Consider the following 288,358-nt stretch of genomic DNA (forward strand, 5'->3'; position numbering starts at 1 on the left):
CAAAGCACCAGAAAGGTGTGTGTGTGGGTATTTTCATTTAACATGGTAGAACGCAAAAAATCCCTACTGGGTATAGTATACAGCCACTCTTGTGGCTGTATAATTAGTATAGAGAATCAAGTACATGAGATGTGAAATAACACCAGTTTTCTATTAATCATATACAAGATAGCTATCTATGTTGTTCATAGTTCAGAGTGACAGAATATTAGTGTTTTTTTTTACTTAGGCTATAGCCCTATTCATGGGGTACATGTGTAAGACATAACCATGTATAGCACATGGCTGGTGCAAGAAGAAATCACAGCAGTGGAGCTAAAAAGTCCTACTCCATGTCTATCTGCAGAGAAATTACGAAGGATGAGCACCTGTCTATGTGTAGGGGGCTCTGTGCGAATTGGTCCCCTATACAACAGTGTGCTGAATGTGTAGAGCTCCTACAATTGAGAAGGTGCTCCTGTGTTGATATTTCTCTGCAGATAGCACAGGGCTGTTGCAAGAAAAAATTACATCAGCAGCAGGGGTTAAAAGTGGGTCCCTGCTCTGGCATCAATATGTCTATGTTTTACATATTAGTTGGGCTAATAGGGTTTCAGTATTAAATTATAGTGTGATACTTTAAAACAAGATTCCTTCCCACCACCTTTAAATGCATTGTTTTTGTGATTTAATGACTCTTAAATACATTTGAATGCTTTGCTTGGGAATAGGTACCTAAATATCTTAAAACTGTTACATTTTCTCCATGCTTTGCTCTATGTGCATACTGTATATCAAAGTAAAAAATTCACAAAATCATAAATCCAGAAAGATTACAGAGTCTAATCCTTTTTATTCTCAGGAAAACAATACAATTCAAGATATTCTTCACTATATTGAAGTTGGAAGCTTATTTGTTTTTCAATAATTCACAACAGCAATTTTAATAATAGTACTGAATACCAAAGATATTTATTACCCAAATAGCTTTTAGGTCTTTCTCAGATTGTGTGTGCATATGTGTATGCATGTTTTCAGTCAAAAGTATACAGGATGACATTTTGCTAGTGATCTACATTAAGACCCTCTTTGGTTCAACATTGTCACAATATTTTTTTATTTCAGCTTTGTCCCTTACTGTGCTGTGCAGCATTTCATTTCAGAACAGGGGATTTTGTAGTTTTTTAAAAAAACTTTCTTCCCTTAATAAATGCTGAATTTGATTAATTGCATCCATGTGCTCTAATAACTTTGATCCTAATTGCTAGAGACAGTAAACCTTGAGCTGGAACCATGGAGCCAGATATAAGCTACTTAAAAAAAGTTATCACCTATCAATGTGAATAAATGCAGGAATGCCAAGATATAAATTCAACATTTGCAAAAGAGAAAAGAATTCATGGAGGAGAAACAAGACACTGGCCATAAATGGCTTCTTGCAACTATATGTTTTACAACTAAATGAGTAACCTATACATTTCACTTAATCTCATGTCATACTGAAATGCTTTTAGCATCCAAATGACAAACAGAAGACAGGTATTGCCGCTGGACAAAAATACTAAACTAAAATGCAAGATGCATGTTTATTTTAAATTCAATTTGTAAAGGTCCCTTTAGAAACAAAAAGTTACAAACACAAGTTAACAGTTTGCTTTTAGTTCAACACTTTCTTCATCCATCAATTTTACCCAAAATCATAAAAGTAATATTACAAAGCTTTTGCAGTGCACACGTACATATTCTGCATATAAAATCTATTCACCCTTCGAACAATATATTTCTATTGAATTTTGGTTAAAACAACAACACAGCCCCTACTTTAGGCTGAAAATATGTAACATTTCAAAGCAGTATTTTCCCCCTCTTAAAAAAAGAGAAAATATGTCCATGTTAAACATGTAACAAAACGTGAAGCTGAAATATATTGACCAGACATTTCAACGAGTAACAGTTTTTGTCATTCACATACACAGTAAAACAGTGCCAACATGCCATTCTGTGAGCTATGGTAAGATAGCATGCATGTCTGTAGCAAAGCAAAAGTAACAAAGTACCCCACAGTTTCTGCTTTCAGTTGTATACTAGGAATTTATTTTCCCAATTTTATAATACAAAACAAATTATAACTGTATGAAATAAAGCATGTCAAGAATTATCCAATCACTATTGTGTTTTAAGTAGCTAATTTATTAACTTATTAAAAGAAAATCAACTTCTTGTGAGAAATAAGCAAATAGGTTACATCATTTTTTTTTACTGTCACCACCCACTCCTTGCATAGTCATAGCTGGCACTGATATTGCTTACCATAGTCTTAACAGAGTATCTTAAAGCAGAGAATTTGTACTTTGCTAATATCAAAAATGAACTTCTTCCCTCAATGTTTAGTTTTAAAAGTGAAAAGAAAATTTCTAAAGTAGCATTTATACCTTAGAAATAAAAAAGTACAAAACTAGAACTTGTCATAAAAAAGACCAAACATTCTATTGAAAAAGCACCTATTCATATAACTAATGCATCCTGTGCATGCAAAACTAGAAGCATAAGGCTATGAAGTGTAAAAACTGTTACTTGCTGCATCCTTCAGATGATACCTCCCCCCCCCCCAAATTACATTGTTTAGTAGTATTTTTTTCCAAAACATGTTTAACATCCACAAAATGTGGTGCTGGCAACTTAGGAACCATGATAAAGATACATTGTACCCAAGACAGTATCATCATATTTCTGTGCAACTTTAACAGAATTGGAATGCTCAACAACACTGTTAAGTTCAGGAATACTTTCAGCAGTATCCCCAAAACCATGGTAATGTCCATAGTGCAATGTATCTCCAAGATCATCCACCCATGACGGCCTGTTTGACACAAGGCTACTTGGGCTTCCATTCAGATGCAAAGAACCGCACATATCAGAAGCAGTGTTTATAACCATTTGTGGTTCCTCAACACCAACATTGACTGTATGTTTGTTAGCAGAAGCTAGTGCATTAGGTACTATCAATGTTAGGCATTCTTCATGCCTGGCACTCATTCCATTGAGCTGAGGTGAGGAAGTGAAGTCCACATGTCCATTGACGATATGTCCATTTGTCAATGCATTCAATATGGAGTTACTGCAATTCATATCTGCATTAAGAAATAGACCTGTCACCACAAATTGACTTAAACAGAATAAAAGCTATCTCCACTCTACTACACTTTTAATAAGAGTTTTCCAAATTAATGTCGAAACAAACCTGTCCCAGTAAAGACTCATGTTTTAAGCCTGAAATAAGTCGCTTGCTTATATACTTTAAAAAGAGCCTTCTGGAAAATACATTTTAAAAATAAAATTGCAATATAAATGTGTAATTAAAATTTGTATATAGCAATACCTCAGTTAACAAATCCTCCAGGAACCATCTCATTCAACAAAGACTTTTTTAAAGGTGAAACTGACCAGCTTTGCTTTACTATGGATAAACTTTCAAGCCTGTGCCTTTGCTGTAAGGCAAAACTGATCAGTATGTGTCTTTGCTTTGCTATCAATGAGCTGCCAAACCTATATCTTTGCTTTGAAACTAACCAAACTGTGTCTTTGCTTTGCTAAGATAAACTTTCAAGATTGTGCCTTTGCTTTGCATTAAAGAGATCTCTTGCTTCCTCCCAGGCCTGGGGAGGGAAAGATCCAATATGATTCAGAAGAGGAAAAGGGGAGGGAGAAGCAGGGGGTGTGGGTGGGTGCCAGGTAGGCACCCCTTAAAGCCTCTGTTGAAGCTGTCCCACCATCTATGAGCTGGTGTAGGAGCCTATCCCTATTCTTCCCATGTTATTACTACCTCTGGTACCAACGTTTCTGTTAAAGAAGTAATGTCCAGGAACACATCTAATTTGTTTACTGAGGTATTACTATACTGCTTTTCCAGCTAACATATGCTCAAAATGTTAATTCATTCAGGCCAGAGTCCTATACACATACTTCCTTGAAAATAAATTCCACTGAACACAATGGAAATTTATTTTAAGAAAAGATGCACAGAAATTGTCACTAAGTCTATTTCTAACAGTTACAACTAATATGAAGGGATCATATAAAATTGCAAGCAATATTTTGGACAATGGGATAAAGAAAATGTTAGACGTACTTCTAAACTAGAATATAAAACTCCATACTACGGAACAGAAACTAAACTTGTAAGTAGTCTGGAATTTGAAGCAGTAAAGGTTACTTCAATATTAATTCTACCTTGTTAGATTTGAGCACACAGTAAAGCAGGCATTATAAAAAGCCTTATGCAAATGCAAGAATGATTATGCAACATGTCTTAAGATCAGTAGTTATTTTAGATCAACTTTATTTAAGACACAACGCAGAATAAATCTGTGTTCTTCATTAGAGTGGAATTTCAAGCATCTGTACAATCTATTTGCAAAAATGCCATAAAAACCCATTGCAAAATGTACAGAGAACTATTTTTAAAAAAATCTTATAACAGGGCAATGGTCTCTTCTTTACATTTACTAATTAGTGCAAAAAGGTAAAGTTTTTCCACAAATATTATTTCATTAGTTGTATTCTTTTAAGTAAACGTTTACATGCAGTGGACAACAAGCAACAGCAGGATATAAAAATATTAAAAAATACTAAAAAACAAAACCCTAACCACCTATTTGGTTAAATATGCTATGTTCTCTCACACACGTAAGAAAAGGCAAATCTGTGCTTGGCAAGTCAATGCGTCAGTGGAATGGAGGGAGACAATATTTGGCGATTCCTCAGTCCTCTGCAGCAAGGTGGTTTTTTCTTTGGGGAGGGCTGCATTGGATACCACCCAAAATCATTGGGCAATATCAAATTGTGTCTGGCAGCTAGCAAAAATGCTCCTCTCCCTTGCAGCCCTCCAAATCTGCTTTGGAGGGCTGGGTGACACTCTGGAATAGATTTGGGCGGGGCAAGGGGAAGAGATGAAAGGAAAGTCTCTTTATGCAATGTTGGGCATCATACATTAATTCAAATATAATGGAAACAACTCAGTTGGACTTAACTTAATACCCTTACTTGACTAGAACTGCATCTTTATTAAACTTTGTGTAAGATTCTTGTTTATGTAGGAGTGTTTCCAGTGACGATATAAACACTTATATTGATGTTACTTAGACAAAACAATATAGTTACAATTAGCTTGCTGTTTAAAAAGTAGTATCAAGGGTTATTAAATTCCCCCTGCCCGATAATTTTATACAGCAATGACTATAATCAAATCCATATTATGTTCCTGTATACAACAGATCAGAAATATTCCCTTAAGTATGAATATATACATTAATAGATGCAACACTGCATCAATAAGTCCTTTAAAATATGTATGCTACCAGCTTGAGGCAAGATAAATCTGTGCTGATCCAGAATCCTGTGTGTAGGGTGAAAGGCATTCTTTGTTGAAGAGAACAGTGTGTGCAGTCACCCGCATTCTTTCCAGTGGAGGTTGAGGGAACTCTGTGCACATGAAACATTTTGCATGCACCAAGCTGCTTTCTCCACTGAAGTGATGAAGAGCAAGGATGTATCTCCAGCTGCCCTTAAAACCCCTCTTCCTTGCAGCAGCCTCCCCAGCCCCCTTCAAATGCTCCAAGGGCAAGGGGACCCTGCTGAATGAGATTGGCTGTGGTATGCCCCCACCTCCAGATGTGCAATCTTTGAAAATCAGATAGAAGCACTAAATTTTTGGGGGCCCTTTTCTCCCTGCTCCACATCCCACCTCATTCTGTAGGGTCTCCGACCCCTAGCAGAGCATTTTCAGGGGACTGCTTGAGGAAGGGGTGGAGAAGTCAACTTCCACACATCTGATTCTGGATCCATCCCATTGCTTTAATGCACAGGCTAACTGCAAAGCAAAACTGGTAGCGTTTGCTGAGCTAAATTTACAATACTATACACCGATCAGATTAAGGCAGTGCAATCAACTTTATCTTTTAATTACAATAAATAATTCTTGCATTACTCAAATTATAAATTTCAAGAAGCAAATATGACCACCAATGGACAAGGCACATGGCATGCAGGCCTTTAATTGAACTGGAACAACCACTAGTAATCTATCTAGATGTGTAATCAATATCTTCCTGCAAGTGTTACATCTTCTACAAAACTGATAATCTTGCTAGTTAAAGAAGCCTTATAATGTATTTTAGCAATACAAATAGCTTTAAGACTTTGGGATATGTGCAATAAGATTAAGTTAGAGATAAAATGCATATTGATTCTTGCAACGACAAGGAGTCTGCATTGCAGAAACTGTGTATATTTCAATCTCTTTGGGTCCAACAGAACCACTCTTCTGTTTGGCATCTTCAATCATTTGAATGTTGTTGGGGTTAACAGGAAACTCTCCACTCCCACCTGATATAACAGGAAACTCTCTATCAACATGCATATTATCCACGTCATCTTCAGTTCCTCCATTTGTCATGGACATTAATCCACCAAAACTTTGACCTGTTTGGAAAAAAATATTTAGATTTGTGAATATTTCTTATTTAACCACAATAAAATGTTATTGGTTAGATCCAGACTTAATTTAGTGTAAACCCATTGAAATTAATGGGTCTTTAGTCATGATTAACTTACATCCCATTGATTTCAACCATATCTTTAATAACTGCCTAGTTAGTATATTTAAGATAACAAGGAAGGAGGAGGAAAAGTTAATTGTGATGGGCAAGAGCATTTTGGGGCAGTTGCATGGGACATAGTTAAAAATCTTCAATTTCATATGAGTTGCTTTGCATTCTCTGCAGCAACTGTATCATAGCACACAGAACTTGGTTTTAGCTTTTCAAGAGAAGAGGAAAAGAGTCAGGAAAATAAAGCTCTGGACACAGAAGGTCTTGGGTTGTATTCCAATGCTATGACTGTGAGGTTCCACTGGCACAAAGGGCTTCAAGTACCACATCTGTAAAGCCTTATTTGGGTGCTCAAACACTGTGGTGACAATTACATGAGGAAGTAAACCAGGGGTCATGCATGGTTGCCCCTCACCAAGCGGGTCCATAGCAACCTGTTCCTTGTTGTTTCTGTGCAGTCACATATATTAACAGAATAGCAAACTTATCTACTGGAGGCAGGGCAGGCGCTATGAAGCTAAGGAGGTGAGCATGGCCCTTCCAGGCTCTTGCATCAAGTTGGTAATGGCAGACAAATAGTGAAGGGTTGTGACCAAGTAATGGTCTGACATCAAAACTCTTCAGAATAATACCACTGAGGCTGACACTGCCCTCCTGAAGCAAAATCCAATTCACTCCTGAACAAGGAGCTCTACTGAGGTAAACTGCCAACAAAACCCACCAAGTAGAAAGTTGGGTCAAGAGATACCACTTTCTGAGCATCTTTGTCCTATCCAAGTAAAAAGAGAGGGCCTGATGGACATCCAAAACATGCAAAGCCCATTCTGTGTCAAATACTGGATTTGGAAAAATACAGGCAGGTTAATGGGTTGGGTGAGGTGAAAAGAGGACAAAACCTTTAGGATGAAAGATTAAGTCTCAACACCATATCCATACATAGAGCCAGGTACAGAGGGATCAGATCTCAGCACGTAGATTTCACTTCCTTTGTGAGTGGACATTATTGCTACTAGAAATGCCGACATCAGAGATAACAGAAGGTTGCCAACTGCTTTGGATTAAAACGACATTGTTGCCTGAGAGAACTACCAACAAGCTCCAAGTAAGTGTAGGGGAAGCCTTTGGCAAGCTGAAATTTCAAAGTCCTTTTAGGAATTGTTTTATCAAAGGGTGTAAAGAAAAGAGAAAAATTATCAACTAAACAGTGTTGGGAAGAAACAGATTCAAAACAAAGAAACTCAGATGTGGTCCCTGGTGAATTTCAGGAATGTAATGTATTTGGCTGCATGGGATGCCCTCATTAACAGCCATCAAGATACTTAAAGGACCTCCTTAATGAAGCATAGAAGCATAGAATAGTAGAGTTGGAAGGGGCCTATAAGGCCATCGTGTCCAACCCCCTGCTCAATGCAGGAATCCAAATCAAAGCATTCCTGACAGATGGCTGTCCAGCTGCCTCTTGAATGTCTCCAGTGTCGGAGAGCCCGCTACCTCTCTAGGTCATTGGTTCCATTGTCCTATGGCTCTAACAGTTAGGAAGTTTTTCCTGATGTCCAGTCGAAATCCGACTTCCTGCTACTTGAGCCCGCTATTCCGTGTCCTGCACTCTGGAACAATCGAGAAGAGATCCCAGCCCTCCTCTATGTGACAACCTTTCATGTACTTGAAGAGTGCTATCATATCTCCCCTCAGTCTTCTCTTCTCCAGGCTAAACATGCCCAGCTCTTTCAGTCTCTCCTCATAGGGCTTGGTTTCCAGTCCCGATCATCCTTGTTGCAATCCTCTGAACCTGTTCCAGTTTGTCTGCATCCTTCTTGAAGTGCGGAGACCAGAACTGGATGCAGTATTCAAGATGAGGCATAACCAGTGCTGAATAGAGGGGAACTAGTACTTCAAGCGATTTGGAAACTATACTTCTGTTAATACAGCCTAATATAGCATTTGTCTTTTCTGCAGCCACATCACACTGTTGGCTCATATTCAGCTTGTGATCAATGACAATTCCATGATCCTTCTCACGTCGTATTGCAGAGCCAAGTATCCCCCATCTTGTAACTGTGCATTTGGTTTTTTTCCCTAAGTGTAGGACTTTGCATTTATCCCTGTTGAATTTCATTCTGTTGTTTTCAGCCCAATGCTCCAAACATCAAGGTCCCTTTGAATTTTGTTTCTGTCTTCCACGGTATTAGCTATGCCCCCCCCAATTTTGTATCAACTGCAAATTTGATACTCTGTACCTCCTCATCCAAGTTGTTAATAAAAATGTTGAAGAACACTGGGCCCAGGACCAAGCTCTGTGGTACCCCACTCGTTACGTCTGCCCAGTTTGAGAAGGAACCATTGATAAGCACTCTTTGAGTACGATTCTGGAGCCAACTGTGGATCGACCTGATAGTTGTTCCATCCAGCCGACATTTAGATAGCTTGCTAATCAGAATATCATAGGGTACTTTGTTAGAAGCTTTGCTGAAGTTAAGATATATTATGTCCACAGCATCTCCACAGTCTACAAGGGAGGTTACCCGATCAAACAATAAGATAAGATTAGTTTGGCAGGATTTGTTCTTCATAAATCCATGTTGGCTCCTAGTAATTACTGCATTGCTTTCAAGGTGCTTACAGATTGACTGCAGTTCCCCAGTTCCTCCTTCTTGCCCTTTTTGAAGACAGGGACAACATTATCTTTCCTCCAGTCATCCGGCACTTCACCAGACCTCCATGATTTCACAAAGATAATAGACAGCGGTTCTGAGAGTTCAAACCTGAGTTGCAGAAGTCCAAATGTGGGGATTTTCCTCAGTCCCAAGACAAGAAAGTCCATCCACTGCACTGCAACAACTGGTAAAAATGGTGATGCAAGATCATTTATAGTATCGCAAACCAAGATAGATGAGACCACCGAGAGGTCACCAGAATGTAGTGTTTTTGATCCCAAGTGATCCTGACCACAATGCATATCAATAGAGATAGGGGGAGGCAAAAGAAATGGTTGCAACCATAAGTAAAGGAATGTATTCTTTAGAGCAGAGGTGGGTGTCCAGAGAGCCACGTGAAGCCTGAGGAAGATTTCCGTGTGATCTGCAGGAGCGAGAAAACTGTCTGCCCTCGGCTGAATTCTCCACTGCTAGAGCTGTGCTTCCCATGCAAGGAAAGATGAATGCTGGGTCCACCTTGCAAATGATGTCAGAAAGGAAAGTGTCTTTTAAGCATGAGTTCCACTAGATTGGCAGTTGTAAAGAGCGTCCCTAATAGAGTAGGGAAGAGGTTGCCCCCTTCCTGTTGGGAGCAAGTAGAAAAAAGTGGTTTGCAAGCACAGGATCCAAGCTTGCAAAAAGGTGTCCCTGTTTTACCCAGCTTTACCACCATTATACAGAGAATGGCTGGTAGTGTACCTACTTGGTGCTCTACCAGACATACTCCTACCCTCTCTGGGGAAGGCTTGCCGAGAAAACACACTGGATACTGACTCTCAGAACAAAGGAAAAATGGGGCATCTGCTGCACCATGCAGGCAGAGAGGCAAGAAATGGGTAATTTCCATGGGGAAACACTTCCACCCTCCTTATATAAGGAGTTATTCTATGCAAGGGTCCTATTCTCCCTCAGCCTGATCTCTCCTTTTCCTCTCTCTATTCTCCCTATCTACTTGCGCACATGTGTGTGAATGAGAGAGAGGTGACCCCATCTACCACCTGTATGTGACTGGCCACTTTCCCCTGAAGAAATGTGATCTTTTCCTCTGAAAAGGTTACCCATCTCTATCCTACAGAGTTCTCTAAAATCCCTTGCCTACTGCAAAATAGCTTGCATTTCTTGTTGTCCAGGGGAGCAAGGCCATCTATGTCCACTGTCCAGCCATAAAAGATTGCCTTAACATTGTGAAGGACTGTTCACATGAGCAATTCTCTGCCCTGCTGAACCAGTCCTCAAAGGTGTTATCCCCTGCTAGATTGATCACCACCTGAGTTACACTTTGTTGCACACAACAGATTCAGAGAGATGGAAAGCAAAATACCTAATGTGTTCTTGTTTACTCACTCAGTAAACCGTAGTAATGTTGTCCATGGCCACAGGCACCACCCTGTTACAGAAAAATAGGTAGAAAGCATACAGTGCTTGCAAGTTGTGATGGTGATTCCATCAAAGAACCCCAAGGTGGACCAAGAAAGATAAGGCCAACATTTTGGATTACTGGTCCCTGTAAGGAACAAGCACGTGAGCAAAACTTGTCAGAGGCCTCATACAAAGCAGAGCATGAGAGAATGGCTGCAGTGGCTACTATGCAAGTAAGAGGTGCAGTACTGTATGCGTTGTGATGGTATTTGTTTGAACCATTCTGGTGGCAAAACACATAATAGTGTCTGCATTGTCCTTTGGTAGGAATGCATGACTCTGCATGGAGTCAAGGACATAACAAATGAACTACAGATAACGAGAAGGATCCAGGCACAACTTTGACATTTTCTCAAAGACCCAGTTTAATGCTAATCTGGCTCTGCTAGACCAAAGGAACAACCAACTTCAACAAACAGCGGAACAACCACTATGGATCAAAATGAACTACAAGGCAAGAATGTAAAAACTTCAACTCTGCGCCCTTTTGTGCGGGCTTCTTGGCTTCTTGCGGAATTTCAATGACAGACTTTGGCATTTTCAATTATGAAAACCTAACTATAAAGCTTAAAGGCATCATAACATCAGAGTAAGATGTTAAAGAACCCAAAGAACACAACAATGGCACCTCAGCAACATGGAATCATAACATTTTGAACTGCATAAGAATGGCCAAGAAATGAGGGTCCAGGTTACATTTTCCCCCACACGGACTATGGACATCCATAGTCTACATCTTACATGAGCCCACCTACATTAATGAAGTAATAGCTGGGAATTTTCATCCTTTTGGTCTAGTTCCAGATCAATATAAAAAAGGGTGTTCAAATAATTGTCTCTCCCTGTTTCTGCTCCAACTCTTCTTCATGTGCTCTTTCCTACCTGAAGTTATCAGGATCCTGGCCCACAGCTCTGGCTAAGTCCTATGAACTTTATCGCAAAAACTAAGATGCTAGAAGTTACATCATGTTAATGAACTCAGAACTTTTTGTTTAGCAACTAGACTGGAGGCCAAATCTTCAATAACAAATTCTGGTTGCTTTGCCAGTGTAATTATAGTTTGTATGCATTTCTTAATCCATTTTGTTTTCTAAGTATTATATTGCTATATTTCTGTTGGGAAGTCACTCTCCTTTCGCCAGCCCAACCTGAATCAGTCTGTTGGGCTAGAAATGGGAGACAGAACAACAGGGCTACAGAAGCCTCAGGACACTTGCTGTGGCACAATAAAAAGGTCCTGAACAGAGTGAGAACGAACCTGGAGTAACAGAGAGAAATAGGGTGGAAGGAAAAGAGGGGCTGAGGGGAGACAAAAATGAAGAGGAACACAGAGGGAGCTGGAGAGAAGGATGAAGGAATGAATTTCCAAAAATCTTAGAAATCAAAAAGTGGTAGACGTTGTTATGTCTTTTTGTAAGTTCATAATATTTTCTACATGAAAGCAACATTTTATTTATTTAAATAAATAGTTTTATATAACAATAAATCAATTGTTTTGTTTCAGTTACACTCTTGAGTCTGTGGTCTTAACCACTGGCTATGCTTTACTCCCTGAGCCACCAGGTTGCTAATATGCAAATTCAAACCCTGATTAGATCACCAAATTAACAGAAGAGACTGGCTAAAAGTGGTCCGAAGATGGTGCCATGAGAAGCCAGTCAGTGGTGTAGGGAAACCCACTGATACCTATCCTTCAGGTGTAGATGAGCTCTGACAAAGGCCATACACTTTGTAGACCCTTGGAGCCATGCCCAGACCAAATGGGAGGTCCTGAAACTGAAAACAGCAGCTGTTGAGGGCTAATTGGAATGTTGGACTTAGATGCTGATGTGGAAGTAGTTGTTCTTCAGGTTGATGGAGGCAAACCACTCCCTTTGCTGTAATAGGTGCAGAATTCTGGAAAAGATCACCATCCTAAACATCTTGGGCCTGACAAAGGCATTCAGAAACTGAAAGTCCCGGGTAAGACAATGTCCACAATCTCTCTTTAGGAATGAAGTACCTCCAGGTATTGGTCCCAATAGGAACAAGTCCATTACCGCCTTTTAGGGGAGTGCCAAAAACTCCTTTGCTAAAACACAATGCCTGCTAATGCAATAAAAGTCATCCAGAAGGAGAGAGATGAATTATTGCATAGCCAGTCCTGATGATGGCAAGGGTCCACTGGTCTGTAGTAATCTTTTCCCAGGCTTCTGCAAAATCCTGCAGACAGGGCAGAAATATCAAGCAAGCAAAGTCTTGAAGCAGTCAAAGGTGGTGTTTAGAGTTAGTTCCTTTGCCATTACTCAACAACCTCAATTTAGCTGCCAAGGTGATCTTCTTGGGGCATAAGAGCCACTATTCAACTAAACTGTGTGAGCAGAACAACTTCCACATGTACAACAGGACTTTCCCTCTCACACACCCCACTGTCCCCAAGCCTGCTCCAGAGAGTTGAGGAAATCTCCAGAACAGATTTAGGGGGTGAATGGGGGAGGAGAGGGGAAGAAAGTTTTGTTGCACACAACATTTGCCTTAGGGCTACTTTGAGTATTACTCCATATGCCTAACAGGATCCTCAAGCTTGTGAGTGAGAGGAGGTAAAGGGAAGGAAGACCTACACTAGCGAGTACAAAAAAAGGTGGACTACTGGCTCACAAGACCCATACAGTGGGCCACATTCTTTAACTCTTGTTCCTGGTCCAACATCTGTTGTCTTGATGAATGAATTCTTCTCATGAAATGGGTGATCCTCAATGCAAGTCTTAGCATCCTAAGAGAAGGCCCTTTACTACAGCCAGGTGTCCTACGCAGTAGCCGTGGACCTCAACCCACAGTCCACCATGTAGAGGGAGGTGTTACCCTGCTGCTTTGCCAACCAGGAGGCCACAGTGTGCTTGTTGCCAGGAAGTAGATCAAAGAACCAACAGACTTTCTTCCAAATAATAGCCAGTATCGCAACATGCTTGCTTGGTAGTTAGCAACTCTGAACAATAGCACAGTTGTGAAGTAAGTCTCCCTACCCATGGAACCAAGCTTTTGATCTTCCTTTTCAGTCGGTGCTGTATGCAAAAACTCATTAAACTTACAAGTTGCCTCAATGAGGGAGTTTGGGAGTACATGCATGAACTCATGCTTTTGTCTTGGACCCTATACAGGTTTTCAATCCTCTTAGATGTAGGCTGTTACTGATGGCTTCAATCCAAGCATTTTCACAGCCTGCAGGAGGGCATGCCACACGCATATCACAGCAGGCACAGATGTTATTAGCATGTACTACATGGAACACCAGAACCTTTACAGCAGGGGTGGGAAATTGCACTTCCAGGCCACTGTCATTAGCAATTCCCAATGATATTAAGATATGGGACCACCTGCATCACAGAGGAAGTTGGCTACCTGGGCTTCCCATCATACTGCCTGCAGCATCTACAAAAACATTAAGGTGACAGCTGTGGCCAGCTGATGGGCAGTCCCCAATGTCACTGGCACCCCTGGCACCAATATCAGTGGTAAGTTGGGGTGAGCAGGTTTTTGAAGGCTTGGCTTCCTCAACAACTTGCAGTATCTTCTCCCATAGCAATGCTCTTAGATGAGAGGGCTCATTTTTTGTCTGTCAAAAAAGCCTGGCAATTTTGGCAGGTGCCCACCTTGTGGGTCTTATCTAAGCCAAGGAGGCAGAGATTGTGCCCACTGGTTTGTGGAAGTTTACTTCCGTAAGACAGATATTTACAGAAAGACCTTGCCTGCTGAGCCATTGGTCCAAAAGGGAGGGAAGGAACACACACATCAGGTAACTCATGCAACATAACCCCCCCACCCCCAAGGAAAGCAGAATGTAACTGTAAGAAGAGGAAAAGCAGAATAAAATATACCAGAGAAATAAATAAATGAGTTGTGTGTTTTTCTCTCCCCTCAGGACAAAAAAAAATCTACAGATGTGACAGTCAAAAGAAGTGAGTGGGAAGATGAGAGCTCACACCCTTTGATGCATGTGGATAGGGGATGAGAGCTTAGTGCCTGCCAGAACTCTAACCTAGCTTTAGAAGTTTCATGAATGAGCTCCGTGCATGTGCAGAACCGATATGTGTGACTGCACAGTGACCACAAAGAACCACCTTGGTTTTCATTATGTCTGAACTGGGCCTCAGCTTACACACAATTTTTTAGCTATAGAAACCCAATGCCTCACCTTCAGTTCTAGCTTTCTTCATTCCGACACTGTCCATATCTTCAAAGGATCGTTTTCGACTTATGCCTCTACCGAGGAGACTGGGGCTTGTATTCTGATGGACCCCATTTAAAGTGCCTTTGCAATAGAAATGGTTCAGTGGACAGTTCTGGAGGTTCAAGAGCAACTGAGCACATTCCTTGAAGCCCTGGGTATATGCAAGATCTGCTGCTGTCAGGCCACTGGCATTTCTCAAGCTGCACAATACAAATATATTGAATTATACCCCATAATAAACATAAGCTGGTGGTTGCTGCTGATTTTACTAACTCAGATGGTGATGAGAATTTTGCAACTTCCCATTAAGGGTTTTAAATTATTAAATTTTAAGTTATATAACTAATCCCTTAGCACATATCTGTATTCTAAGCAAGGTGGAAGCAGAACAATTAAGTATCATGTGTCACAAAAATAAAAGCTTCCTATTTAAATGTATGAAATGCTAAATGAAAATGCTATAATTTCTTTCCTACAGTCTGAAGTATTTGAATCCTACACAAACGTCAGACTCCTTAATTCAGTTCCTGGCTTCTAGTGATTAATTTGATAAAAGCAACTATCTGAACAAAATAAATAGTCAAAGATAATTTTTATAAAATAATTGTCCATGGCATTCTAGAATCTAACACCACAAAAATACATCACTATTCTTCCTAATCATAAAAAGTATGCTATGCATGTGTAATAATTCTTTACATATATATCCACATATAGTGCTTTATTTTGCAGTTGTTTATGTTTTGTATTAAGCTCAGTGCTTATTTCAAAATTTGTGACATCATAAGTAGTAGAATATTACCCACTATTTTATTCCATGATCATGGGCATAAAAAGGATATTGTCTTTGAACTTATGAAATATGATAAGACAGACATTTAAAGTTGAGGAATTCATGATTCCCCATTCACAATGAAAAATCATGTATTTGCATAGCTTCTAATAGACACAAGCACGTACATTCACTCTAATGGAAAATGAAGTAGCAATGTACAAAATAGTACACAAGAAAGCAGTGAAATATTTCCTAACTAGAAAGTCCAGGAAAAGCCATACAATTAAAATGATGCATTAGCTGCTACATACCATGTAGCTTAAGCAATACTGCTTATTATCAGTGAATAGGTAGATGGACTAATGGAACAAGACTTCAGGGAATGAATACAGCTTATTAGTTAGGTGAAGCTAAGTAATATTCTGTTCTTACTTATGCAAGGGGAAAATAAGCAAATTTAAGAAGCAAGTTCTAGATATGTACATCTCAAGAAGGGCAGCCATTAGTATTGAAAGTGAAACTTCTCAGTTTCTTGATGAGTTCTGTGAAGTATGCAGATCTGTACATGCTTAGCTATGGAAACCTATATATTCAGTTTAAATAGGATTTTAATTGAACTAAAATAGTTGGCAAAGGCTTCAGTAGAACCCACTTTCCTCTCTGCATCTCCCCTTGCTAACATGGGCACCACAGTGCACCAGGCTTGACTTTCAATGAGAGGACCTTGTTATATCTCCCAGCTGTCTCAATCCTTCCTAGGTCCAAAGTTACTTGGCCAGCTGGAAAGCGGGTTCAGAGTCCCAACTGATTTGTTCATACCCTGAGCTGTGCATGGAAGGGCAGTGGTGGACCATCATTATTATATTAAAGCATTAATAAATAGAAGACAGCAGTCAGAAGAAAACTGCCAAAATGGCATTAAGAGACATTCCCCATAAAGGCTCAGGAACATTTTCTTTCACAACAGAAAAAGCTATATGAAAAGCTCCAAATATGAAGAGGGTGGGAGAAACAAATGAAAACTCTAAATTTTATGAGTGACAATTCTTTAACAACACTAGATCTCATGGATTCACCCAGAGGTAATTTCCCTGCCAAAGGTACAATGGAGAAGAGAGGACACTTGTGTATAAAACTGTGTACAATTTTGTGAAAGACACTTTATAAAACGAAGCATCACCGATTCAGAATGACAACAAAGATAGTTTCCTATCCCAGGGCCCTTAATAGCACATATAGTGCTTGAAATAGAGACTATGTGAGGGAGGAAGAAAAAAAGAATCATGTAATCTTTCATAACAAAGATGCTCCGTTTTTCTATTCACCAAAACTGCTAAATCCAGAGGGGAGGTATATGAGAGATCTAACTAGGAGTTTAACAACATTTCCTTTTCTTATAACCGCATCTAAAGATTTTCACATTTTCTATTAAGCAGTATCTAATGTAAGCAAGAAGGTTAAATGTAGTATCTGGAAATTCTGAGAAAGGCAATTATAAGAATAAGCAAGAGGCTCTTCAAGAAAAGAATGACACAGAAGTTTTTCTAACCTCATCCCAAGAATTAGGGCAGCCTTTATTATTTCAAACCTACCCAAAGAAAAGATGAGCATGACAGAAATAAGGGAGTACTACATGTTAAAAGAGGTGGTTACTGATTTAATCAAGATTCTTAGAAAGTCCTTAACTAAAAAAGGCTTATCCAAAAGTAAATATATAGGTCTGGTGTATATATTAACTTGCTACTGCACATAATCTAGTTCATTAATTTATAACAGGCCCTGAGACCCACAAAAATACCTAACTTTGTGTTATTAAAAAAAAGTCAAGATCTCCTTCATTTTCTGTCCTGCAAAAAGATTCCTTGAATGCAGTTATTCTCATTCAGTTCCATAATATATCCAATTAGCTTCCTTCAATACAGTTTTTGATACGAAGCAAGACACAATAGGTAGTAATGCATAACACTGGAACTAATTGGAACTTTAAGCTGCAACAGAATAGATTATTAAGCAAGAGCACAAAGATTTTCGTGATCAAGAGTAATAGTTCTTAAAGTAGAACTGAAGTCAGTTTATAAGAAAAACAGCTGAATAGAACATTTTATAGAAGTCAAGTCTTAATAAAGTTTGTATCTAGATGGCCTATCTACCCACATGAAGTAGAATAAAAGTGATCCTGCAAAGACATGAGAAGCAAGCATCCATTAACTTCTAAAGGAGTTACTATAAACCCTGTATTGCGATGTAAGGAAGAACATGTACACCGAGTAACTAATGAGATTACTGCAAGTGAGCCAAAAATTTAGGCTTGTCCTGCTAGTGTTGACTTCTACTGCTGCTATTGCAATCAGATATGGTCTAAGGGTGGGTATGAAATATCTCTTTAAACTAAGGCACCATAGGGCATAGTCTATAGCTTACTAGGTTAAATACTTCAATATTAAAGTTCAGAGGTGGGTGGTTTGGGTGGGAGGCAGAAATTGCATGTTTCCAAATGCAAAAGGTCAATTTGACAAAAATTAGTAATCCAAATGCTTTTGTCTTGACATCTTTTTAAGTATATACTATACATGATTAAATTTTATCTGAGTTAAATTCTTTATCATCTGACCTTTAATAGTGATGTACATTTATACCTGTTTGTAGTACTAAGGGTAACATTCAAAGTAGACTTCTCCCTCTCTGTCTCATCCATTTTCCTCTTGCGCAATGTGCTGCTTCCAGTATCTTCATTACTACTGATCAGTCTTGACAAGGAGTCTTCTCATTTGTGGATTTCACTCTTCTTCTCTTTTGAGTTTCCATTTAGCTATGTCACCATGACATCCATTCTAAGGCCATGATTCATTTGAGACTGTTGCAATATTATAAATCAACTATTAAAGGATGGCAGTGATGCAGCATACAATCTTTAAGTATATTTGTTTGCAAATTTGCCAGGTAAGATTCATGATCAGATCCAAATCCCACTGAAGTCATCAAGCAGATATTTCTTGACCACAATAGGAATTGAACCTCATCCTAAATGTGATGTTAGCTTTTACTGCAGGGATCTCAAGTGCCAGCAGATTGCTCTCTGTCAGACAGACATAACTATTGCTTCCTTTCAATAATGAGACCTAAAAGGGGGGGCAATCCATCCTACACACATGGTCAGATAAAAGGTCTTAAGGTAATTCCAACAGGATAAACTATTTTTTCTAAAAAACAAAACAAAAAGAGCATCAACCTTAAAAAAAATTACCTTGCTAAGGAAAATTATTGAAACATGATTAAAATATCCAAAAAGTATCCCTAAGAGAATTGTAAACATGAAAATATGATAAGAAATCTATTTGCTGGTTTTCTGAGTTGAATAAACAATGAAGGAAACTTCCCTTAGCCTCTTCTTCCTTGAGGTTTTGCATCTGGTCTATTGTGTGGAGGGGGCACAAAAGGGGAGATCAATACCACTCTCAGCCTGAAGGTATCATCCACTTATAATGTCACATACTTTGAACAAAACATATGTCTACTTAAAACTCTAAAAAGGGGATATATAATTTTTTTTTTAAAAACCCTAAAATAATTTGAGTGACTGCCACAGTATCTGTAGCTTAAAATGTTTTTTCATTAATGCCATGCGACAATCTAATAAAATAAAACTTCAGTTCTTAATGTAATATGCCCATATAAAAATACTCAAAACTTAATATATTGTTAGTTTACAAATTTAAAAAGAACTGTAATTAGGGTAAGCAACAGCATGCAAATCTATATATGCTATATCTGAATTCCTAGATTAGCATTAAAACCAATCACCGCAACAAATACCTCAACAGTATGCCTTGTGTGCAGAAAGGAAGCGATACTGAACATTCAATGCCACAACTGTAAGGTTTTCGGAGAAGCACCTGTGGCAGTTTCAGCAGTTTCTATATGGAATGCTCCCCCTTTCTAGGATTACTTGAAAAAATCAAGTCAATTCGAATTACGTAGCTGTAAAACATTGACATGTGTAGTTTTTATAGTTTCAGAATCTTCTCTTTGATTTAAAAAAGGGCAATGGTGCATAAAACAGGAAACTTACATCATAAGGGATCACATATTTGCAGGCAACATTAAGATTAAAAGTTATATTAACATACATAAAGTGCAGTAGCACATAATTCATTATCATTAAGCCATCATCATGTGACCACCTTAACAATGAGACAGTGCGCCTGACTCAAGCACGGACTCTCAAGCACGGATTTTCATCCTGAAGCCCAATGTAATTCTGTCAGTTCTCTGAAATGTAAACATGATATGTACTAGAAACAAATTGTCAATTCATGACTTCTATTACTTTAAAATTTGGTAAACTTCATGTAAAATGAATTTGTAACTATGCCTATATGAAAAAGGTAACCAACACATGGGATTAAAGAATAAAATTCTTGATACAGTATTCCTGAAGTGAGAAAGATTTTCCATAGGCTCCTCAGACCCCAGGCTAAGGCTGTTAAAACATTTTTTTTAAATAAAGAAGCTAAACTGAAAGTTTTAACCCTTTGGCATCCAAAAATAGAAAGCACAACAAAATGATCTTGAAACTGTGTAGAACTGATAACGAAAGACCATCTGGGAAAATCTTCCCCAAAGAGTTGTTGCAGAAATGTACTGCATACACACATATATTATGGTGCCATGTTTTCATTTCACAATGGTAAGTCATATTTAAAAAACTGATCTACAGTTTGTCAGGACTACTACTTTGCTTCTATAGTCCATTTTACAAAGATCTGTAAGTTCTGAAAGAGGCCAGAACTACAAGGAGCCCCTTTCTGGTGGGTTTCAAAAGTACTTACAGTACTTCAATGTAATGACGAAATGCCCAAGGAGGCATGTAATAAATACGGCAAACCAAGAAAGTTAGTCAGATAGCACTATCCAACATAGAAGAAACACAAGCACTGGTGCATTTTGAGAAATAGGGCTACAAAAGCAAGAGGTCTTATATTACGAAAGATAGCATGTTGTTCAGTTCAGTCCTCTCAATTAGGAATAATTTTGAAGCATTTAGGAAAAGTGATGAACAATTAGACTGAGAGAGAACTAGATTACCTTGAACGTTGCATTTATTCTTTATACAACCTACTATGCATTTAGAATTCCAAGAGCTACCCTTCTCTTAAAATCTAGCAAGCTTCCAATGACCGAGTTAGAGTTATGTGCAATGATCTGTAGTAGATAAAATGCAACTTCCAAAAAACTGATAGCTAGGCAAAACATATTTAACAAGTTGCCTTTTACAGCGTGTCTGAATACTTACTACATAACAGAGTTTTCCAAGTAACACCTTTGGGTACAGTAAATGTGTTATTCATAAAGAAACTCAGAAAAGCCTGCTGCACAGACCAGAGATCCAACTAATCTAGTAGTCTGTTTTCCCTGTGATGAAATTGAGTCTATTACCATCTCATCGTACGCAAGCTCCTTTGCAAGGTTCTAAGGAAAAAAGAATGCATACATGTTGTACTAAATTCCTTGGATGAAGAGTAGGATGCCAATGTGCAATTTCACCCCTTTAAAAAATTAACAGTAAAGAACCGGCATGTATATAGACACATGCAGAATGACGACATGCACAAGGACTATCGCATTGCACCACCAGTGCTAAAGCAGGACAGGTCATCGACCCTGAAATAGAAACTGGTGGAGACTTGCTCACCAATACAACGTTTGAGAAATATAAAATTATCGGTGAAAATTAACATTTACCTACTTAAAAAAGATGGCCAAAGATCTGCTTGCTGGATGATTAAAATCCAGCTTCAAGGTTTTGAATGGATAAGCAAAATTAAATTTCAACTAAATGAGATGAAAGAGATTCAATCCCCGAGACAGATGAAAATAAATTATTACATCAGAATTGTATGTCAAAGGTAACTGTCACACACTCCCCCTTCCTAACATATTTTTAGCATTCTTTTACTATGGAATTGTAAAAGCACTTTAAAATGAAGATTAAGCAATTAGTTTTCAGTCAGATGAAAACTGCTATAATTTTGGATCAATAGGCAGAATCTGTGCCCAACACAGAAAATATGCATGTGTATTGAACAAAATAGAGGGCCCAGTACAATATATATGGAAATGTCCTTTGCACAAGGTATTAAAAAAATGCCTAAGCTAAATGCAGTCTACTGAATTGGATATTAAGTAACATTGGTATATAAAAGCAACAAATGAAAGATTTACATGGATTTATAATCTTTCTACTGAAGTATGTTAATTGTGTGTCTTCATGCTTTGTATGTAGAGAGAGAGAAGACAATCTGGAGACTTATAGACTACGTGCATACTAGCTGCTTAAAAAGCACTGAGACTGTTTTGTCGGAGTGTGGTTTGAAACGAATTTGCACTGTTGACGTCAGAGCTTTTAAGACTACCCATTACAAAGTGTTTCCCTTGGACACACTTCAGAATCGCAATGGGTTGATAGACCAGTTTTAAAGTTGATGTGAAGCTGCCTTAAAAGGAAAATGCATCCAATCTCAAAAATCCCAGATTTTGGAGTACAAAGTGGTGGAGCATGATGAACATCGTGTGTACCCGGATTAAAAAAAACAGGTGGAGAAAAAAATGAAACCAGTGTAACATCAAGTGTCTTTGCAGCCAGAATCTGGAAAGGCCATCAGAGAACAAATTATATTTTCAAGGGACTATTCAGTAAGGTCAGGAGAACAAAGCGCTCGTATTAGAACAGCACCAGATTGATGGTAATAAGCTTGAGAGAACCTATGCAACCAAAGTGCAAAAGTAAACAAGAGAAAAGGAACTGATGTGATTACTGACTTGAGTGAGACAACAAACGCACTAATTGAGTATTAAAAATTTAATTTGGTAATACATGAAATTACTTTTTATACTACAAGTCTGCTCCATTCACTAACTGAAGAAAGCATCTTCATGCATAAAAGCCTATATAAAGTGAAGATATAACTGACAAAATAAAGAACAGTTTGGATTCCACTGGAGTCCCATGTGATATATATCACAAAACCAGCCTCTTATAGGCAGAATGATGAAAACTTGCTATCTATGCTGTAGAACCAATTAAAAATATGAAATGCAGCTACACTGAGAAAGAGATAGAAAATGTGTATTCAAGCAAAAAAGTGCTAATGTATTTTAAATCCAGTCACTTCCACCATAAAGGTAATGCAGCATTTGTTCTAATCACTTCACTAACATTAGCCATGACAATATTTTTATGAGTTTGCCAATGATGCTTTACAACTAAGGGATACTGTTCACAAAAAATGAACATGTTTTTCCCCCCAGATGCTGATTCATGCTGGTTTAATCCTGTTGAGTTCATGGTATCAGATCAGGTAGGTGCTAGGCTGAGTATTTTTCCAGGAATTTCCGCAGGCAAGTCTACCTCTCCTCCTCTCGGGTCATCAAATCTATTTATAACCCTAAATCTGCACCAGTAATGAAACAAATAGTGCACATGTCTGCATTATTTCAGCAAATTTCATTATTTTCAGCACATCTGCACATTTACTATAAACGCAAGTTTTATTTTGGTCACAGACCACTGCATACATATCATAAACAAATCCGTCTATTTGACAGCAATCTGGAAATGAAACTGATTATTCAGTTCATTACCAAAAGAACTCTAATAAACAGGCAAAGCTTTGCTGACCACAGGGCTTCCTTTTTTGTCTTGGTTCATTCAAGCAGTTGGCAAAATCCTCTCCAACTAGCTGTGAATACATGAACCTTTCAATGAGGGAGCTACTGCATTCAGGACACCAGAATTTTTTGCCTAAGTTTTTTTCAAAAACCTTACATGTATAATACAACTTGCATTGTTACAATTGTGTACCTGCAATTTTAATATTTAGATGTGAGTTAATTGTCTTTTATGTGCACAAGCGGTGCTTTAGCACTAGGCAGAAATGATGGGTTAGAGGTAACCTTCCGTTGGATTCTTATTCTGCAAGACCCCTTTTCACGACTATAGGAACCTGCTGTTACTCAGGCTTAGGTGGCTCTTGTGGTCATGTGACTCTTCTTCATCCCTGGGATACCCAGAAGGTGAGCCAATTCATCCAATCTCATCTCTGCCATTTTTATACTAAAACCTAGAAGCTGCTAAACAATATATTTGTAGTCTGTTTACACCCAGCTCTGTCTAGGTTTCCCATTCTCTCTTCCCACTCTACCTTAGCTACCCATAGCGGGCATGACAACAATCTCCAAAGTCAGCGTAAAATGCCATATTCCTTGGTCATGGCTCAAGACGATTTCCAGAGCTCATGACTCCACTGAGAGTTCTAATCTAATCACAATAGATGCAAGCACTATACTCTCTCCAATAAAGACAATTTGTCAATCCTCATCTGCAAATCCTGACATTCACCTGGCATGGCTCTAAACAGGGCTAGCACATTCACTTTTTTAAAAAGAAATGGGGAAAACTCTAATAATTTTTTCTTACAATGTTCAGTTTTAAATTAAGATTTACTCAGGCGTTTTAAAAATTGTTAACGATAGAAATGCTACATTGTCCTCAGTCCACAATCCTGAAGATGCTTATATGGATACTGGATTTCAACTATGTTATAACAATGAAATGCTGAAGAAAAACCAAAAGTAGTAATGACCTATATTCAAGAATCAAAATGCCAGCGGAATCAGAAAACTTGTGTTGAGACTGGTCAAGCAGATGCCGAAAGCCTAGTCTAGCTTTTTAAGTTTCTTGAACAGGTGCCAAACCCCTTACACAGTCGGCATGGAGACCATGAAGAATATGAGCAAATAAGCAGCTTTAAACCATTATTGACCAAGTGTATTCTTTAACTATGGTTACCATAAACTGTAGTTTGATGTGAGATTTGAATTGAGTGTTCCAAACTTTTCAAATCCATTTACCTTCGCAAGTTAGAATTAGACATAAGTTATTGCAGCATTACAATTAAAGAGCATACAACAAATCAAATGTTCCCAGCATTCTGATTTTTGGTTCTAATACTCTTATCAATTGCATTTGGAGATTACAGTTTTTTCATTATCTACCAAAACTTAATTGCACTGCAAAAAAACCCAAACCCCTAGTTTTCTGTAAACTCTGTCACAGAGCTCTGCTTAAGTTCTGAATCTCTGTGATGAATGCTTGATGAGAACTACCTGACAAAAGCATGTTAAGCTCATTCTTCATTTGTTACATCTGCGTGTCGGCTTTCTTTAAGCTTCAATTAAATGTAATACTAATTAAGAGCTGTCCACAAAGGAAAATATATGACTAACCTAGCCCTTGGTCAGAAATTACTTTTCCCCCAACAATCCAGCTCAAATGAATTGTTGCAGCTCTGAAGTGGTCTATATACATATGAAGCTATCTTTCAAGTACCCTGGAGTCCTTGAAGATGTGATGCACATAGAAAGCTGCCTTATACCGAGTCAGACCATTGGTCCATCTAGCTCAGTATTAACTATACTGACAGGCAGCTGCTTTCAAAGATTGCACACAATGGACACTCCCAGCCCTACCTGGAGATGCTGGGGATTGAACCTGGGACCTTCTGCATGCAAAGCAGATGTTCTACCCACTGAGCCACAGCCCAGCACATTAGAAATTGTTGTTGTTCCTTTTAAAAGAACTGATATACTGCCTTTCATTTTGAGAAGGAATAAAAGATACAACAACATTGACAGAGATGGCAAAAAAGTAATTCTGGGACCGGAATCATAGTCTGCAAAGTTTGCTGTTATCTCTTGTTCATCTGCAAACTGCATATCTTTTCCTGTTTAACACTACATGCTCACTTACCTACAGGCACATATTTTAACCAAGTTATAAAAATGGAGATTTTTAATAAGCTTTTTGTTTAGTTTCACCAATGTTATACTAGAAAGGCAAAAGAAAACATGGCACCAAAATCGTACATGTGCTGGTACAAGATGAAATATATAAAATGCACAAATATTTGTCATTATGCAATTATCATTTATCATAATTACTTCACTATTATGGATAATCAAAAATATGTATCTACATTAAAAAGTTACACCTCAAACCTTTACTGATATGAGGACATTAGGACCACCTGCATTCCCTCTTCTTGTGTCCATGAACACTGAATCAAAGTTAATGGAGCAACCATGTTTATGTCTGTTGGGCATACAGTGCACAGAATATGCTCCAGCTAAAATGAGAAGGTAAAATCCAACAAACACATCAACATATTTTCCACTGGGGTACATTTAACATTGCTTTCTATTAAATATACATAACTCAAGGGAGCCAACTTTAGCATTAAGGAAAGCAACACTTCCTAATCCCCTTATTTCAGAGTTGCTAGGTCATTCTTTTTATAGGAATAGATTAAACGTTTCAGGCTAAGAGCCTTCCATTTCCAATTAAACTGGTAAGTGTTATTAGAACATAAAATGCTATAGGAAGCAAAATATTCATGCTTTAAAACAATATTTCAATTATAAAATATCTAATGTCAATGTGATGTTTAGTGTTTATATACATTTCTCCCCATAAAAGACAATGAAGCCATGAAAAACACAATAGATAAATGTTCATTTCAGGGCTTAGGGGCATTGTTTGTGGATTGTCCCATTTTATTTATACATATTTCCAAACTGCCAGATTTATACAACAGCCAATGCATTCACAGTATAAAGATATTAGAAAGGCATCTTGTCAAAACGTTATTAAAAAATGCCAATAATATTCTAGTGTATGTTAAAACTAAGCCCCACAGAAAACCAAGGTCAAATTCAGCAATGGGATTCAAGTGACACAACATGATACTTAAGATTTTTATATTGCTTTCACTACTTTATTAAAAGCTTGTGATAAGAACAGTTACACAAGATCAAAAAACAGTACAGGGATAAAGACTTAGCACTTTCAAAGTGCTTTATTTTTACACTTGCTTGCTTATTAACTTGTGCAATATGACCCAGTTGAGTTTCAGTTTTCAAAGTAGATGCCTATATTGCCAATTACCATGCAGTGACCAATGAAGGCATTCTCATTTTAAATAGCTAGATTTGAAAGCGAGAACTGAGAATTGAAACCCTCATATCATTCTAATATTACACATTACTTTTTCCAGTTCTAAATATGTGTATAGCCCTTTATTTTTGTAAGGAGATGCCACATAACAGTGTCTCTCATGTAATTCCTGTCATATTTGTGTTACTATAAATGGTTTGCAATATTTCTGCTTCAACAAAAGCAAATTAGATAGCAAAATTTCTAATTTACTTGCCATCACAGTAGGCATAAAATTAATTTTTGATAACAAAAATAGTTGCTTTGAACAATTGCCAGGCTCAGATACTTTCAGATATCACATTATTTAAGTAACTTTAATTCCAGCTGTGTCCATGCTTACCACACACAACTAACGCTGCTGGTTACCCGAAGTCTTTGTACTAGGTAACTGCTCCCTGAGATGAGCAAATATGTATGTATATAGCCTAGCATGTAGAAATTAATGGTGCTTTGTACTAAGGGGTCACCAATGGTCAAAAGCCAGAGAATGAATGTAGATTTTTGCAGCAAAGGGGAATAGAAATATATAGAGCTTGGGATTTTGAAGTAATCTATTGAGTAAGCTTACAATAATTGAGTTTCATAACTTGTCTGTTGAGTTCTTCCTCGACACCTAGGATTTATAGTGTTCTGAAATTGTCACAATAGCACACAAAGGAACAAAGACTGGAAACTAAGCCTATGTTAGAAATCTACTTTCTAGCCATTTTGTGTACTTTAAAATAAATGTTGCCAAGAAAAAGACACTCTGATTACAGTCAAAGGTTCTCATTACATGTGTGGCTTAAGTGGGCATATAGCTTCTCTTGATTTATTTGCAGGTTGCCATTTAATCATAAATTTTTAATGCTTTGATAAATGGGATCCATTAGTTAGTGGGCCCTATGTTTTGAACTAGATTCTCCTAATCCTGCTTGTGGATTTGAAGAGCATCAGCAGCAACTGCACATACAAAAGGTAATAAAGATTCCAGAGATGTTATTAAGGTATGAATCTGAGGATAAGCCCAAGATTTCTGAGTGGCACAAATACTCTGATTGCGAATGCACTGCATACATCACACTGTACTACCAGACTGTTAGCATAATAGGTCATGTCTAGAATGTACCACAAACATAAATCATTCCCACATTTCTATACAGTTTTATTTCATCACACAGTGCTGCACACTTAATCTGCATTTCTTCTTTCAACAAGCCTTTTAAGTAGATATTTATCCCAATCTACAGTTGTATTGGAATTGGTTCTTAAACATACTTTGCTTTTAAGATGTTTTTAGTGCTTTATCATCTGTTTGCTGCCCTGGGCTCCCTTTGGGAGGAAGGGTGGGATATAAATTTAAATTATTATTATTATTTCATCCTGAGACAGAGACCTCAAATAATTACAAGACTCATTTTTACAAAACCAGGAAGGTTGCATCACTGCTGACCGTTTTTCTTTCACTTTAACTCAGAAATGTATTTAACCCACTCTGTTAACTTTTCTCCCTGCATTTTCACCTGACAGTTAACACCATCTTTTCTATTAAACCTTGACAGTCTATCTGCAGCCTTGTTCTGCCCTCTTCCCCCACCCCCATGTTTTTTTCCTCCACCCTCTAGCACTCTCTTATCTTTCTGCATCACTCAGATCACTCAGCACTTTCAGCTGTTATTTCCATATTATGGTTCTCAGCTATTGGAATAATCATACCAAACAGAGAATCTGGATGGGGCACAATCATCTGATTTATCGACTTAAAGTATACCACTAAAATAAATGAACTACTAAGTAGTTTGACCTTTGTTTTTTGTCACTAGCCTGAAAGCCAAAACTAAATCTACACACACAAACGCTGCTTTTTCATAGTTGATTTAGCATCCAACTGTGTACACCTCTAAGTTATCCCACCTTTTTTCTCATCCTACAGATCTTTCTGCATATTAAATTGATTTCTTTTCCCTGTATTTCACACTGCATTATCTTCTTTCTGCACCAGCTAAGGTCTGTCTGCACCCCTATGTCTCAATTCCCCACCCTCTTTGCTGAATTAAATGGCAAAACACGCAAGGCTTTCACCCCGCCAGCAATTCACACACTTCAGAAATCTAAGATGCAAGTAGACTGCATGGCACAGCTGGCTGCAACAGGCTGGAAAAGCCAGCACTAACTCTATCATGGACCTCTGAATCCATGCGGAGGAGGAATGCAGGCATAGTGATGAAGATATTCTCCATCTTCACTTCAATTTGTAAAGAGTCTTTGATGTTCATACAAAGAGGAATGAGAGAACTCCAAGTATGCTTTATCTGAAGCTATCTGAGATAACCCTGCCGCCCTAGGCTCCTGCTGGGAGTAAGGGTAGGATATAAATCAAATAATAAATAACCACAAATACCCAGAGGATCACAATTAGCTCATGGGCCTAACAGGGAAACCAACAGAGGGAAAAGCCACAGAAAAGCTAAATATATTAAGCTGGTACAAATAATAAGTTTTCATAAGCATTCTACTTGACATGTAATGTCTGAAAGTAGAGGAAATAGAAAGATTTAACAGCAACTGTCCAAAGTGTCCTGTATTCCAAACAACAGTCCTTACACAAGGGGAAACTATTTTATTTTGTAAGACCCCAAGTCGTCATTTATTCTATGTCCTCAAAGTCTTACTTCAAAAAATTTATCTTGAATGGTAAATTCTATATTTTCTTGATATTTCTAATTTTTTATTGTTAAACTTTCAATTTAAGAATTTTTGTCCCCCAAATGAGATGTGGCTTCATTTTAGGCATCCAAATTTGAAAACTTCAACTGAGCATTTGAGGTCTTTAAGGTGTAGGTGAGAAAAAAAAAAGAACGTAGCAAGTTTCAGGTAAGATCAAAGATTTTGGACGTAGCAAGTCAAAAGATTTTATGAGAATAATTAAACTGAAGACTTTTTTTAGCAAGACCATTGTGTTGAATAACTTATAAAAGGTGTAAGAGGATTTAAGGTATCTCTCTATTGAGTTTCAATGTTAGCAGATTCATTAAATGGAAACCAAAGGGTTAAACAAGCAGTAAAGTCTTTCTTAAACTAAAAGGTTTACACTTCAGATTAAGATACAAAGTACTATTTAAATAATAAAACTAGTTTTAAGAAAAAATGCTAATGTCATTTATATTATAAGCCATACAGCTTATACTCAACGGTTCTAGTGAATAGTGCATCCAATTTGTCCATGCGGTATGTTGTCATTGTTTTGTGAGATTTTCTGAATGTTTTGTAGAACACAGTACCTTTAAAGAAAAAGTTAAAAGTACAAGAACAGAACTCACTACCAAATGCTACTAACACGACTAACATGCATGCCTAAAATTCTATTCTGACAAATAACTAAGTTGTCTGTCAAATTTTAAAGACAGCGACACAATATTAAAAACTTTAATAGCTTATTCTAGAAAGTGCAATTAATACTATTAACTAAAAAAATACATACTCAGTGTTTCATGACACACACTGACTTCACTTTCAGTTGCTATACTGTGCACACCTTCATAGGAGTGAAGGCCATTGAATACAGTGGAACTTACCTCTGAATAAAAGTGCATAGGATTCCACTGTAAAAATGTATAAAGTTACCAGACATGTTAAAGATACAACACTTAGTGCAATTCAACATGTCTAATTGACATTCTCCCAATTAGTTGCCTATTGCTCTGCTTTTCTCAGTTAATACCTGAGTTTACTACTCTATGTTAGTTAACTAGACATACAACTACTAAAAATATCTCCAAACCTTACTTACTCTATTTGAGCTCCATGAGCCACAAGGGCACTTATAGACTCCATAGTACCAGACCGGGCTGCTTTGTGAATAGGGGTTTCACCAACATAATCCTGGGGGGAGAATTATAGCAATTAATACCAAACATGGAATATTTAAGCTAAATATTCTTGAAGACAATAAATAAGCAATGGCAGATAGGATCATTTAGTAAAGATACACATTCAGTGTCTTGGATTGTGCTATAGGACAGATTGGCAAATATTTGACCAGAGACAGGTAGAACTCCAATCATAGTCAATTTCTGGATGATTTGAAGTAGACCTCCAAGGATTGCTAGCTACATGTTATTCCTCTCTTCCCTCCTCCCCTGACTCTCCAAGGAAGAAAGAACCTGGTACCTGCCACAGACTAGAAGAGACTTGTATCATACTTTTCTACTTAGATAAGGCACTTAATACAGAAATCACTTAAAACAGAAAAAGCTCTTTAGATTTCTAAGGTTTAGTTCACTCTTAACCAATAATAAATGTATTTAAATACTACCCTTCCTATAGTTTGCTGCTGTTTTTAACCGGTATTTAAAGCATTTTCAGGATTTTCTGCATATATTTCATTGATCTACTCTGCCCAAAAAGTGAGGTTCTCTGGGCAGTTAGACATTAAAACTATAAAAATAGAATACCTAAGAACTAGAACATAATAAAACTAGCACAATACAAATCCAGAATAAAACTAGCAACAGAACAGCTTTGAGGAACACACTAAAATACTTACTAAACATTCTGGAAGAATAGAAATGTCCTCATCTGGTGCCAGGCAACCCCCTTTGGAAAGGGCATTCCATAACTGGGGTGCTATCAATGAAAACACCCTCATTTGGTGAGGGTACTTGGTGGAGGACCTAAAAAGATTACCTTAGAGTCCAGCCAGGTATAAATGCAAGGAGATGCTCCTTCAAGTAACCTGGCCCCAAGCCATTCAGGCCTTTAAAAGGTGAGTACCAAAATTTTGAATTGGGCCAGAAAAGGACTTAAAGTTGACAAAGTACTAATAGAATCATATCTACCAGTCCCAGTTAGTAACACTGCTGGCCCATTTTGGATCAGCTAAAATTTCAGGTTCTCTCTCTGCCAGATAGCATCACAGTTGGCATATCAAATGAAGCTGTTAAAAGACTCTCCAAGTCACTGAGATCATCTGTGCCTCATGTGAGGAAGCTGGACCTAGGAGCATCCCCAAACTACAAACCTGATCTTTTCAGAGTAGTGAAACACCATCCAAAACAAGCTGAAGATCATCTAGCTGAGAAGATTAACCCACCTATTAACAGTATCTCCAACTTGTCTAGATTTGTCTAGAGTCTCAATTTATTGGCCGTCATCCAGTCCATTACCATGTTCAAGCACTGGTTCACAACATTCACTGTGTTCCATGGAAGTAATGAAAAAAGGCATGTACAGCTGGGTGTCACCAGCCTATTGATAACCTCTCACCCCACAACCCTGGACAACCCTCCTAGCAGTTCCATGTAGGTATTGAATAGCATGGGAGATGAAACAGAGCCCTGCAGAATCCCACTACATAACAAGCATGGGGCTGCACAATAATCCCTAGCACCACCTTCTGGAATTGGTCATCCAAATAGGTGCAAATCCATTGCTAAGATGTGCCTGCAATTACCAATCCAGAAAACCTATCCTGAATAGCAGAGCCAATGGTACCGAAAGAACTCTCTTGAATATACATTCAAGCAACAAATCTGAAAAATCTTAGAGAGTGTAAGGTAGTTTGACAATTACAACATAAGATTAGAGGAAAACCCCAAAACTGATACCTGTTTGTTTATGTTGGCTCCTGATTGAATTAACCAGATGAGGCACTGAGGATGTCCTCCAAACGCAGCAATATGGGCTGGTGTTTGGGCAAAACGTGTTGTACAGGCATTAACAGTAGCTCCTGCTCTCACTAATTGCATTAAGCAGTCCAGCTTTAAAAAAGACAGAACAGAAAAAGTAATATATCATATAATCAGCTCATTGTTTTAACCTGGTATCACATAATCAGCTATAAACATTCACATCTGTGGTCAATGACAGCTCACTACAAAGCTATTCAGATATAGAAAGAAGCCATGCTTTGTCATTATACGAACAAGCCTTGGCCTTGCACATCCCCTCCCTCCTTTGCACACAAGATTAGATTGAAAGCTTCCACTTCTGAACTAAACATAGTGCCCTGTTATGTCTGAATTCAACAATTATCCCTCCCCATTTCTTAAAAGGACAAACCCAGAATTTTGGGGGGAAATTGTAATATAATCAATACTTACTCTCTCAAACCTAAGATTATGTTACTGTTTTAATAACATAAAATTTGCTATAACTTAGCATATGAATTCACACTATCTGACATATTTATGAAATTTACAGAGCAACATTATGCATATTTACTCAGATGTAATCTTACTCCCAGGTAAGCATGCATAGGCTTGCAACCTCAAAGAGTATAAATGCCTTAGTTTTTTAACAGGATGGCTGTGTCAGTTGTTTGAGGAAAAAGTTGAAATGGTTGACCACAAAAGAGGGATAGGTGAGAACAGCAGCCATAGAATACTCATTTCAGGATCTTCAAACTAGATCAAAGATCATCAGTGGAAGGTATTATTTTAATGGACAGGTTTTAACCATGATAAGAAAGCAAATATATACTTAAGAAGATGTATCTGAAAAGAAATGAGAAAATAACATATTGTTTATGAATTTGTTTATGGGTTATACATTGCAAGTGTTAATGAAATACTTGGCTATTTTCTTTAAAAAAATGCGCTTTGGACTTGAGTATTGCATATGTCTAGAACGCAGGTGGGAAACCTGCAGCCCTTTAGATGCTGCTGAACTACAACTTACATCATCCCAGGCCATCAGCCACGCTGCTAGGAATTGGAATCTAACATATGTAGGGCCACAGGTTCCCCATCCCTGGTGTCTGCAGTATGCATAAGAATGATCACTTTCTAATGCTGTAGTTCAAAGGGGGGCAAATGTTGTGCCCTCTAGATGTTGTTGGATTACAGTTCTCATCACCTCTGGCCAGCAGACCAATGGTCAAAGATGACGGAAGCTGTAGTCCCTCACATCAGCTACCTCCGTTGTAAACTGTCATATGAAGTTTTTAAAGACAGTTTGAATGAGTAAAGCCTTGTTTTTAAGAAACATTTCACTCATGCCAAAGAGAAACAATTTCATAGGAGCTTTACCCCCAACATTTCCAATTTTTCTGATTTTCTATGAAGATTTCCCCTCAGCATTTCCATCTCCAGGTTAGTTCAAAAGCAGAAATCTTCTATCTCTCCTCATACATGTGAAGGAGAAGAGGGAAGGGGGAAGTGCCTGAAGCTCATTCAGGCCTGAACTATAAGGAAAACCATGATTTGTTATTATGTCCAGACTGGGCCAATACATACCATGGAATATGTGCATGGTTTAATTTTTAAAAATTGTTCATGAACCTAAACATTCAAATTCTGACATTTTTCAAGTCCCTTAGCATTTAATATTCTGTTGCTGACCAGCCCCCTATAAGATTAGCTAAGCCAATGACATAAAGAGCTATGAGGTATCTGCTTGTACAGCCATGACTATGAGAGTACTCACTGCTGGGTGACAAAGGCCATAGGTTGCAGACATATTACAGAATGTTCTATATCTAAACTGAACATCTGAAATAAAGTGAGCTGGCAACATCTAAAGAGCCAACAAATTCTCAAATGCTATCATTTCCAACTATGCTGTTGAATACACTCTCAACCTTGGTTAAAACCTGTATACTCTTAACCGTTTCGAAAACAGTTCCATATTAGCCTGGTAAAGTTTGTAAGGGTTTTGCTCTGGAGAGTATTGCTCTGGCTATAACTTGGAGACAAAGAAGAATTTATGTGTCGGGAGCTGTGTTTTCCACACAAGTTAGCTCTACATTACCCAATGTAGTGTACCCAATGAACACTCTTCTTCTAAAGTAATATGCCAGAATTATGGATGTTAGAAGCCATGTGTTTCAACAGTTACTAAAATCATCCATCTCTAAGCATGAACTCCTAACATGTTTACACTATTCTAACATCACAAATTTCTTACAACGTGTCAACGCTTACCTGTGATCTTTTCATAATTCTGTTTGATAAAAATGATACCCAGCATCTTATAAATGTAATTGTAACATCGTAACTGCTGCTTTGGAATCTTAATATCTCCTGACAACATGGAGCAGGCACAGTGATTGGGTCTACACTGGGCTCTATGCCATCATGTGATGACAGTGGGACTGATTCGGAATCCAGCAGATATAAGGTTGGCTCAACATCTTCCTGGGATGTTCCATTTCAGGCTTTTTGCAGGCTGCCACCAGCAAGGATTCTACTTGTAGCACTTCCACTCACCTGCACATTCAGGAGATGGAAAAGGGAGCTCCATGCCAGTGGAATGACACCAATGTCACTCCACAGGCAGAAGACAGCAGGACTGGGCTGAAGGACCCCTCTATCTAATCTATTCCAATCCACCCACCCACACCTGGCACAGAAGGGCTTGGACTGCAGTGATATTATAATAAACCCTATTAAAATCTATTTTTATACACCCTGCTTTTGGGAAAAGTAATTTAGCAAACACAGTCTTTGCTTTGGAATGCACTAACACTGTTGCCAATTAGTTCTGTTAACATGTTTCTAAATAAGATCACAAAGAGCTTCTTACACAGGGAGACACAGGCTAAAAACACTGCATACTATATATTTCCTCTCTACTAATAATATCCTGAGGTTTCATCTTCTTGGCAAAGCAGTAGAGGATGACGAGATGAGGAAAGAGAAACATTATAAGAGCGGGGGGAAAGAAAACAGGAGCTGCAATAGTTCATGAACAGAAACTTGGCATGATGTGCCAGCTTATAAAGTTGTTAGTACTTGCCTACATTGAAAAAGAGATTTTAATTTTAACCATTCCATGGGCTGTATCCAACTAAATTCTACTCAGAACAGACCCAAGTTAGTCATTGGGTCTACTCTTATGACTAATGTTGCATACAACCCATCCACATTCCATTAAAGTATGAAGAGTATTTAAATGAATACTTTTGCAATGTTAAGGTTAAATTAAATAAAGATTATTGCTGTAGTCACAAATGGCTTACAAAGCACTGCAAAATTGAGTTTCCTCATACATCAGAGATACTATAATGAACTTTCTAACTAAAATAAATGCCTAAGTAAACAATATCACTATTAAATGGAATCATGTTTATTTTTGTTATGTTTGTATTTTTTCTTTCCTCCAGTAAACTTAAGGTGGTATGCATGGGGTTCTTTAGATACTGTTATGTCACTGACGAGATATAGTCCTACTTAGCTTCAGCAAAGATGCTGAATATATGTTGTATATTTAGACTGTGTGTTCCCAATTTAAAAAGCTTAAAATTAAAATGTTACATAAAGATTATGCTTCTGGAAAGCGGTTTTCTGCCAGTTTAAAAGCCAAACTTAGAATTAGTATACATCACATTTTAAAAAAAGTCGGATAAAGGATTGTTTTATGTGCAAAGTTCAACATATCATTTCCAATTAGCTTGCTTGTTAAATGGCAGGCATTTCTTAAAAGAACTGGCCAGTAAGTACAGTAAAGGCAAGCTTTCAAAAGTAGATGCACTAGTAAAAGTTGTGTATAAATTTTAAGCATTAATTGAGTTTTAGGCAGAGAATTTTCCTGGGAGCTTGAACCAACTTTTAGAGAAAGATTGTTCAATCTGATACACATTCAGTACAGACTGGAAGACAAAAATCCAATTATGTTTCACATTTCTGGACTGAACTTCACAAATTACAAGGGAAACAAGTACTTTTCCCCTGGATATTCCATCAGAAGTAATATATGTATTACTTGTACATGTAATATATGTATCTCTGACATATATGTATTTTTACCAAACTATGTTTCAATGTGACTTTACAGAAAACTGTAACAGAATAGAAAACACGACATTACTAAGAAAACCAGTGGACAACATATGACAAGGTACTAATTACTTTAACCGTCATCCACTATCAAGAAGATAATTTCCATATATAGTTTATTTATGCTAAATGTAGGCAGAGGCCTGCTTGCAATCAGAACTTTCTTTCTTTTTTTCTCTATAACTTTCTCGCCACAACAAATACATCAATATAAGAGCAAATTGCAGATGTTCAAGAGCCTGAATGTCATAGACACATGGGTGACAGAGCTTAGGAAAAATTGACAAAAGAGAAAAGGTAAGAGACTTGTGTTTTAACAATGAACTCAAGAGCACCTCTATCCAACCCCCTGTGTACTACCAAAGATAATCAATGGAAAACGCGAGGCGCGGGGGGGGGGGGAGAGCAGCAGTGGGTGAGGCACTGTTATCTCTAGCTTTCATTGATCCACACAGCACCCGCATATTTCAAAAATGTTTGTTAAGATTCATGGATCTGTCTCAGAAAATAAAACTGCCTGACAGAGGGTGGTTCAATGCTTTATCCCTTGGGGAAGAGACAAAAAAGAAAGGAGGTCAATTGTGATTCAGAATTAGGGAGGCCAGATGTAAAGGAGGGCAGAATTCCTGCAACTTTTACTAGTTGTTTAGAACAGGGGCTCCCAAACTGTGGTCCATGGACCTTCAGTGGACCACAAGCTTCATGCAGGTGGTCCACAATATGCCTACATTAAATGTTCATATTGATTTTTAATTTTTTATTGCTTCTTTTATTTCTTTTGCATTCCATAGAATGCAAATTATAATACAATAAAATAAAGTATAATAAAAAGAATAAAAACAATTAAAAATCATACAGCATAGCACATTACAATTGCCAAAACAGGCAGAGAAATATTATTAAGTGGCCTACCAAAACCCTCAGCAATTTTCAAGTGGTCCATGGGAAAAATGCTTTGGAGGAATCACTGGTTTAGAAAATGGAATTTCAGCAGGCGTCAAGATGCAGTTTACCTTGCCCTAGAATACCGCTTACCATGAAAACCCTATTCATAGGGTCGCCATAAGTCGGGATCGACTTGAAGGCCATTTACATTTTAGCTATAGGAGAAGAGGTTGTAGTAAAGGGACAGAACACAGAAAGAAGGTTGTTACTATCACTCTGTTGTACTAGGACGATCTCACAACCACACAGCTCTGCATAGCAGCCAAAAACCATGCACAAATTAATACCGGACAAATATTACATATAGGTGGGAAATCTGTGGTTCTTCAGATGTTGCTGGATTCCAACTCCTATCAGCTCCAGCCAGCATGGCTAAGGCCAGGGATGATGGGATCTATAGCCCAGCAACAACGGAAGGGCTACAGGTTAGGTACTGCTGATATACAAGATCATAGGCCAATCTAGACATGGTGGTAGCAGATACAAACGTATACGTGATCAGAGTGACATGTGGCAACAAAGGAGGAGGGTGTGTGTTTAAGATAAAGGATAAAAGGAGCACACACAAGATGGGGTGCCCCATCCTTCAACTCTTTTATTGGCATCGAGAAGGGAGAAATGTGGCTGAAGCAACCAAATGTGAGGATGTAAGATGGGGGGGAAGAATGTTCAGTGCCCCTCTTCCACATACTATCAAAGATTCTACACACTCTGCTTTGTAAGTGGATGGTGCAGGCATATGCATAGTGAACCATAACATCTGATTTGGCCTTATATCTCACTCTAGATTAGGAAACTCAGAATAGCTACCACACTGGTTCTATTTTCATCATTCTCTATAATAGCAAATTTTGGTGGTAGAGCGCCTATCAGTTTTGAAGCAAAGCAGCCACTAAAGTAATGGTGTCAACATGTGGGAAGTGGGCTGCCCAGATATGTAAGTTCATAAATTGGGAGAAAAGAAACCCTAAACACAGCCCTGTGACCTATAGGACCTACAGAATCTTGAGCGCATAGAGATAATAAGTGTAATGTATTGCACTATCCAGAGGGGAAATTTCCAGGTTCATAATGAACACCAAAGTCAGGAGTTCATGTTTTAACTGCTATTGGTTGTATGGCAATGGCAGAGGGATGGAACACAGCGCTACCCAATTTGAATTTTGCTAAAATCGTAGATCTCTCCATTGTTCTCTATGGGCAACTTTCAGTTCCACTCCAGGGGAGAATAAAGTAGAAATTAGCATGGATTGTGCAAATCTTGAAATTACTAATCCTACCAGTTGAGGAGATCTGAGCCATGGAATTATTAATCATCAGTTGAGGAGAGGTGGGGAGGATTGTAGCCCTTCTGCACTTTCTTACATAGCAAAAGAAGAGCCAGTAAGTCTGTTCCGGAATAGCCAGAGCCCTGAACAGGAGCAATCCTGCAGGTTCCCACTAGTAATGTCTAAAATTGATCAGATTTCCTGCTATGCAAAAACAAAACAAAACCATACAGTTCTGCAATCACCGATTATACAGTGATACTTTTAAGCATGTTCTTAGGAGTGCCAGTTTACAGACTTGAAGATACAGAGTTGCTACATTTTTCACCCTAAGAGAGATTCTTTAAATCTTTTACTTATTAGGGCATTATAGTGGTGGAAAGTAATACATTCACATACACTGGACTGAAGTGATCCCATCCACGGACTGGATTTCGCTTCGTTCGAGCCTACTCGCAGAACAAGATGGCTAAGAATTACAGCCTGGGATATACTAATCGTGCTTAACCCTCATTAAAAACAGAAACATAGCGACCTAACGGCTCAGACAAACCATTAACCAGAACCATCTCGTCTGAACTGACCGACCGCAACTAGTACCGTAACACTCCCCCATTTTACATTTTGAGAGTATCCTCTTACTCTTATTCTCTCTCTTTCCAAGAGACGGCCCCCCTCCAATCTTATCCTAGAAGAAACTAATTAAGATGTCGGTGTGAAGGTTTTAAAAGAAGATATACACATGGAATGGCGGCGATTGTCGCCGCCTCTCCCAAATCCCACCGGTGTGAACAAGCCGGGATAACCGCTTTTAAGATGGCGCCGGCGCGCGCCCGTTGCTATCCACGAACAGCTTGAGGCAGAGAATTTAATCGCCACTGAAGAAGCACGCGAGTTAAACTACCTAGAGGCGGCTCATGGACCGCGGACAAGGAGGTACCGCCGGTTTGCCTTGTCAGCTGCTTTCCACGGGCCATGGATGGGCTCGAAGAAGTCTCCTTCCCCCTCCCCCAACCGCCATACCTTTCCGAAATGCGCGGCCCAGTGGATGGGCGTCCACCCGTAGAAAGAGTCCTCGGCAGTCAGGTTTTCTCGGGGCGCGGCCTGAAGCAGAGCGCACAAAGCGGGCAAGTCCCCGTCGCGGCAGGCACGGTGCAGCGGAAAGCGCAGGGTCAGCAGCTCCTCGCTGGAGAAACCCGCCTCCGGGCCGGATCTCAGCGACATTGCGGTAGCGCTCAGTGACGAGGAGCGAGACGAAGAGTCAGATAGACCGCTGTGTGAAGGAAATTAATGTTAACAACTGAGCTCCGAGCCGTCGACTATCATCACACCGCCGCTGCTTCTGCTGCTGAACACAAAGAAACCAAGGCGGGCCTGGAGGAACTCCACCCTACGAGAGGCGGGGCAGCGAGCGCTTTCAGCAGGCCCTAACAACAAGAAAGCGCGGCCTTGTTAGACCGTTTGTGTACGAGGCGTCGAAGGTAGAAGATACCCGAAGGAGCACAACCCGCTCATGTCAGCTACTCTCGAGCCATGATTTTTAACGAACCCCTTTCTGTGCCTAACCCTCTCCAATTTGTTATGATTAGGGAGAGTTTACCACTGAGTAAGAATCCCACTGAATTCAGTAGGGCTTCTTTCTAAGCAAACATAGGGAGCGATCCCCTCACTGTGTCTAATAGGGCTTGTTTATAGGAACGTACAAAGCTGATACTATCAGGCCATTGATCCATCTAGCTCAGTATTCTCTCTCTACTGACTAGCTCAGTATTCTCTACACTGACTGGCAGCGGCTCTCCAGAGTTTCAGACAGGAGGCTCTTTTAGCCCTACTACGGAAGGGGGGGGAAGAATTCGACCTGGAACCTTTTATATGCAAAAAGCATGCACTCTACTGCTGAGCCATGACCCTTTTAGTGTGTTAAACAATTGATTTTTTTATTAACTTTTTTATACAGAATTACACATTAATACAGCCTCCAAACATGAGTGCTGCTTGACATAAAAAGAAAAATTATATAACCAGAACAAACCTGAAACTCCCCCCTCCCATTTGCTGCAGAATATTGAATTTAAAGCCCATATATAATAGAGAATAGAAAATTCTTAAGATGAAGTTAAAAAAAACAAATATAGTGTGTTTAGATTCGATTTTGAATTCCAAAGGAGTCGCTGGTTTGGTTCATTAAAGCAAAACAATGAAGGACGTTGTTAATGACAGACATTTATTATGACATACCGGTACATTTTCTTGGGCTAGAGTATGGATCAGCTGCTTGTATAATGTTGCAACCCTTTGCACATCTACTGGAAAGTAAGCCCACATTGAACATACTGGGACTTACTTCTGAGTAAATACACAAAGGGTTGGACTGCCCAGAGTTTATGCAGGCCAATCCATAAGTAAGTGCAGTAGACTTTTAGTGCTTTCTCTAGGTAAGTGTGTATATAACGATGACTGGGTTGTGAAATCGTGTATGTTTTCTCAGAAATAAATCTTACAGTTCAACAGCACATACTCCCTAGAAAGTTTACTTAGGATTGCAGACTTAATTGATTATTGTCTTGGTTCTAAGTAGACAGCTGCTCTTAAATAACAAGTTGCAGTTGAACAGCCAAAGGATACCTCATTATTAAGAAGGGAAAAGTTATATTTAATTGGAATAGGAGGCAATTGGGGCAGTACTGTACATAATCAAGCTATTATTTTCTTATTGCACCCCTTCCCCCAGTCTGCAATATGGGTATAATACTGACATTGCAGAATTGTTGGAAGGATTACTAAAAAAACACTTTTGGAAACATGAGTTGATAAACCTCATGCTTCTAAGACTGGAATGTGCAATCAACATTCCTTGTAATGCATGGGTGGATGGGTTCCAGATAAGCCTGCTGAAATCTTCCCATGTTTTCCCATCATTTGTTCTTTTTTACTGTATACAATTTGTTAAGGAGGTAGAGCAGAATAGCAGTGCCATCTCTTTACTGGTGTGAATAGGAAAATGCACAATTGAAGCACAGTGGAGGGAGTTGTCCCTAGAGAGGGTTCATGAAATGTTGGGGATGTCTCTTCTTTCTCTATTGCTTGCCATGCTTACTAGTTTCATCACAAGTCCTTCCCCTGATCCACCAGTTAATTGTTTCCTGGAATGAGGTTTCTTCAACCCACATATTTCACTTAGCTATTTACATAGTTGATCACACTGAAAACAGCAGCACTTACTTCCAAGTACAGATGTGTAGGTTTTGGCTGTAATCCTGTAGAGTTGCAGCCATCTAGCCCTGTGCTGCTTCTTCTGAAAAAACTTCTGTAGGTTCTGCCTATAATCTTGTAAGGCAGCAATCCTTTAGCCTTGTGCTGCCTTGTGAAAAATTGCATTGTACTGTGGTAGATAGTGCAAGTAATAAGCAAGGAAAATTGGGTTATTGACAAAATCATGTTATCTGATTAGATGCGGTTGTGGAATTGACTAGATTAGATATCTACCATTCTCAAGTGAAATTATGGGAATTACCTCCTAATTGTGTAACCATGTTTACCTGGAAGTAACCTCAGCTGCCTGCACTCCTCTTACCTTTTGCTGTAGACTCTGCGTAGTATCCAATGCTAGTCCTACTCAGAGGAGACCCATTGAAGTTAATAAACATGATTAGCTTGGGTTCATTAATTTCAGTGGGTCTACTCTGATTAGGATTTAGGTGAATACAACCCACTCTTTTTTAAAGTAGCTTTTTTAAAATGCAGCTTCACAGACTGTAAATACACAAACCCAGATGGGCACACACAAAAAATGGTTCTGAGAAGCACTTATTTCAAAATGTCAGGAGAAGGGTTGTGTGCTAACCAGGGCAGAGTGGGGAAAGGAGAGGGGACAATACTGCCTACAGTGCTGTTATGACCACTGTGTAGTGAAATGCACACACCACCAAACAAAGTGCTAGACCCCTGAAGTGCAGATGATGGTCATTTGCAATTCTGCTTGTAGCTTACAGAGGAAAAGCAGTGGTAGCACTATGATCCTCTGTCTGGATGCACCCTGGGAGATTCCCAACTGTTTTAATAACCCTGTGCTTATTCATATGGATAGTGGAAGAGACAGTATTGACTTCTTGGTGTTTCTTTTTCCCTTTTTGCTATTGCAATTTGGGCTCAAGAAAGAGCAATACATTGCAAATATTATTTCCCCCTTATTGCACAACATATACACATTGCACAACATACACATCTTTGTTGTCCCATTAATGAGTCTTATCATTTCTTTTACTCCCTCAGATATTTGCAGAATAGGTGGAGTGGGAGTAGAGCAACTGTTCACATAAGGAGGCTATTCATAAATGCCAGCAGTCCTACCTTGGCCTCATTCCTGTAAAATGTATGAGCTCACAGAGTGAGAACCCTAATAACAACATACAATGGCCAGAATCAAAAGAGCTACTTGAGGTACATTAAAGGACTTGGACTGGTGAGATTTTTGAAAACCTTTCTCCCTTTAGAACAGCAGAGCCCCATGCCAAATCACAATCTGCTTTGGAAATGTTTTTCAGTATTAAATGTAGGGTGTTTTTGTTTTTGCTGTGGAACATGGAGGGCTGCTGTTTGATAAATACAAAGTACGTTGTGTAACCAGTTATGTGGTTCTCTGGATCTCAATCAGTATTTTTTTAAATTAAGCATATGGTGTGAAAAATATCATGTTCTAATTTGAGTTGCTGCTAAGCCCAAAGCCCTCCAACCAAATTATTAAATTGATGGACTGAATATTAAAAATTGTACAGTTCATTCTGAGATTTTACACATGTCTTGTTTTTCTATGTGCACAAGTCTTACAGTCTGCATCTGCTTGGGGAAAAGCCAAGATTCTCATGGTTCACCAGCTGGGTCTTTCCATCAAGGCACTCCAGATAAAATTGGAAAAGCTGGCAAGCTTGTAGAAGTTACATTTCCTCTATAGTGGAAAAGTTTCAAGTGACTGATAGTCCTAGTTCTGAGATTACACTGACCTCAAAGATTGTAATTTTCCATTGGGAAACTTTTGAGAAATTCCAAAAGTTAGATTGGCTTAATTTTTTAGTCTTGCTTATAAATTAACATTTGCATAAAATAAAAAAGAGAAGGAGAAAAATAATCCCAGTTCCCTGTACAACAGCAGGGAATCCTGGGGTCAGCTCTGAGCCCAAATTGGAAGATATAGGAAGGCAAGAATGCATGAGAGTGACTCTGCCAATAGGTATCTTCACTGAGTTCATACCCTAATCCATGGTCATTTAGGATTTTCAGGGATTGGTTGAATGACTTCTGTTGGCTGAATGAAAATTTGCATTCTGGGCTTTCTTAGTGTAAAAATTAAGCAATAACGGTATCTCAGTCTTTGTTCCAGTGACAATTGATTCACTTATACAGCAAGACAGTCAGATTTGATGTGTGTACATTGGTGTCTGTAGTGCTACACACCATAATGTGATGCAATTCTTTTGTCTAATTTGAGTTTCCCAACATTCAGCTTCATCAGATGTCCCTAAATTCTAGTGTTATGAGAGAGGAATATATTTTCCCCTCTATTTATTTTCTGTATACCAAGCATTATTTTATACTGTACACTTCTATCATGGTTCATCTATACAGTACTTCATTGGGTGGCCCCAGATTTAAGTATTATGAGAGGCCTATCCACTTTCTGGGGGTTCTGAGTGAGGATGGATCTTCCCAAGATTTGCATGTAGTTAGACAGAGACATGCAGATTGATGGCTCCCTGTTATGAAGGCTTTACGTTACCTCCAATATCAGAGGTAGTATGTCTTGTAATATCAGCTGCTGGGCAGCATGAGCAGAATAATGCTATTGGGCTCATATTTTGCTTGTGGGCTTAGAGACATCCGGCTGGCCACTGTGGGAACAGAGTGCTAGACTAGATGAACCTTTGGACTGATCCAGCAGAGCTCATGCCAGAATTCTGTTTGGGCTGATAATAAGATGGCATTGAGCAGTGGGGCAGCTAGGTAATTTTAGTCCGTGGACTTAATGGTCTTACTGGGGGAGGGTTAGCCAGCCACATTTATTGCTTCAGCACCAAGGCCCAGCCCTAACTGCATCACTACTGCTGAATGGATGCAACTTTGTATTGACAGGCAGGGTGGACTAGAAAAATATTGTTGCGGGCCTCTATGTGGATGTGGTGGCTTTACCCTTTCCTCACTTTCTATAAAGTGTAGTATGGCCGTATGCCTATGAAACTCTTTACCCACTGATATACTATTGGTCCCCTTCAATTCTGGTTTCTAAATGGACTTTAAACTCCATTTATTCCAGCTTGACGGTTTATTCTGCTGCAGCCATTATTTTTAATATTTTAGGTGAGCTGTAATGGTAAGGTTTTATCTGATCTCAATGCGTAGTTGTTTGATTTTTCGTTGATCTGCTTTGTATGTATTGTAAGGTGCCTTGGGAAGGTATTTACTGGGGCAAGGTGCACCAGTCACAAGACTTGGTTCAGATTAAGACTTAGTGTTTTTTAAAACAGATCACTTGGGGCCGAGCTGCTTTGTCTGATTCAACTTCATTTTCCCTACTCTTACTCACCATTGGGAAATTAAAAAAAAATTCTTTTTGACAGAAATTGATGAAATTTGCAGGCCTGTTTGCGGGGTGGATAAAGCCTGTTAAATCAAACAGGACCAGAGGCTTTTACGCTGGGACCTCTAAAATGACATATTTTCCCCAAAGGTACCATCTTTTTATTTTTTAGTGTATTTGGATGAAATTTGCAGGGAAGGTCTCCCTTTATAAGGCTATGAATGCTGCCAAGTATCAGAGGGATAGCTGCAGAGGTGGTGTTGCAAGGACAGCATTTACATTTTTGAGGTGGTTAACTTTTCTTAGTGTTCTTTGTCCAAACAGTCTGAAAATTGCAAACATGACAGAGGTGCTGCTCTGTAATAAACCTGCCAGATTGCAGACAAATAAGTCCGGGGGCATTTATGCTTGGAACTTACAACCTGGACCTGTCAGTCACAATGTAGCTCTGCTGCTGACCTATCCTGTTCTCCATCCTGGCATCTTCCTTAAGCTTAGTAGAGATAAGTGTAAAATACTTTTGTTCTTGCAAACCTGCTCCCTTCCTTTAGGATTGCTCATAAAGCCATTCCGTTTGATTACAAACAAGACTATAAGTCACGAAGGAAGTTCCTATCCCCCTTCCTGATCCTGGAGCTTTTGATTTTGCAGAGTTGCTCCCTCCCCCACATCCTACTGTTAATGGTTAGAGACCAGTTTGGATTTCACAGACACTTCTGCAGCCTTTAAAAAAAAAAAGTCTGGATTACCGAGGCATATGAAGCACTTGAGGGATCTGTGCTTTGACTCATGCACATCTTGCCAAGAGGCCACCTCTCGTAGAAGCCCCAAATCCCACTGAGGCACCCTACCTCAGCTTGTTACTTGTGACTTGCAAGAATCTTTTCACATGTCTAGTATTTACCCTGAAAGGTGTCCTAAAGATAAATAAATAGAGAGTGCATTTTGAGGTATCACTTTGCGATACTTTTAAGTCACCTGTGGGGAAGGGTTTAGTGTTCCCTGTGACTGACAGGAGTTGGAGGCTGTCTCCACACTGAAAATGAAGTTCTTCTCTTGTCTTTGTTCTGTGATAGGGCACTTGTCACAAGATGTAAATGGAAGTGCATTAATCCTAGAAGTTCTTTTTTATAATGTCTCCTAGCATGGGATGTATCAGATTCAGAATCTCATCAAATTCAACTTGCCATGTCCTCAAATGACAACGAAGATTATATTCATTACAAGATTCAGTTTTTAATTTTCTGCTGTTCCAGGTATATTAAGGTCAGAGAAATACTTAACAAAAAGAACCTATATGTGACACCAGCTGGAAATAATAATGAAATGCCTATGTAACTTGCATAACTGCATATGTTATATGATAGATACAATCCATGATTGCAAAATATAACAGTGTCACTCAACTGATGGAACACTTCCACCAACAGAATAGGGATGGAAGTCACTTTTAACATTTCTCATTCCCCTGTAGTTTCTTTTGTCTTCAAAATCTGCTCCAGAGCGTCCCAAAAACATCATGAGCAGATTTAAGAAGTTGGGACTGCAGCAGAAGGGGGAATTGTTAAAAACTGCTTCCCTTTCCTTTGCATTCTCAGAAACCTATCATTGGAGTGACACTGTTGGATACAAACCCACATTTGGTTTGGTGCCAATCTTGGGACAAGGTTTATGAAGAGCATGTGATCAAATGTTAGTACTTCCTATAATTACTAAAATAAAAGTAAGGGCACTATCCCTTCTGAATTCTGGATAAATCTGAATAAATGTTTCTCTGGTTGCAATCTTTGACCTCGGGAATGCTGCTCAATCTGGAGGCAGGTAGCCTAAAGTCACTATGGAATCAAGGATAGATGTTGTGACCAAGTACTTATTCTTCAATCCTAAATTCATTTGCCTTGATTTAAAAACAACCTTTAGAAATACACTTACTGACATAGTTACTGGGGTCTTCATAGAGCAAAGAAAAAAAGTCTTCACCTCACCACTATAGGCCTAATATCATGTTTTCTGCTCCTAGCTCTTGGAGGAAAAATGGTATAGTGAAAAATGGAACAGAGGGAACCCTCCCTGCTACTGCCATCATGTCACTATAGCCACCGAAGATGTTGTTTTAGAACAAATTTGCATACTGTTAGCGACGTGCACACTCTTGCATGCCTCTTAACTCCTTGGCTCCTTAAGCTTCATTCTCTGGTCTTGGGTAACCCCTCCTTTCAACAAGCCGAACCTTTATTTTCTTGTCTCCAAGAGACAACATTGTTTAACTTATTCCAGGTGCTGACTATCTATGGCAGCCTTTCCCAACCAGTGTGCCTCCATATGTTGTTGGACCACAACTCCCATCAGCCTCAGCCAGCATTGCCAATGGCTGAGGCTGATGGGAGTTGTGGTCCAACAACATCTGGAGGCACACCGGTTGGGAAAGGCTGATCTATGGGATACTCTAGGACAGGTTGCTGTAGCCCAGTCTTTCCCAACCTTTGGGTCTCCAGATGTTGTTGGACTACAACTCCCATCAGCCCCAGCCAGAGTAGCCAATGGTCAGGAATGATGGGAATTGTAGTCCAGAAACATCTGGGGACCCAAAGGTTGGGAAAGGCTGCTCTAACCCCAGCTGGCTTCCCCCATCTTCCCTCCTTTACCACATCCGCATGCCTCTTCTCTATGTTTGTTATTTGTTACTGTGCCTGTCTATGGTTCCCCCGCATCAGCAACTAGTGGATGAAGACAGTCTGCAGGCATTTAATGGTGGATTTGTGCCAAAACCTGAATGTACAGTCCAGACCCCAGAATCTCAAGTCACTGTGAGCAACAAGAAACCCACCTCTATTCCTTTCCTTCATTTTTAATAAGATTATTATCAGAGCTCTAACCTTTCTTCCTCTTTTTTTATGCCATGTGCAATTGAGTTTTCTTCTGTTGCACCAAGGCCTTCACTGCAGCCTGCCGAATCCTTGTTGTCCCTCCCTGCTCCTTATAAAGCAGCAGTAATATTCAACATCCTCCCCCAACACACACATGTATCTCTAACTTAGAAACAAGGAAGTTTAAACTATTGGTCTAGGTAGGATGGGATATATGAAATTATGCACAAATTATGCTTTAATCATTTTATTCTCTGCAACACACATCAATAGTCTGTTTTACTCTCTAGAACCATTTTGGAGTTATGTAATAAACAACCATCTAATTTAGCCAAACTGGGGGACTTCCGGGAAGGGTGACTTAGCCTGTGCCTGCTTTTGAGACGGGCTCCTGCCTCAAAAGAAGCTTATTCAGATATATCAGTCAGATTTTTTTTTTTTTTGACTGATTAAACTTCTCCCGGGTAGGGAGAAACGAAGAGATTAACCTCAAAGCCTATTTTTGTTGGGACGACCAGATCTCATTAATTTATGGGACGAGGTCCAGCCGACGAAGGTGGGACGGATTTTCAACAACAAGCTCTATCTGATAAAGCGAACGTTCATCTTATCTTCTAAGAGAGAACGCACTAACAGGCAAGCACCCTTCTTTCTATATTTTTCTTTTACTTGACTTAAATTGTTGCTGTTTAAAAGAGATTTGCCAGATTGATCGGTTTTTGACATCTCACTGGGGAGCCATAACTTCTCTCTGCTACTCATTAATTAATAGCTTATCTCTGTTTTTGTTGCAAAAAGCTGTCCTGGATTTGCATTCTAAAGATATACACAGAAGAGGGATTTCTATTCCAGATTTTTATTTTGAAGAATATTATATTGTCTGAGACTACTCTCTTTTTGGTCTATTTTATTTTGACGAATCTGTTTCCTGACGACCACCATTAATTGTTTCGATCCTGGGAACTGCATTTTGTTTACTTAAGCATGGAGAGATAAGGCTGTCTGCTCTGTTTATACTGTGATGTCACCAAGTTTGGAGTATTAACCCAATTGTTGCTGAAATAAGAAGTGGTTTTCCTATATTTTTCTTTTAAAATGGCAATTAAGAAAGTGGCTGAGAATCTGGAAATAACTATGTTTCAGAAAATAATGGATGAGATTGAGATAACGAAACAAAACCTGCGACAGGGTTGTAAGGAGCTGAAAATTGAATTGAGTAAAATGAAGCAGGAGATTAAAGATATAGGGGTCCCTGTGAGAGAGGTGACCCTGGAAGGGGTCCCTGTGAGAGAGGAGACCCCGGAGATTGGAACAAACGTGGAACAGGAAAAAGATTTGGAGTCTATGGACTTTAGAAACAAAATCTATTGTTTGGAGACACAGGAGATTAAAGACATAGGGGTCCTTGTGAGAGAGGAGACCCTGGAGACTGGAACAGGGGTCCCTGTGAGAGAGGAGACCCTGGAGACTGGAACAGGGGTCCCTGTGAGAGAGGAGATCCCGGAGATTGGAACAAACGTGGAACAGGAACAAGATTTGGAGTCTATGGACTTTAGAAATAAAATCTATTGTTTGGAACTCAATGTTATCTCTGAAGAAATTAATGAAGATTCTAGAGATAAAGTTATCAATGGCATGGATAATCTTCTGGACTGGAATGATGTGATGGAGCCCAATATAGAGAAAATCTATGGAATTAACTGCAGCCATGTGACAATGGAAAAACTTTCAAGAGATGACCCAGTGTATTTTGAAAAAAAGAACAGAGATATGATTTTACAGCAGTATTTCAGCAACCTATTCAGAATGGATGGCAAGAAAATATTTGGGATAGAGGTAATTCCCATCAGACTCTTACTATATGACTATGGCTTTGACAGCAAGATTATTATGGAATACTGATAATGGAAGATTGGATACTGAAATTACTGGACTTAACAAGACTACTGAAGATGGAAGATGGAAAATGGAACTAATAGGGATAATAGAACAATGGCTACTGAAATTACTGAACCTAACAGATTCTGATGTGATGGATTAATTGAAATGTTTATTTTGACTATGGTTATGACAATAAGATTATCATAATTAGTAATGAGATGGATTAATCGATATGCTTATCTGGAAAAAAAAATTGATAGATATATTTCTTAAAGAATTGAAACCTCTCTTTGACTTTTTGTGGAAAGAATAAAGTAATGTTTATGAGATTTGATGATTAAGTAAGATAACTACTGGAGGAAAGTGATTTTATAATATGACTTAAGAGACAGGATTGTTATATATTATAGACTTATAACTGATTTGATCTTTGACAAATGGGAAGTCAATATTTTACTCTTTATTTTTTATTTTTGTTTTTTTTTTTCTTTTTTTCTTTTTGTTTAACTATTTTTGATTTTGTTTTTTGTCTTTGAATGTTCTATGATTTTGTCTTGTATGTTTTATGAAAATCTGAATAAAAATTATTGAAAAAAAAAAAATAATTTAGCCAAACTGGGACTCCGTGATCTTCTGGCTAATTCTCCCTTGGCAATTAAAATGCAGTATAATATCCTAAGGTGCGTCATGACTCTGGGTCCAAGATCTTGAAATATCACTGTTCCATAATGACATGTTTACATGTAACATGATGAGGGACATGTGTAGGTAACAACACAGATACCAAGGTTGCTTGGTGAGTACAACCTGCCCCTTTCTGAGTTCCATATATACCTTTCTTTCTGCAGGCCTGGTTTCATTCATGTGAGCGGTTATTATATTGTAGTTAGCATTCACTCAAGTGACAGACCTCCCATGGAACTTCCAAGTGAGTGTGTTTAAAATGAAAGAATATGTAGAGTGACTTCTTTAAAAAAAACTAATCAAGGATTTGAGCCATCCCTTCTTGGCAATACCAAGTTTTGGAGGATCAGGTCTTAACAATGAATCCTACTGTTCGTTTGTTTCAGCTGCCCAAGCTTGCTGGCCACAGATGTAAGCTATTTGCATAAAATATTTTCCATAGAGTCCATTTGTGTAATTTAGTATTACAGTATACTGTAGTTTGTCTTTTCATTACAGAAAGGTATTCACTGGACTTGACTTTATAATGTTTTGATACTTGTATCTATTATTGTAGAATAGTTAACTAAATTATGCTGCCTCTGCACTCTCCTTTTGCCAATTGACTTCAGTTCTGGCTCTCTTACTGAATATAACTGGGGGCCCTGAAATCTCATTTAATATGTTTTATTGTAGTACTGCTTAGGAGAGAGCTAAGGAAAGGTTCCTATTGGGCTGTTACAATAATTAATGTGGTTACTGCTTCACAATGTTTCCTGAGCATACCTTTTCATTATTCCTGCCTTTCAAAACCTCTCACAGTGATTTCTTACTGCTACTTGATAGTGTTTTCTTGAGGCCCAGCTAAGGAGACTGCTAGGTTAAAAGGTCTAATTCTAGCGCCAAAATAATTTTTTGGAACATTGAAGCACAACTGTTTTTTCCTTTTTCCTTAATAATTCAAGGCATTGTAATGGACTCTGTTAAAAAGTGCATTACAATGATTAAAGAAATGATGTGATAATTAAACTGATTCCTCTCTAGCTTATGAAACCAGGGAGCTCTAAATGACTCAGTCCTTTGCTGGAAAAAGCATTACATATTGCAAATGGGACTTTTTAAAGTGTATTCTCACCTTCTATCGGGAATTTTACTCTTCAGAGTTCTAGCCATGTCCTCCTCCTGCATATTCCATTCCATCTCTCTCCTTAATTTTCCATCCCTTCCTTAAATGACACTGAACTTTCTGTGGCCACTGAGCATGTTCAGGCCTCATTGAAGTATGTGTGGGGGGGTGTCCACATGTTTATTCATCATCATTATTATTGTTTTGTAGTTCTGCAATCCTTGAGATTTCCCAAACATACTGATGACTTCTTTGTTTCTCATTGGCCCCATTTTGGCTACATAGCTTTCAGCACTCAACACCCAAGTACACTATTAGAGGAAGTGATTCTGTTAATAATCATTATGTCATTTCAGCTGTTGTCTTGTGGGTCAGCTGGTCAGTTCTTTATGATTCATATTCTCTTGCATGCTGTTGTGTTCTGTGAATGAGCTTATAATCAGGGTGCCTGTGTTTTGCTCATACTTCTACTTGGTTTTGAATGTTAAACAGTCTTCATTGGTTAGTCAGATAAAGATAATTAGTTTTCCTCAGCAAATGAAACTGATATTGTAACTGGAAATGATTCTTGAAGAAGAAGAGACAGTTTCCCCCCCACAACTCCTGTTGCTCACAGAGACTGGCAGGCACACTTCACCTTTCCTTTGCCTGGCACTTGACTAATGTTTCAGCTAACCAATAAGTGGGCATGATGCTTCCGGACAGATGGTCAGAGATCCAGGGAACCAAGATACCATCTATGGACATGAAGCATATCTAAGCATACATGTCTAGATGCAAACATTAAAACTGAATTTAGGCTGAATCTTTGCAATTACTATCATTTAACACACAGAAAATCACAGTGCAGCTCTCTACTTTTACTTTTTAAAGACTTTGTGTAAGCTTTATTGAGTTAATGTTGGATGGATAGTAAGATTGCGTCACAAAACTATAGCTGTAAGAAGTAACTTTTTGTCCAGAATGGATCCAAGCATTGCTATCTGGCTAGGTTTATTAAGATCACATACATAAGATAAGAAACTGGAACTTCTCACCAAGCTCCAGTAGCTAATCCTGAGTATTATTTTACCAGAAACAAACATATTTTTCTATGAGAGAATGTACATGAAAAAGCAGGGGCCTTGAAGTTGCACATCAGTTGCTTGGTCTTAGAGGAGAGCATTGATATAGTGAACATAACAGAGACCTGGTGGAAGGGAGAAAACCAGTGGGATATGGTTATCCCTGGATATAAACTATATTGGAAGGACAGGGAAGGACGTATTGGTGGCAGTATCGCTCTATACGTGAAAGAAGGCATTGAATCCAGCAAGCTCGAAACCCCCAAAGAGGCGGACTCCTCCACAGAATGGGTGTGGGTGGTGATTTAATACTGGGAATGATCTATCGTCCCCCTGATCAAAATGCTCAGGAAGACCTTGAGATGAGATATGAAATTGAGGAAGCATCCAAACTAGGAAATGTGGTAGTAATGGGTGACTTCAACCACCCGGACATAGACTGGCCACATATGTGTTCCAGTCACGACAAAGAAGTAAAATTTCTAGATATTCTAAATGACTATGCCCTAGACCAGTTGGTCATGGAATTGACCAGAGGAATGGCAATCCTGGACATAATCCTCAGTGGGGACCGGGACCTGGTGCGACATGAAAGTGTTGTCGAACCGATTGGGAGCAGTGACCATAGTGCTATTAAATTAAACATACATGTAAATGGCCAATTGCCAAGAAAATCCAACACGGTCACATTTGACTTCAAAAGAGGAAACTTCACAAAAATGAGGGGATTGGTAAAAAGAAAGCTGAAAAACAAAGTCCAGAGGGTCACATCACTCGAAAATGCTTGGAAGTTATTTAAAAACACTATATTAGACAACTGGAGTGCATACCGCAGATCAGAAAAGGTACCACCAGGGCCAAGAAGATGCCAGCATGGTTAACGAGCAAAGTCAAGGAAGCTCTTAGAGGCAAAAAGTCTTCCTTCAGAAAATGGAAGTCTTGTCCGAATGAAGAAAATAAAAAGAAACACAAACTCTGGCAAAAGAAATGCAAGAAGACAATAAGGGATGCTAAAAAAGAATTTGAGGAGCACATTGCTAAGAACATAAAAACCAACAACAAAAAATTCTATAAATACATTCAAAGCCGAGACCATCTAGGGAGGCGATTGGACCCTTGGATGATAAGGGAGTCAAAGGTGTACTAAAGAACGATAAGGAGATTGCAGAGAAGCTAAATGAATTTTTTGCATCTGTCTTCACAGTGGAAGATATAGGGCAGATCCCTGAACCTGAACTAACATTTGTAGGAAGGGATTCTGAGGAATTGAGACCAGTAGTGGTAACGAGAGAGGAAGTTCTAGGCTTAATAGACAATATAAAAACTGACAAATCACCGGGCCCGGATGGCATCCACCTGAGAGTTCTCAAAGAACTCAAATGTAAAATTGCTGATCTGCTAAATAAAATATGTAACTTGTCCCTCGGGTCCTCCTCCGTGCCTGAGGACTGGAAAGCGACAAATGTAATGCTAATCTTCAAAAAGGGATCCAGGCGGGATCCCGGAAATTACAGGCCAGTTAGCTTAACTTCTGTCCCTGGAAAACTGGTAGAAAGTATGATTAAAGCTAGATTAACTAAGCACATAGAAGAACAAGCCTTGCTGAAGCAGAGCCAGCATGGCTTCTGCAAGGGAAAGTCCTGTCTCAGTAACCTATTAGAATTCTTTGAGTGTGTCAACAAGTTTAGATAGAGGTGATCCAGTGGACATAGTGTACTTAGACTTTCAAAAAGCGTTTGACAAGGTACCTCACCAAAGACTTCTGAGGAAGCTTAGCAGTCATGGAATAAGAGGAGAGGTCCTCTTGTGGATAAGGAATTGGTTAAGAAGCAGAAAGCAGAGAGTAGGAATAAATGGACAGTTCTCTCAATGGAGGGCTGTAGAAAGTGGAGTCCCTCAAGGATCGGTATTGGGACCTGTACTTTTCAACTTGTTCATTAATGACCTAGAATTAGGAGTGAGCAGTGAAGTGGCCAAGTTTGCTGACGACACTAAATTGTTCAGGGTTGTTAAAACAAAAAGGGATTGCGAAGAGCTCCAAAAAGACCTCTCCAAACTGAGTGACTTGGCGGAAAAATGGCAAATGCAATTCAATATAAACAAGTGTAAAATTATGCATATTGGGGCAAAAAATCTTAATTTCACATATACGCTCATGGGGTCTGAACTGGCGGTGACCGACCAGGAGAGAGACCTCGGGGTTGTAGTGGACAGCACGATGAAAATGTCGACCCAGTGTGTGGCAGCTGTGAAAAAGGCAAATTCCATGCTAGGGATAATTAGGAAAGGTATTGAAAATAAAACAGCCGATATCATAATGCCGTTGTATAAATCTATGGTGCGGCCGCATTTGGAATACTGTGTACAGTTCTGGTCGCCTCATCTCAAAAAGGATATTATAGAGTTAGAAAAGGTTCAGAAGAGGGCAACCAGAATGATCAAGGGGATGCAGCAACTCCCTTACGAGGAAAGGTTGCAGCATTTGGGGCTTTTTAGTTTAGAGAAAAGGCGGGTCAGAGGAGACGTGACAGAAGTGTATAAAATTATGCATGGCATTAAGAAAGTGGATAGAGAAAAGTTTCTCATAATACTAGAATTTGTGGACATTCAAAGAAGCTGAATGTTGGAAGATTCAGGACAGACAAAAGGAAGTACTTCTTTACTCAGTGCATAGTTAAACTATGGAATTTGCTCCCACAAGATGCAGTAATGGCCACCAGCTTGGATGACTTTAAAAGAAGATTAGACAAATTCATGGAGGACAGGGCTATCAATGGCTACTAGCCATGATGACTGTGCTCTGCCACCCTAGTCAGAGGCAGTATGCTTCTGAAAACCCGTTGCCGGAAGCCTCAGGAGGGGAGAGTGTTCTTGCACTCAGGTGGTGCTTGCGGGCTTCCCCCAGGCACCTGGTTGGCCACTGTGAGAACAGGATGCTGGACTAGATGGGCCACTGGCCTGATCCAGCAGGCTCTTCTTATGTTCTTATCAGTAGTTAGCACCTGGACAGCAGACTGAGTAGGCACACAGACCACCTGTGTGTAATTATTTCTAAATTTGAACCCATGGCAAATCTTGTCCTTTTTGTGTGTGTGCAATTTGTGACCACCCTAGCAGAGGAATAGCCCGATGGCATGCCTTGGGGCTAGAGCCCAGTGATAAGACTGAATAAGTGCAATAAGTATGGGAACTTCATAGTAGGTGGTGGCAGGAGAGTGACTTTCTAGGCAATCGCTCACCTGACTCCTAAGACCAGGAGTAGTATAGCCAGTGAAATTATAGTATCCTGGCTCAAACGTCTGTAGTTCCTTCCAAGCAGCAGTCTTTGTGGTGCAGGAAGCATGACAGTAATGGCTGACATAAGATGCAAATGAAAAATATTAAATCAGAATTAGCCCACCTTGAGAGACATCATGGCCAAGAGCTGACTAATCACCAGAAGGGTTTCCATTTCTCATTCAACATGAAAATGGTTCCCAAACCTGTAACAAACCTGAGTAGGAAGTAATAATTATCCTAACTTTTACAATGTTATTTTTAACAGAAAAGAAGGCTAGAAGTATTGTAAAATAACTCAGTAATAATAATAATAATAATAATAAAATTTTATTTGTTAGTCGCCTATCTGTCCGAATTAACGGACACTCTAGGCGACTTACAACAACAGATTAAAATACACTATACAAACAAAACACAATCATCAATTAATCTAAAACATCAGTTAATACATCATAAACTACTCCATCCCAAGGGTCCTGTAGGCCTGCCTGAATAGCCAGGTCTTTAAGGCTCGGCGAAAACCCATCAGGGAGGAGGCATGTCGAAGATCAAAAGGGAGAGAGTTCCAGAGGGTGGGGGCCACAACCAAGAATGCCCTCTCTCTGGTCCGCACCAGCCTAGCTGTTTTGGCTGGTGGGACCAAGAGGAGGTCCTGTGTGGCTGATCTTGTCAGGCAGCATAATTGGTGATGCTGCAGGTGTTCCTTCAGATAGACTGGGCCGAAACTGTATAGGGTTTTAAAGGTCAACACCAACACCTTGAATTGGGCCCGGTAAGCAACTGGTAGCCAGTGTAGGTCTACTAATACTGGGGTAATATGATCCCGGCGACGGCTATGCTTAATCAAGCGTGCCGCCGCATTCTGTACCAGCTGCAATTTCCGGACCGTTTTCGAGGGTAACCCCACGTAGAGCGCATTACAGTAGTCTAAGCGAGAGGAAACCAGGGCATGTATCACTACTTCAGAAGTGTTCCAGTAACTTAAAGACCAAGTAATACTTTACTATGGCAGGCATGTTTGTGGGGTTTACACCAATGTCCTGGGTGGAGAATGTAACAGAGGGAAATAACACTTTTTATTCCCTCCCACAACGGCCAATATAAGTAGGCTAGTCATGGCACAGGCTACCACCTCCAAGCAGACAGCCACCACACTCTTATGCTTTCTCTAATCCTGGATGGAAGTGCTTTCCAAGGCAAATACTAGCTAGGGGAAAGTAAAAATAGCATTCAGCTTATTTGCCTCTCCTGGGAGACAAGTGTAGCTTGCTTTTCCCTGTCAGATCTCAAAATATACTATTGTTAGTACCCATTCTTCACCAGCAATTCCCAGGAAAGGTTCCAGCAGTTTAAAATTCAGTATTAAAAACAGTTAAAACAAATTACAATCAATAGGAATTGGTTGGGTCCTGAAAATGTACATCTCAAGTGCCAAAGGCCAGGGTAAAGAGGTGTGTCTTTAGCATTTTTTGAAAACCAGTGAAGGTGGCAGGCACACTTCTGCGGGGAGGGAATTCCATAGCTTAGGGGCTGCCACAGAGAATGCCCTCTCCTGGGCCATCCCCTGAGCTTCTGAGGGTGGTGGAACTACCAAAAGGGCCCCTCTGCTGATCTCACCACCTAAGAGGGTCTGTAGGGAAAGAGGATGTCTTTCAGATATTTGGGACCCAAGCTGTTTAGGGCTTTAAACACTAGTGTGAGCACCTTGAATTTGCAACTAATTCAAGTGTTTTAAAATGGGTTATATGAGTTCTAAAAGCAACTCAAAGCACTAATCTGGCTGCTGCAGTTTGTGAGCCAGCCATAGCTGGAAACAGGCAGTCCTAGCCACTGAGGCCACCTGGGCCTCATATGACAGTGGAGCATCCAGGAGCATCCCCAAGCTACAAACTTGCTCCTTCCTAGCATGAACTGAGTGGCCAGGTGTATGAGAGGTTGGAGTACCCTGAGAGTTTGGCACAAATGCAGGCAAGACCCCAACAACCAAATTTTATGAAGTTTATTAACAATAAAAAAGAAAAGAAAAGGACAAATAGCAGAGGCAGATTGTTGATTCAAGAAAATAACAAGATCTTTTAATTCAAGCCTTTCTATCCTAATACAGCTACTTACGAACAGGCTTCTGTTCTCCTCATGTGTAGCATTGTCGATGGTCAGTTGAGAGATGCTGAGGGACTTTGAGGGACAAAGACTGTATGGCCACAGTCCAGTTTTAAGGGTTTGGGACCCAGGTGCATTGTGACTAACAGTTGGCTGTATCCAGCCAATCCCAAATCAGCCATGTCTGGCAGGTAGATAGTTTGACACCTTTTGGAAGTTAGGAGATGGCTATCTTGGAGTTAATTATCACTGTATTTCTCCTGCTCTCTGCCAGACAGGACCTGTCATGCCCTTTGTGTACTCAATGGGAGATGTGGTTGCTCTACTATGGCAGAATGAAGAACAAAAGATCCTGGGTGTTTGCTACAGGGAACACATAAATTGTGAAGGGAGATACATGTCTTTTTTTAAGCATGTGGTAGACATGAAGAATGTGCTGAGGACCCATGACTAATTTGCAGTCCATATTTGAAGACCCACTTCTCTCCTTCATACTTTGTGTTCCCCTTAGGCAAACATATCTACTGATGTAAAGTGTGAACCAGCTCTAAGAGGGAAGCAGATTTCTTCTCCTAAACCTTGACCATTAATGAGGCTGGAAATAGTTGCACACCACTGGACCTTGATTCTCCCAATTAGAATTGGATTAACCACTTGGCTAAATAGACTACATATACAAGCAACTGTCACAGATTTCAGAAGTGTCTTGACAGGTACAGGCAAAGAATAGTAAAGCATGTGGCATATGAGTTAGAAAGGAACAGAGTCCCAGACTATGATTCAGCATAGGGCAGGCTTGCCTAATTTATGACCTGCCAACTCAAGCTATTACATCTTGCAGCCAACTAGGTTCATGATATACCTCTCCCTGCTTTTTGCAAGCCAGCTATAATAGAGGCGTACTGTGTTCCTATAAAGCCTGCTGCATGTATAACTGTTGTCTGCATTTAGCGTAGTGAAGTGAAGAACAAGTTGTGCAGGCAAGGCATGCCTGCCATCAGAGGGCTCCATATTTTTTAACTAGGGGACATTCTCACTATGTCCTCTGTTTTGATAGCAGTAAATATAATCTGTGGCTCAGGTCAGGTGCCACATTATTCACGTCTTTTCTTTCTCCTTTGGTTCTTCCTTGTTCTGTTTGCCTGATTTGAATGGGTAAGAGTGTTCTTCCTCTTAATTCAGGAGTCATTTGTTAATAGTTTTATCCTTTTTTTCTGCACTTGTTTTTGAATTAATTATTAGACCTATGGCTCAGATTTAAGGAAGCCATTATGTCCTTTTTTATATGCTACTATCATGGTTTTAACTTGACAGGTTACGCCACTGAGTCTTTTTGAGATATACTGTGTGCAGTCCTATATTATTTATATAAAGCTTTTTAACCCTTTCAGAGCAGCTAACATGATTGATTTTTTAAAAAGTCCCTACCTGCAGGCTTCCAATTTAAAAGACATAACACAAAAGTAAAAATGGATGGGGAAGGGGAAAGGGGAAAAAACAAAGCAACAGAGGCACCAATTCTTAAAAGTTTGCCAATTTTTTAAAGTTCTTACAATGATCTGCTGAAATGGAACAGTTCAGGGAGAGAAGGAGCCTGATGGAGTTATTATTTTCAGCAGAGCTGATGAAGTGGCCCTACTTCCCATCTTTCTCCCTCAGCTGATAACATAGCTGCTGCCAGGTGATAGGTGAGAGATGGAAAGGTTATGCTTCCCATCTCCCCCTCTGCTGCAGCTTCTACTATGCTGAAGATTGCCATCCAAGAAGCTTTAGCAGAAGTCCTGCTGCACTGGCAGAATGCTAGATATGCCGCCATCATGAGAGAGATCTAGACACCCCAGACACACAGGTAAAACAGTCCTCTGGTGGAGTGTTGTGCATAAAGCCTAACCTCAAAAATGTTGCTGGACTTACATGAAGAAAAAAATAAGAACATAACGTTTATTGAATACAGTTTAGAAAAACCAAAGAATTCCCCCCCACACACACATAATGCAGGGTTAGGTAGGTTCCCTAATTGCTGGATGGCGAATCTAGGAAGAAGAAGAGGTGTAAGGAGTGGGACTGTGGCATCAGATGCATCATGCTGCTGCAGATGGATGCAGAGGTCTTGCTCTCATCTTGCCCAAACCTGCTGTCTTCTGTCCGGACTCTTATACTCTTCCCTAACTATCAGGAGATCAGCTGCTCAAGCCTCATTCTTTTATATCCTTTGTCATCTTGACCACAGGCTGTCAGCACGTGGTTAAAGATGTGTTTGTCCTAGTAACAGTTGTAATCAGGTTTATACTGATCGAATTGCTCTTCTGGACTGAGGTCACATTTATAGGGGGCTGGTTGTGTGCTGTTTTTTGTTATTCTGGGGAGATTCACCATCTCGAGCAAAGATACACAAAGGAAAGGCTGGAAGAAGGCAGAGTCGTGGGCAGCACAGGGGAGGAGCATGATTGCTTGCTTCAGATCCTATACCCTTTCAATCCATGGCCACACCCATGTTGATGGCACAACTATACACCAGCTCAGGACCCGCTGCAGAAAATTTCCGTCCTGCTGATGGAAGGGGAGGTGTGGGGGGAGATTAAGAAAGAGCCATCCCTGTGCTGCTGAAAGCTCCATCAACGTTGCCACGACAGAGAATATATATGGTGTAACAACCATCAATCACAGCACTCCACCATCTCTATATAAACCACAATACAGGGAAACCATAAATTCAGATGATAGGGCACACGGCTTGGGGCTGTATCTCTCTGGCCTTGTGTCATGAAGACTTGGTGCTCACAAAAGGGAACTGTGATGAGAGGAACCTATGGGGGAAAGGCATTTTGCACACAAAGGGAGCACTTTGCTCCAAACAGCAATGTGCTCACGTTCCCCTGTGTGTTGTGAGCCCAGGTTAACACTTCTCTGCCTAGAATCATAACCGGTATCCCTTGCCTAAAAATCTCAGACCAAAATACCAGACTCCATTCCAACAATTGAAGAGACCAGGACAAAACACCCCCACAGATAAGCAAGGGAAGAGCAAATAGAAGTTGTAATATATAATTGCTGTCTGCAAACTGCCTCTCATGTCTCCTCTCCCCCCTTTTCATGTTAACACCGTGCCATGTCTGAACTGTACTGCACTAAGTCTCTTCCCCCAAGCATGGGGAAGCAATGCCGCCCTGGGTTCCTTCAGGAAGAAAGGTTATAAAATGAGTGAATAAATAATGTCACCTACACTCATCTTCACATGCCAGTAGTCCCCACTTCACCTCCACAACAGAAATCTGCCTTCTACTGAGAGTGTCAGGGCGCTCCCAGGACTGATGCACCTGTCTCCTGTGATCTGATGCTCTGGCAGTGCAGGGGGGGGGAGAATTTGCAGGGTCAGCCCAAAACATTTTGCTGCCTGAGGCAAAGGACAAGATGGTGCTTCTGCCATCCCATGTCCAGAAGCCACATGGAGAGGCACTTGAATCTTATTTCAATACTTGCAATGGGATAGTTTCCTCTACCTCAGCTAAAGGCAGTAGGATAGTTATGGGGGGACAGGACAGGCAACATGGCACATAGCTCTGTCCTCCAATAGAAGGGTATAGCCAAGGGGCTCAGGAAGCTGACTCGGTCTCCTCACTGTGGCTAATGGTAGGGCTGGCTCTGCGTGTTTGGGAAAGTAGGCATACAGGTGAGGGGTAGGGAGACATGGCATGGGTGGGCCTAGTAGAATGTGTCCCAACAGATGTGTCATATACTCATAGCTGAAATAGACTCTCTCCTAGGAGAGAGCTTGGCCAACAACATAATGAGCACATCTCCAGGGTGACCATGGCCCCTAACCTCAACAGCTGTCACAAGCTTGGTGCCAAGGTAGCTGCAGTCCCATCCCCCCAGGTACACATGCTTGGTTGGTATGCTATGAGCTCATCAACACCCCCCTCACTAGTAGTCCCTTGAGAAGCTCTTGGTGGCATGTTCCTGGACTGCAATGCCATATGGATTTGTGGCCCTGGTACAGTACTGGCTCCTCCTTTGCCACTGGTGAGACTTTGGGAGCATCCTGCCCCAGACTTTCTCAGCCAATATTTTGGTGTGGGGCATCTATAACATATTTTTCCTTGGGAGTATTTGAACCAGTGTCCCTGAGAGCATTTGTTTATGTGTCTCTACCAGTTTAATGCTGCAATCCTAAGCAAAATTTTTAGTGAGTATGTCTCATTGAACTCAGTGAGACATCCTTTTGAATAAGCATGCTTAGGATTGTATCGCACATCAAAGATATGATTCTTATTAATGCTTATTCACAGGTAAGAAGCTGTTTTCTCTATTATATTTTTTCTATGTAATTGAAGGTCTTAACTGCTAGCTAAAATCTTGCTTCCCATCGAGTTTTGCCCTAATTCCAACCCCCCCAATTTTGTTCCTTGTTGCACTTTTATAGTAATCAAGTATGTGGTTGAAACCTTGAGCAATGGAGGATGGAAGGACCCCTTTTAAAAACACTGAAGAGGTTATGGCTTCATTATCTGTATAATATGTGTCAAGTATTGTCTGATCATTCAGCAAGGCAAAGAAGTGCTACAGTACTCTACAGTCAGCCTCTTTATTCCCAATAAACAATGTAGGCCTACAATGTTGTTGACAAGCACATCCTTACTTTATTTTGGGAGTATGACAGGCTGTTAGAGGGAGGAGGATCTGGGTTAATTTCTGTGGAACACATCCTGTGCAAATGGAGTGGCTTCAGTGAAGAGCATACATTACAGGAAATACTCTTCAGTTAATACCTGCTGAGAATTCTATTTTTTTTTTTAAATCAAGATAATATTGTCTTCAGCCCAACTATCCAGAAAAGGTTTTAGATCTGTTACACGTGCTTGCAGTGTTACTGGGTTTCTGAATCCCAGAAGTTGTTTGATTAGAAGCAATTGTTTATACAGTAGGACAGTATAGAAAGTAGTTCTGACTAAGGTGAGGAAAATAGGATGCTGCCTTAGGATGCTGAATCAGACCAATGGTTCATCTAGCACAACATTATTTTCCACACTGATCTGTAGCAGCTCTTCTGGGACTCAGGCAGGGGTCTGACCTAGCTGAAAATGCCAGAGACTGAACCTGGGACCTTCTGCATGCACTGCTTTGCCACTGAACTATGGCCCTTACCCATAAAGGGCCTTTTAAAAGTTATTTTAATCAGACTGTGGATGCTGAGAATTTTTGCTACTTTATTTCTTCATTTCTTCCTGAAGAAATGGATTTTATAGATTGTAGTTTGGTATCTTCCTGACTGTTAGAGCCATACGATAATGGAATCAATTACCTAGAGAGGTAGTGGGTTCTCCGACACTAGAGACAGTCAAGAGGCAGCTGGACAGCCATCTGCCGGGAATGCTTTGATTTGGATTCCTGCATTGTGCAGGGGGTTAGACTTGATGGCTTTATAGGCCCCTTCCAACTCGACTATTCTATGATCATATTCTTCTATTTGATCTTGCAAAGGCATATGTAAAAGGAAAAGCTAGTTCAGCAATTGGAGACAGAGAAAGGCCAGACGTCATCACCATGCCACACTCAAGCACACAACTGAGTATGCTTGTTGTGGCCAATGAGAGATGAATGTATTCACATGTGACAAATGTGCACATAAACACACTATTGTCTTCAACTGATACTGCAGAATGTGCACATCTTCACAATGTTCATATAATTACTGTGTACTTTGTGCAGTCAATTTACAGACTCTTCATATGGGGACTACACTCAATGCCCAGACAATGTGTGGAATTCAGATGAACAATATGCATCTCACTCAGCTAATTTATAAAATGGTTCTTGTTCCATTCTCCAACATTGTTCTGTGATTAAGCTTATTGCTTGGATATCATGCACAGTCTTGTGAACTTTGCTTTCATGTTAATGTGCACATTTGCTGATGTTTATGCACATTCACCCATCAACCACAACATGTGGGAGGAGCACAGGAAGGAACTGAGAGCTCATGTTTTCTTTTCTAGCCCCCTTTCCTTGGCCCATATTTTCTTACCCACTCCTCATTAAGCTATTGATAAGAAATGGTTTTATAGTAGTAGTAGTAGTAGTAGTAGTAGTAGTAGTAGTAGTAGTTCATTGGGGAACTACTCATTAACCAACGTTTCCATTGTTCCTGAAAAGAATAATGGACACATTTGAGATCTTAGCACACCATCTGTTGGCAACCTCACTATGACCTAGCCTTTGGAAAACATAAGCTGAAGTAAAAGATGTCAGCACATGGAGTGAAGTCATAGCATATTCCTATATCCCAGCACAAAAGCGATTCAGATTCCTTGCTATTGCATGAGCAAGATGAGCAGAACTTGAATATGGATTTCCACAAATATTGTTGCAAAGTCTGACAACAGGTAAGGCTTATTTAGCCCTTTGATAACAAAATGGTCTATGCCAGTCTGATTTCTTAAACAAATCAAGGTCTGGGGCCACTGGATGGGATGCCTGCAAAAGGAAGCACAGGGAGTATCTTATTGCAGATTGCCAGAGCTAACTAGATACTGGGGCATGGCACAATGCTGAAAATATGGCCTTGATAGCCAAATGGATTGGGATATGCAATATATGAATCTTGACTATGGATTGGTGGGAATTACCAAATTCCAGTATGTCTTTGCTTATGAGTGGGAGGATATAAACTTTTGAGCATCCTTGCTCCTTGTGCTGTTGATACTGCAGCCCCACAGCCTACCTGCCTGGAAGTAGCAGGTAAGCCTAAATCAACATGGTTAGGATTGTGCTTGGAGATAAGTGCAGCCATAATTCAGTAGCAGCGTTTTGCAAAGTTGTTGACTTAAGTGCCTGCTCAATCAGTTTACAAGTTTATTCACATAAAGTGTGTCTGTTCAGCCACTGATGCAGAAGATGCATGAGTTAAAACACACGTAAAAAGAATGTATAAACTTCACAAGAAGTGTTCTAGGTTAGAAGTAAGTCCCAATACTTGGTGGTGTTGTGCTTGATCACAATCATAATCATCATTGATCATCATTGTGCAGAGGCTGCTTTATTTAAGTTATGAAGTATTGCTGATTCTTTACTGTGATATTGCATAGGTACACTCAAGATAATTAGCAATTAGGCATCTGCAATTATTTTGGGCAATGAAGTGTAAGCTTCAGTGGTAGATCGATTCTAGACTGTCACTTGCTGGGCCAGAGTTCATAACTGTGCAAATAATGACACAATGATCCACGTGCATAGTGTTGAAAATAGATTAAAAAAATACTGTCATACTTTAATCCAAATGGAAAATAAATAAAATACAACATAGTAAATGTAAATAAACTTAACAAATCACAACTTCCAGAAAAGGGTAGCCACCTTAATTGTCGTAAAACCAACAGTCTTGGAATACATTAAAAACTAACAAATATATTGTGGCATGCTGGGGCCCTTGGGTACCAGCCTGTCCTGGGCCCCTCCGCTCCACTTCCGCGATCCACAGAATTTAAGCATCCACGGACCGTAAGACAGGAGCTTCTGCACCGCCCGCCATCCCCCCGCTTCACCTACCTTTCCGTTGTTTTTTGTGGCGCGCGCAGGTTTGCCATCAATCAAGATGGCAGCTGAGGTTTCCCTAAGGGGCTGAAGCCTCTGCTGCCATCTTGGTTGATGGCAGCAATGCACGCGTGTAGCATGCATGCATGCCATCAACCAAGATGGCGGCAGAGGCTTCAGCTCCTTAAGGAAACCTCGGCTGCCATCTTGATTGATGGCAAATCTGCGCGCAGCAAAAAACAACGGAAAGGTAGGTAAAGAGGGGGATGGCGGTCCACGGATGCTTCTGCAGATCGTGGAAGGAGAGCAGAGGGCCCCCTGTAGCTCCAGGGGCCCTCGGGCCAGTGCCCCACCTGGCCGCCCTTTAGAACCAGCCCTGGTGGCATGAGCATGTCTGGACCACAGTCCACTTCATCAGATGCAGAGAGTATAATCCTGAATTGGCAAGTGTGTGTGGGTATAAATACACACAGATACACACACACACACGTAAACAAGCAAACAAAAAGAAAGAGAATTGAATGAATTCAGAGAGAAATAAAATGCAAGATGATAATTACCTGGAAACAAAATGGTTATAGTGACCAGTGAACAAAGTAGCATTGGTGTATGAGAGGCCAAGCTCCAGATTTCACATGAAGTGTATTTTATATTTCTCCTCCCTCACCTTACCCTGGTACAGGTGCAGAGCTAAAGTTGGTGAGTGAAGTTCAAAACACTTGTAAATATATATGGGAAATTATATTGCAGTATGTCAATGCTAAAGGAGATATCACACATTATGTTTTGCATTTTTCTTTCCCCTTTAAAAATAGTGCAGAGGTTGAGCTGGCATTCAGACTTCAAACACAGAATGATGTGTCAGGCAGGATTCTAACATACCAATGCTCAACAAAACACACTATTTTATTGTTTCAATAATTTATACTCCACTAAATACTGTAGTCTGCCTGCTGAAATAAAAAGTTCTTCTCCAAGCACTGAAAATTCAACAGGGAGGGGGCCTGTCTGACCTTAGCTGGGAGGGAGTCCCACAGAAGTGGTCCCACAATACTGAACATACAGCTCCTGGTTGATATGAACCATGTGCCCAAGCTATGGGAATCACTAGCAGTGACTTCCACCACAGAGTTTTCATATTTTCACCAACACAAAATATTTACTTGGCAGTTGACAATGAGACTTATCAAGTGATGTCATATGCATCATATGTGTGAAATTGGCTTTAGTTTGGATTGTCTGTCTGTGGTGTTAACAAAAGTCTACCACCGTCTTTAAAGGCACTGTGGCTCTGAAAACGACGAGATACTGGCAACAAACAGCAGGGCAAGACTGTTATCTTCATGGTTTGCTTGTGGGCTTTGAGGACACATTGGGATGAAATCTGATGATCCTTTGGCTGATCCAGTAAAGACTCTTTTTACATTCTTATGGTTTCATAAGTTACTTTAGTTGACATGGTGGTGCCACCAAAATTTGAAACTTGCAGGAGTGCCATTCCACATGGAAAGTTATGTGAAATAGCACCTATGTGAATTTATTTAAAGTGTTCTTACCCTGCTCTTCAACCAAAGAGGCTCCCAAAGGGCTTACATAAGATCAATAACAAACAAGATAGCCCCTGTCAGCAGGCTTACAGTCTAAGTCTTTTAAGAGACAAAATACAAAAGGAAAGTGTCAAGACCCTCATCCTGAGCAGCACTGTGGGCTTGGACCTCAGCTCAAAGGGGCTGGACAGTTCCATGGGATCACCAGGAGACAGAGGTGTGGGAAACCAAGCTGGGCCCCAGAATCATGAGCCAGAGTCAACAAGAGCAGGGCCTTTTATACCAAGGATTCCCAAACTGGGACTTCCAGAATTTGTACCACCTGAGCAACTGTCCTGCTCCACTCCAAGGACACACACAGTCTCCAATACAGGCAACATGCCTGAAGGGGAGATTCTCAGGGCCTTTTATACCAAGGATTCCCAAACTGGGACTTCCAGAATTAGTAGCACTTGAGCAACTGACCCTCTTCACTCCAGGGACCTACACACTTTTCAATACAGGCGACATGCCTGAAGGGAATTCTGAGAGAGGAAGGGGAGTGCTCGTCTCCAAGCCAGAGGCCTGCTCCTCTAAGGTGTTCAACTCCTTATGGAAGGGGCAAAGCCTGAAAGAGGTGATCTGGACCTACAGGCATAAAAAGCTTCAGTGAAGTCCTAGACATTCTCGGACCGAGTTACTCATTGGAGCTTTCTGTGGTGCTGCAGCTACCAAGCTGCCTTGCCCCACTGTGGCCTTTGGGCCCCTAGTCAAGGGACACACCTACACTATACATTTAGAGCTTGTGGCTCCCCTCAAAGAATGCTAGGGACTGTTGTTTACCTCTCACAGGGTGACAATTCCCAGCAACCTTAAGAAACTACAGTTCTAACTGGTCTTTTACATGTTTGGTGTGGATGTGACAAAGGACAGGGCAAGGAAAACAAGCAATCTCAGGCACCAGCTTTTAAAGATACATAGTTCTTATGACCAGCTTGAATGGAAACAGTTTAGGGAGAGAGCCAAATAGAGCTGATCTCTCAGTGGAGATGATGGATTGGCACTGCTCCTATCTTGCCCCCTGCTGCAGCCTTATGGAATGACTGCTGCCAGGGACCACTTGAGAAAAGGACAAGCCGGATTAAGCTGATCTCTCAGGAAAGCAGAATCAATTAATGGATTTATTTATTTGTCAACACCAGATCATAAAACATTACAAAAAGAAACACTGATAATCAAGAAAATGAAATTAAAAACCATACATAATAAAAAGTCAGCACGGTGTTCCTTTACAAAAAATTTATGTGCTTTTGTTGCAGTATAACCAGTTTTCTCAACAATATTCTTATCACAATTGCTGAACTGAAGTTCAGTCTTTTGTTAAGCTGAGTAATGGAAGAACATTTCTTCAGAAAGGACCAAGTATTTAGCTGAGCGCCTAAGTTTTTGTAGGAAGGACATAGTAACAAATAACGTGGTAAATTTTCCACAGCCCTTTCATCACAAATACAAAACCTTAAACTGAGAGGAATGTTTGTAGTGTTATGGGGTTAGGGATCGAGATAGATGATTTCTATGAATCCCCTTCCAGCCTCTGATTTGGAACCCTGCACCTGGAAGTAGGCTCTACAGCTTAGAAACTTGATCCGCTGGTCAGACGAGTCTCATTTGTTAATCTAATTGAGTGGCCAGGTGAGCTAATGGGTCTGTCAAGTGCCCATTAACTGGTGAATGGGTCAGGGAGATCTTATTATTGAAACTCTTCAGGAGAGCCACCACCACTACCAAAGAGAGGCTTGGGTTTTTAGTTGAGTTGGGGTAAAGGCTAGGAACTGGAGATACACAGAGACGCCTGCTCCCTGCATAATGGCTTCAGGATGCCTCCTATAAGCCTGATGGAAAAGCAACTATGGACTGCTAATGCTTTGAACTTCTCCATCTTAAGCTCAGGTTGAAATGTGTGTAAATAAACGCCATATTTCCTAAAAGATACCACAGTCTCCTCTGACCTTCTTTCCAAAGAAACCAAACCCTGGGCATGTGTAAGCACCCCTGGAGATCTCTCACTGCTCGGAAATTGGGGTAGTGTGCAACAGTATTATTCAAGAGGCACTGAGGTAGGTATCTGCTGAAGATGTAAAAGTGAAAGGCTCTCATAAAGCTACCTACAAAGGTTTGATAGGTAACTCTCGTACTCAAAATAAAATGGAAACATTTAATATCATGGGGCAGCTTTCATGCTGCTCAGTTTGGATAAATCAGATTGAATCCAAACACTTTAATTTTTGTATTGTATTTGCACTACTGCTGACACTATAACAAAAATATTCATATAAAAATCCAGAGGGTTGGATTAATCATACAGTTCTCTGATACCAAATAAACCCAGTTTCAACACTGATTAGGGATTATTCCTGTAGACATAATATAGGAAATTTACAATCTGCTTTAGCCCAGATTGTCAATCAGTTGAATGAATGGTAGGTGTGTGTGTATTCATCTAATTATTGACAATCTGGGCTATGGAAGATAAATGTCCTATGTTAATAGTCAGCTGATGATCGGTTTAAATTTTTGTGTGTGTTTTTATTCTGTGTAGAAAAAGAGGAAGGCCAAACAAGAGGTGGATTGATTCCATAAAGGAAGCCACAGACCTGAATTTACAAGATCTGAACAGGGTGGTTCATGACAGATGCTTTTGGAGGTCACTAATTCATAGGGTTGCCATAAGTTATAATCAACTTGAAGACACATAGCAACAAAACAACAACCATTGATATTTTTATGAAATTGCAGTATACAAATATTTTTATAAATAAATAATATATAGGAACAATCCTTAATCCGTGTTGAAGCTGGGATTATGTAGTCTCAGTTAACTAAATAGTTCTGTGTATGTATGTGTGCAATATATATGATACACACAGGGTACTTATGACAGGTAAGATTCTAGAATCAGTAGTAAGTAGAACCAAGGGAGTACATTTGGGAATTCTCAAAATAGATTTAAGAAATAAATTCTGTAGACTTTTGGCTGAACCATGATGACCTGTATTTTGGCACCATATACAATCTGGGATATAATTAGTCCCTTAATTTTTTTTAACAGAGAACACTTGTTTACACTCACTGTGAGTCCAAAACCTAAAAATACCATAGAAAGCTTGATTAGCTTCAAGTATGACAGATTAATTGGTACTTCAGAGAAAGCAGTCCCCAAGCAATAATAAAATTTAACTTGGTCAAATACTGGTCCATCAATTCTCCAAAAATTATTCTTTGAACATTACCAAACAAGAGTTTTGGCTTTTTTTAAACTGAAAGCTTAAGTCAACAAATGTCTTAAACCCATCCGGCATATGAAAATGATATCCTGTCATCAACAGAGAAGTAAAGTACAGTTTTCTAGAACTGACAGTGTGAAGGTAGATTGAATATCAGCTAATTCAACTTGGTGGCAAACATTTTTCTTAGACTTCAGTACATTCTTACATACTGTCTTCCTGTCTATTAGAATTTAACAGTACACAAGCTATTTGTCCGACCCATCCGGCAGCTAGTTTTACTGATTTTGTTTTAAAGCAGCTTTACTTTCTTGCTCAAACCAGTTAGCCACTTGTCCAGCAGCTTTCATTAAATATATACTTGGTGATTAAACCAGGCTCAACTTCATTCATAGTGTATGGGTATACATCAGCATTTGGTTAATTTGTTTTGCTAAAATTAACATTCATAGGCAAGCTAAATCAGCTGGTTAAATATCTACTGCCAATGACATTCCATTTTATTCTTTCACTACCTATAACCAAGGGGCACTCCATCAGTGAAACTGAAATAGAACTGCGTCTAATTCACTGCATGCAGAAATTGTCTTACTTTTCAATCTTTATATAGCATTTATTAAATTGTAGGTGCTTTATAGCTGATGATAACAACAATGCCAGCATTTGGCACTATAGCAGAATTATTTCAGTAACAGCACAACTAAGTTTAATAGGTTGGTGATCAGTACTTCCAAATATTAACTAGCATTTCAAAGTCAAACAGTGTTGGCAAAGGAGGAGGGGGATACATTCATAGTCTAGGATGCCAATGCCTTAATGGTTTTCAGGCACAAAACTGAGGTAGCTCATATAGTTAAAACTGGTGCAACTGTGCTGCAACAGAGTATGTGCAAAATCGGTGCAACTGTGCTGCAACAGAGTATGTGCTGCTTCACCTAAAACTACTTCCAACAACCTAACATTGCATGTTATATAAATAATAGGCACAAAGAAAATAAAAATGCCCAATGATTTTTTAAAACTAAACTAACATCTCCTGCCTCAGTTACTCCTTATGATATACATCTCTACTTTTCCACATTCTCAGGATCCCTTCATATGCTATGTTTTTAATTTCCCTACATAAACCATTTTATAGGTACATGTAAAAATTAAAGTATGCCCATGACAAATCCATGCATGTCAGATGTAGGCATCTGGGCCAGAGAAACCAGATTAGTTCTGGCTCTCAGCTGTGTCTACATCTGTTGAAAATAGGGTTGCGAGGTCTCCAGATTTTGCCCAGAGACTTCAGATTTTTGGGGTGCTTTCTGGGTCTCCAGGTGAGTCACCCCAATCTCCAGACTCTCAGCTTTCATTTTAAAACAATTATGTTTCTAGATGGTCTGATTCAAGAGATATACACCAACCCCTCCCCTGCAATTTCTGTTAAATTAGCTTGTAGTTGGCTGCTCTAATCCTGCCCTTTTAGGTTTGTAGCCAATAAGTGAAATAATGGTGTGATTGACAAGGGATTTGTTGGCCTCCAGGCAATAGCTAGAACTCACTGCAAGTTCAGAAAACTGTTTCCCTCTTGTCTGAAAATGTCAAAAATTGAGTAAGTATATAACTTTCACCAGTACCAAAAGCCCCTTTCTCTGTGTGTGCAAGTCAGAGGATGAAACAAAAAAAATCACAGCAGGATCTAGGTAGGCAATTGTTTACTGTAAACAATTTTAGTTATGATTATATTAAAAGTGTATATGCAGGGTTTTTTTAATTACTAGCAAAACATAGCATATTATAAATTTTATCTTTCAAATAATTTTTGAACAGAAATTTAAGAGAAGTGTACATGCAGCTTATGATTACAGTGTGCTATACTTTTCTAATTATGAGGAATCAAACAAGTGTAAATTTTCCTTAGATGTTGAAGAAGGTAGTATTTGTCTAATTCATAACCTGTTTTGAAAACCCTCAAAAAATGAAGCTTATCGTATACTCGCTTTTCTGGGAGTAAAGCTGCAATGCTAATTCCACATACCCAGAGTAAACCCCACTGAATTCAATAGAACTTACTTTTGTGTAACATGGTTAGGATGGTGCTGTAAATCAATAGGACTTTTGAGGGAATATAGCAAAGGATTGTGTTTGTATTGTAAATATTTCTCTCCCCTTCAAATCCTATTTTTAAAGCAATTAGGCAGGGCTTATATAGGTGTCATTGCTTTTATTTTGTAGGAAACTAATACTGGTTTTATTTATTGTTTTAAAAAATGTTCTGCAATGACCAACTGGTTTTGACAATAAACGATTATATGGAGTGTTTGTATTTTTACATCTCCAGTGTGTGTGCGTATATGGAGTCTTTCCAACAACCCTGTGAGGTAGGGTTGCCGACTGGAAACCAAGGCAACTCACAACAAAAAACAAATCCATTTAAAATCCAGTAACCGTAAAACAAGTATAAAACAGTTGGAAAACAGCTTAAAGTGGCATGATTCTGAATTTTGGGTTGGGTAAGTGAAGTTCCTTATCACTTGAGGTTGCAGAACTGTGAATGCTACCCTGTTTCAGTAAGTCCCATTGAATACATTGGGACTGGCTTCTGAGTAAACATGCAGAGGATTGCACAATATCTTTATAGGTTGTGTAAATAATAACCATCTTTGACAGTCATGCTTATATAAATATTTCTTCATACTATGCCCTACCAAGTATCTGATTGCACACTGTGGGTGTACATTATTATTTCCTCTACATTTTAAGTGTGCCTTTCTTCCTTCGGTGGTCATGGTCCCCCTCTGTTGTTTTCACTCTGAGGGGCAGATTAGGCTGAGAGATGGTGAGTAGCCCATGGTCACCCAGAAAACTTGGTAGCTGATTTCCATTAAAAAAAAATAATTAAAATGAGTTACATGCAGGCAAAGTTTATGAAGTAGATCCACACAATACACTTAAAGAACATCCAACTCACATTTAAAGTGCATGATTTCCCCTAAAGTATCCTGGGAAGCATACTTTCCCTCTCACAGTTGTAGTTCCCACCACCCTTAATAAACTACAGTTCCCATGATTCTGTAGTGGGATTCATGTGCTTCAAATGTGTGTTGAAAGTGCTTTAAATTAATGGTGTGCATCTGCCCTAGGTATGATATGCATTCATTAGTGAATTGAAAAGAACCATTTAAACAGATACTTTTTTAAACAGGGGAAGGGCAGTAGCTCAGTGGTAGGGCATATGCTTTGCATACAACAATCCAAAATCCAATCTTTGGAAAAGACTATTGCCTGGAATCTTGTACAGCCAATGCTGGTCCATGTCATCAGTACTAAGCTAGATGGTACCAAATGCCCTGTGTCAGTATAAGACAGATTCCTTTGTTCCTAAAAGAGGTACAGCCATAGTGACTCCAAAATTTATTGGTGTGTTTTATTTATGACATATATGTACAGTTTTATTGGGAAAAAACACAAAGTGGTTTACAGAGGAATTAAAATAGTGAAACTATTGGCAAAAACAGTTAAAGACAGGTATTGAAAAACATTCAAAATAATAAAACCAACAATGAGTTAAAAACAGATAAAAAACATAATAGCTTCTACATGCTTGGGTAGGCTTGCCTAAACAATACATGTTTTTAGTAGGTGCTGAAAATAGTACAACGAAGGCGCCTGCCTAATGTCAATAGGCAGGGAGTTCCAAAGCATTGGTGCTGCCACACTAAAGGATCAATTTCTTACAAGAGCAGAACAAGTACTATGTGGCATTCATAACATGGAAAGCACACTTTGAACTTGGCCTGGTAGCAAATTGGCAACCAGTACAGATTTCAGAGCAGAGGTATTATGTGCTGATAGGGTCTCACTCATGGTAGTAATTGTGCCACAGCATTCCGCACTAACTGCAGCCCCCGGTTCAGGTTGTGCTGCATGGGGATTTCTGTGACCTTGGCTGACTGGCTGCCAGGATATTTTTAGTTTTGGTTAGGAACTCTGACTGGTTGTGGGATGCTGAGTTTTCTGCCTGACTAATAGAAATCTTGTTGTGGTTGGTATGACATTACATTTAGGAAATCATCGCTGTCTTTTTTCTTTTTTTCTATTTGCATTTCATTTACCTCTGACCTCCCTCCCTTACATCCATAGAAGCAACAACAGTGGTTCCATATGCTTAGCTTAATGCCCTTAAACTCACTGATGATTCATCTTGTGGTTTGTATGATGGTTTGTTTCTTGCCCAATAGTGGTAAAAGAGAATTCACATACTGGGAAGTGTGGCTTCAGTAGTTGTTCCCAAGCTATCGCTTTTGGAGGTAAACCAAACCATGTGGGTTTTCTCTCTGTCAGTTAGTATTCACTGGAATTGGGTTGGCTGTCAAAGTGAGTTTATAGGTGCCCACCGCGTAGGCAGGAAAGGGTACAGAATCTTCTTAACTCATATTCATTTCCCAACCTCTCTCTTCAGTGAAGGGTCAAGTCTGTAAAGAAGTTTGGAACAGCCATGTTAAAAGTCAGACAGTGCATTCCAGGCAGGGGGTTGCCAACCCTTTGACATGGATATCTTTGCAGAGGATCCCTAGTTAAACCTTACCAATAGCATAATCCTAACCATATATACTCAGAAGTAGGTCCTATTGAGTTCTATGGGGTTTAGGCCCTTAGTAAATGTGCTTAGAATTGCAGCCTTCAGGGGCATCCATCTTTATTCCTGAGTGCTCCCATCTAACATTTCCATAACATTAGGCTCCCTTCTTCCTACAGTGGCCTTCTGGTGACTGGCCTGGCCTGAGGGCACTTAAACCCTTTTGCCAGAAGCAAGTAGGCTAAATTAAATGTTCACTAAGGCTCCCTAAGCAGGTGAGAAGAAATGATCCCATCACTTCAGCTGGACCTGAGAACACCCTCATTTAGATTTCTTAATCTAATTTTAATATTAATTTCCAATCAGAGTTTTTTTGTTTGAGTGGTATGCTCCAAGAAATTTGATGCTTAATGTATCATGCTTAGTGATATCATTAGGACCCGCCCCATGACATCACTAGGGCCTGCCCCTGAAATCTCAGGGTTTGGGTTGCTTCTGACCTGACAACACTAGTTGAAAAGCATGCATTTGCTGATGTGTAATGTATGGTGTTCCCTTTGCATGCATATTTAAGATTCAAATGCACACTTAATTGGGAATAAACACCATTGAACTAAATGGGACATAGTTCTGAATAGACATGCATTGGACTCTGCTATTAGTCACCATAAGACAGCCTCACATGTTACAGAAGGTGAACATGTGACACATACCCAGGAACCTTGGCTAATTATAGCACCCCCTGATGCATAAAAAGATCTTGCATTAAGATATGCCTCTTTCAATACATGCATGTCTCCACCTCATTTCTTTATGTGTATTTATTCAAAAATCTTATCCTGCTCTTCAGTGAAAAAGTCTCTTAGACTGTTTTACATATTAAAAATAATATACTTGTCCACAACCTTGCTATCTAAAAGACATGACACAGAAGAAAAAGGGGATGGAGAGGGAGAAAAGGAAGCAAACTCAGGCTCCAGTTCTTAAAACTACACATTTCTCATAATGTCCAGCATGAATAAAAACTAGTAAGGGCTTAGCGATGCCAGGTCTCCGGCAAACAGCCGGAGACTCCGGCCCCGCCCCTGCTTTTCTCACCTCCGGCCAGAATTGCTCCCATGTTGTTTAATCTCCGGCTATTGTGGACTCCCAGGAGCGAGGAGCCAGTCATGCAGACGCCAATGTTCCCCTTGCTTCTTCTATCTGCTTTGCCTCCTCTCTCTCTCTCTCTCTCTCTCTCTCTCTCTCTCTCTCTCTCTCTCCTTTGCATGCAGACGTGCACACCTCAGGGGAAGGACTCCATTTGCCTTCCCAAGCACCACCTCTCATTCTCATTGGCTGCCCCTGAGGCCCAATGAGAGCCGAACCCAGGCTTCTTCCGTGGCGTGGAGCAAATTGGAGCAAGTAGGAGGTGAGTTGGCTGGCAGGCAAATGCCCCGGCTTTGAGGGTTTTAGGGAGTTCTAGCTGCTCTAGAGCTGATGAGCAGCTGTGGCCGGGGAGCAGTGGCATTCCAAGTGCAGGCAATAAGAGGATGACACATCGGGAGCTGCCTCTTTTCCAGCTCCAGCTCACCCAGGATAGCGTCCCACCTTCCCCCCCTGCATTTAGAGGCATCCTCTCTCCCTGTCCTTGACTTCCCTCCCCTTTCTCCCCTCCCCCTTTGATTTCTTTGTCTGTTTATTTATTTATTTTTATTTTGCGTGAGAAACATTGGTATTTCTCTCCCTCCCCCTTCTCTATCCCCCCTTCCGCTTCTTTCCCTCACTGATCCCAGGGCTCCCTCACCTCTTCTCTTGCATGCTTGGGAGCCTTTTTCTCCCAAGCACCAGCAGCCTGTAGCAGACTCACTCTCTGCTCGGGGTGGAGATACATGGGCTGGTGAAACCAGAAATTCCTCTCCACCCTTTCTTTCTTTCTTTCTTTCTTTCTTTCTTTCGTTCTTTCGTTCGTTCTTTCGTTCTTTCTTTCTTCCTTCCTTCCTTTCTTTCTTTCTTTCTCTGTAAGTGATCATTTACTCAGAAAAACTTGCTGCAGCCTTGTGCCCCCTTTGGGAACCTCCTATGATAGTTACTTCCAAGAAAGCATGTTCTTCCTCCAGGATGAAGACTGCAATCCTAAACACGCTTGGGTGGGAGAAAGCCCACTGAATTTCGTGAGGATTGCTTTGGAGTAACTAGGCTTGGGATGGGCTTTAGAGTCTTTTCCTCTAAAATGAATTGGGTCAACCAGAAGAAAGACTTCATCTTATTTTTCTGTTCTAAACATCTCAGGGCAGAGACCCATCTTTTTTGCTTGCTATAAACTGCATTAATTATTATTTATAATAATCTGCAATCGCTAGGGGCATTATCAGGGGAGGTTGAGCCCTGGGTCTTTTCTGCTAGACCCAGATCTGCTACTCCCCACTTTTTAAAAACACATGTTTATTTTTATTTTGCTCATAGGGCAGCAAACTACAGTGCCAGTGAGATCCCAGGCTGCATACACACCGTACATTTAAAGTTTGCGGCTTCCCACAAAGAATTGTGGAAATGTAGTTTACCCCTCACAGCTAAAATTTCAAGCACCCTTAACAAACAACAGTTCCCAGGATTCTTTGGGGAAGGAGAAACATGCTTTAAATATATTGTGTGTACACACACTATTTTAATTTGCCCAGAAGCACTGTATACATTTATGCAGATTGTTGCCCAGAGTTTTTCAAGAACTTAGCAACAAGGGTGTAGTCGTCCAGGGTCTCGGGGAGTCTTAGATGCCTTACTTTTTTGGGAGCAGGGTCTCAGCAGAATCCCTGTGTTTCCAGCATTCTATGAGCCAATCAACATGACAGGAGAGTGTGTTAGCCACTTAGAAGAGTCTTCTAACATGCATCCTTGTCCTTTCCTGCTGATTGGAGCCAATCAGAGTAAAAGGAGGTAAGTCACTGAGCAGACTCTTCTCAGTAGCTAATACACTCCCCTTTCATGCCTATAGGCTCCTAGGGACCTCTGTTGTGGAAGAATGCATTAGCAAGGATCTCATTATCAACCCAGCAGCAGAAGAGGGAAAGGTGGGAGGGGTGTGGCTGTGACTTTCATGAAGGGACCCTGCACTCCTGAATTTGCCACTGCATTGCTGCTAGCAACACCCTTGGCCATTATACAGCAGACACAAGTAACAGTCTCCCAGCCCTTTTGGCTAAAGGGTGGGGTATAAATGCCTTCAATAAATAAACACAAAAAGCAGCTACTCAGAGGAAAATTCAGCAGAGGATTAAGGGTTGTTTTCACCACTGCCATCCAATATAATCATCCCCCACTTCTTACTACAAACCAATACATGTCTACTCAGAAGTAAGCTCCATTGGGTTCAATGGGTAAGTGTGTATTGGATTGTAGCTTAGTTACAAGCTTTGAACTAACTTCAGCTATTTAATTGTTTACACATGATCAGGTGTGTAGGTGTATAAATTCCTTTAAAATGTTGCGGGTTTGGCTCTGGTAAGTTTACCACTGGCAACCTTATGTTCTTTTATTTCAATTTTTTTTTTAAAAAGGGGGAGCTTTGCTTGTTTTTTTTTTTTAGGCCTTCTGGATGGCTCTGAATTGCAACTCCCCAGGACCAGAGGCATAACTGGAAGTCCTATGGTTCTCTATGCCTGGTGTATTCCTTCCATGTGTTAATTTTTATTTTTTTGTTTTGGTATTGGGGCCCTACTTGTTAGCTTCTAGAGGAAACTAAAGCAGCTCACAGCAAGAAATAATGCACATCCAACTCACATTTAAAGTGCATGACTTGCCCCAAAGAATCCTTGGAAGTGTAGTTTCCCCCTCGCAGTTAGAGTTCCCGCCACCCATGACAAACTACAGCATCCATCTGTGCTCCCATCTAACATCTCTGCAACACTAAGCTCCTTTCTTCCTATAATGGCCTGGCCTGAGGGCACGTAAACCCTTCTTGCCAGAAGCAAGTAAGCTAGATTAAATGTTCCCTAAAAGTGTTGAACTATGACTTGGCAGACCAGGGTTTGAATCCTCAGACAGCCATGAAGCTGACTGGGTGACCTTGGACCAGTCACTGCCTCTCAGCCTCAGAGGAAGGCAATAGTAAACCACCTCTGAATACCACTTACCATGAAAACCATATTCGGGACCGACGAAGGCAGTCCATTTCCATTTTGCATCCATGCTCCCTAAGCTTGTGAGAAGGAATGACCTTGTCACTTCAGCTGGACTTGGGAACACCCTCTTTTAGGTAAGATTTCTATTTTAATTTCCAATCAGAGAATTTTTTTTTTAATTGTATGCTCCAAGCAACTGTGGTTGATACTTAATGTATCATGCTTAATGACATAATTAGGGCCCACCCATGACATCACTATGGCCCACCCCGTGATGTCACTAGAGCCCGCCCCATGACATCACCAGGGCCCACCCCGTGATGTCACTAGGGCCCACCCCATGACATTACTAGGGCCCGCCCCCGTTTTCTCAGGTTTTTGGATGGTTCCGACCTGGCAACCCTATAAGGGCTCCTACTGGCAGAAAGGGCGGGATATAAATCAATCAAACAAACAAAAACAAACAAACAAATAAAGCAAAGAGCCAAATGGAGCTGGTCTCCCAGCAGAGCAGATGAAGAGGGGAGAACGGGTGTCCATTAGGGATGTAAGGATCTGTCAGTTTTGGTTCTCTGTTTCTCATATTTCTAAGCTTAAATTCAATTCTCCACATTTCTGCAGCAATTTGCAAGCTTTTTCAAAAAAGCCTCATGAAAATTCTTCAGCGCTTTAGTGTGAATTTGACCTAATACATTTTTGTGTGCCATCTTGACTAATGTACCCATTTTTTGCAAACAATTTATCTTAATATAATGCATTTTGTATGTTATTTTCACCACAATATTCATTTGTACCCACTTTCCCCTTATATATGCATTTTTGCAAACAGTGTTTGGTAGGAGAACTGGATTGCAAAATTCAGATGAGTTTCGAAGGATGGCTGTGTTTTGGTTCTCATAGTGTTTGGGAAAATGCAAATTTGGTAAACTTAGCTTTAAATGCAAACTAAATTGAATTTGTCTTCCATCTCTAGTGTCCAACACATTAAAAATATAGTATGTGAAGCAGTATAAGTGTATCCCAGCTAAGGAAAAAATATGAAAGATATTTGGACCTTTATGCCAGCAAAAAGTGAGTCGTATATTGACTGAACATGCTTTTAATTGTGGAAGGAAGAGTAGGGAAGGCTGGTTATTTGTCACCTTTTCTCAACAGTCTTTTGATGTAAAGGTAGGTGAAGGGTCCTGGCTTTCCAGGTTCTCTTTATTTTAAGCTCTAGTATCAACTCCCTTCTTCATCTTGCCAAACTTGTGTCTTGCTAAAAGCATTGCTGGCACAATGCCAGAGAGAAACACAAAAGGGAAAAAAGGATATAGCTTCTTATAAGTGCATAAAAGAGGATTTGTGAAAAGTGTTTGGAACAATCTAATTTATCCAGCAACCATAATTAATCAGGAGATGAAGCAAGTAGGAATGTGCTCATGTTGGGGTTACATTGTTCCAGAAGCTCAATGCAGAGAAAAATATATATTCTGATTTTAAATACGGTTAGTCAAGGATTTCCCCCTGCATTTCACTGTTCTTATAAAAGGAGTGACTACATTTTAATTATATTTTAATCATATGCTTTTCTAGTGTATATGTTAATCTTGAAGAATATGAGAGAACCTGTTTGTGCCAGACTTAACAATATGGGATACAATATATTTTATTAAAAATAAGTAATTGGGATTTTTGATCCCCCCTTTTTTAGAGGCGGGTGAGTTGGGTTGCAGCATATTTTAAATAGCATATATTTCTAGATGTATTACCCAGATAAATACTCCTTTTGGCTGTTAAGATTTCACCTGCATTCCTTTATCACCAGGAAAAGAAAAATCCAAGTCATTTTACCACAAAACCGTTAGTTACTGCTAAGCTATTTTCGTTTGATGAGGTCACCCTTTCGTGTGAAACAAACCAACCCTCCACTAGGGGGCGCACAATGCCGCAACTCTTGGTTCAACGGCAGATCAGGCAGCACGTTGCACTTCGAATTCGACGTCTGACAGATATCTCAAAATGTTCATGGGAAGTTCAAGCGCCACCCTCCCTAAAGTGTCAGAGCGGCATGTTTCCCTCCCAGCCTCGCAGCTCCTCCAGCACACAAATTGTCCAGGTTAGGGCACCGCACCTGCCCTCCCTCTCACTGCGTATTTTAGCATACATTTGCAGCCCCCTCCCGCCCTGCAACTGCAATAGCATCCCATCCTCCCAGCTTTTCCTTCTTTCTTTGTCAAGTGACAGTTTTTAGAAGTCCAGTCTGGGAGATCCTATTGCAACAGTTTCTGGTTACACATTTAGGCGGAGCTCCGATATACACGTCCTTGAGAGTAAGTCTCATTAAAGTAAACACAGAGCTTACTTCTGAGTCAAAATGTACAGGGCTGAGCTGTTAGTTCAGATTTTCAATTGAATTGTGTCCCTCCGACTCTCGCGCCCTATCTCTGGAACATTACTGAAGATCAAAACTCCCTTCGCATAATGGAGACAAATATCCCTAGCCTCTGTGCTATGGGGAGTTTAATGTTCCAGATGTTGCCCACCAGAATATATATGCACATATCAACGCCCACCAGAATATATATGCACATTTCAACGTTATCTACAACGGTTTTGTTCGTCTAAAAGAGGCCTCTCTTATCCCCGCAGGTTTCCCGCTGGATCGAACGTTTGCATTTCCAAAGGCGTGGAAGGCTTCGGAAAGCCGTCTAATAAATCTGGGAAGAGGTTTGCATATGTAGACTTTCTAACAGGAAGCAGTGTGTGTGTGTGTGCGCTACCGCGCGCCAGTGTGTCATCCATGCAACGTGCCCAGCCGCGAAAGGGTGCTGACTTTGTGCAAGGTCTGTTTGCAGAGTGGACCCGTCCATTAGTCTTCTCCCCCTCCTCCTGCTTCAGTGATGTCATGGAGAGGCAGCCGGCGAAGGAGGGAGGGGGAGAGGAAAAGGAGGAGGCACTGCAGGTTCATGTGTATATAATGAAAAGGCATTTGACAATCTGCCAAAACGCACGGAAGGGAGAAACTGGACCTACTGGATTTCGTAAAGCGAATCGTCATCATCTGCAACTACATGGGGAAGGAGGAGGGGGGAGCAGCGGCGGCAGCAGCAGCAGAAGCAGCGACTCCAGACTTAGCTGACTCAATGTGAAACCACAAGTAAAAATAAAGGGGGAATAAAGGGGGAGGGGGGTGGTTGGGGGGAAATTAAGGGAGGAGGAGATACATTTGAAGCAAATAATCCATAAAATCCGACCCTCCTCCGGTGCAATTTCTCTCTCGCGCTGGTTTTCGTTGGGATTAAAAGCCTCTTCTTGGCAAGAGAAGCAGCCATGAATTCAGCTGAACAAACCGTTACATGGCTGATCACCCTGGGGGTGCTGGAATCGCCCAAAAAGAGCATCTCGGATCCGGAGGGATTTTTGCAAGCGTCTCTGAAAGACGGGGTGGTGCTTTGCAGGCTGCTGGATCGCCTGCTGCCGGGTACCATAGACAAAGTAAGTGATCTTTATATTCCTATATTTCCCTTTAAACCTCTCCCTCCTACACCCCTCCCCCCTGTAAGGGAAGCGGATTTTTCTTGGGTTTCACCACCAGAGCGCTCGCATAACGCATGAAACATACCATGCTGCCTCTCCTGCACGCACAACGGACCTTATCACCGAATGCATATACTGTAAATAAAATGCCCGGGCTGGGTGCTGAATAATGCAGCGACACCAGTTACTTTCTGATCCTCTTTGGCACAAGGCGCAACAGTAACCCAGGCAGCGAGAACGAGAGGTTCAGCCAGCCTTGCCAGATAAAAGAGGCGCGCGCCACACACATGGTTTCAACCCTAAAGGCTCCTTCCATCCCAGTCATTCTGGACACACTGGGAAGTGAACCTAGCAGGGATCCGATTAGATCTAAGCACTTTCCTTTGTCCAAGGATTCTCCCCACCCTTGCAAACGCAGGAAACGTGCGGCCTTTCCCTTGGAAATGCTGCTGCCTTCCTTCAGCCAACAGCACGGACATCCCATGTAGCTGCAAAGGCGCCATTGTCAAAGCGGGGGGGAATGGGTGGGGAGTAGGGTAAATATAGGAGCAGAGGTTGGAGCAAGGCTAAGCAGCTGTACTTTTAGATTTCCATTTAAAGGTGCAGGAACGCTTGAGGGTTTACCAAGGATAATACATTTCTAATCACCCATGAATCGCGATAGATGTCCTGCAATAATTTAACATGGGAAAAAGAGACTATTTAAAAAAAAATCAGATAACATACAGGAAGAAGGTAGTTTTCTTGGTTCTATTAAAGGCCTTAATCTAAATTAAAAGCTTTTCTTTATTTGCATAAAGCATTGTAGGTTATTAATTGTTATTGAGAAGTAATATCAATAACATAGCTCCTGTGGTCTCATAGGCACGTAGGCAGAAGATTTTACAGCAAAAATTAACAATCTTATGAGATGCTATGGATTAATACAGTGCATAATTTTGCATGGATGCTAAGAATCTACTAAGGTCTTCACAAATCCACATGCCTATTTGGGGCCTGTAGGATGGGAGAATGGGTGTGATAGAAAGCACAGACTCATGCTGTAGTTGTGCATTGGAATATTTCAATTTCACAAAATCTGATTGATTATATATATGTTATATATATGTACAATTCTCCATGCAGTTCTGCCTGCATTTTTATCTTTACAAGCAAGGGGGGAAATCACATAATGACAACTACTATAATACAGCTGTTCCTATTACTTAATGTCCCTTTTATTGAGAAGTATCGCAGGTTGTTCATATTGCAATATGCTGACCTAGTTTTCAAGGGAGCACTGGTGGTTTATTGGAGTGTTATTTTGAAGTCTAAGGTTAGTATCTTACTGCTTGACAGTTATTAGAAACAGCATTTTAATTGAAAATGAAGCACTTTAAATTTTTGGTTTCTGTCATGTGTGTAAAAAAAACTTGAATAATTGGGAAAACTTGAAACGTTGGTTTAAAGCAAGGTATTTTTAAAGAAGTTTTTTGAGGGCAAGAAAGGACAGTTGCTTTATTTCCTTGTCTAAAAACAATGGATTCCGATTGGCAGATTGGATTTTTGTATCTGTTGTTATAGTTTTGACTGTAACCAAACTTTGTAAAACTTGATGTTTGTTCATTAATCTCCCCCCATAAATTATGGTGAACTTTGACCTACATATTGACTAAGCTTTGCTTTTATATGAATTGACTTAGCTGGTGGATGGAAGATGGAAAAAGAGAAAGTTATGCCTTTTCCCAGTTTGTGAAGAAATCACCATAACGCTTGCACTTGTGTGAACTGAAGAAACACAATATTTATCTGGGGTATCCTTGTCAAAAGTTTTGGTACCATTCTGCATAGGTTTATGCCTTCAGAATATTATTTGTATGGCAGTGGCCTCTAGAGGGTGCAGTGACTGTTGGCTGTGGAGTTAAGACTCCCAGCTGCATCCTGAAAGCATACAGATATGAATCCCTCCTTTCTTCTATTCTTGGAGAAGTCAGTAGCATTGAGCTTGTTAAGGGAGCATCCAAAACCATAATTTTAAACAGATCTTGTTTAGTATCCAGTATGGCTTAGACCAGGCTTGTAGGATTAACTTTGCTCCCAAGATCCATCAACCAGAGCAAGGGCAAAAGATGTACACTTAGAATTAAAGAGTTCTGAGCGTAGGAATTTATTGAACACTAGACCTGTCCTTCCACAAAAATCCACTTCTGGTTGCTCCCGCCCCATAACTTTCTTAATTTTAGGAGTATAATTTGGGAATGATGAGGCATTTTGCTGTTGCCCTTATTAAACAATTGGAAGCCAGACATCCTTGCTGATCTACTTCAAATTATCCAGCAGTCTACCAGAAGATCCTCTCCCTTCCATCCACTTCTGATTTATAGCTAGGGTTGTGGGGAAAATTAGATTCAGTTCGCATTTACAGGTGAGGTGAACCTATTTAATTTGCACTTTCCGAAACAATGCTTGAATTGAAACACAGCAGTCTTCAGAATTTACACTTCTCTAAATTTTGCAATGCAGTTCTCCAGCCAAGGCATGCGTACAGTACAAAAATGCATACTGTTGTATGCATCCAATCTCTGAGTGGTAAGAGATTCCAGACGTTCCAGCACTTACTCATGTTTCATTTTCCTTGGAATAAAGGTGACTGGAGACTGAGATTTCAATTCAAAGTGCTGTTTTTGACCTATAAAGCCTTATGCAGCTCAGAACCCCAATACCTCAAGGACTGCCTCTACCTGTATGAAACGACCCAGACCCTGTGTTCAGCATCTGAGACCCTTCTTTGTGTGCCTCCTCGATAGGAGGTGTGGAGGATGGCAACACAAAAACGGGCCTTCTCAATGGTGGCTCCCTATTTATGGTATGTTCTCTCCAGTGAGATACGCCTGGTGCCATCATTATCTATCTTTCGTCACTGGGCAAAAACATTTATCCAAGGCATTTGGCTCTTAATTTTTTGGATGGTTTTTGGAGGGCTTTTGATGTTCTGGCCTCTTTTAGCAGGTGGGTTGTTTCCACCGTCTTACCTATGTATTGTGTTTGTTGTTGTTTTATTTGTTTAGTTTTATATTGGTTTTTAAACTTGTTATTGTATGCCACTTTGGGTTCATTTTTACAAAGTAAAGCAACTAATAAACAGGGCTGTGGAGTCGGTACGCCAAACCTTTAACTCCGACTCCTCTATTTTTCTACTGTCCAACTCCGACTCCACCCAAAATTGCTTCCAACTCCACAGCCCTGGAAAGGGATGTAAATGCCTTTTTAAATTGGAAGCTCTCATAGGAGCATTTTTATCGTTGCCTGAATATGTGCTGATCTTGGCATCACAGCATTTGTCTTCATCTGGGTCCTGTGTCATACACTGACACACAAAATGTTTTCCATCTTGAGTTATGGTGAAATGCTCAACTACAGCTGACTTCATGGGAAGCTTCTTTGACATTTTGAATTTATATTTTAAAAAATTTGTCAATCAAAATTTATTTTGAAGTCGGAGTCGGTACATTTCTACCGACTCCGACTCCACCCAGAATTGCTTCTGACTCCACAACTCTGACTCCACAGCCCTGCTAATAAATTTAATTAATAATAATAATAAAAATAAATACTGAGTCAGACCATTGGTCCATCTAGCTCAGTATTGTCTACACTGGCTGGCAGCAGCTCTCCAGGATTTCAGACAGGATTCTCTCCTAGCCCTATCTGGAGATGCCAGGGTTTGAACCTGGGTCCTTTTGTATTGAGTGCAAATGCTCTACCTGAGACTGAGGTTTTATATTGGAGGTTCATACTAATTTGTTTTAATATGGTGCCTAGGCTTTTAAATCGTTGTCATTGTCACTGCATCCTCTGTACTACTTGAAGGCATTTGGTACAAAACCTTCCTGAATCAAGAAAAAGTATATCCAGTTGTAGCCAAGACAAAGATGGCTCATCAGGGGCGTAGATCAAAATAAAAGGAGGGACAGCCTTACAAGCTTTTCGTGGGATCAAAGGTAGCAAAGAAGGTTGTTCAAGTGGCTTTTGGCATCAACATACAACAGACCTAAGCAGATCTCCCTACTGGGAGGAAGGGCGGGATATAAATGTAATAAAATAAATAAATAAATAAGGCTGTGAACATACTAGTTGCCTATGGCAAAGTGTTTCCATTGGCCACACCTGGAGGAGCAACAGGTTGATGTGCCAGTCAGTTGCGAAATCTGTTTGACGCTTAATTTTAAAAACACACACACTCAAGCTGATCCCATCACGTTTTACAGTAAAAACCGGTGGGGTTTGACTAGCGTTATGTGACCCTGTTTTCAGAAAAGAGGTGGAGATGCACTGGAACTGGCAGAACAATGAGTGTGTCTCTACCCTAAGGCTATGTGCACACCAGCGTCCTTAAAAAGCAGCCATACCGTTTGTATGCGTGCAGTTTGAAGTGAACCTGCACCCACCTGTATCTATTTAATACAGTTTAATACAGATTTAACGGGAAAGCAGCGACATACCTTCACCTTGCCTGCAACGTCATGTGAACCCTGCAAATTAAACGGGGATGCAAGTAGCACCAATCTCACATTAAATCGCTGTGTGAACCAGCCCTGTGTGAACCTGGTTTAAAGGGATAATGCATCCGATCTCTAAAATTCCAGATTTTGGAGTAAAAAGGGGCAGAGTTTGACTGACATCATGTGTCTCCGGGTTCACAATACAGAGGTGGAGATGCACTGAAACCAGCATAACTGCAAGTGTGTGTCTGCCCCAACTTTCTCTGTTTTGAAGCCAAAGAATACAGACTGATTTTTTTATTACAAGCTGCATGACATCAAAGCCTGACTTAACATTGGCTGCATTTGGATTATCATCTCTCAGCCTAATAAACTGAGATATGAATGAGCCTTTTGCCTGCACACACAGCTGCTTTGTTTGTGCTGTGATTGAATCAGAAAAGCCATTAACCATTGTTTCCCATTTCATCCAAACCGAGTGACTAGTTACCAGTTTAGGAACAAGTCAGGATATTAAGCTGACTTCAGACTGTGGTTGAAAGTTCTGGCTTGTTCTATATCTGGTAACCGTAGTTTCTTGGATTTGGATGCAAAGATAACTATGGTTAAACTATGAGACTTCCTGGTTTAACTCTGCCTCGTGTGAAAGGGCTGCATGTATGGGCAAAAGACTTATAAAGCTTAGATATGATTGTCTAAACCAGGTCATTGTAATTAGGGATGGAAAGATTTGTCAGTTTCAGTTCTCTCAGCTTCTCATTTTTCCAATCTTAATTTCAGTTTCTGCAGCAATTTTTACAGGGGTGGTCTGAAGTGCAGCAGTGATGTGAGCAGCATAGCTCAAACACATGAGAAATGCATGTCATTGGATCTGCTTATTCTTTTATTTCAGGGTATAAAACCCATATGATTCAATCTAGGTTAGAACTTATATTCCTGGAATGCAAAAATCACTCTGTGAACAGTTAGGCATATTTAGGTCTTGCTCAGTGAAATTATAATCAAGTATTATTGTTTCCATTGATTTTAATGGAATTTGGGCATGCTTAACTGTTGCTAGATTAGTGTCAATGTCTTTTTATAGGTAAACTAAAACACCCCTTGGTCTTTTACATCTGTGGCCATGAGATACATTTATTTTGGGAGCTTCCAGAGTATTAGGGCAATATTCTGTAAATGTTCAGGTCTGACTTTTCTGTGTACGTGATTGGAATGTAAGGGCACGCGCATGCACGCACACACACACACAGAGTTTAAGTCTTATGCTTTTCATAACTATAGTGCTGTTACCTGTCCACACCAGTGGTTGGTCCTTGATGTAATATTTCTGTGTTGTGTGCTCTGGTCTGTCCCCTCAGTAAATACTCCCCACCCTCCACTACTTTTTCCTGTTTTCTGGCCTAGTATGTTTGTGCCTTTGTGCACACTCTTTTTTAAAAAAATCCCCACAGGAAGCATGCAAGAGCACACATTATTATCCCTTGGTTATCATGTTACACGTGAGCATAGTAGAGGCTTGTGCTTGGGGGGAGGGGACGCATCCATGTCCATTTTTCTTGCAGAAGACTGATATTTAGCTAGAGTGAAATTTTGAATAAAAGACCTCTGCATTGATTACAGTTGATTACAGTTTCCAAAGTAATCGTCCACATGTCTTGCGATTTTGATAGAATCTCAAAATCATCCCAGCTGGGTTGTTGTCCACTGTGCCTAGAACATGTTTGGACTGCCAAAAACAAAATAGCTTGGTTGTGCTCAGGTGAGGAACAAAGAGAAGTATGGATGTGGTGATGATAGAGACCATCCACTGAAACATCACCCCACACCTGAAAACCACCCACCCCCAGAAAAACACGCTGAAGACCTTCTGTACCATCTGTGACTGTGGATATGTAGTAGGTTATTTTTACTTAACAGATTTTCTGTAGTAAGAGCAAATTTGGATTAAATATTTTGTAAAAGTGTAGGCTGGCATCTTGATGATGACAGCATAAAATAGGTGTGTGCATGAGCAGCAGTGATTCTACAATAAACCTTCATCTGGAAGCACCCTTTGTTTAAAGCTAACAAACCCATTAATTACTGTGGAGTAAAAACCACGCAAACTACCCTTATTTCTTTATTTCAATACTAATGGATGTAGTAATTAGAAACTGATGAGAAATACAGTAATTTCATGTGAAGTGCACAGAAAAAATAACATTTAACATGAGCACATGACATTTTCTATGGGTTAATTTTAAAAATGCTGTATTGTGCATAGTATTTTGCATTGATTTGCTTTGAAGAAAACATATATTAAGAATTGGGGGCTAACAATGCAGTCCCATTGAGTAAGTAAGTAAGTCCCATTGAGTTAGTCCTAGTACCAGATAAGTGGGTATATTATTGTAACCAAAGGTTATAGTTACTTCTTGGCACCCAATGCTTAGGATGCCTTAAATGACCACTTACATTTTAAGAACATAAGAAGAGATTGTGCTGAATCAGATCAGAAGCCCATCTGGTCCAGTGTTCTGTTGTCACCATGTCCCCCCCTCCCCGATGCCTGTGACAAGTTCAGAAGCAGGTTACGAACACAGTTATACTTTCCCACTTGTAATTCCCAGCAACTGGTATACTGGAGGTGGCACATAACAATCTTAACTAGTAACCATGGCGCATAACAGTCTTGACTAGTAACCATTGATAGCTATATTAAGCCATTGCAGTATTTAAAAAAACTCACAGGCATGATCCCAGAAGAATATTTGTATGGAAAGGGCCTGACAATCTCTCATCCTGTATGTGCACTGCAGAACATTATTCTGTATGTATGTGTGTGTAAATCCCCCTTTCCCTCACATCTAAAGCTCCATGTGCAGTTTCTACATCATGTATGCACCTCCAAACATTTTAATTTATTACATTTATATCCTACATTTTTTCCAAGGAGCTCATGATAGCATACATGGTTGCCTCTGCTCCCATCCTGAGATGAGATTCGCAACAACAAAACTTTTCATTATCTAGAAACTAATTGCACAATCGTATACATGTAAGTGAATCCCATTGATTTCAGTGGAGTTTACTCGCCAATTGCCTCCAGGTCAGTGGGTGCAGCACTACAGCCTCAGTCTGATGTGCATAAAATAAATTGAAATCATCGGTAAAGCAAGTCATTGCATTAGGGTGGCTTGCAAAATTTGCTTTATTCTTTTTCTTTGCCAGATTAAAAACCTGAAAAAAACATTCTGAATGGATGACATGCTATTTTTTGCTAACATAATTTGCTTGAAATTGGGGGGGGGTGGAGAGAGAATAAGAGAACATCTTAAGAAAAATCCATGTTTAGCTTTAGAGATTTTTTTAATTGGGAGGTGCTGTTGGGCTGACCTTTTCAAAAGCCCAGAGACTGTATGTGCTGCCACAATTATTGCACTAATAGTTTGACTGAAAAACTGGTTTCCCAGTACAATCATTCAGCCACATGTTATAAGTTAGAATGATGCGAATAGCTGGGCTATTATAGCAACACTTCATAAAAAGTTACAATGGTTGCAGGATATCAAAATGGACAAATGGCTTTAATCAAGGGGGATGTTTTCCAAACAAGGTTCTCTGTCAGACCAGTTTGACTACCTCTAGACACTGAAAATAACTTCAAACCCCGAGCATTGCTATTTTATACTGCATCTATTATTAAGATTTTTTTACTTAAAATTTTTGGACTGTGATCCTTGGAAATGTCTATACACATTAGTCATTTATGGCACATTAATGATATGGAAGGAAAACAAACTAATACTTCTTCCAATCTGCAAAAGTTTCCCAAACTGCTTACTTGGAGGTGATTTTTTATTTGCCACAGGCAACCAGGCAAGTAGATTTTTACAACCTTGTACAAACAGCTGCCTTTGAAAAATCATTTGAAAACTTCAGCTGGTCATTTCAGTTCCTAACCAATGGTGGTTGCAGAAAACATGTCTCAAGAACTTTACTGGCCACCCAGTTAGTTTCTAACCCTTGAAGCCTTAACGGTCTGGGTCCAGAGTATCTGAGGGAATGCAAGCTTATGTCTAGGCCTTCTTGTATGCAAGAGAGGCTCTAGTTGGAGTCCCTCAACTTCCTGAGGTTAGGGAAATGGTTTTGAGAATTAGGGCTTAGCTGTGGTGGCACCCTTGTTATGGAATTCTCTTTCTAGAAATGTTCATCCAGTCATTTCCCTCAATGTCTCCAGAAGATTGGCTGAGGCCTTTAATGGAATTGGCTTACTATAGTTTATCATTGCTGATGTTGTGGTTTGTGACTGTTGTCTTCAGATCTTTACACATTTGAGACTTTTAACCCCAACCTGCGTCACAGGGCTCACTTTTAATTTTTGACTGTGTGTGTGCTTACGAGGAACTAGATATTACTAGTGACATAATGTGTCATCCCCATGTTGTGATACCATATGAGAGTATGTGGTAAGTGTTCCCATGTGTTCTAGGGTGACAGGGATTGAACTCTGCCTGTGTGTGCCATTTTTGGCAGCATTCCTGTGTCAATGGTAACACTGAGGTCTATCCTGTTTCACCCTTTGTGGCTTCATACACACCATACATTTAAAGGGAACTGTAGCTTGTTAAGGATGCTGGGAATTGTAACTCTTTGAGGCGTAAACTACAGTTCCCAGGATTCTTTGAAGGAAGCCATGTGCTTTAAATGTATGGTGTGTTAGCAGCAAATGTATGGTATGTTTGCTTTCTCCTCACTCCTACTCTGTCCGAGTGCTTCTTCACTTAAAAAACTTGTACAAGAAGAAAATTGCACTGATACAAAGTACTTTAGGTCAGGGCATGACCCAGTTGGGGGTCATGATGAACTACCAGGAGGATCAAGATACGTAGCACTCCAGATGTTTACTGTGGTATTTTATTGTGTATTAGGACCCCTTCAGACAACCTGTTTATTGACTGTTCATTTTGAGTTGCTTGTACAAAGTTTGTGAAAGTTAGATTATATCCAGATTATAATCAGAATGAATGTGCATTCATTCTAATTGGTTTGCAGGGCAGATATATGACAATTAGCATTAGTCTTGCATTCATCATGGTTTGCTTTTGGGGTGTTTATACACCTTTCCATTCTTCCATCCCACACTTTTCAATGCATTTCCCCATTACTTTCCAAACTGCAGAAAGTCCAATTATTTTTTTCAAGTTGATTTGTTGTGCTAAGGTGACAGAGCTCTTTAATAAATTTTAACTGTGCAAACCTAAATTTGGGTGTGAATCCCCGCAAAATTGTGACAGTCTGGAGGCACCCTTACTTATTTGGGGGAAGTTTTAATTTCCATTTAGATTTTTTTTAATGTAAGCCCTGCAAAGGCAAAAGGTGGAATATAAGGTTGTTTGGTTACTTTTTAAAAAAACGTACATTTGTACCCCACCTTTCATTCACCATAAACCTCAAGGTGACATAGGAGATCCCCTATCCAGATACTGACCAGATCCAGACCTTCTTAGCTTCAACTAGGCAGTGACGTCATGTGCCTTCACACCAAGCCCTAAAAGTATTTACTTGTAAATAAATCTTTGACATTAATTGGACTTCTGAAAATAGTCAAGAGAATGGTCCAAAAGCATGCAGTTAAACTCTGCTTCTGAACCCAAGTAGGCTCGTCCTTGTTTGTTGCCTGGATGGAAAAACACATGTCAGCCACATGCAAGGTGCTGTGAGATCTTGGTAGGGTTGGGGTGTTGTTCCACTAACATACCAAAAAAAGAGAGAAAAAAATGGAGCGTGAGTTTCTGTTCTGAATTTACACTTGACAAAAATAGCTTCTCCTTTTAAGGAGATGCAGAATGTCTTCAGCAGGAAATAAATACATTTGTGTGTATGTATGGCTACCATTCAGAGAGAAATGTTATATTAGGGGGTAAGAAACCTTTGGCCCTTCAGATGTTGTTGGACTACCATCAGTCCCAATCTGCCTGGCCAGTTGTCATGGATGATGGGCGCTGTAGTCCATCAACATCTAGAGCAGCCTTTCCCAACCAATGTGCCTCCAGATGTTGTTGGACCACAACTCCCATCAGCCTCAGCCAGCATTGCCAATGGTCAGGAAAGATGGGAGTTGTGGTCCAACAACATCTGGAGGCACACTGGTTGGGAAAGGCTGATCTAGAGGACCACAAATCCCCCACCCCTGCTTTAAAAGGAACATGAAAGGGCAGCAGATTCAGCTTTTTACAACCACTGCATCTGCATGCTTAGAAAAGCTTCAACTGCTGAGTGTTTATTTTGTCACACAGCTGTAAAGGCACAGGAGCTTTACCAGAAAAAAAAGTTACCTTCTATTGTTTGCACATTCAGTCATTCCAGGATGACAGAAAATTGAGTTAAGAGTCCCAGTTCTTTCTAGAGATTGATGGCTGGGGGCCAAACTAGATGCAATTTCATTCATGCAATTAGAAATATTGTGAATAAACTGCAGGTGCAGAGCCCTGAACCATATGGGTATCCAGGTGTGGGCATAGGGGAGCTTTAACCTTTTGCTCTCTGCTGCAGTTCTGATCTAGATTGGGCTGCCTGCAGGTTGCACCTGCTAAGACTAGAAGCCAGAAATCTGGAAGTGCAAAAATCTGGAACTTTGTGGCCTCCCCCACCAATGAGCTGTCCAGATTGAAGAAAGTCAGTAGGTTTTGACAGTCTTTATATCTGTCAATAGCACCAGGTTGGTCTTCCAACATTACTAGAGGCTTAGGGGCTGCTGTGGCAACTCCCAGCTGGAACGGCTTGTAGTTCTCTCCATTGGACCAACAGCCTCAGTGGCACACGGAGTCTGCTTGACCTACAAAGCTCCCAGTTTGAGCTGCATGGCATGTGACCACCATTCCAGGAGCATTAATTAGTTCTTGGCTTAGGTAGGCTGGGGAAAGCATGAGCAATTTGTTTGTAGCCTAGGACAGAATATTACATGGGTCACTTTACGCATTCACTAGAACCAAGTGGCAAAAGTTGTTCGGGGTTGTATCCCTCCAGGCTGCAGATGGGAGGACAGGGGGTATATTTTCAGTTATGCTGTATAATTCATTTCTTTCACTGCAGAAGAAGAAAAAAGAAGCATGTCATGGAGAAGGGTTTAGTCTCACCTCCCACACATTCTGTTTTTCTATGTATACTTTTTCTCTCTCTCATGGGACAGCATTGAAACATGCAGACATTGCTGCCGCCGCTACTTTATCACTTGTATAAACTTGCCCTGGATGTGAGAGCACCTGATGTTCTTGTCTTGCTTTTCAATGAATATAGTATTGAAAATGGAATCTGGTGTTTTAGGTGTTGTAGAGGAACGATAAAGTGTACATGAATCGGATGAAAGAAGGAGGGGGGAACCAGCATGTTAGGAAACACTAATGCATCTGCTGGGGAAATAATTTAGAACCAATAATGAGGCATAGGCTATGGGAGAAAAGTGTCCTGTTCTGTTGACCTTAACACCAAGGAAACATAACTAGTGGGCTTCATGGTATGAGGTGCTATCAAGACAGTGCAGCTCCTTTCCTTCCCCAGCAATTGTAAAGACCCTAGTATGCAAATCCGTGACAATTGTTCAGAGGCATTTTTGATCTTTACATTGGGACCTGAGGCATGGCCTGTATATTTACATACATAAGGTCTTTTTCTCTGACAATATTAACTATATGCAGCCTCATGTGGAGATTTATGTGTGCCGACAAGAAAAAATCTGTATAGGACAGCTGTGTTTGGTCTGTTCAGGGAATAACACTGCATATTAACTATTCATTTAGAATGTTAATTCTTTGAAAGCTGGCCATACAAATATTCCCCGAATGTGCATCAAATTAATTTTAACACCAGCTGTCCTGCTGGTTCAACGAGTAGGGAACTGACATTTGCTCCTGAAGCACTATGGCTTATGGGGCCAGATTCCACCTGTTAATTACCTTCTGCTGTAGATCACTTGGGAATCTCTGTGTCAGCATGGTGGTTGCATCTGGAGTCTGAGCCAGGGTAAGAGGCCACAGCAAGTCTATACAACTTTTGTCTCACCAAGTCAAACAGTGTCCATCAGCAAACGTATTAGAAGATGTGTGGCAGTAGACCCATACCGTAGCCACAACTGGGTTAATCACTCACTTAATCTTGATGGGCGACAAGTTGATTGAGCCTGGGCTGAAAGGTTGGGTTTAGACACCAAAAACTCAGCTTCCACTCTCCAGACAGTTGTGAAGGGCAAGTCACTACCTCTCAGTCTAAACAAGGGTAGAGTTTAGCAAGGATAAAGTTCTGCTCAGCAGCAGATGGTGTGGTGGGGTTGTGCCACTCACCTGACCTCCATCCAGCTCAGTTGCTGCAGCATACCAGGACAGTGAGAGCAAGGGCTGTGGTGGTGGTGGCGGCAGTAAGGTTGGTGTGGTGCAAACAAGCTGATGGAGCTAATTTGGTGCTCTTATTGGTTCTGCTCTTATTTGGCAGAAAAATGGGATATAAATATAACAAATAATTTACACACACACACTAATGGAAAGTTACTTTTAGGTATGCAGGGTTGTTAAGTGTAACCAATAATAATAATAATGCTCATTATTATTAAAAGAGCTGACAGTGGGAAATTATGCCATTGTGGCATCTCCTTCAATGTTTTCCCACCAGTTCTGCCATGTCTTCTCTCCTACATGCTGTGCTGCTCAAGATTTCAGTTTTGCTTCACTGTAGGAGGTGAGCAACAGGATCAGGAGTGGTACAGGACAAGCTGTGGCTACATCATCTGCTACTGCTCTTGCTACTTTTAAAGGTACAAATAAGATATCTGGGTTGTGATCTGGCAACCCTAGCTGTATACATTATCTACTGGTAAAGATCAATACACTCCCCCTGCCCCCAAAGAAGCATGATAAAGGATTGCCCGAATTTATCTGTTTAATAGACACATTGAAAACGTACGGCTTATTTGGATAACCTTAAACGTCTGTGCTTTCTCCTCCCTTCATAGCAGAGGCATCCTCCCCATCTCCTTTAGAGGCCTCATTGCAACAAGCAGGATGGCAGCCAAAGCCCTGTTTGATTTGTATGACTGTTCTGCACATAGCAGTACTAAGCACTTAACAAATAGTAGATTCAGGGCTGGCCTAAGACATTCTGCTGCCTGAGGAAAAGAACAAGATGGCACTCCACCCCTGCCCTTATTTAATGTACAGAAGCCAGACTGGCTGTCATTTGAATCTTACTTCAACATTGGCTATAAGACAGCATCATCCACCACACCTGAGGGTAGCAGTAGCAGGCTTAGCTTAGGGGGCACGGTAGGTGGGCCGTGTGTCACTAACAGGTCTGCCGTCCAACATCTCATTGCTGCTTCCTATTGTGTGAGACAGCCATAACAGTCTGCCAAATGGTAGGGCCTACCCTGAATACATTATTGTGATCATTGTCACCTCTAATATTTCACTCATTACTGTATCTTGCCCCTGCTTTCCTCAGCAAGCTTTCTGTAATATTTCCACACTCTCCCAGCTTCTCTGGTCTGGCCTCTGCTTTCTCTCATCCAACTCTTACTTTGAACCTGTATGATTTGGCTTCCATCTGTCCACTGAAAGTGCCCTCATCAAAATCACAGATGATTTCTCTTTGTTGCCAGATTCAAAGGACCATACTCTATTTTCATCCTCCTTGACCTTCTTGCCAGCTTTGATACATTTGATAGCTGTATCTTACTTAACTCCCCTTTTGCCCTAGGTTTCCATGATTCTGCCCTGAGCTGGTGAACATAAGAAGAACCATGCTGGGTCAGACCAAAGGCCTGTCTAGCCCACCATCCTGTTTCCCACAGTGGCCAACGAGATGCCTATAGGGAACCAAGAAGCAGGACATTAGAGCAATAGGCCTCTTCTGCTGCTGTACTCCAGCAACTGATATTTAGACACATGGTGCCTCTGATTCTGGAGGTATCAGGTTTGCTTCCTACTTGTTGTGCTTGGGTGACCTCATCAAATTCCAAGGCTTTGATGACTCTGATGTCACACAGCTCCAGAACTTTCTTCCACTATCCAAATCCTACATTTCCAGCTTCCTGTTTGATGTTTCTGCTTGAATCTTATCTCAAGCTCAGTATGTTCAAAATTTAATGTCTTTCCTCATATGCTCTCATATCCTCTTTATATCCATTGACAACATTACAAATTACCCTGTTCAACAGGTGCAAATTCTTGTTTTATCTGAACTGCATTACTTCAACTTCAGAACTGGGTTTGCATGACTGAATGGTCCCCCTCCTTTTTATATTTTTAAAAAGCCTTCTTGAATTTAGAAAACTAGACCTTAGAAGTTAGTGTTTTAGCCTGTTCTTCCTGACATGCTAGATTGGGGGGTGGGGGCTTTTATTTTTTACGTGGGAGGATTCAGATATGCAACTCCTACATGCAGTCTGAATAGTACAGTCCAGGAACAGTTTTACCAAATGATTTATTGTTCATTTAGGCCAGGCTGCTCTCCCTATGGAATATGGATTTTTCTTCTCAGCTAGAGACAAAGAAAGTGGCAGTGGGTACTGTAGATGAATGGGGTAGAGGACCAGTGGTATGAATTGATTGTGTAGAGCAGCCTTTCCCAACCAGTGTGCCTCCAGAGGTTGTTAGACCACAACTCCCATCAGCCTCAGCCAGCATTGCTGGTCAGGAAAGATGGGAATTGTGGTCTACCAACAACTGGAGGTGCACTGGTTGGGAAAGGCTGGTGTAGAGGAACAGGGATTTGTGTGGAGTGAAACCGTCCTAGACTGTGGACTCTAGAACCTTCTCCAGATCCCAAGAGTCAGGATAGTGTTTGAATGACTATGCTGATATGATGATGACTCAGCAAAATCAACATGAGTGTGGATTTTTTTTTGGGGGGGCACATGATGTCTGGTTCTGTGAATACACCAAAATCTGATGATACTGTTTTTCATTACTTGCTATTAATTTGAATTGGAGGTAACTATGGACTGAACAGTCAAAGGACTGGTTTGCTTGCTAATGATGGCTTTGTGTCATTGCTATGTGTTGTCATGGTTATGTCACCTGGCACTCAGAATCAAGTCTAAGCAGAAACTGCCCAACTTTGAAGCTTGCTTCGCAACCGTGGGGCAAAAGATGCATTTTTAAAGAATATAGTCATGGAAATCTTTGACCTACTATATTGGGATTTCCCTTTAATAACTGAGACACTCGTATACAGTCTCTACTGATCCTTGTGCGAGTACTCACAAGCAAATACCACAAGTTGCCCTTGTCATAATGAAGTTAATCTTGAATACATAAGTGAATTCAGATTGTTAATACGTACAGAGCCTGCTTTGCAATGAGGCCTTATCTCTTAGTTGGATGTCTTGCCAAGTGATACAGAGCCTGTTACCACACATCAGGCAGAGATTTGTGATAAAATGTGTGGTAAAAGGATTATCTGTATGGACACTCTTCTGATAAAACAGTTTTAGCTCCATAACATGTAAGAGTGACCCTCTATTGACCTCTTTTCATAATGAATGCTACCTGTTTGTTTCTATTCTTTTGTGCCAATGGTTTAAATAATCAATGAGAAGGTTTATCACTGTGGAAGAGGTAAAGGCTCCAAGTCTCCTCCTGCATTATAAAGGTTGTTATGTAATACCTTTTAACTTTATCACTCGGGGGTTATTCCTCAACTCATTTATTTTAAGGTAACTGAAGACCAATGTGTTGGCAATCTTCAGAAATGTTTCCAAAGTAGAGATTAGAAACCAGCATTTCCCCCCCAATACTTTCTCTTGAACTTTTACAAGACAGGGATATTTGGTTCTGTATTCATTCACTCAGTCAGCTCTGTGAGTGTCACAATCCAAACTGAATTTTCCCACAAATCTGAGATAGATTTGAGCATTTAGTGTTGTGTAGGTGTGCAGAGCAGACCATTTTGCGCTAGCACAGGCTGTCAGCTACTTGGCACTTACCCTTTTCTCTTTGAGTGAATACTCAGTGGCACTGCTTTAGGGCATGCAGACCTGCCTGCCAGGTGTTCTTATAGCTCCAGTTTTTTTGGATAGTGAAGGAGTTTTTGGGACACACACGTGTATTCCCAAATTGCTTCTCCAGTTTCTGCCAGACTGCATGTACACATAATTTTTTAAAAAAAGCAAACTGCATGTACACATACATTCAAATTTGTATTTCCCACATACATTGGAAATTTCCTTGTAGAAGAAAGGAGCAGAGCAGGTGTATTGGTGCTGTTTCTTGGAGAGCTCACCTGTGTGCATTGTAGTGGAAATAATTAGTACTCTAAGATGAAACATACTAAAAAGAACAACCCTGAATTCATTTATTCCTTCTGAGTAGCCATAGGAATATACACCAAAAGCTTACCCACACTACAGACATTCCTTAACAGGCATTCCTTCACCCCAGGAAACCCTAGGAACTACAGTCCTGTGATGGGGGCTAACTACCAAAGAATTCTCAGCATCTTCAGCAAACTACAAAGGATTCTTGGGGAGAAGTCATGGAAATTACAGTGACATCAAACTAGTACATGTTTATAGTGGGTGCATAGATAACTAGTTTTGCCCCAGCTGCATTAGCTGCCTTGACCTTCTGGGCCTACTTCAGGATGCTGGTGTTTATTCATTTATTTAAAATATTTCTGTACCACCCTTCATTTCTCAGTTTCAGGGTGGTTTCAAATGAATGAAAAGCACAAGAAAATACAGTATCATAAAATCACAAAGTAAAGCAGCAAATAAAACAAGCTGCTGTAATAAAAACGCAGTGAGACTTAAAAGCCTAGGTGACATAAGAGGTTTGTTTTACTGACACCTAAAGGATATGTAGAATTGGCACCAAATGATCTTACTTTCAGAGGGAATTCTGTAAGTGGGATTTTTAATAGCCAAAAAAGTGTCCACCTCTTGTGGGATGTCAATCTCCCCTCTGAGTGGAGAGGTACATAGAAAAAGGACTCTTCTGATGATTTTAAGATGCAGGGATAGGGCATTTGTGTCCCTCCAGATGTTATTGGATTTCAGCTCCTATCATCCCCAATCATTGGCCATACTGGCTGGAGCTGACGAGAGCTGGAGGCCAACAACATCTGAAGAGTGCTATTCCTGTTTAAAATGTGGGCAGGTGGTTTGGGATTATATCCTCCTTCAGGAACCTCGACCCCAAGCCAAGTGGCTTTAAAGTTCTGTGCCAGAGGTTTGAATTGGGCTCAGAAGCAGGCAGCCAGCAGGAGAAGCTTTTTCAACATTGGTGTCATATGATCAAACTGAGCAGTGCCAGTCAAAAATTCTGGCCACTGTGTTCTGTACTTAACAGTTAAAGCCCTTCATGCATAGAACGTACAAATCTCAAGGAGTGTCTCACCATATGAGGCTGCCCAGCTGTTAAAATAATCTTTAAGGACTCTTTTCTGGGTTCTCTGTATCAAGGAGCTGAGGATGTTTTTCCTGTTGTTTAGGATATCAAGTAAGGACTTGCTTCTTTCTATGCCCATTGGTTAGCAGGAAGGAGTTAAAATAGTTGATTCAAGGAGGCTGTTGCTGTGCTGGCCAGTTTGTTTTACTATTCATATTTATCATGTTTTTTTAATACAATTATTTTTAGCCATCTTGGACAGATTTGGAAAGGTATACATGTTTTAAATAAATAGTATAGATAGGGCCCTAGTTTCCATGTGATCAGTAATAAGTCTTCTGCATCATGCACCTAGCCTTTCACATCTGCTCTGTTATCATATGGAAACCGGTGTCAAATGTGGTATTAATACAATGAAAATGATACTGGTTTGAAGAAAGACCAGTTTCCGTTTCAGCTTCCAGAGCTGCGAAGTACTTTGCCAGCAGAAACCCTGATATCAGGGGGCTATTCTAGTTCAAAAAATGTGTTTTCCCGCTTTCACTATACTTTGTACAATTATGCAAATTCAGTAGGTTCCACATTAAGAGAAACTCAGTATTTTTAAGTGGAAAGAGAGAGAGTGTGTAGGAGACCATCTTAATTTAGCTTCTATTGGAGTTGGGGACAAGTGGGTGTTTTGCTTTCCTCGCTGCAAAATAGGGTGTGGCTCTATTTCTTGAGTCTCCTGTAACCTGCTTGCTCCGCAAGTACTCACGTTGTACTTGTGGCAGACTATGAACTGTATGGCATATTGGATACTGTGGAACAGATGGTCCTATTATGGGTGACAGCAGAATATGAAGGCTTTCTATGAACAAAGCCTGGGCAATACTATTGATGGGAAAGCCTTCTGGACAAGTGAAACAATTAAGATTGCTACCATTTCTTTCTGGCAGGCTTCCTGTGCCTTAAAGAACTAGCAGATATTCAATAGGTTATTAACCAGTGACTGGAAAAAGCTCTACCTATTACAAATTGTCCGTCATAGCAGTTGTTTAAAGCACAGGAGCCGTTCCAGAAAGAAATGGCGACAAGCCCAAAGGAAAAGAAGTATATTGCAATTCTGTTTTGGGTTTCCAGTCCAGGGTTCTTCGCTTGTGAGGCGGCTGCAAAAAGGAGTTGTGAAAACAACCTCCTTCGTCTTCCTTCGATGTTTTGCCCCGGAAATCCTCAACTACCCATTTCCTACAGAAGGGGTTGCGAAGGCGGGAGGTATTCCTAGTATAAGAAAACCGAGGCGGGCGCGGGGGGAAGAAGGGTAAAAAAAACCACCCCGGAGTAGGGAACGAGGACTTCCCTCATCGCTTTCACACGCCATTTCCTGTCGCCGTGTTTACTTCCCAGTTCAAGGTTCCCGTCACGGGCAAATCAAATCAAAAGCTCCCTTCAAGTGAAGCCCGGAGGTGAAAAAGGGAGGCTGAGGTGGAGGTGTTCGTGGGTGAGGGGAGCCCACAGAGGGTGAGTTAGTCCCGGGCGGGTCCTCTGCACACTTTTCTCTTGCCACAGTTTTAACCCACCACGAAACTGACTCCAGCCAATTCTTCGTCTTCTCCTCTTGCAGGTTTTTCCGGAGCCCCGCACCGAGAGCGAGTGCCTGAGCAATATCCGCGAGTTCCTTCGGGCTTGCGGCGCCACCCTCCGCCTGGAGGTAAGAAAGTGGGGTGGGGAAAAATATATATATGTGTGTGAGAGAGAGGATGAAGGGCGTGATGGTGGTGGTGGTGGTAAAATCTGTGCTAAGGAATGAATCAAAGTTAAGGAGCTGGAATGAAACTTACTGTGCTGAGTGGTTGGTAGCAAACAAACGTCTCCCTGTTCTGTCATTTTCCACACAGGCATTTCTTCCTCCTCCTGTGTGATGCCATGATTTTCATCTATTTACCATGCTTATGTCTGTGTAACCACACTGTCTTTGCACGCCTCATGTTTTATACTGTCTATGTTAGTTGCAAACACATCCCATTGCGAATGCTATATATAGCCATTTTACAGATGCATACCAAACAAGCTTGTTTCTCCCCCCCCCCCAAATTCCCATTGAGGGCTAAACCAGATGAGACACAGGGGGGTTGTGATTTGGATCTCCTGACATTTTTACTTAAAAACAGATGTGGAGAGCCCTGACTTACTGGAGTAGTGATGCTTGGACAGTGGTGCTTTCACCCTATTCCCCACCCCAAATATAATTTGCCTAATGCATTTCTTCAGTTGCTGTTAGCCCTGGAGTGGAAAACGTGCCAATATGTTTTCCAATGCGGGGGGGAGTTAAACTCTATCCCCCCCAGTAGTGATGCTTGGATCATGTTCAAAGCACCCCCTTCCTATACAGTTAAAGTTAGGTAAAAATGAAAATGTCAGGAGATGTACACACCATACATTTAAAGCACATGTCCTCCCAAAGAACCTTGGGAACCGTAGTTTACCCCTCCCAGAGCTACAATTCCCAGCACTCTTAACAAACTATAGTTCCCAGGATTCTTTAAAAGAATGAACCATATGTAAAAATCTGATTTTGATGTTGTGTTGCAAACAAGACACAATATCTGATGTATACTGTTCAGGCCTCCACAAATCCACTTCCTAGACGTGGTGGATTTCTGCTCATCATGACAAAAACTTCCATAACACTGGAGGGGGGAAAAGGATGTCTTGTGTGTCACTGGGCTATGAAGCAAGAAGAAGCAGCTTGTGCAGGTTTTACCTGTTCCAGTACTACACACAACAAGAAATTTCCCCTGATTCTGGAGGGTGTCTTGTATTGCACTGGGCTTCAGAGCAGACAGAAATAACTTGTGTTGAGATTTCTGCTCCTTCTGCTGGTTCCAAAGTCTGACACAATATGAACTCCTTCCCAAGGTCTATGGTACACACAGAAGATAATTTAAAACTTTAAAACACAAACTATTTGTACAAGTTATTTTAGCAGACATTTCATGCAAATATCTCTGTATAATATGCAGAGCTTTTGTTTATAGTATTTTATACATTTCTGTGTCCTGTATATTTTGCATGCGTACCTGTTAAAAAGAATGATTTACACATTGAAATGTTATCAGTGTCATTCTGGTGGTGTCCAGATATTAGCTTACTTGATGGTGGGGGTATTAAACAGGAACCAGTGGGGAAAAGAGAGCTCTAGGAAATGACATTAGTTAGCAGAGTAGTTTGGGACTGCACTTCTGATTTGGTTTGGGCCACCTGCGCTACTCATGCTGATCCTTTTGGACTAAGTGTGAACAGTAAGGGGATCATTACACTTCCTTTGTCACTTTTTATTAAGATGTATGTAAAATCTGCTATTCCTTAGGTCTTGCGATTTTTCAAACACATACACCTCTCCTCTGAAGTTAAGATGTTAGGAATGGAGGGGTTGGTTATCTGACGTGTTTACTTTCTGTGCTCAATTTTCTGACCTATGAGGATAGCACATCCTTGTCCAAATATGCAAAGCAGAAAACAAAGAGACTAAAGGGTAGATGACATACACTTTAGCTCCATGTGATTCTACTACTTTCATTTCTTTGATTTTTATCATCCTGCTGCAATTTATTTGTTCCTTTTATTCTATTTTTAAAGTAGCTGCACTTGTATGGTGAGGCAGGTGTCTACTGCTCCTGTTCCTTTTAAGAGAAGGTTTTGTATGTTTGTATTCTGAAAAGGTTTTGTACTGCAGCCGTGTCCCCCTCCCCCCCGCAGTGTCACACCAGAGCTGTGTTGAGGTAGGCAGACTGCTGCTGCACAGTAGTAGTAGAAGCCTTATTTTGCCAAGCCTGTCCCTTTATGGAACTTCTAAATACCTAGGAGTCCCCTTTGGTTTAGGTCTGAGATGGCAACTCTTTGCAGGAAATTCAGCCACAGTGAATAATGAGGGAAATGCTATGCAAAATTCATTTAAATGTATATTGAAGTGCTTCTTTAAGGATAGTATATGTGAATCAGCGCAGCTTGGATTGTTTGGAATTGGATCTGATTAGAGCTCACAAAACCCTATGGCAATTTTCTCCTTGGGGTAAGTGGTTCAGCACTTCCTAAAATGTGAATACTTTTCACTGAAAGTGAATTTCTAGCTAATCTGAAGACAAGTGTCATTCAAAAAGTTCTACTTCAGGCATGGGGAATCTTGCTGGACTACATCATCCCAGACCATTGGCCATGCTGGTTGGGGCTGATGGGAGTTGAGGTCCAACAACATCTGGAGGGCCTCAGGTTCCCCACCCCTATTCTACTTGTAGAAGACATGTTATGAGTTATCATGTCCAACCATTGCAGAAATACTACCCAAAGCTATTGTTGTTGATGGCAATCATAATCTGTGTTTAAAGATGTCCTTGGATATATGGCTGGAAGTGACGCAAAGAAGTCTTCAATAAATCCTCCTGCTCAGGAACTAAAATACACTTAAACTGATCGTAATCACAAGGTTCTCTAACCTGATCTTTAAGACCACCAATGACAGAGGATGCATTGAAGGGTTCCATCTTTACATTTTTGCCTTGCTTATAGAAGGCAAGTAATATAACTCATCTCTGTTCTTCCTGAAGTGGAATACTTCAGTCAGATCCTGAGGCTGTGGCTGTGGCATAATAGCTGCAAGAGCCTGGTCCCCTCAGGGATATTCAAGCCCTTTCTTTCCTTTTTATTTTTATTTCTTTGTTAAAGTAACTCCAACCCTATTCCTTAGTCAGATACTAGGGAAAATTTATAGGCAATATTCTATCTAATTGCTCTGTAAAAAGCAGACCTCTTTCAGCGGGTGTAAGGGGTGACTGCTTGTGAGCTTCCTGTGGGAATGCGATTGGCCACTGTGAGAACAGAATGCTGACTAGATAGTCTTTGGTCTGATCTTGTTCTTACGACAATCAGTTGGTACTTTTAGTTTGCTATCCTGTGCACACTTTCCTGGGGGAAAGACTTCTGAGTAAATCTACATAGAACTACAACATCAATTTTATTGAAATTACTAAACAGATCAAAGTTGCTTAGTTAAAACATGATGCAGCCTTGGTTGTTGCAAGCTATGCATATTTACTCTGCAGTAATTGATTGTTGAGGCCAATGGTTCTAATCCCAAGTAAGTGTCCATAGTATTGTACCGTAGGTTGTTTTGCATTTTTATATATATATATATATATATATATATATTTATGATACCCACCCTTGACACCTAGGCAACATTTTCTCAGATATCTCTACTAAACTAGTTAGTTTTAGAATCTTTCCTCATTTATGCAGGCCCTGAATTGTTTTGGTTGTGCTCTTTGGATTCCTTATGACTTCTCTTTTATAAGGGATCCCAGCTTAGAATAGGACAAGTATCTTCTGTGTATAATTCTCTTGTTACATCCAAGTATGGCGTTTTCTTTCATTTGGCAGTGCCACTACATTGCTGACTCAAGAGTCAACTAGTTAATGGTGAACTCTCATCCCTCCCTTTTTCTTTCTTTCTGTACAGCTATTTGGAATAATAAAGTTTTTCATAAGCTTGCTAACTTTCCTTTAGGTGAGTTAACTTTTAACAGGCCTTGTAGATTTAACTCTTGATAACTTTATTACCTAGAAAATCCCTTTTGCTTTTTATTTTAATGAGTAATTGATTAGAAATTGCTCACATTATCAATTACACCTACCTTGCTGCTTTTTTGTGTGTGGATTCTATGTGGGACTATAGCTTTGTTATTACAAACTTGTTTAGGCAGGTTTATGAACTACAGTAGAAATGTGAGGCAATAGAACTTTTGGCATTGTTTGCCCAAGACTAAAGCCCCACTAATGCTGGTTATCTTTTGAGAGGAAAAAGGCACAGAGAATTTGGGTTTTATAAGATGGTTTAATTCTATTTAGGTGAACAGTGCTGTCTCGGGAATACTTGTGATGAACTACCTTGAGTGAAATTCTTTATTATGGCCCATAATTAAGAACGTGCAGTTTACTGTATGGTCAGTGCTGAAAGAAGATATCTGTCAGCTTGTTTGTCTTCTTGCCTGCACTTGCCTTGCTGGCCAAGACATGGAACTTAAAAAATTGTTAGTTGAAAACATATTTTTAAAATTGAATGAGCATTATGTGTAAAGACGACAACAGGAACAAACTCTTGTCAGAATTATGAGAAAGTCGAAAGATTGTAAAAGATTGCTACTGTGGTGGTGGTGGGTGAGGAGAAGACTACTATATTTCATGGTCTATTCTAACATGCAGCTAGACACATTTTGTGCAGGGTCAAAATTGTGCAGTGTGAAATAAGTTTTTGTGCAGTTGGGCATATGGGATTTAATAAGGAGCCAGGTAGTTTCTAAAAAAAAAATAGATCAGAAAAGGTAAAAAGAACTAGCCAATATTTTATCTTCATTTTCTTCTTTAAAATCTTCATAAGCTTCTATTGTAGTACTAGGGAGCAGATCTCTGCTACTTGCTTTGCTCACCACCCTCAAACACACAGACACACCCTGGCACCTCCAAGCACACACGCACTCAACCCCACACGCACACACATATACAGAGGGTGTCTGTCTCTGTCGCTCTCTCCATCCCCTGCTTGCAGGGGCCAACACTCCCCAACCCACTTGACTTGACTGTTAGGCCGCCGCTTTCCCACCCATCGCAACATGCACAGCCTCTTCTGGGTCCGCAGCAGCCTCATGGTGTTGCTGTTTACATGTCTCCTCTGGCACCACAGCCTGCGTGGCCTCTTCTTCTGCTGCAGTTGCAGCCTGTGCAGACTCCCGGCGGTAGCGCAGCTTCCTGCGACATCACTGCCACTGCCTACATAGCTTCTTCTGGCACTGCCATCACCACAGCCTGCGGGGCCTCCTCCTCTGCCACCATGGCCTGTGGGACTTCTCCTCTGCCACTGCCTCCCCCGGCACCACTATTGCGGCCTGCGCAGCCGCCTCTAGTGCTGCCACACCCTCCTTCAGCGTCAGGTCCATTGCAGCCAGGGCAACCTCCTCCAGCATCACCACTGCCACTGTGGCTAGCGCAACCTCCCCCGCGTTGCTGCCGGGTAACTCACCCAGCAGTCTTTGCAGCCTCGCCTCTGACATCATGATGGTGTGACAGCGTGAGGGCTTACATTTTTATTATATAGGAAGATATTATGGGACTAATTACTTCACTAATTTGAGGGCAAGCAGTGTGCTGGCTGCTTGTGAAGAAGGAAAAAAAGCTTAGAATAAACCCTGCTATATTTTCATGATTTCGGGGAAATCTGAACAATTTTGAGCCCAAGCGTGGCTCATTTTAAAGGTGTCAATTATGTAACAGTTATGTAGTTGAAGTGAATGTTGGACAGAAAACAACAACCCAGCAGTACCCTGTTGCATAATATATTGTACCTGAACTGCAGTTTCTTACCAGTTTCCGTTCTAGATAATATTGTTGACCTCTTCCGTGCATTTCAGATATTCTTGGTCTTATTGTTTCATCTTGGGAAAAGCACAGGGCTATATGTACACTAAACCTATAGCAGTATATAGCTGTCATAGGTTACCCCAGGTAATTCTGGGAATAGCTGTTTGGTGAAGGTGTTTAGAATTATCTGTTATGGAACTATAGTTCCCAGGGTTTCCTGGATACACAGAATAACTATTCAAACCAGTTTTACACTCTTGCCTAAGTCTCACTGAGATGGTAGGTGTCTCTCTGAGCTGTACTACTGAACTGTAAAAGGGACTTGCATAACTAAATGCACTTCCATATCAATCAATCAATCAATCAATCAATAAAATCCTTCTGGGGTTCTAACCTACCCTTATTTCTAACATCTGTTTTTCTATGTGCAGGGGTTATTTATTTATTTATTGTATGGAACAACTTTCAGTCCTCTGTTAGGGGTACAATACAGATAGACACCTCTGTAATGTAGATACCAGGGATGGGGAATCAGTGGCTCTCAAGATGTAGCTGGGTTTCATCTCCCATCATCTCTTAACGGTTGGTCAGTGGAATCCATCAACATCTGGAAGGCCACAGGCTCGCCATCTCTGGTATATACTCTACAGTTGCCATCCTGTGCACATTTATGTGGGAGGAAAGTCAGCTTCAGTGGGTGGAACTTGCACGATGGCTGGTTATTATTAATGATATTTATTAGTCTTTTTTTCCCCAGAATGAAACTCAAAGTGACTTACAAAAAACCCCAAACACATACAAAATAAAGATCACAGTACAATAAATAAATAAATAAATAAACTAAGCAAAACTGAAAAAAATACAAGAAATTAAATCGCAAAACAATATACAATTCAAATACAGTACAGCATACAATTAGGAATCATTTTACAAGCCTAGGTAGATAAAAATAATTAGATAAAGGGACATCCTCATGGATACTCTCATTCTTTTCATCTGAACTCCAATATATCTATCTTTCTTTATAGGGTGGGTTTCAAGAGACATATTTAATTTCAAACTCCCATGAGATTGTCCTTTCCCTGTTTGTTGAGGCTGTGACAGATTACTTTTGAGATTCTTTTATCCCTGCAGGGGAGTAATAGGTCTTGTAATAGACATGCAATGGTTTTGAACTTTACCAGTATTGTGCTTTGCAATGTGTCCAGCTGCACTATAAGCGGAGTTTTTTTAAAAACCAGTGATTTTATTTAAGGAGCAGCAGACTTGGGACTTGGCCCTCTGGGCCACTCCCTAAGAACACCCCTGGGAGGAAGCTTCTAGGTGCACAGTAGTACATTTAATGAACCCAACACCTTTTGAATGTAAATCCTTCAGTGGCACTTTCCTGAAACCTCCCTCCCCTCCTGTGAGCTCTGGGCAGGGGCACTCCCATTAGGTGCAGGGGCTATCCTGCACCCTTTTTGTTGACGGTACCCACTTTTGGATATTACTTCATCTTGAAATCCCAAGCTGCTTTTCACAGAATTGGTCCATATTGCCAATTTAGTTCATTCAATAAAGACAGTGACCTTTTCCAGCTCTGCATCCTGAGACGCTTTGAATTGAGATGTAGGGGGTTGAATCCTGGATCATGTTGCCATGAACTAGCCGGTTTTCTTTTTTCACATATTTTTGTTTTCATCTTTGTGCTAAAGGACATACATAAAGACATTTGGCATACCCACATAATTTCTGTGGTGCAAAAAAAAAATTCTAAGTGATACACTGCTTGCTGTGTTTTCGAGTATTCAAGAACTCGTTAATTTTTTATCTGTGGTGCATTGTTGATCAGCATTACTATTCTTTGTAAAGAGAATTCCCAAATGACATGAAATCACTTCCATAAAATGGTTACGTATACGTGTATTCTTATCCCCCCATCCCCCCTATCCTTCATCCTCTTGTTGGGCTTCCTGTTGAGTAATGCCACCTAGGTGCATTGTAGAGATGATGATGTTGGGATGACCAATGAAGTTGCTCCCAGTATCCCAGATAGTCTCAGTCTGACAGGAAACATAAGCCTCTTCACATCCTGTTTTTCTTTACTTCTTTTCACATACTGGTTTAGTGGATTACTTCTGTTGAACAAGAATTCACAATGGTGAGACTAAACCCTGCTTTTTTGCTGCTTATATAGAGTCTTTTGCTTCCTAGCCATTTTTATTTTGTTAACTTGCCATTTAAAAAATAATTTTAACATGTGTGGCTGAAATTCTTCTGGTTGGTAATCCAGCGCTCCTCTGTGTGGTGGTGGTGGTGGGGGAGCAGGGAGTTGCCTTTGCATGTAGGAAACAACTTTTGTGCCTTTAGCGTTTAAAAGACTTTTTAAAAAATGCCTGTTAGGAATATGTAGCTTAAAATAGGTATAGGAAACTTCAGGTTCAGAGGCCAAATGCAGTCCTCTAGGCCTCTTTCTAGCCCATGAGACTTTGTGTTCCACCCCTGCTTTTGCCAGACTGGATATGTGTCTTAAGTGATAATGCTTTTTGCTTGCTGGGATGCAGGATGGAGAGGCCTGCGTGTGTAGAAATCTCTGGGTTTTGCATGGCTGGAGTAGAGCCTATTGTAGAAAGTGAAGAATCACATTTTTTGCCCCACCCACCAATGGCATGTGGCTCCTGAAAATTGCCCACATGGAAATAGGACCCTTCAGTTGAAAAAGGTTCCACACCTCAATTTTAAAAGCCTCTGTATTTTTACTTAAAATGAGAAGATACTCATTATCTTACAAAGTTTTAGGGAGCTTCCATGCAGAGTGTTTTGGGTGTTGAGCATGCTCATTCACTGCCCTTAAGATGGCAACTGAATAGGCACAGTGTGGCCCATTTTTGATTTCCTATCTGTTCATGCCAGAGTTGTGCGGAATTGTGGCCCATGTCCACAAGTAGTTACGTGCGTGCAAAAAACTTTTCAAAGTACAGTGTACCATGAAAAGAACTGTTTGGTTTTGTGGGTATGTTGAAGTGTGTATAACCTCTGCTGGGTTGTGGTGGTAGATCTTGCTTTGTATATGTTTCTGAATGCAGGCTGTGCTTGGAATATTGATAAAGGTGTCTGCTCTGTAGTTTTGTTTAAAAAAAGAGAAATCGAATAACTTCATTTGTATCATCCTGAAATAAGAAAGGGTCCAGATGTGGAAAATGAATGTTCCTTTCTGGATGGCTTTACAGGATTGGCTATGTCCTGGATACAGCAGAGTTAGCATACAATTTCAAGTAAGAGAAAAATTGCTTAGCTACACGGTGCTTCTCATCTTTGTGTCCACTGGAAAATTATTGTCATGTATGGTTAATGGAAGTGAGAGTTTGTTAATGTTTAGTTTAGCTTGTATTTCTACAATAGTGCTGAGATGCTGATTTTTTTTTAAAAAAAAAACCCGCTGCACTATTTATTGCACCCTAGGGTATGTTTGCCTTTCTGTAAACACACACACGAGTGTGTGTGCATGCAGACATACACATTATAAATAAATGTCTCCTGTGTGTGTGTATTTTCATGTAAGCATGTTTGTCTCATTTATACCGCATACGGTTGCTGTTTATGTGGGATAGAATAAAGAAGAGAAATTGAATGTGTATGTTTTAAATGTTTCTTTATAGGCCAACTGTAATCTACAATTGGTCTGTAACACGAGGGTAAAACATGCCTATTAAAAACAATCCAGTTTAAATCCTCACATGCAAAATCTCCCTTTGTTCGATGTGTCTGATTGAGGTCATACATCTGTACTCAAATGTTATTTAACAGCCTGTTTGCTCTGAAGTAGTTGACTTTAATCTGAGTTTAATCCCTAGTGTCTGTATATAGGAGTGGCAGTATTCACATGCTGGGGAGCAAATCCCATTGAAATTAGTGTGGCTTTCAGTACACGGGCATAGGATTTGACTTTAAGAATGTGTTGCATATACTTTACCAAAAACATTCAGGGAGTAAAGGTATATTTGTTTTGTATTTCTAGTTCCTAGTACTCTGCTGAGACCAATGTTCAAAGTGGTATACAAAATTTAAAAACAAAATAAAATGAACAACATGAAGCTCACTGCATGACCTTGGGCCAGACTCTGCCTGTCAGCCTCAGAGGGAGGCAATGGTAAACCCCCTCTGAATACCGCTTTCCATGAAAACCCTGTTCATAGGGTCGCCATAAGTTGGGATCGACTTGAAGGCAGTCCATTTCCATTTCAAAATGAATAGCAACAGAGAGTGGTTAATACACTCTTAAGCTGCAATCCTATACCCATTTAACCTGGGAACAAGCTGTATTGAGCACAATGCTCCAATGAGTAGACATGAATAGGATTGGGCTGTTAGCCAGAATCCTCTGTAATGATTTACATTTTATCTTGCCCTTCTCCAAATAGTGCAAGGTAGTGTACATGTCCCCCCCAATTATCCTCACAACAACCTTACAAGTGAGTTTAGGTTGAGAGACAGTGACTGACCTGTGGTCACTGCACAGGGATTTGATCCCAGGTCTCTCTAGTCTAAAGCTAACACTACAAAAAGTATATTTCTTCAGCGTCCCACATGACTCCCTAGCCTTTTTGAGTAAGCGGTAAAATGAAATAAATGTGGTGGGTGGGGAGGTGGGAAGACAATGGTGCTAAGCGTGCTAGCTACGGAGCTCCCTGTTGCTGTTCTGTGGAGGGCGGCTGTTTGCATTGGGGAGCCTTCTGTACTTTTGGTCTCCCCATGTAGTTTTAGAACCCTGGAAAATCAGGCGTTTAAAATATGTGGGGAGCCTTTGTGAAGGCTTCCTGCTTTGGACAGTTTTCCTCAATGAGTTGAAGGGTGACTGGAAAGGAGAGGAGGGCAGCAGAGCTACTGCATTCATCTCCACTGCCTCCCCCCAATCTTTAATTCTAATGCCTGAAGAGGGTGATTGGGTTTGCTGAAACAGACTGACACAGCTACCCCTCTGGAAACTGCACCTTATTGAGCCTGTTTGAGAGACAACTTTTGGAACAACTGTATTCTTACGTGGCCTGTAAAAAATCATCATAGAATGAGCCAGGTAGACCTCTTTTTGGCAATGCATTCCATAAGGCAGTTCTTTAGCAGAGAAGGCCTGGCCCTGTGTCCTTGCAGTTCTGTGTAAAAAGGCACACAGCGGAACCTCTCTGGCATATCGTAGGGGTGTGGAAGGTGCACGTGGAAAAAGATGTTCAATCAGATAGTCAGGCCACAGAACATTCACTCTGACTTGGTCCTGGAAGCTAATAGGGTAGGTAGTCAGCACAGCTGAAATAAAAGTTACATCTGCAACTCATGCATGTGTATGTGTATACAGTATGTACGAAAATGAGTTATTGATAAAAACCTGGCTGAGATCTTTTAGAATTTGTTTTACTTTCACTGGTTTTCTTTCTAGTGTGACTTAATACATATTTTTGTTTTTTTAAGACATTCGATGCAAATGATCTCTATCAAGGGCAGAACTTCAACAAGGTGCTCAGCTCCTTAGTTGCTCTAAATAAAGTAACAGCGGGTAAGTAGAATCCATGTCCTCCTACTTCATTTTCTCATTGTTCTGTTGGGTTTTTGTTCTGAACTTACGTTTCTATGATTCAGATCTTGGATATACTGCATCTACCATTCATCAGAAGGATTTTAGTCCGTTTCATTTCCTACTGTACTCTTGCAACACTTCCCCCCCTCAACTCCCCAGCTGTCCATGAACTGAATATTCCTCCTTAAATAAAGGCACTATACCTGAATAGCTAGGTTAATGATAGTACTGAAGCTATTAGCCTGTCATTCATTTGGTGTTGTGTGGTATTATCTGTAGAAATGGCCTGTGCCTAGACTTTGCTGCTATTTGGAATGTCTTTGGCTACAGGTACAGAACAGCTCTGCTTTCGGAGTAGAAATGAAGTACTATTTTGATGTTAACTGCATGCCTCTTTTCTCCATTTTACAGGAGAGAGGGACATGTGTTTCATTTAGAGATATGAAGGCCCAGAAAAAAAACAGGGTTTTCTGTTTTCCCTTCTGAAAACAATAAAAAACCAGAAAAATTGAAAAAAGGTTTCCCCCCAATTTTCATTTTTTCCACTTGTGCCTTCGCATCTCTAGTCCCATTTTCAGATTTTTCTAGTAACAGTCATGTTGCGTGTATCAGATCTCAGTTGTTTAGGTCATAGAATATACTCCTAATGATTTTGAGACTCCAGAGAGTGAAGTCTAAAATGTCTTTGTTTCTTTAAACACACATACAGTTCATAATATTAGTATATGTGTTCAAGAAATATTAAAATCTATGTAGTGGCATAAAGTAATCTGTTGGGGGTTTTTTGTGGGCCAGCTGTAGCTGTTTTAAGAATATTTTTCTTTAAATTATATTTTGGATGTTTTAACAGTGCTCTTACACATCAGACCACAAAAATATGTGTTTATGTATAATGTAGGAGCAGTTGTTCTTACTGCATTTTGTTTATGCACATCAGTGAAGTTGAGGAAAAAATTAAAATGTCAATAACAGCGGCTAATGCACACAGTGTGAGCCTGTTTGACAATGAGACAAACTTGCAGATTATGCCACAATTCTATACCAAATCCGATTTTGCAAATATTCTACACCATCCCTAGTCTAAATTGGATGTGCACCCAAATATGCATCCTGATGTGGATTTGGATGTATGCCCTTGTGTGTTCTAATGAAAGCATAGTAGCGAAGATAGAATGCAAGTACTTTGACACATTTGTATATGCAACTGATTAACTCCATGGTCCTCTAAAAACTGTGAGGTGGTATTCCTGCTTGCAGAAGATTTTTTTGGGGGGAGGGGGAGAGAAATTGGGAGGATATGTTTCTGATGGTGTGTGTTCTTGGAAACCATTGCCCGCACTCCATTAGGCCACAGGCTGAAGACAGTACTCTCTGCTACCTGTGTTCACTGACATTATGATAGCATAGTATGAGGCATAGAATGTGGTCCAACTGGATTTTGAGGAGTGGGGTTTGACTTTTTTTTAATAAAAAGCATGATTTTCCTGCATATCTGTAGATTCCCTCCAGTCTATAGGGATCTTTTCCAGCCCTGTCACTTCTCCTGTTTTGATGCTCAATGCATTCCTATGAAGGAAACTCGCTTTACAAATCGGAGGGATGATAAAATACAATTTTATTAATTTATGTGGAAGAAAGTTAATTTAGGATTGATTTCTAGGGATTATACACACACACACACACACACAAGCAAATCAAATGTAAATGTTTGTCTCTAGTGTATATTTTAGACGTGTGGGCCTTACTGAAATTCTAGTGTTTCATGGTAATCTTTTTCAGATATTGGGCTAGGAAGTGATTCTGTTTGTGCAAGGCCATCATCTCACCGGATAAAGTCTTTTGATTCCCTGGGATCCCAGTCTTTACATAGCAGAACGTCTAAACTTTTTCAGGGCCAGTATCGAAGTCTGGTAAGTGTTGACCTATTTCTAAAATCTCTTTTTTCATTTTCACTTTCCTTAATTAGTGCTGCAGAGTGAGAAGCTTGACTCGGATTCACAGATATTTGATAGTTACCTTCTCACTAATCTGTAGCATAAATCTTTGAGACTTTATGCTGTTTTGAATGAGGCAAGATCTTCTTTCCGATATCACAGATCCATGGGTTGAGATCGACAGTCCAGTGCAGTTGTGTGCTGAAGCCAACTAGTGCATTAGTGGGGTTTAAGTGTGCTTAACTCTGTTAGATTGTGGCTAAAGAGTCATAGAGCTGTTGTACTGTAAACAGAGCTCATAGCTGTCTAGTTCCCCATGTTTGTTACACGATGTCGTGCACCAGCTTAAATTGTAATGCATGAAGAACAGAGTTCAGGAGGTCCAACCATTACATTTGTGGTGCACTTTCAGTTCAGGTTCTGCTGTACTGACGTTCTGGTTCAGGCCAATAAAGATTCACTAATGAAGTGAACCAAGTGGTTCAGTTCCAGAAAATGTAAGCCCATACTATAATGATCATTTGCACAGCCATGCAGAGTAAAGTCATATATCTAAAACAGTTACAGCTAAGTGTCAGCAGTAAGTGCTATGAGGCATGCATTAAACAAAAACACATGTTCTAAGTACTAAATAAATCTGAAAGACTTCTTTCATTTGTACTCTTTATTGTACAATTGTGAAGAAACAGTCAAATCAGCTATTTTTGGTTAGACCCTTGCTCTGTATTGATGATAACCTGAATTTTATTTGAGGGAGAGGGTGGGTCTGTTTCAGTTTGTATTCAGTAGAGATTTTCAGAAAATGGTTCAAGATCCGTTCTGGTTTAAGAAAAAAATACAGCTTCATTTTAATTTGTGGTTCAGATTTGGTTGGAACCCCTAGTTTTTAAAGTTTGGTTTCTCTGTCTGCCACTCTTGAGTGTGATTTTTCTTTTGAAAGGCAATTAACAAATGATAAAAATCCAGTGTGGGGAACCAGTGGTTTTCTAGACTCTCATCTCCCATCAACCCCAGCTAATGGTCAGGGGATTGATGGGAACCGCAGTCCAGCAACAGTACCCCATCACTGATATAAATGAAATGAACAAAATGAGGCCCTGCATGGAAAGTCATATGACTGTTCATTGCTGTTTTGAGGCTCACTTTCTTCCTATTGTGAATTTTCATAGAGCCATCTAAAAATAGTCTGTGTCTGAAGGTTGACTTGGTATGGGCAAGGAAGCCTGTACATTTCCAGGAATGTCCAAATCTGCAGAGTAATAGCTAGTCACTGGACCTGTAGGGATTGAGGTTGGTGTCAAGCTGATTGAGGAATTAGAAACCATGTTCTGGAGTTGAGCATAGCCATGTAACTTCTTTTACTCTTTCCTCCTGATATTGCTAATCAGCAGTAGGTCCAATTTCTATTGCCTAGCTTCTTAATTAATCAGTCATTTGCTTTCTTCCAGTCCTGTTTGAATGGCTTTGCCTGTTGATGTGAAGTGGTGCTTACATTCTTCATGCACTCCCTTCACATCAGTGTGTGATGTCAACTTATACTGATTTGCATATTTAGGACAGGGTATTAATTAAAGTGCTGTTAGGATGTTCTTAGGAAAGCAACACCAGTAATCTATTTTTGAAGTAACTTTTCCATTAGTATGCATCAAGACAGGTTTGCAGCAAAGCAAAAAAAAATGCACTAGTTTTCAGTTCATGCTGAGTTTCATAGTGTAAGTCTGGGAATGTAGCCAGTTCTTTGTGGTTTCTATGCGGTCTCAAGCTAGGCTTGTGAAACATTTTGGTTTGAAGACCTGCCCCAAGATACAGGGCATATGCCCACTGAGCTGTGGCCATTGTGTTCCTTCTTGGTTTCTTTCTGCTCACTGTAGCAGTGTTGGAACTCCCTTCCTTAGGCTTAAGCAAGGCTCCCCCTTCAGCTTTTTTTCTTTATCATTTAAAACCATTTTCTATCTTTACTTCCTCCCCTTTTTTCTTTCCTGTCTAATTTTGTAATACATACATATATAAAAACACAGGGCTGCTTTATATATTACAGTAAAAGGCAGAGCCCTGTGTCTATAATATTTGAAGGGCATTTGGCCAGTTAGTGCCTGGGAACCCTGACTGGCCCAAATATACCTGTGTGTGTAATATAATCGTAGACTCCCACATGCCTTCTAAATGTTACAGAAATGACATGGTTGGCCCATGGAACAACTGTGGAGACCTCTCTTGTTCTGTGACCTGTGAAAAAGCCAACTGTTCCTGCACTGCGATCTGCTGAGGCTATTTCATACATCTCACTTGGTTAAATTTTATTGTTACTTTGAAACAGTACCTAAAACCCTGTTTTCACTTGTTTCATCACATCTAGGATATGACAGATAACAGCAATCACCAGCTGGTGGTAAGAGCAAAATTTAATTTTCAACAGACCAATGAAGATGAACTTTCTTTTACAAAAGGAGATATTATTAATGTTACAAGAGTGGAAGAAGGAGGCTGGTGGGAAGGAACTTACAATGGCAAGACAGGCTGGTTTCCTAGCAATTATGTACGAGAAGTAAAATCAAATGGTGAGTTTCAAGGTCCTGCTTATAAACTGTCTAATCTCAATTTCTTGATGGATTTCCATATAACTTTATGAATAGTTTGCGACTGTGCAGCGTATCCAAACTATAAAAATATATGTGAATTGTTTACCTTTTGGTACATCAGTGGAGGGTACTGGATGGGATACTTTATTCTAAGAACTCCAGGCCATGTATAGACAATATTGCGTGGCATTGCATACAGACACACAGAAATTCCTGCATGTTTATCAGCCTCAGTAGATTCCCACATATTAGATGATGTGGTTTCCATGCAGGTGCTTGGAACCAAGTGCTTTGATACTTCTTTACAAGTTAATGACTGGTTGTCATCACCCCACCAGCTTACAACCCTTCACATTCAGCTTCCTAGCTCTGGTAAAGATGGTTCCATGACCAGTGTAGCAGGGGATGTAAAGCCCTAGGTCTTATCATTGATAAAAAGAATATACCTGTCGGTGGCTATAATGAATCTCAGAATCTCTAGACCCAAGAGATTTATAAAAAGATGCTACTCTTTTTTAACTTTGGTGAGGGGGCCATAGTATATTGATTGTTGGTGCTTCTTAATTTAGAAGAATACACAAAATTCACAACTTTGAAGGAGGAAATCTTTTCAAAATTGTACTGGTCCTTTTTTAAAAACAACCGCCTTTGCAACAAGGGCTTTTTCCTGTTATTTTGTGGTGCTCTACTATAGGCTGCTTGGCTGTGAACCTCCTTGCACTCATCTTTAAGAAACACTTTTTTTACTCTACTTTAAGAACACCATAATACCACAATGTCAACTTTATATCACAGGGAACTTTTTGCAGTTAGGAGACCTTTTTCGTTTCTTACATTTTCAAAAGTCAGAATTTTATCCTTGCTGGTTTGATTTGATTGGCTGTGTTCACATTATCATATCTCAACTTATTTAGCCAAGATGTAAATGAGCCTTGTGCTTTTACATACAGCACCTTCTCTTCTTTGTGCACTGCAATTAACTCCAGACATCTTCAGTTAATCTGTAGCATCTGAACTGGGAAATAGTGGTTTCCAGGTTTGGAACAAGCCAGGATCTTAAATAAACTTCAAATCATGGTTGAAGATCCAGACTTATTCCAAAACTGGAACAGGGAACTACAGTGTACTGATGTGGGAATGGGCTGTCTGAACATGGTGTACTCAGGAAAGGGCTCATGCATATCTTAGCTTATTAAGCTGAGATGGAACCATCTGGGCTGGGCTTTGTGCTTGTAAATAAGTAGCTTACGTTAGTAGTCCTGAATCTTACCATAACAGCTTTAAGAAAAGCTTTTTGTTTAACCTCTAGTGTCTGAGCTCTGAAACTGCATCCTATTACTAAAACATTTCTATTTCAGAAAAACCTGTCTCCCCCAAATCGGGAACCCTGAAGAGTCCTCCAAAGGGGTTCGATACATCTGCCATTAGCAAAAGCTATTACAATGTGGTGAGTGATCTTTCTCTGAATCTCAATTTAATGTGTACCATTTATCAGGTGATTCTTCCTTAAGGTTGTAACACTGAGGTTGATGATGCCATGATATTTTTTTTTGCAAAGGATTTTCATCTAGACGAGCTAGGCACCTTAAACCTTGATTTCCCAAGCTGCACAGAGCCAACAAGGCATGTATTGTGGCAAACTGGTATGCGTCAGAACAACTTGTGCCCCTGTTTTTGTATTCTAAGGTAGGCAACAAAACTAAAGTTACCAAATCCCCCGTATGCCACTAAATATGTCTTGGAGGCTCACTAGTTTATAGACCTGCCTTAAAGAATCAGAAGCTAAAAACTGAACTGAAAGTCTGATACTTAGAAGTCGGTCAGTATTTGGGAGACCTGGCGCCTAATGTTTATGTGCCCACTAGTGCAAAAACATATTTTAGCCTATGTAAAATCAAGACTTTCCTGGGCTTTATCTATGAACAGCACCCAACAGAAAGGTAGGATTCTTTGCTGAATGTTCTTTTTGAAATCTAATACAGTGCAGCTCAAGCAAAGATACATTAGAAGAAACTGTAGCACAACAGTGGATTACAAAGCCAAAGTGCAGTGGATCATTGGGTTATTGGTAAGAGAACTGCTGAGCTACAATACAGTTGCTTTTCTTGGAAGAACAGTAATAACAGAATTTGACATTTCTTTCCCCTTTCCTTTGCTTTCCCAGAGTCTTCCTTCTCTTCCTGATCCATGTGCACTCCTGATGTTAACTGTTTTGTTCACTTGTTTTGTAGCATAATTGGACTGATGAGGTTTAGTTTGTGTAATGGGTGTGGAGATGTATTAATGTGTAGAGAATTGGGCAGGTATTTAGACTCAGTGACCTATGGTCCTCATCTGCCTCGTTTTTGCTAATCTGATTTGCCCCTTTACCTGTATGAATGGGAAACATGAAACATACTCAGAGTGGATGGAGTGACTGGTGATAGCGGTTTGGTGGCTGAGAGAAAGATATTGGAACTGACCTTTAGAAACGGACTTTTAGTGTGGCGGCACCTACCCTGTGGAACACCCTACCCTTAAATATTAGACAGGTACCATCTCTGTTATCTTTTCAGTGCCTATTGAAGACCTTCCTTTTTCGATAAACTTTTTAAGTCGAGACCTTATCCCAGTCTTCCTCTGTGCGGGAATTGCTTTTTAATATGTTTTTAAACCTTTTTAAAAAAAACAATATGTTTTTAACCTTTTTTTTTAAAGATGTCTTGAAAGCTTTTAAAAAATGTTTTTAAAGATGTTTTGTTTTAATGTATTTTAAAGTCTGTTTTTATGATGTTTTAAAGTGTTTTTAGTGCTTTTGTTTGCCGCCCTGGGCTCCTGCTGGGAGGAAGGGTGGGATACAAATCAAATCAAGTCAATAAATAAATGGAATGATTGGATGGATGTGTTTGATTGGTGGATATGTGTGGGGTGTGGGAGTAAAATGGGGTGAGTGATGTTGAATGAGTAGCGGGTACTGCATGATTTGTGTTTATGTAATGTGAATGATTTGACTAGGAAAATTGGTTGGGAGTAGATGCAAGACAGAAGTGGGTGTGATGTGTATGTGTTAGTGGGGCGACTGTTGCATGCTGAGTCAGGATGTGTCTTGTCAAGAGAGAGGATGAAAAGGGAAGGGATGGTGCTCCTATTCAGGTTGTTACGGATAGGAGACAGTATGGGGAGCACTGGGGTGGTTTGGGAACATGGACAGAGGGGGTGGGTGGAGTCTGGATGGCTGTGGACCATACCTCTCTCTGATCTTTCATCCACCTTACAGGTCCTTGGCAGCTAGGCTACTGTGTCATATCCCTAACACTTAAGATGTTTTCAAAGTGTGCTGCTGTGTTTTTGCTTTTTAGGGATTTTATTGTTTCCTCTGGAGTTGTAGGCTTTTTGTATAACTTTTTGTTTTATATAGCATTTGCTATCTTTTTGTAAACCGTTTAGAGACTGTGTTGGTATTAAGTGATATATAAATAATGAAATAAAAAATCAAGAAGCAGTGCTGCTGTGGTCCTCTTTTTATTTTTGTAAATTCTTTTTATGCTGAGGAAATCCTTAGAGGTGTTTGGGATTAGTCTTTGTGCAGGAAATCTACTGCTGCTTTACACAGCTGCTGTAGCAGAAGAGAAAGAGATGGAAATTACCTTGGAATAGTGTGCAGCTTTGGTGCAGATTTCCAACAGGCATTTTTGATAGTATTTCTAGTAGCAGGAGATTGCGGTTGTGTTGGTAACTGAAAGGTTAGAGTTAGGGCTGATTCGCATACTGTTGTTCCAGTTCACATCCCTTTATGACCCTTAGGAAACTGAAGGAAGAAATCAGTGCATGTCATAAAAGCACCTGAACCATCAGATGTGAATCTTTTTTTTTATCATTAATTTTTTATTCAAAGTTTCAAAAAACAAAACAAAACAAAACAGAACAAAAACAAATTAATAACTAATACAATAAAATAAAATGTTGACTTCCGATTTGTCGCAGATCAGTTATAGGTCTATAATATATAACAAACCTGTCTCTTAATATATTACAAAATCACTTTCCTCCAGTAGTGATCTTAATTAATCATCAATCTCATTAACATCACTTTATTCTTTCCGCAAAAAGTCAAAGAGAGGTTTCCAGTCCTTGAGAAATATATCCATCGATTTTTCTCCAAATAAACATGTCAATTAATCCATCTCATCAAGTCTGCTAGGTCCAGTAATTTCAATAGCCATTCTTCCATTATCAGTGTTAATTCCATCTTCCATCTTCCATCCTTGCATCCATAATAATCTTGCTGTCATAGTCATAGTCATATAATAAGAGTCTGATGGGAATTTCCTTCCTCACAAATATTTCCTTGCCATCAATTCTGAATGTGTTATTGAAATGTTGTTGTAAAGTCATATCTCTGTTCCTCTTTTTTACGAAATGCACTAGCACATCTCTTGAGAGTTTTTCCATTGTCACATATCTGTAATTAATTCTATAATTTTTCTCTGTTTCAAGCTCCATCACATCATTCCAGTCCAGAAATTTTTTCGAAACATTGATAGCTTTATCTCTGATATCTTCATCAATTTCTTCAGGGACAACGCTGAATTCCAAACAGTAATCTTTATCTCTAAGGTCCATAAACTCCAAATCTTTTTCCAGTTCCACATTTGATATATCTGTTCCAATCTCCAGGACTTGCATCTTCCCTTTAATTTTTCTTTCTTCTTCTATTGCTTGTCTAGTTATATGTTTGATCTCATCAACCTCCTCTCTCATAAAATCCCCTATTTCTTTCAGCTCCTGCTTCATTTTGCCAAATTCAATTTTCATCTGTTGTTTGCCATGTCTAAGTTCTTGTTTCGTTATCTCAATCTCATCCATTATTTTCTGAAACATATTTACTTCCAGGGTCTCAGCCACTGTCTTAATTGTCATTTTTAAAACCATGAAGAAAAAACCCCCCTTCAATTTCCAATATAGCACTATTCCCAAGCAAAGGGCAATTTATTTCTTTTTCCAGCAACAAAGGAGTTAATATTCCAAACCTGATGACATCATAATGTAGACAGCACAAACTGCCTTATCTCTTATGTGTCCAAGAATGCAAAAGAAATTTAGTTCACAGCATCCAAATAGTTAGTGGCATAAAGAACAAGCAGATTCGTCAAAATGAAGTAGACCAGAAAAAATAGTCCCAGACATATAATACTCAAAAGTTCATATAAATCAAAATTTTTCTCCTCAGATTAGATATCTCTCATCCGTTTGTATCTTTATAATTCTCAATTCCAGGCCAGCTTTTTGCAATAAAAACAAAGATAAGCTATTTCGATTTCCTTCCGCCTTAATTCCGTGTATAAAAGAGAAAAGTTATAACTCGCCCAGGGATTCTTTACTGCTGATTCTTTTAACAAATCTCTTTTACTGCAACAATTTAAGCCAAATGATAAGGATAGAAAGAAGAATGCTTGCCTGTTAAAATCTGCTTTTCTTTGAAGAAAAGAAAAACGTCTTGCTTAATCAGTTTGAGCTTGCTTGAAATTCCTTGGCTCCGTCCGACGTTGCTGGCTGGTCCTTCGTTCATAGGCAATCCTAATGAATTTAAGTCCCCCAACAAACACAACGAAGCTTGTGGATGATCTCTTCGTTTCTCCCTTGCCTGGGAGAAAGTTTTTACCAGTCAAAAAAAACCTTTTGACTGGTTTTAAAACTGAAAAAGCTTCCTCTGAGACGAGAGCTCGTCTCAGAGGCAGACACAAGCGAAGCAATCCTTCCCGGAAGTTTCTGATGTCAATCTGATGCAAAGAGCTGAGGGCTAGCTTTTCCATTTCCACATGTTGACCTTAGTTCATATATCTGGAAGTGAAAGCTTCACTCCCACTACAGACATAATGCTAAATATGCAAGAGGCATTCCAGGAGAATATCTGATCCATCATGCAGGAGCCTAATCTGTGCAGTTTTTCCCCTCTCATATGGAGCACTTTGTTTCCTATTTTATTGATGAAGGCAAAGTCACTCCTCCACCTTGCTAGTCTGACACTCAGTCTAACCACTACAACATACTGGCCCTTGAAGAAGCTGAAAGATACTTTGGTCACTTGATCATCAGCATGTGAATCTGTGAAGAGTATTGCTTGTGGAAGCATTTCTTCATAGCTCCCAGAGTCCAAAAAACTTTCCACAGAAATTTTAAAAAAATGTTTATTTATGTAATGGGTTGCATGCACGCTGACTCTTGATGACCCATTTCACAAAATCTTTAAAGGACGAATCTCTGTAACTTTGTGGACTTTCTTCCAGCAATTGCTTGTATTTTGTTAATTTTATTCAAATTTTAAAACACAAAACAAAACAAAAAAGAAACAGATTAAACAATAAAATAAAATGTTGACTTCCGATTTGTCGCAGATCAGTTATAGGTCTATAATATATAACAAACCTGTCTCTTAATATATTACAAAATCACTTTCCTCCAGTAGTGATCTTAATTAATCATCAAATCTCATTAACATCACTTTATTCTTTCCGCAAAAAGTCAAAGAGAGGTTTCCAGTCCTTGAGAAATATATCCATCGATTTTTCTCCAAATAAACATGTCAATTAATCCATCTCATCAAGTCTACTAGGACCAGTAATTTCAATAGCCATTTTTCCATTATCAGTGTTAATTCCATCTTCCAACTTCCATCCTTGCACCCATAATAATCTTGCTGTCATAGTCATATAGTAAGAGTCTGATGGGAATTTCCTTCCTCACAAATATTTCCTTGCCGTCAATTCTGAATGTGTTATTGAAATGTTGTTGTAAAGTCATATCTCTGTTCCTCTTTTTTACGAAATGCACTAGCACATCTCTTGAGAGTTTTTCCATTGTCACATATCTGGAATTAATTCTATAAATTTTCTCTTTTTCAAGTTCCATCAAATCATTCCAGTCCAGAAATTCCATCGAAGCATTGATAACTTTATCTCTGATATCTTCATCAATTTCTCCAGGGGCAACGCCAAATTCCAAACAGTAATCTTTATCTCCAGGATCCACAAACTCCAAATATTTTTTCAGTTCCACACTTGATATATCTGTTCCAATCTCCAGGACTTGCATCCTCCCTTTAATTTTTGCCATAAAGTCCAAATCTTTTTCCAATTCCACATTTGATGTATCTGATCCAATCTCCAGAATTTGCTCCTTCCCTTTAATTTCTTTTTCATCTTCTATTGCTTGTCCATCTGCTCCTTTTCTCATATAATCCTTTATTTCTTTCAACTCCTGTTTCACTTTACCAAATTCAGTTGCCATCTCTTGTCTACTCTGTCCCAGTTCTTGTTTCGTTATCTTAATCTCATCCATTATCTTCTGAAACATATCCAGAGGGGAAAACCCTTCCAGGGATACATCCAGGGTCTCTGCCACTTCTTTGATTGTCATTCTTAAAGCCGAAGAAAAAACCCTTCAAATTTCCAATATAGCCACAATTCCCAAGCAAAGAGTAATTTGCATCTTTTTCCAGCAATAAGGGGGTTAATATTCCAGGCCTGTTGACATCATCTGGCCAGCACAGTTCTTATCTCCCGCACGTCCAAGAATGCAAAACAAATTTGGTTCACAACGCCGAACAATTAGTAACATACACAAACAGCAGATTTGTCTAAAGAAAGTAGTCCAAGAAAAAGTAGTCCCAGACATATATCAATCAAATAATCATCTAAATCAGATTTTCTCTTTGGGTAAGTTGCCCCTCATCCGTTTTAATCTTTATAGTTTCCAAATTCAGGCCAGCTTTTTGCCATAAAAAATAAGATAAGCTTTTTAAATTTTCTTTCCTCCTCCTTAATTCCTTGTATAAAAGAGAGAAGTGTAACTCACCCAGGTATCTTGATTTCTGATTCTTAAACAAATCTCTTTTACTGTAGTAATTTAAGCCAAATGATAAGATTAGACAGAAGAAAGCTCGCCCGTTGTGGATCGTTTAAAAGAAAAAACGTCTCGCTTTTTTCAGCCCAGCTTGCTGGAAGTCCTAACTCCGTCTTCGGCTGCTAGGTATGCCTTCCTTTCCCAGGGAATTCCTGATCGATTCCAGCCACCGACAGCCTAACGAAGTTTCTGTGGATAATCTTCGGTTCACCCTTGCTGGGGAGAACATTTATACCAGTCAAAGTTCCCTTTTGACTGATTTTAAACTGAAGAAAGCTTCCTCTGAGACAGAGCTCATCTCAGAGGCAGCCGCAGGTGGAGCAATCCTTCCGGGAAGTCCACAGCAATTGCTTGTATTTTGGACGCTTATCTGTATAGTGTTGAATTTGGTTTTATCCATTTTAGCTTGTGACCATTTGAAATTTGTATATTTATAGATTAGTGTTATTTGTGCATTGTGTATTTCTGATTTCTTATTCTGTTGTGATTCACTTCTTCTGTTTCTAGGGGGTGTGGGGAGTAACTGGCATACCATGAGAAAAACATGCAAGTATCTATTTGGCTGTAAGATACTTCCAAGCACTTACGCAATTTCCCCATATAATGGTGTATCCTTTTTTTATGGAAGAAAAATATTATTTGTGAAGTAGCCGTGAGTTTCCTTACATCTGACATCAGAGCAGTCCTTTAATCAGGTGATTTTGTTTAAAAAGCCACACTCTGGTCAGAGTTTTTGCTTTAGGAGTGATAACTGGGCTTTGTATGAGTGAACTGTTAGACATACTTGATATCCCCCACCCACCCCGATGCCTTGTGATTAAAGGATAGCTCTCACTGGATGAATTCAGCTCCTTATGCTTTTTCATTTGTGCTGCAGACTGTAAAAGGTTACCATGTCTGTGAAAGCAATCCACATTTGGTACCTAGTTTCATCAAATGGTGATGGAGCTTTTGGAGCAAGGTCTTTGAAATCTCATGGGTTCTTGCAGCAGCCAGAATGTGCAGAAAGCAGGAAAGAGGAGAAAGGTGATTATTAGAGCAGACAAGCATGATGGTGAGATTAGAAATTGTGCAGCTATGCTGAATGTGAAGTATTGTTATGTTTGGTGCTTCATAATCTCCACAATACTGTAAATGTGAATTCTCTGCAAGAGAAGTTGTTAAGTGATCTTGAAGCCTATCTAAAGACAATGAGGCACAGAGAAATTATGAGAATTTAGAACTTTCTTAATAAAATCAGTGTGAATCCTAAAAAATAGGCTTTTTTCCAGTTGTGCTTTGTGAATGCAGGAAATGTAAAGGAGAAGTTCAAATATGTTTAAACTTTGGGTACATTCTTGTTTGTAGGAATTTGATTTACACTTAGCTAAAATGTAGTTTTGCTGCTAATTTAAAAACAGTATAACACTGCTTATTTTAATTTATGTATGGTTTTATCTTCTCAGATTAGCGAGGATTTGGGGTGTATTTTAATTAAAGACATTTACTGTGCCTTAATAGGATCACTCTAATTCAAGGACTCATACAATTAAGTTGTCAAATAGGTCGTGAGAATACACCTTGATGAGTTGTATAAAAATGATGCAAAGATAATGGCACATCTCTGCTGGTTTAATACTTGAAAGCCTTGACAATGATTCTCCTGGATCCTTGTTTAAGGGCCCCTTCCCCACTTCCCATGAAACTTTAGCTGGTTGCTAGTTTCATAATGCAACCGATAAGGTTTTTTTTTAAAAAAAACTTAAATGTAGCCTAGCTCTGCATGTGACAGCATTGTGGTCTGCTGACTTTTCAGCATTGTCTTTACTTTCCAAGATATAATTTATTAATCTTTCTGCTTCTTGTGTGCAAGAGCTTATAATTGTACTTTGTAACAGACTAATTAATAGCTTATGTATTTTTTGTGACATCTGTCCTTTATAGGACTACTTGCAAAATGAGAGATATTTTAATCTTTGGTGCAGGAGTCAAATTACTAACAAAAGAATGAATTCAGAAATTGTCTCCCTTTCTCCTCCCCCTTCTCCCTTTAACTGAATAGGCCTATTCAAGGGAATAAAACAGTTCAGCAACACTAATGAAAGAAACAGTGAATTCTCCATTTTAAATTGTTCAGCATGCCACTTGTTTTATCAGGCTTTCATGCAGTCATGTGGCATGAATAACTGTTTTATGTTCAAACTGACTGAACTGCAGTATTGAATAATGCAGGTACCTAGTACATCCTAAGATCATAGGGCTGCTGGGAGAGTCATCTTATTATATATTGGTGTTCACAAAGTAATAACAAATTTGGGTTTTAAAAGGGATAGTAGTGCTAAAAACAGCTTATTCTTGCAGAATGCAGTGCTCCTAGTACTGTTGGAAATCTTTCCTTAATCCAAGGGTCGTTCTGTTGTACACCTGGTTAAGCCTGCACCCTGCTGGAATGGCCCAGTTTTTAATGTTTGTTTGCATATACATAGATGAAAGGCATGAAAGGAAGACAGGGAAATGGTAGAATCCCCCAATACAGTAAGGTTTAGGGTCTCCAACATCACCCCCTGTGCATAGCTGTTGTCTGTAGATTGTGGCAAAATCCCATCAAGGAGGGCTGTGGAGCAGTGCTATCTCACACTTTTAATTTCTGGCACATTTGCCAAAAAGGTTAGCCATCTTTGCCTTAAACAATCAAAGTGCTACAAGATTTTGTAGACTAGGAAGCTGACTTATACTGAGTCAGACCTTTTAATCCATCTAGTTCGCCATTGATTTACAATGACTGGCAGTGACTCTCCAGGCTTTCCGACAAGTGTTTTCTTAGCCTTAACCTGGAGGTGTTGAGGATTAAACCTGCAAAACATGGGTTCTGCCACTGAGCTACAGCCCTTTCCTACCATTTTGACCTTTCCAAAACATAATTAAAAAATTATCATTAATCTCATTGCTTACCTTCTGTCAACGTGCAGCTCTCCCGCCGTTTCGTCTCTAGGCCCTCTGCAGAGTAAAACAAGTTATTTAAAATAATATTGGCATTTTGACATTTTTCCCCCCTGCACCTTTAAAATTAGAAGTTTTCATATATTACAGGTGCTACAAAACATTCTAGAAACAGAAAATGAATATGCTAAGGAACTACAGACCATGCTTTCCAACTACCTGCGACCCTTGCAAGCTAGTGAAAAGTAAGTACATTTTGCCATTGAAAAGTATTTCTGTATGGTGGTGTTTTTAAGAGGTGGTCATAATGTGGTCATAATGTTTGAGCCAGCGTAACCTTCAGTTATTGGCAATGTTTGTAGCACTGGAGTAGAGATGCACATGATAAATGGTACATCTGCCATTTATAGGGTAGAATGGTAACTGTAGCATTTAAATTGATCCTTATCTTTTTATTTATTTATTTATTTATACATACATACATACATACATACCCTGCCTTTCGGCCCAAGGTCCTCAAGGCGGCTTACAGAAAACACAAATATCAAAATACAATATAAGAATACATCAATAAAGCAATACGATTCACAAAACACAATTTGCAAGAGTTAAATAACAATAACCATCACTATCTAGATTTCCATCTTAACACTTGCAGCGCTAAAATTGGCCCCAAGGTACCGTCTAAAAGCACATAAGTCCATGAGTGCACTACCTAGCTGGAACGAAGCAGGTCTGGGTATGTCAGGCCTGGATGGATATCTGCAAAGAAATCTCACGTACACTGCCTTGAGTCCCATGATGGAAGGAGGCTTGGTGCCTACGGTAGGCCCTTCCCGGTAGCTAACTCGCTCCTTGAAGCGGCTCAGAAGGCAAAAGTTAGATTAGTCCTGAAGGAACACGCAGGCAAGGCTCCTGAAGAAACAGACCTGCTGCTGTTGCTGTCGCCGCTGCCTCCTTCACAGAGCTGGCATGGCTGCCTCCACCGCCACCAGCCTGCCTGCGTGCTTGAGGCTGAGCCAAGGCCACTGCGGGACCGGCATGAGGAAGGGGCATGCTGCATGGGGAAGAGTCTCGGCGGGCCTGCTGGTGTTGGCGGCGCTACTGGTGGCACTGGCGGCGGGCTCTTGCTGCCACTAAAAGCGCTACTGCTGGGCCCCGGCTCCCGCTCCTGGCTCCCACTCCTGCTGCGTGCACTCCCTCACTCTCCAACGGCTGCTCTGTTAGCAATAATTGCTCCGTTAGCAATTATGAGATGTTAATGAACATTCTGTGACCTCAGAGCCAATATTTCCTAGGGGGTACATATGGAAGAGCTGAATTTCAGTTTGTTGGTGGTGTATATGACTAATGAAGAGCCTGTCATTAAGATGGGTGTGTATAATCAGGAAGGCTGCTGCGCTGGGCAGAGTGTGGTGTCTTGGTAATTTCATCCTCACCATCTTCTTCCCTTTACAGTGGTGTTGTCCTGTTGTATTCTTCCTCCCCACTCTGATAGTTTAATGATCTAGATTAACTTCTTCCACTTTGGATAATACCCTGTGCAAGCTGAAGAATTCACCAGAGAGCATGCCAATGTCCCTCTTTACCTAGAGGATTATGGCACAAAGTCTGGTGCTCAATCAGTTCACTTATGAAGCCAGCTATGGACAAGCTGTCAACCTGAGTATATGGTGAGCATGTTACAGAATGTATATCCTGGGGGAGAAGATCTGATTAGATTCCCTTCCAAGCTTCCACAGTGGAAGCCAGTCTTGACTGCAAGCAACATTCACTAATAGGCAAAAATCCTTGCGGTTTCAGAATCTGCCTATAGCCAACAGATATTTGTATCAAATTTTAAAAAGCAGGGAAATTGGGCGACTGTAGTGAATGTACCAGGGGAGCAGGAGACCTGACCTCCTCTCTGAGATATTGTCTGCCCTACAAATTTGTGTTTCCATTTTTTAAACTTTTAAAATGTAGATGATGAAGGTCAGAGTATTGGGCAAGGTCGGTAATAGGATTACAGGTACTCTGTGAACATGGCTGATTTTTAATTAATTTCAGCAAATTATGAAAATTCTGACAGAAAAAAGTCCAAGAGCTGTCTGTTTCTCTCTCTCTCTTTTACACTTTGAACTCTTAATTCTCTCTGTTTTGTGTATCGCCATGAAAATTTAGAGTGTTGTTAAGCAAGTGTTTCTGAGTTTAGGACTATATGTTTTGTAAGGTTTTGATTTAAAATGAGGTTATGGGAAGCATCAGAATGGCATGGGGGTATTTCCAATTTAACACTACGGAATGCGAAAAATCCATGCTGGCTGTAGTATTCAGCCACGCTTGTGGCTGTATAATAAAAAAAATAGCAATTATTTTTTGTACAAGTGTTTAATCTTAATTTTCTTTTTCTTGGCTCCAGGTTAAACTCTACAGATACTTCATATTTAATGGGAAATCTAGAAGAAATAAGTTCTTTTCAGCAAATGCTTGTACAGTCTTTGGAAGAATGCACCAAGTATGTATTAAGCAACAAGCAAATCAGTACATTTAACTGCCCAGAATGACACCTAGCATCTAAAGAAATTTGTAGTCCACTTGCATATACTGATATAAATGGATAGATCTTGCAGTTCAGTTGCAAAAGTATGAACAAATAAATTGAAATTATTACTCCAGAAAAATGCAAGTATTATACTATAAGCAGTACTGGAGATGAATAGTAGCTTTATGCAAAGTGATGAAGGATATTAAAATAGTTGATTAAAAATACACCTGAAGTAGTAAACATTCTTGAAGCAAACAACTTTAAACTCGTAAAACTTGTGAAGTTGTACCACTCCTGGACCTTCAGTTAGGATTATGGGAGTGGACTTTTGCATTATTGTTGCCTTACTTCCAGACGCATCCTTTTCATGACTGAATTCTTCCTCCCTCCCATTTACTCTGGTTATGGATTACATCCGAGCAGCATTAATACAGACTTTGGGATACTGACAACCCAGGCCTTTTGAAAAAGGGACTGGTGAGATTCCCTTACTATGATTTCATTACTACTCCAGAACAATTCCCCTCCCTTGTGGTAGTCAGTTATGCATTTAAAAGTGGCCTCTTCCACTTTGTAGCCAAACTGGGTCATGCATGTTTTTCAAACATGTGCATATCAAGTTTGGTCCCCTAGTATCTAGCTGCAGTTTTAATTTTCCTTTTCATTGCATTAGCAGTGGGTCCTCAGAACAACAGTAATTGCATAAATCAATTTAAAAAAACAGAAGGCCAAGCATACCAAGTAATAACATATAATGACTTGTCAAATATATGAGAATATGTACAATACAGGGTAGATCAGCCTTGTCCAACCTTTGGGCCACAGATGTTGCTGGACTACAGTTCCCATAATTCCTGACCATTGGCCATGCTGGCTGGGGCTGATGGGAGTTGCAGTCCAGCAACATCTGTGGCCCAAAGGTTGGACAAGGCTGGGCTAGATGACTGTGTAAAATGTTTTTCCAAATCTTCAGATCCCTTCTCTCCTGCCCCTCAGCTGAATAGAAAGTTTACAATTTCAGATACGATTTATTTATTTATAAGTCTTTGTTTAACACTTTCCCTAACATTAGACCCCCAAAGCTAGACGTGGCATTTGAGATTGCAAAAACAAACGTTACCTCTGTCCTGGTGCATTTGGAGTCATTTGTGTGTTAAGTTTCAGAACATTTAAAAAACTACATTGATGTTGCTTTACTCAGGTTGCCTGAAGCTCAGCAGAGGGTTGGTGGTTGCTTTCTAAATCTGATGCCACAAATGAAAAATTTATACCTTGCGTACTGTGCCAACCACCCATCAGCAGTAACTGTTCTCACAGAACACAGGTATGTGTATCTAGAAAAAATACAGAAGAAAAACTTGTAAATTTACCTGTTTTTTCTTTCTCTGCTTTTTTAAATAGTGTTTGCAGACAAATATAAGGCCAGGTGTGTTTTTCACTTAGAGCAAAAGTACAATTTGAGGTCTTTTATAAGGCACAAGACTGAAGTAACCATAGACATGAACTTCAGTTTTGAGATCGGCTTTTTAATGGAGGATTTGAAAATAAGCATTGCTGGTTTTTAATATGTAGCCAGATCCTATTTTGCCCAAACGCAAGTTGCATTGATGTCAGTATAACTTTTCCTGAATGAGTGTGCACAGGGTTGCAGCCTTACAAGTTGTATAGTGCTATGCATATTTATTAATAAGTTCTATAAATGTGTGAGAGAGCAGTTTTAGAGCTAGTTCAAACATAAGGCCAAATGATGGTTTGGGGCTAGATCAGGGATAAGGAGCCGGAGACCTTGAAATGGCTCCAGCTGGCATAGTTAATGGACAAGGATGGTGGGAATTGTAGTCCAGCAACGTATGAGGGACCACAAGTTCCCTATCATTGCACAACATGAATGACACTAGATGGGCCCCCACACTTGTATATTTTCTCCTCCTCCTCTGCTTAAGCAGTTCAGACAATGCATAATTAATTTATGGAATTCACTGCTACAAGATATGATGATGACTACTATCTTAGATGGCTTTTAAAAGGGATTAGAGAAATTCCTGGATGATAGGTCTATCGCTGGCTGGTAGCCATGATGACTGTGTAGAACCTCTGTGTCTAGAGGCAGTATGCCTCTGAATGCCAGTTGCTGGGAAAGCAACAGCAGGGGAGAGCTGTTGTCTTCAAGCTCTGCTTGTGGGCTTTCCAGAAGTGTCTTAGCCATTGTGGAAAGCAGGATGCAGATGAGAAGGACCTTCGGTCCCATCCATCAGAGCTGCTCCTATTCTTAGGCTATTTGAAAATATATCTATCTATGGATCTTTATAAAGTACCATATGTAGCAGTACTCAGCAATTTGTTGGCTTATTACCTGATTTTTTGTTTTGATGATGTGTGCTTAGTGATTAAAACTGAAATTAAATCATTGTGCTTTTGGGGTTTTGTGCTTGTATGGTTGAAGGGTGGACATTGTAAGTAAATGTAGCTTTATACTGTCTGTGGAAATCATTCCTTTTAAAGATTCCTAGCTATCACTGGCTCCCAAGGCAGCAATTTTTGTCATCTTTTCAGGTTTGTCTAATTGTGTGCCTATGTGCAAGACAGTGAATTATTTCCTAATTTATCTTAATCTCAGCACTTTCTGATGCCAGTAGAGCACAATGCTGGCACTTCCAAATGGAATTTTTACTTGTCCGTTTACAAAAGACCTACAGAGACTGAGTGCTTTTAGGCTTTTTTGCTACATTCCTAAGATTCAGGGGTTCAAGTTTCACTCAGTGTTATCAAGGGCTCTGTCAAGTTAGCCTGCTCTAGGCTGGGTCGAATCTGATTGTGCTGTAAGTGTAATAGGCAGTAGAAACTAGCTTGTCACTGTTGTACAGTCCTTAAAGCAAATATATTTTGTTACCATTTTTGAGTTTTGCTGTCTACTTCCCTAAGCTTTGTCAGATGCTTTCTGATATCTGATGTTTTAAAATGATCATCTGTGGATTAATAAGGCTATTAACTGATTCAGCTTATAACTAGAATTGGCTTGGAAGGGGTATGAACATTTCTGTCCATCCCCACTGCTTAGCCAGAAACCTGTATTTAGCCACATATCAGACTATTTCTCACTCATGGAGTTGCTAACACTCTTTAGCAGGGCTGTCGCTTGTTTTAAAGCAGTCTTGTATCTTTATTTTAAAACTTCTTATTCCTTACCTTTCCTTCAAATGTCCAAGTTCATTTAAGTGTACGAGTTTATTCAGTTACATATTAATGAAACTAAACTTCTGCAGATAAGTCTTTTAAAACAAAGGCAAGGAACATAATATTTCCTATGGAGAAAAATGGCAATAACATTCTGCACTGAGTATTTAGCATAAATGAGAGAGTAGGTTTAGCCCCTACTCCCCTGCCACAACACTAGAACTTCTCCAGCATGCTTCCAGTTAGCAGTTACTTCTGTAGATTGGAGCAAGGCTTCAAGCCACCATTGTTTTCTTTTAAAGTACAGTTTGCATAATGTTAGAAGATCTTGTAGCTGGAACCTAACTTGAAATTATTTTTTTAAAATGTTATACATATAATGAAGTACCAATATTCAAAATCTGAAGCTTTAAAATGCACAGTTATGAGAGATAACCGGAGCATGGAATACAGATAAGCATCTGTCAGAGAACCTTTTGTCCCTCCTCCACTTTGTTCCCGAAGGGCTGCTAACACAGGGTGATGTCATACTTGAAGCAACAGCCCAAGAATAAGGCATTCTATCTAGAATTGCAGCATTAGAGACCATAAAAAGCTTAGAGTAATTAAGTGAGCCAAGAGTTGGCTGGAGGGTTTTCAGCATGCATTGTCTATGTGACATCTTTAGACCTTTCAGCAGTGAGAGTTCATGTTCTGTCTATTATAGAGAGGAACTGGAAGTGTAAGTTGCAGTTTTAAATGTGTGTTTTATCACTTGTTTGTGCCTTTAATGCTAACAAGTTTTTTTACTGTTCACATGATTGTAGGTGCTTTGAATTTTTAAAAACACTCTTCCTAGTTTATAATGATTTTATATATTAAAAGTGTTGATGGCGTGGGTTCATTTAGAGGCAAATTGCAACTTCTGGTTTAATAACTCTGCTGACTCTGGACAAACTTCATGAAGCACACATAATAAAAACAGTCAGTTATTAGGACTAGCTTTATAGTAGAGGTTTCAAAAATAATTTCATATCTATATTTTGTAAATGTATACTAATATTGTAGTAATATTTATGCTTTTTTATTCCACATACCTGGTTTCTTTTGTGTAGATAATATATTTAAGATTTTAATCGTAACAGTATAGGCCTACTTGTTTCTTAGCCAATCTTGTACATCTCATTTTGTTTCTTTCCTGTGTGCTGCTTTTGTTAAATATGGAAGAGATTCGCTATGCAATATTCTGCAGCATTTAGAAAAATGGCATGTTATAAAGACCTGTTGTCTGTCCAAACAGCTGTGATCTTGAACTAACCACACTGATTTTCTAGTTGTAATGAACATAAATTAACTGATGCTTAGTCTCCAAATAGTTCACCAGTTTTAAATTAAGTTTTGTATGGAGAAAAGTTCTTTCTCGACCAGATGCTATTAAAAAGATTCTTACTTTTTGCATGTCTGGTGTGCTGTGGTGAGTTGTAGCTAAAATAGAGTTCCATTTTGTTTCAATACACAGTCCCTTGAATAGCAAAATCATTGCTTCTGAGTGTACATATGTATTGTATTTGTATTGCATGTGTGCATGAAGCCTTCTGTCGCATATATGTTCATGAACATGATGGTGATGTGGTCCACTTTTATGGTCTTGGAAATCTGGGTGTTTTTTTAATGAGGCATCTTGGTTACCCTCTTGAAATTGAGACCATATGCTCAGGAAGAGTTGCTTCAGTTTCACTGTAGAGGAGCTGAGGCGGCAGCAGGAGGAGTTGCTTCTAGCCATTTGGATGGATGGGGGACGCTCAGTGAAAACTTGGAAGGAATCGTGAGGGAACCCAGAAGATGAGAGCTTTGGGATTCCACAGCGTGAACTAATCTCTCCCCATCCCCCATTTGTACAAAGAGAAATGCATAGTATTGCATTGCCATTTATTCTAACTAGCAAAAGTAGTGGCAGCAGTGAGGCTCTGTCCCAGTAATTGTTGTTCTCCTTACACTGTGAGAAAGATTATTTTCAGGAATATTCCATGCTGATGAGAAAAAATAGCCTGGATATTTTTTGCTCTGTTTTCACAGAGCAGGTTTCTCCTGGTTGTCCACATAGGTGGAGGTGATGGTTAGGATTTTTACAGCAGGGATGCCCTCCAGAAGTTGTTGGACTCCAGCTCCCATCAGTCACAGTCAGCATGGCCAATGGTTGGAGATGATGAGAGTTGTAGTCCAACAATATCTGCAGGGCCATACGTTTCCCATCCCTATTTTATAATATGGCACTTCTCATAATCATATTTCCATGCTAAGGCAGCTGGTGGCTCCTGCTGTTGGATGATTACCTTTTTTCTCATGGTAATGGCATGCCTGTGCCCACTGAGATGGCACTCAGTAATCTTATTATTCCTTGATAAGTTCATATGACAGAAGAGATCTGCTCATGATAAATGATCTTGGAAGGAGATTTTATACACCTATGCAGAGATGTGTCTCCTGGTTCTGTAAATTGTTTCTAACTTAATACTAATTTGAAGTTGCTATCAAGTGCTAACTGTAATCTTACAATGTGCAAGCTCTCCCTCAAAATGTCTAAATGAATGAAGGTACAACTGACATCCAACAATTGTGGGGAGGACAGTCGGACCTTATGTTATGCTGTTTCCTAACACACATTAAAAGAGATAAGTAATTTGATTCTGTTTGTTGGATAATTATTTAGAGCAGGACAATAGTTGAATGTGGCACTGTGCAGATGTGTCGGCAGATGAGAGAAATGTTGTGTCTTGATGCTGAAAAGTTTTTGTGTACGTGCATGTTGGTGATGGTAGGGAGAACCAATGGCAATTGCTTTCTCAACATTCTCTGCATTGTACTAGAGTGGATAAAATTGCTGCCGGAGAATTGAAGTTGTGCAAATGAAGTTGTTATAGTGGTTCATTAAAAATTTACTTTGTGTTTCTCATGGAAAATGTTCAGCAGTTCACTATTATTCATTTGGCATTGTGTTCAGTATATTTATGTGCTTAAATTGTACCCACCATTCTTTATTAACATGCTTTTCTGACTATACTTTAATTTCAAACATTAGCAATAAAATAATATAATAAATAAAAAAACAGCATAAAGTAATAAATTGAAAACAGTAGACTAAAAACAGCATTAAAAAGAACAAGATCTTGAAAACGTCTGCTAGAATAAAACCATTTCCAATTCCTGCTTAAAGGCCTGTATGCTCATTTCAAAGTGTGGAACTTCTTTTGTGACTTGTGATATTTTGATAGTGTGATTCTTAAGCAAAGCTTCACTGCTATGCAGACTCGCTTTGGAAGTAAGCTCTGTTGAACAACATAGCACTTAATCCCATGCTTGTGCACTTGGAATTGAACTGTTAATCTTGTTGGACTTTATCTCTTGTCATGAATATTAATAATATGTTGTTTGATTAACATGACTTGAAATCACTATTTATAGTGTTAGCAATCCTAATGGGATTCAGAGAGAAAGAAAGCTGAGTTTGAAGATCTGCTTTTCCATTAACAAAAAAAATCCTTTAAAAATCTTCATTTTTAAAAATTTTATGGCTAGGCTTTGTCTTTTCTCACAAAACAAAAACAGGCTATTGCAGAAGCATTGGAATGATTTATTTCTCTCTGGTTTGGCTGGTTTTAGTTCTTGGTTTTATTTTATTTTATTTTTAAAATAATGGTATTTTTTTCTTCTTTTTTTAAATGAACAGTGAAGAGCTAGGAGAATTCATGGAGATGAAAGGAGCTAACAGTCCTGGAATTCTTGTATTGACAACGGGCCTGAGCAAACCCTTTATGCGCCTGGATAAATATCCAACATTACTCAAAGAACTTGAAAGACACATGGAGGTATATCTTAGCAGCATTTATGTTCTACTTTAATGATGATTTGGCAACAGTTACCTTAAAGGTACATTTCAAGGATGATGAGTCCCAAAGTACATTGCTATGGTCTCTTTCTTCAGATGTAAGGGAAGCCTTAGTCTGGAAGGCTCAGCTCCATTAGAGTTCTGAGATTGTGTTTTCAAAAGCATAAATAGCATGCCCTGATCCTAGAGCTGTGACTTGCTCTGACCTTTCTGCTTCTCATTTCTCTATAAAATGGGTGTAATGCCACATTCTATAAAGTAATGTGCCTGTTGGTGTTCTTTCTCTCCAAGCCCCCGAGAGGCTCCTCTGGATGTCTCAGAAAGGGTGCGTATTACAGTGATATAGTGGTAAATTTTGAAGTGCAGGAGCTCATCCTGACAACCCACATAGTCACACCCTGAAGGAAAATCCAGAATGCAAAAGAACTGTGCTGAAAACAAGCGTGTTCACTCCACTCACACAAACACATCAGTACATAGTATAAAAGCCAATTTATCAGGATCGGCTGAGATAGTAATAGAATAGTGACTTGGCCTCATTTTTTCTTTCTTTCTTTCTTTCTTTCTTTCTTTCTTTCTTTCTTTCTTTCTTTCTTTCTTTCTTTCTTTCTTTCTTTCTTTCTTTCTTTCTTTCTTTCTTTCTTTCTTTCTTTCTTTAATTTCATTTATAAACCGCCCTTAGCCAATGGCTCCCTGGGCGGTGTACAGCATACAATAATAACAATAATCAACAAAAATCGCAACATATAAAATACAGATACATAATACGACTACCTAATGTTAAGGTAATTAAAACATTAAAATACATACAAATGAATTAAAATGCCTGGGAGAATAGGAAGGTTTTGGCCTGGCGCCGAAAGGATAACAGCGTAGGCGCCAGGCGTACCTCCTCGGGGAGACTATTCCATAATTCGGGGGCCACCACCGAAAAGGCCCTAGATCTTGTCATTACCCTCCGAGCTTCTCGATGAGTCGGTACTCGGAGGAGGGCCTTAGATGTCGAACGAAGTGCACGGGTAGGTTCATAGCGGGAGAGGCGTTCCATCAGGTATTGCGGACCCACACCGTGTAAGGCTTTATAGGTCAATTCTCTGATTTCCTGTATCCTAACTTGTCACAAACAGTAGTAAAACCTGAAAGTCTCGTTGCTGGCTCACTTGTCTGAGCAAGAAGGATCCACCAGTTACCCTGGCACTCCAACAGATGATTTGATCACCACACCTGCTCTCAAAAAAGGCCCGGAGCTATACTCCCCTGTGTCCCCCTCCACTATACAACTGCCTAACAGTCCTAAGTGCTGCTAAGACGTGCTTGTCCATAAATATGAATCTAGGCTGTAAAGACAGAGAGATTCTTAAGGTGTATGCAAATATTTGCTCATTCACACCAGGGTTTGATTTGTGGTGGTTTTTAAAATATATATATAAAATTTCCCACCCCAAGTTGGAGTCTTTTTTTAAAATTTCTCTGGAGTTTTGAGAGGAGTTGGACAGCACAGTGGACTTGAGAAGGCTGAGATGCCCCATTTCACATGTGTTGCCCATCACTCATTCCTGGTTTAGAACAAAACCCACATTGGAATGATTATTTAATTTTAACATCATATATGTATGGACTGCCTTCAAGTTGATTCCGACTTATGGCGACCCTATGAATAGGGTTTTCATGGTAAGCAGTATTCAGAGGAGGTTTATCATTGCCTTCCTCTGAGGCTGAGAGGCAGTGACTGGCCCAAGGTCACCCAGTGAGCTTCATGGCTGTATGGGGATTCGAACCATATTTAGCTGCAACTCAACAGTGTATATGAATTCATGATCCTCAGACTTGTAGGCCTGCTCCTCCTATTAAATACAGTTTTTAATAACTTTGGTTTGACAATGCCATATTATATGCATTTGGGGTAGTAGTAGTAGTAGTTTGGGTTGAAAAGTTAGTTTTTAATTTTAAAAATTAATGAGCACTAGAATTTTCAGTTGCAAGTATTTGTCATAGATTAGCTTAAAATTGGAACAGAGTTCCTTTTCTGATTTACATCTTCATTAATACTTCCACTTATTTTTAATTTCTGTGCTAGCAAAACTTGCTTAAGTGATATTTATGTGGTAGTGACTGAAAGATGCAAATTTATGAACAGTCTGTCAGGTGAAGTGTCACTTGTGGGAATGGGTGTCTTTTTAAAAATAAAATGGTTCCCTGCTGACATGACCTGATCTGTAGAGTTTTGTTGCCTTTACAGGGGTGAGAACTGTATCTCAACTGTTTAATCCAGTCTTAATATCAGAGATTTAAATTCCAGCTGGGGTTACAAAGCAATGTATCTTTGAATTTTCTTTTAGGATTATCATCCAGATCGGCCTGACATTCAGAAATCCATGACAGCCTTCAAAAATCTTTCTGTAAGTTACATAGGTAGTAGATAGCATGCTTAAGACTGCATACAAGTCTAAATATCATATGAAATAGCACACTAAGGTCATGAGAGCAGTTTTGGCAAGTAGCAGGGGGAAGAGAGCTTGAAAATGTGTGTATGGAATAACTACAAATGGATGGTTTCTCTGGCAATTTTGTATGAGGCTCAGACAGCTCGTAGGATAAAGAAGGACCCATGTGGTACTGCATGAAGAAAAAGAATGGCACAAAACCCTGCAGATAGAAGATTGTACGAGTGAATTCTAGTACTAATCCATGTGAGGGAGAGGGGAGTCTGTGTGCAGCTATCTCCTTTCAACTCAATGCTTTGCATTAAGTGAGAGGATGCTGGTGCACAGTTCCCTGGTCCATATGTGGCTTGTCGGTTTACACTTCCTGTGGCCCTGAGAGATTCAAATCTAAATATAAAGCTGGTACCTCATAAAAACATCCATGTCATGTACCACATAGCCAACTTCCTGTTTGATTGTGCAGTTTTAGATTGCTTACGTGACATCCTTTTTCCCCATGGTTCCTTCTTAGGCTAACAGGATTTAAATGAGAAGCTGGTCATTTAGAATGCAGAACCTGCAGGTGCTTTTCCTGTTTAAATTGAATATTCTCCTCCTGTGTGGATGCTTAATGTATTATTATTATTATTAGTTTATTTATACCCCGCCTTTTGGCCAAAGGCCCTCAAGGCAGCTTACAAAAAACACAAATATAAAATACAATATAAAAAGGCATCAATAAAACAAAACCAAATACAAAAGACAATCTGTAAAAGTTAAATAACAATACACATAGTATCTCTTAATGGTGGCTTTAATGGTGTAGTCAAGGAGTTCAAAGAAAGACAATTCTGAGAGAGTGTGCTGCAGTTGGGGTCAATTTGTGGTTCACTAAGGAAAAAGAGGCAAAGCCCAGTGTGCTGAAACTCTCAAAAAATGTTATTTATGCCTGAAATATCTTGAGCTGTTTCTTTATCTTACTATTATTGTTGCATTTATATCCCACCTTTCCTCAAAGAAACTCAAGGTGGAGTACATGTTTCTTCCTCTCTCCATTTTATTTTCACAACAACTCTGTGAGGTAGGTTAGGCTGAGCGGCAGTGACTGGCCCAAGGCCACTCAGTGAGCTTCATGGCAGAGTGGGGATTTGCATCCTGGTCCTTCTCCCCCCTCCCAGTTGTAGTGTGACACTTTAATCACTTCACCACACTGGCTCTCACACTTTTGTTTCACATAAGATTCCCCACTCTTTTATATTTTAAGTATAAAAGTATTTGTATGCCACCAACTCATAGGATAGAAAGGTAGTATACAGCAATATATAAAATAAAAGATGAAACACCATAAAAACAGTGCAGAATTATCATTAAAATGACTGGCTAATCAAAAGTTTAAATTGCTGAATGGGCCTCTCAGCATAAAAAGGTCTACAGGATATGGCTGTCCTATGTGAAGTAATCTGTAGGTAATCTCTGTTATATTCTGTTTCTGTGTGTGTTTCACTAAACACAGTGAATGAAATGATATATCCAGCCCTTTGTTAAATGCTTAGGTTGTCAGTGAAGACTAAGAAGAATTGGCAAGAAGTCAAGCCAAGTTTTGAAATATTTGATGTAGAATGAGCTTTTTTTTTTAGTGTTAAATAACAGACTAGAACAGACAAGTCATTATAACTGATTCCACTTAAATAATTAATAATAATAATAGCAGGTATATGATATAAATGAAACAAATAAGTAGAAGAGCCCCTGTCTGTCAATTGCAATCAAAGGTAGCCATGACAGTTGAGGAAAGGTAAGAGATGGACATTGAGGGATTAAAAAAAGGCAAGGGAAAATGAGACTATTTGGTAGCCATTTTAGAACAAGTGGTCCATTCCTGAGATGTCTAGAGTTTCTGCTTTGATGTCAAGTAAGAAATAGCCTTTAAAGCAGTAATGGTGCTACATGTAGTGTCTTGGCAACTGCCTGTATTGTTGCTGTGGTCCTGCATACCCATCTGGAAACTTACAGGGTGGTTGGAATTTGGTTATTTGAAGAGTCCAGAAAGCTGTTTCAATAACTCTCCTCTTCTACAGTTAAATAAACCAAAAGGGCATGGTGCTGAATTATTGATTCTGGGCTAGTTAAGTTGTGCTTGCATCCTGCTTCATGGTATTTTCTCCTGGACCAATAGGCACAATGTCAAGAAGTACGGAAAAGAAAGGAACTTGAACTCCAAATATTAACAGAAGCAATCCGCTGCTGGGAAGGAGAGGACATCAAAACACTTGGAAACGTTATTTACATGTCACAAGTCATGATTCAGTGTGCTGGTAGTGAGGTAATGCAGTTTTCCTTTTCCAGGATCTTACTCTGCTACTGGGATTTTTTATACTAGTATAAAGACAATTCAATGGATTGTCACATATTTTGCCTATTCTCTTACAAAAAAAATGTTTTAAGTCTGTCTCTCCTTGCTTTTTTAAAATTTCTCTGTTTTTGTACTTGATTATGAAAGAGAAAGTACTTAGAAATGGGCAGAACCTGCCGAATGAATTTGTAAAGAAATGTCCAAAAGTGAGGAAGGCAGAGAGAGAGAGAGTTTATGAACTTATTTTTTAAATAAACCTTTTAGCATAATTTTTATAGTACCCAGTTAAGTCCAGTACAGCATTTACTCAGTCATAACTAGAGACTGAGTTCTTTTAAGTCTCTTTTCATTTGTTAAAGCAGAAGTTCTCAATTTTTGTATATATAAAGTATTTAAGGATATAATCCTTGCAGAGATTATGGCTCTGTTTAAAAGAAAATCCAAAGCTGTTGGCCTTTTTTTATCTTGTTTCTAAAATGTAGCTTTATATTACTAAAGATACATGACAAATAGTGTTTGTGATCATAATATGCCATCTGAATTTTTGTTTTGTCATGTCATTTGATTTTAACTTAGTATTTTAATGATTTCCTCCCTCTTTTTTTTTAATAAGGAAAAGAATGAAAGATACCTTCTCCTCTTTCCTAACATCTTGCTCATGTTGTCTGCCAGTCCTAGAATGAGTGGGTTTATCTATCAGGTAAAATAAGTTTTAATATAATTTTGTGTCTTTGTTATGTGTATATGATCTTTAGCTTTTGAAGCATTTGTATCCTCTGACTATGATCCTATAGAACGGGTGGGGAGCATCAAGCCCAGGGTCCAAAAGGGGCCATCCATGCCTCTCTGCCTGACCCCAGGGCTTTCTCCAGGCCACACCTCTCACCTCCCCTTCTCTTCATCCTCCTCAAGTGTTTTTGCGTGGCTGGGGTGTGTCCTTGAATTGTGATGATTTCTCTGGCTTGGCTGGATGGAGATACATGTGTGGATGTATGCTGGCTTTTGTGTGGCTGGAATGTACCCTACTATACAAAGGTAAGAGTTGCACCTGTTGCTTCATCCATCTTTAGTCTCTGGCCCCATCCTCACAGGCATACAGCCCTTTGTGTTGGCTACAAGGGAATGCAGCCCTAGGGCTGAAAAAGGTTCCCTACCACACTGTGAAGATTAGATGTCCTACTATGGAACACTTGCAAGTGAGGATCATAGAGGCAGTGTCACAATTGAAGAAAAAAAACTTTTTTTCAAGGGCAAGTACGTGTGCCCTAGCATTTGGTTAAAAAAACCAAAATGTCTCATGTTTGTTTTTAACAATTGAATATCTTTCAGTATTTCAGCCATGTAAATAAACCCATAAAAGCTGCTGGAGGATGGCACAGGAAGGGCGGAGAGCTCCGTCCCTCCTCTGTAGATCAGACACTCTCCACCATGCAAGTCCTTGTCACCTGCAGCTACCAGGCTAGTGCTTAAATACAAAGCTGCTGTGTTTTTAGATTGTACTTAAAGAATGGTTTGATATATCTGCTTTTAGGGAAAATTACCGCTAACAGGCATGACCATCGCAAAGCTAGAAGATAGTGAAAATCACAGAAATGCATTTGAAATATCAGGTAATGTCCTTGTGCATTCCTGTCTGGTTGAGTGTATATTGTTCTATGTATCAAACAATGTGAGAAAAACAAGCATCTGTTCAAAAGTATGCTAAAATAACCAGCAAGACAGTTTAAAATTATCTCTCCAGCGTAACATCATGCTGTTTATCATGTATTTATTTTTAATATGGTTTATGCTGATTTTCATTTTTTCAATAAGAAGGCAGGTTTCACTAATGCAAAATTACCAGTAAACCATTAAATTAACAATACATTCAGCAGCCAGAATTGTAAACATTAAGCCAATGACCTCTTTAAGCATTCAGCTTCTACATGTGAGGGCAAAACCGAGTGGATCCAGGATGTAGTTAATGCATTTTTGCAGGACAGAGTGGTCCCAGCTGCCCTGACAGAGGCAGTGATCTGACAGCTCCTGAAAAAGCCCACCCTGGACCCATTGGTTTGTGACAGCTTCCGCCTGGTCGTAAATGCCCCCTTTTTAGGGAAGGTGATTGGGAGGGTTATGGCACAGCAATTGGTAAGTACTCTTGGATGAACAGATTACCTTGATCCATTCCAATCTGGGTTCAGGTCTGGTTATGGGATTGAATGGGCCTTGGTTGCCCTCATGGTTGACCTTTGATGGGAGAAGGACAGAGGGAATGCAACCATGTTATTCTTTCTTGATCTTTCAGTGGCTTTTGATACCATTGACCATGGTATCCTTCTGAGCCGACTTGGTGAGATAGGTATTGGAGGAACTGTTTTACAGTGTTTCCAATCCTATCTCTAGGGTCGGTTTCAGAGAATAGCATTGGGTGATTGTCTTTCAGCTCCCTGGCAGTTGTGCTGTGGGGTGCTGCAGGGTACCATCTTGTCCCTAATGCTGTTTAACATTAACATCTAACATCTATATGAAGCCTTTGGGAGCGGTCATCAGGAGATTTGGGGCGAGGTATCAGCAGTACGCTGATGATACCCAGCTCTGTTTCCCTGTAACATCTGAAATGGCAGAGGCCATGTAAGCCCTAACTAGTTCCTAGACTTGATAGTGGGCTGGATGAGGGCCAATAAACTGACTCTGAATCCTAGCAAAAAGGAGGTGCTGTGGGTTGGGGATTCCTGAGTTCAAGTAATTTGTCACTTGCCTGCTTTGCATGGGGCCGTACTCCCTCCGAAAGAGCAGGTTCAAAGTCTTGGGGTGTTCCTGGATCCATTTTTGTTGCTAGAGGCCCAGGTGACTTCAGTGGCTTAGGAGTGCCCTTTACCAGCTTCGGCTGGTAAGATAGCTGCAGCTGTTTCTGGACCGGGGTAGCCTGACCATTGTTGTCCATGCACTGGTATGGTAACCTCCAGGCTGGATTACTGTGATGTATTCTATGTGGGGCTGCCCTTGTGGTTGGTCCAGAAGCTGCAGCTGGTGTAAAATGCCGTGGTGCAACTGCTCACTGGGGCAGGATTTATTTATTTACTAGATTTGTATCCCATCCTTCCTCCCAGTAGGAGCCTAGGGCAGCAAACAAAAGCACTAAGAACACTTTAACACATCACAAAAACAGACTTTAAAATACATTAAAACAAAACAACCATTTAAAACATTAAAACAAACATCTTTAAAAACATTAAAAACATCTATTTTTTAAAAAAAGAAAGATTTAAAAAACATTAAAAGCAATTCTAACACAGATGCAGACTGGGATAAGGTCTCTACTTGAAAGGCTTGTTGAAAGAGAAAGGTCTTCAGTACGCGCCGAAAAGATAACAGAGATGGTACCTGTCTAATATTTAAGTGGGGAGAATTCCAAAGGGTAGGTGCCACTACACAAAAGTCCATTTCCTATGTTGTGCAGAATGGACCTCCTAATAAGATGGTATCTGCAGGAAGCCCTCACCTGCAGAGTGCAGTGATTGACTGGGTATATAAGGGATAAGATGGTCTTTCAGGTATCCTGGTTCCAAGCTGTATAGGGCTTTGTACACCAAAACTAGAACCTTGAACTTAGTCCAGTAGCTAATAGGTAGCCAGTGCAATTCTTTCAGCAGTGGGGTGACATGTTGGCGATACCCTGCCCTAGTGAGCAGTCTCGCTGCTGCATTTTGCACCAGCTGCAGTTTCCAGACCTATCTCAAGGATAGCCCCACATAGAGCGCATTACAGTAATCCAGACTGGAGGTTACCAGTGCATGCACAACAGTGGTCAGGCTATCGCCAACACGTTACCCCACTGCTGAAAGAATTGCACTAGCTGCCCGTTAGCTACTGGGCCAAGTTCTAGGTACTGTCTTTGGTGTACTAAGCCCTAGACAGCTTGGGACCAGGATACCTGAAAGATTGTCTTGCCCCTTGTATGACCAGTCGATCACTGCTCTCTGCAGGTGAGGGCCTCCTGCAGATACCATCTTATCAGGAGGTCTGTTCCGCACAACATAGGAAGTGGACCTTTGGTGTAGTGGCACCTACCCTGTGGAATTCCCTACCCTTAAATATTAGACAGGCGCCATCTGTGTTATCTTTTTAGCACTTACTGAAGTCTTTCCTCTTTCAACAAGTATTTTATTACCCCAGTCTGTGTCTGTGTTGCAATTGCTTTTTAAGATATTTTTAAAGATTTTCTTGAAATATGCTTTTAACATATTTTATTTTTAAAATGTTTTTAGAATGTTTTATTTTTGAGATATTTTAAGATGTTTTAGTGTTTTGTTCTTTGTTTGTCTCCCGGGGCTCCTTCTGGGAGGAAGGGAAGGATAGAAGTTAAATAAATAAATAAATAAATAATAAAACTGGGTAGAGGACTGGGTGTGCACACATCAGCTCTGCTCCAGTATCTCCTGATGTTCCTGCTCCATCCTGATCTTCACTTGTTTAGTGCAGTAGCCACACCTGTGTCTCTTTCCCTCTGCCCTTTTGCCCTTACATGTCCAGGCTGAACACCAAAAGAGGACTTTAGTGGAACATACACATCTTCACTATTTTTATAGGAAAAAACCTCTTAAGGACTGATGGGCTGTTCCATAAACAAAGCACCATAGCCAAAGAAAAAAGGGGGGGCTCCCCTAAAGGGTCTCAGTCTGGTCAAGGGAGCATTTGGAGCATGGCCTCCTTGGTTTATCTCAGGGAGATCAGTTGGAACAGATGTCCACTAATACACAGGGCCCAAGACATGTAGGGAACTTGTAGTCCAGCAAGATCTGGAGGGCCACAACTCCCATTATCCCTGACCACCAGCCATATTGCTTGGGACTGATGAGTGTTGGAGTCCAATTACATCTGGAGGGCCACAGGCTCACCACCCCGATTTAGGGTTTTAAAGGTCAAAATCAGCACCTTGGTGTGCCCAGAAATTAATTGGTAGCCAAAACTCCATCAGTATGGGTATAATGAGATTTACAGCCGCTAAAAGCTGAGCAAGCCATATTCTTTCAGCAGAGTAGCCTGTCTTGTAGCACTCTGACCAAGAGTGCTAGTTCTTTAAGATCTAGTGGTGGGTTCTCTGTGAGATGGCCTTCATCGTCCAGTAGTATTAGTGGTTTATAGGGAGAAAAACCCTAAAAGTTGTACGCATTTGGTCCATAAATCTTAACTTACAAACTTTCCATATATATGCTTTATAAGGAAATATTATTCACCTTTAAAAAGGTATGAAAAAATGGAAATGGACTGCCTTCAAGTCGATCCTGACTTATGGTGACCCTATGAATAGGGTTTTCATGGTAAGGGCTATTCAGAGGTGGTTTACCATTGTCTTCTTCTGAGGCTGAGAGGCAGTGACTGGCCCAAGGTCACCCAGTGAGCTTCATGGCTGTGTGGGGATTCGAACCCTGGTCTGCCAGGTTGTAGTCCAACACTTTAACCACTACGCCACACTGGCTCTCGTTAAAAAGTTAAAAGGGTATAGGAGGACTAAAATAGCATCAAAGTTCCAAAATTATGCGCCCAGTGGAATGCTTCTTTAATCAGAAGCACTCTTTTAAAAATAAATATCCTGGATTGTGGAAATAGGATGTGGAGAAGACACCTGATAGGGAAGACGTGCTGATTCTTAAGAAGCATAATAAGCTGTTGGATACATTTTTGCCATGTCACCTATTTCTAACATGAGAATTAACACAACAGCTTAAAAAAAATCCCAGGAATAAATCTCTTTTGCTCTTTCCTTCTTTTGGATTCCAGGAAATATGATTGAGCGAATATTGGTTTCTTGTAACAACCAACAAGACTTGCATGAATGGGTAGACCATCTGCAGAAGCAAACCAAAGTAACAACTGTTGGGACTCCTGCTATTAAACCTCATTCTGTGCCATCTCACACGGTAAGAGGCCACCTGCCTATTACTGGGTTTAAAATAAGAAAAATAAGTCATTTGTTTTTCCATAGGAGGTATGCCATCAAGCGGGTAATGTCTCCAGCTATCGTCCGAAGGCAAGAATGTTTCTGAAGTCAAGACTAGGGGCGTCAGGCCCCTCCCACTCTCCAGTTCATTCTTGCCTTCGTACCGAACAAGATTGATTTTACTATATAGCGTAGCGTCTAGCTAAGTCTTTTGTGTTTGTCTGTGTGTTTGTCTGACAGGGTGTGGAGGTGTTGTTACTTGTATGTCTCCCGAGTGCTTTCCTCCCCTCTGTCTTGTTTATAACACTATTTAATCAATTCCTGTTGAATTTCCTTGGGGGGGGGTTTCCCCTTGCCCGGGCCGTTTATTTTCCCTGTGGTTAGCCTGACGGCTCTTAAGAGACCGAGGCTGCAGTTCTCCTTGTTTTTTGCCCGTTTGACTCAATTTCTCTCCGGGCTCTGCCGCATCCCTTGGGAGCCTGCGGCTGCGACTCTCCTTTAGCGGCTTTCCTCCGTTGGGCTGCCTCGAGTCACGCTCCGTGGCGCCTTGAGAGAGACCGCGGCTGCGGTTCTCTCTACTCTGACGGGAGCTTGCGGCTGCAGCTCCCCGCATTACCCCGCCGCCTGTTTTGAGCCTTCACGACCCACGCATTTAGCCGCTTGAGTCTATACCTCCCTCGGATCTGCCCGCTCCTCGGGAGCTTCCGGCTGCGGCTCTCCTATAGCGGCTTTTATACGTTGGGCTGTCTCGAGCCTCGGTCCGTGGCCTTAAATACCTCGCCGCGGAGATCTCTGCAGTAGGCGGCTATTTCCCTACTGCTACTTTAGCCTCCCCCTTTAGATTTTCGGAACGCGATTGCGTTTTGCGCCCCCACGGCGGCAGCACGCATTGAGACTGTGCTGAGCAGCCCCTCCCCCAGTTCGCTGGTACAAGTCCGCCATTGCCCCTTCTCCATTTCCGCCATTTTTGCTCATATTTTCCCGCTCTTTTCGCGGGCGCCATTTTGATTGCCCATTTTTTCCCGCTCTTTCTGCTACTCCATTAAGTATTGCAAAGGGGGGTCTCTCTCAACGAGCTGTGGATAGCAGAGTCCAGGCTTTCTGTCAGCCCCCACTGTGTGATCCGCCCCTTGTGTGTGTGTGTGTGTCGCAGATAGGATCTGATAGCTCTACATAGGTTCCTTCATTCACCCTACCTCTGCTGCTGGCCCTGACAACTATTTGATTACTGTTGATATCTGAACCAGTACAAAGACTATTATTGCTGCCAGGACTGTGCAATACTGCACTGACTGAACACCAGGCTAACTGATACCTAGCGTGTAGGAGTTGATATCATACCGCCCATTTGGACTGTACATTCTGCCCCATCCGTGGCCGTGTACCAAAGCTCATATTGTTCCACACCTGCTGATACTGTGCCAAGCTTTCTGGACTGTGCATTCTGAGTGTACATTCTGTCCCATCGTGGCAGTGTACATAGCCATCTGCCAGTGCATTCTGCCCCAGTCGTGTGCCGTGTACTGCGCCTGTTCTAAGACTGTTCATAGTGTACATTCTGCCCCATCGTGGCAGTGTACTTAGCCATCTGCCAGTGCATTCTGCCCCAGTCGCGTGCTGTGTACTGTGCCTGTTCGGGTCTGTGCATTCTACCCCACCCGTGGTCGTGCACTGCTACCCTTTGAAATATATGATGGCAGAACAGCCAGAGACAACCCAGGCAACGAAGCTGAAACAACAGCCAGAGACAAACCAGATGACCAAGCCTAAACCTACCAAGGCGGTCAAACATAAGCACTCTAAAGCAGTTGCCAAAACCAAACATCTTTCCAGCCACAGCGCAACCAAGCGGCCCCGCTATGTCTCTGTTCCGGTTCCAGAGGAGTCAAACCAAGCACAGTTAACTACCCTATTTCATTCTCCTGCTGCTTCCTTGGACGAGGATGACTTTCCTGGATTTCCTGTACAGCCAATGGTCAACCAATCCGGGGCTTACCCTTCTGCACTACCTGTGGGGCCGTCCGCACTTCCGCCTATCCAAGAGCAACCATCTACATCTCCGGGACTGCAGCTGTCCCACGAGTTCATTTCACAACTTCAGGGCATGCTGTCGTTTTTTGCTCAGAGGCAGTCACCATCACAAGTTCCCGCTATCCACCAACACAGGGGGAACAACTTGTACACAGTGAGACAAACCCATCAGGTTCTCCAGACCCGTTCGACATTGCCAGGGGCAGGTTTGTTGATGACGCCTCTTGTGAGGAGGAGTCCGCATTCGCGCTGCAAGACCAAGGAGACGAGTGGAGTGACCATTCGGAACATGAGCAGGACACATCCTATCGCCTCTTCGATGCTTCAGATTACCAGCCTCTGGCACGCAGAGTGTTGAACACCCTTGGGCTTCAAACCACCTCAACTGCAGCTTCCACTCCCGCTTTAAAGGGAGCCAGGGTCTTGAAATTCCCCACAGCAGTAGAAAACTTTCTCCCTGTGCCAGACCCCATCGCTAAACTGGCCAAGGATGAATGGTCCCACCCTTTACAGGCACGTCGATTTAATAACATTGCGGACAGACTTTATCCTTTGGCCCCGGACTTTTCTACCAGACTGACCGTCCCTGGCATCGACGAGCCTATTTCCAGTTTAGTTTCCAGATCCCTCTTGCCAAGGGAAGGGGACTCTCACCTAAAGGATGCCACTAAGCGGAGACTGGACTTTGCTTTACGCAAGACCCATGAGGCCATCGCCTTTTCTATGCGTGCATCTACGTCAGCCTCTATTTTCGCCAGGGCAGCTATGATGTGGTTAGACGACCTCATCGAGGACCCCAATCCAGATCCTGCCTCTCTGCGCAGATCGCTACTAAAATTATGTAAAACAGCTGCTTTCGTGGCCGACGCCACCTTGGACGCGAATCAGCTAGGAGCACGCGCTATGGCGGCTCAGGTTATTGCCCGACAGACCCTCTGGCTTCGTCACTGGCAGGCTGACTCTACTGCCAGAGTTAATCTTTCACGAGCACCTTATGCCAGATCATTACTTTTTGGGGAGGAGGCATTAAAGGCGGTACTTGTCAACCCTAAGGACACTCAAAAGCCTGTCTTGGCCACCGTCAGAAATGTCGAGTGCAGACCCTTTAGATGTTTCGCCTCGTACCGCACGTCTCAGCCCTTTCGAGGAGCGCGGCCTGGGGGATGAGGCCACGACTTCCCAACATATGATTTCCGCTCCCCCAGAGGAGGCTGGAATAGACGTTTCCCGAGTAGAGGTCAGTACCAAGGCCGCAGAGGCTCCTCAATGTCCTCATACAGGGGAGGGTCTCGCCAGCTCAGACAATACTAATGCAATACCAGTTGGGGGCAGACTGCTTCTATTTGGCGAACATTGGCTACCCCTGACTCAGGTCCCCTGGATCAGAGACCTTTTTTGTTATGGATATGCAATTGAATTTTGGGCAGTACCCCCAAACAAGTTTCAGCCCTCCCCTTGTCTCAGGGCACCAGCCAGGCACTGCATCATGCAGACTGCGATACATCACCTTTTGGACATAGAGGCGATAGAGCCAGTCCCCACTGCAGAGAGGTCGGAAGGGGTGTACTCCCTCCTATTTGCTGTGCCCAAACGCGATCTCTCATGGAGGGCGGTATTGGACCTCAAGTTCATTAACCGTTTTGTAAAGTATCGCAGGTTCAAAATGGAATCCCTCCACTCCATTACAGACAGCCTGCAAGAAGGAGACTTCCTGGCCTCTATCGACCTAAAGGAAGCATATCTCCATGTCCCTATTTGCATAGCCCATAGAAAATTCCTTCGTTTTGCCTTTGGCTCCCAGCACTTCCAATATCGAGCGATGCCGTTCGGACTCTCGTCTGCCCCGAGAGTATTTACCAAGGTGCTACTTATACTAGTGGCTTACCTCAGGCTTCAAGGGGTCCATATCTACCCATATCTGGACGATCTTCTAATATGGGCGAGGTCTAGGGAGCTGGCTCATCGTCATCTAACGCTCACGCTCCATGTCTTGCAGGCCCATGGTTGGCTAGTCAACTTCGACAAAAGCCATCTACAACCAACCCAACGCCTACAGCATCTAGGGGCAGTGTTAGACACCCTGCAAGCAACTGTGTTCCTGTCCCCAGATCGCATAACTGCTATCACAGACATCGCAAGGTCTCTGATGCACAAAACATCTGCAGACGTCATGCTTCTAGCCAGGGCTCTCGGAATGTTGGTGTCCACCATCCATATTGTGCCATGGGCTCGAGCCCATACTCGCCAGCTACAGTGGGCCCTGCTGCCGTTCCAACACGACATTGCCAGCTCAAACCATCGAGCAATCCCCTTGAGTCCCACACTGCGCTTGTCATTCCGCTGGTGGACAAGGGTACCACATCTCACCCAAGGCACTCCATTCAGAGAACCCCACAGGACTGTCATTACCACCGATGCCAGTCTCCTCGGCTGGGGAGCCCACTCCAACTCCCAGTTCGTTCAGGGAGTTTGGAACACAGCAGAGCAAACTCAAAACATCAACTGGCTGGAACTAAAGGCTGTCCACTTAGCTCTGCTTCATTTTCAGTCTCTCTTCCACTTGGACCATGTCCTCATTCAAATGGACAACATGTGTGCCAAATCTCATTTAAACAGACAGGGAGGCACCAGGTCCCGGCCTCTGCAGAACCTAGCTTCCCTTATATTCGACTGGGCAGAACTACATCTGCAATCCCTAAAAGCAGAACATCTCAGAGGAATTTGGAATGTGACAGCAGACTGGTTCAGCAGACAACAGGTCTTTCCGGGAGAATGGAAACTTCATCCGACCGTGTTCCATCTTCTCCAGGGTTGGTTCGGCATCTTCTCAGTCGATCTATTTGCCTCCAGTCGCAATTGCCAGCTACCCAGGTACTTCGCTCGATACCTGGATACGACAGCGGAAGCGGTGGATGCCCTGTCACTGCCGTGGCCGGAGGGACTATTATACGCCTTTTCGCCAATACCCCTATTAGCCAAAACCTTGAGGAAGGCACGACGCGAGAGGGCACAGCTGGTTCTGATAGCACCATTTTGGCCCCGTCGACCGTGGTTCTCGGATCTCCTTGCAATGTCGGTGACGGATCCCTGGCCACTCCCAGTCAGACCAGATCTCTTGTCACAAGGTCCAGTATGGCATCAGGATCCCAAGTGGCTCAACCTAACAGCGTGGCTTTTGAACGGGGACATTTGAGATCTGCTGGCCTGTCAGACGCTGTTATTGACATTATTTTGGACTCAAGAAGACCATCTACCACTCGTATATATCAACATACTTGGGTGGCGTTCTCCAGGTGGTGTCAGACTCAACACCTTGATCCTTCACAGGCTACAATACAAGAAGTGCTGCAATATCTTCATAGGTGCCTCCTGATGGGACTCAAACCAAACACGTTGCGTTGACATGCGTCCACACTGTCGTCCATCCTCTCAGTGTCCTCCACTGGTGCCCCTATTGCCTCACATCTGTTCATCAAACGCTTCCTTAGAGGCACTGCTCTACGCTCACCGGCTGTAGTCCACCGCTTCCCTTCATGGAGTCTGTCAAAGGTCCTGCAGGCTTTACAACGCCCTCTGTTCGAACCTCTTAGGACTGTGCCTTTACGTCTGTTATCATTCAAGGTCTTGTTCCTGATCGCGATCACCTCTGCTAGACGTGTTTCAGAATTGGGCGCCTTGTCTTCTGCTCGCCATCTCTGTGTCTCTCACAAGGACTCTGTTGTGCTGAAAACTGATCCTTCCGTCCCAAGGTCAATTCAGTTTTCCATTGCAACCAGGACATTGTTCTGCCTTCATTTTGCCCGAATCCTACTCATCCTCTTGAGAAGGCTTGGCATTCGTTGGACGTTTGGAGGGCTCTCAAGACCTACCTGTCCAGGACTCAGGATATCAGAAGGACCGAGTCTTTGTTTGTATCCTTTCATCCAAGGTCTATGGGGCAAAAAGTAGCTAATTTCACTTTATCCCGCTGGTTACGCGCATGCATTGCTTTAGCTTATGAGTCCTTTAAGCTTCCAATTCCACCTAGCATTACCGCTCATTCAGCTAGGTCAGCGGCCACTACGGCTGCTTTTGCTACTAATGCTCCTGTTGCTGATATTTGCAGAGCTGCTGTTTGGTCTACCCCACACTCGTTTATAAGGCATTATAAAATAGATCGTTATGCCTCTGCTGATGCCTCTTTTGGCAGACGAGTGTTGCAACAGGTTCTTAATGATGATTAGGATGTGGGTGGTCCCTCCCTGTTATGGGCTGCTTTGGTACATCCCGCTTGATGGCATACCTCCTATGGAAAATGGACCATTGGTCTCACCTGAAGGGTGATTTTCATAGGAGGTATGCCATCATGACCCTCCCAGTTGGAGGATGCCTAGCTATTTTTAGAAATGTTATATATATACCTATTATGCTATTTGATTACGTTTATTAGTGAAGTCAAGACTTTTATAACTGTTATATTGATACGTTAGAGTCATACTGTTCTGCAGGTTGCTATTTTGTTATGTAGGTAGGCCCGTTGGCCTTTTTTCCTGCATCTTTAGATATCTGTCTTTGGACTCGCTGCGAATGAACTGGAGAGTGGGAGGGGCCTGACGCCCCTAGTCTTGACTTCAGAAACATTCTTGCCTTCGGACGATAGGTGGAGTCATTACCCGCTTGATGGACCAATGGTCCATTCTGTGTTGCTGGAGAAAAACTGTTAATGCTATAAATGAACCCATCTTATCTGATGGAGAGCCAGTGTGGTGTAGTGGTTAAAGTATTGGACTACGACCTGGGAGACCAGGGTTCGAATCCCCACATAGCCATGAAGCTCACTGGGTGACCTTGGGCCACTCACTGCCTCTCAGCCTCATGAAAACCCTATTCATAGGGTCACCATAAGTCGGAATCGACTTGAAGGTAGTACATTTACATTTTATTTTATCTGATGCATTCTGATAATTGTAGGGAGTGCTTAGAACTATGTTGTAGTGTGTTAAAATCAAGAAGTATTATCTCAACTGTCACAGTGGTATGAGCTCTTGCAACAATGGAACAGACTGCCTCGAGAGGAGGTAGACTCTCCTTTGTTAGAGAATAACTGGATGTCCACTATCTGTGATGCTACAGTAGTGGATGACCTTGGATGTTCTGTAAAGGTTATATTTAGAGTGGTGCCAAATATGATCTGGTCCCACACCACTCTAATCATGCCTGTGAACAAGAACCATGGGGGGTATTTCCTATGCTAGCACTGCCCCTCTGTAGGAGCTGGTGACACTGGTATGGAATGTGGTTGCTAGGGAGCCAGCCTCAAAAATCTGTAGTCCTGTTTCCTGTTACTGATATTACTAAGTTAATACAAGATCAGTTTAATAGTTTGACAGTGGCCCAGTTTGAATGTCACATTGAACCATAGTTTTAAACAAAATTATGGCTTAATGGGAATGAATAGTGTGCTGGGTGCATGCTGCTGAGAAGTTCCTGGAGCATTCCTTCCCCACTCTTCCTACTGTGCTGTGAATGAAACAAGCCGCTTGAACCCAGGCTTGTGGTTGTTTTTCTTCAAACAAACCAAGAACAAGCCTTGGTTACTGCTTGTTATTTGAGCCCATGTTTGGGTGGCATGATAAGCCAGACTCTGCCTTGTTTTGTCTGCAGCAAGCAGGAGCATTCACATTAAACAATAGTTAGTTTTAAACTGTGGCTTAATGCAATATACAAACTAGACCATAGTGGTAATAGATGTGTAAGTTCCACAAAGCTGTTTTAAAGGGTTACTGCATAGGCCTAGAACAGATTTAATTATAATGGCTTGTTGGTGTAAAGTTATGCATGGAAAACCCTTTTGATCCTTTTCTTTGCTTGTATGATCTTTGTTCATTTTGGCAGCTTCCTTCTCATCCTGTAACACCATCCAGCAAGCATGCAGATAGCAAGCAAATGCCACTGACTCCAGTATACCACACTCTTCCACACCCTTCACATCATGGGACACCTCATACTACTATAAACTGGGGACCTTTGGAGCCACCTAAAACTCCTAAGCCATGGAGTTTAAGCTGCTTACGGCCAGCACCTCCATTACGGCCGTCAGCAGCACTTTGTTACAAAGAGGTGAGAATGAGTAACTCAGTTAGATGTCTGAATTATTTCCAGATCATAACTCTATACAGAAAATGAACTGTGTGCCTTAAAAAGCATTCCAACTTAGCTTTTGGTAGCATCGAGTCAGTCATATTTAACCAAAGGAGTGCTTTTTGTGGGTGGGGTGGGAATATCTGATTTTTAGTTTTGAACTTGCCATGTACCTTTTCACTTCAGCCACATTTTTTTACTGGAACAGTTGGAGAAAATATTTCCACAGTAGATAAAGTTATGTTCTTGAAATGATGATGAATCAGATACTAGGAAAAAATCTGATCAGTTTAGAAAATCCTCCATCATCCTGTGCTTTCACTGTCTCTAGGCCATGTGCTTATTTTTCCCCAGTCAAGATATAAAATTTCAAAAATAGAAATCAAGACAGTAGGATACTTTTTTGCTCTGTTTCTGAATTTCATCAGAAGCTTGCATAGGCCTTTGGTCTTCTATGTTTTCACCAGTAAGTTTTAGCCAACAAATGTTTCTTGCAGTCCAATGATTTAAACAGATTTAATTAATAGCATCTTCTAAAACAAACACATACTCTCACTTTTTTAGAGTAGCTAGTGTACTTGTGAATTCAAAACCTTTCTGTTACTCCCTTTTCCTTCTCCTGCAGCTTGGAGGAAGATCACCACTGAGATTTACTTTCAGTTTCAAAGAATCTTGGCTTAGCATTATATGCAAACAAGCCATTGTTAGTTGCTAAACAAGTTAAAACAAGCCAAAGCCAACTTCATATGAAACTGAAGGTAATCATAGCAGAAGTCCTCATGTCACATAGGAGGGGAAGGGAGAGTTCATGAGGCTGACATTTCATTCAGGCTCACCATCAAGCCAGTCTAATGCCTCATAATCACAAACCATGGTTTAGCTGTTGGTGACCAAATATTGGGCTCATGCACTTCCCTCTTCTCTCGTGTGTTCAGATTCCTTCTCTCCATTTCTGATTTTATCAAACCATAGTTTGCTATTACATCTCAACCAGCTACGGTGTGATCAAACTAGGAAGTGAATGTACATGAGGAAAAAGGGGAGGGAAAGGCAAACACGTGATCCTGTTCAGCACAGACTGTTTCTTCACCACTTTGTTGTCTGCATTTTAAAGGAAGTCTAGTCTACGGATAGACTTAGTATGTCTTTAAATTCCTGTAAATGAGCATGCTTGCTCAGTAAAGCCAAAGTGCTTTGTGTCTGTTGGTCTCCTCTTATAAATACCTCAATTAAATGTAGAGGTTTGGATCCAATGAAATAATCCTGTGCAGCAGGATATCCTCTCCCATGTGCCCCAAAATCAGTTTTTAAAATTTCTCCGAGCCCTCCAGAGTAGATTTAGTGGTGGGTGCATGGGGAGAAGAGAAAATAGGCGGAGGCCCTTCCATTAACAGAATGATTTTGTTGAATGCAATTCTAAATGTATTATTTGTCAGCTCTCAGAAGCTAAGGAATGTGCTAAGTTATACCCTCAAAGCTGCTGCCACTGAAGAAGACCATGGGGCAGGAGCACAAAAAGATTCCATCAGATTATTATGATTCTTATGTTACAATTTTTCACCAGCATAAAAGCTGAATATAAACATTAATCAGTAAGGAAAAACATTTTTATTGTTATGGATTTTTAGGAAAACAACCAAAAATAGTGCCGAAAAGGGGGGAAACAGTTCATGTGAACTGGACTTTATAATAACTATTTGCTATTTTCGTTTTGATACCTTGACACAAATAGGTTTTCATTGCGTGTATGTGCGTGTATTTTTTAAAACCCAATCCAGGATCTCAGCAAAAGTCCTAAAACCATGAAAAAACTTCTGCCTAAGCGAAAACCTGAACGGAAACCATCAGAAGAAGAATTTGCACTGAGAAAAAGTAAGTATGTTCTGGTATGTGAGGGAGTGAAGGTTTTTCATTCCTTCTGCTTGGTCCAAAAGATTACCAGTCTCAGCAGTCTAAAAAGGAGGATCTGATGTCTTTGATTAATCCAGATTGGAATAGAACTTGTTCCCCATGCTGGCAGTACATAATGTGTGGCCCGCTGACTTCAACAAAACATATTCAGAGTAATGGGGCCATCCACCATTAGAGAGACTGAACTATATTTCCCATGTCTCAAGTAACTCTCTTTCAAGCAGAATCTCTGAAAAATGTGGCTTGATTTACTTGAGACTAATGAGTGCTCCCTAACATCTCATTTGCTGTTTTTTCCTCCAAAAATTAATTACTCTTTGTTTCTTCTGTAAATATATGTTCTGTGAATTAAAACATGGGTGGACAGACTTCAGGCTCTCGCAGGATCTACTTTTTTACTAGAATGTCAAGGTCCACCAACCGGAGGCAAAATAGAGGAGGCAATGGACAAAAGTGTTTTTACAATTCAGGAACAGGTTGCCTCTGAACACAGCCCAAGAATTCATTTTCGGTGCCAGAAATGCGGTCCTAGTCTTGTCACACTAAAATCCACTCTTAGTTTTCCTCCAAGCTTTCTTCATCTTGCAAACTAATGTAGAAAGAAAAATGCCATTATTGAAATAATTGGAAGTCAGAATCCTTGCTTATCCTTGCAAATCTTTCAGATCTATCTGTAGATCCTGATCAGCTGTCTTCCAACCCCTGGAATAAAATCCATACAACTGAGCTTACTAAATAAGTTTCGTAGTTACGTGGGTTGATTTTATTCACTTTCATAAGTGGAGATCTAATGGGATGTATCAATCTAAGTCATATTCAGAGTTTGGCCCATTGAAATAATGGGCAGTATTCAACTAATCTGTCTCATCAGCACACAGATTACTGCTAGTGCAAAGGGACTTTCCCTCCTCTGTTCCTCCTGTGTGCACCTGCACTATCTGCAGATCTGCTTTGGAGGGTTGGGGGAACCCCAATAACAAATTTTGGGAGAAAAGGGGTATAATTAGCCAGCCTGGCTAATGGCTTAAAATGTGCTGAAATCATTTGCATAAGCTTATAATGGTTTAGATTGTAGTTTAGTATGGCATAGAGCATAGAGGAAAATGTTCTCTTTTGAAAATGGGTTTCTCCAGCCCCCCCTTCTGGACAAAGCATTGTTTTCTTATAAAGCAGAGTTCAGTACAAGATAAAATGTCTGGGCAGACAGCCACTGTGTTATGTTAACTATCAACATGAAGTAAGAGGAAGCTCATTATATGGCATGGCTGATACTTGCAGACAGGGCAAAGCAGACTTTCCAGTGAGTTGAGAATAGAAGTTCCACTGGGAGCATCTGACTAATGACTTGATAGGAGAGCCTGATAAAGTTGCATAGAGAGTAGGTAGAAAGAGACAGCAAGGAGGCAGCTAGTGCTGCTTAACAGGCAGTAGCTGATAAAGCCATGGGAACATGCCTTCCCTTAGATAAACAAGTGTATAAAAAATTAGGTTTTACAGCACTCTGGACCCCTCAGCTCGGCTGGAGAGGGTGTGTGTGAAAGAAAGCAGAAGATGTCATCCATGACATCTGATGGGTGATGTATCATGACATGTATTTCTGTGTACTTTGTAACTTTGGCTCTGTGATACGACTTGGAGTTTAACTCAGTCTTTCATCCATTGTAACTTGTTTTAACTAACATGTGCCTTCAAAGTCTTATACTTTGGTGTTAAAGGGATATCCAGCAACTACTTTCATGCTGATACATACTTTTGTGTTTCTGTAATGATGGCTAAGGCTACCTAGAATGCATTTTACTAGTTGTAGTGTGCAAGATATGAATAAATAGCATGTATTATAAAGACTGTTCTGCTGTCTGAAATCTGACTCCCAAACAGAAAATTTCTGGTACCTCTCAAGACTCCTTGAATGGGGTTTCCTCTGTTCTCTGTCTGCACTAGACAACTGCTTTTGATAACCTGTGAGCTTAAGTGAACATTCGACATACAAGGACTCTATATAGACACGGAGGAAGGGAGAAAGCAAGGACTCGCGACCCTGTGCATTCACTGGCAAGGGGGCTGGTCTTACCAGTATCAGCGGGGAGTTCTGTTGTGCAAGCAGAAATCCTTGCACTGATGGAACTACTTATTTAATGCTATGTTGAATACAACCCAGTGGAATTAAGTTAGTCATGGCTTACTTAAGTCAATTGATTTCAGTGGATCTGCTCCAAGTATGATTCATTTGTATACGCCTAATGTTAGAAATGCCAAGACAGCAGAGATCACTCCACAGTTAGTTATGGTGTTGCTAATAGGCCTGCTGTATCATAGATGATGCACACCTTTACTCTAGGATGCACAGCTTAACGTGATGAGAGGGTTTGAGAGTGTTGAAGAAGCTGAGAGCAATGCCATCAGGAGTTTAGACCAAGAGGCTAGACTACTAGCAAGGGCACCCATGGCAGAATGGTCAAAGCTGAGACACCAGATTAAGATGCATCCAAACTCAGAGGAAGGCAATGGTAAACCACCTCTGAATACCTCTTACCATGAAAACCCTATGAACAGAGTATCCAAAATGCAACATGAGATAGTGCTGGAAGATGAGACCCCCCACGTCAGAAGGCACTCAGTGAGCTACTGGGGAAGAACAGAGGACAAGTACGAGTGGCGCTGTGACTAATGACACAGCTGGGTCAAAGTGAAAAGGAAGCCCAGAGGCTGATGCGCACAGATGCGAGAGTCCAGAGTTGTACGGCGCACACAATAGGAACATGGAATGTGAGAAGCATGAACCAGGGATAGTTAGAAATTGTCAAGGAAGAAATGGGAACGTATCAACATTACAATACTTGGTGGGAGTGAATTAAAATGGACGGGAATTGGACATCTTCAGTCAGGCAACTACAAAATACTTTATGCAGGAAACGAGAAATTCAGAAGAAACGGGGTTGCTTTAATAGTGAGAAGTGATGTAGCAAAAGCAATTAGGAGCTACAACACAAGGTCTGAGCAAGTGATATCAATGAGATTAAACAGGAAACCTATTAACATAACCATCATCCAAGTCTATGTTCCAACGGCAAATGCAGAAGAAGACGAATTGGAGAGATTTTACATAGAAGTACAGGAAGAAATGGATCACACACCAAAGCAAGATGTGCTGATAATCATGGTGGACTGGGATGCAAAAGTAGGGAACAGAGAAGAACTAGGAATTGTGGGGAAATGGGGCTTAGGAGAGAGAAATGAAGCAGGAGAAAGACTTACCGAATTCTATGAAGCCAATAATTTGTTTCTTGCAAACACATTTTTTGAGCAATTGAAAAGACGACTGTACACGTGGACATCACCAAATGGTCAATATAGGAATCAAATTGATTATATAATTGGTAGCAGAAGATGAAGTTCTATACTTTCTGTGAAAACAAGACCAGGAACAGACTGTGGTAGAGATCATGAACTAGTAATATTGAAAATCAAGAGTAAAGCTAAAGAAGAAAAACAAAGCAATCATAATGCCAAAATACAATTTAAATAACATCCTAGAAGAATATAAAGATCAAATAAGGAACAGATGTGAGGCTTTAAACTTAGTTGACAGAGAACCAGAAGAGCTATTAAGTCAGAGGCATTATCAGGGACGAATGCAAAAAGACAATACCTCTAGTTAAAAAGAGAGAAACCCCAATGGATGACTGAAGAAACTCTTAAAATGGTTAAAGAGAGAAGGAAAGCAAAAGGAGACAGAAACATGGTTAGAACCCTAAATGCAACAATGCAGTCACTAGTACGTAGGGACAAAGAGAACTATTACAATGGTTATTGTATAGAAATAGAAGAGGACAGCAAACAGGGTAGAACAAGAGCCCATTCCAAAAGACTAGAGAAATCAAAGGGAAATTTAAACCAAGGGTAGGGGTATTGAATAATCAACAGGGGAGCACACTGCCTGACCGAGATGAAATAAATGGAAGATGGAAGCAATACTGAAGAACTCTATAAAAGAGATGCAATGATGACAGATTTATTTACAGAGGAACCATATGATGAAGAACCAGAATTTTTAGAATGTGAGATAAAAGCTGGTCTTAATATACTTAGAAGAAACAAATCACCAGGAACAGATGGCATACCAATAGAGTTGCTAGAAGCAACTGAAATGGAATCTGTCCAAATTTTGACAAAAATTTGTCAACAAATATGGAAAACTAAACAATGGCCCAGAGATTGGAAGTGTTCAATATACATCCCAACTCCAAAGAAAGGGGATCCCAGGAAATGCAGTAATTATTGAACTATTGCCTTAATATCCCATGCAAGTAAAGTAATGCTCAAGATTCTACAACAAAGGCTCTTACCATATATGGAGCGAGAAATGCCAGATGTCCAAGCTGAGTTTCGAAATGGAAAAGGTACCAGAGATCATATCGCACACATACGTCAGATAATGGAACGGACCAAGGAATTTCAGAAGAAAATCACCCTGTGCTTTATAGATTACAGCAAAGCCTTTGATTGTGTAGATCAGCGTTTCCCAACTAGCTGCTGGCTGGGGTGGGAGGCATAAAAGCCCAGCTGCCCTTGGGAGGCGGGTCTGCCTTCGCTGGGGTCGCCACTGAAGGGGCAACACCCTTAGGGAGTCCCGAGGGCGAGGGCACTACCCCCTTCCATTACCTTCCTTTTTTGTTTGTTGTAATTGTCTGTTAAACCAATCTAGAGGAGATTGGTGGTGGGGAGGGCGTGTGGTGCATCTGTAGTTCCTGCACAGGGTGAGAGCCTGTGCAGTGAACTGAATGGTAGGAGAAAGTCGCCAGATACCTTCAGAGTGAGAGTCTGTCACTGGCAGAAGGCTGGCCCTCCCTGGGTGTGAGGAGGGGGAGTAGATGGGACCTGTGTGAAAAAGTTTGAATGGGTATGACTGTTCCCAATTCTCGCAGAGGCCTTGTGGGATAAGTGGCTCCGGCAGGCTTTGTTGGTGGGCTTGTGTTGGGTCCATATCAGATGTTTAGGAGGAGTCTTAGTATGGAGGAACATGGGTGATGCCACCCCAATTTCAGTGATCATGGGTAGAGGGAAATATAGCCATGGGGATGTGGTGAATTACCGTAGAAGATGAAGGCAAGGCTATCTGAGCCTTGTTCCTTGCTGCCGCTCCTCTCATGGATGGGTTCCGCGTTGCTCATCTGCTGTGCCCACTTGCCTGTGTGTGTTGTTGTTTAATGCCAGATCGGTACACAATAAGACCACTCTCATCCATGATTTGATCATGGATGAAGGTGCCAATTTGGTGTGCATTCTGAGACCTGGGTGGGTGAGCTGGGAGGAGTTGATCTGACTCAGCTTTGCCCACCTGGATACTCAGTGCAACACCAGCACAGGCTGCAGGGACAGGGGAGAGGAGTTGCTGTGGTCTACAGAACTTCCATCTCTGTCACCAGTAAACCATTCTGTCTTGGAGCTGGCTGTGAGGGCCTGCACCTCGTGTCGGGCTGAGGAGACAGTAAACTAGGGTTGCTTCTGGTGTACCGTCCACCCTGCTGCCCAGCAGCTTCTCTGTGATGTTGGAGGAGCCCAGAACGATAGTCCTGGGTGACTTCAGTGTCCATGCTGAGGCTGCCTCTAGTGTTCCGGCTTGGGACTTCATGGCCTCCATAACCACCATGGGGTTGTCTCAAGTTATCACTGGCCCAGTGCATAGGGCAGGACACACCCTCGACTTGGTTTTTGCTCCAGATGGAAGAAGGGGTAGACTGGAGATAGGGGGGATAAGTGTCATGGTCGTATCACTTCCTGGTGAAGTTCAGACTTATGGCTCCAATATTTCCCTGCAGGGGTGGTGGATAGATTAAGATGGTCCGCCCTCGGAGCCTAATGGAATCCACTGGATTCCTGAATGCCCTGGGGGAGTTCCTAGGAGATAGAGCAGGTGACCCTGTTGAAGCCCTTACTCACACTGTGGAACAGCGAGGCGCATCTGGCTCTCGACATGGTTGCCCCCGAGCGTTCTCTCTGGCATTGTGGAGCCTGGTCTGCACCTTGGTACACCAGTGAGCTAAGGGCAATGAAACAGGCTGGACGACGGCTAGAGCGCAAGTGGCAAAAGATGTGCTGTGAGGCTGATTGGGCACAAGTAAAACATCATAACCGTGCCTACTGTGTGGCGGTGAGGGCAGCGAAGAAGGCCCACTTCTCTGCCTCCATCGCATCCTCAAGTAGCCGTTTGGTGGAGCTTTTCCATATTGTCAGGAGTCTGTTGACATCAACTCCAGGAAATAGAGTTTTAGACCCTTTGGAGGCCGACTGTGAATTGTTTGCTAGGCACTTTGAGGGTAAAGTTGCTCGTCTCCGTAGCAGTCTTGATGCCCCCTCTACATCTACTGTAGTCCCCAATGAGGTGTCCAGTGCAAAGTCTGCTGCAACTTCTTGGGAACGGTTTCAGTTGATGTGGCCTGATAACGTGGACAAGGTGCTTGCGATGATGCGGCCAGCAATGTGTCCTCTCTTTTTTTTTTGGTAATATTTTTTTTATTATTCAAATTTTCATAAAACAAACACAAACAAAATCAAACAACAAAAACAATACAACAAAAATAAAAAGAACTTGACTTCCGATTTGTTACAGATCAGCTATAAGTATATAATATATGTCAAACCTGTCCCCTAAAACATACGAAATTCACTTTTTCCCATAGTCTATCTTAATTAATCGTCAAATCCCATTATCATCATTTCATTTTTTTCTTTCAACAAAAAGTCCAAAAGAGGCTTCCATTCCTTAAGAAATGTATCTGTCGTTTTTTCTCTGAGAAGGCATGTCAATTTGTCCATCTCAACTAAATCCATTAATTTCAATAGCCATTCTTACATTGTTGGTATTAATTCCATTTTCCACTTTTGTGCATATAATAATCTTGCTGCCGTAATCATATATAATATTATTCTTCCATATTTCTTTTCCTTTTGTTTATCCATAAAACCCAATAAAAAAAATTCTGGCTTTGACTGAATATCTTTAAGATTTTTTGCATCATCCTACCTGTCATGGCCCCGTCAGAGGACTCCTCAGATGAGGACGACTCGGGAGTAACAGCAGCAGACCCAGGAGTAGCAGGAGACACGGAGGAGCCTCCTGAGAATCCAGCTCCTTCTGCCCCTCAGCTGCAGAGCATCCCAGGGACAGCAGAGGCCCTGCAGCCAGACACAGACAGTGAACAGGATGCTCCCCCCTCACCTGCAGAACGTATACAGCAGAAGGTCAGGCAGGAGAGAGGCAGGCCTGTCTCCTTAAGGCCCAAACGCTGAGGGCTCACACCTGCTGTCCATCCTGCTCTTTATAAGGCACACCTTGGCTGCAGCTTGTTGCTGACTGCAACGTCAGGCGTGGCTTTGTGTAGACCTAGTTTCCCTGCAGCATCTCTTTGACTGACCTCCTTGGCAATTGATCCCGGACCTCCACTGACCTCGCTTCTGGACTTCTGACTCGGCAAGTACGCTTCGGATAGGCCTGGCAGATTTACAACCCGACTGCTGGCTAAGGACTTTCCTTCCCTGCCAAAGACCCAGGAATTTCCAGCCCCCCCGACACTGCTGATGCAGTGTAGAGCTGACACTACCTATCTGTGCCCAAAATAATTTTGCCTGTTTACACGACCACCACATATGATAAAAAGATCCTTCTTGTTGTTTACATTTCCAACATACATTAGAAACATTACTATACATTTTTGACAACTGTTCTGGAGTCATGTACCAACGATACATCATTTTATAAAAAATTTTGTTAAGATTATAGCATAATGTAAATTTCAAACCTTTTTTCCACATATTTTCCCATTGATCCATTTGTATATTATAACCAAAATTTTTTGCCCACTTGACCATACATTCTTTTACTTGTTCTTCTTCCATGTCCATTTTCAATAAAAATTTATACATTTTTGCAATTATACATTCATCATTTGTACACAAACCTATTTCAAAATCAGATTTATTTATTTCAAACCCATACATTTTCTTATCCAATTTGTATCTTTCTAATAATTGTAAATAGGCAAACCATTGAAAACTATATCCTTCCTTTATCAGTTGTTCTCTCTCTTTCATTATATATTCTCCATGCACATTTTCTAATAGTTCTTGGTAAGTTAACCATTTCTCTTTTCCAGCCATTTCTCTTCTATAAAATGCTTCTTGACTTGAAACACATAGTGGTATTTTCAAAAAAACCCTTGTTTTGTATTTATTCCATATTTTCAACAAAGGACGTCTTATAAAATGATTATTAAAATCCACATTAACTTTTACTTTATCATACCATAGATATCCATGCCATCCCCACTTCAGGTTGTGGCCCTCCAAATCCAATAATCTTTTGTTCCTCAATACAATCCATTCCTTTATCCAGACTAAGCAACAAGCAGCCAAATAAAGTCTCAAATTTGGTAATCCCAGTCCTCCTCTTTCTTTGGCGTCTTGTAATAATTTAAATTTAACTCTTGGTTTTTTCCCCTGCCAAACAAATTTAGAAATATCTTTTTGCCATTGTTTAAAAGGTAAATCAGAGGATATGACAGGTATTGTTTGAAATAGAAACATCATTCTCGGCAATACATTCATTTTTATTACAGATATTCTACCCATTAATGACAACTGTAATTTAACCCATTTTAACAAATCTTTCTTAATCTCTGTCCATAATTTTTCATAATTATTATGAAACAACTTTGAATTTTTATTTGTCATAATAATACCTAAATATTTCACCTTTTCTTCTATTTTAAAATCTGTCTTCTCCATTAACTCTTTTTGATCCCTTAAAGATAAATTCTTCACCAACATCTTTGTTTTTTGGTTATTGATCTTAAATCCTGCTAATGGTCCAAATTCTTTTAATTTATCCATCAATACTTTAATTCCTTCCAAGGGATTTTCTAATACAATTATCAAGTCGTCAGCGAATGCTCTCAGTTTATATTCCTCTTTTTTTATCTTTATTCCCGACATCCTTTTGTCTAGCCTTATGTCTCTAAGCAGCATTTCTAGAACCAAAATAAATAAAAGAGGGGACAGTGGACATCCCTGTCTTGTACCCTTTTGTATTTCACATGAGTCCGTTAAATCCCCATTGACAATTATCTGTGCCTTCTGTGATGTATAAATCGATCTGATCCATTTTATAAAATTATCTCCAAAATCCATTTGCTCTAGAACCTTAAACATAAATTTCCAATTCAAATTATCAAATGCTTTCTCAGCATCCAAGAAAATCAAAGCTGCTTGTATGTCATTTCGTTGTTCTAGATATTCCAACACATTCAAAACATTCCTGACGTTATCACGTAATTGTCTTTTAGGTAAAAACCCCGCTTGATCTTCCTGAATAAATTGTTGCAATATTATTTTCATTCTTTCTGCCAAAATCATTGTAAAAATTTTGTAATCATTATTCAATAAAGATATTATCCATGAAACTTCGTTGAGCTGTAGATGGCTGGATTTGATCAGGAATCCCCTGAGATAAGAAGGCTTATCTAGCAGCGGAAGACGGAGTCCGGACTTCCAACAAGCTGTGCTGAAAATAAGTGAGACTTTTTTTTTCTTTCAAAAAATGTTTTTAACGAGCGAGCCTCCTTCTGTCTAAATCTTATCATTTGACTTAAATTACTACCGTAAAAGAGACTTGTTTACGAATCGGCAATTCAGAAATCTGGGTGAGTCACACTTTTTTTCTTTCATATAAAGTTAAGGAAGAAGGGAGCACTTAAAAGAACTTGTTTTATTTTTTATGACAAAAAGCTGGCTTAAATTTGGAATTACAAAGATTAAAACGGATAAGAGGCAACTTATTAGATAAGATGATTTGATTATTTGAAGGAAATATATCTGAGACTATTTTTTTATTCCTTTTTTCTTGGATTATTTTTTTTTGAACGAATCTGCTGTTCGTGTATGTTACTAGCTGTTGGATGCTGAGAACTGGATTTGTTTTACATTCCTGAACGTGCTGGAGATAAGAACCGTGCTGGTTAGATCATATTAACAGGCCTGGAATATTAACTCTTTTATTGTTGGAGGAAAAAAAGAAACAGTTTGCCTCTAAGTTTGGGAACATTGACTAATAATAGAAAAGGGTTTTTTTTTTTCAAGAATGACAACCAGGAAAGCAGCTAAAGTTTTAGAGCGAAGAGGTTCAATTGATACACAAGAAGGGATAGACATGTTCCAGAAAATCATGGAGGGGATTAATGATTTTAAACAAGAGATGAAACAAGAGATGAAACAGGACAGACAAGTTTTTAAAGATGAATTTCGTAATATGAAAAAGAATTGGAAAGATTTGAAAGACCATATCAAAACAGAAGTGGATCAGATTAAAGATACAATTGGGCAACTAACACAGGATGTAAAAAATGTTAAAGACAAGGTGCAAACCTTGGAGAATAGAACAGATATTTTAAATGTGGAATTGGAAAAAAATTTGGACTATATTGCCGTTATGGAACTCAGAGATAAAGAACATTGCTTGAGATTCTGTGCAATTCCTGAGGAAACAGGTGAAGATATTAGAGAGAAAATTGTTAATGCCTTGGTAAAATCCTTGGATTGGGATGAAGACCGGATAGAATTTGAAATAGATAAAGTTTATAGAATTAATTCCAGATATGCAACAATGAAAAAAAATCCCAAGAGATGTGCTTGTTTATTTTCTAAAAAAGAGGACCAGAGATATGGTTTTGCAACATCATTTTAACAATGTCTTCAAAATTGACGGTAAAGAAATACTGATGATGAAGGAAATTCCTATTAGACTTCTACGTAAGAGTAAAGAATATGCTTTCTTCACAGAAAAACTCAAACAATGTAAAATTCAATTTAGATGGGATGTTCCAGAGGGAGTGATCTTTACATTTAGACAACAGAAGTATCGACTGAATACTGTTCAAAAAGCAAGGGATTTCTTGAGAAAAGCCTCAAAAGACATGGAAGAAGACAAATTCAAAGACATGGATATAATTCCTGGGAAACAAAGTCAACAGAAACAGGTAGAGGAAGAAAAGGATGATGATGAATTAAAGGGAGCAACAGGTACAGACTTTTCTAAAATACATGCCTAAAAATGGATTACAAATTTCTAACTTGGAATATAAATGGAGCTAATACGTCGCAGAAGAGAAAGTATTTCATTATTTGAAAAAATTAAAATTGGATATAATTTGTTTACAAGAAACTCATATTAAGAAGAAAGATTCTAAATATTTGATCTGTAAAAATTTGGGTGAAGAATTTATTTCGGCAGGATCTAAAAAAAAATGGTGTTGTTCTTTATATTAACTCACAGTTGTCTCCTAAATTGATATTATTGGATGATAGTGGCAGATTTGTGGGAGTTGAAATCACCATACAGGGTACAAAAATTTTGATAGTGGGCATTTATGCCCTAATGAAGATAAAACAAGGTTTTATACAGGACTCATGGAAAAATTATCAGAGTTTGCATATGATCATTGGTGTGTCATGGGTGATTGGAATGGGGTAATTTCACCAAAAATGGATAGACTTTCTGAGAAAAATATTAAAGAGACACAGGGCAAACTGCCGAAGATCTGCCTTGAATTGATGGAAAATTTAGAATTGGTGGATGCTTGGAGATATATAAATGACAATGCAAAGGAATTTACTTACTTTTCAGACAGACATAAAACATTTTCGAGGATTGATTGATTTGGATGTCTAAAAATTTAGTGAAAGACATTTCCAAGATGGATGTATTACCAAAAACTTTTTCGGATCATAACCCTGTGATACTGACTTTAAAAAAAAAAAATCTTGGATTTAGATGGAGACTAAATGAATCTTTATTACAGAATGATAAAGTAGTGCAAGAATGTAAGAAGAAATTAAAAGTTTTTTGAACACAATTTATACAAAGGAACAGATGAAAATATTGTTTGGGATACAAGTAAAGCATTTATGAGGGGATATTTTATTAAATGTAATTCTGAACTAAAAAAGAAGAAACAACAGAAAATGCAATTAATTTTGGAAGAAATAAAACAGAAAGAGGAAGAATTGAAAAAGAATCCAACTAAAGTTTTCATTATAAATCAAATTAAAATGTTACAGAAACAGTGTCAATGTTGACAGTTAGAGAAATTGAAAGGAAATTAAATTTTGCTAAACAAAGGACTTTTGAATTTGCAAATAAACCGGGGAAATGGTTGGCATATAAATTAAGAAAAGAACGACAAAAAAATCTCATTTTAAAGATACAAGAAGGAGAAGAGATGTTGACAGACAATGTAAAAATCCAAAAAGCTTTTCATCAATATTATTCAGTGTTGTACAAATGTCAGGAAATTCCTTCTGAAAAAATAGAAGAGTATATATCTAAGCAGAATTTGCCTAAAATCACAGATTTCCAGAGACAAGCTATTAATGGTCCTATTACGTTAAGAGAAATATCTGATCAATAAGTAAAATTAAACTAGGAAAGGCACCAGGACCGGATGGATTATCGGCAGCGTACTATAAATGTTTGGAGGAGGAACTCTTGTTACCTTTACAATGTACAATGAATTTAATTTTGCAAGAGGGAAAGATACCGGATAGTTGGAAAAATGCTAATATAACATTAATACCGAAAGAGGAGCAGGACCTAACTAAAACAAAAAATTATCGGCCAGCAATGTGTCCTCTCGACCCTTGCCCTTCTTGGCTTATTAAAGCTTGCTGAGGGGGTTTGACCGAGTGGATCCAGAGTGTGGTCAACACATCATTGTGGGAAGGAGTGGTTCTGGGCGCCTTGAAGGAGGCAGTGATCCGACCCTCCCTGAAAAAGCCCGCCCTGGACCCATTGGTTTGTGACAACTACTGACCGGTTGCAAATACCCCCTTTCTAGGGAAGGTGATAGAGAGGGTTGTGGTGCAGCAATTGCAAGTACTCTTGGATGAGACAGATTATCTTGACCCACCCCAGTCTGGGTTTAGACCTGGTTATGGGACTGAATCGGCCTTGGTTGCCCTGATGGATGACCTTTATCGGGAGAAGGACAGAGAGAGTGCAACTCTGTTGTTCTTACTTGACCTCTTAGTGGCTTTTGATACCATTGACCGTGGTATCCTTCTGGGCCGACTTGGTGAGCTGGGTATTGGAGGCACTGTTTTACAGTGGTTCCGATCCTATCTCCAAGGTCGCTCTCAGAGAATAGCGTTGGGTAAATGTCTTTTGGCCCCCTGGCAGTTGTGCTGTGGTTTGCCGCAGGGTACCATCTTGTCCCCCATGCTGTTTAACATCTATATGAAGCCCTTGGGAGCAGTCAACAGGAGTTTCAGGGCGAGGTGTCAGCAGTATGCTGATGACACCCAGCTCTATTTCTCCGTAACATCTGAATTGGGAGAGGCCGTGCAATCCCTGGACCCGTGCTTGGATTTGGTGGTGGGCTGGATGAGGGCCAATAAACTGAGTCTGAATCCTAGCAAGATGGAAGCGCTGTGGGTTGGTGGTTCCCAAGTTCGGATCATGGGTCAGTTGCCTGCTTTGGATGGGGTCATACTCCCTCTGAAAGAGCAGGTCCATAGTCTGGGGGTGCTCCTGGATCCATCTTTGCCACTAGAGACCCAGGTGACCTCTGTGGCTAGGAGTGCCTTTTACCAGCTTTGGCTGATAAGACAGCTGCGGCCGTTCCTGCACTGGTATAGCCTGACCACTGTTGTCCATGCACTGGTAACCTCTAGGCTGGATTACTGTAATGCGCTCTATGTGAGGCTGCCCTTGAGGTTGATCCGGAAGCTGCAGCTAGTGCAAAATGCAGCGGCTAGGCTGCTCACTGGGGCAGGGTATCGCCAACATGTCACCCTGCTGCTGAAAGAACTGCACTGGCTGCCCATTTGCTACCGCGCCAAGTTCAGGGTTCTAGTTTTGGAGTACAAAGCCCTATACAGCTTGGGACCAGGCTACCTGAAAGACCATCTTACCCCATTTATACCCAGCCGATCACTGCGCTCTGCAGGTGAGGGCCTCCTGCACATACCATCTTATCAGGAGGTTCGTTCTGCACAGTATAGGAAATGGACATTTAGTGTGGCGGCACCTACCCTGTGGAATTCCCTCCCCTTAAATATTAGGCAGGTGCCATCTCTGCTGTCTTTTCGGTGCCTTTTGAAGACTTTCCTCTTCCAACAAGCCTTTTAAGTTGAGACCTATCCCAGTCTGCATCTGTGTTAGAATTGCTTTTAACATGTCTTTTAATATCTATAACCCTTTTTTAAAAGATGCTTTTAAAGTTTTTTTTAATGTTTTTAACATTTTGTTTTAATTGTATTTTAAGGTCTTTTTATGATGTTTTAAAGTGTTTTTAATGTTTCTGTTTGCTGCCCTGGGCTCCTGCTGGAAGGAAGGGAGGGGGATGGATGGATAAATACATACATACATACATACTATAGAATGCCTTAAAAGAAATGGGGGTGCCACAGCATCTGATTGTTCTGATGTGCAACCTATAGTTTGGACAAGAGGCTACTGTGAGGACAGAATATGGAGAAACAGATTGGTTCCCAATTGGAAGGGTGTGAGACGGATGTATTTTATCACCCTACTTGTTTAATCTATATGCAGAACATATACGGAAAGCAGGATTGGACCAAGATGAAGGAGGTGTGAAAATTGGAGTTAGAAATATCAATAATTTAAGATATGCAGACGATACCATACTAATAGCTGAAACCAGTAATGATTTGAAACGAATGCTGATGAAAGTTAAAGAGGAAAACACAAAAGCAGGACTATAGCTGAACATCAAGAAGACTAAAGTAATGACAACAGAAGACTTATGTAACTTTAAAGTTGTCAACAAGGACATTGAACTTGTCAAGGATTATCAATACCTTGGCACAGTCATTAACCAAAATGGAGACAGTAGTCAAGAAATCAGAAGAAGGCTAGGACTGGGGAGGGCAGCTGTGAGAGAACTAGAATAGGTCCTCAAATGCAAAGATGTGTCATTGAACACTAGAATCATTCAGAAAATGGTGTTGCTGATCTCTATGTATGGATGTGAAAGTTGGACAGTGAAAAAAGCTGATAAGGGAAAAATCAACTCATTTGAAATGTGGTGTTGGAGGAGAGCTTTGCACGTACCATGGATTGCGAAACAGACAAATAATGGGGTGAGCCAGTGTGGTGTAGTGGTTAAGGTGTTGGACTACGACCTGGGAGACCAGGGTTCAAATCCCCACATAGCCATGAAGCTCACTGGGTGACCTTGGGCCAGTCACTGCCTTTCAGCCTCATGAAAACGCTGTTCATAGGGTTGCCATAAGTCAGAATCGACTTGAAGGAGTACATACATTACCCAGAACAAATTAAACCAAAACTATCACTAGAAGCTAAAATGATGAAACTGAGTTTATCATACTTTGGACACATAATGAGAAGACATGATTCACTAGAAAAGACAATAATGCTGGGAAAAACAGCAGGGAGTAGAAAAAGAGGAAGGCCAAACAAGAGATGGATTGATTCCATAAAGGAAGCCACAGACCTGAACTTACAAGATCTGAATAGGGTGGTTCATGACAGATGCTGTTGGAGGTCGCTGATTGTCGCCATAAGTTGTAATCAGCTTGAAGGCACATAACAACAACAACAACAATCATAGATGATCTATTTTCATTATCTCACCTCAAGATATATTTCTACATTGCTTTGCCAGCCTCACTCCATTCAGTGGGGGCTAGTAGCACCATACTGGCAACATCAGTCATTGTGCAAAATCGATTAACAGTACAGGGTTGGATGGAAAAGTTGCTAAGGGTGTATAGTACATGGGATGCTGTGGTTGTACAGGAGAGATGTGCTTACATTGTCAAGAAATACTGTTTCTTTGGCCTAAGAATATGGCTCTGCCATGCTGAATTGTGAGTAAAATCCTGCTGCTGGGAAGCAGTCTGTTCTCCGCAGCAGAGACATGATCTCATGACTGAAGCCACCTGTGTTACCTGGTGAGAGTGGTGCTCAAGGTCACTAGCTCCAGTTAGATATGAGAATGCATGTCCACTGAGGTATGAAGAGACTCCTGTAAAGTTCCATCTATGGAGTCTCCCAATTGGCCCTTAAGCCCCCTAGTTGCTGCCTTTCCCTTTGTCAAGTGCCCCCATCTTCCTTGATGCTGACATCTTGGGTGATGTATCATTCCGTTCCTCCTGGTGGGGTCGTGATTAGTTTTCCTCAGCTTTGCTGGCATGTGTTAGAGCTAGAAATACTTAAATCAAAAGGGACTTTCTTGTTCTATAATTCCCAATCATAATTTATAACAGTACTTCTACAGGTGTTCTGGGTTCTTTTATGCTGCTATTTTTATTCACATACATTTTTAATAAAACTCCCTCATATTTACTGGTGTATGTTCTTTCAGGTAAGCCTTAGTACTAAGTCCAGCATATTGGCTTCATTGGCTAATTGCTACTGAGTAACCTGTTTGCCTAGGGCCTTTAGCTCTTGCTTCTTTGGAATCCTAGGACGTCCACTTAATTTAAGGTTTAGGAGTCTCCTATCCTAAATTGTTGAACAGAAGGAGTGGTGGCAGTGTAGCACCTTGCAGGGTTGGTTTTTCCTCCCTAGTAAGTTGCCCACTGCTGCTTGCCTTACAAGAGCTGGTTCTCAGGCTTTAACGATCCTGATATACACAGCAGGTCAAGACCTAGGGAGAGAGACTTGACAAGCACAGATTGCCTTGGCCATACTGACATAAGGCATTTGATGCTTTCAAAAGTATGTGTATGGGATTGGTGTGTCAGTTGTTATATCTGTCTGGGGTAGTGGTATATTATAGCATGATCCTGTAGCTGAATTAACATCTTGTTTTTATTTTCCGCAGGTACAGCTGCATTAGAAGAAGATGCTCAGATTCTAAAAGTCATTGAAGCTTACTGCACAAGTGCCAAAACACGCCAAACACTAAATTCAAGTAAGTTTTAGAAAAACAAAAATAACCGTCCTATTTGTTCAATAAATAATAACATTTAGAGGTGGCTCCAGCTCTCTCTTTTTGTCTGACAGGTGGGGTGTAAGTCATGGTCAAATATGTGTGTTAGAAATAGCAGAGATAAATGCTTGTAATGATTTAAATATAGCTTGTTCTATATAGCAATATGGAGGTTTGGCGGGTGACATTTTGTGGTCGTTTGCACCCCTACACTTGAGCAATTCCAAGATATAGCAATAGGTTATATACTGTGATGGTCAGGCCTGTGAGTAGAGCAGTGACTCCCAAGGTTTCCTACTGGATTTCTCAAATTTTGCACACAAACATTTTAGTTTTGGATTTTTGTGACAAAATTTGTAGTCCATGCACCATTCATTTTAGATTCACCCAACTGAAGTCACTGGAAATGCCATGGGGCTATTTAGAAGTGGATTGTGACCTACCACTCTGATTCAGAACCAGCATTTCCCAAATGTTTGATATTGGAGGTAGAGTTAGAATTGGGGGCACACTTTCACTGATACTCAGAAAGATAGATTCATATCTTCTTGATCAGCTCCTATAATATAATAATGGGCAGAGATCCTTCTTTCAAGTGTGAGAATCCATTGAGTAGCATCTCAGTGCTTTGCCTCATCCCTTAGTCTAGTCCAGCGTTTCCCAACTAGTGGGCCACCAAATGTTGTTGGACCACAATTCCCATCTTTCCTGACCATTGGCAATGCTGGCTGAGGCTGATGGGAGTTGTAGTCCAACAACATCTGGTGGCCCACTAGTTGGAAATGGCTGGTCTAGTCAGACATGGTTCAGAGAGAGGACTGTGCCAGGTATGGGCAACCTTTGGCCCTCCACAGCTTTCATCAGCCCTAGCAAGCATGGCCAATGGCCAGGGAAGGTGGGTGTTGTCGTTCAACAACATCTGGAGGGCCACAGGTTCCCCACACCTGGACTATGCTTTCTGAGCAATGGTGATGCTTCTGGGATTTTCTCACACCTGTCCACTCTAGCATGGACACTGTTAGGCAATTCCTGTGCATTTTTACTTTCTCTGTTGGGGTTATGTCACTAACCATATAATGGTATAGAAATGAAGTAACAAAGTTGTATAAGTACTCAAGGGTGTATAGTGGTGCATGCACGACACATCACACGTCCTCATGGTACACAGTTTGGGAACTGCTGCCATAAGCATTTCAGGCCCAATCTAACCTTTTCAGTTCTAGAATAATATTTTCATAAACTTGGTAAATTATAATGGGTTTGGATGTTAGCACAGCTGTTGCTGAACCCCATCCTAAATATTCCTTTATTGGTGCAGCAAGTCTTAGGATACTAGTAGTTTGCCTAATGTAGGGGTTCCCAGACTGGTGGTCCACAAGTTTTATTCAGGTGGTCTGCGGCATACCCATGTTAAATATTCATGATCATTTTAACTGTATTTGTATTGCTTCCTTTATTTCTTATATTGTATTACAGCATGAATTCTATGGAATACAAATTGTAATACAATAAAATATAACATATAAGAAATAAAGAAAGCAATAAAAATACAGTTAAAAAATATACAGCACCTAGCACAGCACATTACAATTCCTCCAACAGGCAGAAAAACCATGAAGTGGTCCACCAAGACCATCAGTAATCTTCAAGTGGTCTGTGGGGAAGAAAGTTTGGGAACCTCTGGCCTAGAGCTTGTGCCTAAGAATAGGTGGTTTTCAATACATTTTTTGTAAAAGGGAATGGTAAGTGTTGATATATGGTGTTAGATTCAGTAAGATCCACGGTTCTTTCAAAGGCATTTCAGAGACAGTTATTTCTACTAAAAAAGGATAATGGGATGTAAAAACTAACAGCAGTTTAAATATTTTTTTTTGTTACAGATATCAATAATTCCCCTTTATTCCAGAAAAAAAATTATGTATTTTTGTAAATACCTGTATGTTGAGCAAAGCTGCTGTTTTCAGTTACTCAGATATATATCCAACTTACACTGTGTCTTGAGGACCCAGGTTATTTAATCTTAAACAAGGCTGCAATGGTGGAGATCCTCTATTGTAAGTAAAGCATTGCACCTAACAGGAGAATCTGCCCGCATGTATTACATCTATTTAAGGGAAGAAAATACTCTCTTTGGTTTATTCTGGTTTGCACAGTTTTGCCATTAATCTATAAAGCTAGTTTACAGTCTGTATTTTTATGCACCAAAATTGTCAAATAGTTTACCATTGGCAGAAACAAATGTAGACATTGGTGAGGTTTCATCTGTTAAAACTTCTTCATGCTTACATTTTTACCAGGTTTTCAACAACATGTATTGTTGAGAATATTTAATGTCTATACCAGTCTTACTAGACTGGGAGTTAACACTGTCATACTACTTGTTACTTTGGATCATCAACCAGAGTTAATACAATTCCACTATGAATTGAAATTTGACCTATTTAGTTAGTAGGAATTCATTGTAGGACTACTTTTTAGTCTTTCCATATTTAGAGTTTTTGGCTAGAACCTTCACAGAAAGGTTCATAATGTTTGTGAGCCATAGTAACAAATCATTGGTGCTATGTTATGTCTCTTGTGTCTTTCTGTTTAGGTTATTTTATTATTCCCTTCTAACTCAGACTTAACTCTAGTCCTACAATTACTTTGAAGTGACAGCTATTACAGTTCTGTGGGTGAGGGTACTAGGATGGGACCAGATAAATTGCTGATGCTTTAAATGGCACAACTGTGCTCAGTTGGTGTTTGTCATTTTTTTAAAAAAAAAAAAAGGTAAAAAGTGATTTGTGAAACAATTTTTTTTTAGTTATGCAAAAGTGTGCTTACAGAGACACACATGGTTCAAAATGTATTTTGCTTTTCTGCCTTTTTCCCCTTTCTATGTATATTTTGTAAATATACATAGTGCAATAAATTTCATTGCATACATCAAAAAATCTACGGCTTTTATTTGCGTTTATCCACAATGAAAATAAAGATAATAGCAATTAGATGCACGGCTTCTTTTTCAAGGCTGCTGATATTGTTAAAATTATTTTTGTTTTGTTTTTTTAAATTATCTACCCACATGTAATTTAATAGAAATTGGATTTGGCCTTGTGCTTTGGGAGTAAGACCCAGCAGAGTGAGAAGTAAATAAATAAATAAATAAATTTTATTTATTGGTCGCCTATCTGTCCAGGTTAGTGGACACTCTAGGCGACTTACAATGGCAGAAACAATACATAGTATACAGCATAATAAACCAATAGCATATCATAATCAGTTTAAAACAATTCCATTAAAAAAAAAAAAAAAAAAACACCAGCACACAAAAAAACACACCCAGGCCACCCCAGCCAGCCGGCTTATGTATCCCTCCAAAGAGGGACAGGTGGTAGCAATCAGTCACAGCTGGCTGGGTACCTGGGGCCTGGTCCTGCAGGATGCAGGTCTGCCAGGCAGAATTCCCACAGGGAAGGGTGGTGGAGGTGGTGATCCCACAGCAACAACAACAGCAGCAGCAGCAGCAGCAGACTCTCCTTCCCTGGGCGGCGATGTTCTCTTCCTGCAGGCCCTGGGTATTACAACTGAGATATCTTACATGTGGTTTGAGGCTGGGAAACATGTATGTCTGACCGAGTCGAAGAGGCCATACAATAATTCAGCCCCCTTTAGCACAATGCCATTTCTTCGTCTCCAGTCCGTCCTAACCACTGTTCCCATTCTGACTGTTCCTTATAGTGCAGATATGACAATTCTGTTAGTAGCATCTTCCATCTCATTTCGGAGGTGCTGCTTTTGGAAATGCAAATTCAGCATTGCTTGGGGAACCCATTGCCCTAGAAATCTGTGGCATGAGGTAGGATAGATGATTTTTTTTTTGAGTGGGAGAAAAATGTTTTGTAAAAGGTTTTTGAGAGATGGACAGGAAAAGGAAAATGGCTAGGAGTTCCCCCCACCCCACCCCACCTTCTCTTTCTTGTCAAGCCATGTCCTTAACTCTGTACTATCAGGGTAATAAAGGCATTTTCTAAGGGCCTTTCCACACGATCAGTCTATTGTGCAGCAAATGTGTATTTGCCTCTCCTTTTGATACAGTCCACACATCTTCCTACTGGGTTTTATTACTTTTGAGGGGAGAAGACGTTGCAAAAAATATTTGCAATAGAAATAGTTGCAATAGAAAAATGCAGTTCTTCCCAAACAATAGCTCATTTATTGCTGGTTACACAGGTGTCACAAGTTCCAGTATTTATTTTATTACTTTTAGAGATTTTTATCATGTTCTTCAGATGAAGATTCTCGTAAGGGTGGCTCACATATTATTCTCCCCTAGTTAGTGCCTGAATTATTCTTTGAGCCCTTGAGAGATTTAAAAACCTTTACTCATTGTGAATACTCTTTTGCTGTGGATGTTCAGCGTAGGAGTGCTTATCTAGCATATTTGTGTTTTTTAATTGTTTCCTCGCATTCCTCTTCTAGCCACAAAGACAACTCCTGTCCCCCCATACTTGATGCTGGAGTGCCATCTATTATTTATTTATATCCTACCTTTCTTCAAGGAGCTCAGTGTGGTGTACATAGTTCTCCCCAAAACCCTGTGAGGTGGTTTGTCTGAGAGACAGTGACTGGCCCAAAGTCAGCTTCATGGTTGCTTTGGGGATTCGAATCCTCCTAGGTCATAGCCCAACACCCTAACCATTGCACACAGTGGAGATATGTGCATGGGTGTGTGCAAGAAGGGAAGCAAGTATAGTGTAGCCTATAAGACTATCTACCTTCTTTATTATTTGTGGACAAGATATTGCACAATCATGGAATAGAGACTTAGAGGTATATTGCCCACAGTCTAAATTGGTTATGGCATGTATTCACTGATCGTGTGAAAAGATCCTTAAGTGTTGTTGAGTAAATTGGCAGTACAATAGGCACAATCCAGCTCCATTTACGTCCTGTGTTAGTTTTTAATGTCAGTAGGAATGGTCTATGCTCATTTGCCCCCGTACAGAAATCCATGTGTCTTGCAGTGTGCACACAGTGCTTCTGCTCACACACCAGAAATGAATGGGGAATCTGTGACATCAAAGGAACCTTGGCCCCATTCTTGTATATTCAGTCTGTGGCATGGTTGATAATTGAAAGTGCAACAGCATAGCAGCAGCTATGATGCAAGCTGTTTGCTTAATATATCACCCCATGCAGCCCGGGCAATTTTGACCAAACTACTGCAAACCTTTTGGGTGGTGTAGTGTTGGTGTGGTTAAAATAGCTGCAACTGTATAAAACATTGCTCATGCAAACAGCTGGGAGTGGCTGCGTATAATTAATTCCGAGGCGTACCAAACCACAAACTGCATGTATGAATTGATCCCTAGCTCTCATCTGTGTTATTTTTCACTGGATTAGGCTGGTTTAGTACTTGCTGTGTTAGTTAGCTTTCAGTTTCTGTACTTGCTGTATAGTTAGTTAGCTTTCAGTTTCTCTTGATATTTTTAATATTGAGAATCCAATTTCACATCACTTTCAGATTCTCCTTTATTTTTCAAGCTTTAAGACCAAGTTTTTCTTCCATGGTCATGGTTTGGAATGATTCCTGTGGAGAAATGACATTTCTCAAAAACTCTCCTGGAAAAGTCTTGTGTAGGAGGGTAGAGTGCTGGCAACTCCTACTCACTGATTCCCCCCCCCCCACAAGAATATTCGTAAGCAGTCTTCCCATGAGAATCGTACAGAGACACTCTCATAGAGGAGAATATTGCCAGAACCAGCATTTAAGAAGAAAGTGATATAGAGGTAGTGAATAATAAAGAGGGCAAATAGACTTAATTGAGTGACAGCTGAACTCCACTAAACCTAGAATACTTTCTTTTAAATTTTTTATCTGCATTGGTATACAACATTTTGATTGGCCCTGTAGCACTTTTCAGAAGACATTCCTTCTGGAAATACAAAGTAGCACAGCTATAATAATCTTTTTCATTTAAAATCAACAAAGACTGCTGTTTTGATATATTAGCTAGTTCTTCCACATTTCAAAAGTCCCTATTAACTAGAGTAATTGGTCCTAATAACATTAAAATGAATATACAAGCAGCAGCACCCCCCAGACAATGGGTTGCATCCACTGCAATCCTATACACATTTACTTGGGAGTAAGTTCCATTGAATTTATTTGGGCTTACTTCTGAGAAGACATGTGTAGGATTGTGCTGCCAGTCATTGTTAGATTAGGACTGCTGAAATGACCAGATCTTAGGTTGGTAATGATTAACTCTTTAAGTCTCATTGATTTAAATGGGCCTACTCTGAGCAGGTCAAACTCTGAATCCACCCCAGTTAAAACAAATTCAGGTTCTTATTGTGACATTGTTTTCCTTTTTAAAAAATGTACATAGTAAGTATAATTCCTTCATAAAACCCAGCCAAAATAAGGATAACAAGATTTGGTGCCTTTTTAACAATATTTTCTCTTTTCCTTTTCTTCCCGTCACCTTTTGCTTTTGTTTCCATATGTTTGGTTGTGGCTTATCCTGTGTGTTATCCTCCTCATCCCACCTCTGCCTGTCTACATCCGCCATTTCATTTCACCCATACATCCTTAGCATGGCAAGGCACTGACCTGATGCATAATCACGTCTTGGCTGATGATGACCAATCAAGTCTAGACTCCTTGGGTCGTCGCAGTAGCCTTTCTCGTTTGGAGCCTTCCGACCTCTCTGAAGACTCTGACTATGACAGTATATGGACAGCCCATAGTTACAGAATGGGGTCTACATCTCGTAAGAGCTGTTGCTCATATATCTCTCACCAGAACTAATGCACTTCTGAGCTTTTCTTAACAAATGCTTGTTGTATCACAGCCTGCTTTTCTTAGATGTTTTCCTGCAGTTCTTTGTCTCTTTTAATGTGATATTTTAACAACCTCTGAGGGGGGGGAATCTGATACTTCAGTCATGCCTTGTTGGGATACACTTATAGGCTCTTTTATATAAAAACTGGGAGCATTGATATGTAGCTTTGAATGGTCTGTTTTTTTTAAAAAAAATCAGTGTAGCTACAACACTTTTTCTTATCCCACCCAGCCCCGTTTTTACAGCACGTTTGTATTTTGTGAAACGATACTTGTGCCATCCATATGGATATACTTTAGCCTTACAGTGTTTAGGTATGTGTGTGTTAACAATAAAGCAGGGAAAGCAAAGTGGAACAACTACATAACAAGGAAAATTCAGACAGTTGTATATTTGGTAACTCTGTACATTTGTTTTTCAAAGAGCAAGCAAGTCCTGGTGTGTGTTAGCTATCCTGCCTACATTTCTTAAACAGTTGGGAGAACCACATATACATTTCAAAAGTTGAGCAAGCAAGTTAAACATGAGATGGTTCATGATTGCAAAACACTGCTCCGATAACTATTGGCAAAGTGAGGCTTGTTGCCACTTTATGCTACCGTGTAGAAAAGAACTGCACACAAGTCAGAGTTCTGCTACTAGCTCCACACACATCCATCAGGGATTTGAACTTGCGTTTTTCTTTAACAGCAGACCTTTCCTTCTCCTATCCCGAAAGCAGACCATGTTTGATAAGGGGAGTTTCAAATACAGTTTCCAGCATGGATGCCTGGTGTGCCAAGAACAAAAACAGTGCACTGAAGCATTTGCAAGCCCCATGTGTCTAAATAGCTCTTTGTGCTGTGGCTGTTAAGAAAAATGTTAACCTATAAATATGCAACTATAAATGATTACTTTCTGCAGTACAAGGGGATCCCTAAATTCTGTCTGATAAAAACAGTCACAAAGATCCTTTTAAAAAAAGAAGTCTTGAGTGTCCAATTTTTGGAAGTGCCAAAGTAATGTCGTACCCTATTGGCTTTTTGAAGTTCATTCAGGTCTCTCCAGTTTTTGCTTATGTCTGTGATGGCATGCAACTTATAACTTGTTTCCCTTTTGTCTCCAAGTAACCAACTTTTCATTTGGATTAGTAGTACCACTGCATACTTTGAAATACTGTTAAAGGAGCCCAATATGCTTTGTGGGGAGCTCTGTTTTGCAGAAAAATTACTAGGAGTAGTAATCTTTTTTAAAAAATTAGAATTGCTATTAGAAATTCTGAACTGGCAATTCCCCGCCTCTGGGTGCTGAAACTACTGTACCCAGTGTTCTAACAAAATTGTTTGAACAAAGTAAACCAACATTGTTCCATTGTTGCTTTCTGGCAACTTGATCATAAATGCTTATGATTCCTCATACGACAGTAAACATCTACAGAAATCTACAGATAATCTTTAGTTTCCATTGCTTAATGACTGAACAGGATATGAATGACCTAAGTAAAATTACATATTAGAACCTAAGGCTGCAGAGAGTATTATGAGTGACTTCAGGGGGCACAGCAGAGACCCAGAAGAATGAGCCAACAACAGCAGTCCATAGAGTTGTTAGCTGCTCTTTTACTAATTCATGTGAGAAAGAATAGCTGCATCCCCGTGGTGGCAATAAGAGGCTTAAATTATGTTACAGTTTTAATGGGGTTTAGGATTAGGCTCATATTTGAGTAAAGAAATGGAGAGGGAATTTCTTACATTCCATTCTGATCATCCTTCCTCTCAAAATGTGCCCCCTGCTAGATTGCTTTTCTACACAGAAGACAAGGTAGATATATGGGTACCCATGCACATAAGTGGAGAAGCAGCTGGAAGGAGGCAACTGGCAGCCTATTCTGTTGCTTTTCATAAAAAACTAATGAAGAAATCAGGAAATTATTCCAACGTGTGTGCTGTTCGGCCCTGAGAAAAGAATAGGCATGGAATGTCTGTGTACTCCGTGATTCCAAATAGTGTGCCTGTAAGCCTCCTTAATGTTCAGTGTTATATTTTCAAATCTCAGTATTCACTGTTTAAAAACAAAATGGATGACACTGAGGGCATAGATTTAAGCAATAGTGTTCTGGTTTTCATTGTTGTTTTTTAACAGAGGCTGAAGCTTATTAATCCATTGTGTTGCTCTCATGATGTATTATAGATAATATACATTGGCTGCCCTAGACCTTTTCAGTCATACTCAGAATTATGTTTAACTAGTTTTGAATATTCAAAGCTCTAAACGTTTTGCCACTCTTAACTATTGCAAGAGCTGTGTAGCATCCAAACAAATGGGATCTTGTTACAATAACTTCCTTTGGTGTAACCATGCCATTAAAAGTCCTTATCAGTGGTGTTCTCACTGTTCCAGACTGCTGGCTGTTGTGAATGGATCAGAAGTGTTAATGCAACAAACATAAAAAAATAGCAATCCAGTGTTAAAATGGTGGTATGCAGCCCAAAGTTTTAGTGTTTTATTTTTGTGCAACTTAAATGATATTAATAATGGTACCTTATGTTATGCGATCTGTAAGATAAGTGTGTACAGTTAGTATTATAATGAAGGCGAACAGAATATGAATTAGAGTGTAGGTGTGAGCCGTTGTTGGTTCCTTTCACACAGCTTAAACAATGTTGCCATTCAGTTAGTATTTATTATGTAAGACTAAGCTATATTGATTGTGTGTTTTGCATAATTATGCCAAAACACTATAATATGTATATATAGTGATGTTTTTTTTAAAAAAATAACAAATCTATATATTGTGCATTTCATTTGTGAATGGGAGAAGCCATCGTTAGTAAGCTACTGACTTTTGAAAATTATATAGATGTATATCTGAATGTGCATTGTATTGTACAGTTTGCATTTTATTGTTTGTGGTGGCATATAACTACATGTTTTTTTTAAAGTTTTCTGTTATGTACAGTTGAAATAAATTTTGCATTTACTAGCCTATGCCTTTAATATTAAAATTATTATGCCATAAAAAGGGCAGCATTGTTTTATAATGTATTTTTAAAATATTCCCTTGGGCATAGTCAAGCAGAATGGAAGCCAAGCCCTAAACTAGAAGTGTTTAATTTAGGATCTGAATATGAATAAAGCAGCCTGATTGTGTGCTCTGAGGAATGATTTCACAATGATTTTGCTTTATGTAGGGTTTTAAAAAACAACCCCTCTGTAAATCTTTTCATTTTCAATTATTTTCTGTTTACAGAAGATGGCTCTGATGCTACTGTAACTGAGTTTCATTGTATGTAGGTAGTGGCCTCAGATGTGGGTGTGCATCTGCATCAGACGTGTCTGTTAAATTAGATGGGAGCCGGATGTGCATCCACAACATCAGCTGTGTACTTACTGGACAGAGCACATGTGTTTGGATTAATTTTAATATGGTAGTGTTATTCCTTTTGTATTTAGCAAGAAACATGTTTAAATGACGGAGAAAAATTAGTCCAGTGGAAGACACTTCAAGTTTGTTCAGGGTATATATTTAAGTGTTCATGTAGGCTGATCATTAGGATAAATAGAGGGAGCAGATCCATATGGGCAATGTGGCATCTCCTGTGTGTAATGTTGTTCTGAAACATTTGCTTGGTGTGAGCTAAATAAGATACTGGATAAGGTCCTGTTATGTAAATATTTATCTAGTTATTACTGCTGCGTTGGCAATCCATCTGAACTAATCAAGACTGCTTTTCCCCCCCTGCTGAATGTCTCCATCAGTTAGGGATTTATGGGCAGGTCTCTTTCTGAAGTAAGTATTCCTGTGTTACTCTTCATTGTAATCCAAAAACCATGTGCATTTTCCTTTGACTTTTTAGACATTTTAGATAAAAAAAGGAGCCATTACTATAACTGTTATATTGGAGTTGCACGTGTCTGAGGCTTCAATCTTGTGTACACTTACCTAGGATGTAAGTCTCATTAGATGGCAAAAAATTACTTATGAGTTAAACATGCATAGGGTCAAGCTATAAGTCTATTTGATCAATTTTCATTTAACAAGTTCCCTGAAATCTTCTATTGGCCTAGTTTGCATGTAAAGTAAAGCCATGATTTGTTAAACCATGGTTTATTTGACTGTCCAAACGCAGCCCAATGGCTTAACCATGGTTTGTTAACCATGAACAAGCCAAAATTCGTTGTTGCTTTATAAACTGTGGCTTACATTAATCGTGATTTAGCATTACGTGAGAATCTGGCCATCAAGTTTTTTTATGCTCACATTTCATTCTTGGCAATAAAAAATACTGGTCATCCTCCATGGTTTCAAATGTTTTGTGATATGCTTTGTTTGGCTACATACAGATTCAAAGCATTTTCATGCAAATATTGACACTGGAAAATTCAGGAATAGTAGTTGGATGTGTGGTAACGTAGGAGCAATAGCTAAAAGGAATAAAATGGAGAAAGATGTTAAATACCTAATGCTGAAAGCAAAGATATAGAGGTGCATTCAGCTAAGTCCTACTTAGAGTAAACCCACTGAAATGAATGAATCTAAGCTACTCATGTCTATTAACTTCAGTGGTGTACTTGGAGTACAGGTAGCGTACCACCCATAAAAGTTGGATGTAGAAGTGGATACAAAACTTAATTGTAACAATAATCCACTGTAATGGCCTTAAAATAAAACAAAGTTAAATATTTCTCCTTTGTTGGTTCAAATGTTGCAGAGCAGAAACTGACTTCATAAATGCAAAAGGTTGAATCCTAAGTTGCTCTTTTGTTAATGTAAGGGGCAGTGATTTCTTGTTTCTGCAGCACTCCCGCATCATGTACCATGCTATTCTTAAGGGTTCCCCAAACCCCAATTGCTTATTTTGGGGTATAGAAGTTTGTAGAAGGAAGACAGAATTGTGGAAGCCCCGTTCTATGAACTCTGTTCCTTTCATGGAAGGAAAGTTAGGATTCAAGCCAATGAGGTCTACTGATAATGGTTGACTTGACTAATTATAATCTTTTGCCAGGTGACACTTGCCAGTAATATTCACTGCAACACCAGTTCTTTATGGGTTTCCCACTAAAGGTATTCAAAAGCAGATTTGTAGTGTATATAATTTTATTTTTGAAGGTGTCCCCAGATAGTTCATCAGATTTATATTGTGCCAGAGAAATCCAATTAACTATGTAAACACAGTTAAAACAGTTCAGATGTCTCCCAGTTAAGCTGCCAGGTTATGGTTCAGAATGTATGGCAGCATTATATCTTTCCAGGCTCATTGTTTTACTGCAAGAATCTTAAGTTGTTTGGTGAAAACAAACTGTGAGCAGGATCTGAATTAAGTATATCCTTCACAATCGCCTTATCATTAAATGTCTTCCCAGCCTGTTTAAAAAAGCAAATGCCATGGATCAGCTATATAAAAACATATCCTTTTCTCAATTTTTATTCATTACTAGAGACCAGTTTCATGAAATGACAATATGGAGATAGGTACAAGGTGTATTTCTTGACTGTTGTAAATAATACAGAAAGTTATGTAGCTTACTGAAAAAAGTGAATAGATGTTAGCTTGTGTCTGTTTTTGCATTTGAAAAATGGATTTTATTTAAGCTCCTATGTATAGTTCAAAATGTTTTGTTTTATAACTTTTTTCTCCTTACCTTTTAAAAGGTGTTATTGTTTGTCTCATTTACCCAAATCACAAGTTATCAGTCATCTAATTAATCTATGAAATTCAAACCAAATGAGCAAACTTGTCAAACTAAATTGAAAATTAATTTTAACTCTGGGTGAGTTTGTATAATCATTTACGATGGGGAAAATTGGAACATGTTTCATTATTTATTTATTTATTATTTAATTTGTATCCCACCCTTCCTCCCGAATTTATATGGTTAAATACAGCTTGCCTTCAGTGATGGAGGGATTTCTGGAATAGGTGCCTCCTCCCACTTACTCTGAAGGTGGTGCTATTCAAGTCTTTCTTGGTTCTTCTGGTAGAGGAAGACTCCCAAGTTCTTGCTCTGCCAGCTCTGAGTTAACAAGCAAAGCTGGTTCTCTGGGATTACTGGCCTAGCCAAGCAAATCACTGTCTCTTTCCCCCCCTTCCTTCCGTGAATCATAGAATCATAGAGTTCAAAGGGGCCTTGTAGGCCATCGAGTCCAACCCCCTGCTCACAGCAGGAAATCCACAGCTACAGCATCTCCCGCAGATAGCTGTCCAGCCTCTGCTTGAAGACATCCAGTGAAGGGGATCCCACCACCTCCCTAGGCAGTCGGTTCCGTTGCCGAACCGCCCTTACTGTCAAGAAGTTCCTTCTAATGTCCAATCTGAATCTACGCTCCTGCAACTTAAAACCATTAGAACTAGTCCTACCCTCTGGGGCAGCGGAGAACAAATCTGTACCCTCCTCTATGTGACAGCCCTTCAGGTACTTAAAGAGTGCAATCATGTCACCCCTCAGCCTTCTCTTCACCAGACTGAACATGCCAAGTTCCTTCAACCTTTCCTCATAAGACTTGTTCTCCATACCGGCTATCATCGTCGTTGCCCTCTTCTGGACCCGCTCTAACTTGTCTATATCTTTCTTAAAATGAGGCGCCCAGAACTGAACGCAGTATTCCAGATGAGGCCTGACCAATGCAGAATATAGTGGGACTATTACTTCCCTTGACCTGGAAACTATAGCTCTGTTTATGCATCCCAAAACCGCGTTTGCCTTTTTTGCCACAGCATCACACTGCTGGGTCATGTTCAACTTGCAATCCACTACAATTCCAAGGTCCTTCTCACACGCACTACTGCTAAGCCGGGTCTTTCCCATCCTGTACCCGTGCATTTTGTTTTTGTGGCCTAAATGCAGAATCCTGCATTTGTCTTTATTGAATGTCATTTTATTAATTTCCTGTCTTCCATTGTGTTAGCTATCCCTCCCAGTTTCGTATCATCCACAAACTTCATAAGGCTTCCCTCCACCCCATCGTCTAAGTCATTGATAAAAATGTTGAAGAGTATCGGCCCCAGGACAGAACCCTGTGGCACTCCACTCGAGACCTCCTTCCAGTCCGAAGCAGAGCCACCGACGACCACTCTGAGTGCGGTTTTCCAACCAGTTGTGAATCCACCTGGCAGTATTTCCATGTAGTCCGCATTTGACTAGTTTGCTAATCGAAAGGTCGTGGGGGACTTTGTCAAATGCTTTGCTGAAATCTAGATAGATGACATCTACAGCATTTCCACCATCTACTAAGCTAGTGACCCGATCAAAAAAAGAGATGAGATTAGTTTGACAGGATTTTTTCTTGACAAACCCATGCTGGCTCCTTCTAATCACAGCATTGTCATCTAGATAGTTGCCAATGGACTCTTTTATTATCCGTTCTAATATCTTTCCCGGTATTGAAGTCAGACTGACCAGCCTGTAATTCCCCGGATCTTCTTTTTTACCCTTTTTAAAGAGTGGGACGACATTTGCCCGTCTCCAATCCTCCGGCACCTCTCCCGTTCTCCAGGATTTCTCAAAGATGATGGCATGAGGTTCCGAGAGTACATCCGCTAGTTCCTTCAATACTATGGGATGCAGTTCATCAGGCCCTGGAGATTTGAACTCATTTAGGTTAACTAGGTATTTCCTGACTATCTCCTTATCAATCTCGAACTGCAGTCCCGACCCCTTACTGAGATTGCTACCGATGCAAGGTTGCACACTGTTCCCTTTTGGGAGAAAACGGAGGCAAAATAGGTGTTGAGCAGTTCTGCCTTTTCCTCGTTATCTGTCAACATTTTGCCATCCTCATTGAGCAGCAGTCCCACTGTTTCCTTGGTCTTTCTCTTGCTTCGAACGTATCTGAAAAACCCCTTTTTGTTGTTCTTCGCTTCCCTCGCCAGCCTCAGCTCATTCTGGGGTTTAGCTTTCCTTACGCTATTCCTGCAAGCTCGAGCCGCTCGTCGGTACTCTTCCTTGGTGATGCGTCCTTCCTTCCATTCTTTATACATGCTCTTTTTTACTTTTACCTCCTCCACCAGTCTTCCGTGTAGCCACATTGGCTTTTTCCGATGTCTTCCATTTTTCTTCCTCTTTGGAATTGTTTGCAATTGCGCTTTTTGTAATACGTTCTTCATGAACTCCCACGCGTCTTGGGCTCCTTTTTTCTTTAGTCTATCTAGCCACGGGATCCTACCCATCATTTTCCTGAGCTTGCTAAAATTGGCTTTCCTGAAATCCAAGGTCCATGTTTGACTATATTCTTCTTTGGCTTTCCCCAGGATCACGAATTCCAGCATTACGTGGTCACTTACCCCCAAGGTACCGACTGCTTTAATTCCCGTGACCAATTCGTCCGTGTTAGTTAAGATCAGGTCCAGGATTGCCGATCCCCTTGTTCCTTCTTCTACTTTTTGAAAGAGGAAATTATCAGCAAGGCCCATCAGGAATTTGTTGGAGGCTTTGTGCTTCACAGAGTTTGTCTCCCAGCAGTTATCCGGGTAGTTGAAGTCCCCCATCACTACTACTTCTTGCCTCCTTGAGATTTCGGAGATTTGTTTGAGAAAGGACTCGTCTACCACCTCTTCCTGGCCAGGGGGTCTGTAGTAGACACCTACTACCATGTCAGTTTTATTGGTTTCTCCATTTATTTTTACTCAAATGGTCTCTACCTGACCCCTTTGTTCGCTCTCTTGGATTTTCATAGAGGTGTATTTGTCTTTGACGTATAATGCTACTCCCCCTCCTTTTCTGTTGCTTCTATTCTTTCTGTAGAGTTTATATCCTTGAATGGCTATATTCCAATCATGGGAGTCATCCCACCAAGTTTCTGTTATCCCTATGAAGTCATATTTCAGTCAGGCTTCAAGCTCCCCTTGCTTGTTTCCCAAGCTCCGCGCGTTGGTATATAGACAGCAGAAGTCTCTTTTGTCCCTATTGGATTCCTCCGTTAATATACCGTGAGCTTTGCCGTGCATCCCTTTCTCCCTCCCAGTGTCTGCTGTACCCTTCAAATCGTTGCGTTTACAACCCGCTGTCTTTGGATCGGTATTTAAGCTATCATCTCCATCCCCCAGAGGCTTTAGTTTAAAGCCCTCTTGATGAGTTTTGCCATACTTCTGCCAAAGAGATTCTTCCCTGTCCTCGTGAGGTGCAGCCCATCTCCTGCCAACAGTCCCCCCTCCAAGAAGCTTAGGCCATGGTCCCAGAATCCAAACCTTTCCCGTCGACACCATCTGCATAACCAGTCGTTGACCTGCAGTATCTTCCTTTCCCTTTGTAGTCCTCTATCCTTCACGGGAAGAATTGACGAGAAGACCACCTGCACCCCCAAATGCTTGACCTTCCTACCCAGAGCCTCATAGTCCGAGGTGATCTGTTTCAAGGTGTTTCTGGCCGTGTCGTTTGTGCCCACATGGATGAGGAGAAAGAGGTACCTATCTTGTTTCCCAATGAGCCTCGGCAGGTTGTCAGCGACGTCCCGGATGCGCGCCCCAGGGAGACAACAGACTTCCCGATTCATTTTGTCCGGCTGGCATACCGGCGCCTCTACCCCCCTGAGCAACGAGTCTCCAACCACCAGCACCCTCCTCTTTTTGCCGCGAGTGGTGAACTTCAGAGTCTGATTGGAAAGGGAGCCAATGCACAACCTCATGTTCAGAAGCCATTTCAAAAAAAATTTGAGGAACAAAGATCATGCTGATAATGTGCCAACAGCTACCAGCCTGTCAGGAGTCTAGGAACAGAATGCTCCCTTGGCTATCCATAAATAGGGTGTGTGCTCCTGGGATACTAGTGACCAGCAGGAAGGGAACAGCAACCTAGGGTTGCAGGTCACTTGGCAGACAAAAAGCATTACTAAGACTCCTGACAATTTCCCCCGTGCAACCAAAGTGCTATTTAGCAAGGTAATCCCTTGTGGGGTTGGGGATGCCAAACTGATAGACTCTTGAGGGGGGTAAAACAAGAAGAATAGTGCAGACTTGGGATGGATAAGATTTATATCCTCTCCTGTCCAGCACAAGGGGTGTATTGCTTCACCCAGGGGTTCTTAATTGGATTTGCAAGATGGTGATCAGAGATAGCAACAGTGACCTCCATGAGAATAGGGAGAAAGCAGAAAGTCAAATAACCCTGACCCTGCAAGTTATCCTCTGCTTCCACCATCCACTTCAGCCCTAATGTATAGGGCTGGGAAAGAGAAACATGAAAAGCAGACTACTGAAATGTTGTAGCAAATTTCAGTATGTGCTATGTAAAAGCTCCTCAGCATGTTTGGAATGGGAATTTCCAGAACACGTTACCTACCATACATATGTATATGTGTGGGAGATCTAAGCTAGGACTCTCTCCCTCTCTGTGTGAGTAGGTAGGTTTGTGTGTTGAGAGAGAGTCCTCTGCCGTAATCCTCTAGGACACCTATAGCAGGATTAATCCACAGCTCTTACTCCCCTATTAACCTAAGATACCCACTTAGATTGCCTCTTCCTCCCTTACCCCTTTTGGATCAGATGTATCATACACCAAGAATATTTGATCATTCTGAAAAGTTCAAGCTCAGGAATACTAGCAGAGGGAACATCCCAAATCCAGTTACAGTTCTATTCCAGCCAGCCTAGGTAAATCCCAGACCAGCAGGAGAACACATTCCATATAATGCCAGGCCCTTCTCTTGGGGAATACAGGGAGGGAGAAGGATTCATTCAGTACTTTGATCAAGCCTGAGAGCAACCCTCTATGGACAAGTAATGTTTTCTTGAGAAGATCTTTGGCATTAATATTTCTAATTCTCAAAAAACTGGAGAGGCAGATGTTACATATTCCAGTGGGAGAAGTCATTCCTCACCATCATAAACCTCATGGAAGTTTATATACATTCCCATTTTTGCCCAAACTCATAGTGCTTCTGATTCAGCACTATGACTCCATGGCGCATGCATATATATGAACATAATTGTGATTAACAAAACTGAGGTTTTTATTGTATTAACAAAACGTTTCAGCTTCCGCCTTCATCAGCTGCTAACATACAAATGTTGTTGCCAAGGTGGCAGTTATAGAGCTCTGAGGATGGAATGCTCAGAGGGGCTTTATTTGCAGAAGCTAAGTAGTGGTGGTACTGTCCTCCATGTTCAGGCCATGTGGTGCCAATGTGCCAAAGGACAGTACCGCCACTACTTAGCTTCTGCAAATAAAGCCCCTCTGAGCATTCCATTCTCAAAGCTCTGTAACTGCCACCTTCATAACAGCATTTGTATGTTAGCAGCTGATAAAGGTGGAAGCTGAAACTTTTGGTTAATACAATAAAAACCTCAGTTTTGTTAACCACAATTACGTTCATATATATTTTTAGGTGATTAATGGAATCCTTATAGGAATCCAGAGCAAGCTAGAGTGAAGTTCTGTTTGTTGCTTTCAAAACTGTCTTTATCTGTCTGTCTATATATCCAAATGGTCAGTAGTGTGATGCCTTTGGAGTGTAGCCGAGTTTCAAATTTTGTATAAAGTTCTGGTTGCATACAAAAGGAGCAAAAAGTTAGATACCAGAGATAAGGAAAAACTAAGGCCAAGAGGATGCCAGTGTGGTTAAAAAGCAAGGAATCTCCAAAAGGAACATAAACGTTAGCAAACTAAGGCAAACAGACAAAATAATAAAAACTAATTCAAGAAGCACATCACTAAAAACGTTGACCAACAACAATTATAAATCTTGAAATACATTCGAAGCTGTAAATGGGTTAGTACAGTTAAAGGTATGTTAAATGAGAGAAAGGAGAAGCAGAATGAATTCTTTGCAGCTGACTTCTCTGTGGAAGATGAAGGGAAGATCCTTGTGCCTGAACTAAGGAAAGAAGTCTGAAGCAACTAGTGATGCCAAGAGATTAAGTCCCTGCCTTCCTGACAAATACAAATTACATATGAATGGTTACAAATAGCATCAACCCATTCTTAAGGAACTCAAATGTGAAAATGCTGATCTTATAATAAAAATATGTAACTTGTCCCTAACCAGAATGTGGTCACTACAATACCAGTTTTTTAAATCCTAGGGGGGATCTGGGAAATTACAGACCAGTTAGTTTAACATCTGTTCTGATAAAAGTGATAGAAAATATAATCACAGAATTGCCAAGCATATAGAAGACCAAGAAGAACCAGCATGGCTTCCACAAACCTCTCGGAGGTTTGTGGGTCAATATGCATATGGATAGGGATGATCCAATACACATTGCATACTATGGGTTGTACTTAGTTAAGTCCTACTCAGTGTAGCCTCATTGGAAGTAAACAAGTTAGTCATGCCATTAACTTCAATGGGTTTACTCTGAGTAGGACTAGCATTGAAGACTACCTTTAGACTTTCAGAAGGTTTTTGATAAACTACTTCACCAAAGACTCCTGGATAAAGTTAGTAGTCATTGGATAAGTAGACAGGTCCTTTTATAGATCTGTAACTGGTTAAAGAACAGGAAGTGGACAGTAAATAGAATAAATGGACAGTTGTTACAATGGAGGGATGTAAAGTGGGATCGCCTCAGAATTGGTATTGGGACTTGTGCTTTTTAACTTGTCCGTAAATGACCTGGAGTTAGAGGTGAGCAGTGACATGGCCAGGTTTGCTGATGACACCAATGGTCTGATCTCATTATTATGCAAAAATCTGTTGGAGGCCAAATATGGGAATAATATTTCCCAGCACATCTGGTGGGAGAGGAATTTTCAACTATAGTGGAAGAGAATGAGTGGATTCGGCTATGGTCTAAAGCGCAATATAGATCAATCTCTGCCTGGGTCAGAGATTTCCCTCAGATTGGCACATGGATGGTATTTAATGCCATGTCTAATGGTGTTATTCAGCTAGCAGTTTCCTTGTGCTGGAGGGGTTGCCAAATGACTGGCACGTACCAGCACTTGTGGTGGAACTGCAGGCCATGCATGATTTCTGGGAGAAAGTATTTCAGGAAATCTCAAGGATTACTCACCAAGTTGTTAGCTTGGGTCTTGGTTTACAATCATAGAATAAAGTTGGAAGGGGCCTATAAGGCCATTGAGTCCAACCCCCTGCTGACTGCAGGAATACAAGTTAAAGCATACCTGATAAGTGGCTGTCCAGCTGCCTCTTGAATGCCTCCAGCGTTGGAGAGCTCACCACCTCCCTAGGTAATTGGTTCCATTGCCGTACCCTCTAACAGGAAGTTTTTTTCCTAATGTTCAGTCGAATTCTGGCTTTCTGTAACTTGAGCCCATTATTATGTGTGTTGCACTCTGGGATGATCGAGAAGAGATCTTGCCTTTCAAGTACTTGAAGAGTGCTATCATCAGGAGATTTGGGGCGAGGTGCCAGCAGTAGCTGACAATACCCAGCTCCATTTCTCTGTAACATTTGAATTGGGAGAGGCTGTGCAAGCCCTGGATCTCTGCCTGGACTCGGTGGTGGGCTAGATGAGGGCCAATAAACTGAGTCTGAATCCTAGCAAGATGGAGACGCTGTGGGTTGGTGGTTCCCGAGCTTGGATAATTGGTCAGTTGCCTGCTTTGGATGGGGTCTACTCCCTCAGAGCAGTCCATAGTCTGGGGATGCTCCTTGATTCATCTTTGTCACTAGAGGCCCAGGTGACCTCAGTGGCTAGGAATGCCTTTTACCAGCTTCGACTGGTAAGACAGCTGTTACTGTTTCTGGACTGGGATAGCCTGGCCACTGTTGTCTGTGCACTGGTAACCTCCAGGCTGTATTACTGTAATGTGCTCAGTGTGGGGCTACCCTTGAGGTTGGTCCAGAAGCTGTAGATGCAAAATGTGGTGGCAAGACTGCTCACTGGGGCAGGGTATTGCTAATGTGTCACCTCGCTTCTGAAAGAATTGCACTGGCTACCTATTAACTACCAGGCTAAGTGCAAGGTTCTAGTTTTGTTGTACAAAGCCCTGTACAGCTTGGGATCAGAATACCTGAAAAACTGTCTTATCCCTTGTGTACCCAGTCGATCACTGCGCTCTGCAGGTGAGGGCCTCCTGCAGATACCATCTTATCAGGAGGTCTTCTCTGAACAACATAGGAAATTGACCTTTGGTGTAGTGGCATCTACCCTTTGGAATTCCTTCCCCTTGAATATTAGACAGGTGCCATCTCTGTTATCTTTTCAGCGCCTACTGAAGACTTTCCTCTTTCAACAAGCCTTTTAAGTTGAGACCTTATCCCAGTCTTCATCTGTGTTGGAATGCTTTGTAATATGTTTTTTAAAGCTTTGTTTTAAAAAAATGTTTTTAAATATGTTTTATTTTAAAGTCTGTTTTTAAAGTGTTTTTAGTGCTTTTGTTTGCTGCCCTGGGCTCCTACTGGGAGGAAGGGCAAGATATAAATTAAATAATAATAATTGTCCCCTCGTCTTCTCAATGCTAAACATGCCTAGTTCTTTCAGTCTCTCCTCATAGGGCTTTCTTTCCAGTCTCCTGATCATCCTTGTTGCCCTCCTCTGAACCTGTTCCAATTTGCATCCTTCTTAAAATGTGGTAAAGCATTATTCATCTTTTTCAGGCTCATAGAGAGATTTAAAGTCCGAGGAACAATTTCTCATTTGTTGTATGCTGGTCGGGGCATTAGAAAGATTTTAATATTTCTGATGTGGCACAATGGTATCAAAGGGTCTGGCAAATAACCATAATGGAGAAGTTGACATTCAAAGTAAGGGTGATGAGGGACAAACAAAGTGACACAAATTCTTTTTGGTTTGGTTTAATTTTATTGATTAAGTTAATGCATGGGAATTGAGAATCCCTCAGGCATTCCTTTCAATTTGGTATAATTAGATGGTGGGGTGTGTGATTTCCCCCCCCCTCCTCACCAAAATTCAGGAAATGGTATCTACTAAAGATAAAAACAGTTGTATCAAGCATTTTATCTATAAGTAGTATGTATTTGATATGGATTATTAATTGGAATGATTGGAATCTAATACACAATTTCACCATTTGGTATTGCTTTAAGAGTTTGATCTTACTCATGTATGAGAATATCTGAAGGATTTTATTGGTTGTATTTTCTCATTATTGTTTGAAACATATATAAATGCTGATGACACCAAATTGACTGCAAGGAACTCCAAAAGGATCTCTCCAAACTGAGTGAACAGGCATTAAAATGGCATATGTGATTCAATATGAGCAAGTGTAAATTGATGCACGTTGAGGCCCAAAATCCTAACTTGGTATATGCACTGATCAGGAAAGAGATCTTGGGCGGATAGCTTGATGAAAATGTTAATCCAGTATGTGGCAAATGTGAAAAAGCTGAATTCCACATTGGAGATAAGTAGGAAAGGATCTGAAAATTAAACTGCCAGTATCATAATACTGTTACACAAATCTACAATGCGACTGCACTTGGAATGCTGTATACAATTCTAATTAATGCACCTCAAAAAGGATATCTTAGAGCTGGAAAAGATTCAGAAAAGGGTAACCAAAATGATGAATGGGCTTGAACGCTTCCCCTATAAGGAAAGCTTACAATATTTGGGGCTTTCAAGTTTAGAAAAGAAGACTAGCAAGAAGGGACATGGTGGTGGTTTATAAAATTATGTATAGTGTGGAGAAAGTGTATAGAGAAGTTTTTCTCCCCCTCAGTGCTAGAACCTTGAGTCATCCAATGAAATGGAATGTTGGAAGATTCGAGACAGACAATGAGGTACTTCTTCACACAGTATCTACTTAAATTAACAAATTGCTCACAGAAGATGTAGTAATGGCTACCAGCTTGGCTGACTTCAAAAGGACTTTAAAGAAATTCATGGGGACACAAGTGCAGAGAGAGCTGCTGAGTTCATGTCTGGCTTCCATACCTCCCATAGCCATCTTGTTAGCAAGTGTGAGAATAGGATGTAGAACTAGATGCACTTTGTGCTTATCTAAATGGGCTCTTTCTATTCAGCACTGGTTAGACCTCATCTTGAGTAGTTTAAGAAGGATGCAAACAAAGTGGAACAGGTTCAGAAGAGGGCATTGAGGATGATGAGGGAACTGGAAACAAATCCCTATGAGGAGAGACTGAAAGAACTGGGCATGCTTAGCCTTGAGAAAAGAAGATTGGGGGGAGATATAATAGCACTCTTCCAGTACTTGAAAGGTTGTCAGAAGAGGGCCAGGATCATCCCAGAGTGCAGGAATAATGGGCTCAAGTTGTAAGAAGCCAGATTTCAGCTGAGTATCAGCCAGTGTGGTGTAGTGGTTAGAGTGTTGGATTACGACCTGAGAGACCAGGGTTCAAATCCTCACACAGCCATGAAACTCACTGGGTGACTTTGGGCCCATCACTGCCTCGCAGCCTCAGAGGCAGGCAATGGTAAACCACCTCTGAATACCACTTCCCATGAAAACTCTATTCATAGGGTAACCATAAGTCAGAATCGACTTGAAGTCAGTCCATTTCCGTTTTTCATCAGGAAAAACTTTCTGACTGTTAGAGCAGTATGACAGTGGAACCAATTACCTAGGGAGGTGGTGGGTTCTTCAGCACTGGAGGCATTCAAGAGACAGCTGGACAGCCACCTGTTGCATATGCTCTAAGTTGGATTCCTGCATTGAGCCAGCGGGTTGGACTCGATGGCCTTATGAAAATGGAAATGGACTGTCTTCAAGTATAGGCCCCTTCAAACTCTACTGTTCTATGATTCTTCTTTTTTAATGAAAGTTTTCTTTGGGGGGTGCATCAGTTCAGAAAATAGATAAGTAAAGGGAGAAGGTTTATAAAATGATGACTGTTGCCGAGAGACTGAATAGTGAGACTCCTCCCCTTCCATAATGCTAGAACTTGGGGTTATCCAATGAAATTAATTGGCAGAAGATACAGGACAGACAAGAAAGAAAGTGCTTCTCTGTACAACACATAATTAACCTATGGAATTCATTGCCAAAAAACCTAGTAAGGATGTTCGTCTTTAAAGGGGAATTGGGTAAATTTGTGGAGCATTGGTTTATCTCTGGCTGTTAACCATGATACCTAAACGGAACCTCCATTTGAATGCCAGCTGCTAGGTTGCATGCAACAAGGGAAAGACCTCCATAACCAAGTTTTATGCTTCCTGAATGTATCTGGATGGCAACTTATAGAAACAGGATACTGGTCTAGATGCACCCTTGGTCCAGCAATGCTTCTCTTATGTTCTTATACCAAGAAGCAGTATGCTTTATACGTGTACCAAAAGTTTAGGTTTTATATCAAATAACAAGACTTGCAGTGCAAACCTAACCACTTCTATTCAGAAGCAAATCCTGTTGAATTCAGTGGGGCTTACAGGGAAGGGGTTAGCATTGCAGCCTTGTATAATCAGAAGTGAGAGGCTTTATTTGTGTCTTTACATTTTGCTACCCTGGGGGGTGGGATACTTGCAAAGCTAAAAAACTAGGGAAAAGTGTTAGAGGCTACATTTAGCTGACTTACCAGTCTCCTTCCCTTGTAGTCCCAAGGCGGATCCTTGCTCGTTCCAGTAGGAGGGCTGTGGCCCCATCTAGAATGAGAGGCACTGCTTTTCAACATCCTGCTCCAGGGTGTTTTTTCCCACAGAATGAGAAAGGAACATTGAGCTTGTTGTAAATGTTCATTTCATGTACATACTTACATGAAATCTAAGCATTTGTACAATTTTTGGCAGAACTTTTTTGAGTCTTCCAGTTGTTTAAGGAACCTCAGGAGTACAGAATGTGAGGGAGTGGAGTAGTTTTAAATAGTCAAGGGGATATGAGCTGTCCTGCTTGCTAATCCCACAGAAGCAGTCACTTCTAAGTCCTACATTGGAAACAAAAGCTGCCAAAGCTTCTTTAGATTTTTCTTTCATGTGAACCAGAAACAGAAGGTTTAGTTTCTTAAGATTCTGCTAAAGGTGCTGCTCTAAGTATTTGATCCAATCTACTGCAGAGTTTCCGAGTCCTTCCCTGTGTTATCTAGAATTTGGTGCCTATTCACATCTCTAGCTTGGTATGTCAAAAACATGGGTTGATCTGTGCCTGTTTGGCAGTTTGAAGCAGTCATCCAAGTGCTGTACTTTTTACCAAGCATTGTATTGCACAAATCCACTTATTTTATATCACAATGTACCTGTTAGTGTTAAAAGTAGAATAAGCACAAAGAATTATGGCCTACATCTATTTGAGAAACTTTTCTACTTCCAAAAATTCCTAAGATGAATTTCCTGTGTGCTATGTAAATGGAAGCATTGGGTGGTATTCAATGCTAGCCCTACTCAGAGCAGACCCATTGAAGTTAATAGACATGACTAACTTGGGTTAATTAATTTCCATGGGTCTACTCTGAATAGAAGACAACCCCTTGTCATTTCTTGTCTCTCTGCTGCTACCTCTCGCAGGAGAGCTGTAGGGTTTATTTTGATCTCCCCCCGGCAGAAGCAGTATGTATCTGTCACACAGTCTGGGAAATCTTATGCCATAATAAATTTGTTAGTGTTTACATTATTTTTCACAACAGACTCACAAGGATAACCTCCTGGAAATTGACACTTGTCTTTGTAGATTAAGGGTTGTATCCAATGCTGTGCAGAGTTATCCTTGTGCAACGGGACTTCGCCTTCTCTTCCTGCATACCCCTGGATCTGTTCCAGAGGATCCCCCAATCCTCTGGAGCAGATTTTGAGGAGGGGGGGCTACAGAGGAGAAGAGGGGAAAGTTCCATGGTGTAAGTGGAAGTGTGAGCAGAACAGCACTGGATACAACTCTGAGGATGGAAGCCTATTCTTGAGGTTGGTCCAAAAGCCCTATACTGGTATTAACTTAGTGTAAGTGAATTTGTGCTGCTAAGACAGCCCTCCTACAGGGTGTGTAGGTTGATGAGTTCTGGTTTCAACCACTTCCTCTGTCTGCCTCTTTTCCTCCCAGTAATTTCAACCATGGCATCATGTGGTGATTTGTAATGAAGTGTGCTTTTTCAATGGTTTGATTTGGAATTGCTGATGATGTGCAGATGTGGGCTTTCAATCTTTACGATTTTTTATTTTTGATACATTTTATGTTGAGCTTCTTCAAATGGACTCTGCTTTTCAGGGTTCCATAGTTTGGTTTTAAATCTACAAATCAAATGGCTTTAGCTTTAATAATTGTCAATCCTTCATAACTGATTTTTATTCTCTCTGCATGTGTAACTGTTCAAGTATATTCGGGGGGGGTTGAATTATTTAAAGTTATGGGGTTTCCCCCATCTCAAATACACCAGAAAAACCCCACTTGCATTAATGATACTGGGGTGCCAGTTGGAATGTGAATAAAATCATAATGGTTGCCCTGTGTTTGTGTCCTGTTTTTCCATACATGATGAGATTGCAAACTGATTCTTTTTCACCTGGTACTGTCATTAATTTTATTTTTACACATTTTAAAATACCATTGAGCATGTCATTTTAAATGGAGATGCCTCCTCCCCCCTCACTAAAATATTCATGCATTTTTTCAGGAACTCAGTTCACTAGTTAGTTCTACAGAACATACTTATCTTGCTACCTAAATCATTTTTCAAGATAGAAAACACTGTAATAAAGGCTGTTCTTTGGCACGTAGCCATTACCACAATTAAACGGCTTTTGCAGTTTAATAATATTGACTTGCTCAAGACAGGCCTGTGTTCTAGACCATGACACCTCCATAAACACATCCACAGGTATTTGTAAATCAAACCAAAACATTTGCAGTATCTTGCTTATAAACAAGGGGACTGTAACCTGAACATGAGTCCCATTGAAATCAGTGGGTGGGCTTCAGTGAGGTTGCTATCCTAATTGCAAGAAAACTCAGAATAAATTACGCAAAATGGTAAAAATTGTGAAATTATGCCATTTATTTTTACAAATTTTGCTTAATTTATCTGTTGCAGTTTTATATTCTTGATACATAATTTGGATTGCCTAGATGCAAAAAGTAAGTTATTTTAGCCCAGAGTACATGCAGTTCATAGCCATTTGCAGAATCCTGCATGTCATACATCACAGAATCTTCTATGTGGCAATATTACCTCTAGAATTGTATGAAAATGCTCCAGCTAAGAAAACTTGCCAGTTTTAACATATTCAGGCCTCACTTTCGTACATCATTCCTAGCGGCTTATATAACGTTGTGGAATACATTTACAAATCCAATTAAAAATTTCAATTAAACAAGAATGTTGAGCTATTTTAATAAGATATGAAAACACCGTAGTAGTAAATTATGTGGAAATTCTGGGGGGGGGGGAAATCAGCAAAACAGGAAAGGTTTGCCTTCCTCATAGTGTAGAGTACTGGTGAACATTACTGGGGGGCCTGTCTATTCAGTTAAACCAGGTAGGCTTCCGAAAAGGCATTTACCTTTCTCCAAGATGGGATCACCAACAAGGCCTCTCCACTTCCTTATCCATAAACTGCTCAAATTGGATATTGGTTTATGATTATTGTGGGATGCCTCATCTGAAAACCAACATTAGGGAAATTTTTTTAAAAAAAGTTACAAAGGGTACATCAGAATACTCACTGCAGTTTAAGTTCTAAAGTGTACATCTCAGTTACAGATTCTTCCACAGGTTTACTCCTTTTCTTTGTAAGAAGAGAAACCTCATGGTGATGGTGAAGATTGTCATGTCACAGAGCTTGTGTGGTGGACTGGGTGGAATTTAATGGCCAGGGTGTAGAAAACTTAAGTTTCAAACCTGTACCCAGCTATGAAGCTCATTGAATGGCATTAGGCAAATAGTGGTCTTTTGACCTAATGTATGCCAGTAGATAATTATGACTATAAAATGAACTTTCTTTATGCTGCTATGAACTCTTTGGAGGAATTGCTACTTTTTAAAACTGCTGTTTGTATTGAGAGGAAATCCCCCTATTGGTGCTAATGAATGTTTCATCCCAATGCAAATAGCAGCTTTAAAGGAGCAATTTCCATGAGGACCACTGAAGAGGAGGAAAGAGGTAAACTCATCCCTGCTTCTTCCAGTCCTGGTAAATCAGCCTTCCCCAGAAGCTACTATTCATATTACAAAAACCAAAGTGCATCATTTTATATTATGCCTAGTTTGGCACTTAAGTCTTGACATTGTTCTTGGAAACAACTCTTATTAACAGTCAACCTATTTGTTGCAAAAGAGATTGTGTGTAGTTTTCTTTTTTAATGCAATTCTAAACACGTATGCTGACCTTTTATATGTTTCTATATATTCTGTATGATGTATGTTTGTAGTAGAGATGGCTTTGTCACACTGATTTCTGTGAAAGAGAAGAAATGGTCTAAATTCTGTTGGGTTAATCAAAGCATTTGTATTAACAGGAGAAAGTCAACACAACATTTCATCTTCAGGTCACCACCACTCGCTCCCTACTTTCTGGCTTAGAGATACTAAGTTAGGATAATTCAATTCAATGGGCATAAATTACCTTAAAACTAAGTATTGAGAAATTGTTGTGTAGAATGAGCTGTAGGTCAGTAGATTTCCACCCCAAGCCTTTGCTAAATGAATTATCAATGGGATCTAGATAAACCTTTCCATTTTATGTAATTCAATTGTTTATTTTAAAGTGATTGGTGTTTATGTAGAGCAAAAGTATGGAACTGCCTTGTTTTCCCCGTCATATACAGAGCTTTGACGTGCCTTCATTTCAGTCCATTCCTTCACTACAAAATCATGCTTTTCTTGCCATGCAATTGCATTTGCTTTTAGAAAATTAATTCTTGAGCAGATTTAATATCCTAAATGTTTAACTAAGTTGCCTTGAGACCTAACCTGTAATTTTAAGCATGTATATTGGGAAATAAGTTCCACTAAAATCAGTGGGAGTTCCTAAAAATATATGGTTGTATAGAGGCTGAAGATTGTATAGAGCCAGGTTATTATTTAGGTTGTAAAACAGTAATTAAAGTACAGCCGAGGAGTGAATCTGGCATATTAAGGAATCATGTTTGGTAGAATCTGTTCCTGACATAGTGTAATAATTGTCTTAGGGTGTATCGCTGAAAACATTCTGTAGCTTCACAGTTTCTAATGCAATCCATTAGGCTTATATTTCTTTTGATTCACTTTCCTTCTACATTAAATGTAATACCTGTGAAATCAAAACACTATTTTGCTGAAGAAGATTGCCCTTCAGATGTAATACATTTTAAGATAATAGTCACTCAGGTTCCTAGAGAGTGAATTGATAGCCCGAATTTAGGTTTTTAATTGATATTAGGTGGCTACTGATAATAGGAAATAAATAGGTATTCCTTACAGCACACAAAGGGTGACAGTGTTTCAGTGTCATAATCTTCAGTGTCTTTATTGAAATAATAGCCTTTATTTCAGTGCAGTATTCAGAAACTACTTGGTTTACATTGTATTTAAGAAGTTAATGGTATATCATCATTTGTGTGCAAAGAATGATACAATTCATTCAGTGCGGCCTCTTTTTTGTGACTAGTGGTGTATTTTTGACAGTGGTCTTTTAAAATTAGCTGTGGTGATGTGTCAAAGATGTTTCTTTTGCCTAATTGTTTTGGGTCATTATGAACTGCCGCTTGTCTATTTAGATGTATAAAAGAACATCTATTTTTATGTTATGCTGCCTTCTTCTTGATTTTACTCTTTCAATTCTTTAAGAATTCAAACAAGTTAGACGGAAAACACTTGTATTTTCTTTTTCCTACATTTGCATCATTAAAGATCTGGTTTTGATCCTATTTTCAGAACAGCTGCTGTGTGTGACTTATTAAGATTTCTGTGCCATAAATTTAAGGTTTAACTAGTGACCATTTATCAAATGGAAACTTACCACCTGGCAAGTTGGTATCATTCTGTCAGATTGTGAGGAAATTTTTACTACACATCGGGTGAACATATATGATAAAAACAATTGTCTGTATAGGCTTTGTGGTGATATGTTTCTTTAGCTCTTGTGGCAGAAATATTTTCTTGTGTACTAGCATCTCTGTATATGCATCTTATTTGTGTTTAGTACTGAGCATGATCAAGAATGTGTTTCTCTTGATCATAAAGTTTACAGTGAGAAGTTAAAGAAGAGGCAATCCCTATATTATGCAACTCAAGTCATTTAGGTTTGAGGGTCAGTACTTTAAATTATGGTAGGCAATAGAGTCATTATAATTTTGCTTCTAATGACTAGCCAACTTCAGAGCCAGGCTATATAGTCAGATCATAGCCACCAAAAATATTTTTATATTGTGGTTTTTTAGCACTATCTATAGAAGTTTCAGTTACGTTAATGAAAGATCCTTATTGCCTGATAATGCTATTAGTTCTGTATCTAAAGTCTTCATAGATTTAACTAGGTAGTTTTAATCTAATCTGCTAATGGTTGGAAAAACATAAGTGACAGTTTGTTGGCTGTTCTCATTGAAACTAGTGATAATGCACCTATGAAAATAATTGGTATATGTCTCCCCTCCCCCCAAAAAACACAGAGGACTAAAAATAATGTGGTCCCATGTATAATATTTCATGTAACTGACACATATCATCAATCCTATAGGGTTTTTTAATGTATTCTTTGAAATGCCGTAACATTATCTGGATGTTTATCTTTTAATTCTATTACTATTTTGCATTAGGCTCCCGTAAAGAATCTGCTCCCCAAGTGCTGCTTCCAGAGGAGGAGAAAATTATTGTAGAAGAAACAAAAAGTAATGGTCAGACTGTGATAGAAGAAAAGTAAGATGGATTTTTTTAGCAAATGATGAATTTTAAGCAGTCCACTTTCTTGAAAATAGGAAGTTTTTGTGTGATATTTTAAGCTGCATATAAACTTGTTCTTTATATGCTCTGTGGCTTCATATTTAAGGAGATGAATATCCTACTGGAATTCATTACTGAATTGCCTGTAATGTGCATTGTCAATCTTGCGCAGCCGATCTAGACTAATTTCAACAATCTTGGGTTCTCTAACTTTTCTCTTTGCATCTTTCTTCCTTCATCCTTTTACCAGCTGGGAAATCAGTTTTGTGGGTAAGGTGGCATTCTTGAGTGCTCTGGGATTTCTGCTGTTATTAATATGTAGGATTACTAGTTGCTTTTTGTAATGGTTAATATTATTGTTTCTGTTTAAAATATACAGTTAAAAGAGTTGCTTTATCTCAAAACCCATTAAAGCCAACAGGATTGTAGGTGAATTGTAGCTCATTTGAAAATATGCCAGAAAAGACCAGAAGATACTGCCAAAAGCATGGGGTGGCTGGGAAATATATTGGTCATTTTGTTTCCTTACCCTTTCCATCTTAAATTATATGGTTTCTAATTTAAAACCTTGTGTATTGATAGATCTTGATGTGATTTTTACATAATTTATTTACACTTTGTGAAAGTATTTTATCTTAATTTTCTGTTTTAGAAGTCTTGTTGACACAGTATATGCATTAAAGGATGAAGTTCAGGAATTAAGACAGGTTGGTAAAAGATATATGACATGTTTTGTCAACATAGAATAGGATGAGTAGCATGCAGTAGAATAACATTTAAGTTTTTAAAGAATTGGCAATAGAATCAGTAAGCTTCAGTGGCGATTCTATTGCATTGCATCGGTGCCAGTAGAGTGGAGTGGAAGGAGTGCTAACTTTATGCTCTGCACCATGACCTATATGGCAAGTGTCTGGAGGGGGTGGAGCGGTAGATGGTATAGAACAGTGACTTCTTTAGATCTGGCTATCAGGTGTCAAGGTGGGCCAGCAATCTATGTAACCTTACTTTGCTGATACTGCTATAACTGTTACTAATGTGGATTGGCATATATAACTCCCTCCTTCCTCACTGCTGGTTTCTTCCTGGTGGCATCTCTGGTGTTGTGTAGATGCTAAGTTTGTGCACTTTGTCCCCCTATGGCCTAACTGATGATAATATAAAACTTAGTGACCAAGTTTCAAAATGTCATGTAATATTATGGAAATGGACAACCCTGTCAAGATGGGGAAAAAACAATGACAGAGAGTCTGGCTTGCTAGTACTCCCCTATAAATATATGGATTTTGCTTTGCTTTTAATGCTTTCTAACTGTTGCGGTATTTAAGCAAATGTATTATTCACTTCTTATATCGTAAACTCTTCAAGAAAAATAAAGCCATAATCAGAGCTCCAGAAAGTTGTGCCAAAGAAATGCAGATCCAGAAACATAAGCTAAACACATCTCCATAATGTTGGCTGTTTTTGCATTGTTCTGCTCTTGCAGTTCAAGTTTTCAAAGTGAAACATATCCCTGAATATTGGGATTGCTTGGTCAGAGACTAAAAGTAATAAAATGGACCCTTCAGTTTGGCAGCCTCAGAAATGTGGGCTGTAAATGTACTGAAAGCCAACAGGACTGGGCTTGTAAATGGCCACATTTTGCCATTGTTTTTACCCTGCTGCCTTTTTTGCACCCTACCAGTATCATCTGACTCTTCTCTGCCCCAAATTTGGGCTGCTTTGCATGTGGTGATGTTCCTATTTAGGCTTGAATTACTGTCTGGAAGTTGGGGGAAGAATATGTACACTGCTGTCTATGAACTAAGGCTTGACTATAGGCATGTCCTTTTCTGCTGGTGCATGGGTGAGGAAGCTGTTGTGTGTCCCATTGATTAAGGGAAATGCCATGTGTTCAATATGGCTAAAACAAGGAAATATACACTTTAAGGATTTACAATGAGAGAATGAAAGCAGGATTTGTGTAAGCTGCTTTGAGATGTGAAAAGTGGGATATAAATTCCTTACAATAAAGTAGAATGATTGACCAGCTATAGATATTTTGTTGTGAGTCCTCATTTTCCTCAAGTGGTACTTTAAAAATTCCTGAGTCCCTTTAGTTCTGGAGCATATTTTTTTCCAAAGCACTCAATAGCCAAGAACTGTTTTTTTAGGGCTTATTCAAATAACGCTATTCCAGTTGCTGACTAGCTCCAGTTATGTACTTTTTGTGGGGGGAACAGGAAGCTCAAACGCCTGCATAATGAGCCTGCTCCTCTGATTGTAGAGGCAGAAGCCAAAGTTCCCTGTTGGAAGTTATGGAGCAGCAGAGAACTTAACAAGCATTTGGGCTTCTTGTTCTAACTAGGTTACATAATACTCTTGGTTTGCTGCTATAGTCCACAAGCAGAAATGCGCAAGTGTCACTGGAGGAGTCAGGAACCTTCCCTGTAAGACACTATCTGTAAACTGGGCTGTGCAGACTGCACTGTCCACACTTTCTCCAGCCAGTCAGATTTGATTGGTTGGAATCTGCTTTCTACTGAGCCATCAGTCCATCTAACTTGGCATTATTAACAGTGACTGGCAGCAACTGTCCAGGATTTCAGGCAGGAGTCTTTCCCTGCCGTACCAGGAGATGCTGGGGATTGAAGCTAGGGCCTTCTGCATACAAAGCAGCTGCTCTACCGTTGAGCTATGCGAGGCCATCACAGGATGAAGTACCCTGCACATGTGTAATGCTGCTGAGTTTGGATTTGGAGAGAGAGCATGCCAAACTCCATGCTAAAAGAGAACTCTAGATAATTATTTTGGAAAGCTATTAAGCTTTGAGCACTGCCATGATTTTAACATTCTGTGGGAGTCCTCCTTCCCCCAGTCCTGGTTATACTTTATCATGACTCTTTACTTCTTCTCCCATTTGTGACTTCTAGTTATTGTTGTATTTCTCCTGTGTGTGTTGGAACAATATAATGTTTTAGGTCTGCTATGCTGTACTACTATACTATAGTATATAGTATACTATAGTATTTTTTTTCTTTTACCTCACCTGGCAAAATACCTAATGGATCCTTTCCCACAGTCACTGGATAAGCAGAACCCAAAGATTATAGATCAAACGTCTCCAACAGAGGTGTACTCAATGAGCCCTCATGCCTCCCCCTTGCAAAAGTATCTTGAAGGGAAACAATCTTCTAGCCATTGAGAAAAAGTTACCATAACATGTTTGTCTTTTCTTTGTCAGGATAACAAAAAGATGAAGAAATCTCTGGAAGAAGAACAAAGAGCTCGCAAGGAGCTTGAAAAGCTTGTCCGGAAAGTTCTAAAGAGTATGAATGATCCTTCTTGGGATGAAACCAATTTATAACAAATTTACCATTGTTTTTTTCTTTCTATTGAAAGACCAGTTGTCAAATCAAGCTGGGAAGCCTTCTGACATTTAGTCAGTATTGCACAAAAAGCGCTACAAAGCAGGACTTAACTGGACCGAATGATTTTTCTTTTCATACAATGTATAATAATAACCAATCCATTCACTGAAGCGGTCTGTACTTAAGTGTAGATAGTATGGACCCTGAACTGAACTAGACTTGTGTGCATTTAAATTACCTCATTTTGCAGCAAGTGCAACAGCAGGCTGAGAAGTCCATGCTGCCCCCACCCCCTTGCCCAAATTTTGTAAATATTATCTGTAATTTTAAATGCATATGTGATCAGTGGATCAAGACTGATACTGAGTTATACGTTCTTCATGTAATGATTGTAGCAGACAGACATGGCAGTGCCTGATGCTCTCATATAATCACTCAAAATTCTGTTTCAGAATGAATGGTTTTGAATTGTTTTAGACATATTAGGCATTAGTTGCAAAATGTATTTTTTGTAATTCCCCAGTATTCTGGTTTTTTAAAAATAATTTAATTAAATGTATTTATGTCTGTTTAAAACCTTCAGACACAATATTAACATGCTTTTTAAAAACACCAAATTGTCAATGCAGTAAACTGGCAACTGGCACAATTTCGTATTCTAACTAGCATCTTAAGATCCAAGGCAGATAGTTAAGTTTCTTTTGGCATGGCAGTATACAGAATAACCAGTTAAAGGTGGATGTACTTGCTCTTGTTGTTTTTTAAAGATTAGTTATTATTAGATGATTTGTGTACTACATTTTTTAAAAAAATGGTTGTGCCTGTACTTTAACATACAGCTGGCTAGTATTTTAATTGAACACTCAAGCACTGTTTCAAAACAGAAGTCCTAATCAAGGGTGTGTGGGGCTTTTTGTTTTGTTTTAGGTTTTTGAATGAATAAAATGTATTATTTATTTTTTATCATGATTGTAGCAAGGTTAGGTTAACGTATGCATGTAAAGCATTTGGAAAACTCAAACCTCAGAACTGACATTTGATCTTCCACTACTGCGCAAAAATAATCCATCCCCACCCCCAGGCAAGATCAAGTGAAATGATAGTCCACTTAATATCCATTCTCTTTATGCAAGAAATAAAGAAAAAGGAAGAAAAAGCAGTGCTGTATGAAAAGAAATCTCTTCAGTTTTCTCTACCCATATGAAAAGGCTCCTGTTTCTTTGGAAAACATGGAGTTCATATGATGAAATTTAGCACTGTGATATTTTGTGTTGGCAGTCTGGAACTCTATGATGTACAGTTTGGACAGTATATACTTTAAAATACCATTGTGGTCATGTAATATATCTTTCAGTGCGTCAGACTGAAGGTTGCTCATGGTTTTTGAAGGGAAAGGAATTAAAGTATTTGGCTCTTGAAATCAGTGAATCAATTCAAATCCTAGTAATGTTAATATCAGTCTCACTGCTGACTTTGGGCAAGATCCTACAGCAGAATGCATTAAAGAGAAACTGAAGATTGCTGCTAAAGACGGCATCCCTGTTTTGAGTTCTCCCCCTGCCTTATTATATAGTAAAACTATCCTGTGTCTTAAAGGCATCACATTTGTTACCATACCTGTCTTCAGTTGGTGATCTGGAGTGGGAAAACATTTATTGTGGTAAGATCAGAACTCATAATTGCTTGTACTGAATGTTACAGAAGGGAGAACCCAACATGGGAATGCCATCTAAGTAGATAGTCGTATGTTTATCAAAATGTCACCCCTAAAAGATGCCTTGGACACTGTACGCTATATGACTCTTGTATTAAACAGGCAATCCATATTCCCCACCCATGGAGCAATAAGACTTAGCTATTTATTGTTTCTCGCTGGCAGCAACCAGAAATGGGCAGCTATACTTCTGTTGAAATAAATGTGTATTGTTATGATAAAGGGCTTTTGTAGCTCATTTTATGAAATGGTGTCGTACACACTTAATTTTAGGAGGGGGCTTAAATGTAATGGAACTAAGTTTCTACATGCTTAAATGGTGTTATGAATTTGGAAATAGGAACTAATTCCAATCCTGTGAACTAACCCTGCTTTGTCATTGCATTACTGTGCAGTATACAGCACCATCAAGGCATATGTGCAGTGCAAAGAGGCAGAAGTTTAAAGGTCAGCCCCTTACCCTAGGGAGTTTATAATCTAAACTTCAACAAGTTTCCTCATGTTTGCCCTTTGATAAATTCATTTTCTCTCATTGCTTACACTTAAGAGTTGGTGCATTATTATTATTTATGAAATGTATTTGCTGCTTTTTTCAACAAAAAGCAACTTAGAAAGATTTAAAATATAAAAATGCCATAAAAATAAACAAAAAACACACATATATATCCTTCCCCACCCTGCTAAAAGTGAACATCAAGAAATGCTAAAATCATATTGTCCTTGTGTTAAGTAATAGAAATACAATTAAAAATTATACAGCAAGTAGCACAGTGCATTACAATGGCTACAACAGGCATAAAAACCATTAAGTGGTTCACCAAAACTCTCAGCAATTTTCAAGTGGTCCTGAGGGAGGGGGAAAAGTTTGGGAATCACTGCTTTAGGTTTTTGACTTTCATCCAGTCCATTACCACAGCTGGACATTGGTTTAGTGCATCTTGCCACACCCCTTTGACACCTCAAGCAGGAATAGAGCCACATGTCATCAGCATATTGATAACAGTCCACTTCAAAGCTCCGAATTACCTCACTCTGCAACTTTGTGCAGATGTTAAACAGTATGGGAAAGAAAATGGACCTCTGTGGAACCTCACATTGGCTCCACGGAACAGCATCCCCCCCCCCGGGTTTCTCTGGGGTGTCCTTGATACCCTGCTCTCCTACCATCAGCAACCACCAATAGGGTGTATTCAATGATGTGGCATGTATCTCTTTCTTCATGTGTCATATCAAGGGTGGGCTCCAAGCCAGGGTGGAGGTGGGTTTGAGCTGCAGCACTATCGATACCAGGCAGCAGCACTCAGCAGTGTTCTGGTCAGACTTGGGCCCCCGGTGCTTTCTTCATACCCTTTGTACAAAGGCTTCATTAAGGTAGTGAGTCTTTAATTGCTACAAGTAATCTATAGGTTCCCTATCTGGAACCTCAGTTGGGTCCGTACTGTTCTTACGGGTCCACCATTTGAACCCATGGCAACTTGCTGACCCTGAAGATGGTGTTTATGGTGGCTATCATCTCGGCCAGGCATGTATTAGAGCTAGGTGCCCTATCCTCTAATCCTCAGCTGTGTGTTTTTTCATAGAAGGTGGGTGTCGGGAGGATGAGCTGGGCTCCTGGGGGGTTGGAAGGAGAGGATTCAGATGGCTGGCAGAGGGAGGAGGGAGGAACTTACCCTCTGTGGAGCGAAGCCGAAACAGAGGACATGCCAGAGATAGGGTCGCCTAGCAACGGGGAGCCTGAGAGCCTTGAAGTTTTAGAATCCCCCCCAGACATTCCCAGGCCCTCCCTTCTCCGCAGCTCAGAGCAAGAGGGAGGGCTGATCACAGCAGAAAGGCGGAGAGATGGTTTACCCTCAGCTCCTTCTTTATCACCCATAGTGGAATCGGACACTTCAGAAGAGGAGGAGGTGATGCCTCCCCCCTCACCACGCACACGCAGACGGTTGAAAAGACAGGAGAGAAGGGGGGGAAGGCGGGCAGTACCTGAGGGGGAGTTAAGGAGGAGCGAAAGGTTGCGCGCCCGTTTAGCCCCTTCTTAAAGAACAGGCGGGAAGCAGCCCCTTGCTCTGTCAACTTTCTCCCAATGTCGCAGGACCTGTATCCCTGCATTGCTTCATGAGAAAGTGCAGTCTTTGTTTGGACATTACCCTAATAAAACATGAATTAACTACAACCTGTGGTCTGTTTCCTGAGTCGCATCCTGGGCCTGACAGTGGGGCTACCTCCTGATCCCCCCTTCATCCCAAAGGTCAACTCAGTGTTTCATTGTTCCTGGGAGGTGGTGGTGCCTTTCTTCTTTCCCAACCCTTCCTGTTCACAGGAAAGAAGGTGGCACACCCTGAAACCCAGAAATCAAAGTTCCTGTTTGTATTCTGTGCAGGCCCATTAACTGGCAATAAAGTTTCCACCTCTTTGATTGCTAGGTGACTGAGAGTGGCTATTGGGGTAACTTGTGAGGCTTTAAGTAAGCATTCTCCAGTGGGGGTGTTAGTGCACTCGCTGAGGGGAGCAGCTGTCTTGGCTGCATACTGTGGTGGGTTCCCTATTGTAGACATCAGTCAGGCGGCTACTTAGGCCTCTGTGCACAGTTTCACAAAACACTATTGTGTGGATGTGTTCTCTTCTGATGATACATTCAGCAGGAGGGTGTGGCAAAGGATTAGGCACGTCACAGAGGAAGCCTGCCCTCTGCTGGGGCCACTCTCGTACATCCCTCTCAACAGAATGTCCTCCACTCCAGTCTGGCAAAAGCAGAAATTTTACTTACTGTGAATTGCTGTTTCCAGATTGGGATGGATGACACTTGATCAGCCTCTTACTTCCTCTGTTTGGCAGGTGCTGTGCTGGGAATTTCAAGTGGGGGAGAGTGCTGTTGTGCTCAGGTGCTGCTGCAGGCTGCCCATAGGTGTCTGGTTGGCCATTGTGAGAACAAGATACTAGACTAGATTGGCCATTGGCCTGATCTGGCAAGCTTTTCTTGTATTCCTATCATCCTCAAGACATTACTGGACAACTTCCATCTTCCCTCACCATTGCCCATGCTGGCTGGGCAGATTGGAGTCATGAGTCCAGCAACATCTGGAGGGCCATAGGCCTGAAGTAGGAGAACCATTGCTCTATCTTCCCTGTGAAGGGTTGGGTTTGGCCAGTGCCCAGCTAGCTTTATGGGGCTTGCTCCTTCAAAGAGGTTCTTATCTTGATTCACCATTCAGCCTCCACATATCTAAGGAAGATTGGATGCCCCATCTCCACCGAAGGGAGGAAGGTCAATCACTACAGGTTTGCAGGAGAGAACAGAGAGAAGATATAGTTTGGAACAAAGTCCTGATGCAAGCCCTCTTCTTCTAATGTTTACAGTGGGGGTGGGGGCTCTAAAAGCCAAGGGAGAGCAGGGGTGGTGGGGCAGAAATAGATCACTCTCTGGTTCATCTTAGACCCTCCCTGCGAAGTCATTGCAAGGTGAGGACAACTCCATTCATCCCCACGGGATCTTTCAGGGGGAAGCGGACTCCCTGTCTCCCACCCTAAATTCTTGCAACCCCACACAGCTCCACAGCATCATCCCTCTTCCTTGCAACTGGATATATCCAAACCAGAGTCTATGCTGACTAAAAGAGAGAATAGTTGTAATATTTTTTCAACTACAGATGGGACTGAGACAGATGCATTTTAGGTGGCTAGATTCCCCCCACCCCCTAGACATATTTCTGCATTCATGTAAAGTGAGCTAGCTCACCAGTTTCTAGTGCCTCTGCTGCAGTGGTCACCAGTACCAGCACTGAATGTCCCACCACTGCCACCACCACTTCAGACACCTTAGCTTTCAGAGTCTTTATTCAGTTCCTGATGGCTAGCAGTATACATGCAGCTGCTAGGGAACCACATTCATTCCTGGGGTATGGCCCCCATACAGCTAGAAGCTGAGCGACTTCTCCAACTACAGAGAGTTTTACAGGAGCCCAGGGAGACCTACATGTTTCACGCTGCTCACCACAGTGTGTTGCATTGCTTTTGTTGCCCCTGTTGTCTCAACCATCAGTCCCCTTGGCAACCAGGTTAATGACAACACACAGTCAACTATGATGTCACAAGTTACAACACCCTTTAGTTGCTCACCATGATAGTAAGGAAATTACTAGGCAGACCTAGTGGAGAGGAAGCCTCAGAGTTGGATCACCCACCTGCAAAATTTATGGAAATACTACATTAAGCAATTTTTAAAATATTTTCCCCTGAAAGTACTTATGAATCAAAGCTGTTGGCTATCCACAAGAACATGAGTGCTTTTTCATTTACATGATTGCATTACGTTCTTTTTACCGATTGGTCCCATTAATCTCATGAAAAACGTTGAAGAACTTGGGCAGAATCCAAGGTTTATTTTGTTAATGTATTGCCTAACCTTGTGGTCTCCTCCTGGTGCGTGTGTTCAGTTGTCTCTGAAGTTGGAGAGGGCAGTACAGTCTCCACCCTTGACTCTTCAGTTGGAAAAAAGAAATGCCAACTTTCTCCGTTATGGGTTTGCAGGTAGGAATGGTGCAGAGCACTATCTTGGTACCTTGAATTGATTAATATACCCTATTATAAATATACAAATAACATTTTGCAAGAGATTGACAAATTAACTTTGCAATATATTCATCGTCATTGTTGGGTTACACAGCAAATTAGGTTACATAAGAAATGTTCTGGAAACCTTGATTATTTAACATGTTTTAGTAGTATTTAATCTGTTATTCATTATAAAGCAATCTTTACCATAGTTAGGAGTACCTACACTAATATATGCTGTTTCTCCGGCTTTGTGTTGGAAAGCTCTACAACTATGCCTTGGAACTCCTGGAATTCCTTACTAGAATAAATCAAAGCTATGTTGTCTAATCTTGCTAGTCCCAACTTCCAATAATATAATGCAAAAGTCTTTATATAACAAATAAACTCACTCTGGTCTTTTTATAGCTGATCAAAGACAAACTTAAATTGTTACTATTAATATGACAATGGTGTCTTGAATATGTTTTTTCCAGCAAACCCCTAACCTATAGTCCTCTAAATCCTGTTCTTGTGATGTATCCAGGGTAAGTGAAAGTGCCTAGTCCCAGAGGGGGGAGCACCCCCAATCTACCATACATGGGCTCCTGCTGGGAGGAAAGGTGGGATATAAAATCATAAATAAATAAATAAACAATACATTAACCATGGACTTTATATAAGTATAGCTGTATGCATGAGGACTGTGGGTATTGGGACCCTTGAAAAACTGTCCCTAAACACCAAAAGACAGAGAACATACAGTAGTACAACTTTATGTAGACACGTGGCTGTATGCACATGGGTTTGTCCTCAATGCATTTCCACACACCCTGTATCTGTTGAGAGAACAGAGCTCCAGTTCCCAGAAAAGGTACATAGTGCAAGTTGAGTGCCCTTAGCTTAGGAATGAAGATGACATGTCAGCCATGGACCAGAGTACTTCCTGGCCAGTTGAAGGAAGCTTATTTCCTCACCTTGATCCAGTTGATGATTAATAATCCTTCCATGAAGCCTTTGATCCAGGGCCAGCCTTAGGATAAATAGTATATTGGACACAGAGTACCTTCAGCATCCCCCCTTGTGGTCAGCTTTGCAGGGCCACCTAGAGGGTTTATGGAGCCTGGTGCACGTGTAATGTTGGGGTGCTGCTGCTGTCCCCTACAATGATCCATGCATGTGTGTACAAAGTTGGGGCTACATGAGAGAATGATTGCATGTACAGACTACATGCAAGAATTCTCACCAGCAGCTCCTCCCTGCCCTAGGATCAAGCAGAATGATAAATGTGCTTCATTTTTTCTTACATGGGCATAAGGGAATAAATATCAGGTTGGGCTTCTCCTGAGTACCTCCTCCAAATTCCAAACCCCTAGCAGAGCTTCTTTCTGCTTCCTGGGGCTCAATCTCACAGGTCTTCTGGTTGTGGACTGCTGCTGGGCCTCTCCATTATTCACTCAGGAAGGATTCCTCCCTCAAGGCCTGGCCTCACATCACTTGTATGCCTTTCCCTGTGTTAATTGCCACAGAAAATTACACTCCAGTGGCACCTTGCCAGGAAATTTTAGGTGGCATTCACTTACTCATTACTTGAACTCTTTATTTGATGGGCCTGGAGTTCTTGCTGCCTACTCTACCACAGAATCCCTCCTTAAAACCTTCTCTGTTCCTTCTCTCCTTACAACAAACTCTGTAACAGGGTGGTACTTGGCCTGGGCCAATCCTAAACCTGACTGACTAATCTTATTTTTATTCCTATCCAGACGTAAAGAAAGATTTTACCTTACCGAGATTGATTTAGACTCCCTTTTAGCTAATAAGCAGGCCCTTCCCTTCCAGCCTCCCAGGATACATTTTACAGCTATCTTAAACCTCAAATTAGCATATGTTCTGTTTCATACACAACTGTGTAAAATATTTACTTCATCATGGCTGGGAAGAGGTCCCGTTATGTCACAATTACATGTAAGATTCAGTGTCATCTTACACTCTAATATACCATTTCTTCTTTTTATGAAAACTAAGTATCTAGAATTCTGATGAGCAATGTTGCAGCTTCACAGCAGGGGCCAATGGTACTCACAGGAACTGAGGCAGGGGGCTCCTTGCTTTATGGGGGCCTGGGGTAAGTTGCCCTAGTTGCCCCCCCCCGGGCAGCCTTGCAGCTTTGCAGTGTTACAAGGTTGTATAGCATGTACAGGGGTGCAAAACATAGCTGTGTAACAGACCCTGCTATTCTCAGGCTTTTCCCCAGCAATGTCTATGAAAAAGGTCCAAAATGAGCTATTTCTTATTTGCTGCTCTGCTGTCAGTGTACTTCTGCTCCAGTTCTAGGATCCCAATGAAGGCCCTGTCATGTAGTGTGGATGACTCGATGGCCTTGTAGGCCCCTTCCAACTCTACTATTCTATGATTCTATGACTCTCAAAGGACGACTATAATGGATTTGTATCCCTCATGGAGTTAGTTGTAGACCTATATTCTTTATTATGTTCGGCACAGACACAAAATGGCTCCTGCTCCAAGCTCTCCTTTCTGGTCTCCAACATTTCTCCCTTGGCTATCACAATCTTTACATTTAATATTTTTTGTTTTGTAGCAGCAGTTCCTATCATTTGGTAAGCATTAGAATATCCATTATTTTTATCTTTAAAAACAACAAATAAAAGTTATAAGTAAAAAAGTATCCAGCTGATCTTTTACAGCTTATGGCTTCAAATACTATAAACACTATGTAAACATTATAAGCACTATATAAATAATAATAAAATAGTGTTTATAGTATTTGAAATACTATGTGCTTGGTGATGTTGCCTCAAAGTAAAGCTGTATTCCAATGATCTTTACCTAGCACAAATGGCATCAGGTGGAAATTGAGAAAGAAATACACTTTAAAGCTAATTCAAGGAAGATCATTTTTGTAGTTAGCACCCAAACGACGTGTAGAACTTTGAAAAAAAGGCTATTGACATTTTTTTACTACCCTAACTCACTGTAGACAGTACATTCAAATAACACAGCCACGGAGCTCACCTAGTTGCCCTTCTCAGCTGGGCTTGGCGCTCCCATCAGCTCATCTTGGTACTCCCTTCAGTTCAGTTAGGTGTCCCCCTCAGCTCAGCTTGGTGCTCCCCTCAGCTCAGCGTCCTGGTCAACTGCCCAGCTCACTCACCCCTAAGGCTGGCCCTACTTTGATCCTTCTAGTGCAGTATTGTCCATTCTGACATTAGTTCTCCAAATCATGCTGAAATCTTTCACAGCCTTGTGATTTGATATGCTTTAAACTGGCGATGCCAGTGATCACCAGTTTCTCAGCATCCACTACTGGAGTGACAAGTTTGCACCATCAAGAATTTCATCAAGATAGTGTCAAAACTGCGGCTTTTCTGAAAACATTGGTGGATTCATGTGCATCCTATTCCTGATTAATCTGAACAGATCCAAGAAGCCAAGAATCTAAAATAACAGGTATGAAGGAAATTATTGCTTGGAGATCACAGCTTAATCTACCTGCAAAAACTGGTGAAAACTACTCTCCCTTTGTAATGTGATTTGTTTCCTATAGAAATTGCTTTAAATGGATCTTCACAGTAAAAACAAACTTCTTTACAACATTTATAGAATAATTTTGCTTTGCTCTAATGTGTTGTGGGGTTGATAGACATTGCTATCTGCTCTGGCCTTACTGACTGAAACAATGATGATTTAATTATTTCTGGAATAATTTTCAATCACTTTCATACTGGGGCACCACTGAAATACTTCTGACGCAAGTTGTACAGGTGTTATAATCTACTGAAGAGCTTCCTCTGGTGGCAACTACATATAAACCTGTACTGTAATAAGTGAGATGGAGCATGTGAAAGTTGGATAGAGTGTACCCAATTAAGCAAATAGATATGTACAAGAGTGAAGGGGCTGTTGAAACCAGACAACTTTGAATACGTTTTTTCTTAAAAAAAAAAACACTTTTGATTTATACCAAACTAAATTATATTGGCAAATGTTTTCAGCGCAGCTTCTGAAGCATATAGACACCTGTTGAGCACATTAACGGGCTCCTGCTGGGAGGAAGGGCAGGATATAAATCAAGCAATAAATAAATAAATGGCCTCACCTGTATTAGATGAAATGGTGTGATACATGAGGATCCCTGCTCAGTGGTTTCATGTGGATATTGAACAACATAGGAAATAATTGTAGACACCACAGTCTAAGAAGGATATTGACAAATTCAAACATGTCCAGAGGAAGGCAACAAAGACAGTGAGCGGCCTGGAGAGGAAAATTGCAGGAGTTGGATATGTTGAGCCGGGAAAAGAGGTGGCATGACTCCAGGTGGGACAGGCAAAGATCTTTATCTGAAACCCTGGAGAGCTGCCGCCAATCATTGCAGGCAATACTGAGCTAGGTGGACCAGTGATCTGACTTCCTGTATAAAAGGCACCTTCCTTTGTTCTCCAAAACAGTCCCACAGAAATGCATAGGATGGCAAACAATTCCTACCAGTACTGTCTTCTGGAAATGAAACACCAGATAGCAGTGTAGCTACTGAGGTTTCTATCCTGAACAGCCAGTCACGAAGAACACTGTGGTTCGTGGTATCAAAATTCTTTGAGAAGTTTCAGGGTTACATTCTTCTCTGTCTTCCTGGCAAAGATCATTCAAGAGAGCCATGAAATGTCAGTGCCAAACATGGGTCAGGACTCTGATGGAAATGGAGTCTGGTAATCTGTGTTATCCAAGAATGCCGACAATTTAAAAACATTCCTGTTCACCCAAGCATTTATTGAAAGATACCAAGGGATATTTTTTCTATCCATTTGAAATATTTCTATTAGTTGTGAATATATTTAGTTTATGGGCTTATCTACACTTTGGTTTAGTGCAGCCTTTCCCAACTAGTGGGCCACCAGGTGTTGTTGGACCACAATTCCCATCTTTCCTGACCATTGGCGATGCTGGCTGATGAGAGTTGTGGTCCAACAACATCTGGTGGCCCACTAGTTGGGAAAGGCTGATTTAGTGTGTTTTTGGTACTTCTCACATCTTTTAATTCGAATGGTTCATATGATGTTACTGGCAAACAGAAGCTATCATGCAGTTTCCCCCTGTAAATCCATACTAACCCAATTCGCTAATAATAGGAAAGGGGAAGGAAAAAAGTCTTCACTCTGTATCTCTAGTGCTCACAGACGCTTTGCTCTGATGCTTTTAGGAGGGTGTGTCAATCATTCCCCTCTCTACGCCCACTCCCTCCTTCTCCCTTTGTTCATTTTATTTCCTGTAGGCTGAAAAATAACTTCCAGCTGCTCTCCTCTGTTCTGCTAGCCTTTGTTATGTTGCTGCAAATGGTGCCTTATTTTTCTTTTCCACCTAACTTATGTGCAGAAAGCATAACACTGCTCAAACAAAGATTTGTATTTCAGCTGTATTGTGCCAGTGCAAATACAAATAATTGCACTTCTGGGTTGTTGTTTTTTAAAAAATGAAACTTACTAGTAGAACAAATTGAGCATGCTTGGTTGCCAAGAGGGAGTGGAAATGTTAAATTAGAGGGCAGGGTCATTAGGAAACTGCATGATTGATCCTTCCCTTCAGTGTGAATAGAAAACACCATGTTTGCAGCTGACATTGAGCCCTTATTGGGAACAGTGCAAATAGAAAACAGAGAAAAAAACAGCGCCTTTAGTATGAAGTAATTCTCCCATGTGGATAAGCCCTATGTTTAATTGTTTGTTTAAAATAAATTTTTTAAGTTTGTATTATTGTTTTGCCATCCTGGGCACCTTTGGGAGGAAGGGTAGGATAAAATATCAAATAAATAAAATTGTACAGCTGCCGCTCTCTTGGTCACTTTGCCCCATAAGAGAAGGTTTGAGGCCACTTTACACTGCTGAAACTTTTTTAAAAAACAACAACAACACAACACCATAACAATCCTATCTTTATCAAATGTCCTGCACTCTAACATTCTGGACCCTCCCCTCTTTCCCTCTTCGTGGCTGATCATCTTTCCTGTCACAGTGGTAAGTGCATTTGTTGTGAGCCCACTGGCTGTCATTGGCTTACATCCTCTGATGTCATAAAAAGGATTGTCAGCTTTGGTCTGGACAACCTGGTACTTGGGGGAGCCTTGGTGACCCTCGGAACTTAATCAGAAGTTTAACGAGCAAACTAAAAAAAAACCCTATCCAGCCCCAATCTATACTGGTACCCATGATCTTGTGAATTAATTTATACACTAATATTTTACTGAAGGTGGAGAGACAATTCTACATGCTTGTGTATGTAATGAACAAAAGTAACAAAGCATTGCATAACTCTGGACAAAATAATGGTTAGGCACCAGATAAACAGAAATCCTTGCTTTTTTTTGTCAGTTTTGAACTCTGACCAAAGAAAATCTCTAAACAGCCACAAGGAGATCCAAACAGAATTCTCTAAGTATGCTTCCACCTTGCCAATTTTAATATTGATGGAATTCTGTTCATGTGCAGGCAAAGAGAAATCCATTCTACTTTTTTCAAAGTCTGCGGGCAGTACTAGGTGCAGTACTAAATGTTGCTGCTAAAACATGAAATTTCCCCACCCCAAATAATTGATGACATTGCTATGGGGTGGCCCACGGAGGGCCTAGCTCTCAGTCTTTTCTGTTGGACCCAGCTCTCCTGTCCATCCCGCTCCCTCTTTAAAACTTAAAATGGGGGTTGGTGGTTCATTTTTACTTTGCTAACAGAACAACAAAGTGCAATACAAGTTAAACCTCACCTACCCAGCCATCATCTTAATTTGCCCAGAGGCACTTCTTTTAGTTTTACTGTCTAAGTAAAAGCATTTCTTGCCAAATTCCTGTGCCCAAAAATTCCTGTTGACACCCCATATCTCAGAGTAAACCCTTATAACCATAGTCCGTCTCATTCCTCTGAAAGTCACCCTCCATTTGCATCTTTTGTTATGTGCATTCAAGTCGATTAGGATTTATGGCGACCCTATGAATCAGTGACCTCCAATAGCATCTGTCATGAACCACCCTGTTCAGATCTTGTAAGTTCAGGTCTGTGGCTTCCTTTATGGAATCAATCCATCTCTTATTTGGCCTTCCTCTTTTTCTACTCTCTTCTGTTTTCCCCAGTATTATTGTCTTTTCTAGTGAATCATGTCTTCTCATGATGTGTCCAAAGGATGATAACCTCAGTTTCATCATTTTAGCTTCTAGTGACAGTTCTGGCTTAATTTGTTCTAACACCCAATTATTTGTCTTTTTCGCAGTCCACAGTATGTGCAAAGCTCTCTTCCACCACCATTTCAAATGAGTTGATTTTTCTCTTATCCGCTTTTTTCTCTGCCCAATGTTCACATCCATACATAGAGTTCAGGAATACCATGGTCTGAATGATCCTGACTTTAGTGTTCAGTGATACATCTTTGCATTTGAGGACCCTTTCTAGTTCTCTCATAGCTGCCCTCCCCAGTCCTAGTCTTCTTCTGATTTCTCGACTATTGTCTCCATTTTGGCTAATGACTGTGCCAAGGTATTGATAATCCTTGACAAGTTCGATGTCCTCATTGTCAACTTTAAAGTTACATAAATCTTCTGTTGTCATTACTTTAGTCTTCTTGATGTTCAGCTGTAGTCCTGCTTTTGTGCTTTCCTCTTTAACTTTCATCAGCATTCATTTCAAATCATTCCTGGTTTCTGCTAGTAGTATGGTATCATCTGCATATCTTAAATTGCTGATATTTCTCCCTCCAATTTTCATACCTCCTTCATCTTGGGCCAATCCCACTTTCCATATGATATGTTCTGCATATGGATTAAACAAATAGGGTGATAAAATACACCCCTTGTCTCATATCTTTTCCGATGGGGAACCAATCGGTCTCTCCATATTCTGTCCTTACAGTAGCCTCTTGTCCACCATTTGCATCTATAAATATAAATTAGCACATGCCTGTGCCTCCCTGAGTACTTTAAGTACCTAACAACACCCCTGTGTGGTGGCCAGAAACACATTGCCAAAAAAGTGGAAATGCATCACTAAAGAAGGAGGACAGAGATTTCCATAAAATGTGTATGCTAATTCATATGCATGCATGCAAATTTAGAAATAATAACTATAACTCAAACAGAAATACATCTCTTCACAGTGGGGAAGACTATGACCTGTGTGCCTGCTCAGTCTGCAGTTCAGTTGCTACCCGTTGATTGGCTCTCCCTTCTGACAATTCCTCGGCTTTAGATTGCAGTTGGACTAGAGAGCCCTTCAAATAGGGGGCACCTTCAACAGAGGACTGTTCTCGGCCATCCCTTCAAATGGGGGGCTGTGCCTTGTAAAGTAGGATACCTGGCCACTCTACACCCCTGTGATGCTGGCATGGGGTGGGGAAATGTGTAACATCAGAGAGCAAGGAGGACTTGGCATGGGTCCCACCCCCTGAGCAAGGCTGAATGGGCAGGAGATGTAAAATGAAATAAAAAGAAACTTCCAACTTGTAGATCTATTGAAAGGGCATGAGAGGAAGGGGCATGGCTGGAATCTAGTTCTCTCTGGGCTTCATCCTGCCCTTCAAGCCTAGTGACTTGCTTTCCACTTTCTCCAGTCGACCAGGTTGTTGACATCCCACCAAATACAGAAGTTTTGCAAGAAGATTTGGTTTTCTTGCTCCCAATCATGGATCCATGGGTATTATAGGATTGTGGGGATGGGTTTGGATGATATCTGTGAGACTCTTTTAAAGTTTACAGTTGTGTGCCTGTAAGAGATACAACATGCAAAGGAAGAAACCTGCTCCACTGGTCAGACTAGTTTCATTTGTTAATCTAATAGAGTGGCTAAAGGGTTTGTCAAGTGCCCCATGAACCAAGTGTAAGAATATGCCAGAGAGGCAATGTGGGCCATTTAGAATTCTTTCAGGACAGAGGCCCTCCCCCCCACACACATCACCTGGCTGGAGGCTTCCCCCAATCCTGAAGCTAAGGAGAGACTTATGTTTTTAGTCTAGTCTGGAGAAGCAGGAACTAGGGAGACACAAAGAGGCTTGCTCCCTGCACCATGGCTTTGGGGTGCCTCCCTACAGGCCTGATGGAAAAGCAAGGTCTGTTGGACTGCCAATGCTGTGAATCCCTTCATCTTAAGCTCAGGTTGTGAATATTTGTAAATAAAAACCATATATCCTATAAGACACCATAGTCCCCGTTGACCTTCTTTCCATAGTAACCAACCCCTGATTAAGTGCAGGGACCCCTGGAAGTGTCACACCACTCAGAGATTGGGCTGGCACGCAACAGTATTCAAAGACTACGTACACACACAGCATTGTATTCTAGAATCAATGGAGACTGAGTTCTTGTTTTTTTCTGCCTAGTCCACACACAGTCTAGACCAAGATTGAAAAGTGCTTCTTCACAAACTGGTTTCATTCTGAAAAGAAAAGCCCATTGTAGATTGATTCTGCATTATCCTGCTGTATGTCCATTTGAAAACTGATGGTGGTCCCAGCAATAAGGAGTGCATCCACACCTGTCCATTGACATCGTGGGTGGGAATAAACCAAGATCACTAGGGGAGGGTTTTCAAACACATAGTCTAATCAAGATGAGGGCTTTCAGACACATATTGAGTAATCACACCCAACTGTCTGGACAGCAGGATCTACAATCAGTCTAGATTGGAAGTAGCATGTTGAGGACAAGCGTGAAAGTTACTATATTGAGTAAAACTACATTTTTATGCTACAAATTAGTGTGTAAACAGCCAAAAACAGTTAGGATCTTTGGTTTTAGGATTAAGGCTATTGAATCTATTTTTCAAAAATGGTACTGCAAAATTTTTAATTTATCTGATTAAATCTGTTTAAAAGCAAATTCTTTCAATTCATTTTGGGCTTGGGGACATTACTTATTTGAGTGTTTTTCTCTCTCTTTTAAGTATGCGAACTCCCTTTTTATGAAATATGCAGCTCAAATGTATCAAGAATCAAATGTTCAGAGTTAGGATGCTGTTTCCACAAAGAAACATGCTATAAGAAAGCTGTACCACGTAAGTAATTATAATTATAGTCCAAACTCAAGCCTGGTCGCCAATTTTTAAAGTGAATCTACCTCTGTTTCCCCTTTCTTCAAGTAGGGACATTCCCCCATCCCACCCTCTATGGCTGCTTCTAGAAAGTTGCAAATTAATTTTCCAAATACTCCACAAAAACAAGGTGATATCGTGGCATGATGATAGATGTACATACGGGGAGGTTTACAGAGAGTAGGAAACAGAAAAGGTGTAATTTTCCTTTCTTCCCTCCTGTAACCTCATTGTATAATGTAGAAGAGGAAAGTGTTTTGTTTTGTTTTAATCTCATGGTTGCAGTTCTCCCACATCCAACTCCTTACATCCAGCATACAATGGGATGTTATGGCTTAAGCAAGTCACTTCCTATCTACCCACCCCATTTTCATTTCCACCTCCCCTATCAATGGCGTATGGAGGCTACTGAACATGCTGAGTCCTAGTTGGGACAGCTCTTTTATTTACTAATGAATATATTTTATTAATATACCTGGGAAGTAGAACCCCAAACACTACCTTGACTGTGGGTGGCCTTGCTTCACAGCCTAACATGGCACCACCAACTTTGCTATTAGGGGGAAATGGAGACCTTCATCCAAATGTTCCAGTGTGTTCCTAGTCCCTAACAGGAGTCCGGACTCCAGTACCCCGCAGCCTTGTAGTGCTTTTCAAGGTTTGCAGAGGCAGGGGAAAATTTAAAGAGGGAAAGGAAAAAGTTTCTGACCCTTCGGAAACTTCCCACTCCTCTGTTAAATGGCTCAGTTTGGGAGTTGGATTATGACCTGGGAGACTAGGGTTCAAATTGCCACATAGCCATGAAGCTCACTGGGTGACATTGGGCCAGTCAGTGCCTCTCAGCCTCATGAAAACCCTATTCATAGGGTTGCCGTAAGTCTAGGGTTGCCATATTCCAGTTCCACAAATCCGGGTAAGCTAATTTGCATATTATGCAAATATTTGCATATTAATATTTGGATTGTCCAGTTGTTTTGTTTTTGTGCCTTGGAATTACCACCAAAAACTAGGGAAAGATGTGAGAAATCTTTTTTTTTTTTGAACTTAATATTTTCAGGCTTAAATGCCTAGACTCTAGTTTCCAGCACTATGGAATGTTGATTGATTGATTAAGAGGATTCATATCCTGCCCTTCTGCTGTTAAAAACAGAGCTCAGGACAGCTGACAAATATAATAAAAACAATAAAAATACACAATATAAAAACATAATAAAAACACAAAATAGCAACAAACATAAAGTAAGTCAGGGCAGCAGTACAGTTAACCATTACAGTTAACCATTACATATACGATATATTTCAGAGATGTAGTGGGTGGAGAAAAACAAGAAGCCAAAATGTTAGGAAAAGGAGTCTTTCACACCACGTGCTCAGTTCTAAATACTGTTGCAGCAAGTTTTACAAGTTCCTCCAGTATTCCACTGGTGCAGGCACTCAGACATTCAAAGTATCTGTATGTGTCTTAGGTTTTATAAAAGCAGAGCTTTGCTTAACTCAAAATTTCTTCTCCCTTTGATCAACCACATCTACACAGGTTCCACCTCCATACTCAAAATGAAACTGGGCCGAGATGTGCAACAACCCCACACATACCTTGCTAATTAGATTACCAATGCCAGGATGTCTGTCTTATCGACTACTCTCCTGCTCTCTCCCCCCCCACCGGGCATCATGAAAGACCCAGTCCTGGGCTCAGAAAGAAAATAAATATCTGGTCCTCTCCAAAGTACTCATAAGCCTCTTGTTTTAATTAAAATAATAATTATAAGTTCTTGCTCTTATCACTAATGGGAGTTAATTATCTTGCATATGCTGCTGTTGCTTCTATGGCTGTAACGGAGTGAGGTTAAAGATAAGTGAAATGCAAACAAGAAAAAAAAACACAGAAGGCAGTAACACTTTCCTAAATGTAATACCATACCAACCACAACAAGATTCCTGTAAGGCAGAAAACTAAGCATCTCACAACCAGTCAGGATTCCTAACCAAAAACCAAAAATATGATAAATGAAGAAATATTTATATAAGCATGACTACCAAATATATTTATTATTTACACAAACTGTAAAGATATTTATAGCGCAATCCTAGGTTTATTTATTCAGAAGCAAGTCCCAGTGTATTCAGTGGAACTTACTCAAACAGGGACAGAACTGTAACCTCAAGTGATAAGCAACTTCATTCACACAACCCAAAATTCTGAATCATGCCACTTTATGCTGTTTTGCAACTGTTTATACTTGTTTTTATGGTTATTGGATTTTAAATGGCTTTATTTCTTGTTGTGAGCTGCCTTGGTTTCCAACCCTACCTCACAGGGTTGTTGGAAAGACCACACACACACACACACTGCAGATATATAAACACATACAGCTCATATAATAGTTTATTGTCAAACCAGTTGGTCATTGCAGAAAAATCAGTATTAGTTTTAAAAAGAGCAGTATTAGTTTCCTACAGAATAAAAACTGTAATACCTAAATAAGCCCTGTCTACTTGCTTTAAAATAGGACTGGAGAGGGGGGGGGCAGAAAGAGAACACAAACACAATTCTTTTTTACATTCACTCCAAAGTCCCATTGATTTTCAGCACATTCATAACCATGTCCACTCAAAAGTAAATCCTATTGAATTCAATGGGATTTACTCTGGACATATGGGATTAGCAATGCTTTTACCCCCACAAAAGCAAGTATTGGGAAGGTTTTCATAACACTGCCCAGGATCTGACTCCTACACACAAGAGGGGAAAAAACTGAAATGTATATACTTACCCAATTTATGAGATTTTCAGATAAACGGGGGGAAACCACCATTTTCTGGCCTTGCAATGAGGTTTACTAGACACTGCCACAGGTCAACCAAACACTTCACTGATTGGCTGCAATCCTGAACGGGTGGGGTTAAAGCTACGAAGTGCTATACAATAGTTTAAAAAAAAGATTTAAGGGGGGGCTGATGTTTTTATGCATATCTCGAGAACCGGACCACCTAGAAACTTAATTTTTTTTTTAATTAAAGCTGAGAATCCGGGCCAGCTAAACAGGTGCTGGGTGGCATGCAAAGTATCCGGGTAAAACCCAGCTAACCGGGCAATATGGCAACCCTACATAAGTCGGAATCAACTTGAAGGCAATACAATTACAAAGTTAATCGGTGGGGTGGGGAGAATTACTGGTGACTGGGAAAGGGAACCTTGATTTTGTACAGGAATGGTGGTCTCTTGTTTTTATTGTATTTTATTTTCTTTATTTTTCTATTGGAGTTTAATTGCTAGGTGCCTTGGGAGCCAACTTTCTGGAACACAGGATAAAAGGACACAAAGCAATAAAAATAAATAACCAGGAAAAGACTCCATAATGCTATGCATAGTCCCAACTCTGACACACAGAGCCAGGTCAGAGGCAATGTGGATTTTCTCCAACCTGACTGAGTCCATTTGAACTGAAACCAATAACTTTGAGAACCTCTTGCTCCATTGTAAGGGATTCAGGTCTACACTCTCATTAAGTGTGGGGCTCAGCCAGAACGGAGGCAGTGAGTGCTGCTTTAGACTTGGCTGGATGTTGCACCAACTGAGACCCAAGAGAGCAGCCGCCTTCTCAGTTGGTAAGCTTCTTAAATGGCTACGCCAGTCCTCAACTCACCTGTTCTCCACTGCTAATAGGATGGCCACGTTATTGCATCGAAACACCCCCCCCCCCGAAAAGACAAAAGAGGACACAGATTTGCATAAAATTTATACATGGCAATTTATATGTGTAGATTTAGAAATAATTACTATAATTTAGATAGAAATAGGATACATCTCACCATAGTGGGGAAGATTGTGACAAGGTGGCCTGCATGCCTGGCCAATCTGCTGCCCAAGTGCTATGGTTTAACCCAGATCTTTTAAGGCGTTTGACCAAACAATCCTTCAGACAGATGGATCCTTCAAATAGAAGACTATCTTCTGACAGCCTTTCAAATATAGGATTATAAAGTAGGATACATGGCCAGACTAATGGCTAGCCAGGGACCTTCATAGTCACGATCACCGTCCTTTCATCTATGAGATCACACAGGCTATGTATGAAGCTCGTCATAACAAAAATGTTGCCTAAGTATATGGTCTTGTTTGTGTGTCTGAGTGCAGGTGTGTGCATTGGGGGGAATCCTAGCGAATGTGGTGCTGTTCAAAAGAGAGAGAGAAAGAGATGTCAATTTCTCATCCTTGAATGTGGTTATTTATTAATCTTAAATAGAAAATGTGCCCAACAAGAAAATGACCAGGTCTGACAATGGCAACTGTCCCTTTTTAATTCAGTAATTTGTGTTATTCATTTTAAAGGAAAGTTTATCTACAGCATTCAGCAGAACATTCTGGCTCTTTGAGGCCTGTTTTAAACAATGGCACATACTGCAGAGTATGGCAGGCACCTGCAGAGCTTGCAGTGACCACAGAACTCTCCACTGTGTGCTTGTAGCAAAGCTGTCCTTCATAAAGAAGATAAATAAATGTTCTACCATGACAGAGGTTTGAAGAAGGTTGCATTTTTTTTTTTTTTAGAATACATGAAAGCATTTATTGGCTTAATAGTGGTCGTCATGGTGGTCTTCTTTTTATTTATGCTGTATAGGTAAGTTGACAACTTAAATAAACTTGCAAAGCTAAATGTTAACTGTCAGGATCCCTCCTGCTGCCACCACCTGTCAGGTCCCACCTTGTGTGGCCCAGCTCTGGTCACCACCAGTCAGGATCCTGGTTTTTATCACCTGGTTCTCTCACCGGCTCTAGCACAGATCTCGCAAGATCCCACTGCTACAGCCATCACCTGTCAGGATCCCTCCTGTCAGGATCTCGCCTCAGGGTCCACCTGCTAGGATCCTGCCTGTGGCCACCGCCTTGTCACGGTCCCACCTCAGGGTCCTGGTCTTTGAATGGTTCTCACTGGCTCTAGCAAAGATCTCTCAAGATCCCACTGCTAGGCAGCACCACCAGACCTTCCTGTAAAACAATATTGCCTTGAGACTGTGGCTTAGTCTCCTCCTGGCTTATTGTGTCTGGGTGCACTTGCAGGCCACAACCCCCCTGTATCTTTGTGCCTATAAAGAATACAGTAGGGCCCCACTTTACGGCGTTCTGCTTTACGGCGTTCCGCTGATGCGGCGGCTTTCATTTTCAATTTTAAAGGTATTTTTTGCTCTTTTGCACTGTTTTGCGCTGTTTTTGTGTCATTTTTGTGAGATGTGGCCCATTATAGTGAATGGGGTTCCGCTTTATGGTGATTTCCGCTTTATGGTGGGGGTCCGGAACGGAACCTGCCGTATAAGCGGGGCCCGCCTGTACAGCCCTGGGTTGCTCTGGATACTTGATGATGTTACACTATCTCTTCACCGCTGCCACCATTTGATACTGTTTCTCCACCTTGGTAAATACCCTGCCCACCCTTCTGGTCTGTGAAAGCCCCAGCCAAGGATCAGGCTTTTGGTAAACCATGAAAATATTTATTTATAAACACCAGGAAATAACAAGATTACTTAAGCATATGGTTTCATATATTGCATTACTCTTTATGTTTCTAGTCATATATAATCTGCCTCAATACCAGCCTAATCCAATCCAACCAAAACCAACTCCAACCTCCCTCAGAACTCCCACCAACAGAACTCTACTAATCACCCCCCTTCTCAACTGTCATCCTCTCATTTATACCTTCAGACACTCAAACACTCAGCCAATCATAATACAACATTCTCCAGCATTCCAGCCCATGTACTCCCCCCTCTCTCAGTCCACTTACCACATATACTTTAATAAACCTGCACTTACCATATTTACAGTAATATCTATATACAGGGACATCACATTAACCTTCCATGAATTCTTGAAGATATTCCAGGTCTAAGTCCCAAGAAAACATTGCCAATGATTTATGAGCAGGATTTGATTGCTTCTTAATAGTGATTTACCAAAGAAGGCATAAGATTTACAAATAGGAAAAGGAAATTGAGATGTGTGTGAGTGAGAGACAGAGATGGATATATTTTTTGTACAGAAATATTTAAATAAAAAATTGTGAGAGCTCAATCTAAAGGCTACAAAATTCATAGAATAGATTGCTATTGCTTTCACTTTCTTAGTAATAGATTTTAGCTCATTTATAATATTTGTAGTTGGCTGGAGCTTGAAGAGGCTTGCTTGTTTGGTGGTCTAACTATGTGGGGAGAGCAGGAAATAATACATTAAGATTTAAAGTCTTGTTCCTAAACTTATCAAAATGCTGTATTTCAGCAAGTGATGACATTTTTTTCTTTGGCTTCGTGTGTGTTTTGACTGGGAGTATGGATATGTTACTTAATAGCTCAAGTACAAGTAAGATAATGGTCCCAATCCACCAAGAAGCATCTGCAAATAAGGTCTCCACTAGCATAGATTCTCATATAGCAAAGGGTGGGGAAGCTGTGGCTCTCTGGATGTCATAGACTATAGCCTGCATCATCCCTGAACATTGGGCCATGCTGGCTAGGGTTGCTGGGAGTTGTAGTCCAGAACATCTGGAGGGCACCACATTGCATACCCCAGAGTCCCTGACCTAGAGCACATGCACCCAATAATCTCCTGGGGCTGTACATTCCATGGTGAGATCAGTGATGGAGAACAAACTGTTTTTCAGGGAACCTTTCTGACCATTGTTGATCTTCTCACTGAGAAACTGCTAACAACCTTTTGAGAAACCCCAAGGTTCCCTGCAACAGTTTGAAAACCACTGGTCTGACTTGAAGTTCTCCTTAATCCAACTGTGCAGTGTGGGATTTTTATTTATTTATTCATTCACTCACTTACAAATAGTAAATAATGACATTTCAATGCAGCTGTTGCACAGGTAAAAAGAAAAAGTCATTTGTAAAGGCAGAAGATGAATCTGATTCAAGCGACAGTTCTACAGACCCTCAAGAACAGGAGGATGGGGATTAACACTATTCATGTGAAAAGTAAGTGTTTTTTTTGTACCCATACCCCAACCCTGAGCCGCAAATAGTGACTTTGTGTGTGTATGAGAGGTGGGGGGAGATGTATCTTCCCAGCTTTAAATGAATGGGATATGTAAGAGTGGGAGATGTATCTTCCCAGCTTTAAAAAAGTGGGATATGTTCATTGCCACCCCCTGCACTTACTAGAGAAGGCCACAATAACTGCAAATACATTAACTGAGGAGGAGGACGACCCAGAAGAAGAAGAAATGTCCATCAATAAGATTTGTGGATGAGAATGATGCATGGGATTGAGCCAATGGCCCAACTTCTTCCCCAATATGACTTTATACTTATACCATTGACTATAGCCCTCTTCTAAACACATGTAAGTTCTAAGTATGTAGGGGGCTCTGGGTACATGTGCTATCCTGTCCCCAATGTCCTTGTGCCTCATGTTTCCACACTGAGGGGGATGCTGAGGTGGGGCTGGAATGCACGTTCTTGTCCACCTACACACTTTTTGCTCTTGCATGTACAGGTTGAATGCCCAAAGAGGGTTTTGTATCTCATCTCTTCCCTTACCTGCCTTTTCAGAGCATCTTCTATGGACTGCTCATGAGCTTCTGCTTTTACTGTTCTTTGGTTTTCTTGTCCATTGTTTTATTTCTGTTGGATTTTACTGGATGGAAAAGTGGGTGGGACATTTATCCCTATAATGGCTGGGTAGAAGAGAGAATTTCTCTTTTCCATTGAAATTTTCTTTCCTATACAGCAGGAGTGGGGAATCCCTGGCACTCCAAAAGTTGCTCAACTACAACTCCCAGCAGTCCTAGCCAGCATGGCCAATGGCCAGAGATTATGGGAGTTGTAGTTTAGCAACATCTGGAAGGCCAAAGGTTCCCCACATCTGCTATATAGCTATTTAGGGGGCAGGAGCCCTGACCTTTCTCCACATCTGGCCACCCTAAACCTTTTATATTTGCCAACATTCTGGCCATTCAATGAGTTTACTTAGGAGTACTTTATGTGGATTGTGCCCTATGTTACTTGAAGGAATGACACTTACCTCTTCTTTCTCGGGTACTGAAATGTTTCAGGTGGTGGGTTTAGTTCTAGAAGAGCATTGTAGTAAGAGGAAGCACAACTCACTAGTACTTCCTGTCTGTCTGTCTGTCTGTCTCTCTTATCCACATTCCTGCATCCTCCACTCACCCCCTGTTTTGTTGTAATGTGCAAAAGCAGCTTTGAAGGGAGCTGTAATCTAGGGACATCTGGAGGGCCACAGGTTCTCCACCTGTGGCATAGATGATACTTAGTTTGATGGACCAATGGTATAAAGCAGCTTCCTATGAGACCCTCATGACCAATTTCTTAAAATTACCCTTCTGTATCATCCAAAGTGTACCACTTCCCAAAACACTGTAAAGTTAAACTCTTGCTAAGAAATATATCTTAAATATTTTTTCCAGCAGATAATACTCAATATACTGATGAAGATGGAAGATGAAAGGGTTAGCACTTGAAGTGGAAGAGTCAAAAGAAGAATTACTCTCTCACCCGATTTGATTGATACCAAAGCAAGCATTGTGTTCTGTTTGCTCTGTTTCGCTTTCACAGAAATTGTGCAATGGCAAGATAGAGGTGGATAATAATAAATTTGGATTTAAATTGGCCAAGACCTTATTAGTTACTTACAGTCATCAAACACATCCATTGGAACACTGTTCTTCAACCTTGAGTCCCCAGATGTTGTTGGACTACAACTTCTATCATCCTTGGCCATTGGGTAAGCTGACTGGGGTTGATGGGAGTTGTAGCCTGACAACATGTGAGGATCCAAGGTTTGAACCAGTATGATGCTGATGGGGGCCCAGGAGACAAATGTGGCCCTCTAGACTTCTCTATAGCCCTTGAGACTCTCCCTAGGCCTCTCTCCGCTTCTAGCCACACTTCCTCTCCCCAGACCATGCCCCCTCACTGACCCTGCTCCATGCCCTCCTCACAGGTGTATGTCTGGATGAAATGTGTTGTTGGGCTGTAATACTTTGTCTTGCTTGCTTGGGTGGGGTGTGGGGTGTGAATAGATTTATTTATTTTATTTATTTCATTTTTATTTCATTTTATTTCATAGATGTGTGTGTGTGTGTGTCAGGATGCAGGATTGGGGCCCTGGCACTTCAGAGGATGAGGAGGAGATCATTTTCCCAGAGTTGTGTGAAGAGGGGGAGGGAGAACTCTCAGAGATAGTGTTGCCCAGCAGTCGTGGCCTCCATCAGACATAGCTACAGACTCCTCTCAGGAATTTCTCACGCCAGCCCCCCTTCTCGAGTCAGAGCAGTTAGAACAAGAAGGAGGGGGGATTCCACTCCCTCAACAGCCAGAGAAAAGCCCGCCCGATGGGCATGACGTTCACTCCCCTCTGTCTCCAATACCAGAGGTAACATCATCAGAAGGAGAGGGGGCAGAGCCTCCACCTTCACCAAGAACCCGGAGAAAACAAAAACGAGCAAAGAGGAGGGGTGGGGAAGAGAGCACTCTAAGGCGGAGTGAGAGAATTCGCGCCAGAAAGCCCCCTTTATAAGGATGAGGGGGGGCAGGAATTCCTTGTTCTGTCAACTCTCTTGCATGTTGCTGGACACGTGTATTGTGTTCCTTCATGAGAAGGTGCAGCCTCTGTTTGGATATTACTCTAATAAAGACTGAATTGCTTTCACAACCTGGTCTGGTTACTGAGTCCAGTCCCGGACACGACAGTGTGTGTGTGTAGAAACCCTTACTCTTTTTGTGTGGGTAGAATGCAGCCTACCATACCAAGGTAAAAATCCACCTACTTTTGCATCTGGTACCGACCACCACTGGTATGTAGCCCTTGGAAGTTGTTCATGAGGGAATGTGGCCCTTGGGCTGAGTTTCCCCACCCCTACAGTGTGGGAAGAAGAAATCTCTTTGTCTACCTGGCACTACCTGAGGAACTGATCTGGCTATTGTTCCTTGGGCACCATGACCCAAGCCTGAGCCATCTGCTATGATTTTATCTTTTTTTTTTTTTACAATTATATATCCCACTTTTTTTCCATAATGGAACTCAAGGCAGCATACATGTTTCTAGGTGATCACCTATACAGGTACTGACCAGACTCAGACCTGTGTAGCTTCAGCAAGATGGTAGCCTCATGTGGCTTCAGGCCATCACCCTGGGATAATGAAGCCTTATTCCTATATGGGTAGATGAAGAGCATTTCCCTTTTGCAGCAGCTCTTCAGCTCTACTAGGTGGCTCCTATACTTGCTTTCCCATATGGCATCAGATTACAGGAGCTGCTCCAGCTCCAGGGAGCATTAGGATTTCATTTCATTTCTAAACTGATCTTCCTCACATAGGAGCTCCAGGTAGTTTATGGCATGATAAAATAAAATCCAATCAAATACAACAATAATTTAAACCATTTAAAACAAGGTACCAAAACATCTTATATGGACTAAAACCTGTTGGACATCAAGTCACCATCCCCCAAAAGTCTGGCTGAATAAATGTACCTTCAGTAGATGCCAAAATGTTAACAATGTGGAAATTCCACGGTTGGGGGGCCACCATGGAGAAAGCATTGACTTGTGTCACTGCCCAGTGGACCATGCCCACTGATAGAACTACAAGCAGGGCCTTCTCTGCACTGGTCAGTAAGTATTGGAAGATATTTCCCAGCCTATGGTGTTGTGTGTGTCCCCCCCTTGTGGGCCCACTTGACAAGTTGTGAGAAATTGTAACCATAACTCCAGGGACACAGCATGGATCAGTAGCACACTTTGAACTATGGTGGGTAGTGGCAGTGATGAACCCTCTCTGGGTGACTCTCCTCCTGCAAGACCAGCCCCAAAGATAGTCGAGTGGTGAGCACAGGGAAAGAGGGATCCCTATATATTACCACACATGACTGCTGCAGATGACAAAGCTCCTGTTGAATATAATCAATGATGTGTTTGAAAGCAAGACACATAGATGGGTTTACCAGGCTTCTAATCCTAGCAGGGCTCCTCTGCCCTTGAAAGTCGCCTAACAGACAGTAGAGTAGCACAGCTCTGATGTCAGTGGAGCAGTGAATCTGCTCCGGGTTTTAGTCTGAACTTTCACTAGTGCATGGCAAAATTTACCTGGATGTGGTGATTTGTAGTCAATGGGCTCCTTTGCCACATGTCTCCTGTATGGGAGAAAGTGCTGTTGGCTGTTGTTGAGGAAGAAATGGTAAGCCACAGTATAACCAATACACTGCTGACAACATTGCAAGGGAAAGAACATAGAAGACATTTGCATGGGGTCTGAACTGATGGTGACAAACCAGGAACAAGACATTGGATAGCTCAATGGAGTGCGGCAGTTGTGGAAAAGGCAAATTCCATACTAGGGACCATTTGGAAAAGTATTGAAAATAAAATTGCTGTGGCTGGGAAAAAGACAGAAGGGCCAGTGATTAAGCTAACTTATATTTCAACATTTTTATTAACGAATTGGATGAGGAGGTACGGAGCACGCATATCAAATTTGCAGATGATACAAAATTGGGGGGCATAGCTAATACCGTGGAAGATAGAAACAAAATTCAAAGGGGCCTTCATAGGCTAGAGCATTGGGCTGAAAACAACAGAATGAAATTCAACAGGGATAAATGCAAAGTTCTACACTTAGGAAAAAGAAACCAAATGCAGTTATCAGATGGGGGATACTTGGCTCAGCAATACGACATGTGAGAAGGATCTTGGAATTGTCGTTGATCACAAGCTGAATATGAGCCAACAGTGCGATGTGGCTGCAAAAAAGGCAAATGCTATATTAGGCTGCGTTAGCAGAAGTATAGTTTCTAAATCACGTGAAGTATTAGCTCCCCTCTATTCAGCACTGGTTAGGCCTTATCTTGAAGACTGCATCCAGTTCTGGTCTCTGAACTTCAAGAAGGATGCAGACCAACTGGAACAGGTTCAGAGGAGGGCAACAAGATGATCAGGGGATTGGAAACAAAGCCCTATGAGGAGAGACTGAAAGAACTGGGCATGTTTAGCCTGGAGAAGAGAAGCATGAGGGGAGATATGATAGCACTCTTCAAGTACATGAAAGGTTGTCACACACAAGAGGGCTGGGATCTCTTCTCGATCGTCCCAGAGTGCAGGACACGGAATAATGGGCTCAAGTTGGAGGAAGCCAGATTTTGACTGGACATCAGGAAAAACGTCCTAACTGCTAGAGCCATACGACAATGGAACCAATTACCTAGAGAAGTAGTGGGCTCTCTGGCCCTGGAGGCATTCAAGAGGCAGCTGGACAGCCATTTGTCGGGAATGCTTTGATTTGGATTCCTGCATTGAGCAGCGGGTTGGACTTGATGGCCTTATAGGCCCCTTCCAACTCTACTATTCTATGATTCTATGATATGGGCATCAAAGTGGATTCTGTGGACCATTGTAGCCATCTGCCTAGGGATAACGTGACTTCTTGCTTAAGAGGATGGAGTGCATGGCCAAGGCCAAGAAACTCACCTTGAACTCACTTTTATCAGATGGTTCTGTGAGGCTATGATGGATTTATCCAAGCCATCATTTCTGGGTCACTTGGGGTGTGTGGGCAGACCTGATCAACCTTTTTTGAACCATTTAATAGGGCTTTATTCTGGAAGGAGAGCTACATGTTCATACTGACACCTTGGGTGAATGGGGCTTCTGGATTTTCTTCTAGAATGGATGATATGTGGAGAAATGGTCTGAACTGTGGTGTGCTGCTGGGCTGACTTGTAATCTGACTTTCCTTGACTTTTCCCCTATTATAGTGGCAACATGGCTATGGGCTGATTGACTTCCCAACACTATAGGTCATTTTTTGTGTGACTCAACATGGCTCATGTTGCTAATCTGCTTATATCAAAGAACCTCAAGGTGATGAGGTTTTGGTTTTGTCAAGGTTTTGGTGTCTCACTGCCTATGTTGCAATGCCCTTCTTCTTGCTCTTCATGTACCAAGCCTTGTTAATAGCATTGCCAACATTTTGTAACGTGCTCAGATGGCAAGATTTCATCTGTAGACTCCCAGGTCTTCTCTTGACCAGAAATCATGCCAAAGGTACAAAATGCTTTTGACAAGGTATCCCACCAAAGACTCCTGAATAAGCTTAGCAGTCACTGAATACGAGGAGAGATCCTTTTGTCGATCAGGAACTAGCAAGCAGAAAGCAGACAGTAGGAATAAATGGACAGTTCTTCCAATGGAGGGATGTAGAAAGTGGAGTCCCCCAAGGACTGGTATTAGGACCTGTGCTTTTTAACTTGTTAATAAATGATCTAGAGTTAGGGATGAGCAATGAGGTGGCCAACTTTGCTGATGATACAAAGTTGTTCAGGGTGGTTCAGACAAAAAGGGATTGTGAAGAGCTCCAAAAGGACCTCTCCAAATGGAGTGAATGGACAGTAAAATGGCAAATACAATTCAATGTAAATAAATGTAAAGTCATGCATATTGGAGCAAAAAATATATATCTTAATTTCTCATATTTGCTCATGGGGTCTGAATTGGTAGTGACTGACCTGGAACGAGACCCTGAGATCATAGTGGGTAGCTCAGTGAAGATGTCGACTCAGTGTGAAGCAACTGTGAAAAAGGCAAATTACATTCTAGGGATCATTAGGATAAATAAAACTGCTGATATCATAATGCCATTACAGTAGAGCTCTGCTTTGCGGCATTCCGCTAATATGGCAGCTTTCAATTAGAGTAAGGCCCCACTCATACGGCACCTGTGCTTTTACAGTGTTTTTCGGGTGTCGGGCGCCATTCTATTGAATGACTTCTGCTTTTCAGCAGGTTTTGCTTTTAGGCTGGGGTCTGGAACGTAACCCGCCGTATGAGTGGGGCCCTACTGTATACAAATCTATGGTGTGGCCATGGCACAGCATTTGGAATATTGTGTTCAGTTCTGGTCACCTCACCTCAAAAAGGATATTGTAGAGTTGGAAAAGGTTCAGAAAAGGGCAACCAAAATGATCAAAAGGAATGGAACAACTCCCCTTTGAGGAAAGGCTGGGCCTTTTTATTTTAGAGAAAAGGCAAATATAAGGTGACATGATAGAAGTTTATAAAACTATGCATGGCATGGAGAAAGTGGATAAGGGTTTTTTCTCCCCTCTCTCACAATGCTAGAACTCGTGGACATCCAATTGAAGGGGAATGTTGGAAGATTCAGGACAGACATAAAAAGATACTTCTTCACACAGCACATAGTTAAACTATGGAATTTGCTCCCACAAGAGGCAGTGATGGCCATCAATGTAGATGGCTTTAAAAGAGGATTAGACAAATCTATGAAGTCTGTCAATGACTGCAAGTTGTGATGCCTGTGTCCTACCTCCACTGTTGGAGACGGAATGCGTGTGAATATCAGTTGCTTGAAACTGCAGAAGGGGAGAGTGCAGTGCTCAGGTCCTGATTGTGGGCTTCCCATAGGCATCTGGTTGGTCACTGTGAGAACAGGATGCTGGCCTGGTCCAGCAGGCTCTTCTTATGTTCTGATGTTCATATTTGTGGGCATGGTAAGCAAAATTTGCTTACTTCTGTGAGGTATCTGGAATGCTGGGGAAGGGTACAGAGTTTGGAGAAGACAAGTATTAATAATGTGCTCTTCTCAATCTGTTCTGAGCACAGTTTATGTAACATGCCAGCTGCCCTATCACTGCTTCTGGGTTCTAAGGGCCAAATGAATTCATTCAATAATTTCTCATTGTACTTGGTTTTTAGACTCCTCACCCTCCTAGTCACCGTCCTCTGGACACATTCCAGTTTATCAACAGCCTTCTTGAAATGTGGCATCCAGAATGGATAATGCAGGGTTCCTGATCTCAAAGAGGCTTCTGTGTATTCAGCCAAATGTGCACCCAGAAAATTGCACAGAACATGCAAAGGCTGAGGGTGGAGGGGGTGCACCCAGTGTGCACAAGATGTTGGGGATGGGGCCATTGTGCCCTGTCACATACTTAGCTCTTGAGGGACTGGGCTGAACATCTGAATACTGCTTATTGCTTCTCATGATCTGGATAGTATGCTTCTGTTAATTCAGCCTGCATTAGTTTTAGCAGCTGCATCACACTGTGATTCATGTTCAGTTTATGAGCAACTAAGATACCTAAATCATTTAGAATGTACTGCTGATGAGCCAGATCCCGCCTATTCTATATTTGTGTCAATGAGTCTTTGTACTTAAATGCAAGACTTTACATTTATCTTTGTTGAATTCTATTGTGTTGCTTTTGGCTTAGCATTCCAACCTGTCAAGACCCTTAATCATGATTCTGTCTTTTATAGTGTTACCCCTCTCAGCTTTGTATCACATGCAGATTTAATATATATCTCATCTACTCCATCCAAGGTATTTATAAAGATATTGAACAGCATACGACTCAAGACAGAGACCTGTAGCACTCCACCCTAACTTCCTTCCAGGATGACACAGAGCCACCGGCTACCTCTGTTCTGGTAAGACATGCTTATATGTGTTCTCGGTCTTTTGCTTTTAACGACTTGTAATTAGCCTTCATTTTTGAAAATTTAACTCCCTTGAGTACTCGACTGCAAGCCGTAAGCCTGTACAGCACTAGAACATTATATATACGGGACACTGCTTATTAAAGACGGCTGCAAACTGAAGGAGTCGAACACCATTAATCTCCGGCTGTAGACTCAGCCATTAATCACTCCAGTTTACGACTTTAAATGCAAGGCGAAAATGACCCGAGTGCAGAATTTAAATAAATGCACTATATAGTCTGCGTGAAATAAACTTCAAGTGCAAAGCTTCTGAGTCAGTCCTTGGAATTGAAAACAAAACCTACCTTTTATATTTTATTTTTAATTTGTGTATCTAAATGGTTCTAACAAGGAGGCGATATCAGGAGCTGGGAATAGATACTGAGGGCGATGTTTTGACAAGTAACCTTCAATCCAAAATCACGAGCTTCTTTCCATACATTCATGACTCATCGCAACCTCCATCACAGCCCCAAAGTGCGCAGGAAGTGAACCCTCTGCCAGAAATGTCACATGAATGGACTTTAGATCAACCCTTCTCAATAAAAGCATATGCTGCTAATACAGCTGCTAAAAGTCTGGCTGAGGAGCTGTTAGATGCTGGCTTCAACTGTACCTTAAATTCAGTGAATGGTGGGCCTCCTTCAGAGGTAATTACTATCGACTCATATCATGAACCCCAGAGGCAACCAACGTCCCTACCTGAGACAAGACTAGAGGCAAATTACTCAATCTCTCCATCTCCCGCCGCTCCTAGGACTCCTGGTCCAGGCTGGCAAGCTCTCTTGTTCGAAGAACTGAGCCTAGTTAAAACATATATCACAGAAACTAATAACTTACTTACCATGCTGGTGTTGGAAGCTGTTATGAGCACACGGAGCAAGAAACTGAGACAGAGGTTTGAGTTCCAAATACTTTACTTGTTCCTTGGTAGACACGATTGTACATGACAGTAGCAAACTCCAACACACATAACAACTCCTCGCCTTTTCCCCCACACCATACATTCTTCTCTTGCAGTGTTTTATGGACCTTGGGCTTGTTAAGTGATTAGTGGCTCCAGCTGTTAGATTGCAGTAACATGAGCCTCATTATCTGCCTGGCTCTTCTCAGAGTCGGCTTAACCCATTGCTTACTTCTTTGTGGAGCAAACTGCTGGCTCTCATTCTGCCAACAGCTGGTGCAGGCACTCGGGCCTCGCCTTCTTAAGAGTACTTTTGATCATGGAACCTTGATAACTTCTCCACCTACTTGTGTTCAACAGAAGTTGACCTTAGGAGGAGCTGGCAAGAATAAGAATAAGCCTTCGAAGAAAAACTCCTCAGGCATTGGGAGGCAGAAGCAAACAAAGAAATAAAAAAATCAAATAATATTAAGAACTCTAAACCTAGTCCTGATAGGAAAATGAATTTTAAGTCTCTGTTTAAGCTGCTGGATACCCAGACGTTGAGTGACACCCTGAGGGAGCAATGCCCTATAAAACCTAATAACAGTCCCTTACAAAAAAAGGGTATGTCTCTAAATCAAGAGAGCCAAACTTCCAGAAATGACTCTATAAATAGGGCTTTGGAAGAAAGCCTTTTATCACTGACGACTCCACCGGATACAAGGCCATCCTTTGCTAAAACTCAATTTCTCCCCTGGAACCCTGTACTACAATCTGAAAAATTGGTAGTTTTATATAATCGGAAGGCCCCTGGACGTCGGCCCTCCTTCCCGAGTATTCCATTTTTGGATAACTGTTTTGGCCAATCTCTCTCTGCACTACATCACACGAACTATATCAAGTCTATGGCTAACATATCCATCAATCCTGACTACTGGCGTCTGATTGTCACCTTTCACTCTTCGTCTATCGCCAGTCAGATCTATCATGTAAGGGAGAATCTTAAGAAAAGGGGCTTAGTAATACAGCGTTATTACATTAATACTCCCCCTCTTTCACCGTTGGTGTTCTACACTTCACAATCCCCCAGATCGACTACTTCTGAGCTAGGGATGACTCTAACTCATGTCCCCCAACGGAATCCTCTGCAGCTCAGTCCTGCAACGTCAACTCGACCCTCTGTTTTCCCTAGTGGGACAAAAGCCCTGTCAGCTTTAATGCAGGAATTGGAACCTGAGGAGCTCCAACTTACGGAACTATATTCCCATTTACCTGATACTGAGCGATCGATGATTATCAATAAGCTATACCAGCTAATACATCGACTAGCTGCTATGAAACCTGATGCGACTCCGTCGGAAAAATATTCTTTTACTTCCCCATCTGAATCTGACCTTTCTCCAGTTAAGCCAATACAACCGGTGAATACATATGTAGTTCCCACTAAGATAACTGGTGCAATCTTTGCGGATGTTACAGGCTCCTTAAATCGGATCAGCGAGTTACATTGACATTCTCCTTCTTTAATAAACTCTACACATAGATCTATAACAGCCTCTTCCGCAACATCCTTCTGCATACGTCGGAACGCCTTGTTGTCAAAGCCTGCACTACATCTCCTATCGTGGAACATAGCAGGCTGGAATGCCAAGCAAAACAATCTAGAACTGAGCACTTACCTGAATGAACACGATATAATTTTCCTCCAGGAGACCTGGTCTACCCATAATTTATTCCTGGATGGCTTTTCCTCTATTGATTTACCAGCAGTTCCATCACTGGGTAAACGGAAAGGTAGAGCAAAAGGAGGTATGGCAATACTACTCTCTACTACATTGACTGCTCATTTCAGAAGCCTCCATCCATGCAATAATGCTGCTATGGCTGTCCTGTTGACGTTTCATACATTATCTCTTCTCTTAATTAATGTTTATATGCCTCCATGTTCGTCAAGGAAATACACCGATCAATTATGGGACGATCTAGACAGCTTTATAACAGAACTTGAGTCCTGGTTTCCCAAAGCCCTATTAATCATCATGGGAGATTTTAACTCCAGGATTGGACCTAATCATGCTACACTTTTTGCATCGAAACTGTGGGGGTGTGTGTGAGGATAATGAACACTATGTCCCTGCCCATGATAGGGCCTCTAAGGACCTTAGGGTTAATTATCCGGGAATCTGTCTAACCCGCCTAGCTGGAAGCCGTAATCTTATTATCCTAATGGCCTTAATCCACTGGATACTTGCACCGAATACACTTACATCTCTAGTAGAGGAAGTAGTGTAATCGATTATGCGCTAATTTCCCATCAGCTATTAAATTCAACAATTAATTTCCTTGTGGGCAAGAGACAAGATAGTGATCATCTCCCTCTAACCCTTTCAATTCAATTAAAAGAGAAGAGCCGCCTAGATATGGAGTACAATCCGGCAGCCAATTTCATATATAAGAGATCCATTTGGTCTCCACATGTAGCTTCTATGGTTGCAGCCTTTATCTCCTCCCCTTCTTCTTTGGCCATTCAAGAACAATTAGTGAAGGCTTCCAACCTCCAAACGGCCCTAAATGTCTACGATACCCTGACTGTGACTCTAAATTCCTTCTTAGTCCCCAATTCCTCTTCTTCTAGAACAAATTTAAGATTAGGTCCTCCTAGATGGTTTGATAAAGACTGTCTAGCTGTTAAGAGACAATTAAGACAGACCTATCTACAATATTGCCAACAAAATGCTAGTACCTTTCCTTTCGAGTACTTTACCATTAAAAGAAAATATAAGGCATTAATAGCCATTAAAAAGAGGCAAGCAGTACACGATAGCTGGAAGGCCTTAATTTATGCATCCAGGACCAAAAATTCGAAAACATTCTGGTCTCTTGTTTCTGGAACCTTGAGGTCCACTAATCCCGCTCCATGCAATATTCCCTCCCACATATGGGAACAATACTTCACAGATATGTATGAGGATACCCGATATACTCCCTCAAAGTATCCCTTATCTTTTGATTTTGAAAATCTCCCTGTTTGGCCATCTGTTTCCCAGAGTGAAATAATTGATTTGATTGGCGGCTTAAAATCTGCTAAGGCCTCGGGTTGTGACAATATACCCCCGGAGCTCTTGAAATGTCACCAAGACTGGTGGGCTCCCATACTAGCTAACCTATTCACTCTGATAAATAATACCGGCCATTTCCCTGAGGTGTGGCTCGAAGCCATAGTCATTTCTATATATAAAAAAGGTCCAAGAGATGATCCCACAAATTACAGGCCAATCAGCCTTCTCTCGGTAGTAGGAAAACTTTATGCTAGCTACCTGAAGGGGAAATTGTCCACTTGGTTAGGGGAGGATAACATTCTGGGTTGGAAACAGGCAGGATTTAGGAGGGGTAGATCTGTGCTGGATCATTGTGTACTTTTAAACCATCTGGCAGAAAAATATAGGAACCGAATGGGAAATGGCCTATACGTCGCCTTTATTGACTTAAAATCTGCTTTTGATTCTATCCCAAGGGGCAAATTATGGGCTAAGCTTGCAAAAACAGCAATTGATAAAAGGCTTCTCTTCCTAATTTTTAGCCTGCATCTGCATACTTCGTGTTCGTTGTGGGCGTGATGGTGGCCTAACAAATTCGATCTCCACAACAAAAGGTGTTAGGCAGGGTTGTATCCTGGCTCCCCTTTTATTTAACCTTTTCTTGAATGATTTGAAAATAAGGTGTCATTCCCCAGACTTCTATCCCCCCAAACTTAGTGAACACAGATGTCCCATTCTGCTATATGCAGATGACGCTGCCCTCCTATCAATCTCCAAAGTTGGCCTTCAACGCCTATTTCGAGCTTTTATGTCCTACTGCTCTGATAATCAGTTAACTACAAATTTTTCTAAAAGCAAAATTCTAGTTTTCTCAAAGCGCACCTCTGTTTCTGAGTGGACAATTAATGCCCAACAAATTGCCCAGGTTACGCATTATAAATACCTAGGCATTGCATTTCATTCTTCTCTCTCCTGGGCTCCCCATATTCGTGCGGCTGTCTTGACTGCCCGGAACACAGCAAAGGGTATTCTTCAATATTTTTACACCAAAGGGGGGCAGTATATTCCCGCTGCTATCCAGGTTTTTAGAACCAAGATTATTCCCCAACTTTTATACGGTGCCCCACTGTGGATCTGTACTTATAACTCCTCTGTAGAATCAGTACTCTCTAATTTTTTACGACAAATTTTTGGTGTCCCAAGGTGCGTCCCGAACTCAGCTCTCAGGTTAGAATCTGGCCTAGCCTCGACTGAATGTCAAGCATGCTCTCTTGCGTTCAATTACTGGATCAAATTATCCTATGAATGCCCTCCTGGCTATCTAGCATCTCTTTGGAAAGATCCTTATCTTTCCACGTGGATGAAAACATTTAATGCTAAACTTCCCAGGTTAGGCTTTTCCATAGAATACTTATCTTCCCAAGCTCTAGCAATGGTTAAATCTACCATTCGAGCCCGACTTAGGGATATAGATCTCCAAAGTTCAACCGCTGCAGCATCCAAAGTATGCTCTCCCATTCACTTCAACCTGAGTTTTGACCCTCTGAATTGTGCCTCATACTTGGATTTTCTTATTGTTCCCAAATATCGACTTGCATTCACCAAGGCCAGATTTAATTGCTTAACCTCAGCATTATTGGAAGGGAGATACCGGGGTATAGCTTATGACCAACGCCTCTGCCCCTGTAAGGAGGGTGGTACCGAAACGCTCTTACATTTTTTTTTGTCTCCCATTATATTCCTCTGAACGTTTTAAATATTTATCTCCTATCATAAAAAAGCTTCCTAATGAGTCCTCTGATCGTTTGTTACTCTATCTTTTGACAGGCTCAAACAGGACTTTTAGTATGTCTGTTGCTAAATTTGTTCATGCTGCCCAACTTAAACGGTCAAAATCTTTGTCCTGAATGACCTACTACATGACTTTAGCACGTTGATCCTATCTAGATACACAGTATTTGTATTTTATTGTATCCTATTTTATGCTACCCTTGTATTTTGTATTTTATTCCTTTGTGTGATGGGTCTTTGACCGCAATAAACAAACAACAACAACAACACAGAGCCACTACTGAGTGTACACTACACTGGGGCCACATTCACACCATACATTTATTCCACTATTATTCCACTATCAACAGTCATAGCTTCCCCCAAAGAATCCTGGGGAGTGTAGTTTGTGAAGGGTGTTGAGAGTTGTTAGGAGACCCCTGTTCTCCTCACAGAGCTATAAATCTCAGAATAGTTTAACAGCCAGTCCCTCTTCCCAGGGAACTCTGGGAATTTTACCTCTATGAGGGGAATAAGGGTCTTTTAACAACTCGCAGCACCCTTTCAGAAACTACACTTCCCAGAATTCTTTGGGGGAAGCCTTGACTGTTTAAAATGGAATAATAGTGGAAAAAAGTATGGTGTGAATGTGGCCTGGGCATTCAACCAGCTGTGGATCCAACTAACAGTAAGATTATCTAGTCCACATTTTATCAGCTAGTCCACAAGGATATCATGGAAGTCCTTTGTCCAATGCTTTCTTGAAATCAAGAGATGCTATATCTATGGCATTCACATGATCTACCAAACACTATCCAAAGAAAAGGCTATAAGGTTGATTTGACATGGCGTATACTTGATAAATACATGCTGGCTCCTAGCATGTGTATGTCCCGTTCAGAGCCGGAAGGACGAGGCTGAAGCATAGGTGCAAGTAAATCTCATTTTATTAGAGTAATGGATACATCAAAGGCATTGCGCTACATAGAAAACCCTGCGCTAACTCACTAGAATTCCTAACTACACTCTAGACATGCTCTGCAGCGTGTGAAGGAAGTTGACTCAACGACTCCCCACTGTAAGCGGCAAGCTTAAGAAGGGAACGTTTTCAAACGTAATCTCTGACTCCTGCGTAATTCCTGTCTTTGCCCTGTCCGTTTCTTGTGGCAGCGGGAGCGCGGGGACAGAGGGCGTGTTTCCAACAGCTCATCGGAAGACACCTGTTCCCGAGCAACAGGCTCAAGATCAGGGGGCTGTGCCACACTGGTATCTTCCTGGGAACTGCTTGGCAAGGGAGGAGCTGGCACTGTCTCTGGAGCCTCCCGCAACAAGTCTTCTGCAGTAGCTGGGGGCAGCACGCTCTGTTCCTCGGAGAGTGCGGGACCCGTGGAAATTGGCTGGTGAGCAGGCTGACCCCTTCCTGCAAGGTGCTGCTCAGACTCAACAATTCCCAACTCTGCTTCCTCTGGCAGCGGAGGCGCCTGAAACTCATGCCTCCCCCTTCCCTGTCCATTCTGGGTTAGCTGAGGCTCAACAGTGTAGGGGGCAGGGATGTGCATGAAGACCCTATCCCCAACATCATCACATTCTTTTCTAAATGCTGAGAGTTATGACTTCTAGAATTTTGCAAGGTATCTTTGTTGTGTGTTCAGTCTGTTGTTCCCTAGATCTACCCCTCCCCTTTTGAAGAGTAGGACACTCCCCATCTCCATTCTTCTGACACTTCATCCATTCTCCAAGAAGTCTCAAAGGTTATTGCCAATGGCTCCAAAATAATAATTGCAAGCCTCTTCAGCACCCTGGCATGAAATCAGCGTTCCTACAGTCCAAAGTACATGTCTGACTACATTCAGTTTTCATATCCCTTGCTATCATGAATTTTAAGGTGGCATGATCACTCCCCCCCCCCACATTTCCTGTCACTTCCACTTCTTTATCCAGTTCTTTTTTGTTGGGCAGGATTACGTTGACGATAGCAGATTTGCATGTTCCCTCCTCCACCTTCAGAGAGAGAAAGTTGTCGGCAAGACGAGTCAGGCATTTATTGGATGCTCCATTCTTTGTAGGGTTAATTTCCATCTTCCAGGATAGTTTAAATCTCCCATTACTGCTATGCCTGTGTGAGCTGAAATCTCCCATTACTGCTGTGAATGATTTGTAATCTGTTTCAGGAAAGCATAGTCCATACCTTCCGGTTGGCTGGGTGGCCTGTAGTAAATTGCCATCACAACATCACATGTTTGTGATGTCAGATCCACGGATTTCCATGCAAGTGCATACATTCTTTACATGTAGCATCTACTCCTTCTTGGTAGGGTCTATTCCTTCTGGACATGATATACTCTTCAATCAGTACATTCCAATCATATGTCTCTTCGCACTGTCTCAAGAATCCTTCTCGGATTGTTCTTCTCTTCCTGTATTAGGATTTCTAGTTCATTCCATCCCCCCTCCACAAAACTTGTTTTAGTATATAGACATCAAAGGTCATGGGGGTTGCACCTTCCTGGTTTCCCTGCTGTATTTCCCTGCAAATTACCAGGCCCAAACCGCACTGCCTTGCTTTCTTTTGACTACACTTGTTCTTGCCCCTCATACTTGGCACAGTACTTAGCTCTGGGCTTTTGCCACCCTCCCCCTCAGGAATTAGTTTAAAGCCCTCATGGTTAGTCTCATAAGGCTTCTGCCAAACACCTTTTCCCCAGTGCTCATGAGGTAAACCCTATCTTCTGCCAGGAGTCCATTGTTTAAGCCATGTAGGCCATAGTCCAAGAAAACAAACCTTTCTCACTGATGTCATCTGTGTAGCCAGCTGTTCAGTTCCAGGATCCAGCTCTCTCTACTAATGTCCTGCTCTTTGGGAAAGAGTGAGGAAAACATTACTTGTGCCCCCTTTACTTTCTTACCCGAAGCCTTACCATCTATCATGATCCATTCCAGACTTCGTCAGGCTGCAACAGTCATTCCCACATGGATCGGAATGGCTGGCAGTCAGTAGGCTCGAGTTGTTGGAGATGGTGACAAACTTTGGAGACACTTGACATGGTGGTGATAATGCTCCCACTCCCAACTGGGACAGGGCCCAGCACCATTTCTGGAAGCAACCACCAGATACTTTCTCTGCCACCAGCATTGCTTTGGTGGTCGTGCCACTCACAGGCCCCCACTGGGCACCCAGACATGCTTCAGCAGTGGACAGGTGGCAACACCTTTGAATGGGAGCTGAGCCCGGCTCCTATCCATGGTGGCCACCCACTACCTTAAAATATCCACAATGTAATGCCTTGGCCCATAGATCTTTGAAATTTATATGAAAGGGTGGTAGTGTGGCTTGATCAGGCTAGTGAGGGGCCCTTCCAACCCCCTGGGGCACTTGAGCAACACATGACCTGGCTGGTCACTGGCACTAAGCCTGTGAGTTGTGGCAACTCCTGCATCATATCTTGAATACACGCTCAAGTAAACATTCTGTAAAATATTTTAAGGCTTTTTAGAAAAGGAAAATATTCTGATTAGTTTACTAACTCATTGCACTTCAGAAGACAGCATGGAAACTGGCAATTGCGGCATAAATGAACATAGTGGCACAGAAAAGCCTTCAGCAGTGTGTGGTCACACCACAACCTACATTCAAAGCACAGGACTTCTCCCAAAGAATCCTGGGAACTGTAGTTTACTCCATACAGAACTCAAATTCCTAGCGCCCTTAACAAACGACAGTTCCCAGTATTTGCGGGGAGGCAGGGAGTCATGTACTTTAAATGTATGGTGTGGATGTGACCTGAGATGGTAGGGGGTGGAGTTCAGTGATGCTTGGACTGAGAACAACTCACAACTCTTATCTGGAGTGCATTAACTGGGACAGTTCAGTGGTACAGCCTGAAAGATACAATTCACTCACACTCCTGCCTCGCAAAATCTGCCCTTCAATTAGTTCTATAATTTGCTTTCAATATACAAAGTATTCACCATTTGGCTCCTTATTCATTAGTGGTCCAAAGCTTGCTTTAGCTGCAGTAATGCCAACCTTTTAACAGATTTTGTTCCCTGCTTGTTTTATGTATAGGTTTAAATTATTATTATATAGTTAATCAATATATTTTAGCTATGTTGTACTTCCTTTTTTCAAAAAAAATGTTTCTGTGAAAAAAAGCAAAGCATTCTTTGTAAACGCACACATATACAGTTCTGGTCTCCTACCTGGTAAATAGCTTTGCTCAGATAATTAAGTAATGGAGTCAAATGCAACATAATCAATGTATCTTCCTAACTTCTCTGAGAGTCAACTCCACTGAACTCTGAAGAGACATGTATAGGATTGTGCTGTAAATTCCTAACACTGTTCTGAACAACTAATAATACTATGAAAGTATTAATAATATCCTGTCTATATGTACAAATGATTCTTAGGTTACCCTAACTATAAACATAGCAAAATGCATATAATCAGATTTGAATGAGTAAGTAAACAGGTGTTTATTGTTTTTTAAATAAACTCCTTCACCACCACACAGTCTGACTGCCTCGGCTCTTCTTCAGTTAGAAATGAGCACATTCGAGCAACTCTGTCAGTTAGATGATGTGATGCTATCATCTAACTGGCAGCATTGTTGAGCAAGAGTCATTCTGACCTCATAAAGAAGGAGGACAGAGAGGAAGAGTGACTGGCTGAGCTGTTAATAGTTTGCTCAAGCATGATAAAATCATATTGAAACAGCTGCTCCTTAGCAAACCCTCCAGAATCTCACAGCTGGAAAATGGAGAGACTCTTGTATGTATGTGTCTACATCCCTGTTCTCACACCAAAGGACCATTTTCTATCTTTTGCACACTGCTGGAGGTTTTCCTCTGCCTGTTGTATGCATCCTCCCCTTTGCAACAGCCTGCCCAGTACAGATTTCTGATATAAAAGGGTGTTGGTACATTGAACCCCCCAACTGTTTCCTTTTAAAATCACTGCGCTTATTGTAGAATAGCAGCAACTCACACATTCAGAGCCTTTAAAAAAAAATCCTAACAGGCAGTATAGAGTTGTGGTGGAAGGGAGGTGTGTACATAGTGTGCATGTGCACACACACACATACACAATAAAATTGCAGGGGGGGGGAAGACTGCTCCAAAATCATCTCGAGAGGCAAGATGATCTCAAGAGGCGAGAATCATCTTGTGACAAGATGCAGAGAGTAATTTACCAGGGATAGGTACTACTAGGCAATAAAGACTGTCTCTGGCAGGGATAATTGGAGCAGATGGGTTAATTAAGCTAATATGGCATCCAGGCACCCCACCCTCCTCTTTGCCTCATGGCTACATAGGAAGCTGCCTTATACTGAGTCAGACCATTGGCCCATCTAGCTCAGCATTGTCTACACTGACTGGCAGCAGCTCTGCAGGGTTTCAGACTGGTGTCTCTCTCAGCCCTATCTGGACATGCTGGGGATGGAACATGGAAACTTTTGCATGCAAACCAAATGCATTTACAACCCTTCTACGAGACAAAATGTAACAGATTCTCTCTGGCCACTCCTTGTTCACAGGCATCCATTTCATTCCCACTGAACGTCTGAAGAGAGCTATGCTGTCTCCAGGTTCCCATCACACTGGCAGTTCGAGCATGCCAGGGCTCGGAAATCCAGAACTCTCTTGCCCACTTTCCATGACATATTCTTTCAAATCAGGCTTCTGGAATTCTTCCTCTTTGGCGGTTACTGAAAACCTTCTCCTTCTGTGTTCCTGCTCTCCTCTCTTGACAGGCCCAGTCAGGGGCATGGCTAGGTACTTCGAAGACTTGAGACCCAGGCCCAGCATGATACAAATTTGGATGAAGTTGGCATATACTAATTTTATGTATAGTAGGGATGGAAAAATCTGTCAATCTGGGTTCTTTCTGTTTCTCATTCTTACCATCTTTAATTCACTTCACATTTCTGCAGAAGTTATTGATTTTTTTAAAATCCTCATGAAAATTCTCCAGCATTTTAGTGCAAATTTATCCTAATAAACACATTTTTGTAGGCAGCTTTGACTAACAAACATTTTTGCAAGCAGTTTCTCATCATATAATGCATTTTTGTATGTTACTTTCACTAATATATTCATTTTTATGCATACCTTCCCCTAACATATGCATTTTTGTAAACATTAATATTATTATTATTATTTATTAGTCACCCATCTGGCTGGTTTACCAGCCACTCTGGGTGACGTACAACATAAAAACATATAATTCACATTAAAACCTTAAAATTCCAACAATAACACTAAAAGCTAACCCTCCCCCAAAGCCTGCCTGAACAGCCAACATTGGTTGGCGAATTACACTGCAAAATTTGAATGTGCAAATTTCACAGAATGGCTGTGTTTCAGTTCTCATATTGTTTCAGAAAGTGCAAATTTGTTAGATTTGGCTGGAAATGTGAACTGAACTGAATTTCTCACTCATTACAAATTTATAGATGCAAATTTAGGTTGATTTTCAGAGAGGAAAAAAACAAACTCTGGTTCTTGGTGTCAGGGCTTATTCCAAGCTACGTGGTGCCAAAAGGATTTCCTGGGCCCAGCCCAGTATGCTGGCCCAGGACCAGTGTGGTGTAGTGGTCAGAGTGTCAGACTGGGACCCGGGAGACCAGCGTTCAAACCCCCATTTGGCCATGAAGCTCACAAGGTGACCCTGGGCCAGTCACTGTCTTTCAGCCTAACCTACCTCATAGAGTTGTTGTGAGGATCAAATTGGAAGGGGGAGGATCATATTTGTATGCCACCTTAAGCTCCTTGGAGGAAAGTTGGGATAGAAAATAAATAAATAATATGTGGATTGGGCCCTCCCATCTGAAATCAGTTGGAAACAACTGCTGCTTATATGGATATTAAAACGAAAACGAGTCTTCTACAACCTCTAACATAACCCCCTCCTCCACACACATACACACCATCCAGCTGTTACATGTGCCTCTAGGCAAATCAAGGTAGTGGGTGAGCCACTAGCATGCCTTGTAAACTTTAACAAAAAAGACTCAAGGGGCAGGTGATCCAGGACCTGGACCTTCCACTAACACCTGTAGGCCCAGTTGATTGCTACTCTCTCAAGCTATTTCTTAACCATTGGTGGGATGGGAGGGAATCTTCAGAAGTGTCAGGCTTCTTCAAAGGCCTAGGACTGGACCTCCTGGCAATTGTGGTAATTCTGGGATTCCTCTGTATTTGGAATGCACAGGCTGCATTCAAGACATCTGGCATATCTTTGACCCTTTCCTTTAGGATGATGAGTCTGTCATGTACTGGTAGAGAAGGGGAATATCAGTGCTACATGGGGCCTCCACACTCAAAAGGGCATAGAATAGCAACCAACATTCTGACCCCGCCACCGCTCATTCACCTGCAGAGGGGCCATAGCCTGGTGGTCGACCACACACTCTGCATGTTGAAAGTTCCAAATTCAATCCCTGCCTTCTTCAGGTAGGGCTGAGAAAGGCCCCTGTATGAAATCCTAGAGAGCTGCTGCCAGTCGCTGTAAACAAAACACTACTGAGGGAAATGGAGCAATGGTCTGACTGCATATAAGCCAGCTTCTTATGTTCCTGCAACAGCCCCACTCTCGACAAGTGAGTGTTTCCTGACCTGCAAGTTTGGGAATCATTGCATCAAATTTCACTATTGCAGTATATATGGTAAAAGCATAGCTAGGAAGAAACCTGGTTGCTATTATGTGCAAGTACATTCTTTCCAAGCAAAATGCTTCCCAGTTCATCAAAAATGTTACCCAAGGTCCCTTTTGTTCACCTCTTTGAATAGCTTCTTTATGCCCTGCTATCTTTCTTGCCTGGAATTAAATTCAAAGTGTTGGTTTATCAAGCCCATTTATTGCTGTAGTCACTAGTTGATTGCAAATGTACATCAATTCTCCCCCCTCCAGCCTTTTAAGAAGGGCTGATTGCTATGGTAACCATTTTACAGAAATGATCTTTTTGCCGGGTCTCCTCAAAACACCCTTCAGAAAAAGGTCATTTGGTATTAACATTTTCTGACTGAAACTTGATATGTTGGCAGCACTGAGGCTATTCATAGCTCCTTGCCATGATCTTGTTTTGCTTCCTCCTTCCCACCCCCTTAACTATCCTATTCTCTATATTTCAGGAAAAGGTCAAAACAATGCAAAATATTGATGCTTTTCAGAATTTTAAGGTTGCAACAGTTTGCGCATATTTTGAAATTTGAAGGTTTTATTCAAGGACTGCCCCCCGAGAGAGATTAATGTTGGTGTTTTTCCTTAAATTCTTTCTTTTACCCAAGAGAGTAAAAAAAGTAGTCCGAACATGCACCTTCACTCGATCAATGTCAGCGTGCATTGGATACAAAGGATGAGAAGCAAGCTGATATAGAATCACAAAACAGCTATTAGTTTTGAGAATTGAAATAGCAAAGCAAAAGGTCTACATTCAAGGGAGAAAAGTGCTGGAGGGGTTAGATTGGCAAAAAACCCACACACATCCCACTTCTGATTATAGTAACAGAGTTATAGGTTAACAATACAGGAAATTATTCCCATTCTTTCTTATACCACTTGTATTCAGCTTGGTTAGACATGACGTCTTGGTGGTACTTTTCCCTATTCACATTGTCTGCCCAGGATACTAATATTTGTATCCCCAAAGGCAAAATCTTCAATGGATCGCTCTTGGACACTTCTTTCATGTTTTCATAATGGATAAACCAGCTAAAAGGATGCAGAGAGAGAGAGAAGTTAATTAATGTTGGTAAGTGTGTGCCATTGATAGCAAGTTTTCTGCCAATGCCATTCTGACTTCATCCCTTCTCTTTACTGAGAGGCAGAGTGGAGCAAAAGACTATGTTCATTTAATTGGAAAGCCTACTGAGATCTAAGGCAGCTGAGGCAAAGGATGCACCCTTTCTTTGCACAATGGCACTGGCTGAAGGGTGTATATAAGGTGGCCTTATTAAAGTGACAAGGCAATTTAATTCTTTTGTGAACAATGATTCTACTTCATTGATTTACAATGGGAAGGATATAATTTTGCTAGTGTTGGCAAAAAGCTCAAATGTCAGGCTTTTCAAATTGCCATACTTGCCTTGTTCAGGATGAATAATGAATAAGTCACCTTTTGTCTCCTGTTAAATATTCTTGAATAAATACAAAGAACATGGGAGACATAAATGATTGCCCGATTTTATGTTTAAAATAAAGATCAACATTGTGATAAATGGTTGAAAATGTTCCAGATGAAGTAATATGACTCTGCTGATAATTATGTTATCAATTATGGAACCGCCCAGGTGTAGAATGTATGGCACTAAGACACACCTGTAAAAAACCAGCATGCCAAACTCCTCTAAAGAGGGGGAAACCAATTTACAAGCTGTACAGGACTGGAAAATCTTGAGCATGAACATTCTGAACTCCCTTTGATATGTAAGTGTATTTTTGTCTGTAATTCTTACTGGTGTAAGTTGTTCTTTACCAGCTTTTTCAAGGCATGTGGCAATTCCAGTTCAATTTAGTTGGGCCTGAGTACTTGCTATAGCAGATGTGCATTCAAAGATTAAAATCAGATACCGAGTAAGAGCAAAATAATGACTTCACACTCAATAATCTGCAAGTTCTGCAAGGATGTAGGAAAAGCATTCCAGATTTACTGATTTTCGAACAGACCTAGGAATGCATGCTACTGCATTCACATTCATACAGTTTGCTTATTCCATGTCCCAGCAGGGCTTAACAAGGTAACAATAGGGTGAAAAATCTATTCAAATGGATAGCATCCTGTAATTTGCATTTTCCTTTTCATTGGAAAAATACCATCCAACGTTAATACATGGAGATTTATGTGGAACAGGCTTTTTACACTACTAACCCATAACTTCCTGATCAGCTGGAACATCTAGCCAAACCATGCTGTTTTGCACTATATTAGTCCATGAATGTGTAGAAAAGCCATCCTCCCTCCTGTCATCTTAGAATGTGGAAGTGGTCAAGATGAAGGATGATTAAAGGGTATACATTCTGTGTCATTTGAATGTGGGGGAGCATGTATTTTCTGGCTCTGCCATTTAAGAATAACCACAGCAACGATAATGAATTTGATGTCAAAAATTGTTTCTCAAGTCGTAGACTCTACTGAACTTTGGTCCTAACAGTCATTATTTTAAATACATTCTGTTGGTCCTGTAAAAACTATTATCAGTATATGAATGGTACAACAATAAGATCCTGTGGCATCCTGTTCTTATCCAATAAGTTTGATTATGTTAATCTGTACCTCAGTGCTGAGGGTGTGATTTTTTCTTTGTGTGAACACAACTTAGATCAAGTAAATGCATTTAATGAGAAAAGAGTGTGGGTTTCTTATTTTTCTTCATGTAGGTAGCTTTAAGGAGGTTTGGGAGGATGCTGGCTGCACTGGCAGGGCACGGCAGAAAGAAACAAAATGCATGTTTCCTTTTGCCACCCCTTTTCCTGGCATATCTGCGGCTGTTATGGAGGGCTGCAGGACTGAGCTGTGTGGGCTTGGGATGCAGCGTAAGTCCCCCTCTCCTCCGTTCCGCCTGTGACACGCCCTCAGTGTATTGTTTTACTTAAGCTTACTTGACTCTGGATTACCAACAAAACAGTTTATTATTTTGTTATAAATGTAGAACACTGCTGAGCATAAGACTTCCAACAAAGGCCTTGCTTCCTTGAGCTCAATCACACCTTAATCTTCTGACTGGTTTCAACCAATCCTGGCTAGCAACATTTGCTCTACAGTTCTTAAAGAGACAATTAACTATCCCCGCATCTCCCTTTTTCAAACAAAACAAAAATATAGTACTGTTATTGTCAAACACGGGGGTTCACAGAGGCACGCAGCTAATGAACAGATAAGGCCAGACCATAAATTTGCCAGGCAGGAGGAACCAGGGGATCAGCCAGCATGTTTTACCATTTGGGAAGCACCGAGGGAGAAGGCAGAGAAGTTCTTAAGGGAGTCCACATGTCCAGAAACCAAGAGATCTGATCAGGCAAGGCAAGGCAAGGCAAGGCAGGGCAGGGCAGGGCAGGGCAGGGTTCAAGGCATGGGTTTAACAGGAGAGCTAGAGTAATGTCTGCAGCAAGGCTTGACGTTGACTCTAGCAAGGAGTCTCCCTTTCCTTCCAGCCTTTTGTACTCTGCATGCTGGCCCAGGTGCTTCCAATCAGCCTGTGTACTTGCAAGCTTTCCTGCTCCTTAATTGCACTGATTGCCTTTGTTGCTGCAACACCTGTTGGTGTCTTCTCTCTGCTGGGGAAGGGGCAGCCTCCTGGTCGCTTCCTGATTCTGGCAGGCAGGCTCCCTCAGAAGCTTGTCTCTGGTCTGGTGAAAGGTCCTAGTCTGTCTCCCTGCTTGTCCCCTCTCTTGGGTCTGCAGTCTTCCATTCCTCTTCCTCCTTGGATGAGTCCTCTGAGGGGGCATGACAGTTATATTGAAAGACAAACACTAGCATTGTTCAATAAGTCTTTCTGGTACTCAGTGTAATCTGTTTGATCTGTGTGGTGCTACTCCAGTTTCCTCTGTCACCATCCCAGGATCTAGTTCTTTGGCTTCTCATTCTTTTCCAGTGTACTACTGTTTGTAGGCAGCTGGTTCATGTTTTGTTGCTAATTACAGATCCTGTCTTCTGGCCCTGGAACAAGCTGCAGATGTCTCCTGTTACGGTGAAAAGAATGTCCATCAGATGTCTGTACCTCATATGATCGTGGAGCTACCTCCCGCAAACCATGTGTCTTCTGACTTCATGAGTCACCACCATGTATACGAACTATGGCATTGGGTTTCAGTGGCTGTAGGGTACTAGACCCCTCATCATAGTACATTTTCTGTTTCAGTTTACTCATGCTTTGATATTTGCAGAGATCAGTAACACCCTTATGACTAACCTTCACCAAGCCAGGCAGTCTAGTACTCAGCTTTCTACCAAATAAAATCTCAGCAGGCGACAGGCCATGTACCAAAGGTGCTGACTGATAGTTCAGAAGAGCCAAATGTGGATCTCCACCTGAAGCAGTGGCTTTCTTCAGTAACCCATTTTCCACCAGCCCATTAGACTGAGGGTATCCTGGGCATGATGTGACATGCCTGAAATCATAGTCCTTTGCAAATTTCTTGAACTCATATCCTAAAAACTGAGGGCCATTATCCAACATGACTGGATGTGGAATTCCATGTCTTGAAAAAATAGATTTAATGCACTGTATAACCTGTGGTGCTGTAATACCTTCTAACAAAGCCACCTCTGGGTAAAATGAAAAATAATCTACAACTAACAAATATTCTCTACCTAGCATAGTAAACAAATCAATTCCCACTTTATACCATGCATCCTGTATGTCTTCCCACATCCACAGCGGCTCTTTTTTATTCTTGGACTGATACATTTGGCATGTATTACATTTGTGGACTATAGTTTTTATATCCAGATTCATAAGAGGCCAATATAATACCTCCCTAGCCCTCCTCTTGCATTTTTCAATGCCCAGATGACCCTCATGGATTCTCTCAAGCATATCCACTCTTAAACTGTTGGGGACTACAATCCTTTGACCAAATCCCCATCTATCACTGAGAGTTCCTCTGCAAATTGAAAATATGGGCCAGGTATGCGATGACCAGGCTATCCATTGGTGACAACATTTATTACCTGCTGCAACTTCTCATCATGTGCAGTGGCTAGTGCAAATTTTCCCCACATTTCATCTGAGACTGGGAATACTTCCTTATCTCAATGACATGCACAACATCTGTTTCCAGTTCAGCAGCAGCAGCAGTGTCATCAACTGCCCTGGACAATGTGTCCGCAATCACCAGACCCTTATCTGGTTTGAATTCTAATCTCAAATCATATAATTGTAGCTGGAAAAAAAGTCTTAGAAGTCTGGAAGGTATATCAACAAGTCCCTTTCTAGCAATAGCGACCAGAGGTTTGTGGTCTGTTTCCGCCACCACTGACCTCCCATAAAGGAAAACATGGAACTTTTTGCATCCATACACTAAGGCCAATGCTTCCTTCTCTATTTGTGCACATAACATTTCTGTTTTTGTGACAGCCCTAGAAGCATATGCTACCAGCCTCCAATGATCACCATATTTTTGCAACAGAGTGGCTCCAATGCCATCTTTAGAAGCATCAGTGGACAATTTTGTCTCCCTGTTACTCTCAAAACACCACAGGGTAGGAGCTGTTTCAATAATTTCTTCAGCTTTGCAAAGGCCATGTCCATGTTTGCATCCCATGTCCACTGGGTATTCTTTTTTATGAGTGCTCTAAAACTACTGGTATGCTCTGCCAAGTTTTCAATATATCTTCCTACATGAGTTACTATCCCTAGAAACCTTTGAACCCCTTCTTTATCATGTGGGGCAGCATGTTGGAGATTGCCCTAATTCTGTTTTGGTCAATTTGTACACCATGTCCAGATATCCTTTTCCCCAAGTATGTAATTTCTTTAACTCTAAACTTGCATTTCTCCCTGTTGAATTTCAACCCAGCTGCCCTTGTTCTCTCTAAAGTCTCTTGTAACCTTTGATCATGTTCTTCTTCAGTTCTACCCCACACAAGGATGTCATCAATGTACTGTTATGAGTTTGGGGTTGGAATGGATGATCCCTGTGAGTCCCCTTTCCAGCCTCTGATTTGGAATCCTGTGCCTTGGAATGAGGAACTCACTCTGCTGGTCAGTCTCTCTTTTGTTAAGCTAATAGAGTGGCCAAGTAGGAGAATGGGTCTATCAGTTGCCCAGAACCTGGTGAATGGGCCAGGAGGACCCTTTTGTCATTGAAACTCTTCAGGAGAGCCTCCCCCCCCCGGCTGCTAGGAGAGGCTTGTGTTTTTGAGTTCTGAGCAAGAATTGCTGGGAACTGGAGGCAGGCAGAGAGACTGGCTCTCTGCACCATGGCAGTTGGGGTGCCTCCTGTAACACTGATGGGAAAGCTGGATATTTGACTGCTGATGCCTTGAACCCCTCCATCCTAAACTCAGATTGGAATGTATGTAAATAAATAAACCATATTTCATAAAGTCACCACTGTCTCCGCTGACCTTCTTCCCAAAGGAAACCAAACTCTGGATGAGAGCTGGGACCCCTGGAATCTCACCACTCAGAGATTGGGGAGGCGCACAACAGTACACTTTGACTCCAGAAAAGCTCTGTGTAAATTGTTTCCAAGATTCAGCAGCTTTACCTGAGAGTTTTAGCTCCTTGGGTAGTTTTAAGTGCTCCATGTGTTCAGCAGTTTCTTCTCTTATTTTTTCTTTGTACCCACTCCTGGTACCATGTGTTGTTTTACTTAACTCTGGATTACCAACAAAACAGATTATTATTTTGTTATAAATGTAGAACACTGCTGAGCATAAGACTTCCAACAAAGGCCTTGCTTCCTTGAGCTCAGTCACTCCTTAATCTGCTGACTGGTTCCAACCAGTCCTGGCTAGCAACATTTGCTCTACAGTTCTTAAAGAGACAATTAGCTATTTCCCCCCCCCCCGTCAAAATGCCTCTTTTGGGGGCCTTCCACTGGTTCCTCTTGTGCTGGTCTCGGCTGAGCCGGTTGATGTCTGGCTGTGCCTGGGTGTCAACGGGGGGGGGGCAGACTTCTGCTGGCAGAGCCTGACAGAGCCTGGCAGCAACACCCTTCATCCTCTTCCACAGCTCCGCTGCATCCAGCTGCCCTTCAGCCTGGCATAAGTAGCAGTTGGACTGCGTACTTAGTTAAACACCTCAAGATAGGCAATGTGGCACCATTGCAGCTTGTCATTGGCACTATGCATGCAGCCTAAGTCAACAAATGTTATTTTTATTTATGTAAACTCTCAAGGCAATAAAAAAATTCCTTGCAGCAAAACTCCAATGAAAAGGAATATTAACACTAAAAAGTAAAAAAACAAAAACCCAACCAAAACATGTTGAAATGCCCAGGTGGGTAAGCAAGCAAGCAAATAAATATGCAAATAAGGACTTGCCTAGCATCAGAAAGCCATCAGTGCTGGTGCCAAGCAAGTGTCTCTGGGGAGGGCATTTCAAACATGAAGTGGCATGAACAAAAAGACCATGCTCACCACACACCTGACCTCAGATGTGGTAGGAAGAAGACTGAAGTTCTCAGGCAGATGCATGTGGAAGAAGAGGATCATTGAAGTCCCAAGCCATGTAAGGCGTGATGGTGTGTTCCCTATCCCCAGTCCCAGCTAGTAGCATAGTCACTGTGTGTTTGAGCTAACTGAAGCTCCCAAAAAGTCTTCAAAGTCACCTCCATTTATAGTGCACTATAGAAATCCAATCAACTGACTATCAGGATATGGACAAGAGTGGCCAATTCAGTTCTCATTTAAACCCCAATCTATAAAATTTGCACTTTTTGAAACAATATGAGATGTGAAACACAGCCATCCTTCAAAATTCTCACTTATCCAAAATCTGTGATGCAGTTCTCCAACCAACCAATGTTTACAAAGATGCATATATTAGGGGAAGTTTAGAATAACATGTATACATATTAGTGAAAATAACATGCGAAAGGCATTTTTAATTTGTTTTAAAATGTTTTTAATTACTTGCATGCCCAGCACCAGCAGATGGCCAGGCCAGGCACTGGCCCAAGGGCCTAGGAGCTAGAGGGGACCACCACCCACCAGCACCAGGCCTGGCACTCCTCCCACCGCCCATCTTCATTGCTGTGGGGACCTGCTGGGCCACTAACACCTCCACCTTCTCCATGCTTGCCCATCCCTTTGGTGGCTAGAGGCTCCGGGTGCTCCACTGTGAGCCCTTCCACAGACACTGCCCCCAGAAATGTATTGGGCTCCACCCCCTCAGAAGCAGCTTCTGTGGCATAGGAAAGTTTACCTTATGGACACTGTAGCTGCTGTGTGAGGCACTACAGGAGAGCAAGGAGAAGTTTCCCACGCCATGAATACTGTTTCTGAGGGGATGGGGCTCAATGCATTTCTGGCTGCAGTGGCTGTGGAAGGGCTTATGGTGGAGCACCTGAAACCTCCAGCCACTGAAGGGATGCATGAGCAAGTGCGGAGGAGGAGAAGTAGCAGTAGCAGTAGCAGTAGCAGTAGCAGCAGGCCCCCACGGGCCCCTGCAGCAATAAAGATGGGAGGCAGGAGGAGGTGAGCCGGTGACCCTTCAGGGAGGGACAAGGGGTCCACTGTGCCTGAGGACCCTCGGAAACCTGGAACTGGTCCTGATTACTTTTTTTACCTGTTTTATTGATAATGTTAATGTTTTTTGCATACTGCTGAGAGGCGTTTTACAATCAAGCAGCATATACATTTTAATAAATAAAAGAGTTAGGAGGAATTGCTTGCAAAAACGTGTACATTAGTAAAAACTGGATACAAAAATGTTTTTATTATGAGAAATTTGCACTATGATGCTGAAGAATTTCCATGAGGATTTTAAAAAAGCAATAATTGCAAATTACTGCAGAAATGTAAAAAACTGAATTTAAGACTGGAAAAATGAGAAACTAAAATAATCAAAATTGACAGATCCTTCCATCCCTAGTGGCCTGTCTAGCTGTGTCCAGGAGGGGTCGTAGCTGGTGCACCAACCTCCTTCAGGGTTGACCTGAAAGAAAATGGGAAAGTGGGAACAAATGATGTGTGGAGCATTATTAGCTACCAGGGTCCTAGGGCATGTAGTTTTGTAACTATAATCTTAATGATCCTGACAGGAAATTATTCTCCGTGCATCATTTTCATCCAAAGAGAGGTCAAAAAGGGCCACACCTGTGACAATGGGAACTCTCAGTCATCTGTTATCCTTCCATTTCTCCCAACGTAGGCCTTTTTGTTGTAATTGGGAAGGTATGGTTAGACTAGAGTGAAAGGAGAATGGAAATCATCAAGTTTTTTTCAAGTGTTCAACACAAATGCTTGAAAAGTGCAAATGATTTGAGGGTGATTGTTTCAAAATAAAAACAAATAAACCCATACCATACTATCATATGCCTTCTCTTCATCCAGAAGCAGACACACAGCTGATAAAAATTTTGTATGCGTATTCTAAGATGTTTAACACTCTTGTTATAGTCATAATTATAGATCTCTCCTTAATTAATCCTGTTTGGTTCCTGTTCACCTATTTGCCAATTACTCTGCTCAGTATACTTACTCAGTACCAATTCAGGAAATTAAGTGGCCTCTATTGATACACAGGAAGAGGATATACCCCCAGAAATGTTTCAAAAAATAATGGAAGGGATTAATGCTATAAAACAGGAAATGAAACAGGAAATGAAAACTGAATTGACAGATATAAAAGACTATATTAAAACACAAGTGGATGAGATTAAAGGGACAATTGGGCAAATAAAGGAAGATGCAAAAAATACTAAAGAAAAGGTACAAACCTTGGAGAATAGAACAGATATACTAAATCTGGAACTAGAAAAAAATTTGGACTATTTAGCTGTGACTGAAATGAGAAATAAAGAGCATTGTTTGAGATTCCGTGCAATCCCTGAGGAAACAGGTGAAGACATTAGAGATAAAATTGTTAATGCTTTAGTAAAATTTCTGGACTTGAATGAAGATAGGATGGAATTTGAAATAGACAAAGTTTATAGAATTAACTCCAGATATGCAACAATGAAAAAAATTCCAAGAGATGTGCTTGTTCATTTCATAAAGAAGACGACCAGAGATATGGTTTTACAGCAACACTTTAAATATACCTTTAAAATTGATGGTAAGGAAATACTGGTGATGAAGGAAATTCCTATTAGACTTTTACGTAAGAGAAAAGAATATGCTTTCCTTACAGAAAAACTTAAGCAATGCAAAATTCAATTTAGGTGGGACGTTCCAGAAGGAGTGATTTTTACATTCAGACAACAGAAATACAGACTGAATACTGTTCAAAAAGCAAGGGACTTCTTGAGAAAAGCTTCAAAAGATATGGAAGAAGATAAACTCAAAGATATGGATATAGTTCCTGGGAAACAAAGTCAACAAGGATATGCAGAGGAGGGGAAGGAAGATGATGGATCAAAAGGAGCATCAGGCAAATTTTAAAATACACGCTTAATGATGGATTACAAATACCTAACTTGGAATATAAATGGAGCCAACACGGCGCAGAAGAGAAAGAAAGTGTTTCATTATTTGAAAAAATTAAAATTGGATATAATTTGTCTACAAGAAACTCATATTCAGAAGAAAGATTCCAAATATTTGATTTGTAAAAATTTGGGTGAAGAATTTATTTCAGCTGGACCAAAAAAAAAAAATGGAGTTGTTCTCTATATTAACCCACAATTGTTTCCTAAATTGGTATTATTGGACGATAGTGGTAGATTTGTGGGGGTTGAAATTACTTTACAAGGTACAAACATTTTGATAGTGGGTATTTATGCCCCCAATGAAGATAAAACAAGGTTTTATACAGGACTTATGGAAAAATTGTCAGAGTTTTCATATGAGCATTGGTGTGTCATGGGTGACTGGAATGGGGTAATCTCACCAAAAATTGATAGGCTTTCTGAAAAAAATATCAAAGAGACACAAGGTAAATTACCGAAGATTTGTTTTGAACTCATGGAACATTTAGAATTGGTGGATACCTGGAGATATATAAATGATAATGCAAAGGAATTTACTTATTTTTCAGAAAGACATAAAACATTTTCGAGGATTGATATGATTTGGATGTCAAAAATTTTAGCGAAGGATATTTTTAAAATGGATATATTACCAAAAACTTTTTCGGACCACAATCCTGTGATATTAACTTTAAAAAAAAAAAATCTTGGATTTAGATGGAGACTAAATGAATCTTTATTACAGAATGATAAAGTAGTACAAGAATGTAAGAAGAAATTAAAGGAGTTCTTTGAATATAATTTATATAAAGGAACAAGTGAAAATATTGTTTGGGATACTAGTAAGGCATTTATGAGGGGATACTTTATTAAATGTAATTCTGAATTAAAAAAAAAGAAACAACAGAAAATGCAATTAATTTTGGAAGAAATAAAACAAAAAGAGGAAGAATTGAAAAAGAATCCAGCTAAAGTTTCTATTGTAAATCAAATTAAAATGTTACAGAAGCAAGTATCAATGTTGACAGTTAGAGAAATTGAAAGGAAATTAAATTTTGCTAAACAAAGGACTTTTGAATTTGCAAATAAACCTGGGAAATGGTTAGCATATAAATTAAGAAAAGAACGTCAAAAAAATATTATTTTAAAGATACAAGAAGGAGATGAGACGCTGACAGATAATGTAAAAATCAAAAAGATTTTTCATCAATATTACTCAACATTGTATAAGTGTCAAGAAATTCCATCTGAAAAAATAGAAGAGTATTTATCTAAACAGAATTTGCCGAAAATTACAGATTTTCAGAGACAAGTTATTAATGGCCCTATTACGTCAAGAGAGATATCTGAAGCTATAAATAAAATTAAATTAGGAAAGGCGCCAGGACCAGATGGGCTATCTGCAATGTATTATAAATGTTTGGAGGAAGAACTCTTGCTACCCTTACAGTCTACAATGAATTCTATTTTGCAAGAGGGAAAGATACCGGATAGTTGGAAAAATGCTAATATAACATTAATACCTAAAGAGGACCAAGATTTAACTAAAACAAAAAACTATCGGCCAATATCTCTACTGAATAATGACTATAAAATTTTTACAATGATTTTGGCTGAAAGATTGAAAATAATATTGCAACAATTTATTCAGGAAGATCAATCAGGGTTTTTACCTAAAAGACAATTACGTGACAACGTCAGGAATGTTTTGAATGTGTTGGAATATTTAGAACAACGAAATGATAAACAAGCAGCTTTGATTTTTTTAGATGCTGAAAAAGCATTTGATAATTTGAATTGGAAATTTATGTTCCAGGTTTTGGAGCAAATGGATTTTGGAGACAACTTTATAAGATGGATCAGATCGATTTATACATCACAGAAGGCCCAGATAATTGTTAATGGAGACTTAACGGATTCATGTGAAATACAAAAGGGTACAAGACAGGGATGTCCATTATCTCCCCTTTTATTTATTCTGGTTTTAGAAGTGCTGCTTAGAGATATAAGGCAAGATAAAAGGATTTCGGGATTAAAAATAAAAAAAGAAGAATATAAATTGAGAGCATTTGCTGATGATTTGATAATTGTACTAGAAAACCCTTTGGAAGGAATTCATATATTGATGGACAAATTAAAAGAATTTGGACCGTTAGCAGGATTTAAGATCAACAATCAAAAAACAAAGATGTTGGTGAAAAATTTAACTTTAAGGGAACAGAAAGAGTTAATGGACAAGACAGATTTTACAATAGAAAAAAAGTTGAAATATCTAGGCATCATCATGACAAATAAAAACTCAAAGCTGTTTCATAATAATTACGAAAAATTATGGACAGAGATTAAGAAAGACTTGCTAAGATGGGATAAACTACAACTGTCATTAATGGGTAGAATATCTGTGATAAAAATGAATGTATTACCGAGAATGATGTTTTTGTTTCAAACAATACCTGTAATATCCTCTGATTTACCTTTTAAACAATGGCAAAAAGATATTTCTAAATTTGTATGGCAAGGAAAAAAACCAAGAGTTAAATTTAAATTACTTCAAGACGCTAAAGAAAGAGGAGGACTGGGATTACCAAATTTGAGACTTTATTTTGCTGCCTGCTGTTTAGTCTGGATAAAGGAATGGATCTTATTGAGGAATAAAAGACTATTGGATTTGGAGGGCCACAATCTGAAGTGGGGATGGCATGGATATCTATGGTATGACAAAGTAAAAGTAAACGTAGACTTTAACAATCATTTTATAAGACGTTCTCTGTTGAAAATATGGAATAGATACAAACCAAGGTTTTATTCGAAAATACCATTATGTGTCTCAAGTCAAGAAGCGTTTTATAGAAGAGAAATGTCTGGAAAAGAGAAATGGTTAACTTATCAAGAACTATTAGAAAATGTACATGGAGAATACACAATGAAAGAGAGAGAACAATTGATAAAGGAAGGATATAGTTTTCATTGGTTTGCCTATTTACAATTGTTAGAAAGATATAAAATGGACAAGAAAATGTATGGGTTTGAAATAAGTAAATCTGATTTTGAAATAGGTTTGTATACAAATGATGAAAACATAATTGCAAAAATGTATAAACTTTTATTGAAAATGGATATGGAGGAAGAACAAGTAAAAGAGTGCATGGTAAAGTGGGCAAAAAATTTTGGTCATAACATACAAATGGATCAATGGGAAAATATGTGGAAAAAAGGCTTGAAATTTACATTATGTTATAATCTTAAAGAAAATTTTTATAAAATGATGTACCGTTGGTACATGACTCCAGAAAAGCTGTCAAAAATGTATAGTAATGTCTCTAATGTTTGTTGGAAATGTAAACAACAAGAAGGATCTTTTTATCATATGTGGTGGTCATGTAAAAAGGCGAAATTATTCTGGGCACAGATAGGTAGGAAGATGCAAAAAATTTTAAAGATAAATATTCAGTCAAAACCAGAATTTTTTTTACTGGGTTTTATGGATAAACAAATAGAAAAGAAATATGGAAGAATATTATTATATATGATTACGGCAGCAAGATTATTATATGCACAAAAGTGGAAAATGGAATCAATACCAACAATGGAAGAATGGCTACTGAAATTAATGGACTTAGTAGAAATGGATAAATTGACGTGTTTACTTAGAGAAAAATCGACAGATACATTCCTTAAGGATTGGAAGCCTCTCTTAGACTTTCTGTCGAAAGATCAAAATAAAATGATGATACTGGGATTTGATGATTAATTAAGACAGCTTATGGAGAAAAGGGATTCTGTATGTACATATTAAGGGACAGGTTTGATGTATATTATATACTTATAGCTGATCTGTGACAAATCGGAAGTCAACCATTTTATTTTTATTTTTTGTTGTAATATTGTTATGTTTTTTCTTACTTTGTTTTGTTTGTTTTTTGGAAAAATTTGAATAAAAACTATATATAAAAAAAAAAAAAGGAAATTAAGTGGCCTGTGTGGTGATGATACATCTTCACTGTCTTCTCCTTTTATATTACTGATATTTCCCCTGTATTTCATAATTGTGTATGTTCCCAGTCTGATCAATTTGATCTAAAGCTTCCATAAGTGGGGCTTCTAATATGTCAACAAATCTTTTATGATGTTCCATTATAAACCCATCTGAGTGGAGTTTTTTCCATTCTTAAAATGTTTTATAGTTGCTCTTACCTCCTCTATGTTTATTTCTCATTCCAAATAGCTCAAATCTTCTTCATTCAGTTTGGTAATTGCACTCATGACACACAATCCGTAACATTTTCAGAGTCTAACTCATATGCTACAGTATTTGGTGTCACCTCAGGTCAAATTGATAGTGGTCCTGGAGATATTTTTTAAAAGAGTTTTAAAAATATATATTTTTTAATTTACTTATTATTCAATATGTTCTAAGGCTATTCCATACAATATAAAAGAAGAACAGGGCAATACAAAAATATTATTTCAGATCTACTAGTAGGTATGATAACGCTCATCGTGTATTAAACCTCTGCCTTACTCATCAAAATCAATGTATTTCTTTACATAAATGATTTCATACAATTTTTTTCTATATTTCCTTGACTGGTGAATCAGTTCTAACTCTTTGCATGCATTCTTATATCTGTAAATCTACACATCTATTTTTCATACTTCCACATACCTATATGCACATATATATTCATATATACAACTCTACCGCTTAGGTCAACAATTGCACACACACTCATGAACTTTATCCTTGATCTTAAAATTCAGGACATTTGAACTTTAAGCCCTTTGTAATTATTCATTTATTTGAATACAGTGATTCAAAATAATCTAAAGCGTCAGTTTGATTGTGAGAGTAACAAATTAACTTTGCAATAACCTATAAACAGCTTCCAATTTTTTCTTTTTTTCTAAATAATTTTTATCTGTCAACAGCATAGACATAAAAGAAAACAATAAGATCAAAACAGTGCAACCATCTGCATATAATGACAAAAATTGAGCTTCCATTTTTTCCATAGCTATCTTGTATCTTTTTTCGCTTTTGTCTTTATAAAGAGCCATCAGTTTTGCCATTAAAGCTAAATCACCCCATTTATCAACCAATTTATTTTTTTGTTGGTATTATTTGTGTTCTTCACTTACTGACATATATCTTACAGATGACAACATATATGAAATGAATTTCATATATTCATTCACTACTGAGCTATCTATATAGTCTAATAAGAAAAACCTAATGTTTTCCCCATATCCTATAATTCTTATTACATTCTTAATTTTTTCCATTTTTTGCATGCCCACCACATATGATAATAATTTCTGTTCTTTTCTGATATTTCCAGCAATCACTGCTATTTCTCATTTATTCTATTCATTATTGTTGATGTTATATATGAGCTTGCTATTATCTTGTAACAATTATCTCTTTAATTCTTACTTAAAGAGAAGCTATGTGATTCCCAGCCCACCACAGGTTTTTCCATACCACCTTGAGAATATTCCTTCCTGAGTCTTGTCTCCATTTAATCATGAATTCCTTTACCTTTTCATCTTCAGTATTATTTTTCAGCAGCAGCTTATATCATGCACATATTTTTGTATTTTAAACTGTTTTTATAATGTTGTGCAGTACCCCAATCTCCGAGCGGTGAGATTTCCTTGGGAAGAAGATCAGCAGAGACTGTGGTGTCTTTATGAAATATGGTTTGTTTATTTACACACATTCCAACCTGAGCTTAGGATGGAAGGGGTTCAAGGCATCAGCAGTCCAATACGAGGAGAGACTGAAAGAACTGGGCATGTTTAGCCTGGAGAAGAGAAGACTGAGGGGAGATATGATAGCACTCTTCAAGTACGTGAAAGGTTGTCACACACAGGAGGGCCGGGATCTCTTCTTGATCGACCCAGAGTGCAGGACATGGAATAATGGGCTCAAGTTGCAGGAAGCCAGATTTCGACTGGACATCAGGAAAACCCTAACTGTTAGAGCCATACAACAATGGAATCAATTACCTAGAGAGGTAGTGGGCTCTCCGACACAGAAGGCATTCAAGAGGCAGCTGGATAGCCATCTGTCAGGAATGCTTTGATTTGGATTCCTGCATTGAGCAGGGGGTTGGACTTGATGGCCTTATAGGCCCCTTCCAACTCTACTATTCTATGATTCTATGATTCTATCCAGCATTTCTATCAGGGTTACAGGAGGCACCCCAAAGCCATGGTGCAGAGAGCCAATCTCTCTGCCTGTCTACTGTTCCCAAACTTTCTCAGACACAACTGACTGCACAAGCCTTTCCTAGGCTCCAGGAGGGGGGGGAGGCTCTCCTGAAGAATTTCAATCACAAAAGGGTCTCCCCGGCCCATTCACCAGTTGACGGGCACCTGATAGACCCATTGAACCACCTGGCCACTCTATTAGATTAACAAAAATATCATCTGACCAGCAGAGTGGGTTTCTCACCCCCAGGCACAGGATTCCAAATCAGAGGCTGGAAGGGGACTCATAGGAATTATCCATCTCAACTCCAAACCCATAACACTAATATGTTTGTAAATCACCTTGACACATATGTAAAAGGCAATTAATAAATTAATTAAATAATTATAATAATAAATAGTCTCTACACCATCGATCTTAATGGTGACTCATTTTGGCTCAACAACCTTTTGTATTGATCCCAAATATCACATGGTTTTGTTTTATATGATTAATTCTAAATTTGTTCTGTCCCCACAATGTTTTATATAATGGGACCTTGGGGACCTTTGTCTTCTACTACAGGGTAACTTACCATGTAAACAGTTTTCTGTGTTGTGGCTTATTAAGCTCCTGACTGATTGATTGATTGACTGGAGGAAGAAGGAGGGGATGAATTGCCCTTCCATGGCAAGGATTTGTCCTTTGTTCCCTAACTTGTTTATGAATTCATGCAGATTCTGCCTTGGTTTTCCTCCTTTCCTTTAATCCAGCAGTGCTGCCAAATCCTTACTTGTTCCTTGTCAGTCACACAGCTGATATGATATATTCCTTCTTCTAAGAAACATACTACCCTAGGCTGCTGAGCAGAATGGCTGCCATTTTCTGACCTCAGCTTAATCTTTCTTACAAGAGAATCAGGTTTGATGGCCAAAGCCATGGTCAGGAAACTGTGAACCCTGGTCCCTGATCAGCATCTATAAGACCGGCTCACTGGGAAGGCTGTGTTATCAGGGTTCTTCATCACAAAGAGGCTTTTTGTCAGCACAGAACGTATTATTTACTTATTTTATTTATTATTACATTTATATCCCATCTTTCCTCCAAGGAGCTCAAGGTGGTGTACAAACATGGTTCTCCCCCTCCCAATTTTATCCTCACGATAACTCTGTGAAGGAGATTAAGCTGAGAGGCAGTGACAGGCCCAAGATCTCCCAGGGAGCTTCATGACTGAGCGGGGATTTGAACCCTGGTCTCCCAGGTCCCAGTCTGGCACTCTAACCACTACACCATACTAACTACATACTAAGAAGCATTCTTCAGACTTTTCTATTCAATGTAGGAAGATTTGGGGGTGGAGATGGTGTGCCCACTCCCCCTACACATACTATGTTCACATGTATTCTTTTAAATGCATGAAAACAGATTGCGGTATCAACTGGTGCTATAACACAATTATAATACAGGAGTGAAACAGTACCAGCATCTGATTTTAGTCCAGGCTTCTCAACCTACACAGATACCACGTGGTGCTGTTTTATCTTATCACCTCATAGGTTATCCCCAGTGGATATGTATCCAGAGGGGCCATCAAGACAGGGACAAAAAGCCTCATTTGTTGTTCATGGAACTTCTCTGAGGGCTTCCCCAACGATCAAAACAAAGCTAAAGCAACCTTCTTACTTTGGAATGGGAAGAGCATGGAATGCCCTGTACTCTCATCCAGCAGGGATGGGTGGCAGGCATTGAGGTTGGAATATTGGTCTAAAAGAAGAAATGGCTTGGGCTGGCATGCCATCTTACATAAATCATGGGGAAGAAAATAGGATAGTTTTGCTTTTCTAGAAAACCAAAATGAATGGGGAGACATAATCCCACCTTTGTTTATTTCTGCATTTTAACATATACTTTACAAAGGCGCACAATTAAAGAATGCAAACATAATGCACTGGCTCATTTATTGATGCAATGAAGGTGCAATTTAGTATTCTGTTGCATGAAACAGGAGGCAAGGCTATCAGCCTTTGCTTCCCTGGATGAGAAATTGAATCTTTCATCAAGGTAATGTATCTTTTCAAAAAACTGTCAGACTCATTCAGATTGAATGAATGAAGAAATCAATAGTAGAATTATATTAAAGAAAAACACTGCTTTGCTCACCATTAAAGGGTTGAAGCTCAATAACAGTGGACTTAAAAAAATCCTCTTAATATTTTGATATACAATACTCTTAATGCACTATACACAGAAGAATAGAAAGGGTGCCACTACTTCTTTTGTGTTTCTTTGAAACTCCTCTTACCAGCTTACATTTCTGATTCTCTCATGTATACACACTCTCTTTTGAAATAAAGAAATAACCTTTTCATTGCATGGAAAACTGTAACGCACCTTGATAGATTTTCATATCACTGGAAAACTTTCTTTTCCACCAACAGTAAGTGGTTGCCTCTTTTGGACTTTTTTGAAAAAATGATATGCAAATGTTGTAAGCAAATAAATGGGCCGAATAAAATCATGTCTTTGTTATTTCTTGTTCCCGAAGGCCAATGTAGCAACAATTGTACAAAAATGCTCTGTGTAAAAAAGGAGACATTGGCTATCACCCATATACACTGTATGTCATAATCAGAACAGATCTATTTATTTCAATGGCTCTATTCTGAGTATCTAACATTAGATATCACCCTATATATTTCAGTTTAAATGACAAGCAGTTGCATCAAGATTTTCTCCCTCATCCATTTTATGAAGGGTCAAAGCTCAAAGAATTAAGCGAGAATCTGATCAAACCAGATAGCTTGACTAATGTGTGCTAGTCTGAAGAAGGTTGGTGGTAGTTCAGTGGTAAATGCTTTGGATACTGAGCATAGCAGATTCAGTCTCCAGTCTCTTCGTATGACTCATAACTATTCTGTTTAGGGTTGCCAGGTTCTTGGCCTGAGACTGATCCTGTATCTTTAGGAGAAGAGAAAGGCAGTCAAGTGCAGGTGTTCTTCCAACTCTGTAATGGGAAAAACCACAAGGTGGAATTCTCCCTTTCCCCTGCACAACTTTTAAAGATACATAATACCTCTTGGTTGCCAGGCCCGGCCTCCAAGAGGTCTTCTGTATCTTTAAAAGTTGTGCAGGGGGGAGGGAGAATTCCACCTTGTGGTTTTTCTCATTACAGTCTTGCAAGAACACCTGCACTTGGCTGACTTTCTCTTCTCCTAAAGATACAGGATCAGTCTCAGGCCAGGAACCTGGCAAACCTGTTTAGTACTACCCAGAAATCACTAAATCTCTCTCTCTCTCTCTCTCTCTCTCTCTCTCTCTCTCTCTGATTACTAAACTGGTTTAACAACGAGTTCTTCTCTCCAGATATCTTGAAGACTTTAGTTCTATGAAGAGGGCTAGGATTCTCTAACAGAATTCACAGAGCCTCACCCAACTTCAATTCCCAGGTTACTTTGGGGAAAGCCATGACAGTTTTCAAAAAATAGTAAAAAAGATACTAGCTTGTGTGATGAGGCTGGAGGAGATGCCAAACAGTTTAGAAGCTAGCCTATTTATCGTTGAGGATTGTAGGGATGAAAGAACAGAGGTGTAGGAGGAGCTATTTCTGCTTTATAAGCAGCAGAAAAAGCAGGGGGAAATACACAGATGGAGGACAGAGTGAAAAGAGGAGGAGAATGATACAGGAAAGCAAGAGGATGTTTGTAGAAGGGGGTAGGAAGGACTAGGTGGTCCTCAGTCCTAGGTGGAACTCTTAGGTCTAAGACCAGAGGCTCAGCCTCTGAGTCCTTATATAAAAGAGGGGGCTGAGAACACTCTGAGGGTTTTGGTCTTGTGGAGAATGCCACAGTTAGCAATGCAGACATGCCTTAGATTTCCAAAGACACCTTTGTCATTTTAAACATACTTTCAATAATTTGGTTTTACCAGCTGACTCTCTTTGAAGTGAGTTTTTTCTCTGCTTTTCCTATTTACTGTCTTAGAATATTCCTACCACCATTGACAACTTTAAATTCAAAAAGTGAATTTCTCTTGGTTTTTGCAATTTAACTTGCACTAAAAGGCATAGTCTTTCCATTTGAAAAACCTTGAACAATATAAATACAATATTATTTCACTGTAATTTTGGGCTATACATCTGAGGAGCTAATCAATAACATTCAAATGGGGATGTGATCCTGTGCATCCCTACCCAAGACAGGAGTAAGCCCAACTGAGCATATCCTGTTGAGGGGTGGGAGGAGGAACAAGGTATTGTACAGGTGTCATTTTGATTTTTTGCTTTTAAGGTGGAAGAAGTCTACAAAGGTCTACACTAAACTCCAAACTCCCCTATTCTACAATGTGATGTGAGTGATAGCTTTATTTCATCTCTGGTTTCCCCAGAATTGGACTTGGCTTGCATAAGAAGTCTCTGCCCAAGATATCAGAGCTAAGATAGTTGCAGACCACACAGGTATCCTGAGCTCTTTATGGTGTGGAGACATCTGTTTCCCAGTGGTAAGGATCTGCTCCATCACCGCAGTTCCAGCAGTTATGACTGAAATTTATTACTCTGAGTGTTCCATCTCTGCTGTTTTACATGTGTGAATAAATAGACTGTTCCAGAGCATCTCTTGAGAAAACTTTGTGTTTTGATAGTCCTCATTATTCATAAGCAGTTCCCAATAATACTGTATATAACCAGAAAATGTGCTTTGATTTTCACATGCTTTTGACACTGTAATTCTTTAGTTTGCTGGATATTTTCACTTATTTGACATTTATAAATTGCTCACAATCACAAGGATCTGTGGGTTTTTCTTTCCTTAGAGCCTGCCTTATTAAGAAACTTGTGAGAATGGTATAAGTAGTTGATAGCATTCATTTCTATATTGATTGCAAGCTGCTTTGGGTTTACTTTTCCAAAGAAAAGTGATGAACTAATTCAATTATTTTTATTATTAATAATAATATAAAAAAGAATAAAGAGTACTCATTTAAAATGACCACATTGTTGAGTTTTCAACTGATTAAATGAATTTTATTTTTAAGCATTTGCTTTTTAATTGATTATGCTGTGCGTGAAGTACATTTAAGTATATTTGCTGAGAATCACATTACCTTTTAGAGATATTGAGAGATCTTACAATTGAATAAACAAAAGCTACCACAGTGTTTGAAGGAAAGGCTACGCAATATTTTATTTTTCACTGCATATTACTACCAATAACACTCCAGAGACCAAATAACCTGAAAAGTAAAACGTGAGCCCATAACTCTCAGCTTCAGTCCCAATTAAGCTACCAATTAAACTAATTAATGCTTGGAGCCCTATCACATATGCAACCCTAACATACCGTTCTCTCTTCAGTTCTGCATCTCAGGATTGTTTGCATTTTTCATTGCTTTCCATCAAGCGTTCTGTTGGCTTATGCACATGCCTGATGGCACTACTAGCCAGTTGGCACTGACCTTCACCTACAGAAATTAGATTGAATAGCCTCTTTTCTGGGTGCTTTGAATTGGTTGCATTCCTTTTTGGAGAGTGTGCTTATGGCAGGCAGATTTCTTCCCTGTCTGTGGCATGTTGTGAGAAGATGAAAGCATGCCTCAGGCTAAGATGAGGGAGAAGGTATATAGGGGGAGGAGGAAGGCTAGTTACATCAAAGTCCTTGTCTCCTCTGCTTCGCCTACTCTGTTTCAGAATTTGGGAATGACAGTAAGCCTTCCCTTGACCTTGTGATGGTGTTGTTAAAACTTCTGTCATCCACGATTTGATCATGGATGAGGGGGCAGACTTGGCATGTATAACTGAGAGCTGGGTGGATGAGCTTGATGGCCCAGAGCTAACCCCTCTGTGCCCACCTGGGTACTTGGTGCAGCACAATTCCAGGTCAGAGGATGGGGAGGGGGAGTTGCAATCATGCATAGACATTCCATCTCCCTCACCAGGAGATCTATTTGCACTGTGCAGAGCGATTGTTGGTAGTGTTGATAGAGAGACAGAATGGGGGTATTAGTGTACTGTCCACCCCGCTGCACTATGACTGCCCTAACTGAGCTGGCAAAAGTAATCTCAGATGTGGTGTTAGAGAAACCCTTTCAAGATCCATGCTGAGGCTCCCTCAAATGAGCCAGCTCAGGACATCATGGCCTCCATGAGAGCTATGGGGCTGTCTCAGTACATCTGTGGCCCAACACGTGTGGCTGGACATACCCCCAACCTGATCTTTGTCGCAGAGCAGAGTGGTAATACTTCACTGATTAGGGGACATGCTGTGAGTCCATTGTCATGGATGAGTCATTCCTTGGTAAGGTTTGGGCTGAATGTAGCTACTTCACTCTGCAAGGGTAGGGGACCCATTGAGATGGTCTGCCCTTGGAGACTTGTGGAATTTGACAGGTTCCTGAATGCTTGGGGGGATTTTCCGGCTGACATGGCTGGTGCTCCTGTCAGGGCTCCTGTCTCTCTGTGGAATGGTAAGATGTGTAGACCCATTGGCATGATCCCTCCTGAGTGCCCCCACCATCACTGTAGTACGCATAGATCACCTTGGTACTCCAGTAATGTACTGCATGCAATGAAACAGGAGAGTCAGCAGCTAGAGCACAGGTATGTAAATCTTTGTCCAAACCTGACTGTCTGATGGGCAGTGGTGGTGGTGAACAAAGTTTACTTCTCTGCCACCAGAGCTGCCCATCAGAGCTTTTCTGAGTGGTGAATGGGCTTTTGTCATCTGGCCAAGAGAATGTTGCTCTGAACGTTGCATCCTCAGAGTCCTGCTGTAACAACTTTGCAGGGCACTTTCGGACAAAATTGCACAGAATTGGACAGAGTTGGATGCCACAGTTAGAGCAAGTCCAATGGAGGTGTTCAGAGCACTGTCTGTTCCATCTGTACTGGGTCAGTTTTGGTTATTGCAACCTGAGGATGCAGACAACCTGCTTGAAGAAGTGCAGCTGACCACTTGCCCCCTTGATCCTTACCCATCTTGGCTTCTTAGACCTAGCCATAGAGGATTGACTGGGTGAGTCCAGGGAGTGATTAATGCTTTACTGAGGGAGGGGAAGGTACCATCTGCCTTGAAGGAGGGGGTGGTACATCTGTTTCTTAAGCGGATCTTCCTGGATCCAGAAGCGTTAACAACTATCACCCAGTGGCAAATATCCACTTTCTGGGCAAGATGGTCAAGAAGGTGATGGTGGTCCAGCTTCAAACATGCTTGGACGAAACTGATTACTTGGATCCGTTCTAGTCTGGCTTCAGGCCTGGCCATGGCACTGAAACCACCATGATCACCCTGGTTGATGACATGTGTTGGATGAGAATTAGAGGGAATGCAACCCTGCTTGTTCTCCTTGATCTCTCAGCAGCTTTTGATACTGTTGAAAAGGAAAGGTTGCAGCATTTGGGGCTTTTTAGTTTAGAGAAAAGGCGGGTCAGAGGAGACATGATAGAAGTGTATAAAATTATGCATGGCATTGAGAAAGTGGATAGAGAAAAGTTCTTCTCCCTCTCTCATAATACTAGAACTCGTGGACATTCAAAGAAGCTGAATGTTGGAAGATTCAGGACAGACAAAAGGAAGTACTTCTTTACTCAGCGCATAGTTAAACTATGGAATTTGCTTCCACAAGATGCAGTAATGGCCACCAGCTTGGATGGCTTTAAAAGAAGATTAGACAAATTCATGGAGGACAGGGCTATCAATGGCTACTAGCCGTGATGTCTGTGCTCTGCCACCCTAGTAAGAGGCAGTATGCTTCTGAAAACCAGTTGCCGGAAGCCTCAGGAGGGGAGAGTGTTCTTGCACTCGGGTCCTGGTTGCAGGCTTCCCCCAGGCACCTGGTTGGCCACTGTGAGAACAGGATGCTGGACTAGATGGGCCACTGGCCTGATCCAGCAGGCTCTTCTTATGTTCTTATGACCATGGTATCCTTCTGGAGTGTCTCAGGAAGGTGGGGGTTGGGGGCACTGTGCCTCAGTGGTTCTGCTCATACCTCCAGAGCTGCTTCCAAAAATACTTATGGGAGGTTACTGCTCAGCACCATGGGACTGTCTTGTGATGTTTTGCAGGATTCCATCTTTCCCCCCATGCTGTTTAACACCTATATTAAGCTTTTACCTGGACACTCCATCTTTGGGGGCCCCTCTCCAGATCTCTGGCTAAGTCACCCCAATCTCCAGTTTTCCAAGGTGACTCGCTGTATGGGAAATTGACCCGGAAGATTGGTGAGGAGATAGAATGACCTGTGACAATTGTTCCTCCATGTCTGACTTTCTGACTCTCGGACTCTGTGAATTTAGCAGCCAGGCTCTTTAGGAGACTGTAAGCTTGTTTGAGGCTTAATTGGCTATTTTCTCAAAGAGATTGTAAGCATGTTAGCTTAATAGTTATTTTTGTAAAAGTAGCCACCTGTTCAGGACAACATCCTTGAAGTTTGGGAGAACTCTTTATCTATTTAGGATAGAGAGTTGATGTTATTGGCTCATCTGCAAAAATATTCATAAACATTGATGAGGGTTGGGAACATGACCTTCAAGCCAGGTGCAACTAATTAAGTTGGTTCAAACTAAGTGCAACCAATTAAGTTGGTATAAACTTCAAAAAAAGATGCTTAATAAACAATTATGAGACTAAGGACATGATCATTACAACAGGTGTGATTGATGAAGTTGTTGAGAATCAGCACATAGCCTTTGTGGCTTTTAATTATATAAGTCCCAAAGATTTGTTGCTCAAGTGAACTTCGACACAGACCTGGACCAGTAAGGTGCTGTGTACTGGCCATCAGCTGGGGTCTCTCCATTGTCATTCACTTGGAGTTCCCGACAATTCAATGGAGAAAGTAAGTTCAGTAGATTTTGCTGTCTGTATCCTTTTGCCTGCTACTGAATAAAAACTTTGACTTCCACCTACCTGCATGTTTATTGCTTCCGAACCCAAAAGAACCTTTGCCAGTTGGCAAGACACTCACACAGCAACCTGGAGACCTGGCAACACTGCACCTAGTTTTGGCTTACCTACATCTGGTCTGGCTTACCTACACCTGGTCCCTTCTCACAATGCTCTGGCTTACCTGCTCTGGCTTACCTACATCCGTTTGTGCCACCTCTGTGGAGAGGGAGTTCTACAACTTAGGGTCTGTCCCAGAGAATGCCCTCTCCTGGGCTGCCACCACCCCTAGCTTCTAAGGATGGTGGAACTCCCAAAAGGCCCCTCTCTGCTGATCTCAACACTGAAGAGGTTCTGTAGGGAAGGGAGCGGTCTTTCAGATATTTGGGGCCTAAATCATTTAGGACTTTAAGCACTAATGTGAGCATCTTGAATTGGGCACGGAAATGAACTGGCATCCAATCCAACTGTTTTAAAACAGGGGTTAAGTGAGTTCTAAAGGGAACCCTAGCCAGTAATCTGGCTGCTGCATTTTGGACCAGTTGACCTTTCCAGTCATCTTCAAGGGCAGCCCCATGTAGAGCACATGGCAATAATCCAATCTGGAAGTTAGCAGAGCATGAAGTACTGTGGTCAAGTCATCTCTGTCCAAAGCTGGCAAAGTAGCCAGAGCTGAAAAAGACACTCCTAGCCACTGAGGCCATCTGAGCCTTCAGCAACAATGTTGGATTCAGGAATCCAAGCTACAGTCCTGTTCCTTCCAAGGGAGAGCAACCCCATCCAAAATAGGCTGTCTCCTCACTTCCTGGGCATTAGAACTCTGGACACATAACACCTCTGTCTTTTAGGCTCATATCCAGCCCATCACCACCTGTAAGCACTAGTTAACTGCCTCTCCTTATTCAGGTGGAATAGCAGGGTGTCATCTGCATATTGATGACACCTTACTCCAAATCTCCTGATGACAGAGACTGCAGCAAACTAGGTTTGCCAGTAGAAGAGCAGTAGGTAGTTGATCCATTAGCTTCAGTTAATCAGGACATCGTTAATCCCTCCCTGTGGCTTCACTGGTTGCCTGCAACTAAGGAAACAATCTGAAGAAATGAAAATATGTTGATGTGTTCACACTCCTGGTGTGGGGCCCAGTGAAAAAAGATGATGATGAGGAGGATAAGGATAAGATTAGACCGAAGATTGATATTGGCTCCCAGGCTTATTAGCATATGTGGGAGTGGTGATGCAGAAACAGTTAGGATGGGCCCAGTGCTCCTTTACAAGAGTTATACAGCATATCAGGGGATGATGTCCTGGTTTGGGTTATGATGAGCTCTTCAGGATGAGGGCCATGGTTGATAATTCCATATTGTGGGACAGGAAGGAGCTGGACCTTTGGCTTCAGTTCATGACCTCAGGATGGGCCATTTCAGGGGAGATATTGGATAGTGGGCACCTAATTGCCCATGCTTTAAGCACAGCAGCTTCCTGTGGCACCATAGGTCAGTTTTTTTCCCCCAGACTCAGCTGTTCTGTTGAGAGCTTTGCTACTGTGCCCAACCTCTGTGCAAATTTAGGTGCAAATGTTCCATCTGTGGTGGGTCCCCCCCTTTTACTGGGTGCCATAGAGTGAAATGATTTAAAGGAGGCCTCAAAGAGGGGGCAAGGGGGAAGAAACTAGGGCAAACTGGTCAGGGCACTGTTAGGTCAGCAGAACTGACGTGCTTGTTGGCAACCTTCCTGAACAGGAAGGGTGCTGTTTATTTGGTTAGGGTTTAAGTCTGGATTTAGGAAACCATATCAGGGTCCTTACTGCCCCTGCCTTTCCTGCAATGAAAAGTCAGTGGTGGGTATGGTGCCGGTTAAAACTGGGAAAGAGGTAGCTGAGGACTGGGAGGCAGGGCCTTTTGATTCCCTCCCCACAATGCCCCCTTTGCTAGTCTCTCCACTGTGCATTGTTCCCCAAAGGTGGCAGGTGAGTTTAGATCTGTCTATCACAATTCCTATCCTGGGGCAAGTTGGTAAATAATGTTATCCCAAGCAAGCTAGGCTGCCACTCATATGCCTCTTTTGACAGTGCTGTTCAGATGGCCCAGCTCTGTGGGAAGGGACCCCAGTAAAAAAATATAAGGTTGGCCTTCCATTTACTGCCAATCCACCCCAGGGATTTTACCTTTGAGGCTTTGCCTTTGAAGGCAGGTTATATTTGATAGGGCCCTACCTATTGGATGCTTGATTTTCTGTGCAGTGTTTAAGAAATTCAATACCTTTCTGGAGTGGGCTGTTGGATGGCCGACAGGGCTAAATATTGCTTTGCATTATTTGGACAATTTTCTGTTTGCTGGGGCTGAGGAATCCAACTCTGAGTTGTGCTGTTGATGGGCTAGGGGTGCCCTGGCTGGGAAAAAGACAGAAGGGCCAGTGATTAAGCTACCTTATATGGGCATCAAATTGGATTCTCTGGTCCTGTGTAGCCATCTGCCTAGGGATAAGATGACTGAACTTAAGATGAGGGTGGAGTGCATAGCCAAGGCCAAGAAACTCACATTGAACTCACTTCTATCAGATAGCTCTGTGAGGCTATGAAGGGTTTGTCCAAGCCACTTCATGATGTCTGGGTCACTTGGGATGTGTGGGCAGACCTGATCAACCTTTTAAAAATCAGTTAACAGGGTTGTATTCTGGAGATGTTCATGCTAACATTGTGGGTGAATGGGGCTTCTGGATTTTCTTCTAGAATGGATGGTGTGTGGATAAATAGTCTGAGCTATGGTCATGCCTCTTGCCCTAGGCACAGTGGCACACCCATTCATTCAGTTACGTTTATTCCTGCAATGTTTATTTCCCTCTGCTGAGATATGTATAGTCTCATTTCTTCGCTAACTGTTCCAGCTGCAAATACATTTATTCCATTCTATTATCTTAAGCACTTTTTTGAGACAAGACAGTTTACTAAAAGAGGAGTGGTTACTGCTAGTTACAAACAGTTATATAGAATTTAATTTATATCGATCAGTATTAAATTAAAGTTTTACACACTTTTTTCTTTTTTGTATGCTGCTTTGGAACTTTTTATGACAAGTGGTATGGTCCTTCTTAAAATAAATAAAAATTTATGTAAATGAATTTATTTTGAGGGAAGTAAAAAAGACATGGCTCTTGCTGTTCTCTGGGGAAAGCCATAATAGTCCAACCAGTTTTAATCCATTTTGAATCTGGAGTGTCGATCTGCCCTGTTTGAACAGGATTCCTGTCTCATTGTTGGAAACCTTATGCATGAATAATGCAGCCCTCCTTCAGATAAACACTGATCATGCATTGGCAAGGGAGTGCACCCATCACACACAGCATTGTCAAAGGGGTCAGCTTGCCCCAGGTGTTCCCACTTGCTCTGTTGTGCATTCAGACTGAGTACCTGAAGAAGGCTGTAATATCAGAGAGTTAAAATACATTTCTGCATCTTAAACATAGGCTTGATTTCTGAGGGAATTTATGTTTTAAATTAGAGGGAGAAGGACAGGAAGTTTGTGAAATAGATTTGCATCAATGAGTAATGAATAAGACCTAAGGTAATGAAGTTCACCCATGATGCCTATTCACCTGAATGTTTATACATCATTGATGTGAGATTAGAATTCACCACCTACTGCTTTAGCTCAGATTTCATAAGTTTTCCAAACGGCTATGAGCTGTGACCTTGTCATGAATCAGCAATAAGCAAGAGAATGCAAAGGAATAAGTGAATGGCTTCACCATTTCATCTGTTCATCTGAATCCCCACATTGCTTAATATGTACAGAATCAGAAGTCTTCATCAATGCAGTTTTGGGGATCAAGAGCAAGACACAGGTCTCACAAGGAGAAGCAGAATAAAAGGGCTACCCACTTTATCTGCTGAAATGGGCTGAAATGATCCCATAGATTGTGCCACAGAGCTGCAATTCCCAGTGCCTTTAACAAACTACGATTCCCAGGATTCTTTGGGAGAAGCCATGTGCTTTAAATGTATGATGTGGATGTGACTTACATAGGGTGTCCATCCAAGCTTTTAGGGGTGTTCAACTCCTGCAACTCCAAAACATGAATCAAAGTTATCCTTTCCTGAAGAAAAGAACATCAATTCAGATTAAGATCCCCAAAGATTAGGACTTTGGGACTAGCTATTTTGTATTTGGACTTTTTTTTTTGTTAAACCCAGAAGAAAACCATGATAGTGCAGAACCTGACAAAAGTCTGTTCTGTAATTGATTGGTTTGTTGAATGCTAAATCACTCACTGATGCCCACTTTCAAAAGGCCTTTTTAGTGAAGGGGAAAACTCTTGTGTAAATGCCCTGCAGATGTTTTGGTCTAAAACTCCAGTCAACCAGCAGCAGCATGGCCAAGGATGATGGAATTTGTAGTCCAAGAACATCTGGAGGGCATCACATTGGGGGATGCTGATGTATAGGATGGCTTAGCCTCAGATTTGTGAAGACCATCTATTGACTTGTGTTGTACAAAAATAGAGTGAGGCCATTTTCTTAATATCTATAAGTTGCACAATTATTTTGATTTACATAAGTCTTAGATACGTGGAGATTTCTTAACTGAATAAATCACTGATTGATTCATGCTCAAGTCAAGTTGTAATCCATTATTCAAACGAAAGGTTACTTTGAGTGGGGAAGGAGTTCTCAAGAATTTGTATTTTTGGTTATAGAAAATATTTACATGTTGTGTAATTCACTTATAAATTAGAAAAGAGACTTTCCCATTGAAGCCAACTGGCCACCTTGTGATCTGTTAGGTGATCTTATTCTAAAAGGCACAAATCACAAACAATCCTCACAATATTCTTAAGCAACCTAAAATGGCAGAGTCAGAAGAAACTGTTAAGCTGTTGCTCTGTGTTTTTCTTTTCCAAATGTTTAACTTAAAACCAGGCAGGAAGAAAAAAATTGGTTAAATTTGTTAAAAGAATACTCCTTTTAAAATGAAACACTGTGTGCCAAGTTCTTTTTAAATCCTAGTTTTACAGCTGAGCTAAAAAAAAAGACACCCTTATAATAGGGGGAGAAAAAAACTGTCTAACTACAGTAGCATGAACAGCCTTGCTATAATTCCTGGTTGAACTTTGTCATTGGATGTGTGATTTTGGAGTGTGCCGGGGTGACATTCAGCCTCTACATTCATTTTTATGATAATTCCGAGTAAATTGTGGTGCAATAAACTCTTCAAGCCTGTCTTTCTTGTGAAAGCCATGAATCAATCAGCTGCAGGCTCTTTTTTGGGCCTTTTCAATGTATAGTGATCATTTAGATTTGACATGCATTGTGAGACCTTAGCTTGGCTCCTCTCTATGGTCTGTCATTAATTCCAGCCTTTGCTATTCTGAAGTACAGTGAAGGATGACTGAGAAATCATTGCCCCTCTTCAGCTCTGTTATTGCACAAAATAGCAGCGCAATAATTTTTTGTCAATGTTTTACTCTAAAAGCTTTCTACGTCAGTCTTGAAAGGGAAGCAATAAAGCCCATTCAGTGGCATGAATAAAAATCCTTTGAGGTTTAGGCATAGGGTTTCTTTTCTTCAGCTGGTAATCAAATTGGAGCTAAAATGAAATTGAGTTTTCTTATGAAAATAGCCTTTGTTGCTGGGAAGGCTGGTAATTCATAAACAATAACCTGCTCTTTTGTGTGGATAATAATATATTCATGTTCTTTCAATAGGGTAAAAGCCAGACCTAGTGCATTATGGTACAGTAAAAAAAAAACATAGCAGAAGGAGCTTTGCTGGAATAATCTTCAAGACGAAATGTACTGTTCGGTGACTCGAAGCTTCCAGCTCCCATCTGAAACTGTACTTTGCTCTTATTTATAAGCTTTTTTTTTTTGGTAGTTGTTGATTTGTTGCTGCCATACAATATTTAGTTAATTGTGGATAGTCTCAAGCTGTGCTCATCACTGCTCCTGCAAAGGCTGCTGCCAGCTGCGGGGAACAGAGCCTGCTGCTCGAGGATGTACATTATTCACAGGAGCAGCCTCTCAGCACTGATTATCACTGAAGAGTTCCCCGCTCTCCATCACTGTGTACATACAGCACAGGCAACTGGACCGCAAGACACCCAGAGGTAGGCTGAAATCCCTCTCATGTCTGAGTTGAGGAATAGATGGTCAAGGGAACTGGGGAAAGTTCTGTGGGTGAACTTGGAAGTGGTGTTGAAGGAACAACTCAGATGGCAGGTACTCTGTACAGAGGAGAATGTTCTTCATTACTGGACCATAACTGAAGGTGTGTTCTTTTTGAGGTGTGGGGATGAGGTTTTTTGTTTGCAAAGACATGCATGCTAACATTGCAGTGGCATCTGTTTGAGGTGCCTTTGGTTTTTTTATTTTTTAAAGAGATGTTGGCTATATGGCTCCAGTACCTAGCGTGGAAAATCTCTGTGCTTTATTTGACACATGGCAATAAACATGCCAGTTATCTACTGTACTGTGTTGTTTGTGGATGGATTTGTTTGTCTTGTACTATGAATGTTCCTTGCACTTTTATACCTCTGGGCATATTTTCACAACTGTAAAATGTCACAAAGAAGATACTTTATTGTCCAAAGTGGATGCTGTTCTCTGCCTTAAACTTGAAGGACAGGCTGAGGAAGGCAAAGTTCTGGTCGACTCAATGTGTGTGTGTACATTTAAATTTATTTGGACATTGAGTACTGTTTAGTAGCTGTCATGTTCATCAGTTCTCATATAACAGCTTTTTAAAAAATATCAGGCACAGGTCTTAAATTTGTGAGTATTTATTAATATTTACAGAGGTTACGTTCAACATTCAGCAAAATCACATATGCTTTCAGCATCTGGAATCTCTACTATATTAAAGATTTCAGTCTAATTTGGTTAGTTTGTAGATGTTGGAGGGAAGAAATAACACGGAAGGTATCTTGCTTGAATTGCTTGCAAACAAACAGATAGGATCAGTGTTAGAAGAATGTGGCAGGAAAGGATTACCGCATGCAGATACCCTGTTAGAAGACAACAAAATGATGCACTGATGGATTTAGTGACAACCCCCCCCACCGTTTTTACAATGAAGGATTATGCTGTTGACAACAGTAGATCTGTAAACTCCAGTCTCATGTTAGAAAGTGAAGAACCTGCATACGCACAATGTCATTTTTGGTTTATCTTTGTAAACTCTTGAGTTGGGTTTACATAACTGTAAAGAAAACACTTAACTGTGTGAAGTAGAATTCAAACAGGAGTTTGAAATATACACATCACTGTAATATTGCGTCGAAAGAGGAATATGTCCCACGTTAAACAATACATTATTACTTGGTTATTTATGCAGTTCAGTGATGAAATTACATGCTTAACTCAAATAACTTTTTATAAGCACAGTGGTAACTGACAGCCATGGTAATATATGTTATTATCCAATTAGTAAAATCAGCATGTGGGGGCGGAGTTGGCGTGGTTTTAAACATACCTTTCTTTTTGGCTCTTACATATATGAAATAGCATGTGAACGTTTGTGCTTGTTACTATTTTGTTCTGTTAGAAAGAATGGGACTTTATATTAAGAAGAATTCTAAAGGCATTTGCTTGAAAGTGCTCTTGATTTCAGTGGAATGTCCTTCGAAGTTAAGTTTGCAGCTTTTTAATCATTGGATGGATCCCTTGTACCTGTGGAGACGGGTGGCTCCGATGTCATTG

General features: G+C 40.6%; 3 protein-coding genes across 7 annotated transcripts; 2 read left to right on the top strand and 1 right to left on the bottom strand.

The window, feature by feature from the left end:
* Positions 1-825: 825 nt before the first annotated feature.
* ANKRD10 (ankyrin repeat domain 10) lies at positions 826-40,088 on the bottom strand. 3 transcript variants are annotated; one of them, XM_061626648.1, is made up of 6 exons: positions 39,726-40,088; positions 32,320-32,472; positions 30,504-30,595; positions 14,871-15,106; positions 6,364-6,459; positions 826-3,110 (listed from the first exon to the last, which is right to left on the bottom strand). In XM_061626648.1, exons 1-6 carry the CDS (start codon positions 39,924-39,926, stop codon positions 2,659-2,661), a joined length of 1,230 nt encoding a protein of 409 aa, XP_061482632.1. In that variant the 5' UTR covers positions 39,927-40,088; the 3' UTR covers positions 826-2,658. The 3 variants fall into 3 exon arrangements, with proteins under 3 accessions (XP_061482632.1, XP_061482634.1, XP_061482633.1); XM_061626650.1 differs by lacking the exon at positions 39,726-40,088 and adding an exon at positions 39,607-39,706; XM_061626649.1 differs by lacking the exon at positions 39,726-40,088 and adding an exon at positions 39,345-39,512.
* Positions 40,089-82,422: 42,334 nt separating this feature from the next.
* ARHGEF7 (Rho guanine nucleotide exchange factor 7) lies at positions 82,423-211,922 on the top strand. Of its 3 annotated transcripts, XM_061626647.1 has the most exons (22): positions 82,423-82,734; positions 102,219-102,305; positions 113,450-113,534; positions 115,335-115,465; positions 117,846-118,047; positions 119,427-119,515; positions 129,019-129,113; positions 131,270-131,365; positions 132,597-132,719; positions 138,276-138,414; positions 140,774-140,833; positions 143,034-143,180; positions 143,824-143,910; positions 144,742-144,820; positions 148,974-149,113; positions 157,039-157,263; positions 159,063-159,156; positions 176,058-176,147; positions 182,750-182,926; positions 206,516-206,615; positions 207,292-207,346; positions 209,860-211,922. In XM_061626647.1, exons 1-22 carry the CDS (start codon positions 82,570-82,572, stop codon positions 209,980-209,982), a joined length of 2,589 nt encoding a protein of 862 aa, XP_061482631.1. In that variant the 5' UTR covers positions 82,423-82,569; the 3' UTR covers positions 209,983-211,922. The 3 variants fall into 3 exon arrangements, with proteins under 3 accessions (XP_061482631.1, XP_061482629.1, XP_061482630.1); XM_061626645.1 differs by lacking the exon at positions 182,750-182,926 and having other exon boundaries at positions 82,424-82,734; XM_061626646.1 differs by lacking the exons at positions 182,750-182,926; positions 206,516-206,615; positions 207,292-207,346; positions 209,860-211,922 and adding an exon at positions 178,046-179,026 and having other exon boundaries at positions 82,425-82,734.
* Positions 211,923-216,033: 4,111 nt separating this feature from the next.
* On the top strand, positions 216,034-233,267 carry TEX29 (testis expressed 29). Its single transcript, XM_061629680.1, has 4 exons — positions 216,034-216,224; positions 226,160-226,270; positions 230,859-230,928; positions 233,165-233,267. Exons 1-4 carry the CDS (start codon positions 216,038-216,040, stop codon positions 233,265-233,267), a joined length of 471 nt encoding a protein of 156 aa, XP_061485664.1. The 5' UTR covers positions 216,034-216,037.
* The last annotated feature ends 55,091 nt before the right edge of the window (positions 233,268-288,358 follow it).

Source organism: Rhineura floridana, chromosome 5 (assembly GCF_030035675.1).
Source record: "Rhineura floridana isolate rRhiFlo1 chromosome 5, rRhiFlo1.hap2, whole genome shotgun sequence".
Taxonomy (NCBI): Eukaryota; Metazoa; Chordata; class Lepidosauria; order Squamata; family Rhineuridae; genus Rhineura; species Rhineura floridana.

Excerpts from the sequence above, each read along its gene's own strand:
- ANKRD10 (XM_061626648.1), bottom strand. The coding sequence starts at position 39,926 with ATGTCGCTGAGATCCGGCCCGGAGGCGGGTTTCTCCAGCGAGGAGCTG. Across the intron at positions 15,107-30,503 it reads GCTCATGGAGCTCAAATAGA|CTTGAGAAATGCCAGTGGCC; the intron begins GTAAGTAAGGTT and ends TGTATTGTGCAG. Across the intron at positions 3,111-6,363 it reads AGAGTTTCCTGTTATATCAG|ATATGAATTGCAGTAACTCC; the intron begins GTGGGAGTGGAG and ends TTCTTAATGCAG.
- TEX29 (XM_061629680.1), top strand. The coding sequence starts at position 216,038 with ATGAAAAACGTTGAAGAACTTGGGCAGAATCCAAGGTTTATTTTGTTA. Across the intron at positions 216,225-226,159 it reads TCTCCGTTATGGGTTTGCAG|TATGCGAACTCCCTTTTTAT; the intron begins GTAGGAATGGTG and ends CTCTCTTTTAAG. Across the intron at positions 226,271-230,858 it reads CTATAAGAAAGCTGTACCAC|AATACATGAAAGCATTTATT; the intron begins GTAAGTAATTAT and ends TTTTTTTTTTAG.
- ARHGEF7 (XM_061626647.1), top strand. The coding sequence starts at position 82,570 with ATGAATTCAGCTGAACAAACCGTTACATGGCTGATCACCCTGGGGGTG. Across the intron at positions 138,415-140,773 it reads AACTTGAAAGACACATGGAG|GATTATCATCCAGATCGGCC; the intron begins GTATATCTTAGC and ends ATTTTCTTTTAG. Across the intron at positions 206,616-207,291 it reads CAGACTGTGATAGAAGAAAA|AAGTCTTGTTGACACAGTAT; the intron begins GTAAGATGGATT and ends TTTCTGTTTTAG.